This window comes from Amphiura filiformis, chromosome 4 (assembly GCF_039555335.1).
Source record: "Amphiura filiformis chromosome 4, Afil_fr2py, whole genome shotgun sequence".
In the NCBI taxonomy this organism is placed as follows: Eukaryota; Metazoa; Echinodermata; class Ophiuroidea; order Amphilepidida; family Amphiuridae; genus Amphiura; species Amphiura filiformis.
The window spans coordinates 29509502-29797859 of NC_092631.1; the positions used below are offsets into that span (position 1 = coordinate 29509502).

Consider the following 288358-nt stretch of genomic DNA (forward strand, 5'->3'; position numbering starts at 1 on the left):
AAACGAATGCTGATATTCTTGGGAAGGAATAATGGTATTAAACAAAACTCAATTTAAATTGTAAACCAGTTATAATAAGAACAAAATAAATAATTTTAATGTCATTGTTTAGGAAAAAAGAGTGTTCAGTTTAATGTTATGCATAAAACGTAATCGCGCATATAATTTCGTGCAACAAAAACTGGCGGACCATCATCACATATAGACCCTATCCAATAACCGGAACGGTATAACAATTGAAATGGCATCAGGACATGGTGGACAGATTGTTTTGCTAAATTGGGAAGGGTCTATGCCCTATGTTGAGAATGGACTGTCACACTCGATTGTGAAAAGGTCGCGAACCCATTTGGTGGACCCAAGTAACTGCCTAAAATGAGGCAAAATTGAAAAGAAATGGGGTTTTAAATTGAACTTTGGAATTTGAAAAGTTAAAATCATGTTGGGTCTAAGGCTGTGCTAACACTTTTCTTTGATGACTTTGACCACAGTTTTTTATTTTTTTAAATATCTGAAAAATACAAGAATCTAAGCTAATTGAACAGACAGTAGTGCCCTTTTGCATCGGTCACATGATCTTCGATTGCGTCATTGTGTTTCCGAGTTCAAGTTGATTTACTAGCGAAAACCTGATCGAATTCCCTCTTTTCCTTCCAAAGTTACGGTGAATTTATGTATTTTTTCTGATCGTGATTAGTAATACTGGCGGGTGTCTGCGGGACTTTTAAACCAGTGGAAATGATTTGGAATGGTTTTCCAAGACTGGCAATGTTGTTTCTACGATCCGCCAAGCTTGGCCATAAGAAATATTGGCGTTATAAAATTACCGGAAGTAAATTGTTTTCCTTTGTTTATGGTCACGGCCACAATGCTTTGTGGGTAAAAATTACGTCATTCTGCTTAGAAGTCGCGATAACGGTGGTTCATAACCGGCCAAGCTCAATAGATAAGAAGCTTAGCAAATCGATAGTGCGCCATCCATACCTGATTGCTCAGTATCGACTCATAACACTCATAACCAACGCTCTGCAGGGTCTATTGTTCTATTGTTTCCGATTAGAACGCTGACATATTGGAAAATGTTGCCAATCAATATTCATGAGAGTGTACAATCAACGTCCAGTTTGCGAAATTGGGTGAGTTGTGTTTGGTAGGTGTGAAATACATCTGACTGGGTGCTTTAATTACCTAACGAATAAAGGCATTGGCATCATCGAATGGCTGCCCAGTGTTGTTATGTGTTTAGTTATTATATAGGCCTAATAATTATTATTAAATGTATTCATCATTCCTTTCTTTTCCCTTCTCTGTACTTATTCTTTCATAGGCCTACACTTTATCGCTCCCTCGCTCTCATTGTCCCCTCTCACCCTCCCTCTCTCATTCCCATCATTTTCCTTATATTTCTATTTATCTATACTTGTCTTTATTATATCTTTTTATTTCTCCCTTCCTCCAGTCCTCTCTCATTCTCCATATCCCCTCCTCCCCTCTTCCTCCCTCCTCCCCTCCCAAGACTTCTCATAGAGTTGAATCTGCCCATCCCCAACCCCTCCCCTCTTTGGGTACTATTTCTATACCAATCTCCTTCTTAAAATAAAATTAAATGGAAATTTCTTTAAAACAACCTTTATAGGCCTATACTTATACTTACATGTATACGTATATAGTGTAATATAGATATATGGACTGGATATGGCAGCCTTCATACATTCTAATGTGTAATCGATCAGCGAGAGCATTCTATTTATTTAAATGAAACGCCTAACGTCAGGTGGGTGGTAAAGATGATTGCATCGACAGCTAATGCCTCCTTATAGAATTCAGACCCACACAAGCACACATTTGGGATACGTGAGTACAATGGTACCACTTTACACATGACTGCCCTTACACATGACTGTAGTGTGGTCACTTATTGATACTCGCCTGTTGTGTAGAGCGTTAATATGATGCCGGATCAGTGACCAATTTAATGGCGGAACCCTTTATTCGAAACAATGGTACCACTTTTATGAATAGCCTGTCGCAACTTCTAATCGGCATCAAACGAACAAAAGATTATATAATCTATTGCGACTCTATTTCTATTTAAAAGCTCTTTGCTCATAACCATCATAGTACAAAGGGAACTGGGTTCGTGGATTCTCCTTCTATGATACAGGGTGCCCCAAAAAAAGAGGCCCCTCATTGCGCCCTCTTTTTCTCCTATTTCTGAAAAGTTGATCAAATATATTTTGGTATGTAAAGAAACCTTGAGTCGTTAGCTTTAATAAACCAAAACAATTATATCAATCGGCTCACAACTTTTGAAGATATGCTCTTTTAAAGAAATGTACCCGTTTTTCACTCTGTCCACGGAGAAGGTTTGGCTACTTCAAAGATTGAAAAGGAGTACACATACCATGCATGAATATCAAACATTCCTCAATGATAACTTTAAAAAATAACTTTATTTATGGAATGGGCTTTACCGGTGGGTTTATGGGCAATGGATTTTGTTAATAGTGTCATTAATTTGTAGGTAAAATGGCTGCCGAATGGGACTTCTTTTGCTTTACTTGCAATTACTTATTTTTTCTTGGCCTTTTTGTTTTATTATGTTTCTTACTTTCTTACTTTGTTGTTAATTGCTTTTTTTTTTTATTTACAACATAAGTCGTTTCTCTTTTTTGGATAAAAGGTAGCCCTAAAAGGCTGTTTGGTTTGTCTTTGGTTCTTCTGAAGTGAGTTTACTGGGCTGCTCTGCCCTCTACCTGGTTGCCACCTTGGCGAATACAGGTTTCAGTCCTGGTCCTCATTGCATCAATTGCGTTGCGTACCATCCTTGGTGCGCCGGATACTTGCGAATGCATTCAGTAATACGTTTGCGAAGCTCTTGGATTTTGCCACAAAGGAAAAACAATCAAGTGGTGTGAGGTCTGGTGATCGTGCAGGCCACACCACAGCATGATGGCTCAACCACTCTGTTTGCTATCCGTGGACAGAGTGCAAAACGGGTACTTTTATTCAAAAGGGCATATCTTCAAAAGTTGTGAGCCGATTGAAATAATTGTTTTGGTTTATTAAAGCTAACGAATAAAGGTTTCTTTACATACCAAAATATATTTAATCAACTTTTCAGAAATAGGAGAAAAAGAGGGCACAATGAGGGGCCTTTTTTTTTTGGGACACCCTGTATCTCGATGGTTCAAACCAGAGTGATTACTCTACCCCATCTGTATTTGCATGGTGTGTTACAGTAGTGTTGCCTATTAATTCTGACATTAATCCATATCTGACCTCATTTCTGATTATAGAAAGAAACAGGCTGAAAACGGCTACTAAAGACACGTAATGACAGGTCTAATGTGAAATTAATAATGAAGCCAAATGCATAGATGACTGAGCCTTCATTTATCCACTATTTCATATTTATTTGACATCTTTTTCAGATTGCTGTGAAAGTAATGGAGACCATCCGCTATGTAGAAGGTCACTTCGAGGCTTACTATCTACAAGCTGTTATGGCAGCGCGGAGGTGGTCACATGCGTATTTATAAAAATGTATTTATAAATATAGTCGAAGCAAACTGTCCATATGCCTACGGGCCAGCATACTATAAGCTTTTAAGGCTTGCTCAATTAACCTAAGCCTGGCGCCATCATAACCAAGGTGTACATTTGAATATTCATACGGTCCATTTGAATGTTCTTAGTTCATTTGAATATTCATAATGCCCATTTTAATATAAACCCAACACCATAAAGAAGGATTAAAAGTATTCTAAAGGTACGATACATTTGAATATCCATGCCGTCATAAATGGATATTCATCAGGAACATTTGAATATTCTTAATATATGAATATTAGAAGGTCGGCTTCAAATATTCATATGATCCATTTTAATATTCATATGGTATATTTGACTATTCATAGGGTACATTTTGAATATTCATCAGGTACATTTGACTATTCATGCAGTCAGCATTGACTATTCAAAATGTACAGATGAATATTCAAAAGGTACATTTGTATATTCATAAGGTATATTGTATTTTCAGAAGAGTTTTCTATACAAGACAGCTTGGATATTGTTTTTTGTTCAATGAACCATTTTAATTCAAACCAAGTTTGCAGTCAATATTCCTTAGAAGCTTTACACTTCCTCCCCATCTTCGTGGTTCGGAATGGCTTGCATATATATTTTTTTATCTTTCAATTGGCTTGCATATACCAAGTAACAATATTGTATTCATAATCTAAGCTGCTTTTCAATATATCAAGTTTTTTGTAACACTTATTAGGCCTATACAAACCCTTTCGTCTGATCAAGCTAGTCTGGACACTGAATTAGAACACGTGAAGCGTTCTTTATCCATTTGCGGATACACCAAATGGGCTTGGAACACACCGCACAGCAAGAAAGTATCGCCTAAACCAAAACGCCGCACTAACAATCCCCCTAAAGGACATAGGGCCTATCACCCTTCCGTACATGCAAGAGGTCTCGGAAGCCATCAACCGAAAAATTAGACAAGCGGGCGTGACAGTGCATTCCAAACCTGCAAACACCATCCGCAGCATGCTTTTGTCACCGAAAGACAAACCCAGAAACTTCAGCGGACAGGATCCATATATAAGATCAAGTGCGGTGACTGTACTTACACTTATGTCAGGGAATCTGAAAGACCACTAAACAAACGCATTTGAGAACATATGCGTGAGTCCTCCCCTGTCGGTGCGAACATGAAATCCCACAAACATTCATTTAACCCCAAGGAAGTCAATATTCTGGACACTGACCAAAGATGGTATCAGAGAGGTGTGAAGGAATCTATTTACATAGCTACTAACAACCCAGACCTCAACCAAGCAAGACAGAGGCCGCCACCACCTCCCCAAGACCTACGGAAGGCTTCTGGAGTCACATACATCGATATCACAAGAGCGATCACGTGACTCCAGTACCGCTAACGTCAATCCAGCAGTCACAACAGCTGAAGAAGTGAACTCGGATGAGTCACGAAAATTTCTGAGTGAGTTTTCATTTTGCTTGTGTGAATTAGTTTAAAAGTTTCAAATAATTAGGCCTATACACACTTTTCACACTTTATGAACGTGACATTTTGAATTGTGATAAAAAAATCTATCTATCTATCTATGTCCCATAGCTAGGAGGCCGTTGGGGCGACGTAGTGATGGCTTTAGAGATGCATAATTTCCAAAGGTCTCTGTCCAGTCCAGTCTTTGATGTTATCAATCCACGTCTTCTTTGGTCTTCCTCTCTTCCTTACCCCATCTGTACCTCCCTGCAGAATGGTGTTTGCTAGACTGTTCTTCCATCTGATCACATGGCCAAACCACTGGAGTTGTCTTCTTTTCACAATGGCGATCAGGTGTTCATGCTCTCCGATGAAACTTTCCATCATTGCCCTTACTTGCTTGTTGGTAGTATGCGTAGAGTAGTGGACCTGGAGGAGCCTTCTCATGCAATTCATCTCAAATGCGTTAATCCTCTTTTCCATTTCGGCATTAAGCGTCCAGGTTTCACACCCATACAGGAAGACGGAAATTACCAATGCTCTCAGGAGGCTCATTCTTGCTGCCATTGAGATGTTCTTGTCTCTCCAAATGGGTTTCAAATTGGCTAGTGATGATGTCGCTACAGCAATTCTGATTTTGATTTCTTGCACTGATTTGGCATCATCTGTGATGGTTGCACCAAGGTATTTGAATTGTGTAACTGTTTCAAGTTCTTCCCTCCAACATGAACTTCTACTATTTCATCAGACCCCATCTTCAAGACCTTGCTCTTTGCAGCGCTGATTTCCATGCCAAGTCGCCTTGCACTGTCATCTAGCCTTCTTGTGAGATCACTTAGTTCTTCAGGTTGTCCTGCCAAGAGGTCGATATCATCAGCGAATCGCAAGTTGGTAACCCTTCGCCCGCCGATGCTGACTGTTCCCTCGAATCCATCAAGAGCTTCCATCGTGATATCCTCAAGGAAGATGTTAAAGATGGTTGGTGACAGTAGACAACCTTGTCGGACTCCAACTCGGGTACGAAACCACTCACTGATTTCATCTCCTAGTAGTACAGTACTCTTAGATGCAGTGTACAATGCTTCAATTGCATTTACAATTCCATTACTAATGTTGAACTTTCTTAGGATTTCAAACATTGCTTCTTGCCAAACACGGTCAAATGCTTTTTTAAAATCAATGAAGTTGTGGAGAAGCGGCTTTTGATCTGTGCGGAATTTCTCACTCAGAATTCTCAGATTGAAGATTTGTTCCACTGTGCTGCGCCCTTTTCTGAATCCTGTCTGTTCTTCTGCTATGATTCTCTCTGCTTGAGGTCGAAGTCTATTAAGAATGATTCGGAGAAGTATCTTGCTCGGATGACTGATCAAACTGATGGTGCGGTAGTTGTTGCAAGATTTAAGGTTGCCCTTCTTCGGGAGAGGAATGATGATCGACCGTGTCCATGAGGATGGCCAAATTCCTGATGCCCAAACCTCATTGCAGAGTTTTGTGTAAGCCTTGATTGTTGTTTGGCCACCGCTTTTCAGCATCTCCGCCGGAACATTATCAATACCTGGTGACTTCCCATCTTTCATGTTTCTTATAGCCTCTTCAACCTCAGAGGTGAGGATTGGTGGATCTTCCTCTTGCTCTGTGTTTGCCATTGCCTTCAGCCTATTTAACAGGTTATGATCTGATGTTAGGTTATAGTTCCTCACAATATTCCTTCCATCTGTTGGATATTTCCTTCTTCTCAGTCAAAAGATGTCCATCATTGTCCTCAATTACTGTTGTTCTACCAGCTTTCTTCTTTGTAAGGTCTCTGATGGTTTGAAAAGCTACTGCAGTGTTGTTACGCTCCATATTGGTGTTGATTGTATCACACTGATCATGGATCCACTGTTCTTTTGCTTCTTTAGTTGCTTTCTTGACTTCCCTGTTAATTCTGCTGTAGTTGGTATGGTCGATGTCACTTATGAAACGCCTCTTCTTCAACTCCCTGCGCCTGTCACATAATTGCAACACATCATCTGTCATCCATGCCTGTTTCTTCTTTCTTACTTTGCCCAACACCTCTTGTGCTGTGTCAATGAAGTTCTCATTCAACTGGTTGTTAAAACTCTCGATGTCCAAGTTGGCTGCTATAAGTGGAGCAAATCTGCCCCCAATCTTAGCCTCAAATTCAGTAGCAATGTCAGGATCCTTGAGTTTTTCTAGATCAAACTTAACTCTAGGTGACTTCTCTTTCCTTAACTTCTTCAGTTTTACTCTTACTGATGTCATCACCAAGTCATGGTCACTTCCGATGTCAGCACCAGGAAAGGATCTTGTTCGGGCGAGGTTCACACTTGATTGGAAACGCTTACTGATCATGATGTAGTCAATCATGTTGTGGACTTTGCCATCTGGTGAGTGCCATGTAGCTTTTCTTGATTCTTTCTGTGGATGCAAGGTATTGGTCAGGACAAGATCGTAAAACTTTGCAAACTCAAGCAGGTTGTAACCCCTGTCGTTTGTCACTCCCAGTCCAAATTTGCCAGCAGTACCCTGCCACGTTGGATATGCATCTGGTCCTACTTTTGCATTCCAGTCACCAATTACGAGCAAGACATCTTTCTTAGGAATTGTTGCCATTATGCCATGAAGTTGCTGGTAAAACATGTCCATTTCTTGATCTGATGCCGTACTTGTAGGTGCATATGCCTGGATGATTGAGATGTTGAAAGGTTGTCCTGCTAACCTCAGTATGATAAAACGGCTTGATATTGGCCTGCATTCCAGCACTGATCTCGCTATGTCTCGGTGCACCAAGAAACCTACACCTCTCTCATGACGTTTGTCCTCTCCACTATACCATAATGTGTGCCCATCATTTGTGGTAGTCTCACCAATCCCTGTCCATCTTACTTCGGCTAAACCTAGCACAGACCATCTATACCTCCTCATTTCGTGATCAAGTTGTTCAGCTTTCCCTAGAGCATTGAGAGTCCTCACATTCCATGTACCAACTGTAATATCTTTCTTGGCAACTCTTATTTTGGCTTTGGCTACACTGCCATTTCCATTCATTGTTCCATTATCTTCATCTTCTCCAGTAGCACACTTTCCGACCCCATCCTGGGAAATGGGGACGCGGTCGTTTTAACCTGGGCCCCGACCGATCCAGTTTGGAAATACTTAAATTGTCTCTATTCATCATAGTCGTTGCTGTGGGTGATACTACTACTACTACACTTGGTGGCACCCATCTCCTCTCCAAGTGCAAATCTATTTCAAGATGTTATTTGCATCCCAAGATGTTTTTACAACCTACTTCTACTCTACGATTGGGGAGAAAGAAAGAAAGATGAAAGAGATAGACACAATACCAGTTAGCGTCCACACTGCCTGCTCCTGTAAACAGTATAACTGAGCACGGTATGCAGGGGATGGCACAAAGAAGATGCCCATGTGGCGCTCGCCTTCACCATCAAACTGGGGATCTATATCCTGTACCCCAGAATGATATTACGGTCGGTAATCACCCCTGGGATCAGGCGCTATACCCTACACCAAGGACAAAACCCATTGTCTCAGACAAAACCTGATATTAAACATCCTACCAAGCCAACTAGTTTGACTCACCTATCCTTGCTAACTGGATTGCGAAATGAATAAAAAGCAAGAAAAGATTATAGAAAGAGTGAAAGGTAAAGATGAGTAGGTTGGGAGCACCCCCATAGATAAATCCATGAGGGCAAAATCCAGCTTCTGCACCTATTGGTGCAGGTGCTGGCAAAGGGTTATTTTCAGCTCCTCGACACTGGGACAGTGCCTCCCCTTTTACAGTAAGTAAAATAAGTACAGTATAATTTTCATCCGAAATATTTGGATTAATTGCCCAGTTAGTTTACACTAACAATAATATTAACATGCTTCTTTGTTTAAAGCTTCATGGGAAAAGATAAAAAAATCACTTATTTTACATAATTGGCACTTTCTTCTTCTTCTTCTTCTTTGCGTTACGGCTCAACACTCCAGGTGGAGAAAGGCGAGTCGGAATTGTGTGCGCGCAAGTGCTTTGATGCTTATTACTGGAAATGGTTCTGTAGTTGCTGTATGAATGCTTTTGGTTCTTCTATGTTGATAATGTGTTGAGGCAAGTTGTTCCAGTCAATGAGAGTTCTGGGTATAAATGAATACTTGAAACAGTCTTTGGATGAGTGAAGTTCAATAAATGATTTTGTGTGGGATCTCCTGGTAGTCTCCTGGTGGAGCGTTTGAACGGGTGCAGCAGTGTAAGTTCGAACTGGTATGGACAAGTAACCCTCGTAGGATTTTTGAAAGACAGACATGCGAGTGATCTTCCTTCTCTCCGCTAGTGTTCTCCAATTCAGGTCTTCAATCATGGTAGATACACTGCTACGTCTATCATAGTCTCTGTTCACGAAACGGGCTGCTCGTCTTTGTATGGCTTCAATCTGATAAATTTGGTCTGCTGTATGTGGATCCCATACTGCTGCACAATACTCAAGTGTTGGACGAACTAGTGGACGATATGCCAGATCGTTTATGTCTTCAGTACACCCATGCAAATTTCTTTTTATAAAGCCCAATAATCTATTCCCCTTTGCTGTCATGTGGTTAATGTGTTTGTTCCATTTTAGGTTGTTTGCGATTTCTACACCCAGGTATTAATGCGAGTCTGTTTCCTAGAGGATACCTCCTTCTAATAAGTATGTATGAGTTCTTGGGTTATGTGAATGTGTTATTTTCAATTTCATTTGCCATGTGCGCTCCCATTCAACAAGTCGGTCAAGGTCAGGAGGTCTGTAGGAGGTCTGCGTCTTTGTCATCAGAAATGGTTCTGTAGATCACGCAATCGTCTGCGAATAATCGTACATTGGAGGTGAGATTGTCAGGCAGGTCATTGATGTACAATAAAAATAGCAACGGACCAAGCACAGTGCCTTGCGGAACGCCGGATTTGACACTGGCCCAGTCCGAGAATTCCCCTCCTATAACTACCCTCTGCTTCCGGAAAATTAGGAAGATAGAAATCCAGTCGTGGGTCGGTCCTCGTATTCCATAATGGTCAAGTTTCAGCATAAGTCTTTTGTGTGGCACCACATCACAAGCTTACGTCCGTCTGTCCTTTTTTGTCCAAGGTCTTCACAAAGTCATAGGTCGTAAGTATCAGCTGGGACTCGCACGAGCGATTTCGGCGAAAGCCATGTTGAAAGTCAGTCAAAATATCGTGCTGGTCTAAATGGCGCTTGATGTTAGTATGAAGTACATGCTCTATTACCTTGCAACAAATAGACGTCAGGGAAACCGGTCTATAGTTGGAAGGTTTCGTGCGGTCCCCTTTCTTGAAGATTGGAGATATGTTCGCGCATCTCCAATCTGCAGGCAGATTGCCTGTCTCAAGAGAATGTCTAAAGATGGTGGTCAAGGCTGGAGCGATCTCAACAGCGCCCATCTTTAGTAGCCGTGTCGGCACGCCGTCGGGTCCCGTCGCTTTCCCGGGGTCAAGGTCGGTCAACAACTTCACCACACCTTTAACAGTGATGTTTATACGAGTTACATTTTGTTGGTTTGTCTTTGGCATGTTGGTAATATTCTCCTGTGTGAATACTGATTCAAACTGCTGGTTCAATATGTTGGCTTTCTTTGTTGTTATCTGACACCAACTGACCATTTAATTTCAGGGTTGAAATACTAAAAGAGTCAGTTTTTAGACTCTTTAAAAAGCCTAGAATTTCTTGTTGGAAACAGCACATGTGTCTCTAATATAATTACGAAACTTACCACGTGGCAGACGGTTCACAAACTTCCGAAGGGAACGAAATGTTTCTCAATCTTCGGGAGAGTCTGACTCCTTAGCACGATTGTAGGCTTTGTGCTTTTTCCGATCAAGCCATGGTATGTTCTTACTAGAAGACAGCATCTTCGAGGGAATATTAGCATCCATTGATGCAGTCATCCTATTTTTGAAATCAGTCCATAACTCATCCACAGATACAAGGTCATGAGCAATATCTTCAAAAGCATTACTGATTTCACAGAGGTCATTTTTAATTGCCTCACAATTAGCCTTGTTATAAAGAAACACTTTTCTAGGCTTACTTCTGTTGATGATGGGATTTGTGTTGATGGTAATCAGGGGAATGCCATCGTGATCACTCATTCCTGGTATAACAAAGACTTTGTCTACCAGGGTGGGTTTGAAGCAAAAAGCAGGTCCAAAATATTTGTTCCACGGGTGGGCTTTCTAACCACTTGCCCGGACCACTTGGTCCAGCCCAAATTCATTTGAAATGTCAATCAGACTACGGCATAAGCGGCATTATGGCCTGGTTTTCCCAATCGATATGGGATAAATTAAAATCGCCTCCAAGCCATATGTTGTGCCCCTTTGTCAAATCGATTTTTGACAATGATGTTTGTAGTCGGTCAAGGACCTCGACTACCCCGTAGTCCACTTGCCCATTGTGCATACTCTGGATATTGAATTTAAGCTTAAAACTCCGATTTAATTAATTTGTGCACAATTGATAGATTTTCACAACTGATCATCTTTTCAGTCACCGTACTCCCTCTGTTTGTTAGCTTCACAAGTGGACTACTGACTTTGGATTGTGGTTTACATGCTTAACACGGCTGTCTATGAGCTTCTATGGATGAGATTGTCGGATTCCTGGCCTACTAAAATTGGCCATGATGTAATGCATCTTTAAATGGATCTGGCTTGTGATTGGTCGCACAGATCTCGTTATGGTTTAAATACTCTGGGCACCTGCCATTACCATAAATAACTACATGGTACATAACCATGCGGCCTTTGTGTCGGCGGGAACATGAGCGCGTCTTGTACCATGGTTGTATTTCCAGGCTTTGTGCGTGCGGTTAAATTGGATGATAAACAAGTATGATTGACAGTGTTTGTGTTAGGGAACGAAGTCCCATTAAAAATTGAAAGTCCATAGTCTATTTTTAACTGGAACTTATGCGATTAATAAACTGGTAGATTCTAAAATCAGAATTGTTCAGTATTGAAGTGCTTATAATAATGACATTATGATGTTGCATTCAATAATATAAGCCTACGTATACTTTACTTTTACTGTCACTAATATAATTATATAAACTTTTTCATAAACATTTTATACTAGTATTTTGATGTAATAAATATCAGTATAATTTCGAGTTCAACTGAATGCTTTCATCATGATTAATAACATGTTTTATTTATCAAAAATCGACTATGGCATAGTCTATCAAGGACCTCGCTACCTGAGTCGGGTGGCCTGTAAAAGGCTCCGACAAGGATAGACTTAGACCCAACAATTTCAAATTGAGCCCAAAGGATCTCACATTGTTCATCCAAGTCAACCCGATATGAGACACTCTTCATACATGTACACCGCCATGAGACCTGTCATTATCGCCTAGTGGCCTAACTTTTCTAATGACAGTATATCCCGTTGGGAAGATCTCACTATTACTCACACCTTCAATTAACCAACATTCCGTGCCGATATCTGGTTGATGAGTGTCAAGGCATATGGCTAGCTCGGCCACTTTGTTATTATACGCTTTGGAAATTTATTACCATCACCTTCATCTGCTTGGTTTTTTTTTTTTTGGAGAGTTTGGACGTGGTTTGTCAGACCATTTGGTACATTTTCCACCTGTATGCGTACTATCGGAACATTTGGTATTTATGGGCGACGATGTTGCAAGGGGTGGATTTGCAGCAATTGGTGGCTTGATGTCCTCTTCACTACTGATAGAAGACAATGTGCCAAAACTGTTGTTGGACAAACGGGTGGTATGAGAACTGAACCGACTCTCGCCGACTCAATGTGCTATTAACATGCATTATTTCAATATCTAAATTCGGAGTAAGACCCTTCGAAATAAGGTGCCTTATTTTAAATTCGGAGTAATGACCCTTCGGAATAACAAGCCTCACTTTAAATTCGGAGTAATGACCCTTCTTCGGAATAACGAGCCTTCGGAACAACGAACCGTCGGGGTAATGACCCTTCGGAATAACGAACCTTATTTTAAATTCGGAGTAATGACCCTTCGGAATAACAACCCTTAGGAATAATGACCCTTAGGAGTAATGACCCTTCGGAATAATGAACCTTCGGAGTAATGACCCTTCGGAATAATGAGCCTTGTTGTAAATTCGGAGTAATGACCCTTCGGAATAACGGTCCTTCCGAATGACGACACGCCCCGTTCAGTGAAGTACTGTGTAGACTGCATAGGCTCAGAAAGGTTATTGGTATCACTATCAGTATGATGAGTTACTCTGAGATGAAGCACATTTTTCAAGAACCTTGGAAGTAGGCCTAAATTGTAGGTTTGAAACTGGACGGTAATGCATGAGGTCATTATTGTTCAAAGATGCTTTTTTCAGAACAGGGGTAATAATGGATGTTTTAAGATCATCAGGGAACACGCCAGAAGTCAAAGAAGTAGGCCTATTAACAATTAGCTACAATTCTACACAATGTGGGAAGCAAGACATCAATATGCTGCTTTACCAGCCAAGTCTTGCTCACTTTTCTTTCAAAAGTTCTATAATAATTATGCAACAATTTTTTTTGCTCTTCATGAAACTCACAACTAATTCTATTCAAATTATGCATTCTTCTGAAGGTCGAGATTCCAATCTTTTCATTTTAGGAACTTTAATAAATCACGAGTTGCACGTCCGGTTTAGAGCGCAAGTTTACCAAATTCAGGGCCACAGTCATAAGGTAAAACTGGTCGTCTTTGCGAGTCTTGCATAAAAGCTTAATGCAATCGATTTAGGCCTACTACCAACCGCGGTATTTAATAAACCGATTTATTATTGTACTAATAGTATCACAACCGTCAATTCAACTCGCTGATAGGCCTACGGCACCTCGGTACCATTTGGTTAGAACTATCTTCAGTAGATAGCAAAAGTTTACATCAGAAGACTAAATATCTGGGAAAAAATTATGTTTGCCAAAACACATTTTTCAGTAACAATTTGACAACAATGAAAATGTCAATATAGTGTTTTCTCCTAACACGTTTTTTACTATCCTTTAGGCCTATATAACCCGACATATAACGTTTGAATAAAATCAAAACGCATTTATTACACGTTTATATAACGTTTTAAAAGTGACGTTAGAGTTCATCAAACGCATGGCGTCTGTATGTAGGCCTATAATACTAATTGTCCATAGTAGCTAGGCCTCCATGTCGCATGTATGTAGGCCTATAATACTAATTGTCCATAGTACAGGGTGTCCCAGAAAAAAAACCCGCGTGAATAAAATTGAACATAAGTCGAGAAATAGACATTAGAATCAAACAATTTAAAATGTAGCGCATAGCCTATTTTATTGTGCATCACATACAGAATTTTTATTTGATTCGTTTGACTGGTTGCGAAGAATTTAACGATTACATAATGCGCTCATCAATGCAGTTCATTCCAAGTTTGATCAACAGCCGCTTTTTTCATACTCGCTCACCGCTTCCTAAAGTTTGTGTATCTCATTAAATTTAGCCCACATTATCTATTTTATAATCCGACGGTGTTATGTTATTCATGCTTTCACTGAAGATGAATAAAAATTTGTCCGAAAAAAAACTTTGATTTCTGCAATTGGAAGCTTTTCAACTTTAGTTTCTTTAGGTTGTGCAAATTTGTTATATTTTAACTTTCCAAAGAACATTTGAGCCAAGAATGATAATGATCAAGTGCTTACTGCTTTTACCGTGTGATTTGTGATACCATGCAACATTAATGTTGAAGTTTTAAAAGATTTAAACTTTGCATTACAATTTCTTGGAAATATTCCAAAAACATTAATGTGTGTGAGAAATAATTTAAGCCAGCTGGAATTCTGTATGTAATAATTCTTTATGCAACATTTATATCAACATTAACGAAAAAAGATATTTACAAGTACCTAACCCTTACATGCAAGCTTTCATTTTCAATATCGTGCAGATTCTCAAATTTGAACACAACCTAATTAAATGTTTTGCAAGAAAGATTTAAAAAGAACAAAAAGGATTTCACCGAACAAAAAATGAAGCCGATTGACAATTAACTACTAGTGCGCATTGTGTTGAATGATCTTTCTTTCAAACTTTGAATGAAGTGAATTGACGCATGCGTTATGCAATCGCTCATTTCTTCGCAATCAATCAACCGATTCCAGTAAAATTAACGTATAAAATGCAGAATAAGATGGGCTACACGCTGATTTTTAGATTTTGGGATTCTGATGTCTATTTCTTGACTTACATCCAAATTCATTCGCCCGGTAATTTTTTGGGATTGGGAACTAAGGGACCTGTCATTTTCTTTGGAGGTGAGTCTCAAATTATGAGGGGGTTATATTTTTTCACAACAATGGGGGTGGGGGGTGGGGATGGGGAGGGGTCACAAAATTATCAAAGGCTTGACTAAATGTCATTTAATTTTTCTGCACGCTGCACGTACACGCATTCTTTCCTGACTTTCCTTTTTGAATAATTTGTTTTTGATGTGTGTGTTCAAACATAAACTGAGATAGGCCTACGGGGGTCATAAGAAATCTTCCGAAGTACAAATCCCAGCCCATCATCGGGATTCAATAAGAATGTCTATAGTTTCAGGGAGAGCGTGGCGCAATGGTTAGGGTACTTGCCTTTAGTAGCTTTTAGTGCATGAGGTCCCGGGTTCAATTCCCGGCGGTGGCGATTTGCTGGGATATTGACTTGGAAAAAAAAGTCTGAATTTAATTGGCAACTTCTGTAGATTAAATTCAGACTTCCGCTCTCCCGGCGTGGTTCATTTAGAATTGGGTAAATGAATCACGAAAATACTCCGTCCTTCGGAGGGGACGTTAAGCCGTCGGCCCCGTGTGCAGAGAGCCATACCTGTAGGCCTACATGTATTTCGCAGCCAGTTTCGAAAAGAGTAGGGTGTTAACCCCTGACAGTTCCCAACCCGTGTTCAAATGGACCCCAATGGAAATAAGCTTCAATAGAGGTTTCCAGGGTTGTCAAAATCCGAACTCAAATTAAAATCATTTCTGTAGAGTTCATTACTGCTCGGTAGGCCTACCCGGTATGAGTAAAACAAAATGTTTTCTCGCCTATTTTTACGATGAGGGGAGCCCGATGGTGATTTCAGGTTCTAATTCTAAATCTTGCGTTTACAAAGTCGTATCTCACTTCAGACCTCTGCTTGCCTTAGTTTTTGGTTCCAGGCTTTGGTCAAAGGCTGAGGAGTGGGGTAATTAGTAAAGTCTCAGAAAAATACGTGTCTGCTTTTAGGCGCCCCGTTTTCTGCCCGCTTGTAACACATCGTCATGATTTATTATTATTCACAGTATGTTACAAATGGGTATCCGTAGTATAAAACTTTATCTCACTTTACTGCTTTGAAATTAGTAACAAAAAAAAATAACAACAGGTGTTTGCAAAGGGGATAGATACTTCCACGGATAGCTTTGGTATACAATCTACAGGTATCCTTCCCCGTTGTAATCCGGTAAAGTTATTTATGTAATATGTAAACAAGCACAAGGGTGGTTGAAGTTGTCATTAGTTCGTGAACTTAGACATTGAAACACCTGGAATTACTGCAAATCCTGAAGTTCATGTTCGCAGGAAAATGGAGGATCCGTTCCAACGTTGTAACCCGAAAGAAAGCGGTGATGCTTCATCACAAAATACAAATTTAACACCTGTTCACGAGGATGCAAATGGAGATGATTTTCATGTGGCGAGACCGCTCTCACGAGCCCGTGTTTCGCGTCAAGGTGCTATACGTGACAAAGAGGGATTCGGTCGTCGATATACATTGAAGAAAACAAGTTTGGCATTGGATGAATGTCTGAGCCCTTCGAAACGCGGAGAAGAATTTGACGTAAACTCCAAGAAGTTTAGCAATTCACGGTAAGTTTTATGAACTTAATTATAAATAAGTTTAGGCCATCATTAGGGCTTGGCATGTTCATAAAATTTTGAAATTTAATAAATTTAAAATTGCTTTCATTAAAAAGAGAATCATTTAACTTCAAAAATGAGGGGTCAATCATGTATGTAGGCCTATAATTCATTGGCAATGTTATGAGGAAAAGTATGCTCGCCTGAATGTCCCAAAATGGGCCAAATTGTGTGTCCCAGCATTTAATGGCTTCCTATGTCATAACATGTGTGTATGTATTTTATGGCTAAATTTTTGAGCACGAAGGGCCATTTTACAAAACTTTCGCCAATGTTTCATGAAATGTGGCTTTCATTACTTGATAGTATCAAATATTATTCAAATGCAGATTTTCTAAAAATCATGCTACATTGGAGTTTTGAGGGTCAAAATCCAAATTTTCTTCATTTTCCTATTGGATTACACAGTTAAGACAGGATCTTGGAGCACAAGTAAGCTTAATGAAGCCCGCCCTCACATGTTCAAAATGTGATCATGTCTACCATCATGGCGGCATGGGAATTGAAGTAGTAGATTTGCGTCCAGAACTTTTTGAAATCCCACGCGGCTTTTTTTCATTATTCATTATTTCTATTCTAGTATTAGGCACTTAAACAAATTACCCCCATTCACGCTGTACAAAGTTAGAAGTAAAGGAAATCAAGAACATTGCCTACAAATCACTCGTTAGACCTTCGCTGGAATGCTGCGCTGCAATATGAGACCCTTACACCGTGGACCAAATCTACCATCTTGAAGCTGTGCAGCGCAGAGCCGCCCGCTTTGTCAAAAACAACTATGACAAGCGCAGCAGTGTCACCGACATGCTACAAGACCTGGACTGGCCGCTACTTGCTACCAGACGGAAGATATCTCGTCTAAGCCTATTCCAGAAAGCACACGAAGGTCACCTAGCCGTCCCAGTTCGAACCCTACTGCACCCGATAACAGCGCTTTACTCATAAGTCACACAGCAAGTCATTTATTCAACCACAACCATCCAAGGACTGCTACAAATATTCCTTCATACCACGATCCTTTAAAGGGACCATTGAAAGAAAAACATATTTGGTATCAAAATAAAGCTAATAACATATAGAATCCATTTCTAAAATTATAAATAATTTTCCTTTATTTTACCCCCAAATCAGCAAATAAAGACAAAGCGCCCAATGTCGCGTCGTTCCGCCCAATTCATATGTGCAGAGACACGTGGCAACCCCTGTGACGTCAAAGTGGTTATCCTTCCCGCTGCATGGCAACACTGCATAGTCCAGACTTGGTCCTAAAACAACGCATGAACGTGTTTACAGCAATGAACTTTTATGTGCCTTTTAGGCCTAACAAGTTAGTATATAGGCCTATATTAATAATATAAATTATATATTATAATATAATATAAATTGCAAAGCTACAATGACTTCTATGATAGGCCTATATATAAATTCTAGCTAGGCCTACAAAATTGGCCAACAACGGGGAAACATAAGTTAGGCCTAGGCCTTCATATTGACAAAGTCAAAGCTGTCAGTGCTAGCTGCTCGGCGCTTGCAAGAGAGTATCATTTGTCTTGACTGAAGCATTCTGATATAGCAACTCTTTACTTATATTTCCTCTGAAATATCTGGTGAGGATAGGAAAGAGAAGGCAATGGTGTTTCGGTTAGCCCATGACATGCGACTTCATTTCTTTAGAGCTTTTAGGCCTAATTAGCCTACCTCCCGGGCGTGCAGCCTAGGTTAGGCCGTATAAAATTAATATTTTTGTTCTCGCCCAGAGGATTTTCATGAATTGATGATGGAGGGAGGTGTTTTTTTTCAGTGTAAAATCAGCATTGTCTACAGTTTTCGGTCTTTTCCAACAGTGCTCGAGGAAACGATGACGCACTTTTTTTTTCTTCAAATGTGCGATTCTGAGGGATAAACCCTCTAGAGTAGACCCTACCACAAAAAGACTTGGAAGTGGTCCTTGTTCTCTAATAAACTTATTTATAGGCCTATGTATGAAAAATTCATAAATCATTCCAAAGTCTAAAATAATTGAAAAATGTATTTTAAAAAATCTGACAAATCTCAGAAATTGAGGAGGGAGGGGACGAGAACCAAAACATTAATTTTATACGGCCTTAACCGCCAGGCCTAAAACGCCCATAAGCCGATCCTGACTCAAGTTTGGAAGCTGAATTGCAGTGATTAAAGTGTGTTGCTTGTTTCTAAACGGTCGCTCCGTGCAGAGACACACTTAGGTTCAAAACACACCAGGTTCAAAACAAAGGTCAGGCTCGGGAGAGCGAGTTGGCGCGGCTGTTTCCTCGCCTTGCACCACTACTGAGGTCCCGGGTTCAACTTCCAAGCCCCTAGCGCGCGGCCCAAAGACTCATGTGAACTTGGTTTATCTCGATCCCGCAGGTTTTCTTGGGATCTCCAGTTTCCTCCTGCTTCTCAAAAATCGGTGATTAGTTGTTTGGTTATCAAAACTTCCTTCACCCAATGAAATTTGGGGAGCTGAAAAGATAATTGGTGGATGTTACAATCCAAGTGCGGCTAGATTTGCGACAGGTTCGGCAGCATCCAGCCTAGATGATGCGATCTGATTGTGATAAGTACCATGGCAGCGAAATTACAGCGCTTTGAACCCTCCGAGATCTGGGAAAAGGCGTTATTATATAAAAGCCGAAATTTATTTTTATTTATTTTTAAAAGCCTATGAAAAATGAGAAACAAATTTGAAGATAAAGAACCACGAGAGGAACATATAAAGGCCACTTCAAACAATCATATGAACAATATTTACTGTCAGCCTTTAGTTTACGTTATGGAAATGCTTATAGGCCTAATCCAATCTCAACTCCCACTGATACCTTAAAGTGCAAAGTGTCCGAGCGTTTTATCAAAGGTAGGCCTACAGTTACAAAGTTTATGTTGATTGGGTAAATCTTGTAAAATACAGCGCGCCTGGCTGGATATTTCGTTTTTAGAAATGACGGGAAATGACTGACATCAATTTCGCATAGCCTAGGCCTACCCCGGTCCTACCATCCATGGATTAAAATAAGTGTAGGCCTATAATATTTCCCATTTGATGTTTGTAGCATAATAGGCTTTTTGAAGGCCTATGTAGGTTTATAGGCGCTCCTCGTAATTTATTTCAAGAAAGTTTGCATGTCATGTTCTTCTGAACCAACTTCTTCATCTGCCGTTCAGCTACTACCCCAGTGCCAACGGCTCAAATAATATTGGCAAGTCTCCCGTATATTACACATGGTAGGCCTATAGGGAATAAATTTGCAAAATAAAAGGGCCTAGGCCTACTTTGCATTGTTTGGGGTATGAAAATAAGCACTTTTGAAAGTTAACTTATGGAAGAAAAAGCTTTTTTATACCAATTGTCAGGTTTTGGAAAAATAATCATCTCTTGAATATTTTTAAGGTAGGTCCTACTGGAAAAAATACATAGGCCTATAATAATAATACCCACGGGAGGTGCTCGCGCTGGCACATCATCTGCAATGTATGTGTTACGACCAATCTTGGCGATATTCCCTCAACATCGTCACTATATCATAGGCCTATAGGCATACTCATAATTAGTTTTATGCCATTTAGGGCCTACATAAAGTCATCGGAATCATGGTCATGTTGACCGGGGGTTGAATTTATGAATAAGTAAAATAGGAAGCTGCTTGATGATGATAAAAAAAACAATTGATCGTCCCCGCCCGCTTCCTTTCGCATGGCATTGCAATTGAGGGAGTCTGAAATGTTTAATGCTATTTTCTTTATTATAAGGGAAAACTTCTTTTTTAAATGTATCAAAAGTTAATAATATTGTCAATAGTTTAGATTTGCTTCTGTCCAATAAACATTTCAATTTAGAGGCTTTGTTTTAATCATCCTCTCAGAGAACCATCAAATAACAAGAGCCTCGATCCTATCATCCTCCTCTACAAATTACACAACTAGTAGGCCTAATGTCCGGGAATATACATAGGCCTAAATGATCCATTTGCATTGTAAAAAATAATAATAAATGATAAATAAAAAGGCCCTCCACTTCCTCTTTTTGATACAATGTGGACAATCAACTGGAATTTTGTTTTTACTTGACCTTTAAATAATTATAGGTGGTTGTATTACCATGATTATTGCATCTGATATTTAGATCGCGATCGATCGCTGTTGTCAAATTATCCCGGCAAAAATGTCAACGCAACACAAAACGCGTAACCACAATGACGTCATCAGGAAAGCGCCCAATTTTCTACTTTTTGATCAATGACGCGATGTAGCGTCGGAAGGGGTAAATCGAGTACGTTGTTTTCATTGTATTTTATTTCTAAAATAGTTAGTTCTTCAATTGTTTTAGATATTGATTCTATATTTTATGGGCTTTATTTTGATACCAAATCATATTTTCTTTCAATGGTACCTTTAAGGAGTGGAACTCACTACCAGAAGACACAATAACCATATCTGACCCAATCGCATTCAAAGCTCAACTACAGCAGCTGTTCAAGTAAATAAGCAACAAAAAGCACACACACCGCAACCGGTTCACTTTTCCCCACTTGGGGTGTTGAACTGTAAAGAACCAGAACCAGAGCCGGTTAGCACGCCAGGCACCACAAAGCATGCAAAGTGCATAGCATCGGAATTTTGGTGATCCCCGTCATCTTTTTTACCGTTTGAGGCAGTATCGCGCTGCTCATTAAATATTCATGAACCCAATCACGTCACATTCACATGGACGGTCTTAATCGCTCGGAGTGGAGGGATTGATCAGGCATGTTTTTATGAATCTTAACCATTGTAACAGGGGTCAGGCATTAGCATATGGGCTATTTCATTATAAATGACACGTTCACAAAAATGGCTTTTATCATATCTGGTTGATATAATTAGGGTGATAATGCAGTGTTATTAACTTAATTCTAAGTATGCCACAAACTACAAGCTACATGAGCATTTTTACAGAATTCTGTCTATTTTTTGTATAAAAAAATTGCCAAAAGGTACATTTTTAACCCAATTTTGGAGTCCCATTTCATTTTGCCCATGTATTCTGAATTAATTCTTTGAAAAATTAGGTACAATCTATGGCAATGTGCTTGTTGCAATGAAAATATGATATGTGTGGAACATCATGCAAGTTGAATGGTGAAAATTGGTGCAAAAATGTTAAAATTCAGAGATTCTTGCAAAATTGGCATTTTATGTTAAATAAAAAAATGAGTGTCCTCTCCAATTCATGCCTCCATTTTTGTTAACATTAAAGAGGAAATATAAACCCTTACCCTACCTGTATAATCTGTGTTATATTACCAATTGATGGGACAGGGCACTGATTGAGGAATTCATTTATTTTACATACAGTAGACCACTTGTTCTTGATACCACAGTTCCGCGTTAAAAATTTGTCCTCTCCAGAACTGAAGTTAATTACTAATTGTTGAAATAAGAAGGATTATATCATAGAATGTGAAATTTGTAGAGGAAGAGTGGTCTTCCTTCTACCAAGGTGGCACATGATTTGGTATTTGTTGCATTTTTGTTTTCCTGTATCCACGATTCTGTTTGCAATTTAACAAATGTCCTCTCCAGCACAATTATGTCATTTCCATGAATTGGTAAACAAACTAAAAAATAAAAATTTCAAAGAGCCAAACCCACAAGAAATATTTGCATTTTATTGCAAATTATGTTAAACCACTTTAGTGTTCAAATTATTGTCCAGTTGTTGAGAACACATATGATATTATTCTGCATTGAACTTCGGTTAGCTAAAAATTGCAATATTCCTAATTTAACCAGAATATTAACCCTGTTTGTAGTGGATTTTAAATGCTGGGGATCTTTTATGCAATAATATTGATGCAATAATATTGATGCAGCTATTTCTAAAGTTAAAGTATGCTTTATTATGTGTTAAAAAAATGTGTCCTATCCAGAACAAATGACACAGGAGGGGGCTTTTATTTTAGGTTTTCCATGACTAGTACAACAGATTGACGCAGAATACTCACTTATGCATCAGTGTAGCTATTGGGCAGATCAAAATGACTATTTCATGAATTTTTCATGTGAAGATAAAGTTTATCCTTAAAATATGTAGTAATTTTGCACCATTTATCTGGATTAGTATCAATTTACTAATTGTTTTATATTGAAACTGGCATATTTAAGACACTGACGTGTAAAGGAACATGTCAACAATTATTACAGACTAAATATGAATAAGTATGAACCCAATGTTGGTTACATATACTCTTTCAAAGTTGTGTATTAAATTGTTTAAAAAATGTCCCTCCAGACGGCAGCTATGTTTTACACAGCAAAAATTCAATTTAATTTTTTAATGGTTCCTGAGGGTTTGACGCTCTAATATTTTGAGAATTATTGACACACCATCTGAACTTTGAAATGATAATGAATTTGCATGAAATAAATGAGTTTGAATTTTGACCCCTTTTGGGACTCAATGTTGTCATTTATAATGAAATAGCCCATATATTCATGTGGTTTTTTTTTCAAGATGGCTGCTGGCTACCGGCGTTGCCTGGCCTGTCATGCTTGTTGTACAATGTACTGAACTACACGCCCGGGACTCGCGGTGAACAGGCAACACGGGTGAACAACATCATTGCAGACTCATTTTCACGGTTTTTACGACTGTTTTACCAACTTCAAACTTGCTGATTTTATGTTTGAAAGCCATTTTTTCTTGTTTCTGGTAAATAATGAAATTTTTTGCAAATAATGAAAAAATATGCGGTAGGTTTTGGAGCATGCGGGCGGTGGACGCAAATCTACTACTTTAATTCCCATGGCCTAATGATCCATTTAAATTTATTGGTTCTTGTAATTTTTTGTTATTATATTATTTTGATGAAATAAGAATCACAAAATGTTCTGGTATTGAGTGGTATGTATGAACGGAGTTCATTATATATTTTCATGACTTGAAAGGGTTGTTTATGCCCTCGTGCCGCAAGCGGCCCCTCGGGCATTAACAACCGTTTAGTCATGAAAATAATGAATGAACCCCTAAATGATAATATTATCATGAATATAATTTCTAGCGCTGGTATCGGCAAGCATTTTGACAACTGTCAATAATCAGGCCTAAATAATACATGTAGCTCCCCAAATCGTCCCACAAACCTGGCAAATTTTGTGACGATCCGGGTGCAAAATTCGGCAACTTACATGATGGCACAACACGCTGCGGGAATACCATGAAAGCGATACGAAATGGCAATGAACAGGCATGAGACTTTTCCTAAAATATGACCCCCTGAGATCAATGTGAATCTAGTGAAACATTGGAGGGTGGTTTATGGTGTGCCTATTATGAATCGTCAGGCAAAGTTGATGAAAATAAAATACCCGTAACAATACAGTGATAACACGATTTGTTTTGGCGCTCGCTAGAATTTAATATGCTAATATTGTATGTTGCGAGTGTACAGGTTGGTACAGATACAGAGATGAAAAAAAACCCATTGTGTGAAAGGTCAAATCGCAAATAAACAGCATCTGTATCTTGGTGTAGATTATAGTCATCCAGTAAATAACATATGTGACCCCTCGGCACAACTGAGCCCGGATGTCGCCAGTGCCACTATTGAGATATGCTCCATCAAACTTAACAATAAACAATAGGAAACAAAGGATTTATTGACTGTTTTATTGATTTTTCACTACTTAAATGTCAAGTACTACAGACATGATATACATCATTTTAAAGCTAATTTCAAGCAGAATATTTTGGTTGAATATCTCAAAAATGATGATTGGCGACTTCAGGGCTCAGTTGTGCCGAGGGGTCACATATGAGGTAAAGTTATAATCGAATTCTGGAAAGGAAAAGAAATGTCAAGTAACTATGTCAATTAATTTATATAGGGGAGGGATGAAATACTGAAGTAACGTGACTAGTGCCAGACTCTGAAACATGTAAAAGACAAAGACTGACTCGCCGCATCGCGAATCGTACTCGCCGCTTCGCGGCTCATAACGCGTGATCGCGAGTCCGACACTATCGCGAGTCAGTCTTTGACAAAGACTAATAACCACTCAGCTGCAATTTTAGCACTGGAGCCCACCATTCAGAAGCCAAAATTGCACCATTTGATAGTCAAGAATTTGGTCTATTTTGGCAAGAAATTGCCAAATATAATATGCAAAATTTTCATCAAATGCCACCCAGTATAAATATATTTAATTCGGTAGTAAATCTGATCAAGCCAGGTATACATGTAGCATCAAAAAATGCTCACATGACACATCAATATGGTGTTGGTCTAAAAAGTTAAAAATGAGCAAACATTACTCTTGAAAAGGTCACAAGTCATCAAAATATATTGGGTGAAATTCATGCATTTAATATATACTCTATGAAATACCAGTGTTGCCAAAACTCTTCAGGGCCAAGGCGCTGCACATTGGCTCACCAGGCCGCGATAACAGAGTCTCAAGTAGCCCAATTTTTAAGCTTCCAAAAAAGCGCCCAATCCGGGATATTTGGGCAGATTTACTAATTAGAATGCAAATCACCCAATTGGGCGGAAAAGTTTGACTTAAAAACTTCCAGTCACTTAAGGGATCTAAAATGAGCGTTTATTATGTTTGACAGTATTTTTTGGGACATGAGAGCACCTCAGACCTATCGAATTGCATTCTGAATACTGAAGCATGTCTTTCTGATATCAAATAATTTCCATTTTTGAAAATTACAATATAATACAAATTTTATGACAAATTATAAAAATTTGATATTTTTAAAATTTTTGATATATAACAGTCCTCGAAGTAAATTATATAAATCTAATGATATATTCTTAAAGTGTATGTAGCAGGAAGGAAAAGCCGATGGTCAATTGAAAATTTTGACCTTTCATATTGAAGATATGGATTTTTTCCCAAAAAGACCTAATTTTTTTTGGTGTTTTGGGGAAAAAATCCATATCTTCAATACTGAAAGGTCCAAATTTTCAATTGATCGTCGGCTTTTCACCCCACCTACATACACTTTAAGTATAAATCATCAGATTTATAAAGTTTACTTCAAGTACTGTTAAATATCAAAAATATCAATTTTTAATGATTTGCCATAAAATGTGTATTAAATTGCGATTTTCAAAAAATCAAAATTATTTGATATCATAATGACATTCTTCGTACTCAGAATGCAATTCGATATGTCTGATGTGCTCTAATGTCCCAAAATAAATACTGTCCAAACGTTCATACCCCAGCCCTTAATGGTCAATAAATGGTTACAAAACCCATTGTAAAATTGAAATTTGGAGCTTCAGATACTCAAAATCTTCAGCTAAATTTTTTGAATTGTGTGCCTAAGGAGTGGCATGCATGCCTTAATGAATCTCCCACATGGGGTGTGGCGTCACAGGCAAGCCTGGAAATATACATGTATGTATAATTCACATGAACCTGAGCAATTTATTTCAGAAAATTGCTCCTGGTTCCAGTTTTTGCACTTGATGCAGTACACTGGAATGCTAGATTGTAATGCAGAAAAGGATTTACTATTTGAAAATTGCTCCTGTTTCATCAAATATTGCTCCTGGTCTTTGTAAAATCCCAGTGAACCAGGAGCAATGTTTTAAAAAAACCAAATTGCTCCTGGTACCAGTCTGCTTATTTCCAGGCTTGTTCACAGGTAATGCACCAATCAATTTCAATCCCGGCTCTGGGGGACCCGGGACTAGTGGGGATTTAGCAGCGGAAGTACATTTTGTCAGTGTATTTCCCTGCTGGCCAATATGCCTTGCTCATCTCCCACTCCTCTTCCCCCCCTCTCTCTCTTTCTTTGCATTTTCTTCCCCCCCCCCCCATTAAATGGACAGACCCAAGGGGTGTTACACACCCATAACCCCCCCCTGCAAACGCCAATGCTGTAATGGGCTATTCCAGTTGAAATCCATAGTACACCCTCTATGAAAGACATTCATGTTACTGGCTTAATCTTCCATAGTGTACAACATACTTTAGGTTATGCACCAATCAATTTGAATCCCTGCCCTGGTGGACCTGGGACATAGCGGGGAACAAGCCGGGATCTAGCCGGGGATGTACACACAAATGGTGCCCGCTGGCCTGGCGGTTTATAGCCGGGAATAAAGCAGGAGTGTACGATAGATTGTCCCCACAGTGCCGGGATGATACAATGGATAGCAGGGACTTTGCCGTAGATTTAAAAATGTTTGCCTGCCCTACCGGGACGTTTATAGCGGTGACTTACCAAGGATGCCATGCTGATGTCATGCCTGAAAAAACTGATGCACTCACGACTGCATGATAAGAATATTACTTTAATGTATTTATGGATCTCTGAGATTCTGCGTGCAATACGCAACAACTCCAAATAGGGTATGGTATGTGGTCCCTATAAATAACTGGCCAGGAGAGAATTGTCTGTAAACACAACCAATTTGCAGATAGGCCTGCATACTATTTGTAGCAGGTCTACAGGTAGCTGGTATCAGATACACAGGAAAGGTACATGATTTGAAGTTGCATCATGCATTAATGCCCAGCTGTCAGTGGCCGCAGGCCGAGGCTGTACAGTGGTTTTAACATTTGCCCTCGCTCACGCTGTAGGGGGATGGATTATACAGGGATTGTCACACAAGGCCCGGCGGGGACATAGGGGGATGTACAGTATATTTGTGCCCTACACTGCCAGGACTATAGCGGGACAAGGCGGCCCGGGCATCCCTCAAGTGGACTTTGCCTTCCACTTGTCCACCCCAGTCAAGATAAGAAGTAAGGCTGGCATTTTCGGTACCACCCAAGATTACATTACCGGGTAGGAAATACCTCCCGGGTACCAAATTCAAAAAAAAAAAAAATCATTCATGGTTGACCTAAAAAAAAGAATTTAAAAAAAACAAATTTCAAGATATTTTGTATTTTTAATATGAAAATTATAATTTGTATTCATGTCATAGTCTATTAATGATTTCAAAATGCATTGAATTTGAATGCATTTTGAAATCATTAATAGAGTATGACATGAATACAAAGTATCAATTTTCATATTTTGTTTTTAGGTCAACCATAACCATGAATGATCCTAGCATTTAGGTCTAGGTCCAGGGACACTACAAAACTTTTTAATTTTGGGTACCCGGTTACCCGCCCGAAAAATGCGCCGGGTACCGTACCCGAAAATGCCAGGCCTAATAAGAAGTGGATGAAAAATGTTTGACCCACTCGCTGAAATTCACCCCTTGCCCAATTGCCTTGCCCAAGAGGGTGTTGTGCTTGTACATTGTGGGGGGGGGTGTACGCTGAGGGCGGATGTGACCCCCTGATGAGATTTAATTTAAAATAAAACTTTGTTGAAACACAATTGAAATTGATGGAACGATTTCCTTTAGAATTGAAAATTTAGAATTGAAAATAATGTAGGCCTACCTTTAATTAAGCTCAAATCAACATCTGTAGGAAACTATAAGTCACTACCCTTACCAAAGTGTCAGGCCTGAATTAAACCTGAATTCAGCTAGCAAACAGGCCTGAAATAATGAATGAATTCAGGCCTGATACTAACCTGAAAAGGGGGCAAAATATTTAAATGAGATAAGCCAGAAATGTTAATGTCAGGCCTGAAATTTTTAACCAGAAAAATTTAACCAGAAAAAATTAGCCAGAATTTAAGCTATAATTATTAAACAGATTATTAGCCAGAAATATTACCCAGAAATGAAATCAGGCCTGATACTAACCTGAAAAAGGGCCGAAATATTTAAATGAGATAAGCCAGAAATTTTAATGTCAGGCCTGAAATTTTAGCCAGAACAAATTATCCAGAATTTTAGCTAGAATTATTTTAAAACAGAATATTAGCCAGAAATATTAAGGGCTGGGGTATGAACGTTTGGACAGTATTTATTGTGGGACATTAGAGTACATCAGACATATCGAATTGCATTCTGAATACGAAGAATGTCATTCTGATATCAAATAATTTTGATTTTTGAAATTGCAATTTAATACACATTTTATGGCAAATCATTAAAATTGATATTTTTGATATTTAACAGTACTTGAAGTAAACTTTATAAATCTGATGATTTATACTTAAAGTGTATGTAGGTGGGATAAAAAGCCGACGATCAATTGAAAATTTTGACCTTTCGTATTGAAGATATGGATTTTTTTTCCCAAAACACCAAACAAAATTAGGTCTTTTGGGAAAAAAATCCAGATCTTCAATATGAAAGGTCAAAATTTTCAATTGACCGTCGGCTTTTCCTCCCTGCTACATACACTTTAAGAATATGTCATTAGATTTATATAATTTACTTTGAGGACTGTTATATATCAAAAATTTGAAAAATATCAAATTTTTATAATTTGTCATAAAATTTGTATCATATTGTGATTTTCAAAAATGAAAATTATTTGATATCAGAAAGACATGCTTCAGATTCAGAATGCAATTCGATAGGTCTGAGGTGCTCTCATGTCCCACAAAAAATACTGTCGAAACGCAATAAACGCTCATTTTAGATTCCTTTAAAACCAGTCTTCACTCTTCTCAAATTTAGCCTCATGTTTAGATTGAAATTCCCCAATTGCCATGATCGGAATACACCAGTGGCGTAGCGTCATAGGGGCAGGGGGGCACGTGTCCCCCAATCGATTGCAAAATTTAGAAAATCCCATTGGAAAATTGCCAAAAACAACTTGTGCCCCCCATCAGACCCGCTACCCCCAATCATGGTCGGTGCCGCCCCCCCAATCAGATGACCCATGCTATGCCACTTGAATACACCTTTTATAGGATTGTGTTATCAGAACTTGCTGGATAACATTGAGTTTATTTGAACTCCAAACCTGAAAAAAAGTTTGATATTCATACTGTGCACTTGACCCTCTTTACAAATTAATGCTCTCCTTTCTCAAATGTAAGTCACAACCTTGTCAGTTTTGTTTTCAGTCTTTAACCCAGGTGAAAAGTGTTACCGATGTTCTTGGGGTGTTATGAAGTGGGTAAGGGTTATTTGGAGAGTTCAAATATGGTGAGTTGTCAATGTCATTTGAGAGTTCCAATATGGCGAGTTGTCAATTGGAGAGTTCAACTATGGCGAGTTGTCATTTGGAGAGTTCCAAAGTGACGATTTGTCACCTTGAGCATATTGGAAAAGTTTTTTTTGCAAAGTTGGGATGTGGTATGCTATGTCAATGTAATAGGAAGTTTGTATTTTGAAGTGGGGAGGGTGATTTAGAGAGTTCAAACATGTAGAGCTACCTTTAGCATATTGGAAGAGTTTATGTTTACAAACCACATCCTAATGTTACTACACAACTCTCCCAATATGCAGAAGGTGACAACTCACCATATTTGAACTCTCCGAATAACTCTTTCAATTTGGTGTAAGTGATAACTTAGTGCTCATCCTGGTGCATTGAACTCTCCAAATGACCTCCTCCTACTTCAAAGTACAAACACTCCCAATTTATGCACCAATAGAACACACCACACCCCAAGTTTACCAAACATAACACTTCAAATTTGTGAAAACTCACCACATGTAAACTCTCCAATGGCCCTCCCCCACTTCAAAGTAGAAACATCCCCAATACATCAATATTGCCCACCAAATCATCCCAACTTTAAAACCAATACAAACGTACGTACACTATGATGTACGTGACCACCTTATTTGAACTCTCCCAATGACAACTCACCATATTCGAACTCTCTAAATAACCCTCCCCACTTCAAAGTACAACATCCCCAACACATCAGCATAACACCCCAACAACATATCAGTAACACATTTTACCTGGGTCCAGCATCAACCTGCAGTATACCCACATGATTATTATAAATAAATGATACATGCATATGCATGCATGTCTGCTGAATTCAACAACCTTTTATAGGCAATGTTTCCTGGGGAAAAGACTGACAAAATATAGACTTTGAAACTTACGAACTGCTGATCTTCCTTCCACAGACATAGTTGGTATGTTCCCCATCAACTAGACACTGTTAAAAGACCCTAAAATACCCTTTAAACTGTTATTTTTTTCTAAATTTGTGTCAGTTTCTGAGGAGCCTACAGTAGTCTGCTTCCTTACAGTTGGTGAACTCTGACCTAATATCATGTGGCCATAATTAACCTGAAAAATAATTAGCCAGAATACCAAATCTGGCTAATATATAGCCAGATTTTTGATTCTGGTTAATGTTTTAACTAGAATACAAAATCTAGCTAAATATGTTAGTCAGAAAACTTTTCAAGTTAAGACTTTAGCCTGAAATTGGATTCAGGTTATGATTTCTGTTTAAAAATAACCAGAATTGAATTCTTGTTAATTTTTTAACCAGAAATTGACATTCTGGTAAATTTATTGGTCTTAGAATAATTTCTGTTTAGATTCAGGCTAAATTAACCAGAATGTTTGGTAATATTGGCAGCATCTGATGACCCTATATGAGTTCCTGTGTTACATGGCTGGATCCCGTTCTTTTTATACTGTATACTACAATAAGCAGAAAATGCCCAGGCCATTCCAGTTGCAATCCATATCCCCCTTAATCCACATAGAGAGAGATGAATTTTTCTGGGGGAGCTCAACTTTTAGAAGTTCCTATAGGCCCAGCCCCCGCACTCCATGCATCCACAGGTATTCATGCTCGTCGAAAATTTCGCAAAATAAGGGGTGTTTTCAGATGAAAAACCCGATTCGCGAAACACAAAAAAAGGGTGTTTTTAAACCATGTGTTCGCGAAATTGAAAACAGGGTATTTTCATCGAAATATGCACTTCTCTTTTACCAGAGAAGCAATTCAATAGTATTACAGGTCCTCCTACTTCCCGGTCCTATTCAATTTGAACTTTAATATGATCCTCTCTGCAGAATAAACATCAGTGAGGCTATAAAACGCCTGAGCCAGTGCAATTCGTGAATTGTACGCAGCCTACACGTTTCTGCCAGAAAAGGGTATATCAGAAATATCGTTCACATTTTATCGAAAATAGGGGTATTATGGAAGGGCAAATAATTCTTGAAATCATTAAAAAGGGGGTGTTTTTCCCCTGAAAACTTTGTGAATTGAGATGCAAAAGGGGTGTTTTTAAAGTTCACCGACAAGCATGAATACCCGCGGATGCAGGGGGTGCGGGGGCCGGGTATGTAGGCCCCTTCTTGTAAATTGATTATCCGATGCATGACCCCTTTTATTTAAAAATTTTGGAATGGGAGCTTTCCCGTGGGAATTAAGGTCATGTCTTCTATAGGGGGTGTATATTTCGACTGGAATAGCTCAATAGGTTTAGTGAACCAAATGACACCGTGAACCACACAACCAAAGGAAGAACAACTTCCCCTGCACTATATGAGCCAAAATGGTATCAATCCAGTGCCAGAGTTCAGTGACCTCATTTAAAACCATTAGCTTCAAGTTTGACCTCAAGTTACAGAGTATGAGTTTTAGTACCCAAATATTCAAAGGTCATTCTATGAATGTAGAAGCATATTGGGGTTAAGAACTGTGCCCTGATGAATGAGCATGTATTTTTTTATGATATCCTATGTGTGGTTCTGTGTGTTTACCGGCTTCATGTGATCATGTCTTTTTGAGGGAGAGTAAAATGAAAGCATAAATTGGTCACACAGCTGAATGTATGCCAAGTTCGTTGTCCTGGATACCAAAAGTTTTTCTTCTTGCCTAATGTAGTGTGACCTTGATTGGCCCCATTGTACATGTTGTATTGTTGATTCCTCTACCTGCTGCTTGTGTTATAGTGGTCTTTAATTTGATTCCGTTTGGCAGAAGTAAATATTATTGTGATTTTTGTTGCATGCCTGAAATGGTACCTGTATATTGCATGGTATTGTTTACATGACCAGACTTATACTTGTATTCAAGGGATTTGCTGCATAATTTTGTTGTATGGCCAGAGACATACAACAGCAAGCAAGATGACCAATAACTTTCAATTTCCTGAATTTTTGGAGAGTTTGTACCAATTTGTAGTTGGAAAGGAGGAGGCTGCGCTAGATATACAGGAAGAACCAAACGGAATATGTCAGCCGAGCGGTGTCGAAAAGCACAATGAAAATCGGTCCGATTCGGAGCATGAACTGCTGACTTTATTGGACATTGAGCAAGCAGAGTTGGGACGAAGCAACACAAAGTTCGGAAGACGGAGGTTCCGTACGATCCGCGGTAACAGCCGTCGACATGGGTACAACTTCCGGTTGTTTCAGAAAAATAGGGGCTTTGTGACAGATTCGGATGAGGGCGTAGTCAATGTTAACTCGGCAACGGCGAGAAAGTTTTCTAATTTCGCGTGAGTAGATTCTGGTATAGGGCTCCAGTATTATCGTAATCTACTTAATTAGTATCTCCGCTATAAAGCACCCGTTGCAAAATTTCGACACAGGTCTGTCTAAATTAAGCACAACTTGTACTTGTAACTAAATTCCACTAATGTTCTATAATCATTTTACGATTTTGACTTCAGATAAGGGGTGGTGCGATAATTATGTGTACCCCGGGGTGGTGAATTATAGGGGGCAAAGATTTTTTGGCAGGCCAAAAGGGGGGGGCAAGCATTTTTGGCAGGTTGAAAGGGGGGGGGGGGCAAGGGGGGGGGCAAGCGATTTTTGGCACAGATATTTTGGGCATCGTTTCTATATTACGCCCTAAAAAGGTGTAGGAAAACATTAGGAACATGTTCAAATATGCAACATTTCCTGCTCGCTACGCTCGCAATATATGTGAAGACAATTTAAGGTTATAAATTAGGGTTCCCCAAAATCTTAGTGTGTAAAGGGGGGGGGCAAAGATTTTTTGGCACGTCGAAAGGGGGGGGCAAAGGTTTTTTGGCACGTCGAAGGGGGGGGGCAAAGATTTTTGGCATGTTGAAAGGGGGGGCAAGCGATTTTGGCAGACCACTTTGAGAATTCACCACCCTGGGGGTACACATAATTATTGCACAGCCCCTAAATGTACAGATGTACTGTATGTACATGTAGTGTGGTCCCCCATTTGTAAGTTTCATTTCAGAATTTTTGCAATTCACAATATGTGCATATGGGCATATTCAATTTTCATACATGATTGTTTACAAAACTACATTTTGCAGAAAACCGCATTGAAATTGAACATTTAGTTCCAAAGATAAAACAGCTGAAGTGTTTCCAAAACAAAACACAGCAAAAGAAATTATTTCCTTTGTTTGGCCAGGCGGCGAATGGCATGATAGAGCCGGCAACTTGTGAAACCGCAAAGCCGTATGGCGTTTTCCATATATACTTGGTTAGTTTTGTGGGGTTCATTATCGAACCCCAACGGTTTTAGCTTGTATTTATATTATTTATTAACATAGGCCTATTTGTTTGTGATATTTCAAGCATTTTAAGATTTCAAAATAATCCCATTCAATTACACGGTTGACGATGGAAATTTACTGAATTTAGAGAATGCAATGCGACCACCACCTGGTTTGGCTGTATCTGAAAATCAATATTTCTGACTTCCGACTGATTTTGCTTGATCACATCACATATTATGAATAATTATGATGTGCCACCCCAGCAGTTGCTCTTGCAAGACCAATTTTTGACCTCCAGAGTCAATATTGCTGTTTTAACCATCATTGGATTTTCATGGCGAGTGATATGTTGAAAACGGCTCAATGAAAGATTGTGTGATGAATATAGATAGTAACTACTTGTAAATTGCTATTTTAGTGTGCATTTGTGTGTATAACATCATTATATTGACATTTAAGGGTATGGTACCTAGAATGTTTTTGCATACAATGTAGAGGGCTGGGAGAATTCACTTTATCATAATGAAAAAGTATTTAAAGAAATCAAAGATGTTTTGGGGTAAAAATTGTAGTGAATGAATGGTGACTGACGTAATAAATGCCTTGATAAAATGAATATGTTAAAAACAATTACCTAGATTATTCTCAACTTTATTATGCCAACAACAACAACAACAACAGCAATTTATAAAGCGCCAATATACAAAAAAAAACAATTGTTCAAAGGCGCTGAAAGGCAGACACAAGAATTCAAGTCTGATAGGCTTGTTGGAACAGATGGCATTTTAGCAGCTTTTTGAAAATGCTAACAGTCTGAGCATTCTTAATAGAGAGATTGCGGAGAGGCGTTCACTGAAAACGCCATACGGGTTACGTGTTTCGGCATTTTGCGGGCGACCGTCATAAATGCCGTTACGCGAAAAATCAAATACAATACATTCATGGTGGCGCTATGCGAAACAAATATACTATAGATGCCATGCATGCTTTTCTCGATTGGATCCAAACAAAGGTTTTGAACCGGTGTCCTTCACCGCAATCATGGCGCAGTCCAGTCTATTCAATCAAATGTTGTCATCAACCTATTTGATCGTAGTGCATTTGCTATGTGTGTGAGAGACGAACTGTCGCGGTAGATTGCAGTCATGCTTTTGCTGAATGCATTTGAGTAGTCATATGCACAACATCTATAAAGAGATATGAATCACCCATTCACCCTTGGGTGCATCGAACCCACATTTGTATTGGTATGCAAATACGACTGGCTGCAATCAGTCCAGTTTAGAATATAGCATCGATGTTTTCCGGGCCTTTTTTAAACGAGTATTTTTAACAGGTGTATGTCATTAGTTGTCTAAATAACGAAAAACAAGAGTTTGGTGTCGGATGGCGAAGCGAGTATGATTAGTAAAAACCTGAGTTTATACAGATTGTACGAATTTGAATCCACTGATAAGATTCTTGGACAATGTTAAATATGTGCTATGATGATTTGATGATCGAAATACACGCTTTCCTTTTTTGATTTCACATGAATTGAAGCAATGTTCGGACAATTTTCTTGTACATTAAATGTTATATTTTGACGCTATTATTCAAACCAAGGACATTTTGCTTTGACTCGATTGCAAAATTTGATTTATTTTGATCGCTGGCGAGATTATTGTAATAATCGGATTAACTACCATAGCAATAGGTGAAAACAATTTTTGAATATACCGTGCTGCACTGATACGTTCACGCGGTACCTCTTCATTGAACCATATCATGCTGATTACTTGCACCTGTAAGATTAGTATCTTTGAAAAGACCATTGTATTCAATCTATGATTGCAGACATACACAGGTGATGAGTGTAACCTGCTTGTAGTGCAGCGCAGTATGTTCAAAATTGTTTTCACCTATTGCTATTGTAATTAATCCGATTAATTACGTAACTCGCCAGCGTATAGGTCGTATTAAAACACCAAATTGGCAAATCTGAGAAATCTATTCCTTTGGGATATTTTTGGAACCCGATACTAGTATCACTATGGACCACAAGAGCATCATCCCAATGGCATAGTCCAATAATCTCAATTACATAATCACAGTGCAAAATTTGACCTCAAGTTGCAGAGTATGAGTTTTTTTGTTCATTCAATGAATGTAGAAATATATTGGGATTTTAACACACTGTTTAAGAACTGTTCCCCTAATAGATAAGCATATTGTTGATCCTAGTGTATACACATACATGGAAGACACGACCCCCCCGGGGGCACTGCAACTTTAGAGGTGACGCGTATGTAGGGCTGTTAAGACACCCTTTTTCAGCATCGCTGTCACCCATAGATCCCATATTTTTTACAAACACATGTTCTGTCACCCGAAGACCCCTTATTTTTCCATTTGATCTGTCACCCAAAGACCTTTACTTGTTCAATTTTAACAGCAACTTTCATTTATCACTGATTTTGTCACTTATTTTGATAAAACAAAGAAACTTGAAGCCATTTAGAACTAGAAATTCGATTTTCGAGGTTTCTGTTGCGTTGTTTTGGCTCTCAGCCAAAGATTCCAGTTAAAAAAAAGCCATGTTCTCACCCAATGACCCCATATGTTTTACATTTTGCTCTCACCGAATGCCCAAAATCATGCTCTCACCCACTGACCCCATATTGTTTGTATTTTGCTCTCACCAAATGCCCCTTAGTGCGCAAGTGCCAGCCCTACACCTATATCCATTTCAAATTGAAGTGCCCCCCCCCCCACCGGGACACGACCTTATCCAAAGGGCTTGTAGACTTCAATGGAGTCGCCCATTCAGGTAAAGCAATTTGAAATACATACTCCCTCTGCCCGGGGGGTACTCCCACTTTGGAAGTGACGCGTATGTAGGGTTGTTAAGACCCCCTTTTCCAGCACCGCTGTCACCCTAAGACCCCATATTTGTTATGAGCACATGCTCTTGTCACCCAAAGACCCCATAGCTGTCATTTCGATCTGGCACCCAAATACCCTTATATTTTCATTTGATCACCAACAAGTCATGTATCGCTGATTTTGTTACATTATGCTCTCACCGAAAGCCAAAAACATGCTCTCACCCAATGACCCCATATTTTGTATATTTTGCTCTCACCGAATGTCGCTTACTGCAAGTGAAAGTGCCAGCCCTACACCTATATCCATTTCATATTGAAGTGCCCCAGGTCCCTGTGCAAAAGAATAATATTTCAATGGGGTTCTGGATATCAAATGGAACAGCCCAATACGCATTCCGTGGTAGCTGCCACGGGCCAAATCAATAAATTGCTGACACACTCTATACGCTGGCGGTTACGTAATTAATCGGATTAACTACCATATCAATATGTACAAACAATTTTGAATATACCGCGCTGCACTACAAGCAGGTTGCACTCATCACCTGTCGTCAATCATATAATAGATTGAATACAATACTGCTCTTTACAAAGAGACTAATCTTACAGGTGCAAGTGATTAGCATTTCTTTGACATCTATGGTTAATGCAGAGATACTGCATGAACGTAGTAGTGCAGCGATATAATCAAATTGTTTAGTACCTATTGTTATGAAGTTAATCCGATTATACGTAACTTCGCCAGCGTATTCGCCGTCAAGTGACGTAATAATCGGATTAACTACCATAGCAATAGATAAATTCAATTTTTGAATAAATCACCCAACACTACAAGCAGGTTGCACTCATCACCTGTTTATGTCTGCAATCACAGATTGAATACAATACCGGTTTTTTCAAAGATACGGTAGCTTTTGGGCAGGATCGTAAATGGAGAAATAACCAAAAACCTGCCCGGGTGTGATTTTTTTCACAATTTGGGTTTATGCGAATTTGTGATGTTTGATACTTTTAGACCGGAATATAACTGGTATTTTGTATTTTTGAGACATTTTTCTAGGTAATTCCTACTCTCAACATTGCCAATGATATTTTTAAAGGTCGATATCTCAATTTCCAATTTTATAATACCGTAACTTACGAACTCAATATCTTCGCTTAGGAATGTCCGATTTTATTGGGGGGAAACGGCGTTGTGTAGCAAAATAACTCCATATTTAAGATATGTAAAAAGCTCAAAATTTACAACCTGCATTCAATTGGAAGCATGTTTCCTATAAGTGTTTATTAATAAAGAAACAAAACAAACTAAAACAAATTTAACAATTAGCGCTACTTTGTGTTATATTGGAATCGAAATTTTGATAAAGGACAATGTGGGGATTGTAACCATTTCTTTTAGCATTTCTTTCCTTTACACCCCCAATTTCAAACTATTAGTGGTAAGCGAAACCTATATAAAATGTAAGTCATGTAATTATCAATGAGAAAGCCTAATGTTTCCATACTCGTTAATTTAAATGTAGAATGTTTACAAAAATGTATTACCAAGAATTCATAGATAAAATGATAAAGGAAGAAAAAATAAACATTCATACATTAATGAAACTTCACTGTGTATTGCAGATTTTGAATAATTTTCTGATGGCACTTGAAAATTTGGGGTAAACTAACCGGTATTCCGATGTTTGGATGTACATGTAGTATACCGCACTAGAATACTTCACGTGTAAAATATTGACGTTGGTCTACCATGCGCTATATAGTAGGCCATATATTAATTAACCCGGGATATTTAAGGAACTTTCACCCGGAGAGAGGTCATTAGGCCTACTTTGGCAAATGTTTGGAAATGAAGGGGATGCGAGGACACCAGTTCGATACGATGGGTCTGTTGATGCGAGATTTCATACCAAAACGGTCATTGAGTGAGAAGGCAACAAAAAAGGAGACTGAAAAAATGTGGATCCCAAAGATTGTGAAACAAAATATTGACTAATGAAGTTTTAAAAAAATTGGAAGGAAAATCAAATGTTTTGAATTTGGGAAAAGAAACCTGTTCTTGCATTTAGAGTTTTTGAAATGTGTTCAGAATTCTTGAAAACGGTGTAGTATGGTGAAATTCATACAAATAATCGGGTTAGTGATTGCCCCGAGCTATCACACGATCACGTCACATGCAGTTATTGCTGATACACAATTTTGAATTTTAGGGGGTTAACGTTAACCCTTTGCATAGTTTTTATAGGGTGCGATGCTTGCTCACATGTATACTGGGTGATCAAAATTTCTTCATGCTTATAATACTTGATAACTGTATTTTAAGCTACACATAATCACAAAAACCCAGAAAGAGAACAAGGTATCTCTTCATTTTCTGTTTTACATAGAAAAAAGATACCGGTATGTAGTTACCCATAACAAGCTCGTTCGACTAATGAATGGAAATTATACAAACTACTTAATCATTTAATCGCTATATGATTGCCATCAACCTTGGTACTAAATAATCATGAATTTTAGTTTGAAAACCAACATAAAATGTGATGTGATCAAGCAAAATCAGCCGGAACTCGGAAATATTTATTTTGAGATATAGCCAAAAAAAGGAAGTTTTCATTTTGTTTCCTGTTTTGGATACTCTTTAATGCAGCAAAGTCCAATAGAAATATGTTCATTTATCCCATGATTTGACTTGATTCTGAGCTTATCTATTTCTCAAGTAAGTTATTTTCCTATTTTCCTATTTGGTTTGCCACGAGCAGTAATTTAAGACTAAGCATCCTAGTGCAATATGACAATAGACTTTTTTATTCATATCAATGAGGGGAACAATTTGAGATATATTACAGCATGATAGAACAGATATTATTTTTTGGGCCCATTATGACCTTGGACCCCTCGTGGAAAGCATAGGGGGGTATAGCAATTGAACCAATTCTAGTTTTATTCTTTGAGGTGTAAGGATGTCAACAACATTAGTTACACTGATATAGGAAAAAAGATCCTCAACAAAAAAATGGCCCCTTAGCGCCCACAGGATAGTTTGTACTAATTTGACCTCAGATGGCTTTCCAAAAATGTGGCTCTAAATGTTCACTGTACCCATGAAGTTTCATGCCAATAAGACAGCTTTTAGTCATTTGACCTCAAATTACCCCTGGGTGACCCCGTATAACCCAAAAATGACCTTCCAAAAATTTGGCTCTAAATGTTGACTGTTAATGTCCATGCAACAGTTTTTGCTAATGTGACCTCGGATGACCCCTGGATGACATCGGATGACCTGGATCCACTAACCAATAGACGAATCCAACGAGCCAAGTCATGGTCAGGATTTGGTCGGCCATCTTTGGTTTCCCGCTAGCACCAACCTGGGGTATTGAGCGCCCGATTGTGCAAATAAAAGCCGCCTTACACCTGGAGAAGATGCAAAGACGAGGAGGGTTAATAGAATAATATATACAATAGAGGTAATCTTGTCGCATCTATTCATACATAGGGCCTACTACATTATAGTCCTTTTGTTCATCCATTTGTACATCTTTGAATACATGCGACGGGATTTAATACCTGCGGAATTATCTCTATTGTATTATTCTATTAACCCTCCTCGACCTTCTCTAGGTGTAAGGCGGCTTTTATTTGCACAACTGTTGGAACTGTATTGTGTTGTAAACTTAAATCAATCTTTTGTCTACCTGTTTTCGCGGAAGGTGTAAAACGGGTGATGGAATGCAGTTGTAAAATTTCCGCCAAGGCCGAATCATTTCACATTTTGGATGCATTGTAGCCGGCGGGGACCCAACTAAAGGCTGCTAGTCAGGTGTAGGGATGCGTGTATTTGGATTCGTCTATACAATCAGGTGACCCCTAGTCTCCGAGAAAAGAGGCGGACAGATAGACACACCGAAAGACACCCCGACACACAGACAGACAAACAGACGGATTCCGGTGATTTATATAGTAAGATGAATTAGGGCGATAATTACTACTTCATACACTTTTTGAGAAGACGCAAAATTTGCTGTTATTGCCGTTTTGGGGGGGTAAGACATATCCGCAGTATATGGACTGATTAGGTAACATTTGAGTAGAGATGAATCTTACTTGTAAATGGTAGACTGAAACAGTTGCAACAATCTATGGCGACAGTTCTCTTGGACAAAGGCGTACAGGAAGATATGGCCATAAGGGATTGACAAGACAAGAAAAAAAGAAAGACAAAAAAAAGAAAGACAAGAAAAAAAGGAAAAGAAAGAAAAACGGAAAGAAAGAAAAAAAGGAAAGAAAGAAAAAAAAGGAAAGAAAGAACAAAAAAGGAACGAAAGGAAAAAGGAAAGGAAAGAAAGAAAAAAGGAAAGAAAGAAAAAAAGGAAAGAAAGAAAAAAAGGAAAGAAAGAAAAAAGGAAAGAAAGAAGAAAAACAAGAAAAAACAATACAATCTAATTAAAACAATTTGACTTTGACTTGATGACCTTAAATGACCTCCATCATGTTTTGAATCATACCAACATCACATATACTAATATTCATTCAAATTGGACAAACTTTAGAATTTTAACCTTTTTGTCCCCTGTTTAAGGCAAAACCAAATCCGAGTCAAATGACTCATTCAACCGGGTCTGGCTGTACCTCAAATGGGTCACTTGGACTCATCGACAGCAACAATGACAACTAACATCTATGTTAGTGTAAATCTGTATCGCATGACTGATCTTGGTTAGTCAACAGGATATTGACTAGAGTAAGTGTGTCAAAGTGAGTCACATAGACTCGTCAATATGAGTCCAGCGACAAAGTCAACCAGATGCGACTCATGTAGATTAGTCAATCTGTATCACATGACTCATTCAGCATAGTCAAAGGGATATTGACTAGACTAAAGTGAGTCACATGGACTCATCAATATGAGTCCAGCAAAATGACCAGGTGTGACTCATTTAGATTAGTCAATCTGTATTACATGAATCATTCAGCATAGTCAAATGATATTGACTAGACTAAGTGAGTCATGTGGAATCATCAATATGGCAAAAATGACCAGGTGTGACTCATTTAGATTAGTCAATCTGTATCACATGACTTATTTAGCATAGTCAAAAGGATATTGACTAGACTAAGTGAGTCAAGGTGAGTCATGTGGACTCATCAATATCCAGATGTTACTCATGAAGATTAGTCAATCTGTATCACATGACTTATTCATCATAGGCAAATGGATATTGACTAGACTGAGTGAGTCATGTGGACTCATCAATATTAGTCCAGCAAAAATGACCAGGTGTGACTCATTTAGATTAGTCAATCTGTATCACATGACTCATTTAGCATAGTCAAAGGGATTTTGACTAGACTAAGTGAGTCACATGCACTCATCAATATGAGTACAGAAACAATGACAACCAGATGTGACTCATCTAGGTTAGTCAATCAGTATTACATGACTCATACAGCATAGTCAAAAGTGTATTGACTACACTAAGTGAGTCAAAGTGAGTCATGTGGACTCGTCAATATGAGTGCAGCAAAATGTCACCAGATGTGACTCATGTAGATTAGTCAATCTGTATTACACGACTCATTCAGTACAATAAAACGGGATATTGACTAAACTAAGTAAGTCACATGAACTCATCAATATTAGTACCGAAACAATGACAACCAGATTCGCTCAGTATAGTCAATAGGATATTAACTAGACTAAGTGAGTCTAAGCGAGTCACATGGACCCATCAATATGAGTCCAGCAGCAATGACAATCAAATGGGACTCATCTAGATTAGTTACTAAATTACTCATTCAGCAAAAGTCAAAATGCTATTGACTAGACAAATTGAGTCATAGTGAGCATCAATTATAAGTCCGGCAACATTGATCAACCAGAGGCAACTCATAGATTAATAAAACCGTATCACATGGCTCCGGCATCAAAATGGACACATTAAAGTTAGCTTAGCAATCAATGCTAACCAAATTGGACTCATCTTGGTAAGTTGGCCTGTATCAAATGACTCCTCATGGTAATTCAGATTACATTGACTATGACATAAACTGAATTAAAAATAAGTCACATGGACTCATCAAAGTGATTTCGACAGCAATATCAAATGATCTAAGGGACCGTTCACAAACACTTGTAAGGGGGCCCTGATGCAAAAAGGGGGCACGGAAAATGTTTGACCCTCCTTCTAAATAATAAATATTATACCGAGTTGAAATTATAGGAAACAAAACCACGGATGATAGGACGCATGAAAAAACGCTATTTCACACTACTGATTTTATATTTTCTTTATAATTTTCTTCTCGCTCATCTTTAAGACCGTAGTTTTAAGAATAATTTGTAGAGTATGTGTCACTATGCTATCAAATACATTTGATGGCTATCCAACACCATTGAAATGGGTCATCATGAACTTCTCATGAGATGACTCATCTTTGTCAGTCATCATGGATTGTTTATTGACTCACTTGGCTGGGTCAAATTAGCCATAGATAGACTCACCCATATGAGTAAAGACTGGACTCATCTTTGATAGTCACACTGACTCAACGTTTTGTTGACTCATTAAAATGGGTCATTTTAGACATAACTTGACTCACCCATGTTAGTCGATGTTGGACTCATCTTTGTTAGTCATATTGACTCAATATTTTATTGACTAATTTAACTGGGTAATTTTAGACATAGCTTGACTCACCCATGTGAGTCAAGGCTGGACTCATCTTTGTTAGTCACATTGACTCTATGTCTAAAATGTTTTACTGACTCACTTAACTGGGTCATTTTAGACATAGGGCTGACACGTGTTTATGAGTCACTGTGACTGGATTTGGTTTTCAGTGCCTATATGCACCTAATGCTATAGCTATTTTGGCATTAATCTGATGATTACAACACTTAATATGCAGCAAAAAGTGAATTCTTTAGTTGTTTTCAGTAATCACATATGTTTGATCCCTACATGATCTTGAACTCAAAATCGGTTACCCATAGGCACCAGCTTATGTGTCCGTCACATCTCTGTGCCATGTAATATGTAGGAAAAGAAGCATTTTGAAGCTGTTATGTACCGGAAATACACCCTTAATGACCTTTGACCCCAAATCTATGTTTACCCTATAGGCCCCGGGTAGCTATAGCCAAATCTCATTACTGTGCCATGGAACATGTGAGAAGAAATTAACTCAACCGTGATGTTTTACCCCAATTGGGGCATGCCAAATGCAACGGCTGGGGCAGTGAAGCTTTTGCCCAAGTTTGGAAGTTTGGTTATAACTGGTCCAAAAATTAAGGATCTACAGTATATTATATATCTATCAAATGTTGACATATGAAAATGGGCGGAATGGACCAATGTCGTACCAGAATTCATGGGGTGGGGTGTCAGGGTGGCACCAAACATGGCTGAGGGGCACTTCACCTGATCGGGTGCCACAAAACGTTTACCAGCAATATTCAAATGGGTTTTATTTTTAAATAGATTGTGGGCACATGGGCACATGCCCCTGTGACGCTACGGTACTGCAATAAACAAACGAAAAAAGAAAAGAAAAGGAGAATAATACAGTATAAGTGAATTACACAGGGCAGAAATAAAGGACTAGTGGCAAATGGTGGTCATAGACCACAAACCTAGCTGGGACTTGCTGGTGTTGTGGAGGTATCTGACACCGCAAATGTTCCAAAATGTTCCCCTGGTCATGAGGTTTGTTGTCACCGAGTTTGAGCCTCGTACCTCTTACAGATGTCCAGAAAATGCAATATTTAGATTTGACCCCAGATGACCTTTGACATGACCCTGCAAAATGTTTCAAAAATGTTCCCTGGTCATCTAGTCTGTTTGAGCCCCATACCCCTTACATATATCTAGAAAATGAAATTATAAGATTTGACCCAAGATAACCTTTGACCCCTGCAAAGTGTTCCAAAATGTTCCCCTGGTCATTAATTTTGTTGTCAGCAAGTTTGAGCCCTGTACCCCTTACAGATGTCCAGGAAATGCGTTTCTAAAATTTGACCTCTGCATGACCTTTGACCTGACCCCTGCAAAATGTGCCCCTGGTCATGAGATTTGTTGTCACCGAGTTTGAGCCCCATACCCCTTACAGATGTCCAGATCATGCAATTGTAAGATTTAGCCCCTTAATCACCTTTGACCCCAATTCTGTATACAAGTTATAGGCGTATGGTATAGCCGATGCCATATATGCAAATGACATCATTGTACTATAATTATAATTTGTAGCATTAGTAGCATTTTGAAGGTATTTGGTTAAATACCGGAAATTCCCCCTTAATGACCTTTGACCCCAATTCTGTTTAGACCCTATGGGCACTGGATATAGCCGATACATATGTGCAAGTTACGTAATTGTAGGGTGTAACATGTAGGAGGAGGAGCATTTTAAAGTTTGTTGCCAGAAGAAGAAAGAAAGAAAGAAGAATCGGATAGAAAAACAGTACCTAGCTCGGGGGTTGTAAACCCCCCAGCACAACCCCCCAGCTAGATAAAAAAAAGGCTAACACAATAGACTTATTAGTATATAAAGTGTTCATACAATATTTAAATGACGGTTTGCAAAATAACATTTTACAAAATTGCTTTTCCTACAGTATCGTGACCTTTACATTCCCTAGTATTTTAATAAAATTTTATCAGAATGTTTTAACCAAAACACGTGATCATGTTTTAAACACGTGATCATGTTTGCTGAATAGTATCCATAAGCAAAACACCCTGACAGCTGTTTAACACAACGAAAAAGCAAGGCGAAAAATGGCGTTGCATGAACTTCTGTCCCCGTCCAAAAAAAATTCAACGGCAAATTTGCCGTAACACGACTTCGATCTTGCCTAAAACGCCTCTTCAAAGCTGATTTTTGGACGGCATTTTCCACACAGAAATGAATAGGTAATCTTCCCGTTCAATTAAGCGTCAAACAAAATCGAAATTTATTCACCTCTTCTGGTCTATACTAGGTCAAATTGTAACCCCCAAAATGGATTTTATTATATGTCGGACTCTACTTGCTCTATTAGGATACTTTGATTCGTTTCATAATAAGACAAACATAACATTTTTCTGCATTTTATAATGCGTCTTTTTGTCATTTTGGAACTTCATTTTTTGCTACCAACCGCAACGTAATCGCCTTACGGGAATTCCACGATTGACCAATTCACAATAGATTTCACCCTCTAGAGGGCACACTAACCTATTTTTGACTAATGTAGTTTGCCGTTCCCGTTCCCGTTTCACGTTTCACGTAAATTTCGCAATCTCTCTAATATGGATGGGAAGTTTGTTCATTCTTTTGGTCCGAAGCATGAAAAAGATCTGTCTGCGAATGACACACTATGGGTTCTGAGTTCAAGAAACTGAGGAGATGATGTTGATGACCCAGGCTGCGACAAATCGCCTGTCCGATAGCCCGGGGCAATCACATTTGTTATCGGGCAATTAAAACTCTGAAGAGCTGTGCCCGATCGGGCAAGTCTAAATTTAAACCAATTAAAGCTTGATGGTTTAAAATGGAGTATTTCTGTCCAACTTGGCGTGTTCACAGAAGTAAAAAAGCGTCAAAACAAAGTAGAAAACTTCTTGAAATGGAACTCAAATTTAGCTAGGCACTCGTATCCCACACCAGACTTGCAGACATATACATGTATATATGCTAATGAACATCATGCCGTTACGTGACGTATTGGAAGTTTGGCCAATTATAGAACCTGTTTCGTGCAAATATCATGCGGGCCATGTATTTGCATATGATTGAGATTGAGATGTACTAGTGGTTGGCGAAATACGTAAATCGCAGTGACTTTACTGACAAAATTTCACATAAAATACACATTATTTTCCACAATTAATAAACAAACAGTGAAATAATTGAATGAAATGTTCATTTTTATGCATTTCATGAATACTCATTTATTTATCAACTTAACTGAGAAAAGTATTGGATTTCCGTAAGAATGAAACTGCCAAATTCGGCACACTTACGGTACTATGCACTGGACTGCATGATGAGTACAGTATGTGACTTTGTCGACAATTGTTGCCAGGAATATGGGTTAATTTCGGGCAATTTCGGGCAACCAATTTTTGGATATTGCCTGCCCGATCGGGCAAGCTAAAAAATAAAATTTGTCGCGGCCTGTGATGACCGCAGTTGTCGACGATGCCAATTTGCTATCCCACTTCAATTTCACTCTAAATTGAAGCTACTTTTGCAAAAACCAAGTTTTTTGGCCATCGATATATCTAAATTCCAGGCCGACAAGTTTGTTTAATTATAATAGCCTAACAGCACATCCTTTGGAGATTAGGATGATTGATACTGGGGGGCATTGATGTACATGTCACTTTTCAGCAAAAAAAAATTATCCATGTTTTTGTTGGAATAATTTCAAAGTAACCATACCCTGTTGTCATCATCAGAGGTGTGATACTGGTAAATGATTAATGTGTGACCTTTACTTCCTGACAATGTCTTTTTTTCCTTTTGGAAGGTGTTTGTAGAAGTGAAGTGTCATAATTTTGGGAAAGTTCTCTGCACCCCTCCCTATGAAGGGTAGGGTTAATTTGGGACCATTCACAAACACTTCTAAAGGGGGGGCCTGATGCATAAAGCAATATTCACATATATTTTTCAGGTCCCCTTTTGGACCTAAATTTATTTAAAGGGCCCACCCTTTTGGCTGTGAAAAATGTACGTCAACCCCATAGAAATAGCGTAAACTCATGTTCTACATGTACATGAAATTAAGGTTATTTTTCCCTTCCGAGGGATACAAATTTTCAGGGCCCCCCTTTCTGCATCAGCCCCCCCCATTACAAGTGTTTGTGAATGGTCCCTTAGTCTCTTTCTTGATGAAAATTGCCTCACTCACTTTTCTTGCCAAGTTTTTCTTCTCTGTAGAGCACTTCGACGTTGTCAGTGTCAGCATAGTGTCCTGTGCATGTGTGTGCTCTTCTATTGCTGATGTATTTAAGGGGGTGTCAGCAATATGTTCTTTTAAAGTCGTTCTTCTAAAACTTGCATCGTTTCTCCAACAATGGAAGTATTAAATTCCATGCTCCAGTGTATAATTTAATTTATTGCAATCTCCACATGGAATGCGATGCACCACTCAAAAAAAAAATTCATCGCTCCATGGTATCTTTGAGTGCAACTTGATAAAGGGTTTGATGTGGTATGAAGACAGTAGAGACATTGTAGTTACTGACACTCCTTTGATTTTTTCTGAACTTGATCTTCAACGTAGGGGAATAACACTTAAAGGTTTTCTTTGTTAAAAGAGGAGTCTGCAACATTGTGAGATTGATCGCTCTTAGTTTTCTTGACTTGAGCATGTTTGAAACTCCAATCTGCAAGCTGCAACTTTTACTGTAAGGCCTATTAGTTGATGTGATCTGATTGTGATGATTCACTATAGCAGCGAAATTACAGCGCTTTGAATCCTTCGAGACCTGGAAAACATGGAAAAAGGCACTACATAAATCCGAAATTTATTTAATGATGAATCGGAATAGAATGGTAAGTAGACGGTTTCAATTCTGTGCGGCTGTGCCCATGGTGAGTGATCATTTAGCTCACATTGCAATGTTTCAGTTAATTGGTAGATGAAGTACGCCGAGTCAAGATCACACACACTATGAACAGGGTTGCCAAAACCTGCAATTTGGTAGCCCATTTGGGTGACTCTTGAAGATTTTGACCATTTCCTGTTTTGTTTATTTCAAAGTCTAAACTTTTCAACATTGGACCTAGGATTGGTCTGATATGTGACAGACCCCCCAAGAAAAACCAATTGTAATGCAGAACCACTTAAGCCCCTACCCCACCCAAGAAAAATTGGGTGACTTTCCGATGTTTTGACTTGTGATTTGGACTGCTAATTGTTGGTAACCCAGCCTACATAACAATGCATATGAAACTAGGCCTACGTGAAATACTTGACAGGAAAGGAAAACAACTTGTGCTTTTGTGTTTTGATGGAAATTATATTTTTAAAGGATGTGGGATGTGACGTGCATCATCACTGAGAGTTAGATTTAGGTGTAAAATACTAAGTAACTGATTACATGTATTAACATTGCTTCCCCGTTATAAAGGAACACTCCAAAAGTTACTTTTGTGATGTGGCACAACTAAACACTATACTTTCATACATGGAAGAGTAATTTTCATGTCCCATGCAACTTCATTTTCAAAATGCACTTTATTTGGCTACCAATATGCATGTTCTCACTTGAAACTATAGACCCTGAAGACGTGGACCAAGCCCGTTTTTCAGCCTCACATTTTTTTTCAAAAACTAATAATAAACAAATGGACACAAAATTTTTTAAAGCATAGTTTTGCAGGGCGCTTCGCCCCCTTTTGACCCGGTCCATGAGGGGCTCTGTCCCTTCAAATCCTGCTGGGGGATTCACCCCGAAACCCCCAATTTAGGCTGCATCACTTTCAAATTTGTTCCAACTGGCCTAACATGGACAGTCATCTGCAGGATAGCTTTGAAGCTCCTGAACAAAAAGACAAGATATAGTCTTCAAATATGTACCAAATTAATTAATTGTAGTATGGTAACTCAACTCTCATCCATTAGTGCATTATTATCATTTATAAAGTAATGAAATATTGTGTTCTGCGCCACCATGCAAGCATGATGGTATTACCAGTGGTCCATTTCATTAAACTTTTAACCCTTCGTAACTCAGGTAACCATCCGTAAAGTTTAGAATACCCAATACTAGACGTAAATATACAAAGGGTTCCTGTAGTAAATCCCTATTACTTACGAAGGGGATCATTTGTAAGTATGTTTAGTGGAATGAAACTTATGACTTGTCATATGTTACGAATGATTTTGAGACTTAAGAAGCTTTGTAGAGTTTAGTGAAATGGACCATGGGCTTAGAAAATGCAGGTTACAAATAGTGGACCTTAGAATCCCTTTAATCCATTGACAAGTTCCTATGATGACCTATAAAAGTAAAAAGCAGGATGTCCATTCAACCAGTCCACATCATACCAACAGACACAGTTCAGTTCAGTTTTGCTCTCTGTGCAAAACTGGTAAACATAAGCGCAGACATGATATATCACGGGTATGAGACTCATCTTCTGTAAGATCACAGATAATACTATAGTTTTGAATGTGTGGTTTAAAGAACTTTTGCTAGTGAGAGGAGGTTATTTTGAGCTTTTCTGCCTGAAGTAAAAAGTTATTAGGCCATAGGTCAAAGTCAAGTGACCAGATGATGTCATTACTATACAGAAATGATTTCTTTATAGCCCTCCCAGAATCCTTTGCAACATGATTGCCTTGTTTCATCAAATGATACTCACATTCCCGCTCACATTATTACTCGCATTGCTTTGCACAGGTTACCTTTGTTTTCATTTTGAGAATACACTGGCTAACATGGGTCCATGAGCAGTAAACTTAGATTTCTTTTTGACATGGGGGGGGGGATGGAGTTGTCAATATATAGTCAATCCAGCGCCTTTTGGCGACAGAATAAGTTTATGGTACAATTATGCGTGCGAAGCGCCGAAAATTTTACTATTTCAAGCTAAACTGATGAAATATGGTGTAAAAAGTAAAATAAATGCGCTGCGTGAAAAGTTGCACTTTTGGGGCTAAAATGGGCTAAAATGGGCAAATATGGGGTTAATTTGGTCAGAAACCCATTATCAGGCATCAACATTGGGGGGATGATTGTATGGACCATCCCCCCTGGCAAAATATTGGGGGGATAAATCCCCCCATCCCCCCGGGATCTAAGCCTATGTCCATGAGAGTAATCACTCTCTACTGCTCTCCTTAAATCTGATATAGGAGAATGATTTTTAGCTCTCCTTAGTTGACCATTCTCTCCTTACATTCTATGGTAAATGCCCGGGTAAATGCTCTAAACAGCTCTCCTTGAAGGCTCCAGAAGAGCTATTTAATGCTCTCCAGCAAATTCTAAAAGACAGTCAGTCCTTGCCATAGTCAAGAAATAATATTTTGCAAGATCTGGATGTGCTCTGTTGATCGATCTACATTTTGTCACTATCGACCCATGTTGCACGTGCACTAGATAGCAAATCAGTACAGGAAATTAAAATGGGAGAAATGCATTATGGGAAGTGTAAGATATCTTTGCAGAAATGGTGAATGGAAAGCAGTTGTGCTTTTAAAGTCATCTGTATGATCCAGATCCGGCCAAACATGTTATCCTGTTCAAACTTATGCCACACACAAATTACATACGATGTTTGTCATGTACATTGGTTATTGAATGTTTTGAAAGATGGAGTTAAACTTTGGGGATTATTTCATAAACCTGTTCCAATTGGTGTTGACAGTTGATGACTCGTTTGAGTCGCTTCAAAGGATTCAGGAAGATACTGTAAAATTAACTCATAGTCATAATGAGGAAACAGATGAAAATTCTTCCTTGGTTGAGATCGAGAGTGAGGCTGGAGACAAACTTGCATCTTCTTTACCAGCTCCAAGCCGATTGCAGTATTTTATGAACTTGTTCCATTCGGTATTAGCGGATGATGATTTGCATCAAGGATTAAGGAGGATGCTGACCCACCTTGTAGTCATGGTGATGAAGCAGACAAGATTTCTTCATTACACCATGAGGCTGAAGACAAACTTGCATCTTTACGGACTCCTAGCCGATTGCGGAGACACGGAGCAGTAAGACACTGGCATCGCTATCAGAGGCGCACACGACCGCGTGGATTTCAAAGAAATGCTAATCGTTGCCCGTGCAAATACCGTTTCAAGACTTTCAGGAAGCCAGAATTGGAAAGAAGTCGCATGAAATCCAGATATGAGGACCAGTTGCATGAAGATGCTAATACTTTAGTACGGACATTCTCAAATGTTTTGTGAGTTGAGTCAGTTGGCAATCTATTTTATCAAGAGGTTATATAGTGCCAGAATGCCCTATCAGCAATAGCTGCCTTATACTAGACATTTGACAATATCTGCATTCTATATTGTACATGACACGGGGCCGCTATTGCTCATAGGGCCAACTGCACTAAATTCTTAGTCGTCATGTGCATTATGGTGGAATTAAAACTGGTATATAGCGGGGTATAAGGTCCTAATTGCTTTTAAACTTAGTCAAACAAAGCTAAATTCTAGCAAATTTGTAGCATGATAGGCTATTTGAGTAGATAGTATGATTCCAACTGAAAGCCTATAAGGCAAACAAATAACATATACATGTATGCCTATATCCGAGTATAGACTAAACATGGACCTTACAGAATTTAAGGAGTCACTTTTTTGGCAACACTTGGGTATAAAAGTGCTTTCCTTTCAGCGATTTTAGCACCGGGTTTTCAGTGGAAACCAATGTGCCCAGTTGGGTGCATTTAGGTGAAAATCTACAGTGGTAGGGTATTCTAAAAGAATTCCCATGTAGGCAAAAGTGCCCTTAAAAATACCCAATTTGGACAAATTTTGGTGCTTTTTGTGAAAAATTGGTATAGGCCTACTGATGGGTTGCAAAAACAGCAAAAAGTAGGTATCATAGAGAAAGTCAGCATCTGAAAGTCTGCATGGCACGTCTCCGTACAAAGTTTTTAGAAGAACCCACTCCTGATGAACATAATTGGTACCTTCTTTTGCTTTTGTTGTCTCTATGTACCTTGCCCAAGGAGAAAAAGAAAGGTTTTATAGCTGTGGTGTTTGTGCACTGTGAGGCCAACCACCCCGCCAATCACAAGCCACCGTGATAAACTGAAGCTCTCCTAAAGCTCCAAGAATGCCTTTAATATATCTCCATTAGCCAAGCTGGACCTGATGACCTATTTTAGTAGAATTCCAGTCACCAGCTCACCTCATACCAAAGACACAGTTCAGTTAACATGTGCAAAACTGGTAAACATAAGCTCAGACGTGTGTATCCTGGGTATGAAACTCATCATCAAAGATCACAGATAACAGGTGTGAATGTGTGATAAGGAATGTTGGCCAGTGAGAAGAGGCTTTTCTGCCTCAAGTAAAATGTAGATATGTAGGAGTAGGCCATAGATAAATGCAGGCTGTGCTTCTGAATGCAAGTGTCTGTGCTACTTACTTCATCTCTATCAGTCAGAGGGGTAACTGTTCAAAACTTTGGCATACATATTGGAGCTAGCTTTGTTCCTGCTGGATGTCTTGCATTATGTAAGGTGGATGCTTTGAAAAATGGATTTATTGGTTTTGGATTTCATAAACTTGTTCCAAACACTGTTAGCAGATGGTGACTTGCATCAGAAGAATGAGGATGCTACAAATGTACCGCTCACAAGTCTCAGTCATAGCGAAGAAACAGGCGATGATTCTTCGTTGCACGAGAGCGAGGCTGGAGATACAGTTGCGCCATTATTTTTACTGACTACAAACCGATTGCAGAGACACGGAGCCGTGAGATATCAGGGACACGGATTTCAAAGAACTCATGATCGTCATTTCAAGACTTTTAGGGCGGCACGAAGGAGAAGTGGCGAGAAATCTTTGTGTAGATTTGAGGATGAGTTACATAAAGATGTTAATATATATGCAAGGAGATTCTCAAATGCTTTGTGAGTTTGGTTACGATTCGTTATTCTGAAGGGTCATTATTCTGAAGGTTGATAACTCCAAAAGTTTTTTTTCCAAAGGGTCAATTAATACTTCAAAGGTTCATTATTCTGAAGGGTCAATACTTCAAAGGCTTATTGCTTCAAAGGGGCGAAAGGATCATTACTCCAAATTTACAGTAAGGCTTGTTATTCCGAAGGGATGACTGAAGAAGTTATGGTAAGCAGTGGCAGAACTATATTTTTCTTACCCCCTGAGTTTTGCCCCCCCCCCCCTTTTAAGACAAAAACCCCAAAATTACGTAAATTTCCACTATAGGCCCTACAGTAAGGATTGTTATTCCTAAGAAGCGTTATCCTGAGATTCGGAGTAATGGCCATGAGTACCTGTAATGAACCTTCGGAGTATTGGAAGTGTGGAACTATGAATCTCCAGAGAAATGAACCTTCGGAATAACATTAAACGTTATTTTAAATTTGGAAGTAATTACCCTTGGAAATAATGACCCTTCAAAATAGTTATGTCTTGGCATAACAGTTCTTCGGAATAACAACACAACCCATGAGTTCACACTATAGCTATTGTGTGATTTAAAAGGACATTTTGTGATCCACAGCCTCATCCCCCTACTTTTCTCAAAAAAAGTTAAAATTTTTATATCGCTGGATACTTCTGGCTACATAATGTTTATGTACAAAAAAATTCTTGCAGATTAATTTGTTCAGCAAAAATATCGTGAAATTTGAAATACGTTCTGGTATACCAGAACGAAATTACAACACATTGTCTATGGAGCAGTGTATAAATACACATAATCATGCATAACTCGCAAACGCAAAATCGGAATCAACTGAAATTTTGGGAATAATCTTTTTTCGTGGATATCTACTGAAAAATGTCATAAAAAGAGGATGCTAGGATCACGAAATACTCCTTTAATAGAGAAAATCAGACTGGTAGCACAAGAAACATGACAAGTGCTTACTGAAATTTTTACCATCCCCCAGTTGCTAAGAAAACATGTTGCATTCATCAGAAGGGTAACCTGGCATTTAGAATAGATTTGTTATAAAATGTAACACTCCAGTTTGGCAAATGTTTACCACTGCTGTTATATGTCAGCTGTGTTTATCCCCAACATTTATCAGGAAGAGTTTGATGGTAGTGACTTGGATTTATGCCTAATGTAGCATGCAGCAGGTTGTAGGTTTGATTCCTGTGTCAGTACAATGTCTGTCCTGTGACTTTTAGTGTCAGATGTTTATCCCCATTTATCAGGTGGAGTCTGATGATCTGCTGTCTATCCAATTGACTTAAGATGCACGTTTTTGGGGTGCCCGCTACGGCGGGGACCCCTTATTTGGCTTGACTTTGTAAAAAGCTTCTAATTTCGATCTTGCTAGATTTACTTCGCAACTGTTTTGCTTATAGCGAAGAAACAGGCGATGATTCTTCGTTGCACGAGAGCGAGGCTGGAGATACAGTTGCGCCATTATTTTTACTGACTACAAACCGATTGCAGAGACACGGAGCCGTGAGATATCAGGGACACGGATTTCAAAGAACTCATGATCGTCATTTCAAGACTTTTAGGGCGACACGAAGGAGAAGTGGCGAGAAATCTTTGTGTAGATTTGAGGATGAGTTACATAAAGATGTTAATATATATGCAAGGAGATTCTCAAATGCTTTGTGAGTTTGGTTACGATTCGTTATTCTGAAGGGTCATTATTCTGAAGGTTGATAACTCCAAAAGTTTTTTTTCCAAAGGGTCAATTAATACTTCAAAGGTTCATTATTCTGAAGGGTCAATACTTCAAAGGCTTATTGCTTCAAAGGGGCGAAAGGATCATTACTCCAAATTTACAGTAAGGCTTGTTATTCGAAGGATGACTGAAGAAGTTATATGGTAAGCAGTGGCAGAACTATATTTTTCTTACCCCTGAGTTTTGCCCCCCTTTTAAGACAAAAACCCCAAAATTACGTGAAATTTCCACTATAGGCCCTACAGTAAGGATTGTTATTCCTAAGAAGCGTTATCCTGAGATTCGAGTAATGGCCATGAGTACCTGTAATGAACCTTGAGTATTGGAAGTGTGGAACTATGAATCTCCAGAGAAATGAACCTTCGGAATAACATTAAACGTTATTTTAAATTTGGAAGTAATTACCCTTGGAAATAATGACCCTTCAAAATAGTTATGTCTTGGCATAACAGTTCTTCGGAATAACAACACAACCCATGAGTTCACACTATAGCTATTGTGTGATTTAAAAGGACATTTTGTGATCCACAGCCTCATCCCCTACTTTTCTCAAAAAAGTTAAAATTTTTATATCGCTGGATACTTCTGGCTACATAATGTTTATGTACAAAAAAAAATTCTTGCAGATTAATTTGTTCAGCAAAAATATCGTGAAATTTGAAATACGTTCTGGTATACCAGAACGAAATTACAACACATTGTCTATGGAGCAGTGTATAAATACACATAATCATGCATAACTCGCAAACGCAAAATCGGAATCAACTGAAATTTTGGGAATAATCTTTTTCGTGGATATCTACTGAAAATGTCATAAAAAGAGGATGCTAGGATCACGAAATACTCCTTTAATAGAGAAAATCAGACTGGTAGCACAAGAAACATGACAAGTGCTTACTGAAATTTTTACCATCCCCCAGTTGCTAAGAAAACATGTTGCATTCATCAGAAGGGTAACCTGGCATTTAGAATAGATTTGTTATAAAATGTAACACTCCAGTTTGGCAAATGTTTACCACTGCTGTTATATGTCAGCTGTGTTTATCCCCAACATTTATCAGGAAGAGTTTGATGGTAGTGACTTGGATTTATGCCTAATGTAGCATGCAGCAGGTTGTAGGTTTGATTCCTGTGTCAGTACAATGTCTGTCCTGTGACTTTTAGTGTCAGATGTTTATCCCCATTTATCAGGTGGAGTCTGATGATCTGCTGTCTATCCAATTGACTTAAGATGCACGTTTTTGGGGTGCCCGCTACGGCGGGGACCCCTTATTTGGCTTGACTTTGTAAAAAGCTTCTAATTTCGATCTTGCTAGATTTACTTCGCAACTGTTTTGCTTAAAGTATGCCCAGCTTAGAAATAAAAACACAACTTGCTTGGTTTTGATTTTGATTTTATTACTGTTTACTAATAGTAATATGCATTGAATGCATGTAAGGTAGTTCTATATACAGCGGGAATTAACGCCTGAAATAAAAAATTAATAAAAATGCGTTTATGTCTTTTAAAAACGCTTTGAAGAGATGGCGCTATTACGATCGCAGAGTAGGCCTATGTTCCAGATGAAGAGCGACATGTTATTTCCGGTGAGAGCAAAATATAAGGTCATTGCAAGCCGGAGAACGTGATTTTGGCGTTCTGTAAGAGCAAAAATTAATGTACAAAATATGGGGTCATTGGGTGAGAGAGGGACAGTTTGGATCTAAATTGGGGGGCATTGTGTGAGAATATGACCTTTTTTTAATGGGGTCTTTGTGTGGGAGCCAAAAGAAGCCTGGAAAATTAGTGATAGACGACTCGTTGCTTTTCAGATGGAATTATTAGGGTCTAGGTCTTTGGGTGACAGATCTAAAGGAAAATATGGGGTCTTTGGGTGATAGAGCATGTACTGGTAATGGGGTCTTTTGGTGACAGTGATGGTGAAAAAGGGGGTCTTAATAGCCTGGTCTTTGGGTGACAGAGCATGTGCTGGTAATGGGGTCTTTGGGTGACAGCGATGGTGAAAAAGGGGTCTTAAGCCTTACATATCGATGGTTGACAAACAGAAGGCCTTAACTCACTTTTGGCCATGTTGAGATTTTGGTACCAAAATTATCTGTAATACCCACAGATTCTTAAAATCATAAGCCTTAACTCAATTCAACTTCCTATTGCATCTATAGCACAATAATACTTGGTCATATCTCAATGCAAAAATATTATTTTACTCATTTTTCTCAAAATGATTGATTTTGAAAAGTTTTTGCTTTGACAAAAATTGCTAAACACTCTAAGACCTGACAGAAAGTTTTAGTACAGAGATGAAAAATATTTGTCCATATATCTATTTTTATTCAATTTTGACTGATTTACAACAAAATGCTGGGTCCAGGAGAATATGACTTGAAACTTTTGATGGGATAATCTATTTACAGTAACAGTCTAAACGCAGGACAACCGATTGTTATTGTTCTGCAAGGCTCACTCAGTCATTTAATAAGGCAATACAAACGATCGAATTTGGTATTCAAATGAACAAATTTTTGAGTTACACCTTTTCAGTGTAAGATTTTTTTTCTCGGCCAAATGAAAAGCAATAATTTTCATTTTTTCAGTAAATGTCAGGAAAAACTGTAATGCTTGATACTGTATTTTTTTTTCAAATCTTAGTGTTAAACTTAGTCGTGAAATTCAGTCATTTAGTGTAAGATTTTCGATTTTGATAGGCTTCAACTCTGCCCGCAGCCTTTTTTTGGATCAACCTTTTAGCTTTTCAAAGTAATATAGTTCGCTAAAGAAGGATTTTTCCCAACTTTCTAACGCACATCACCGTGAGCGATATATCATAGTTTTGTCAGAATTTCCGTTTTGATTCCATAATTTTTGACTACCAGCTGAGAAAATTTCAAATCCACGCGTGAAATACTAGCATTGTAGATCGATATCTCTGGGTGCCCGGCCTGGATACAGTTTTGCCAGAACTTCAATATAGCAAAGAAATTACCTAGTGTTTCGGTATAGTGCCTTTTGTTTGTGTTTGTTTGAAATTGCTTAAACCCAGCCAAAACAATACAAGGTTAAACACGGAAGTTTATAACAACCTATTATAATGACCTAAAGGAAAAATCATTTATGGTAACAATGAGCCTTGCATTGTAAGTCATGGTTAAAATGTGTTGAGTACCCACCCCACCCCCATAGGCCTACATAATATTACATACCGGTACCTTATAATATTTATATAGCACGGCTATAGCTATACATTTAGAAAGTAGGTCCTATAGCGCTAAATTATGACAAATATGCCTACACAAACCCGAGCGCAAGTCTGAAGGGGGTAATGAAAATGCCAACCCCGGGATGGGGGGGGGGGGGGGGGTCATTCAAAATTCACCTGGAGATAGGAGGGACAGAAAATTAAAATCCCTCTAATAACACACGAATTTTTCTAGGTTTGGACAGTGGATTTTCCCATGGACCTCATCCTAGGTAAATAAATAAACAAACAAACAAACAGACAAAATGGTTTTCATAATCATGGAATCCATAGCCCCTATAAATTGAAATTGCAGGCTATCACGGGAGCAAATTTCCAAAATCCACCTCATTTACCAGAATTGGGGATTTGGGCTACCAAATCGCTGGTCAGGCAATCCTGGTTTTCAATGGAAAAGGGACCTGGGTTGACAACAATTGAAATATCGATTATTTCTGCTGGTTGCTCTCGAGGTAAAGTACTAAGTTTGACATTTTACGGAGCATGAAGGGGAAAAGGGTAAAATAAAAGCGGAAATTCTGACAAAGCTATAATATATAGACCCACACGATGTGCTTTACAGAGGTGGGAAATATCTTTCTTTAGCAAACTATATTAGTTTGAGACGCTAAAAATGAATTCTGTAAAAAGCTCTCGGGCGAACTAAAGGCCTATAAAAATCAAAAATATCACACTAAAAGACACAATTTGATGCTTAATTTTAACACCAGGATTTTTAAAAAAAATGTTCATCCAAGCACTATGTTTTTATTTGACATTACTGAAGAGAAAAAAATATTACTTTATATTTGACCGAGGAAATTAATTGCATAGCAAAAAGGTGTATCTCGGAATTGTGTTGATTTTAACATGTATCGATCGACTTTTAGCGCGACTAAGCAGAACAAAAGATCGGTTGTCCTGCGTTTAGACTGGTAAAGGGGTGTTTAAACACGATAATCATGCATAGATTGGTCAGTGATACTATTTGTTCCTTTTTATTACTTCCTTATCATCGATGATATGATAATAGATGCCTTTAGTAAACACTTTTAACTGCATAATTTCCCAAACTTACAAATATTGGCTGAGGGACAGCTGGGGTCACTGAGCTAATACACTAAGAATAAATAGGCCAATAAAATGCATGTATGAACTTCCATCTTACCGCTTCTCAGTTCTCTGTACTTATGTTCCTCAACGCTCCCTGCGTTCATCATCTGAAAAACTTCTCAGGACCCTGCGTGTTAATTTATCATCTGCGGTATGCGTTCTTTTTTCGTTATGCTGCCCTGTAGCTTGAATTCCCTTCCCAACACCATCCGCAATATCACTTCCCTCGCTCAATTCAAATGTAGCCTTAAAACTCATTTTTTCCAACATGCTTTCCCTGATTCTTAAGGGTTTTTTTGTTTCACTGTGTGTCCTTGTTTTTTGTTTTCGCGCCCTGAGATCTTTTTGATGAATTTTGCGCAGTAGAAATACGCTCCATTATTATTATTATTATTATTATTAAATATCACCATACCTACAAATCTGTATAATTAGACCTTCCAAATAAATGGTACCCAACTTCTTCCAAATTATTTGTAATATCAAATGTAAACTGCTAAGTAGATGGTTTCACACTACACCCAAAACAAAACAGCATTGGGCACATTTTACACATGGGTGGGTTTAGAATGATAAGCAATCATCATTATGGGCTCTTCAAATCAGTGAAAATGAGCAATTTTCCAGTTCAGTGATTCCAATGGGGTGTATAATATTTAAAAGTAAATATTTGAAAAGTAATTTTACACATAGCTGTACAACAATCAATATTGAATGATACATGTAGACCCAAAGGCTGACAGTAAAATTGTTAACTTGATTGTTGGGAGTGGCCTTCTTTTCCTTGTTCTTTGTCTTCATATCTGGATGTTTCTCACTTCTCTTTCCATACACACAGCATGCTTATTATAGGATTTTTAGCCTGGCTTGAACATTTTGTTTGAGCCTGGTCCCATCAGGACCAAGGAGTGTCTCCACACGGAGTGACCGTTTAAACAAAAAAGTTTAGGTTTGCAGTTATGCCTCAGTCTCCATTGTTAGTACTGGTTACTGGGCTGAAGCAAGCTCTTGGCTGGATCAAACCCCGGATCATATCAGAGAAGTGCCACCCAAGGTATAGACTACATGTATGTATGTATGTTTTCTGCACAGTCATATATTTCTTGGCAATAATGATGTTCAAAGTGATAGAAATATGGATAAATTTTAATAGTAGGCCTACTATACTACAATAAAAATTCCTTTAAAAAGAATGGGGCGCCCAATGGGAGCTTTGATGTGATGTGCCGAAATGTAAGTGTAATGGTGAGGGGAACCGGGGGAATTCTCCCCCACATAAATTTTAAGGGATGGAAATGGGAATGGCAAAGAGTAGAGTCATTAAAATGATAAAAATGGAACAAAAATTGACAAGTGGGGACGAAAATTTATCTTTGCCCCCTCATACTAGTAAAAGACTTTCTACACTGCTGAGGGGGTGTAATATGCATAGTGTGCCTTGAAAAGTTAACAACATGTGACTTGTTGTGTACAAAGGATAACATATGGGGGCAGAGAGTTCACACTGGAATCCAAAAAACACCCTCAAGTAATAAAGTCATTACCATCCTTACTTGAAGCATACACCCCTACACTTCAAATGAGCAGAAAACAGTCCAATTTGTAAAAGCACGGTTCATTGACCTTTATACCCATCACATCTCAAAATTTGACCTGAAGTTGTGGAGTATGAGTTTTGTACCCAACATTTTCAAAGGTCATTCTATGTATGTACAAGGGTATTGGGGTTAAGTAACTCTCTCATTATAGATGAGCATGTTTGATATGCTAGGGTGCTTTTAGCTGTTTGAAGGGGGAGTGTTGAAAGCAAGTTTTATCTGTGCCAGCTCTCACTTTAGGGCTGTAAAAGTAGAAATTTTTGCTCTATTTATTTTCGCGCAAATAATTCCTTTTGTGTATAGGTTGATGTTTCAGGAATCTTTGCAAATTTAAAAACGAGGGAAAAAGTTAAACATTGGCAAAGTGCGAAAAATTAATTGTGCTTAAATTTCTACGTTGCTGCACCTTTTGTATTTATAATATACTCTGCACCTGTGATCCACCAAGATAAATTTGGGCAGTAAAAAAAATTGAGATTCTTGTAAATGTTGAGAAAATTATTATTGCAAATGTTGAGAAAATTAAAAGTAAAGCTAAACTGTGGAAACATAATTGATTTTTGCTTGGACAATCCATATCCTAAATCAATAGGGTTAAAAGTGACAAGATTCAGGTTCCTAAACCACAGGGTTGCATGACAGAGCTACTTCGACAGCTAGATTGGGAGTCGCTACAGTCCAGAAGGAAGTGTAGAAGACTGACCATACTTCAAAAAGCCATCACTGGTCACCTATCCCTACCTGTCGGAAAACTCCTTCAGCCCGCCCCCACGTGCGTCACGGCATACTAACTCACAAGCCTTCGCAACACTAGCAGCCACGAAAGACTGCTACAAGAACTCTTACCTGCCCAGAACAATCAGAGACTGGAATTCTATTCCAGAATCAATAGCTAAGATACAAGAACCAAATACCTTCAAAGCAGCTATAGCAAGCCACATCTACAAGCAAGACTAAGCATAACATCAAGTGCACACCTTTCCTGACCGTGTGATTCCCGCAGGGAACGTTGGCCAGTATCCAGTCAAAGTAAAAAAAGCCTGTGGTTTGCTTGGTGTCACAGAGAATATCTGGGTTGATTGTAAAACTGTGATATAAAATTAGATCAATTGAGCCCATATTTATTGGTTGAGCTATGAGTTTTAAAATATTGGATGAGATGTAGCAGGACCAATAAATATTGGGTGTAAAGCATCCAATTGATTCCAAAAAGGTAATAGGCTTTTTAAAACCGAAGATAGGAATATTGAATCAAGAAACATGGTTTTAAATTTTCCTATTGTTTTGTTTTTATTTTCAGAGTTGCTGAAGCCGATGGGAACTTCTTTGAGAATTTTTCTGCTCTTCCATCAAAACAGGGATCTAATTTACAGTTAGCACACACGGTAAGTGTTCATATCCGTAGCCATGGAGTCCAACATCCCCCCTTAAAAAATGGCAATCTGATTAAAAAGTCCACTTTTTTCTGTAAATACTTTGACAATCAGCCTTTATTTGATGAAAAGGTTCACAAAAGATCCACTTTTTATGGTAACAAGAATTTGTCTTTAAAAAGACAAGTTCACAGATCAGGTGTATTGTACATGTACTTTGAGCTACTTTGGTCTAACATTTAATATTCATATCTAACCTACTCTGCACTTATTCGACAATAAATAAGTGATATGAGGCTTAATAATGATACCTGCGTCTTGACTCCGGAAAACAATATTTTTTAAAAACCTCGTTTTGCATTTAGTTTTTTAAGCCACCTCAGGAGCCACCTACAGAATCTCGTTTTGCATTTAGGTTTTTATTGCGTTGCAAAGTAGCAAAACTTTCTTTATATATGGCCCAATTCATGCCTGGAAAAGGCTATCCCCTCTTATAACCTGTCGACAGGTCTGATTTCTATAATGAGGTGTCACCGGGTTTGCAAGAGATAATACCAAATCTAAACACCATGAAATTTACCACATCACGACCAAGCTCACATTGGGCGCCCCATTCCTTTTTAAAGGAATTTTTATTAAGTCACCTACTAGGAAACAAATTTGGCTATAACTACGAAGAAAATTGTATCTTATCACTAAAGTAAACAAATTACACAGCTTACTCTTGCTAGCTTTTGTCAGGGTCAGGGATATTTGTCTCTTTATAGTCTTTATGAACACCAATATTATACAGGTTTATACACATGGGTTATTACAAGAGTCAATAAACATGCAATTAACTATAGATAATGGACTTCGTTTTGTGCAATGTAGTAATTTTCTGAAGTAAATCGCCTGCTGCACAGTTTTCTATACAGAATGATATGTTTACTTTGTAATTAGGCCTGGCCATGACCTGCTAGTTTTGATTAACCAATCAGTTATGTGTATTGTCAGCATGTGATGGCTATAAACACTGGACAGACTCTTTTCCAGGTTAGGGCTAATTTTAAGTTGTCATGTGGGGTAAGATTAGATAAAGGCATACAAACTAGATATTAGGAATTATTTCCTAGACTCTTAACCACAGGGCTGGTGGGCTACATACAATACCTATTCATGACACAGGATATGTAAGGGATAAACTGTGCATATGAGATGTGGGGGAAAGTGGCATCATTTCACTGCCGTGAAAAAACATTTAAATCTGCCCTTTTTTGAAGAAAAATTTCATAGGTCTACCTCCCCCCAAAATAAATATTATATATATTTGAAACAACAATGTTCAGCAGGCCAAACAAGGTTATTAAGGGAATTTTAGTGTTTCAGTAGTTGGATATGTAACAGCTTTTTGGCTGGACAGCGCCCTCGCTTAAGGTGTCAAAATGCTCAGGAGGATAAACTACTTCAAATCAGCTGGCACCCTAAACTTTTTGAAACATACCCTCATTTTTGGGGCTGTACAGCCTACCACTATGTTAAACAAGTACAATTTCATATACATTTTGAGGTTCAAAGCCTAGAAGGTTAATGTCTCAAAGTTGTAGGCTTTATTTAGACTGTCTTTGTATGTTAATTGTTCTGGCATGATGTAAACACACCCTTCAGTAAATCCCAGGGGGATAGATACTCGGTACAAATGACCATACGGGAACGTGCTGCAGACAGGGGTAGCGCTAGGTTTTCAAAAAAGGGGTCAATAATTAGAAATTTTGTGAAACTATGATATGGATCCAAAACAATTTTCAGATTCAGATGACCCTTTAGCAACCTTTAAATGGTAATTTTGTGCGCCAAAAGCTGCAAGAATGCGCCTATGACCCCCATGGCGCAATTTAGCGCTACAACTGGCTGCAAACATGGGTATTGGGTAGCATTTTTAGTTTTTTGGTATATGTGACATGATCTGGTCCATGGAGGCCAAAGGTGGCAAATTTGAAATGGAGTAAAAATACAGTAAAATACACAAGAAAATAAACATTACAAAAACTTCAAAACTTTAGAGCCAAGTATGCTAGACATTTGATATTTCAGTATATGATAGCCTAATGTGTGTAATCATGGTAATAGTAACTCAATTTTCAAAAATGCCTCCTTTGGCCTCCATATATGGACCACAGGACCAGATCATGTCACATAAGAAACCCCTCTTTTAGGCTAATTTGGGTATATGGATGGGTTTGTTTTTCAAACTTTTATCATTTTTTGTGTGGAAAATAGTGCAATTTTGCCTCACTATAGCCAAAATTTTGGGAATTTCCCAGAATTTGGGGAAAATGTTGGAACTAAGACAATCTGTATTAAATTGGCTGAAAATTTTGATTTTTGCTATATCGATGGGTCCAAAAAATTGGTATTTATCGATGGGTCCACTTTCAAATTCTCATCGACAAACCCCTACCCAAACATACTTTAATACCCACCCCTGCAATCAACTAATGTTGTTGTGACATGATGTAAACACATCTTTCAGTAAATCAACTTAACCTTTTGAACCTTTTCAATGTTTGTTTGTTTTGTCTCCTCAGGCACAGGATCAATTTGAAGACAACTTGGTCTCCATCTCATTCTCAGAAACATGCAATGATTTACCACAACTCACAAAAAGAGAAGTAAGAGAGTCTAGTACTGTAGAAATAGTGCATAACTGTGTTTGAAATCCTCCCATTTTCTGTCAAATATGACTTTTGCCTTTTCAGATAATATGACAATTTGCAAGCCACAACTGGGGTGGTATAAATTGTAATAACTAGGGTTGCACAACTTTTTTAGCAGCCGACTTGTTGGCACCAAAAAGGTGTGACTGATGGACTATTGCTGACTATGTGGAGGTCAAAATTTGAGGAAAAACCACAGAATTAGAGAAGGAGAACCGTGACTCCCTACACCGCCACGTCCAATTGCGACGTCAGCTGTGGGGAGAAAATTGGGGGTATCCGGATCCATGCCGACATAGACTATGCCATAGTCGAATTTTATAAAAAATATGTTATTATTAGTCATGATGAACCCATTTCGTTGAACTCAAAATTATACTGATGTTTATTAAAATTAAAGTATTCAATAGTAAAATGGTCATAAAGAGTTAAAAAATATCAGATGATTAGTGACAATAAAAGTAATTGAATGCAACACTATCTTGCATAATTATAATGGCTCACTTTAATACTGAAAAATTCTGATTTTGGAATCTATCAGTTTATTGATAGCGAACCCCGAAAATCCGACTATGGACTTTGAATTTTAAGCAGAACTTTACCCCGGGACTTTGCTCTCTAAAAACACACTGTCAAGCATACTTGTTTATCAGTCCATTAACCACAAGTACTAAGCATGGTATAGTACAAGGCGCGCTAGATGTTTGATGAGAGATTAACTTTCGGCGTCAACACAAAAGCGCCGCAAATACCACAGATAGTTGTGTATGCGGTGTAGTTAATGGTAATGGCGCGAGCCCGGAAGATTTAAACCATAGCAAGATATGGGCGACCAATCACAAGGCAGATCCATTTAAAGATGCATTACATCATGGCCAATTTTAGTTAATTGGCCTAACTCTCCATAGAGTCCCGTGTTAAAAATCTTAACCGCAAGGCAAAGTCAGTAGTCCACTTGGGAAGCTAATAAACAGAGGGAGTGCGGTGACTGAAAAGATCAGATACAGATATATGAAAATCTATAAGTTGCACACAAATCAATATAAATCGGAGTTTTATGCTTAAATGTATTATAATAGCCAGAGTATGCAAAATGGGCAAGTGGACTACGGAGAAGTCTAATGCAGACAGTGTGCAGAGACGATTGAAAACAATTCTGTGTCTCATCTGAAGCGTGTTGGTACTTCCATGAAGGTTGCATCAAGGGCATCTCTCAAATGCACCCATCATCCATGTCACGCTTGCATAACAATGAATGCCTCGAGTGCATTCCGAGGGAAACACCCCCAATTTTTGCTCCATGCCTGTATCATGATGTCGGCTGAGTCCCGGTTCTTGATCCTTCTCTAATTCTGTGGTTAAAACGCAAGAGCACTTTCATTTTGTTAGTGCTCCAATCCGGGAAAAAACCCAAAAAATAATGGCACCACGGTCTAGTTGGAGTTTCTAGGCCACCCCTTTGCCGGTTACAGACATGACGAAAAACAAATGACTGTGAGTTGATCTCCCTGGGGGTTCACTCCCATTGTAGCCTGTACACCATCCGCGATACTATCGCTAATAGTCACGACTAAGACTTAGCAGCCTAGTCATGCAACCCTGAAGCAAGTTCTTTTTTACATTTTTTTGCTGATTGGTTAAGACTTTTTGGTCATACCTGGCTATTGACACCCAAAACATTGGTTGGTGGGGAGGGGGGGGGTGTAGGTTTAGGCTTGGCACCAAAGGAAACTCCATTTCAGCATAGTAATAATAACGGAAATATTTTTAAAAAAAGGCCTTTTAATATATATTTTACAGTGTCCTAAGACATTTTGGCAAGGATGGTAGTTGTGTGTTCACGAAATTAAATAATGATGATTTAATGCAGTTTATAAATATGACACTTGTCTATTGGATTATGCACTAATTAATAATCAAATAAGAATGCCTTGTTATGCACATATCAAATGCAACCCCGGCCCCTGGGGACCCGGGGATGGTCCGGGACTTGACATCATGTGACCCGGGATTGGACTCAAAATGTGTCCCGGGGAGCCGGTGTTGGCGGGATTGGTATAAGACTTGACGTCGGCCAAACACCGGGGAAATTGGGCTGGGACTTTACCGGGCGAGGGCCGGGATTATGTCATAACTTACCCGGGTTTTCCAACCAGTAAAATGGGCCGTGAACATGGCCGTGGCTTGATAGTAAGGATGCCCGCATTTATGGGCCGGGAATCCTATCACCTGGCCGCAGGGGTCTCACATGAGCCGTGGATGTATATCAATAATCCACTGAGTCGCCACATTAATGTTACTGTTCATATAAATCAATTCAACCAAATTTTGCAGTAGACCATGTATTTGCTATTTAGCAGGGCTCTAAAGTTATCATGTTTAACCAGACCACACTGGCTTCTTGACATGCACGCAAGCAAGCGAGAGCCTGCTATACGCTTATTTATGCCAAATGTATTGTTTTTTATATTTTTTTACGTTATTTATTTAAAGTTTTAACCATCCGCCGAGAGTTAAGTTTTAAATTATTAGGCCTACACTCAAAAACAAAACTGACAGTGTTAATAAAAGAATCCATGATACTTTTGTGACATCTACGAATGACTGCTACATGGCCATAATACTTAATATTATACTATAGGTAGTGTACATGTTCTATATAAATTCTCAAGCTGTATTTGTCTTCTTTAAAAAAAAATAGATGTACATGTATGATATGAAAATTTAATTGAATGTCTTGTGTTAATAAATTATACTGGTTTTCAAACCTATATTATATTTTCATGTTGGAGCGTTTAACAATATCATTAATCACAAATCGTTGAAAGGATGTTTTAAATAATATCCGAAATGGCAACCTCGTGAAACAAAATATTAATAACTTGTGCACCATAAGTTTGATAGATGGTCATTTGATTTTAAACAAGTTACAAGATAGGCCTATTTGGATGGGGTATGGTCCTTTACAGAATAGCCTCATTATAATTGAAGTTGCATTTTGAATTGACATAAAAAAATCATATATAGGCCTATAATATTATGCGCTTAAAATGTTTAAGCAAAGATCGCCACACCGTTGTCTGGACAGATGTAAACATAGTAGGCCTACATGCAGTGATCTGTTTCTTTCAAATCTTTGATGTTTTAATCATATAGACCTACATGTAGGCCCTATATCAATTCGATATTCCTGGTTAATTCCGGCATTTTCCGACCCGCCATTCATGCCTCGTAATATATTTAAAACAAGCATGCATATTAATTAAATATAGGGCGCTTGCACGATTAAAAGGTTGCTAAAAATGACCTGCATTGAGAGTCAGTCAAGTGCGGTGGAGAACAAAGATACTATTATCATCCTATTATTTGGCCTATTATAGTACTATTATAATATTTGAAGCGTAATCCACCCAGCATGTCCAGAGCTCGGCAGTCCATTGAAGATATACCTGCCGAATTTTGAGCCCGCATGACAAGATTGCCGCGATATTAAAACCATATTAAGATCCAGGCCTATATCCGATGCTCAGGGCGGGAACTTGGGCCGGGAATACCGGGGTTTTCATCGGTTTGCATCGGATATTCGCCCGGGGCCGGGAGTGGCTGAGAGTTTTGCCGGATGGGTCCGGGACTGGTCAGGTGATTACCGGGACTTGAACATTTAAACCCAAAATCCACGGCCCACGACCCGGCCATTCCCGGGTCCCCAGGGGCCGGGGATGCATTTGATATGTGCATTACCATAACAACAATCTCTCAGTATCAATGTTTGCTCACAAGCCTTCAGGGGATGACCATATTGACACACAAATAAGTTTGCAGTACTTGAATTGATCAGTGTAGACACTGGGCAATAGTTGAACAATTTGAATTTCAGTTTCAGTTTCAGTTTAATAATGGATGGCATTTGTTTAGGGTAAACAGTGCCATTTTTAACCTGTTCTCTACCCTGAAAAGTCATTTCTGGTCATTTTTTCAATCCGAGGGCCTACTTTTTTCAACAGTTGCGTTTAATGCAACTTTTTGGATCCAAATTCATGTGTAGGTCCCAAACGGTTAGTTAAGCTATAACATGCATCTCTTTTTGATTACAAGTCCACAGAAAGGCCCAAAATACCTCAAAAAAGATTTAGCTTTTACCAGAACTCATCCACATTGCAGAGTGATAGGGAGGTGTACGCCCTTGTAAGCCACACAAGTTTCAAAATTGTTTTTTTTTTTTTTTTCATTCATAGATTTAAAACTTAAATTTCAAGTTAAATTGCCACATTTTATTACAGATTACTTTTGAAGTCACATATTCAGTATGGTGTTTTGACCAGATTTATAAACTGCTCTTCTGCAGGCACCAATATGAAATTATATAATCAAAGTTTAAAATTAAGATCAAAACTAATCAATTTCAAATTGAAATGGTACTGGTAGCAAGCAGGACAACAGCTCAGAGCCAAATAAGGCCAAGAAAAAATTGTTTGCTTGCCCTCCAGTGGGATTTTTGGGGTGGGTGGGTCTGTCGGTCGGAAAATTATATATATTTTTTTATTGACTGACTACTGTAGGCCTGTAGGCAATGAACATTGGTCATGTGAAAAGATCAAGACTTCACTTCAGACCGTCAATATTCAAGATGCACCATAGAAATTGATTCAATTAGAACAACTGCATACATGCAGGCATAAAACACCAAGTTTATTGGAAACATTGATGCATGAATGGATAGTTATAAATGTTATAAATGAGTTTACAGTAATGTTGTTGGCCAAATTTAGCTTTGAAATGAAATTTAGACACAGAAAAAGTAATAAAAAACCATTAAAATTAGAAACTAAAAACTATAAATAAATAAAAAAGAATTTTTAAAGGGTGGACCCTGATTTTGGCCAATTTTTGGTCGGTTGGTGGAGGGCAAGCAAAAAATTATTTTTGGCCTAAGCTATAGATATCTACTCTTCAAATCATGAGAACAGGTAAAGGTTTACAGTATCCAGACACATGAACACACACACTGAAATTTACTAAAATGCAAATTTAGAATCCCAACAATAGTGCAATGGGTCTGGGTCAGCAAGGTTTAACCCATTGTTATTTTTCTGTGTGGCATTCTACAATAGTGCAGTGTATGTTACTTGCACTATATGGGAGCTTTCACATGACTGATCATGCGGCACAACAATAACAAAATTGCATGTACCAATTTTTCTCTATTTTGGAAATATTTATTATTCTTATTATCTGTTCCAAATCCAGTGACCAGCGTTCGAAATTTTGGTTGGCCGTTCGCCCAGGACAACTAAAAAAGTCGCCGGACAACCAAAAATACTGATTCGGTTGTCCGCCGGACAACCATAAATCTGTAGCCAAAACTCACCTTTGTATTGTGTATCTTTTAGAGGACAACCAAAAACTTAGGCGGACAACCAGAAATTGTAACCTGGTTGTCCGTCCGTGGGACAACCATTTATTTTTCCTTAATTCGAACACTGCCAGTGACGCCTCATGCATATACTTGCCCTGGGTAGGATTAGCCTTCGCTCACCAGAGTTAACTGCCACTACCTGGGAACTACAGCCCTGTTATAATATAAGTAAATGCTACAAGGCATCCAACTGTCCAGGGTATAAACTGGAGCTGGAATAGATAATACTCAGATCAGATAAAGTGTTAATTAGGTGATGAAAAAAGAAAACCCTGTTCTACCGACCTGACTGACCCAGATTTGACAAGAATTGGGAAACAAATTTTTCCTTTATCGATGAATACCAACCCAAATATCGAAATATCAGGAACCAATAATTATTTTTTTGGGTATTTCCCCAAATTACAAAATATTTATAGATTTTGGTGATTTTGGGGTCATTTATGTAAAAAAAATATCCAGACCGACACTAGGTGAAAGGTCCATCCACCTGTAGAACGGGGTTTTTTTTTGTCGACGTATAAAGGTGGTATCGATATTTCGTATGTGTCGTATTATCATTGACATGACCCTAAATCCGAAATGTCAAAATAAACTGTTCCTTTTTGACACTTTATGACACATTAAAAAGAATTTAAAAAGAAATTTCCATGCTGTTTTGTCCAAATAAGCTTACTGTACAATCATGCTTTCATTGGAAAGTCGATAATTATCTCCCGAAATTGACCCAAATCCAGAAGTAGAACGAACCACAAAGTATGTTTACACCGGAAGTCAGCGATCGTTACTCATATCGGCACAATTTTAAGCTGATCTAGATTTACTTTTTTCAGCATTTTTTAGATCTCATTACGAGTGTCAACATGATTGTGTCGATTGTTGTATTTTTCTCCCCGATGAAGTGTTGAATTAGAAATCATGTGTCGATAACACCTCTATCGCTTTATGGTGTTTTTGTTTCTTTTCAGCTTAGTGCACTGTATAAAAGCTGTTTATCTTTGGTTCATCACAAGCTTGGATCAGACATTGACTCCACAGATGGACCTGTGCCTTCACATATTGATATGTATGGACACCTACAAGAGGTTGGTTGGTTGGCTTATTTGTTTGTTTGTTTGCTGGACGGAAGATGAAAGGAGAGAAGGAAGAGAAGTGAAAGAAAGAAGAGTGAAAAGTAATCAGAAGAAGGAAAAAAATAATATAAATGAAACTAAACAAAGAATTAATGAAAAGTGAAAGAAAGGAGTAAAAAGAGAAAAGGGTTGACAGAATTAGAAAGAATGAATGAAAGAAAGATGAGAGAGCAAATTGGCTGAACAGTTAAGAAGTCATTGCACTGCTGTCGAGAATACGATCTGCGAGCGAGAGTTTGAGCCTTGGGCTTGCCTTAGTTGAGAATTCTGTTCCTCTCCCAAAATATTCCAATAAGGTCAGGAATCATGCAAGTATGTTCCGTTACTTTGCAGACTATAATTATAGAATTTTTTCTCACCCCCATATATGTACATTGTCTAGCACATGCAGGTAGTATAGAACACTTTACATCATTGTTTATTAACAAAGGCGAGGGATTAGTCTGTCGAAATGCCAGAACGAACCGCTTCACTGTTCAATGGCTTTCTTGTACTATATTAAATGTGGTGGGAGATTTAAAATACACATGCCCTGAGCAGACTACGATGTGCACGCACACTGCAGGGCAAAGAACAATGGAAAGTACCATAATGCGTGCGCATACTGCCGGGCAATGACGTCACATGTCAAGTGGTCTATAGGTAGTGTATGTGCAACATCTCGTGGTTCAGAAGTCACATAAAGTTGTTGGTCCTGCTGTGCCCAGGAAGAGTCATCCCTGTACACGTTAATTGAGTGGCCCAGTATAAAAACGGCCCATGGCACATTTGTGAAAAATAGAGGGCGCTGTTGAAAAATGTCAAAAGTCACCAAAGGTCATCCATACAAACATAACACATCATGAATGTAACTCGGGAATGCTGTCAATTTAATCTTTTTTAAAGCATCAAATTTCTTATGTATTTTATTGAACATTCGTACATTTACAGTGCCGATTTCTCCCAATGACAAAAAATGTGCCATGGGCCGTTTTTATACTGGCCCACTCAATAATTTTGTCAAAGCTATTCGAAAAGAAAAGAGAGACCACGACCATCCCTGGTTCTGATATTTGCAATTTATCAGTGGCGGTAAAAATAATCACCATTCATACTACGCCGCAATTGCTTTGTTTGTACTGTGAAATACTGCATTTTAAGTTATTTCGCAATTTTAATTTTAATTTCGCAATTAAGTTATATACATTTTAACTTGGAAATGTGATGAGTTGTGTTGAGTTGCAGCAAAAAGTAATTAATATATCGGCCATTAAGGCGTAGTATGGGGGACTGCTCTATAATCCGACGCTTCTATAATCCGAAGGTTCTTTAGTCCGCAGGTTCGCTAGTCCGAACATGTGTTCATAGCATTCGCTAGTCCGAATTTTAAAAGAGGTTCTTTAGTCCGAAAAAAATTAAAAAGAGGTTCTTTATTCCGATGCTTCTTTATTTCGAAGGTTCTATAGTCCGAATTTTAAAAAAGGTTCCCTAATCCGAATATTAAAAGAGGTCCTTTAATCTGAATTTTAAAAACGGTTCTCTAGTCCGAATATGAAAATAGGCTCTATAGTCCGAATTTTAAAAAGGGTTCTATAGTCCGAATATGGAATAGTCTGAATTTAAAAAAAGCTTCTATAGTCCGAAATTGCAAAACGGTTCTATAGTCCGAAACAGATACCGTGTTCTTTAGTCCGAATTGGTAAACGGGTAGAACCTTCGAAATAAAGAAGCGTCGGAATAAAGAACCTTCGTAATAAAGAACCATCGGATTAAAGAACCTTTGGACTAAAGAACCGTCGGAATAAAGAACATTCGGACTATAGAGCTCCCACCGTAGTATGAACGGACCGTTACTCTTACTGTTGTTGTTGCCTGTCCTGCTTTCACAACTTCTGCTATTACAACTATTAATTTTTTGCAGGTTTTCCAAGTGGATGATGATGATCACACTGCCATGCTCTTAGCAATTAAAAACGAAAAGGTAATCATAGCTGTCAGCCCCAAGTACCTTGCCATCAACTTTTATTATACAATAACCAATGTAACTTCTGATAATAAATGAATAAAATGGCTAGCTTAATTATCAGCCACCAAGGTTTTGACTTAGACCCAGTCCACACTATATTTTTGTCATTGTGTCGTAATTACCCGATTATGACATGATTATGATAAATGAATGATGTAAGCATCCACACGGTCAGCGTGTCGTAATAAATTCTGGTTATACATACACCACGACAATTACGAAGTCCATAGAGTAAACATAAATACAACGACAAAGTGCGTACACACTGGTATTCTTCATCGGCAATTACGACACGATCATGCTACGAACCGGCCCAATGATGGAAATTTTCATCATTCGCTAATGATGACATGGTTGTAGTATTTCACTGTGTTTTTGATATGATATGATATTTTGTTGTAATTTATGTGTTTGTATGTACATACATGTAGGAGCACTCATGAGTGCAATTTCCCTTGTGGATTTAATAAAGTTTTACTTGACTTGATTTGACTTGATGCCGACGACATTGAGCGGACACACAATACTAATATCATAATACGATTATGACATGATCATAATCGACGGAAAAAAAAACACTTGTGTGAACCAGATCTTAATAGTGGGATGCAACCACTGTTTGGCTGTGTTGCCTTCGGAACCGCCTAAAGGCCACCAAAATGTCCATAAAATAATCAAAATTTTGAGAAATTTTATTGAAATGTTTTCTGGTTTAACATGTCACTGATCATGCCTTTGAAGGTGTATTTTGGTAACATGAATTTTGATCTAAATTGATCTGATGATAGTACAGTTATGGAACAATATAGTTTTGTTTATTTATTTGTTTGTTTGTTTTCTTCTTTCAGAAACCACCCCCTGTACTGAAAGTAACAATTGTAGCAGCAAGAGGTTTGGATGCCATGGATTCTAATGGTAAGGACAATTTATTAAGTGTCATTATAAGCACCTAAAAGGCAAGATGAGGAAAGAAAAAACATTCACCATATATATTATTCTGCAATGCATTCAGTTACCTCAGCCCTGGGGAGGCATTTGACTTTCGAAATGACTGGGATGTCCGGACAGCAAAACTAGGGGTCTTTCAGTTTGAGATTTTGATGTAAAAAAATGGGGTCATTGGGTGAGAAGCATTCAAAAATGGGGTTAATTCAGTCAGTGCCGTTGAGGCGCAGAGAGCCATAACAGGTTTGGGGGTAAAATGAACGTCAGGGCCCCCTTTTTAAAGGGGCCTCTGAGGTATCTTTTCTTTGCTTTTATGGGCCCAAAAGGCATGTTTTCTTTACTTTTTACGGCCCCCTAGGAACCCAGGCCCGGGGGTTAACGCACCCCTTTAACCCCCCTTGTCGGCAGCACTGAGTTCAGTGAGACCTGGTCAATTTTAGGGCTATAAATAACAGTGCGGAAATACACAAATTATTTGAAAAGGTTTGGGGGGAGAATTTTCCAAAATTCTGGTAATTTCGTTTAAAAAAATGGACATTTGGAGAGAGGTTATCTAAAATCCATTCATAAATATTTAAAAAGGGAGACATTGGGTGACAGCAAAACAAAAAAAGGGGGTCATTGAGTGAGAGGAAATTGAAATATAGGCTATTCCAGTTGAAGTCCATACTCCTTAGGGAACACATGACCTTAATCTCCCACACAAGGGGTGTAAATTCCAATGGAGTCACCTATTTAGGTAAACCCATTTGAAAATCATTACCTCCTCTTAATTTGGACGTTAAGGTCATGTCTTCCATAGGGTGTATGTGGATTTCAACTGGAATAGCCAAATGGGGCATTACATTCTTGAATCTTGCTGTTATACTCCCTCTGCAGGATTCAGTGATCCTTTCTGTGTAGCAGGCATCATACCAGGCAATAGGAAGATTAATGGCCACTACCCGCAGGTCGGCAAGGACAAGACCGGCAAAGACAGAACTCTCACCAAGGATGTTCTCAAACATGTTATTTTAAAAGATCACCTTCCACCTGATAAGCTGCGAACTACGGCTGTTGTGAGCCATACGTTAGACCCAGAATGGGACGAGACATATAGATTGTAAGTAAATTGATATTTTGAATTTATTATTTGGATTTTTTTTAAATTTATTTATTTACTTTTTGGCCCCCACATATATGTGGGGCTTATGTTATCATCCAGATGGTTGTTTGTTTGTTTGTTTGTTCCCTTGTTTGTTTCTTTGTTTGTTTCTTTGTTTGTTTCTTTGTCCGGGCGGAAGCAAATTCATTAATCCACTCTCCAGCTTAAACGCTATCACCGATCAACTTCAAACTTGGTACGGAGGTAGGGTATGGTGGCCTCATGTGCTGTATAGTTTTGTGTTGCATTATTTGCATATTTATGAATATTAATGAGCTCATTAGCATATTTTGCCTACATTGTCGTTAATCCACTCTGCAGCTTAAATGCAACCACCGATTATCTTCAAACTTGCTACGGTGATAGTCTATGGTGCCCTCATGTGCTGTATACTTTTGTGTCATGTTATTTGCATATTTATGAATATTAATGAGCAGCGTTCGAAATTTTGGTTGTCCGGTTGCCCGGGACAACTAAAAAGTCGCCGGACAACCAAAAATACTGATTCGGTTGTCCACGGACAACCATAAATCTAGCCAAAAGTCACATTTGTAGGCCTACGGACAACCAAAAACTTAGACGGACAACCAGAAATTGTAATCTGGTTGTCCGTGGGACAACCATTTATTTTTCCTAAATTCGATCACTGTTAATGAGCTTATTTGCATATTTGGCCTACGTTGTCATTAATCCACTCTGCAGCTTTAACGCAATCACCGATCAACTTCATTATTATGTTTTCAGGGTTATTAGGAGTTAAGAAAACCTAATAATGATAATATTGATGGCTTATTTAGCATGATACCATAACATATCGGATTAAGTCATACAAATATCGAACTCGCCGTTGGCTCGTCCGATATTTTTATGACTCATCCGATATGTTATGGTATCATGCTCAGCCATCCAATATTATATCAAACTTGGTACGGTGATAGTATATGGTGACCTCATGTGGTGTATAGCTTTGTGGGGGCCATCTTAATTACGAACCGCGTAATTCTAGTTAATATTTTATTACTATTCTGATTATAATTATTTATTTTGTGTGGAGGGTGTGTGTGTATTTATTTTGCTTTTTTCTTGTTTTAATTTTGTTGGTTTTATTTCTATTATTATTTTATTTATCGAAGTAACCAAACCGATATATTGAACAGTCAGAGACTCGCTCTTCTCTTTTTTAAATTAACTACAATATTGAAGAATGTTTTACTTAAGGTGGTACTACCCCCTGATAAATTTTGTGACTAATTTGCATTTTTCTCAAAAAATAACTACACACTGGTAACATGTATATTATAAGGGCAAGGAATCCAATTACTTCACTGAAATTTCAGTGATTCAAGACAACAGGTTCATGAAAATAAATGCAGCACACAATATCCACCTTTACAGGGTACTACAAAACCAGTGTGAGCCGTTGTCTGGGTTTCCTCTTCCCATGTGATGAAAATCAAATCGGGTTAAAAAAATGTCTTGAAAAGAACCTTTGACCCACAAACTGTTATATTTTCATGATAAGTTTCTTTTATTATGTTTCTTATAGTTCAGTAGACGACTTGGCTTCCGATTGGTTGAGGCTAGAAGTGTGGTGAGTTGCTATTCCAGTTAAAATCTAAAACGCTAATATTGTATTAAACTGTTAATTTTGTTCATTTTGAACAATTTGAACAATTCCTACAAAAAACAAAGGTGTTTAACTCACATTCTAGTGGCTTTGTCAGACTGGCAACTCATCACATATGACTGTTTCCTCTAATGGGTAACAGGAGGCACCGTAGCCCGTGATGAGATGGTCAAAGATGTTATTGAGTGCATAGGTCCCCTCGTCCTTGTTTAGAGTGCCATGTCCTTTTCTGCGTATCCAAATGCTTCTTTGAACCACCTGGTAGTCTTATCAGCTTCACAATCAATAACTTTAGAATCCTCCAATTGATGGAGTGATTCGTAGAGGCCACATGATCAGTGATGGCCAGGGACAAGTGATTTGCGCGGAACTTTTTTTCCGTGCAATCTCTGCGCAATTGGCTATTTTTTTCCACGCATATCGCCTGTCCCTGGTGATGGTGATGGCAGTTTTGTGAATGTCTGTGACAAAAGATTTGCGATTTGCACATGTAAATGGTCTGGATTCAAATTTTTCTCCACCTCTTTTTGGTGCTCTGTTACCCATAAAAGGAAACAGTCAGATGTGATGAGTTGCCAGTCTGATGAAACCACAGAGTGCCATGTCCTTTTCTGCGTATCCAGTGGTGTAACGCCACTAAAACGTGAGTTAAACATTTTTGTTTTTTGTAGGAATTGTTCAAAATGAACCAAATTTACAGTTAATATCAACATTCCTGATGAACTTGTTCAAAAAATTGAAAGATAAAATTACATTATATTTATACATATTTATACAAAAAAAGCAAAATGTAATAAATATCATTTATAACCTCATTAATATACGCGATACATGCAATTAAATTTTTTATATTTATTTGGAAAACGCAAACGCTGAACGCGGTCACTAATAAACAACAGTGGACCTCCGCGCCATCAGCGTAAATATTAGTAACCTCCACGTGCGCCGTGTTGTGCGTCGAACAAATTGCGAGAGCGCTGGCCGCCGTATTTGGATTGCAAATTCAATGCATTTTGAAATCATTAATAGAGTATGACATGAATACAAATTTATTAAAAACACATAGGCCAACATTTATTTTTTTAATCAACCATGAATGATCCTAGCATTTACCTCTAGGTCCAGGGACACTTCAAAGCGAAAAAATAACTTGAAAAAAAATTTAAAAAATTGAAATTCGAGTATAGTCCCACCCCTCAATTTTTGACAAATTGGGGGTGGGAGTTTACTCGAAGGTGGGACTGTACTCGCGTCAGTATGGTATATGATTTGTAGAATGAACTTTCGCAAAACATCAAAGCGTTATTTTTCAATAATACATTGATTAAAATAATGAAAATAATGTACCCTTAATATTCTTTTTGGTGAGACTAGTATAAATTTGCAATGTCATAGAATTTATTTGTGGAGCATTTCTATGGCAACTCGTTAACACGAACCCTCTTAACATGAAGTTCCTGATAACAAGAAGTATGTTTTACATTCTCAAGCATACATTTCACATAACACTAACTCCTGATAACAAGAAGTAAAATTTGAATTCCGCACAACTTTGTGTTAATGAGTTTCCACTCAAAAGAATTTTCAATTTGTACATGACATTCAACGATTGGAATCAGGAATGTAACCTTGAAAAGCACGGGCGTATCACAAAGGAAGTTGAATTGTTAAATACCAACTCTTGTTAGCAGATCAGTAGAAAATGAAAGTTGTGTGGTATTTTGGTCGATCCTTCATGTAATTATTTCGTGTAATCTAATCCTAACTCTAACCCTAATCCTAACCCTAATCCTAATCATAACCCTAATCCTAACCCTAACCCTAATCCTAACCCTAATCCTAACCCTAAACTAACCCTAACTCTAACCCTAACCCTAATTTCGTGTAAAATTACATGAAGGAATAACGATTTTATGCAACTGTTATATACAGGGTGTCCCTGAAAAACTGTATCATTGAAATTGGAAAACAATTATGTTTTCTGATGATACAGTTCTTTCAGGGACACCCTGTATGTTGCATGAATCAATCAAATACCAGCACAGTTGTAGCATGCATTACCAGCTATAGGTATCACAAAACTTGTTATGACTAATTGGATTATTCCAGTTGAAATCCATACACCCCATATGGAAGACATGACCTTAATCTCCCACACAGGGAGTGTGAATTTCAAATGGGGGTTACCTAAATGGGTGACTCTGTTTGAAATCTACACTCCCTGTGTGCGAGATTAAGGTTATGTCTTACATAGGGGATGTTTGGATTTCAGCTGGAATATCCATTATTTGCATGACACCAGGAACATGCTAACATTTTGCTGTTGAAGATATCGACTTAGAAGATTAGAAAATAAGCTTATAACAATCAGACTAGATTTAATTTTTGTAAGATGTATATTTGAAGAAGGGGTCAGTCTGCAGATGTTATCAATGCAATGTTATTTTTTCAATATAAACATACATGTAGCATTGAAACCAGAGAGGGAGTTTCTTGATTTTTTTGTTTGGCTCTTCATTTTACAAACCATCCAGTAAATATTGGGTCAACCTTTTCGGGCTATTGATGAAGGGGTCAGCAAAATTCACCCTTTCTCCAGTCCCTGGGTAGGAGCGGCCTGGGTATGACACTGCAAAAGAATAATTAATTTGACAATAAACTAAGGCCCTGCACATCATTCTTTCCCCTGAACAAAGAGACCAAAAAATATGCTAATTTTATTAGGAAATTATATTGATAAAATAAAACACTGAACTAAATTTCAGAATAGTTATTAACTTTTACAGTCTGTAAAAGTTCTGGAATTTATTTTGTTAGGGCAAATGATGAATCAATTTTCCTGTTGAGACTTCAACCATAATATTGTGATTTAAATACAGAGCTTCAGCTTCTTCTATCGCAACAATACTTTCCATACTTTCGCTTCTTATTTAGAAAATAGGTTACATTTTTCACATACTGCCAAAAAGTTTTCATGCTTTTTGCATGCCAAGCAGCCCATGAAAATAACAACACACATTATAGTCCATATAGTACATATGTGACACGATCTGGTCCATGGGGGCCAAAGGAGGCATTTTTGAAAATTGAGTTACTGTAATTATTACATTATGCTAACAATAGGCTGTCATTTACTGAAAACACCAAAGGTCTAGCATACTTGGTTTTTAAGTTAAGTTTTTTCATGTCTATTTTCTTATTTATTTGATTGTTTTTTACTCCATATTTTTACCTTTATCTCAGTTTCAAATTTGCACTTTTGGCCCCTATGGACCAGATCGTGTCACATATTGTACATAGGTCAATGTAAGAAAAGGAAGTGTAGAATCACAAATTTAAAAATCAGCTGAACCAGTTACAATTGATGAAGTGTGAAAAATTAATTGCATGAAAATGTCAAACTTTACAGTTCTGATTCACAGCAGCTGATCATTCCATCATACAATGCAGTGTATATGCTTGCTCGATAGCAAATTTATACAAAAAAATAAGTAAGAGCCGCTTAAATGTTGAATATGAATAGTTTCCTTTTCTGGTCATATTTTTTCAAATAAAAATCTAAGCACCCCTGATGTAAGTGAGTAAATGAAAGTTGAAATGAGGGATTTTGTGTGCATTTTCAATAGTATATGCAGTATCGCAGTGTATGATGGGATAGTGCCTTCAGCTGCCCTGGATTCTAGGTGCTCAATTAAACAGTGCTACAATAATTGAGCAACTACATGTAGGTGTTGCACATTATATTCACCCACACATGTTGTTGTTCATGGTGCATCCATGAAAAACAAAACAATAAACAAGTAAATAAATGATGTAACACACAATGCAAAACTAAGCAAGATAATTCAAAGTTATATTAACAACTGTATCAAATAAAATTGACAGTTTTTGTGGTTTAGATGTCTTTTTTACAATGTATTTTTATACTTGTTAATTTATTGTGTGTGATTATGCCTGTGAAGGTTTGGACCAGACAACCCACTTGTCTGGCCTTCTATGGATTCCTTTTTCATTTGGTATAAAAAAGTTAAATGTCAATAAGTTGGAGTGACAAAATTTTTTAAAAAAATATAAAAAATAATTAAGAATTTAATAACAAATGAAATAAAATCATTGAAACCTTGCCTACAATTTCTTGGTAAATTCAGCTGAATTTGTCATGTAAATGAAGTTGTTAAAACTCATAAAAGGGATTCTCTCAGATTTGCTACTCAATAAATACCAATAATTGTTTGTTGATTAATTAATTGCTTGAAATGTCTTAAAATGATTTTTAAAAAGTACATGTTTACAAAGTTGTTGAAGTAAACAAATAAAACAAGACCATGCCAATGCTATTGGTATAAATGATTTCAATGAATTTCAATATTTGATAAACATCACTCTGTTTAGTTGTTATCTATCTAGTCTGTCAAAAAGTGACTCATTTCCTCAGCCCTAGTTTTGTGTTTATTTAGGATTTTCATAAAGGTTAGATGTACAAGAGTTACAGAGTGACAAATCATTTTATTGAATCTAAATATAATTATCAGTATTGTTTGATCTAGGATGTATATAGTGTATTTAATCAGAGGTGGTGGTATGGGAACTAAAATGGATGTGTCATTATCAAAATTAAAACTAGAACTCCGCTATATAATAATAAACTGCATCAAAATTCAGATTACAACCACATTAGGAAATATAGTATTGTACAGGGATGAGAATTTTCAGGCTTTTGCTTGAATGCAGGCAGTTTTGTTGTCCAAATTTACACATTTTTAAAATCTTTTTTCACCCTGTTTTGTGGCCTTTTAAGGCCGAACACGCTTTTTCATGCAGTTTTCAAAAAAGCCATTCTCATGATTGAGCATAGTGATTCTTATCTTTTCATTTTGAATGATACTATAAAAATAAAAATGAGTATAACTATACGTTCAAATCAGTGACAATTTTCAAGCGTCTATGTGATGGAAACAAGCTAAATGAGTTGATTGAATTGCTAAATTGCTTTTAGCTTTTGAGGTATACAGGGGTGTTCAGCTTTTGAGCTGATTTCAGCTATTTTATAGCCAAAATAAACACATTTTCTTTTATTTTCAGCCCATATTTGGCTTTTTTACCCTGATTTTACGTTGTTTTCCAGCTATTTTAGTAATTTTCCTCCATTTTTGTCTTAGACCTCTCACACCCCTGAGTATTATGGTATTCAACTTATTTTATTGTTCTAAGCAACACTAAAATGACATATATAGGGCAATTGCATTTGAGCCAATAATGTTTTGGCACAATAAAACGCAGAAGTTTGCTTGTAAAATCAAATTGAACATCTTGACAAATTACTGTATTTGCCAGATCACAAGACATGTATAGTTGAGCAAGTGGATATGTACCCAGGATGGTAGTTAATTTTGTGTTTGAATGTTGATTTTGCTATTGTGCTACTAGGGATGAAGATATTGATGCTACAGTGTTACAGTCTGTCCAGAAGGCATCGGACGTGAACAGCATTAAAGGCGTTGGCAAGTAAGTTAAAGAGATATTATTCCATTTGAAATCCATACACCCTTTATGGAAGACATGACATTAATCTCCCATACAGCGGGTATTTATTTCAATTGGAGTCACCCATTCAGGAAACTCCATTTGAAATTCATACTCTCTGCATGGAAGGGGGGGGGGTTAAAGTTGATTTATTAAAATGTTGCCTTCTAAATGTAGCATTTACCTGGGATATGGTACAGGGATATGGTGTATCTCTGTTTGTTCTCATAAAATAATTGAGCTAACTTGGAATTCCCCTGGGTAAGGAACTATAAACTGCTTATTGCCTTGGTTACCACATTTAGGGAGCAGATCATGGCTGTGATGGTTTATTGTGGTATGTATAGGGTGATCCCTGATTGTTTCTAAATTGTGTGTCCTGGGCCACTGTGATCAGTGAATTACTGAGGCTTGTTGGGTTAATGGCTGTGTTTGTAGTGTACTATAAATCACTGCATTTTTTATAATCATATCCTGCAGTTAAAGCCATAATGTACAATCTTATAATATGAAATTGGTTAATTTTTTTTCAAACCATGTCCCAACTTACACCTAAATGGAATCGGCCAAGTTTGTTGTCTTTGTAGGTCAACAGAGCAAAGTTTGACATATTAAAGGGGGTAACCCTATTGGTTTTGGATATGGATTGTCTTTAAAATTACATAATAATATCAAATATCTCCCCTTTATGCTGCTTTGTGAAAAACGAGAGCATTTTCAGCGTAAATGTGAATAAATAGCCAAATTTGCAATCCAATACCTTGTATACGTGAATTGCATTCTGGGTAGGCATGCAACAACAACAATTCCGTTCAGTATGACGAATGCTGACATGCTGCAATGCCGCCCAGTATTGAACGGAAAATATTTGTTGTTTTTTGTTTTTTCGCACTGTTTCAGAAAAAAAGGAAACAAAATATATTTTCCCTTGTAATATGTACATTTCAAATGAATCTAAAAAAGTTTGGGTTAAAACTTGTGAGGAAAAAACCTTCCGATACCGGGTTTTGAACCGGGTACCTCTTGGGTAAAAGAACGACGCGCTAGCCAATTGAGCTATTTCACCAACTGAAATAATCAAGGAATTGTTTTAATTATATACGGCGGACCGTCTCCTCAGCACTTAGCGTAGTTCGCTTTTTTCTCTTCCCATGATCCGAAGTAATTTTTATTGTTTACAAACTGGTATACCTGTAAAAACCGCTGTGATTCATGATTTCTCCGGAAATACATCGACTTGGAGCGCCAAATTTCAGGATAGTAATGAGAAAAATAGTATCTATTATGTGATACCAAAACCTCATCAACAATGAAAAAATCGGGGATGATGCTGTCGATCGGGTCACGGACCTTTAAGTCATAATTTTTTTATTATGACTTTATGTCCTCCAATAGAACTGCATGTTAAATGGCCAAAATAACCAGTGGGGTTTCTTTCACTTTACCTGGTTGTTTCAGCTTAAAATGGACAGCAACCCTTACCGGCAGTTATTACTAATATTATTTCAACATTTTGAACAAAGAATAACAAAATTAAAATTTGATGGATAAGGCTTTAAAGAACCCATAGACCTTTTCAAAACTACATGTGGACACATGAAGAAACCATGTGTGTGCACCAGGTTGTAGGCGAGCATCCTCACACTCTTGTAAATTCACATAAACGCTTGTCAATGACATGCATAAAGCAGAGCGCAGCTATCGTAAGTGCTGTGCCCAGTATGCATGGATCATAAACAAACAGCTGTCTTCTGAAAACTTTAATATGCAAACGTCTATTCCTGAAGTAGACAGAAAGTTGTTATCAATTTGTAATTAAATGACAATTGTATTAATATTGTTATCTTATCCGCTTCAGATTATTCAAAGAGATTGCCCAGTCTGCTGCTAATAGTGGAGATTCTACTGACTACATGGGGTGTGTCAACATTAAACTCAGTGTAAGTACTGCTTAACCAGGTTTAGGTAATGTGTCAATGGGATGTGTCAACATTAACCTTAGTTTAAGTACTGCTTAACCAGGTTTAGGTAATGTGTCAATGGGATGTGTCAACATTAACCGTAGTTTAAGTACTGCTTAACCAGGTTTAGGTAATGTGTCTGCTAGTAGTGGAGATAGTACTGACTACATGGGTTGTGTCAATATTAAACTAAGCGTAAATACTGCTTAACCAGGTTTAGGTAATGTGCCAAATGGTGGTGTCAATGGGATGTTTCAATATTAAACATAGAGTAAGTACAACATGCTTACTTAGGTAAGGTCATTTCAACAATAATATTGGCATTATATTGACAGACTGGTGTGAGTTGCATGTCTATAGTTTATGCGGCTTATAATTGGCGAAAAACTACCTGTAACTTTATTAATGTGTGCATTAATAAAGCTATATTTTTTTCCTTATTTGGAATGCGTAGCTATATAATAATATTATGTTTGTTATTGCTTTCACAGACCATACCCAGTGAAGGATTAGAAGCCTGGTTACCACTAAGGGCCAGGTCATCAAAAACACGCGTACAGGGAGAGGTCAGAGTAAATATCAAACTTGCATATGAGGTAAGAACAACACTTTTCTGTTATTGGTCTGGTTAGGTTGCATTGGGGGTCAATGCGCTATTCCAGTTGAAATCCATACACCCCTTATGGATGATATGATCTTAATCCCCCACACATGGGGTATTGATTTCAAATGGAGATAACTTCATTTGACATAATTCACATTTCCCTGAGTGGACGATTAATGTCATGCCTTCCATATGGGTCTGGATTTCAACTGGAATAGCTCAATTTGATATACCTGTAGTTAGTCTGAGATCAGTATTGACCTTTTCAGTAAATCCCATAAGCCTTTGCGAGTACACCTGAGATGTCGTCATTTGACGTCATGCTGACTTGCAATGCGCAGTAATGATGTTCAATGAACTATGTGCGCATCGGCACAGATCGTTGTGACGACATTTCAGGTGTACTCGCAAAGGCTTATGGGATTTACCGAAAAGGTCAATTGAAAGAAATTAACTTTTTCTGTAAATCCCATAATTCCTTGCTGTTAGCCTGAGATGTCGTCATTTCACGTCACATCGACTTGACATGTGCAGTTAGGATGTTCGCTAAACGATGTGCGCATCAGCGTGATGTCAAATAACAACAGCTTGGGTCTAACCGCAAGGAATTATAGGATTTACAGAAAAGGACCATTTCTTTAAACACTGATCAAAATATTTTGTTGTCTTTGTAGGAAAGCAAGAGGCCAGACCAAGGTATGACAGCCTATAAGGCCCACTCCATCCTGTGGTATCATTTTGTACATTACGAGGTCTCACAACAAGATAGCAAGAACTTCTGGAATGGTCACCTGACTAAGGCTGCCATGGCGATCCTATCCCAACATTCAGTGCAATATGAAATGCCTGATATGCAGCAATGTCTAAGGTAAATTGCATTGGTGTTAATAAAGGATATACTAATATACCAGGTGTTCCCAAACTTTTTCCAAACTTCATTAAAAAAATATGCCACAATCCACAGCTTAAAACAAATGCTGTTACTTTCCAAAAACTTATCAGGGCGTATCAGTTAAAATTTCCAAACTAGTCCTGCTGACCGTCTGCCAGAATGATTTAACCAGGACAAATGCGTGTGAAGAGCTTGAAAATTGGGAATTTTTAATGCTAAATGGGTCAAAATGGGGTTACTTGACCATGATGGTGCCCTGTTCTTTAATGCACAGAGATGAATTTTTTGGATGAAGTCCTGTGACCCCTTATGGAAGAGGCTACAACCCCGCAGAGTCCCGACCCATAGTTTGGGAACGGCTGCTATATACTGTCTTCCCATGTTTGGTTTGGGTAGGTTGAAACTTCTGACAATTGAGAAAGTACACAACTAAGGAATTACACATGGTAGTTAAAGCACTCGTTTGACAGGCATGCGCACGTACAACACGCACTTTGCGGTTAGAACCTCGTTTTGAGATGACCGTGCTAAGGATCAATACATGTATGAAGAAAAATGTGAGCATGAAAATTTTGTGAATCAATTGCACTCACAAAATAAGCCAAATTATTGTCATGCACATAAACATTTCATGCTTAACAGTAATCGGAAACAATTCTTGTAAATGTGGTAACTTTCCTGTAAATGTGTGTGTAATTCCTGCAAATGTGACCGTACATCTCAAAACGCTCGTAAAGTCGGCAAATGTGATTTTGAGTTAGGCATACAAATCAAAATGTTCATGAAAGTCATATTCAAATGCTAAAGTGTGTCAAGTTCAACTAACCATAACTCCGCTTCCGGATATCGTAAGAAGTCAAATGATGCATCATTTTAAAGCTTATGACATATAGGCCTACTTTCTAAATATGAAATTTAAAAAAATGATCAGGGCTGACTTTACACTCCGTTTGTGGTGGACGGTCACATATGTGGAATAGTTTGCATTTTGCTGATTTTTGAATAACTTCATTTGTTTTTAAATTCATGATTTTGAATTTTCTTACATAAACCAATACATAAAAAAAATCATTGTATGCGCACAATGTGCTTTCATGGGAAGCTGTGTTGAACTTTGCTGAAAAGTGTGACATGAGATACTTAGTATAAATGCTAATTGGGGATGGCACTAATTAGTGTTATTAGACTAGTCCAGTTGAAATCCATACACCCTCACACATTCAGGGTTTGCCTGAATGGGTGACGCCATTTGAAAGCTACACTCCCTATGTGGGAGATTTCATAGGGGGTGTATGGATTTCAACTGAATGTCCCAATAATGATGATTAAATTAAAACAGATTAATGGCCAGGGATAATTCATCGTCTGCTTCACATACTGTTGTATCGCAAAAGGCTGCTTTTTGTGATTTTTTATTGTGATGAGGCACTATAAAATTAACTTTATATATTAATATTGAGGTATTAATACAATATTACAACCTCATGTCCATTCATGAAAGAAAGAAGCATGCTGAAATATAACACAACAATATGGAATTATGCAACGATGATAATAAAAATCACACAAGGCAGCCTTTTGAGATATGACAGAATGTGATGCAGACAACAAATTTGGTAAATGTGGTTATTTTGCACTAATCGCGGCAATACTAACATGGTTTTAATGTGCGTTTGTGCCACCATTTTGTTTTCATCCCTCACACAGCCGCTGGCTTGCTTATAGCCAAGAATGTGCATTGACGGTTATGGATTTTCACTCGTTATTCAGACATGGGAAAGTTATGGCTAATAATTGGTCACCATTTGCCTTCAAACCGAGCGAGGTATGTTTGTGCTTCGGTTAAAAGTGTGTATATGCACTGTTTCAGCCAATGAGGTAGCATGTATCAAAGAGTTCCCAACTCCGCCATGTTAGTGTGTTGCTCATGGAGGTCACTTAATGTGACTCCGGATTATTTCGCTTTTTGCCCAGCAAACTTCGATTCAAAGTGTGTGGTTGTGTGCGTTTTGCGTTGTTTAATATTGTGTGCTGAGCATTGCATGTGCAACACTCAAGGTGGAAGATGCAAGTTTATGTTTGATTTAGGACTCTTGACGATAGATGCTGGAGGTAACATTACGTGGCCTCCATGAGCAGCAAACCAAGATGGCGGATTGCCATAGCGCTATGTATGGTGCAGTTTTGAGTCAGTAATCTTTTGTGTATTATATCTTTGGTTTCAGCACAAAATATATTATGAGGATTTTCATAGATGGGTGACTCCATGTGAAATCGACACACCCAGTGTCTGAGATTAAGGTCATATCTCTATAGGAGTGTATATAGATTACAACTAGACTAGCCAATCAATCAATCAAATTTAAAGCCCATTATAAAATACATCCGAAATTAATGTGTGGGATGCTTTTTTGAAGCAAACAAAAAAAGATTTCCTTAATTAATTTTAAGAGATCAAAATTTACATTTTGCAAGACAGTTGCTGTGCTTTGATGTTAATGCCCACTTGTGACAAGAGTGTGTAGTCTAGAGCATCATTGTTTGGCAGGTATGATGGTCAGTGAAAGCAGTAGGAATAGTATAGGGATGTGTCTGTGTGCAGCAGGGTAAACTCACAAATAGTGTTGGTTGGAGTGTGTGGTGTTGGTATGTGTTCACTTTGTGTCTGAAGGTATGTGCTGCTGAAGTGTTTGGATTGCATCATAATTTGTTCATTGCACAGCTCATTGCAATTTGGTTGCAGGAAAATCCCCATTTGCATTGTCAAACAGATAATAAAGGTAGGTATTGCTTATACATGTGAGCTACAAAACAAGTTGTCAGACCCATCATGTTAATGTTAAAGGGACATTCAGATATCTGTCAATCCTAAACTACAATAATCCACACACATGTAATTTTTGTGCACTTTAAGAATATTTGCTGATGAAGTAATTAACTCCTACAGTAGATACGCCAGACACTACATCATCATGTCAAGTGAGGCTTACTATTTATTCTGTATGCCCGGCATGAGGAAGTTCCATGCAAATCCAATGGAGGATGCAATCTCAGTGTTCTTCATAGTTTGTCAACATTTCTCAAATGAAAATGGATAAAGGCCATTTCCCTGATTTACCAACCATTTTTAAAGCAACTTTGGACAATTTGACAGAGTTCTGAAAAGTCGCTTCATCTGTAATGGGCTATTCCAGTTAAAATCCATACACCCCCTATGGAAGTCATGACCTTAAACTTCCATGCATTTTAAATTGGGTTACCTGAATGCACTTTTTGAAGTTCACATTGCACTCTCTGTGGAAGAGATTAAGGTCATGTCTTTTATACTGGCTGCATGGATTTCAATTGGAATAACCTAATACTGTGTGGGTGTGTGTTTAGTTGATAGGAGGGTAGTTTGGATAGGATGTCTTTGTGTAAGCTCCATGTTGGGTGTATGTGTGTAAGTATTGGATAGGACAGCATAGTAATTGGTTCATTGTGTAGCTTGTGGCATTTTTGACAAGAGTATTATTGTCTCCCAGTCCTGTAGTCTTGACAGAGGTAGGTATGCTTATATGTGTAGAGGGAAACAAGAAGCTTGTCAGAACGTTTGGGCTTTAGTGTTTGGATTGGACCGCGTAATCCCTTTATCGCATGGCTGGTGGCATTTTTGTAGTGAGTGTAATTCCCTCAAGCCTATAGTCAGGTAAGTATATTAGTTTGTGTGTGGAAACAAAAAGTCAGATGTCTGGGGTGTTGGTGTTGTGATTGAACAGCATAATCCTTTAATTCATGGTTGCTGAGTGTGGTATCCACCGAGTACTACAGAGTACGTACCACCAGTCAAACTCCCTGTGTATTGCATGCGGTGAGTTCTCGCATATTCATGAGGGCTGATTGTTCGATCGTGCCGTGTCTAACAATCACGCCAGCGCTGCGTGCCATACGCGATAGAGCGTTGCATGCTTTCGCGATTATGTGATAGACCATGAAAATATGCGGTAATTGCGTAGCAGTCTCACCTGTCTTATTTCATGGAACAATCGGCCCTCATTATCGGGTGATGCCGAGACTTTGACTTGTGGTACGCTCTCTGTAGTACTCTGTGGTGGTATCAAACAGCATTATCCCTTAATTGCATGTTTGCTGGTATATTGATATCAAATAGCATAATTTCTTTATTGCACCGTTGCTGGTATTTTGGTACATGGTAATTGATTGAATCTAGATCAAAGGTCTCTTGAAAGTCGGACCACTCACGACCCCAATTATGTCATCACCTTATTCCTGGGTAGTCCTGTGTTGGGAGTCCCTTGATCTAGATACTGTCAATTGTATCCTGCCCACAGTCAGTGGAATGGCCTCAGTCAGCCATGCGCTTTAAGGACGATGGAGTTTCGAATATTTTCGGATTTAACGCAGAAAGTGACAGATGCATCTTGGGATCATCCTCATATTGTCCAGTTACCTGAAGAAGAGGTACGATCAGTTATGATATAATGGGGGTGTGTGGGGGTGCTTGTGAGTGTGTGTACATTCATAGATTGAACTATTCTTGATATAATAAGTAAGTGACAGACACGTCTTGGGATCATCCTCATATTGTCCAGTTACTTGATGAAGAGGTACGTGGTTAGTGATGTGTGTTTGTAATTACCTGCAAACAAGGATGCACCTCCAACCGTGGATGTCCTTGGTTGCATGAATATAACCAGGACATAGCAAATAACATAAAAATGCATTTAAAACAGGTCCACATTTAGGGGATATAGGACTGGTCTCGGTTGGATAGTAAGTGGTCTGATGTTTGTGGAGTAGGTCCATGTGAGTCGATTAAAAATGAGTGTGTGCGTCCTCGGTTAGATAGGATTCAATCATATGTGACCCGGCAGCACAAATGAGCCGTAAATTCCCTAAATTGTGTACGAAGGTCGTATTCATCGGTAACTTAAGCTGGCCCGACATCGATCTCATTTTGATAGTGAAACACTAATCAATTATCCTATTGTTGAAGTGGATGATAAGCTTCTACCTTAGATGGCTATAGAACTTTGAATAGCTCTGGTCTTTGTTTGCTTTTGCTAAATCCTGTTCAAGTGGTGGGTTACCAGGCATTGTATTTTGTATAGGTATGCATAACCAACAATTAACAATGAGAGAACTTTCTTAAACCTCGTTGACTTGGGGATGATTTGAAATGACCGCCAATTATGACTGTTTGATATTTATTGCCAGCAACGTGGAAAAAGAGACACATGTATAAACGAAACAAGCTATAATTTTGTTGAAGGTGCAAAGTTTAACAAACCATAACCCCGCTTCTGGATATCATTTGAAGTCAAATGATATACCATTTTTAAGTTTATGATGTTTATTTTTTAAACACGAAATAAAACAAAATTGACCGGGGGAGGAATTTACGGCTCATTCGCTGTGAATGTCACATATACAGAATGAGGTCCTCAGTTGCAGGTAATTACAAGTAGGGGTGTGTTTGTGCATGTATTTGGGTGTGTGTATACATTCATAGATTCAGATGTGATTGATTTGGCAAGTAAAGGGATAGGCACCTCATACTGACCACTTACATGATGAAAATCAATTACAAGGTATGGTCACTGATTGGTGTGTGCGTACTGTTTATATAGATGCAGCCTACTGCAACATATTCAGCTAGCCTCATTTGAAATTCACACTCCCTGTGTGGAAGATTAAGGTCATCTCTCCCATAGGTATATGGATTTCAGCTTGAATAGCCAATTCAGAGCCTGTCTTGTTCATCTCGAATATAACAATTCCAGTAACTGCAGAATTTTGCAGTAATGGCAAGTTCAAACTAAGATGCTGAGAGGGTGAGGTGGTAGAGTAGTTAAGGTTTTGCGCTGTCACCCGGGAGAATATGATCTGCGAAAGTTTGTGCCTTAGGCTTGCCTTCGGTGAAATTCTCTTTCTTTCCCATAATGTTCCTTTAAGGTCTGCAATCCTGCTATTATGTTCAATTACTTTACAGAATATAATTGTAGAATTTCTTCTCACCCCCATATACTTCTTAGCATGTGTAGTTAGTATATGTTGTGCGTAGTCTCTTTTCCAGACTGAAAGAGACTACACACAACCTGAAGTCAGATTCCTGGGGAAAGTGGATCAGATGTTCAGATCTGATGAAGTCCTCCAATGGGATGGACAAAATAATTTAAAAACATACTGGTTTTGTCAAGCAAAAATTGTTTTTTTGATTTGAAGAACAAACTTGATAAATTGATTCACTGAAGATAAATAACCCGAGTGCTCTGAGACAAAGAAATTAATTAATATGGCCTTGTCAATCTGTTTTAAAAATCTTTTAACATATTTTCTTTTCAGGAATCCAATTTAAAGAAAGCATTTCAGAGGTTTGTGACGTATGGTCTGGATTTGATCAAGAGACAACAAGAAGTGTTTCCTGCAACCAACAAACCTGCTCTCATCAGATTAGAAAACCTACTGAAGTAAGCTTTTATATGTATCTGTATGATTGTTATGACCCATTTATTATGCTTTTTCGTTTGTCTGGATCTTACCAACTCATTGGTCATATACATATTTTTGTCCAGGGGTCAAAACCCCCTCTTTTCAAACTTTTTTACAGGTCCTTATTTCTCTTTTAAAGGAGGACTTTTCTACCTTGGGATTTAATTTCAGGGAGGGAGTTTCTTCTGTTTGGTTGAATTTGTGTTCTTTTATATGTTTATCATGTTGTTTGTTGTATTTTGATATTTGTGAACTGCACAGCAATTCAGCTTTTTGAAGTATTTATTTGTTTATTTATTAAATCTTGTTTTGCCTGGGGTACATAGCACAGGGATCAATACTAATTTCCAGGTTGGTCCAGGGGTCAAAGACAATACATCAAAAAACATTAGAAATAATGTACAAAACAATAATTGCATAACATAAAATAATTCCCCTCTATGTGCTGGTCGGCTGCAGTGCGGCAATATCTGCAAAGCTAAATGGGGTCCGAGGAGCAGAACACCATCTCGGAGCTGTAGATGGAAGAGGGCCCTTCATCCATCCAGCTACCCAGGTTGGGAACTGTCCCACATTGCACCCAGCAACACATGGGACAGCATGCCAGCTGCATGGCAAGTAAAGTCAACATTGTAGCCGACCAACATCTTGTAGAGTCAAGAGAACAATAAGGATTTAAACTAGACCAGCTAGATGAACAAATTAAAAAGCATAAGTTAAAAACATAGATAAGCACACATCAATGTTGAAATAGAGCATAAATCTAGCATAATATCAGACTTGAATATAATTGACAATTATTGTAAATGTGTATTTTTGTTGCACTTTGCAGGTGTTTACAGCAGGTGTCTGAATTACAGTTTGCCAAGAACTTCAAGATATTACAACCAGACTTGAAGACAGTCATCACTACTCTCATACAGGTATGCACTACAAAGTCTTGTATTATTGGGACCCACCATGAGTACGGGTATGGGTCCCGGACCATGAGTACGGGTACGGGTCCCAGGCCATGAGTACGGGTACATGTCCCAGTCCGTGAGTACGGGTACGGTTCCCAGGCCATGAGTACGGGTACAGGTCCCAGTTCATGGGTACGGGTATGGGTCCGAAGTCAAAATAGGGCATGAGTATGGGTCCGAAGACATGGGAATTAGTATGGGTACGGAAATTGGGACTTGAGTACGGGTATGGGTACTACAAGTCTGCTACAAACCATTCAATACAAACAAACCCTGATGAATCTATTTGCGGAAACTCTGTTATGTTTTGTCTTAGCAATATCGATGGCTTCCTTCTTAACATGTGTGCATATTATGGCTAAATTTTTAAAACTTTATGGGCCATTTTACACATATGCGCTCACATTATGAAATGTGGCTATCACTACATGATAGAATCAAATCATACCTATATCATAGCCAGACAAAATGGGTTGAACTGTATGGTAGAGGCAAAAGCAAGTTGCAAAAAAAAAAAAAAAAAAAAACAGTGGAAACCAGCAAAATTTATAAAATTTCAATTTTTAAAATTAGCAGCTTTGTACCTGACTGATTGGTCCCATACCTACTCTAGTTTTGTGTATGTTGTACTAATTTACCTCTTTTCTAACCTTATAGCAAGATCTTCATGATTGGTACAACAGGAAGCATGCTGAATGCCTACAGGCTGTCTGGAACGAGGTTGCCGTGGTATCAGCCATGGTGGATTTCACTAATGCAATCAGTGTACATCTTGCAAGACTCAAGAAATCTGTGGACCAAGTGTATCAGAATGTATTCAACATGAGCTATTTCACTATAGCATACCAAGAACTTGCCAGAGCTGTGAGTATTAAGGGATGTTATCAGAATAAAAGTGTAATTTCTGGATTTATCGTTTAGTAGACATGTATACTTCAGACAAACAAGGAATATTTTTGTATTGCATGAACATAATGATACTGTACTCCTCTGTTCAATGGTATTAAACCAATAGAATTGAACAATCTGCAAATGTTAAAAAAATAAACCAAAACCATGTCATATTAAGGTTAGTAATTATTCTAAACTGTTGTGATTTAGTAGTTCACAGCATCTTGCGAATGGTAGTGAACGCTTTTGTAAAACATACATAACTTGTTAACAAGAATAAATCGAGCACGTTTTCAAAGTATATGATTTGTAGAATGAACTTTTGCAAAACATCAAACTGTTATTTTTCAATAATATATTGATTAAAATAATGAAAATCAATTTTTTTTGGCTGCTTTGACCAACAATACATAGTGTAACCTTGAATTAAATTTTGGGATTTATACTAGTGTACAATGCCAACCCACAGACTTCTGCACACTTTACAAACTTTTGCTGACCACTGCGGTCCATGACACACCTTAAAGACCATTTTACAACATTCAGTCTACCCACATATAACCATGGCAACCATTCTGCTCTTCTCTTCACAGCTGATGTACGACATCAAAGTTTGTGTGAATAACTGTAAAAAGTGTGCCAAGGCGTTAGACGAGGAATCTCAACTGGAGATCAGTACCGTCCTATTTCAACTCTACCTAGCTATGAGGGATTTTGTTGCCAATGCTAAACATATCAAGCAAGAGTGAGTATCAGTGTGTTAGCATTAATATACTTCAGATTGCTTGATTGGAGGTGCGGCATATGTTGCCTACTCTTGCCCTGCTGAAGGAAGGGGGTATGGGAGATAGCAAGAGTTAGTACCAATGTGTTAGCATTAAGGAGGGGGAGTTCATTAAGTGAGAAATCGCCATGTAACGGTGGATACATGGGAATTGCAGTCTTCCACGCTTGTTTGATGGTGTTGATAGTCATCAATGTTAATAGAGCTATCACATCAACATCGGAAATGTTCAGAAAACAGGTCATGTGCCACAGGTGTGTATGAAGGCTCACATAAAATCGCATAATGATTGCCAGTGACCCGCATTAGCGTAAGTGATGTGCCCAACACCTGGGTGATGACCTGGACTATTATTATAAACTGGGTTATCAGATACAACTGACAGCTCCTTGGAAACCTTTGACAAGGAAGAGTCAGTATCAATCTTTAAGTGCCCTGCCTGTCGCCTGCTCCTGCTCTGCTGAAGGGGATTGTACCAGTGGGTGGGGGGAGATTTTGTAGAGTTCATTAAATGAGAAATACACATCATGGGAATTGCAGTCACCCTCGCTTGCTTGTTGCTATATCAAGAGATCGGTTCCATGCTATTGCACTCAAACTTGATTCATTTGTTGTTAATTCTAAATATATTAAACAAGAGTGAGTACACTGTGAAATATGATTTGCATATAAGGGACTTCTATTGATTACTGAAGAAAAATTTTACTGGGATATATATCTCCAAATTGTATATTTGAAGAGTATTGACTTAAAGTAGATTATTATGTGGTCATTGTTTACATTATTAGAGTACACAGACCTTGCTTTGATCTTTCACTCAACTTACATCACACATCTGGAATGGGCTGTTGTAGTTGAAATCCATACACCCCCTATGGAAGACATGACCTTATTCTTCCACACAGGGAGTGTGAATTTCAAATGAGTCACCTGAATAGTAGATGACTCAATTTGAAATCTACACCCCCTGTGTGGGAGATTAAGGTCATATGTTTCATAGGGTGTGTATGGATTACAACTGGAATAGCCCATTGGTTATTAAGGGTTGGTCATGCAACCACTGCACTTGCTGCATTCACACATGCTCAAAGTCTTACAAAAAATGACATTTTTGCCACCAAATTTGCAATGTATCATTGAGAATGACGATTCTATCGTATCAAGTCTATTTTTGCTGCACACATATCACATCCTATGACTGCTTCACATGAATGTATTTTTTTCTCTGCAAAAGTTGTTGATTTTTTTTTTATCAAAAGGTAAGTATTTTTGTTTGTATCAAATAAGCAAAGATGCATTTACTTCAGCCACTATAAGTCACCTTGTTGGGCTATTCCATTTGAAAACAACACCCCCTCTTAAGGAAGATTTTGGAATTCCAACCAAATTCAACAGTTAAAATGATTCCAAATTCAACCATTTTCATCCATAAAAAGTGTGGACAATTTTAGAATTCTGAACAAAATTCTCAACTTTTAGGCCAAATTGAGCAAATTTCTAACCAGATTTGATCATTTTCAACCTGAATTTAACATAAAACTAGCAAAAACTTCCAGCTGAATTGAACATAAAGGTGCAGTTGGAATTGAGATGGCACTAAAATCTTCCACAGGGGATGTGTGGATTTTAAATGGAATAGGCCCTTTGTGTTTAGGCATCTTCTCCATCTTGCATTGGCTTATGGTGGTGGTGGTACATAGTGGTGATGGTGGTGGGTCAGCAATTGGCTATCATAATAATATTTACACCCCTGTGGGTACATTGACAACACTATAATGAAAGACAAAGATAAAAACACTAGTTTGCGTCTGATGTCATCTGTCAATCAAACTCGAGCACGGTTTGTTTACAAGTGTTGTGATGATATGAGTTGCTGAACACGGCGGTAAAACGGAGCACCTTATTTTTAAATTTTGCACTTTCAAACATACAAACCATCTCAAAAGTTACGTCTTAATAGGAAACTTTCTTTCGTGAAGGCACCATGTCAATAATGCCTAGAAAACTTGCTTTTTGCCTTGTGATAGTACGTAATTTTTCGCCATTTGCTGCTATTCCTTTTCTCCGATCAGCACCAGATAAATCGACCTTCCTTGTACACGCTAATTAACCAATCAAGGATCATAGAAAATTTGATTGACAGATGACGTCAGATGCAAACTAGTCTTTTTATCTTTGTCTTTCATTATAAATGAATTCAATAGACTTTGTGGAAAACACAACATGCACCATTGGTCATATGCAACCACAGCACTCTTGCACTTGCTACATTCACACATGTTCAAAGTATTTTCTCAAAAAATGACAACATTTTCCCCAACATATTTGCAGTGTATCATTAAGAATGATGATTGTTTCACATCAAATTTCTGTGCTGGACTTATTGGAAAACACAACATGCACCCAAGATAACTGAATTGTTGTAATTGTTAACTGTAACATACTGTCTATGAGACTGCCAGTGGCAACAAGATTTGGAAGAGCCTAGGCCCAACTGGACATATCTTGTGGCATTCTTTCAGCTTTGCTGGTTTAACATCCTATTTTGGTTGCATATGAAAGTTTCTATAACACAATTTTAATGTGATAACGTTATTACAGCATTATTACAATGTTACTGCAATGTTGCTGATGTCTAGAATGTTTTACAAACTTTCATAATCTACAACTGTCTGACAACCAAAATACGACCAATGTCAAGAATTTAACAAGTGAAAAGGATTCACAAAATGTTTACGATCGAAAATATTTCTTAATGGTTATCTTGTGATTTTAGCATCTCGTTTTTTGGATCAACAGATATCCACAAAAAAGGTTCAAAAATTTCGGTTGATTCGGACATTGAATTTGCAAGTTATGAATAATTTTTTTATGTATTGTGGTGCCCCATAGGCCACTGTGTTGTAATTATGGGCAGTCTGAAAATACAAATTGCACAATATCATTTGTCAAATGACCGAATCTGCAAGAAAGCTTATACACACACACACATAGTTCAAGGTTTCTTGGACACAATATTCATTTTGGCCAATCGGCAGGTAGTTCTCAAAGGGTTAATTTTCAAATTGTGAAAATTTCATGCCATAAAAATATTTTGCTTTAACAGTATACCCAAAGAGAACAAACTCATTATTGCCCTGTCTGTAATGCCATGGCATCCATATGGCGGAGTCTGTTCTCTTTAGGTCTAATGTCATTGTCTCATGGGGGAGTCTGCATGTTCTCTTTAGGTTTAATGTCATTGGCTCATTGTCATCTGTCATCATCCTCATCAGCTTTTGCTTTGCATTCTTTTTCATCTCCATAGCGAGCTTGTCAACTTTGGCCAATCAAATGGATCAGCCCCTCCCCGGTTCAGTGTTGGCTCCATGGTATTTAAAACTGCTCCTGTTGAATTACCGTATGATGAATACAGGGACCAGAGCGAGATGGAAACCGTCAACTTTCACATGTTGTTTAAACCTGCCGTGGAACAGTGGCTGGGAGCTGCAAGAAAGAAGAGTTATGCAAGGATAAAGAAAGCTGTTGAATTAGATAAGGTAAGAACATTTTTCTCAAGTAAATACTATTTATTGCTACTGATGATTCGTGCCCCCACCAGCTACGACCATAATCCCTTGGTTCATGGTTCATTCTCACAATAAGAAGGGTATAATTTCATTGTCTGTCACTACCAGATGAAAATATCAGGTTTTCATATATCAAATCATTGAAACCATAACTATAAATGGATTTAAAAAAAAAAAAAGCATAGTGATTTATAGTCCACTACGCACAGGCACAACGCCTAGACGTTGATCCACAAGCCTCAGCACACTTTACAGGTTGTCGCTGACCACTACGGCCCCACATCAGTCCATAAACCATATAACAACAAATCAGGGACTTTGCTGCTACAAGAGCGCACACCCTAGACATTCCACAAATAACCATCGCAACCAGGATCAGCTCCCGAGTTTCGATGCGGGTTACAACGAGACAATTAGCAGTAAGTTCCTTGTCCAGGGAATTTCAAGTTAACTGAATTTTTCCACGAGAACATACTAGGCAACGTCAGGGTTCGAACCCGCCACCTCTCGCAGGATTTTAACCTGCCACTTCTCGCACCATATTCGAACGCCTTAATGATTGAGCTAACTTGACTGATAAATGTGTTTTTGAATTAAATGAATGTGTCTTACTAAAAAGTGGAATGAGTGCAATATTTTTTCTTTCCGTTTCCTAGATCGCTTTGATGGATAGTATGGTGAAACACAGTACATCTGCTGTTGATGTAGCTACATGCTTTGGGCAGGTAATGTTTTAGGCTTGTAGACAAGATTGAAATTCATGGCCAGGTGTGGCCACTACTTGGCTATATACGTCTAGCCCTCTTCTTTTGTTCCATTATCTATTGTATTTCTTTTGTTCAAAGTCTGGTCAACTGTCGATTATATCAAGTAATGTGGACAGGTCAAGATAATCTGGACAGGTCAAGATAATCTTGGTCAGGTCAAGATAATCTTGGTCAGGTCAAGATAATCTTGGTCAGGTCAAGATAATCTTGGTCAGGTCAAGATAATCTTGGTCAGGTCAAGATAATCTTGGTCAGGTCAAGATAATCTTGGTCAGGTCAATAAATTTTGAACAAGAGAAGTACATGTTCATATTTAGAAACACTGGCCACATTATTTGACTTTTTGGACATTTCAACAAACTTAAAATGCATCTAAGTTTAATATATTTTACACGATCAGCATAAATTATTATGCAAGTTTATGCATATTATATTTCAATGAAGATGGTAAACAATACTTGTGTGTATTGAATGACACCAAGAACACCTTTATTGAATAATGCAAATTAGTTTGTATTATGTCTTAAAGCCTGTATAATTAGGACGAGGATGTCAATCTACCTTTGTCCCCCCTCTCCCAAATAACGCAGATTCCGACAAAGTAGGTAACAAAACAAGAGCCATGAGGTCTTACAAATTAAGTTCAACCAAGGATATTTTGCACCTAAAATGCAGTACATTACAGGCCACAAGACTAGATGTAGAAAAACTACAACAATCTGCGGCCTAACGCCAACCAAAAAGGTCGAGGAAGGTACCAAGGAATATGCGTTGATTTGGTTCAGTACATTTGTTCTATAAGTATATTAAAGATAAATATAAATTCTATGGTGTTAAATGAGTTACCGCCATGTCTAGGTAAAACACACCCACTTTGACCTTTGAACTATTTACATATTCATTATTAATATTACGAATATGTATAATCGAGTGGGACATGACCACAAGTGAATTGAATAGAATCTCCGGTTAAAATCAATGCTGTATTGATTTGATTAAATCACTTTCAATTGACACTAGATAAGACTCAGTAGACTCAAACGCAGGACACACGGGAAGAATATTACACTGTCTCGGTGTGTTTTATTTTTGGAAAACCCTAAACTTACACAAGATAATCATATCAGCTTTTCCAGTTTGTCTTTTGGAAAATGAATAAACCATAACAACAAATTCGTTTATTTTGGCTCACCGTCTATGTCAGATAAGCGGTTCAAAACAGACCATTACCATAGATAATCGGTGTCTTGTTGAGGTATGGTTAGCATGTTAGTCGCTCGGAAGGCTCGACCCCTTGAGGGTCTCGCCTTCGGCATGCTCACTCACCATACCTCAACAAGACACCGATTATCTATGGTAATGGTCTGTTTCTCACCCTTTATCTACTACTAAACTGCATCAGATTTTTTTAAGATGTGTATTATATAGTCTTGGTGGTGTAAAGGTTATCAAGCCCAGGTTATATTTCATCATGTTAGTTTTTCAGTCTAATGCAAATGTGGTTGTAACTGAGGTCTTATGCTGGTTTCATACTTTCCTGCCACTTGGCGCTTTGCCGCTATTAACAAATTTGCTTCACTGAGCAGTTGCACCAGAAACGCCAGCGGTGTCCATCAGCAAGGCAGATATCGATCACTCCACCGCTCGCTTAGCCCAAGCGAATTCAAGTCAACTCGGAGTGGTGCAGCTCTGACGTATGATAACAAAATACGATTTTAGAGCCGTGCAGACGTGCTGCTCTGCTTGCAGAAAAGTACAAACAGCATGAAGCGTCACACCGCTCAGCGGCAAGCGACAGAAAGTATGAAACTAGCCTTATTGTTGAGGTTTAATCCTACCCACATCTGTACTTATTCTCACTTGAGTGACCACATAAGTCTTTTCTTAGCAATATAAAATAGTAAGGCATGTGAATACATGGGTGGCCATATTGGTTCAATTTGTGTGACAACAATGAGAACCTATTTCTGAATACGGAGTCACAAGTTAAATTAACCATAAATGCATAAAGGAAAATCGGTACATATCACCTGTTTATCGGTTAAAACAATTTGAATTCAGATTTTTTAATCAGACCTGATTTACAAGACTATTATATGTAAAGATTGATGAAGAAGATAATGGGAGCTGATATTAAATTGTTTCAAGAAGATAAACAAGATTTAACTATTATGATAAAAGTTGCTAGGATTTTAAACAGGCTCAACCCCCAGGACACAGTTCTTTAATCTCAATATATGTATACATGCATAGAATGTCCTTTAAATATGAAGAGCTTATTTCCAAACTGTGTTAAGTCCACAAGATTCACTTTGAAGAAAATCAGGAATTTTCTTTATGGCAATGAAAAAAAGTTCGATTTCTATAAAATTACAGTGAAGTGAAGGTGACATATATAGGACCATAAAAATATGTTAAGTTAAAATCTAGAGACTTTTGATTTTTTTTAATGAATTAATTTGTTTTAAAAATAGCATGGACTTAACACGCTTTGACACAAAACGCAATTTCTGGCATGGACTTAACACATTTTGACACAAAACATAGCATCTGTAACACAGAACTAATCATATTTTTCTCAAATTAGTCTTAAAAGATAACAAATTTATTAAAAAACATATAAAATGTGATTCTCTCTACTATAAAACACAATTTTGCCACAAAACACCTTGCATCTCAAACCCCCTCCTGACAATTTTTTTACCAAAATTTGATGTTTAAAATAGTTCAAAATTCGAAACTGAGCACTTGCATTTCTCAGAATTGAATAAACATCATTTCACTGACAATAAGTGATGACCTGAAATATCCACTTGTTTTATCACATTATCATAATTTCCCCCTCCCCCATGCTGCACCCTAAGTTTTTTATACCTTTAACTTTAAATAATACCTTGGTTACTTGAATGGGTGACTCCATTTGAAATCAACACCTCCTATGTGAGAGATTAAGGTCATGTCTTCCTTATGGTGTGTATGGATTTCAACTGGAATAGGTAATTGTTGCAGCACTTTGAATAGAGAGAATACAATATGGTGTCACTCATGACAGAGTCATCCTCATTTAAATTAACTTCTGTCCTCCGTAAGGTACCATGGGGCAATTTGCAGGATAATACAATAAAACAGGTAATAGGTATGAATCGTTGTGGATTCGACCTAGAGGCCTGTCCCTCTGTCATCTAGGAATTGTCCCCCAACATGGCTGCCATTTCAAATGTTACACTGTTCCTGTTGGTTTATTGCAAAATATATTTGTACACAATTTTAGAACTAATAACTGATCAATGTTTGTGGGTTTTTTTTTCAGATCCGTGAGTTTTGGAAGCATCTCAACTGGCCTGATGTGGTTGGGTCGTATGTTTTTGTCGCCAAAGTGGCTGATGTGAGTAGTTTTCAAGAATATTATTGGGATGAGACAATGTGAAGAGCAACCTCATGGTACAAGCATGATTGATCATGTTAGGTTTTGTCACATGCTGCACTTCTTCAGGTTTGGTCACTGCATCTGCATTTGTTGCAATTTCAAAAGGCATGCAAAACTTCAAACTATTTACTGACTCCTATTATAATGAGATGGCCACAATGGTATTTCATCTTAGAAGAATGGAAGAGACTTGTTTATCACATTTTATTGTGTTTTTATATTTCTATAAACCAAACATTGTGAAGGATGTATTCAGGTCACCCAATTCTGCTAAAGTTAAGTTTTTGGATGTAAAATATGCAAATAATTAAGGTACAGTCTTTTATAAATATTTTGGAAATGTCAGAAATCTTTAACATAAAATTGATTCCAGTTGGTCAGCTAACCCATAATGTTACATTTCCTATTAATTTACCAGGATATGTGTCAAGGTGCCCGTGACTATGCAGACATCATCCATGACAAACTCAAGGAACATGGTTACTATGACGATGAGGGTCAATTTGATGTCACAGATCAGGTAAGTTTAAGGTGATCACTCACTTCTTATTTTATTTATCTATTTTCATTTATTTCACTTTGTCACTGGCAGAGATAGGTTTAAAAAATGATACATGATTATGTGACATTGATTTGCAGGAAAAATCTATGTAAATTTTCACTGTTACTCATTTGGCAAAACAGGGAACAGTACAAAATGTCAAATTTGAAGGGACATCAAACTAACTTAAACAATAAAAACAACATCTTTGACAGTTTTTGTGTCTCCTACAAAATGACAATACTCTCAAATTTGATATTTTGTTCTATTCCCTGTTTTACCAAATATGTAACAGTGAAAATTGACATCGTTCTTTTTTCCTGCCCAGCGTCGATGTTTTATATACCTCAAAATCAAAAAAATTAACATAAAAGGGAACATATTTAAACATCCAGTGAATGGCTGGAGTGAACAGGTGCATAGGTCCTCTAAGATGACCCCGCCAGCTGAAGGCAATGCACTCTCAGCAACAATTAGGCTATTCTAGGTGAAATCCATACACCTCTGGAAGACATGACCTTAATCTTCCAAACAGGGAGTGTGATTGTCAAATGGGGTTACCTGAATAAGTGACTCCATTTGAAATCTACACCTCCTTTGTTGGAGATTAAGATCATGTCTTCCATGGGTGGTTATAAATAGCCCACTGAATGCACATTTTAAGTACCGTTTTGGTTTAAATATCTCAAACTTTCTGAATGAACCCAAAATAGCTCTTCACTGTAGTTTTATGTTATTCATAAATAAGTTAGCTAATCCAACAAACTTCCTTCCTGCAGTGCTGCATATCCATCAACAACATACATGTAGAGCAAGTACGTCATTCCCTGGCCCCTATGCCAGAGTCCCTTCAGTTGTTGGCAGATCGTTGTTAATACAATTGATAAGGAGCATGGCATAACCGGTCAGCGGTGTTATAGGAGATCATGATGGCCAGCACTAATGAAAACATGCTGAATGTTATCAGTCGCAAAACTTTAAGCAAATATTCCAATAATCATTTCTTTCCATAGCTCTGCATAGCCATCAACAACATAGACCAAGTGTGGCATGCCCTAGCCCCCATGTCTAAATACTCAGGCTTCCAAAATATGTGAAACCATAGTGTTGTGGTGTTGTAAATGGTATATATGTATTGGTCCGAGTATAGTCCCACCCGTTTTTTAGGTGAAAATTTTTCAGAATTGGGGGTGGGATTATACTCAATTAAAAAAAAAAAAAAAAGTTTTGTATTTTTAATATGAAAATTGATAATTTGTATTTTTTTTTTTTTTTTTTACAATTTCTGGAATTTTTCAAAAATGGGAGGTGGGACTATACTCGAACATGGGACTATACTCAGACGAATACGGTACTAATCATATAAATATTTCTTCCATCCTACAGCTCTGCATAGCCATCAACAACATAGAGCAAGTGCGTCGTTCCCTAGCCCCTATGCCGGAGTCCCTCGGCTGGCAAATCATCGCTGATACAATGGAGAAGGAACACGGCATCCTAGCTGGTCAGCAGTGTCGTAATACCCTGGACACCATGATGGCTAGCGCAGATGAAGACATGCTCAATGTAATCAGTCATGTGGTGCAAAAGGTTGGAGAGAGGATGCAGCCGGATATTAGGAAATATATGAAGGTGATCGTTAAAGAGAAACGAAAGGCTGTGGAAGATGTGAGTATTACCTGTAATTAACATTGTTCGTTTTATGCAAATCCAAGAAAAATGAAGATGTTAAACTCACATTTTTAGTGACATTTCACTACTACACTAGTGGTTTCATCTGACAGCAACTCGTCATATCTGACTGCTTCCTTTTATAGGCAACTGGAACCGCTATAGAGGGCGTAATGAGTTGGTCAAAGTTGTTGTTGCGTGAGTAGGCCCCCTCGTCGTTGTTTAGAGTGTCTCATCACGCCCTCTATAGCGGTTCCTGTTGCCTATAAGTATAAAAGGAAGCAGTCGTATGTGATGAGTTGCCAGTCTGATGAAACCACTAGTGTAGTGGTGAAACGTCACTAAAAATGTGAGTTTAACATCTTTATTTTTCTTGGATTTGCATAAAACAAACAATGTTAACAGTTAAATCTAACAATCAAAATGAACTTGTTCAAAGATGTGAGTATTAATAGTTATTGGATGCAGTCATGTTATGGGAGTTACAATGCGTGATGTGTCATACTGGGTGAAGCCAAAGGCTGAACCCAGTATGGCACTGAGCGCATGTTAATTCGAATACCATGTGTCAACGCTGAATGCACCAACAAATTTATCATACCATAAAATTATTCTTAATATTTTTGAAATAATATTTTTAGACATTATGATCACAATTTACCCATGAAACAGCAATAGAATGATTGAAAAAATATTGTTAACTTAATCAAACAGTGTGTGAATGTTGCAGTTGTACATCCGTTTTAGAACTGAGAAAAGGTGTATTTGGCCTTGAGTCTTTATGGCTCGTGACTTATTAAAGGAACACTCCGGCAATCATAACATTCATGCCTTATATGTTATAAAATTAATTATCAAGCAAAAATCACATGGTTTTATATTAAAAAACTTATATTGACCATAAAAACGAATAAAAACAGTCCGCTCTCAACATGCGATATTCAAAATTCCTGTGTCAAAATTGTCTAAGTGCAATGACGTAATGGTTATTTGTGCTCAATTGTCGTCAGCCTTCATTGTATTACTGGGACGTCATTGCACTCTGTCAATTTTGGCGCCCAGGAATTTTTTGAATATCGCGTGTTGAGAGATGGATGTTTTTGTTCGTTTTTATGGTCACTACGAGTTTTTTTTACAAAAACCATAAGATTCGTACTTGATAATTATTTTTCTTACATAATAGGCATAATGTTGTGATTGCTGGAGACTACCTTTAATATTTCCAACCATCCCAACCTTGTGTCCTACTTTTTTCATGCAATGGAGTCGCCCAGTTTAGAAAATATGCGGTCATGACCTACTATGAATCCGTACTAGGTAGTGTGCACGTACAGTATGCACAATGGACATACAGTAAGCCAAAGAATTAAGGTACCAGTTATGTTCAACCCCTGTATATCCTAAACAAAGACAGATATATGTCATAATTGGAACCAGCAGCCAATAGCTGCATCTTTTAGCTCAAATTTAATATTTTTGCAAGAAATAAAGACATGACAATCCAAGAACACAAGGAAGATGCCAATTTAAAAGTTGCACTTTGCTTCATTACATACCCTATTGATTCGTACATAAAGCTATCGCGAACAAGAGAACTAACGACATGCTTCCATTGATTAGCACGTTAAAACTAGCACCCTGCTTTCATTGATTAGAACACTAAAGTGTTACTTTTGATTTTGTTTCTTCATTACGTTTTAGATCAGCGTTTCTTTAATTCTCAACCAATTTCGAACAAATAAGGTCTTAAATCAGAGCTAAAGAGAACAGCTATTGGCTGCTTGTTTTAATTTTAACATGTTTGTCTTTATTTAGGATATACAGGGGTGAACACAACTGGTACCTTAATTTTTTGGCTTACTGTAATAGCGACAATACAAGCAAGCCAGTACTATTGATGGTTTGTGTTCAAATTTACAACAGTTTATTATTTCTTGCACATCTTGGCTCACTCTAAAAGTACCCAATGAAATATTCCAACCAAACGTTTGACAATGTGACATTAACAGTGTCAGTATCTACTGTTTTTGTCATTTTATTTCTATTTATCATTGCAGGCAATAGAACCATTGATGGAGTACTTAGACACCAATCTAGAAACACTGCTCAAAGGACTCCTCAAATCCAACTTTGACAGGTAAACGTCTAATTTGAAATATTTTCACGATTTGAAAACTGCCGCCATTTTTGCAAAATTGATACATTTTCTAAAGGCGTATATAGGACACACACTCGCACTCCACATTCAAACCTCTGCAAGTGGGCCAGAGGTTCTCGACCTGATTAGATTTTATTAAATGCCTATATATGCTAATTAATTACCTGATTTGCATAATTTGAATGCATATTTTGTATCTTTTCTGCTTTCAGAATTCTTGATGATATTTACCATGTCTGTCTAGAAGAGTTGGAAGCGTTGGCTACAGATGAGGGCAAGGTGAGTATACAAATGCCGATCTAACATTGCATCTGATTGGTCAATTTCATGATATCTTCATTTTAATCACCAATCAGAATGGAGCTTTGGAAATAATTCATCCCAATTTTTTTGTATGGTGAAATTATTTTAACAATGTTGCTGATTGGTCCAATTGATAATGAAAACTTCTTTTTGGCCAATCAGCAGGTAGTTCTCATGGGGTTAACCGTGAATGGTGAACACATTCATGAATAACAGTAGACACATACACACAAAAACTATCAATAAATATCAAAACCCTTTGTAATTGCAATTGGGAGCTTCAGAGACTCAAAACCTTTATAAATCGGCTAAATTGAAAGGAAAATACATCAAACTACCGCAACCTGACTTTTGCAAAGTAGCCTCATTTTAGGCAAGTCGCGGCATGTTTGTAGTGGCAAGTGATCACCAAGTAGCCCAATTGTGCGTCTAATGCACGGCGTTGGTATCACTGCATGGAAAGAGTGTGCAACATGAGACCCCAGTGAATTGAGGATTCATCCAATAGTCTGCATATTGACCTTAGTGGATAACAATAATTGTGTTATATCAACCTTTATTCAGGAATGCAAAATACAAAATATAAGCAATGCAAGAATACAAGGAGGAACAAAAACCCAGGACAAAATCTGGACAAGATGCCCAAATTAATGCAGGGTGACATATTATACATAAGCAAAAATACACAAGAATATACAAACAAGCAGAACACACCAGGAATACCAAGCAGGACTGAAAGAACCCAACAAAATGGCAGGGCGGCGGGTGCGATCACAAACTGATGTGGGGCTGATCTTCTCAGAGCCCTAGGATGGCTCCTGCCTAGCATTTCAGATAATGTAACTAGACTGGAGTTCCTTCATGAATTTCTTGGATAGTTTGGATCTGCCTACAAAAGAAAATATCTTCACAATGTGTCCAACATTTTCCTGGGTAATGAGCCCACATGATCCGACTTCTAAACACGCCAAATCACAAGTAAACCCATTATCTGAAATGTCGGACACAAGGTCAAGGTATTTTGTTTGTTTTTGCTCATGGGCTTTAGATGTAGGTTTCAAATGGCTCAGTTAACTCAACAAGATGGATGGAATTTCCCAGCTTATTTTGGATGACAGGCCGGCTCCTGCCTAGCATTCCAGATCGTGTAACTATATACAGGAGGTCCATTTTGCTCAGTTCTTTCATGAATTTCTTGGACGGTTTGGCTCTGCCTACAAAAGAAAAAATAGCATTAAAGTAATGGTAATTGAAGCATGATTTAAAAAACTAAACCACAATTTCCAAATCAGTGCTTTTTCCATCCTTTTCTTTCAGAAACACTTAGAGAATCACATGTTCTTCATCAGACTTGAAGAAGCACTGTCGGTAAGTAGATCATAGTAAGATGGATTGTGGGTAAAGCATAAAAGCACATTTGTGATCAAGAGGAATGAGTCGGATGTCACTAATATTGTTTTTGAGATATTAACAAAAACAGTCTTCAAATTCTTTTGTTTTATATTGTTTTCAGCCATTAATAAGTTGCTCCTAACTTGGTAACCAGATGTCCGATTTTGATGGGGTTTGCATCAAAATGTAGCATTTGTAAACTGCCTGAAAATGATGTAAAAAACTTCTATTTGAAAATTGCTGACATGTGACTCATTCCTCTTGATCCTGTCTCATTTTTTCCAGATTTTTTTCAAGCTTTCGGTGACATTTTAGGAGCAGTTTAGCCTAAAAAATGGGGGGAGGGGAAATGCTGACTAACGGACTTTACTTGATAAGTCCGTCCGCCATAAACCTTTTTTTTTCTGTTGCCTGATACAATTTTTTATGCATTTGACACAGATTATTGCTGAGTTGTTCCACGGTGACGGTAAAGGTTTATCACTGGAGCAGATAGAATGCAACGAGTACAAGAATCTACTAGCGATATTAGAGAGGCATAGCTCATCAAGTAAGGAACTCATTGAAAACTACTACATTGCCAAATTCCAGCAACAGGTAAGAGTCTCCCATTCTGGTAAACCCATTATACTAGTGTTGGGCGAAACTTGATACTAAGATACCGCCAATACCAGTGAATCTACTCGTGATATTAGAGAGGCATATAGCTCATCAAGTAAAGAATAATTGAAAGAATAATTGAAAGCTTCTACATTGCCAAATTCCAACAGCAGGTACGTAAGAGTCTCCCATTAAACTAGTGTTGGGCAATGCTTGATACGCCAATACCAGTGAATCTACTAGCGATATTAGAGAGACATATAGCTCATCAGTAAGGAACTCATTGAAAACTTCTATACTGCCAAATTCCAACAACAGGTATGACCATAAGCACGCATACTTTTGCTATTCCAGTTTAAATCCATACTCCTCCTATTCTCCAACACAGGGAGTGTAGATTTCAAATGTAGTCGCCCATTCTGGTAACACCAGTTGAATTCACACTCCCTGTACTGTGTGGAAGATTAAAGCCATGTCCTCCATATATGGGTGTATGGATTTTAGTTGGAATAGCATGTTCCTGCTCTCCCAAGTCAAAACACAATATCTGCTTTGTTAAAGGCCTATTCAGCAATTTGTTCATTCAGAAAATCATCCAAATTCAGTTTTCCACATTAGTTAGAAGTATTAGATGTGCTAACATAGCCTGCGAGTTGCTAAGCCCGAAGGCCGTGCATTAAAGACAAGATAGGACACTTTACATGAAACTCTAATATCTTTTTTAAGCAGAGAAATTAGCTAGAGTTTCCAAACTCTTTAATCTCTCATAGCTAAATATTTGCCTTACACAGATAGAAGCACAGTATCTACAATTTGATTGAACAGATTCATCAGGATTGGTATAGTAAACTGGTTAACAAAGTTCTTTGTATCTGATCCAGAATGTTCACTTACTTGTGTACGTTTCAACAACACCTGTTGTCTTTATCAACACTTGATGGGTATTGACTGCTATTGGCAACCGATGCTAGAAGTAGTTCCAGCGTTGATCTTAGAGTTGCCAGTCTGTTTTCCTTCAAGGGATTTTCTTGATCCCCGAGTCGAGAATGATGCATTCCTGACTCAACAGGTGTTGTTGAAATGTACACAAGTAAGTGAACATTCTGGATCAGATACAAAGAACTTTGTTAACCAGTATCTGCAATTGTTGTTTACTTGACTTCGAGCAATATTTGTTCATTTTTGTATGTTTGTATATTTTCCCAGGAGGAGGATAAATCCTATGAGTGTGGTGTACTCAATGTGCAAGCATGCTTCAATACCAAATCAGAACTATTAGAAGTCTACATGCTGAATGCTGCTAATGTACTGCCTTTGGACAGCAGTGGTAAGCTTACTTACTAAACCTAAAGACTAATAGCATTTTATGGAAAATAAAAAAATCACACAGATTTTGAAAATGGAAATCTTAAATATATTGAAATAGTAGTAAATATAATAAAAGCAATGTTGTAGAAATATAAAAAACAAAACAATAAAGAATAAAACAAGTGCCATGTCTATTTACCTAAAACCTGATTTTATACAACAGACATGGTTGTTTACCTGCTAGAAGACCCATTAAAATATTTCTAACAGTATAGTAGTGTAGTGTATGATCATTTAAATTCTTGAAATAATTATTTTACAGGTTTTTAATGAAAATTGGACAAATGTAACACAGAATTTAACTTTAGTAAAATGGTAAACTTTGGTCTTTAATTTAAACCACTTGGCCATAATATTGAGCATCATTTTACATGTCTGTGGAACTGCTTGTTTAGGCCCTAGTAACTATGAGCAGCTTAATATGAGTGACTATAATAAACATTAGGTCCTGGGTTTGGGTCCTCCAGGAGGATCACTTTTCCTGTTTTTGTTGAAACCTATGAAATTAGTTAATTCCTGTCATTTATGCCACAATAAATGAATGTTCATAGTGACACTCACCAGTCCAAATGCACACAGAAAAGAGTATAATTTCAAATATTTCAGCTAGAAATACTTCAAAACCGTTTCCCGCCTCTTTTGAAACTAGCTCACTGAGGCATGACAGTTTAAGAGGCTTTTTGATGTCATTAAGCAGCTTGGTGAAAGGAAAATATAATGCAAATATTGTAATTGTGAATCTAACTTTTTAACAATTGAATGTAAAAATCATGACGTTTTGGACCAATGTTATATTTCATTATATCTTACTTAATCCAGGCACAAGTGACCCATTTGTTGAGATTGAGTTGCTGCCACCACACCTCTTCAAGAATCCCCAGACACAGAAAACTAAGGTGAAGGAGAAGACATTGCATCCATTATTTGATGAGACATTCAGATTGTAAGTTGACTATTGGTCTATTGTCTGTATGTACAACATGCACGTATATTTGGGGGGAGCTGTGGGGCATGAGCCCCCCTCCCCCTTGGATAAAGTAGGGTGAAGCAAAGAGGAAGGGCAGAAGAAGAAGGGGGCAAAAAGAATTTTATTACAGAAAAAGGGCAGAAAATTGTCAAAATTATACCATTTTTTTTTTTTTTTTTTTTTGCTCTTCACTTTTTCAAACCATCAATGGGTCAACCTTTTTGGGCTGTTGAAGGGGGCATCAAAATTCACCTTTTTCTCCATCCCCCGGATAGGAACAGCCTTTTGTATACTTCATCATCAAGATGGCAGCGCTGCTAATCTTGGTTATTACATACAGCTGATCGGTGTCAGGACGTTTCGCCCCACACCAGTACATACCACTACCAGTTCGCCCCAATACACGTACATACCACGACCAGTTCGCCCCAATACACGTACATACCATGACAAGTTCGCCCCAATTGACTCACTGTGTAAAAAAATAAACTGTAAAGTGCCGTGAATGCAGTGCATGCGGCCAATCAATACAACTTTCAGACATTTAAAAACTACAATGAGGAGATGGTTTTCCCATCTTTTATCAAGTTTAAACCAATTCAGAGAATACATTAAATCAACTATAGGGGTTCTAATGTCGGCATTGAGCAGAATTCTAGCAAGTCTATAATATTTGTGAAGTATCCAAGTCTATTGTTACCAAAAATAGGTATGTGTTGTTTGAATTGGCGAAATTAAAAATATCATTGCTGTCCTTGTCATCATGTCAGTTATTATTTTAACAACTTTGGATGAAAACTGAGTTTGTCTTATTTTTCAGAAAATTAATTTAGAGGATGTCGTTTGCATGATCAGGCTGCCACATAATACACTTGTCTAAATTAATAATTCTATTATTATTATTATTATTATTATTATTATTATTATTATTATTATTATCATTATTATTATTATTATTATTGTTATGTTTCTTTCTTTCATCTATCATGTGTATGAATATGTGTGCTCGTGTAGGCCTATATATATATATTATGAAAAATAACTAACTCAGAAAAAAATAGAAAATTGTTTTCAATAATTTAATTTATCATGTTTATAGGAGGCACAAATGTGATATTACACACAAACTAGAAGATAATAATGAGAGAAACAATAAGCACGAATGGAAAATGTCTATATGAAACAAGTAATATAGGATTAAGATGACTATTATATTGACCCGTTTAAGGACCAAGAATAGAGAAAATGTAGAAAATTAAAACCAGATCTTAAATCAAGGTGTATGGCCTTTTTTGCACTAACGGACGCGTCCATTACAACGGCCGGCGTTATGGGGTTTTGAGTAGGCTAACTTAGATACCTGCAGCTTATGTATTAGCGTAGGCTATGATATAAATCAATAAATATAGGCCGACATTTGTATTGACATCATCGAGTTAAAAATCCCGCCATAAAATTGTTGGCATATTGAGAGGATTAGGACACAGCGTAAGATGTGCCTTGGTGTTTAAATCAATCATAATTGGTCCGTGATTGACAGGCAAGTCGCAGAAATTAAGAACAAAATGAATCATGATAACTGTCAATTACAATTATCAAAATCATATGTAAGAATACATGTACATATAAATGTATTTGAAACATTATAAAAATTACAAAATTATATAATTAAAATAATAGAATTTCAATTAAAGATATATATAATAGGCCTAATAAGTTATTGTAGAGAGTTGTAACGCGTATGAGGATGAATAATTATCTGAGACTAATTTTTAAAAATTGTTATAAGATTTATATCTTTGATTATTTTAGAACATCACAGGTTAGAATGACCAGAAAAAAAAAAAAAAAAAGTTGTTACTATAAATAATATTTGGCAAAGAATAACCAAATTAATATTTGATCGAAATCGTACTGATACTGGGCATTAACCAGTTTTGCAAACAAAATCATTGTATTTTTTCTTCTTGGCGCACTGCCTCCCGATACACCTAAACACGGGCCCGTAATTCTCGGGTCTTAATCAAATAAATTGAGAGCATACTAGGCCTACTTGTCAAGCAATCGATCGTACATCAGTGTGTAAGGCACGCGGCCGCGGGCCCAGGGACTTGTCAAGCAAGGTACGCCTTCGTTCTGTTCTGGCACTTTTGCGTGCTTTGGTACCATTGATTGAACACATTCACACCCGGCGTTTTCGTGGAAGTGGCAGCAACCTATCCGCCGCTAACACCGCGCGGTGCAAAAAGGGGCGAAAGTCAGTGCACAGCAAAACAAAACATTTCAAAGCTGCTGCTGGCGTTTTTTTCTTCTCCGATTTAATATGTTTATAGGACTGCAAGTTTTGAAAGTTTTGAACATCTCAAACTTATTTTAACTGAGTTTGAGTCGGTAAAATAAAAATACACAAAACTCGCAAGAGTTTTTTGTTGTTTTTATTTTCTATGTTCTGTTTTGCCATATATTTATAAATTATTATAAATAAATCCAAGTAAGGTAAATCATCCACAGTAAAGTGCTCAACCAAGAAGGGAGCTGGAATACATTTAAAATAGACTTGGTGATTTATTAAAGCATTATTCTTAAAGCATCATTAATAATGTAATTCTTAAAGCATCATTAATAATATTAAAGCATTATTATTAAAGCATCATTAATAATGCTTTAATAAATCACCAAGTCTATTTTAAATGTATAAATTATTATATTTAGCTATTTGAGCCTACAATGATTTCCTTGACGGAACTGTTATGTTTGATCGTATTGATTCAGTGGCATTGGTCGCATGCACACAACGTTACACAGCGAGTCAATTGGGGCGAACTGGTCGTGGTATGTATTGGGTGAACCTTTTTGGGGCGAATGTGTTTCGGGGTGAGACGTCTCGCATTCAGCTGATCTGATCCCCTCAGGCCTAAGTTGAGTTGAGCTACTGCCATTGGGCTATTCCAGTTAAAATCCCGGTTATACTCGCACAAAAAAATTGAGAGCTACTGCACTATGGCCGAATGCTTCCTCACTGTATATTTGTTTGTTTTTTTAGCCTATGTATCTAATTTCTGAAATGTTCAAAATGTGATTGTTTATAGGCTGTTATCTGAACCCACTGTATACTTGCATGATCCCAATGGAGTTGACATTTTATTTATTGAAAACAAACATTGTGTTTTGTATAAAATTATAACTCTTGTGCTGTATAATTTTGTGTCAGGTTATTTGCATATTTGTATTTATATATGAATATAAATGACCTTATTTACATATTTGTTGTATTAGAAACCTTTATATTATGTATTTTATTGCATATACAGTGCCATAACAGAGGAATTCTGCAAGATGAGAGGTGCATGCCTTCATTTCACCCTCTATGACCACGACACGTTTACAGCCAATGACATCGGTGGCGAGGCGTTTGTACTCCTGCAGGACATCACTGGGGTGGATATGTACTTTGATAAGGGTTTGGGTAGTGTGGAGCCAATGCCATTATGCATAAGATTACCAGAAAAAGAAGGTATGTAACTAGCGGTGGTCAAAGAAGATCTTGTACCCTTCCCAGAATCCTTTGCAACATTATGCATCATCTCATTTCATCAAATGACACTCCCATTATAGATGAATAGACTGGCTAAACATGGGTTGATAGTCATGAAATAAACATTTTGCAAGATCTGGATGTGCTCTGTTCATTGAGATACAATTCATCACTATCGATCCTTGTTGGATAACAAATCGGTACAGAAAAATGAAATGGAACAAATGCATTGTGGGAAGTGTAAGATATCTTCTCTGAGTGGTAGTGAGGCCCGGGGAGTTCACTCACATAGTAAAGTGGTACCCATGCTTATCACACATCTCAAAAATTTCAACCCTAAATGACATATTCAGGGCGTAATGGCGTATTCAGGGGTAGCAAATTTTACCCCTTGGTGTAAGATATTAGAAAAAGACACTAATGTGTAATGACAATTTTCTCAGAATGCACTGGAACTACATTGCTTCATTTTCTTTGTTACACAGCCGTTGATGTTGTTAAAACGAAATAGCTTCAAAATGCTACTTCTCCCACAAATTACGTGAGGGCGGTGATGTAACTTACACATGCATTGCTATTACACAGTGTCTATGAATCATACACAGATTTGAGGTCAAAGGTCATTAAGGGGTCACTTCGGTATAAAACCAAATTCCTTCAAAAATTTTATTAGCTAAGAAAAACATAGGAAAGTGACGGTATGTGCACACATGAATTATGTTTAGCTAATGTATATGTGATATTTTTATTTGGGGTCAAAGGTCATTAAGGGATCACTTCGGTCCAAGACAAAAACATTCAAAATGTCCCTTCTGTCACAAATAACATGGCAGAGTGATACTATGTGCACACATGCATTGACATAAGGCAATGCCTGTGGGGTTTTCATAGATTTTGGGTTCAAAGGTCATTAAGGGGTCACAACACGGCTGTGTTCGTGGTCTTAGACCACAGCTAAGTCTAGTTTTGGTTTTTACTTGTGTACCTATGTCGAGTAGGCTTACCATCTCTAGATCCATCTCCAGAACCATTTATGAAGAACACTCTGCGAATAAGTGACCCTTAACGTCAAATACGGGTTAAAAAATTTTTGTGAATGTGTACCAAATATTACCCCAAGTGACCCCCCCAACCCCGGGTGAAGCATACTGTTTTTGCAATGTTTGTTTGTCTGTACCTCCATCCGTCCGTCCGAATGAATGGACAGGTGGATTGAATTTGGATATTCTAGGATAGGTAGGTAATTTTTTTGTGTGAAAAAATTTTCACAATTTTTTTACAACAATGCACATCAAGGTGAGGTAGAGAACAGCAAAATTTCTAGTTCAGAAAAAAAAATCTGTTTGAAAAAGAAGTGGACGTTTGGATGTATGTAGAACATATTCACACCAGAAAATATGTTCACAAGAAATTTGGATTATTAGGTGAGATTCCTACAAAAGAAAACTTTTGATAGTTTATGCACACACCCTGAACACCCCTGGCTACAGCTGAACCTGTTGGCAGATGCTCAGAGATATTTGATGAGGTTTTGCATGATACAGTCCTTAATCATACACTTAACTGTTGGGTAGGATGACAGTATCAGTGATTCCCATAAAAGCATAGGAATATCTGAAATGTGTAGGAAAAGCTCAGGCCCGTAACCAGTGGGGGTGCAGGAGGTGCACCCCCCCCCCAAAAAAAAGAGGTTTTTCTATGCTTTTTGGTCCAAAAATGTCCAAATCCGCCCCCAGTCCAAAAAGGTCCCCTTTTTCAAAATCAGCACCCCCCACCAAATAAATCCTGGCTACGGGCCTGGAAAAGCTTAAAAGTGAAGTATATGTTGATAAAAATAGATACTTATATGTGAAAAATTGACATGTGAAACTTGAACATGTTGTTAAAAAATAATGGCAACTTACATTTTTTTTCTTTTTGTTACCAGACAACACAGAGGAATTTGAAATCCTGAAAGGCCGACCATCAGACTCTGCAGCGTCTGCATTTATCAGCAGAAGAATGCAGCTGGCAGAGAAGGCGAGGGATTCCATGAGACGGAAAAGACAAATGTCAAAATGATGGGATTTACAGCACCTTTATGGATTCAGAGAATTGGTAACAGGAGAAAGCATCCTATAGACCCACCTGTTTACGCTTGGAATAAGTGGCAATTTCATCATCGGGATCCCATGAGACGGAAACGGCAAATGTCATATGATTACAGAACCTGTATCATGGATTCAGAGAATTGCCAATTGGAGAAAACTGCCTGTTGACCGTGTACTTACACTAGGAAAAGTTGCAATAGTTTATTCCAATTGAAGTCCATACACCTCCTATGGAAGACATACTCTTAATCTTCCAAACAGGTAGTGTGAATTTCAAATGAAGTTGCTCATCAGGTGGCCTCATTCATACCCCCTGTGTGGAAGATTAAGGTCATCGCCAAAGGGGTTGTATGGATATCAACTGGAATAGACTGATGTCTCTTTCTTGTGTCTTTTCCGATATGACAGGACATCTGTAGTCTTCCTGAGTCAACATGATGAGACCTAAAGAGACTAGATTAGACAAAAATATACTTGCCTGGTGTGATGCAATGTAGAATCTGCAATTCCTCACAGGAGATTGCAGCAATTGGCCATGATATGGTAAAATGGTGTATTGTCTATTTACTCCACTAACATTGTACTTTCTTTTGCCATGTTAAAGGTTAGCTTTTCTATTTACTTCATATGGGAAAAAAGTAACATATAAAGAGTTCAAAACAGTGTGACTGTCTTTGCCATAGATTGATTTGGCCATCTTAATTTAATAGTTTGTCTCAAAGCCCTTCCCAACTTGAAAACCTAATGCAGAATGCGTTTTCTTTTTTCAGGTAATTTTTTTTACTTTAAATTTTTTTATTTGTGAGACGAGCTTATTGACAAAAATAGACCACCTTTTCATCTCTTATCTCTATGGTCATCATGGAGAATTTTATTGAGATTTACGATTTAGGCTATTTTTGACGTCTGACAATGTCACATGATATTTTTGTGTGTGGATTTGGAAAAAAAAACAGTGGAAAAAACTGAAATTTACTCAAACCAGCAGGAATAATGCGCAAAAAGCGGGCAATTATACTAATGCGCGTGGTGGCTTTGAGACGAACTATTAAATTAAGATGGCCATAAAACTGTATGACCCATACTATGGCAAATTAACCATGGGCACAGGTTGACATTCCAACGTTGAATCAACATTGTTTCTATGTTGAAAATTAATTTCAAACATTGAAATGTCAACCTGTGCCCACCCATGTGTAGGAAAGTGAAAGTCCCCATGTGAGGGCAAGTGAATGCTGTGGGACGAGGAAGTGACATGTTAGGGTTGTAAGTTGCTTCTTTTACCATATTAGGGCCAAGATCATGATTGAAAATGCCTTAAAGTATCACAGAATAAGATGAAAACAGCAACTCTTATATGAATCAAAAGATTGAAGGATGCATGTACAAAATAATGGAATATAGTTTTTAATATATTTTTAATGACATTTTTATTGAAATTATGTGGAATGAATCGGACACAAATTATGTGAATATAATATTTTTCACTTTTCTATTCAATACATTTTTTACTCAGCATATTTTAACTATAGTAGAATCATGTGCACACATTTTTATATATGGCTTATTGTAGATAAATTTCTTGTGACTTTTAGGCTGAAATGATGGCTGTGAAACTATTCTTGCATTTCGCAGCCTAAAATAGCACAGTACAAGTAGATAGTGTACCAAACTATTCAAAGTAGCATGCTTATTTTAATTTTATGAGTTTTAGCTGTCTAAAATTTGTGACTTTGAGGTTCAAGCTGCTACATGTTTTAATGTGATAAATAATTATGTTAAATGCTGTAAATACAGAGAGTAATTTGTATGTACTGTATTTGACCTAATTAGCCCCTTTCTATATAAGCCCTCTAAGAAATTTGCAAGCGGCAACTGTCGAAGTGTCTGCTTTATAACCCCATGAGAACTACCTGCCGATTGGTCCAAAAGAAGTTGTCATTATCAATTGGACCAATCAGCAACATTGTTAGAATAATTTCACCACACAAAACAATTTGGGGTGAATTATTTGCAAAGCTCCATTCTGATTGGGTATTAAAGTGAAGATATCATGTCATTGACCAATTAGAGGCAATGTTACATCGGCAGGTATAGTAGTGCTCAGGGGGTTAATGCACCTATACAGGTTGTCTCAATCTGTCAAATGTCTATTACCGGTATATATTACTAAGCCTTCCAGCTTTAGGTTAGGATGATTTTAACTTCAGATGCACTACTGTTTACTGACTTTCATTTTATCCTTTTAATAAGCCACCCCACCCCAGAAGCTACCCCTCCTGAAACCACTCCCTCCAAGCAACTGATTCTTAATTGCCTGTGGGGCGTGTGGGCACTAGTTAGGTCTAATACAGTGCGCAAAAGAATTAGTTATGTTTACCTCTGTATATTCTGAACAAAGATAGGTAGGTCATAATTGGAACCAGCAGCCAATAGCTGCATCTTTTAGCTCGAATTTAAGACCTCATTTGTTGAAATTGTTTAAGAAATAAAGACACAATGATCCAAAACCCAAGAAAGATGCAAATTCAAAAGTTGCAGATTGCATGCCCTATTGGTTTGTATACAAAGCAAGCTCGAACAAGAGAACTAGCGCTATGCTTTCAATTGATTATCACATTTAAACTAGCATCACTGATTAGAACATAAAAGTACAACTTTTGATTTTGTTCCTTCCTTGGGTTTTAGGTTACTCTTTATTTAAATCTCATTTGATTTCAACAAATCAGTCCTAAAGAGTACAGGTATTGGCTGCTTGATTTTTTGACATATTTTTCTTTGCTTTGGATATACAGGGGTGAACATAACTGGTACCTTAATTCATTTGCACACTGTATATACGGTACTGTGAAAATGTGAAGAGTTCCAATGCAAAAGCCAACATTAATTTTTTTTACTAAAAGCCAAAAACATTTTCTGTTGTACAATGACATGCTGAAATATGCAAATAACCTTTTTAAACAGAAAATACTGTTTGATATTTGTATTTTATTATGTTGCAGTTGATGTTGGAATTTTTTCTACATAAAGCTATTAACCAAAGCAGTTTTAACCACTTTTTATAATTTAAATGTGTTCTTTTATCTTGTCAAAAGACAGCCTGTTATTTAATAATTCACTATTTTTTTATTCAGTTGGAAGTATAGCTAGGATTGTATCAAGACCTGTAAAACTTTGGTAATTTCGCAAGCCCATTGGGCCAGCCAATAGTGTATTGAAATGTTGTTAGTGAGATGACACACAAAGAAAAATGGTCTATTCTAGTTGAAAATCATACACCCCCTATGTAAGACATGTCATTAATCTCAATTTCAAATGGGGTTACCTGAATTGCTGTCTCCATTTAAAGTGAACAGCTAACCCAGAGGGGTTGTATGGATTTCAACTGGAATAGCCCAATGGTCTTCAAACATATCCAGTGCTCACATTTTATGGAGCTACGATGTTTTGATCATGTACCTCTATCATCACATCTCTGTTATCTTATGTGCCAGGATATTGAAATTACCTATGGTTATACTCTTATATCTTGGCTACAAAATAAAAGTTATTTGATTAATATGGGACCCTTCAATGTTTTCTTCTCATATAAAACATATGTTTTATTTTGTTTTGAAGTCCCAAGGCAAGTCAGGGAGCTCAATGGGAACAAAATATTTATCCTGCATAAGCAGTTGGACAACCACATCTTGAAAAAAATTTAATGGACATTATACAATATGATGCTTACTAAACTTTTGGCTTCAGTTTTCAACCGTTTCCGATGTACCTTATCTGTATTTGCTTTAACCAATTATGTTAACAACCAAAAATCACATTTTCATTAAATAACTTTTATGTTGTAGTCAGATTTAAGATTATAATCATGGGTAATTTCATTTGCCTGGCTCGTAAGATAACAGAGATGTGGTGATGGAGGTAGAACTTTTTGAATGACCCTCGTATAATTGGTTCCAGATGCACTGCTTGTATTTCGAGATGTGCTCTGGATATGAGAGGCTCTGGTTTATAAAACTATTGGTCTGAGCTGTCTATTGATGTCACCTCAGGCAAATAGTTTTCATCTGGACCCCAAAAGAAGCAGTATATATTTATTTTATATCCTTCATTCATAAATTCTGTGTTCATTGATTGAATCAAAGATTATTCACTAACAAGGCTGCACCAGACATACCGGCTGGACCATCATCCATTACTCAAAATATTGGAGTAAAAACAAAAATTCATATTATTTATTCTCTAAGTAGTCTATTCCGGTTGTACTATATTGGGGTCACATAGTCTTTCGGGTGTGATTTAAAAAGGCCAGAGGCAGCCAAATAGTATATCGTCAGCCTGCTACGCTAAATGCCTAAGTCATTCTTATGTGTTTCTCATTTGCAATTTTGATTTTCTGAGTAATGAACCCATAATTCATCAAATTTCCAGCCGCATTTTTCATTAACTTGTGGAATGCATCTCTTTTGATGTATTCCACAAGTTAATGAAGAATGTGGCTGGAAATTTGATGAATTATGGGTTCATTACTCAGAAAATCAAAATTGCAAATGAGAAACATGTAAAAATGACTTGGGCATTTAGCGTAGCTGGCTGACGATATGTGATCATGCAGCAAACGTTTAACCAAGCAATGAACACAAACCTATAAATGGAGGACATAAAAGTGTCGTCTGCATCACAATACTGTTGTATCTTAAAAAGCTGCCTTGCATGATTTCTATTATCATTATTGCATTTCATATTGATATTTTACATTTTGGCATTCTTCTTTCTTTTATAAATGCATTAAAGTGGTTGTAATATTGTGATAATATGGTTGTAATATTGTGATAATACCAGGCCCTTGTTCACAAGTTAAAGCGCGAAATTTTTCACTATGCAAATGTTTCTTTATATTGTCTTGTTTTTATAAATATCATATATTTGTATTTGTATCATACATAATATGTCTCTGTGCCATGTACGTACATACATTATTACATGGTGTATTTCATTTGGAAAGCTGCTGAGCAATATCTTGTAAGATTTTTAAAAATTGTTTTATGTATATATCTTTTTATAGAGCACAAGCATTAAAAATGTACAGTATATTCGAATGAATGTGTTAACAGATTGTCATCATTTAGTATTTATATTACAATTTGTTTCACTCAATATCCAAATAAGCACTGTACAGAATTTTTCAACCAACGATTTATGCACCCCCTTTTTAATGTACCCCTATTTCAAATAAGGCAACTAGAGCTACTGTGGCTCAAGAGCCACGAATATCAGGTGATGGCTTCTGATTTTGATAACCTCTACATGATGTTTTTCATGTTGAGTCCAATTGGACAAATTTTTTAATTTGACCTCTCATCTCGGATGACCTCGGATTGATTTGTTTTATGTTGGCCTCATATCGAGGATGATTTGCACCAAGCGGGCAAATTTGGCGAACTGTAACGTTTACCTCTGATGACCGCAAGTTGGCTTTTTTCATGTAAATTAGTTGGAACAGCTGACCCAGAGGGATATGTAAATTAACTGAAACAACCAACCCATGGAGGTGTATTCAATTTAGCTGGAACAGCCAACCCATGGTGTTTGTAATTTACCGGAAATGGGATTAAATAAGTTAACGGGAACAGCTAACCCAGACAGGAAAATTTACTAAAACAGCCAACCCAGAGCAGGGCTGGCTGTTCCAGTTAAATAACATACCCCACTGGATTAGCTGTTGCAGTTAATTAAATTTACATAACCCTCTGGGTCGGCTGTTCCAGTTAATTACATACCCCTCTGAGTGAACAGCCAGCCCAAAGAGTATTAAATTTAACTGGAACAGCCAGTCCAGTATGTAAACTAACTGGAACAGCCAACCCAAGCTGACTGTTTCAGTTAAATTACATACCCCTCTGTTTTGGCTGTTCCAGTTTAATTACATACATGTTTTTTTTTTTCAATTTTAATATTTGTGAACAATCCAAACAAATGGGACAACCCAAAAGGGAGGTTGATTTATCTTGGAATATTGTTACATTAATTTCGCCCCTGCATTTTTCAGTAGTGGGGTGGAAGGCGACACCCAAAGTGGGTGGGGAATTTAATGATACATGGTCAAAAAAGGCTTAAGAAACTAAAAAACACTGCAGCCAGCATTCTAGGTGGAGGGTAAGATGTCCCACAAATGATTGGCTTACATGCTAAATGAAGGCAAAGTTATTTGCAGGCCCGGAAACTGGTCAAACCAAAACACTGAAACATGCGGATCATGGCCGGGGGTCCAGGTGCAAAGCCCCGGAGGGGGTCAAGTGGGTGGAGCTCCCATGAAGCCACTGGGTTTCCACTATTTAAATATGCTTTAAATAAGACTTTCTGGAAGATAAATTTTACAATAAATAATTCAAACTCACAAATACAGTATTTTCAAATCAGTGATTTTCTACAACAATCAATATTTTGCTGCAATAAATTTATTTATGACAACTTCCACAAACTCACAAGAACTTATGGGTTCAAAATCAAACCTGTCCTTGTCACTATAATCTGACCAAGGACCTTTACACAAAATAATGGTTGAAAGAATGTACACTTTACACTGTATAGCACTACCATGATAGGTTGGGTGGTTTTAAAATCAGTTCCTTTTGCACTCATGAAAATGACAAAAATGACATGAGCAAGATTTGAAAGGTTTACTATTTTTATGTTCAGGCATGGCATGAAGCATGTCACTCTTTTGAAAAGTTAATTCCACACCTCTGAGCACTGTGTTCCAAAACATCCCTGTGTGCACATTGTCATGGGTGAGTCCCCAGCATTTATCACTCAATTGAATTTCCGAGTATAATTCTCGCTTAAGGGCTGGGGTATGAGCGTTTGGACAGTATTTATTTTGGGACATTAGAGCACATCAGACATATCGAATTGCATTCTGAATACGAAGAATGTCATTCTGATATCAAATAATTTTGATTTTTGAAATTCGCAATTTAATACACATTTTATGGCAAATCATTAAAATTGATATTTTTGATATTTAACAGTACTTGAAGTAAACTTTATAAATCTGATGATTTATACTTAAAGTGTATGTAGGTGGGATGAAAAGTCGACGATCAATTGAAAATTTTGACCTTTCAGATTGAAGATATGGATTTTTTCCCAAAACACCAAAAAAAAATTAGGTCTTTTTGGAAAAAAATCCATATCTTCAATATGAAAGGTCAAAATTTTCAATTGACCGTCGGCTTTTCCTCCGTACACATACACTTTAAGAATATATCATTAGATTTATATAATTTACTTTTAGGACTGTTATATATCAAAAATTTGACAAATATCAAATTTTTATAATTTGTCATAAAATTTGTATTAGGCCTATATTGTGATTTTCAAAAATGAAAATTATTTGATATCAGAAAGACATGCTTCAGATTCAGAATGCAATTCGATAGGTCTGAGGTGCTCTCATGTCCCACAAAAAATACTGTCGAAACGCAATAAACGCCATTTTGGATCCCTTAATTTTGCCATTTAGAAACTATACTTGTTTGCAAATGCCAACTGGTCTGATTGGATCAGATGGTGTCACAATGGCAGCTAACTATAAGGTACAGTTATAAAATGGATAACAGCTAACCACATAGTTACTGAATTCAAAGTTTTTGTGCCACAAAACGACAAAGTAACATAATTATGCAAATTCTATTCTATTGATTTTTATAATCTGAAATAGAAACTCTTATGATTGCAAGTGCCACAAAATGACAAAGTAACATAATTATGCAAATTCTCTGATACTGTTGGTTTTTAGAATCTGAAAACTCTTCTGATCACAATAATAATACAACATTATGTAGACTATTTTGATTATAAATATGAGACTTGACCAGGGGGCCAACTTTACAAGAGATGGATGATCACATATATATCTCCTGCAAAAAGCTAAAAGAGTTACGGTTTGTAGTAATAAATCAATACCAATATGAAAAATAACTAACTCAAGACTTTTCTTGATTTTTTTTTTCCAACTGAATAAACTGTTTTCAACTTGTGTTTGTGGCTTACTCCCAATTCCAGTAATACATTTTTTGGATTATATTATTTTACGAAAGTGAAATTTTGGTATTTCACCAACTTTTGGAACTTGCATTTTCAGGTGTTATTTTGGATGCTACGACAATCAAAGTCTAATATCCTGTTCTATTTTATAACAAAATTTTAAAACTTAACACAAAATAGTCAGAATACGAGTGACGTTTTATAGCCTACACTCAAGATTCAGAATGGTTAGACTTGTGTCAAGTCCACGAATTTGTTCACTGCAATTGTAAGAAAACATGCAACAATATAAATGCATGTTTTTGGCACTACATGTATTTTGCAAACATTTGCCAAATATTAAAATTTGACTTTCATTGCCAGTTAGTCCCAAATAAAGGATTAGGACTGGGTTGTTTCACTTAATAAAACTGATATTTTTTGTAATAACAAAAAAATTATTGCTCCATTTTTCTGGAATCGGGAGTAGTACAGCCAGTGGTATTGATTTCTTGGAACCAGTATGTTCAAAATTGATGTTTTTATATGCAAAATAACAAATTCTCGATCATGAGAGGATGGACCTAATGCGTCAGCGTACTTTTCATAGAATAACATGATCGCGTGACCTGCATGGCCGAACCTTGACCTTGCCTAGCAACGACTGTGTGATTGGCCCATTCTCAAAATAAGAACTCCTATTACTAAGCGCCAGTCTTTGCATAGTACGCTGAATGCAAATACCTGTGCGTACCCAAGTTGGCTCTCATGATCGAGAATTAGGTATTCTGCCTATAGTTAAAATATTGATACTTTCTAAAAAACAAAAATTATAATTAAATGAGCCTGCTTGAAACAGTAGAAGAAACTCAGCTATGGAACCTTATTTCAACCTAACAGCGTTTACAACTTAACACAAAATCTCAGAATTGAATATGAAATATGTTGAACCAACCATGCAAAAAGATTACTTTCAATAATGAATAATAAACATTGATATGATTACAATGAAAAAAGATATTGCCCGGATGCATCCAAACAGGTAGGTGCCTCACTGTGTCTCTAATAACACAAAAAACTGATAATTAACAGTATGTGTCCTCCTGTACGTCATCGCTGTGAAAAGAAACTTGCAGTTGTTTGCTCCACCATCAATTGATGATGATGATGATGACATCTATACCCATACTTGTGTGCCCAAAGAAGGGCAAATTTAATGACTTTGACAAATGCAGCTATGACATCATCATCATCCTTTGGCTGCGGAGCAGGCAACCACAAGATTACTCCATGTACCGCAATCTTTGGCAAGTGCAGCATTCTGTTCTGCTTGATTGAATGCTTTCATCATACCCAACAAACCGCCATTGTACATGTATGCTCTGCCTGCACAATTAACTTAACGGGCACGATTTGATAATGTGGGCAGCAATATGCACCTACGTCACTACCCAACTTGATGTGAACCATGCACATTATATGCACTTCACATTTCAAGTTTGTCGTGCATCTAGTAAAAAAGGTATCCATGACTTCCAACCATGTCTTTCCAATCTCTGCATATAGTTGTGATTATGGCTATTCAAAGTTGAAATCCATACACCCCCTATGGAAGACATAACCTTAATCTCCCACATAGGGAGTGTAGATTTCAAATAGAGACACCCATTCAGCTAACATCATTTGAAATTCACACTCCCTATGTGGAAGATTTGAAATTCATACTCCATGTGTGGAAGATTAAGGTTATGTCTTCAATATGGGGTGTATGGATTTCAACTGAAATAACCCATTTTGGAGCAGACGACACTGAATGGGTGGTTTCGTTTGAAATGCACACACCGTATGGAAGATTAAGGTCATGTCTTCCATAGGGGGTGTACAGATTTCAACTGGAATAGCACATGTTGGCATACTGATGAATACCGTCCTATATTATACATAACCCATGTACTAGCTTCGGCGAGTCGCCATAAGTGAATAGCGACCAAAGCAACTGGAATTTTTTTTGATAACATCACCCTCTGTATTCAATATGAAGCAAAGGAGTGTGTAAGCTGACGACAGCTGTATGGTACTCATCAATAAGTGGTATTCACATCAACATAACCCTGTATAGCCTATACTACCATTGGTTTCATGACAGGTGGGTGTATAGTATAGTAGTAGATAGTACTTATTATATGTGTCTCCTATTTGGTCAGTAGTTTGATATGGTATAATGTTCTTGATGGGTTTACTTGCTACCGGCGCCTGCAAATGAAGGCACATCATCATCTTCTCGTATTCCCATGCTCTGTGAACAAAGAGGGGTAAAAAACAAAAGAAATTAAAGCCACTTCCACAGATATTTTATGCAAAATTGTTTGCTAATAATTTAATATTCTAAAACAAAAAATAGTTTCCGATGTAACCTGTCAATCAAACTATCCACGGCCCCTGATTGGTTTGAAGCATGAAGGGAGGTATTCATCTGGTGAGTCAAAAAGCAACTTTTGTAAGCATTGTTGACATGATACCTTCAGATGATGCAGACAGTTTGTATGTTTGAAGGTGAAAAACTAACCATAGGGTATGCTGTTTTTCAATGCATTCTGAAATTTTAAACATCACAACACATCGTAAACAAATTCTCTCCAAGTTTGATTGACAGGAGATACCAACTGGTTTTTTTATAATTATAGTGTACAGATAGTGCGCGTGGTATCCAAGGTTGACTTGTTTGCATGAAGTCCTTTGTACCTGGGGTCAAAACTGCCACAATCTGATACCCGTCTCTCTTGACACAACAACAAAGCTTCAGACTTATTCATTTCAGGGGCTGGTTTCTATACTGCGCAAAAAAAGTATCTATAAACTTGAAGCAAAAGCAATATCTTATGAAAACACTAATCCTAAATTACCAAATAAAGTAGTCAATAGATGGAGAATTTTGTTCTGTGAATTTTGATGCCTCATTCGGCATTATGTGACTTTATTTTCCCAACTTGTTACCAATTTAAATGAAAAAAGAGAGCATTTCAAAAGTGACAAACTTACACAGACTTTTTTCTCAAAACATGCTTATTAGGAGCACAACAAGTTTGTGTTGATATGTCATGCTGTAATGAGCACCTTACAAAAGCCAGTAAGAATCGCCCTGAAGGAGGAAATATCCCCAACTTGTCACTTTAGAAATGCTCTCTTTTTCCATTTAATTTCCTCTCCAATGAAAACCAAAGGTTAAGAACAAAACTGGGCAACTTATAAACATTGGCTTCCGCGACTTTTTAGTTTCGTGTCCCATAGAAACCAATGGTAAAGAGAAAAATTGGGCGACTGTTCGATTATTTGACCTGCGACTTGGGCTCAATTTTTTGGCAAAAAACACCTGTGCACCTACCTTTTGTACAAATGTTGGGTTGACTGATATTTCCTGCTCCATCTGTCTCAGTTTATCATCCAGTGATATGCACTTCCGCATCTGTTAAGGCAAATATACAATGAATATTATCACTGTCAAGCATTAAAAACAATTACAGAAATGTAGATCATTGACGACTACCACCAGTAACCTTCATCAGAGCTCAGCCACCCATCTTAGGATGTGCACTCTTGGAGTCTTGGTGTAATTCACTTCAATATGTGACACGATCTGGTCCATGGGGGCCAAAGGAGGCATTTTTGAAAATTGAGTTACTGTAATTATTACACTACACATACAATACACTATCATTTACTGAAAACCCCAAAGGTCTAGCATACTTGGTTCTAAAGTTATGAAGTTTTTTGATGTCTATTTTCTTCTGTATTTTTTTCTCAGTTTCAAATTTGCCGCCTTTGGCCCCATGGACCAGATTGTGTCACATTATTGTTACCAACTCTAGAGGTTCATGAGCTTTGGATGTTGCCCCTGAACATGCATAAAGCAAAAACTCCTATGTAACTGGTTGGTAGTTTTGTTTTAAACATGTTCGGGGGCCACAAACATATAGGAGGTTTTTCCTGCCCAACGACGAAGTGTAACTTCCTTACAAAACTGACCCCATCCCTCACCCTCTACAAACAAAAGCACTAGTGGGTCAATACAACATTGATGTTCTTTTAAAATACAGACATAGGTCATCAAATCAGTCTTTACTAACTGCAATGTTATCATTGACCTTTGACCTACCTCATCTTCCAGCTGTCTAAGCAATGATGGATTGTCATATTTCTCTGGGTTGTCATGGAAGCTGACCATTCCATCTTTCTTGTTGATAGTGGCATGGATCTCACCCTCATCAATCTGTAAAACGAACAACATCAATCAATTAATCAATCAATCAATCAATCAATCATCTTTATTTCCATAAATAAATTACAAATTGTACAAAAACAACAACTAGACATTGTGCTCACAGAGCATGGCCCTTAGCCAGTGTTGTTGATCTTTTTATGACTTTTGACCTAGAGTTGTTCATGCGACATTTGTACCACCAGCCTATGGTTCATAGTGGTGACGACATTGTAGGGCTACTATGTAATTTACGGGAGCAGCAGCATTTTGGACAGGGGAAATAAAGAAGAAGAATCGGACAGAAAGAGAAGACCTAGCTTAGCTAGGTACATACACAGATATCCTTGGAAGGCTCTGTAAAGATTGTTTACCTATCTTTACAAAACCTGGCAAGGACATACCTATTCTTACTATAATGTATACTTTAAAGTACACATGATGAGGAATGATCAGCCCAATTATTATTTTACATGGCTCATTGAACCACAATGGGCTTGTAAGGACTATATATCTTTGCTATATGGATGATATATTTGTGTGCAAATCTATCATGGGGTAGACTGCTTTGCATTCCTTTTTAAACAATTCATACCATTCCATGCATTAAAACACAACACATCCACATCCCCAGTGACTGTCCTGCCCAGAGAAAAAGGATAGATAGCTGTTGGATCAGAACAGGATTGGTGGATTTTCCATGGTGGGATTAGAGGGATAATAAATGTAAATGGTCTACTACAGTAGACTATTCATGGGTGGTCATATGCCCCCCCCCCCCCCAAGTCAATTATAGTGAAAATTACGTTTTTGGTCATTGTCCGTAAGTGGAAGAACTTTGACCGCAAATGATCATGTGACATTTGTGGCACCACCCAATGGTCCTAGTGCTCAACTATGGTCAACATGGCAAAAAGCATATGGCTACGATGTCCGATTTAAGGTATTTGGTTACATGCGGAAATGACCCTAAATGACCTTTGACCCCAATTCTGTGTACAACTTTTAGACACTAGCTATAGACGATGCATGTGTGCAAGTGATGTCACGGTGCTATGTAGTATGGGGAAGGGTAGCATTTTAAGTGAAAAACACGTTTTGGGCTATAATGACCTTGACATGACATTTCGCCCGACATTTTCACGTGACATTTGTGGCACCCCCCAATGGTCATGATAACCAAATTTCGTCAAAATTGACAAATGCATATTGCTACGATGGCTCATTATATGATTGGTAGAAGAAAGAAAGAAAGAAAGAATCGGAATCTAAGAAAAAGAGACCCTTAGCCAAATGCCATTTGGCTAAGGTAAATGATTATGGAGGAGCAGTTGAAAGGCCAATGAGGCCAGCAGTGAATGTAACTGGAAAATAAAATGGTGTAAGTTTAGTCTTACAGATCCACTCCTAAGACTAAACCTACGACAAAGCGAAAAGATGACAGTGAGAAAACCAAAGGCATGGTCGTGGTTCCCTACATAGAGGGCGTTTCTGAGCGAGTCTCCCGTGTGTTCAAAAAGCATGGATTCTCTACTGCCATGAAACCACATCGCACCATTCGCAGTATGCTCGTCCCACCCTAAGGACAAACTTCTCCCCCAGCAGAAAGCGGAGGCCATTTACGAGATTCCCTGTGGTGACTGCCCCAGTTCCTATATTGGTGAAACTGGCAGTCCCTTTGGCACCCGACTTAAAGAGCACCAAAAAGAGGTTGAGAAATTTGAAGCCAGACCATTCACACGTGCAAATCGTAAATCTTCTGTCACTGAGATCCACAAATCTGCTATCACCGACCATGTTGCCTCCACAAATCACTCAATCAATTGGGAGGAATCCAAGGTCATTGATCGTGAAGCTGATAAGACTACCAGGTGGCTCAAGGAAGCCATTTGGATCCGCAGAAAAGGACATGACACTCTAAACAAGGACGAGGGGACCTACGCACTCAACAACATCTTTGACCAACTCATCACGCCCTCAACGGTGCCTACTGTTACCCATAAAAGGAAACAGTCTGATGTGATGAGTTGCCAGTCTGATGAAGCCACTAGTGTAGTGGTGAAACGTCACTAAAACGTGAGTTAAAAAACTTCGTTTTTACTTAGGAATTTTTCAAAATGAACAAAATTTACTGTTACTTGAAAATTCCTAAATGAACAAAATTTACTGTTACTTGAATTGTCTTGAGAACTAACTATAGACTGCAAATCTACCTAGCTTGTACCTGATTGTTGGAAGTATCATGTTCACATTGATATAGATCTGCAAATACTAGATAAATTCCTGCTAACTAAAGACTTACCATACTTAGTACATAGAGTTCTGCTTCCTTAGCTGTTGCTATGTGTACCCGCCTTGCGATGTCACTTAGTGATAACGTCAAGAATGTCTGGTGCAAACAAAATGAACAAATAACAAGGTTAACATGGCTCAAACCAGGATTAATGTGGCTTAATGCAATTACATTATGTGTGATTTGCTCACAAGGATACCCTCAAGTTTTTAATTTCTACTTTTTGCATGATTGCAATACCTAATGGCGTACTTAAATACCTTGTGAAACACTAAGCATTAAATCCTTTTCTTACCAAAAAATTTAAAGAGTTTTTGATTGAATAACAGGTGATCCCCTGGTGTTTTTTTGTTGTTGCTATTTCAGTTTTAAAATTTGATGCATGTATTTTATATTATTATCTTGTATTGAAGGGGAGGGAATTATTTTGAGCTGTGTTTATTTTATAATGAACATTTGATACAGTTTATTCCAACCATTCTTACCTTTGTGAGCCGTTGAATGTTTTTCCTGAACAAAGATGAAATCACCTGTTTGACAAGACCCATATTCTGATCCTAGAATAAATTACAATCAAGGTACAAAATCGTTAATTTACAAAGATGAAATCACCTGTATGACAAGACCCATATTCGGATCATAGAGTGAATAACAAGCAAGGTACAATATCATTACCAATAGATTGGTTATTGTTTCAAATTTTAGATGTAACAAATGCCAAACAGTAGTTGTAATTTAACAAAAAATAATTAAGATATATTAAATGCAGGAAGCAGAAAAGTTCCTCGGCTATTCTCCTGTGATGTCCATCCAACCTTTCCTAACCCATGAAATGCCCGATTTAATGGATACTCATAACTCTTACCCTTGTGAATATTTCTGGAAACTGTTCCTAAGCTCAGATGGGTTATTTGTACCGTATGCAGTGCCTAACCCATGAAATGCTTGAAATGGATACTCTTACCCTTGTGAATATTTCAGAGTTTTTCTGGATACTGTTTCTCAGCTCTGTTGGGTTATTTGTACCGTATGCGGTGGATAATTCATGATATGCTTGACTTAACGGATACACTTACCCTTGTGAATATTTCAGAGTTTTTCTGGAAACTGTTCCTAAGCTCAGATGGGTTATTTGTACCGTATGCAGTGCCTAACCCATGAAATGCTTGATTTAATGGATACACTTATCCGTGTGAATATTTCAGAGTTTTTTTGGAAACTGTTCCTAAGCTCAGATGGATTATTTGAACCGTATGCAGTGCCTAACCCATGATATGCCTGACTTAATGGATACACTAACAAGACTGAATATTTCAGAGTTTTTTAAACTGTTCCTAAGCTCAGGTGGGTTATTTGTACCATATGCATTATGCAGTGCCTAACCCATGATATGCCTGACTTAATGGATACACTAACAAGACTGAATATTTCAGAGTCTTTTTGGATAGTTTCTCAGCTGTTGGGTTATTTGTATTGTATGTAGTGCCTAACCCATGAAATGTTGCCTTAATGGATACACTTACCCGAGTGGATATTTCCGAGTTTTTCTGGATACTGTTTCTCAGCTCTGTTGGGTTATTTGTACCATATGCGGTGGATAACCCATGAAATGCTTGACTTAACGGATACACTTACCCGTGTGAATATTTCAGAGTTTTTTTGGAAACTGTTCCTAAGCTCAGATGGGTTATTTGAATCGTATGCAGTGCCTAACCCATGATATGCCTAACTTAATGGATACACTAACAAGACTGAATATTTCAGAGTTTTTTAAACTGTTCCTAAGCTCAGATGGGTTATTTGTACCATATGCAGTGCCTAACCCATGATATGCCTGACTTAATGGATACACTAACAGGACTGAATATTTCAGAGTTATGATATGCCTGACTTAATGGATACACTAACAAGACTGAATATTTCAGAGGTTTTTTTGATACAGTTTCTCAGCTGTTGGGTTATTTGTATTGTATGTAGTGCCTAACCCATGAAATGTTGCCTTAATGGATACACTTACCCGAGTGGATATTTCCGAGTTTTTCTGGATACTGTTTCTCAGCTCTGTTGGGTTATTTGTACCATATGCGGTGGATAACCCATGAAATGTTTGACTTAACGGATACACTTGCCCATGTGAATATTTCAGAGTTTTTCTGGAAACTGTTCCTAAGCTCAGATGGGTTATTTGTACCGTATGCAGTGCCTAACCCATGATATGCTTGAATTAATGGATACACTTACCCTTGTGAATATTTCAGAGTTTTTCTGGAAACTGTTCCTAAGCTCAGATGGGTTATTTGTACCGTATGCAGTGCCTAACCCATGATATGCTTGAATTAATGGATACACTTACCCGTGTGAATATTTCAGAGTTTTTCTGGATACTGTTTCTCAGCTCTGTTGGGTTATTTGTACCGTATGCAGTAGATAATTCATGATATGCTTGACTTAATGGCTATAAAATAACAATATGCAAAAGAAAATAGGAATTAGTCAAAAAGGTTGTGTCAGATATCACAAAAGTATAAGAGAAAACCATGGCATGTTGCCCCTGAGGATCGATGCTAAGTCAGGTACCACATGAGTAAACTCAAAAATAGCACAAATAGCGCGAGCGTACTTACAAAAGAAACTTCGCACATAAGATATTTATTTTTAAACTTCTTTTGTCTGGGTAACAAAGCGATGTCGCCAGGTCTGAACGCTGTACCGGCGTCAGCTGAATTCTAATACGCCTAGGGGGGCACAGGCATGGAAAATTCCTATCTGTTTATTTATTCATCTATGGAGAAAACATTGCCTTATTTTGAGAGATTGAATCCTTGGAGAGCCCACTGAGCAGTAATTTTGAGACAAAAACTAAATAGATGAACATAAAGACACATTATCATGGTATATGTGACATGAACAAGAGAAATGAGTCACATGTCGGCCCTGGTCGAAAATGAGTTTTACATAATTATGTTTCTAAAGAGCACTCTTGGAGCTTTCAGAAATTGAAAACCCCATGTTGATACGACTTTTCTTTGCAAAGTTATGTCAATTTTTCAATCGCTGAAAACAATATAAAACAAACAAATTTTAACACTTTTTCAAAATCAATATTAGCGACATCCGACTCATTTCCCTTGATCGTGTCACATATTAGCGATACAAATGTCTTGCAATACATCGGGGAAGGCATAACCTAGCTCGATAAACCTTTTAACAACTTGTGATGTGTATTTGGGCACATTGATGACCTTTCCATGGTGTACTTGTATTAGCAATGCTACACTTTGATCAGCTCGGTAATAGGCGGGACTCAACAATGTGGATTGATATAGAATGGCATACACACAGCTGGGTGCAGCTCTTATACGCGAAGTATGCTTTGCGTATTGCGTGAATGATGTGTGCTTTTGTGAATCTATGCGGGCATAAGTTGGGATTTTATTGACTCGCGTAGTAACAAAACCCGAATAATTCTCATCTATTACGAGCTGATCATAGTATAAGATGAATGTCTTGCAATGAATCATGGGGTGGCATAACCTACCTTGATAAACCTGTTCACAACTTGTGATGTATATTTGGGCACATTGATGACCTTCCCATGGTGTATTAGTGATACTAAGATGAATTTCTTGTAAGCTTCTAACATGATGTGACTCACTGCCATACTGGGTGTGGTGATTGCCTACAAAAACAAAACACATCATCAAAATTAGCTGGTATTTACAGGGTTCAGAGTTAAGATAAAATTCCAATCCTTTAGTTATTTATTTATTTATTTATTTATAACATTCGGCGAAACGCCAGGCAAAACCCAATATTGAAGTTATAATTAGTACTGCATGACAATCAGTTATATTTTAATATTTTCCCAATTTAACGGAAAATGTGCCAAAAATATAAATTTTGCATGTTTTCATACAATGACGGTCACAAAATTAGATTTGTCACAAATTATAAAAATTGGAATACGTAATCTGAAATAAGTCTGCACAAGTCTTTGGGCTTGATTGTCACAGCATACGGAAAACACCTAAAGCATGTTTTTTGCCCTTATTTGCACAAATTGGCCAAATATCCAACAAAATTACTGCTATATTTTACTGGAATCGGGGGTCGGCATAAACAAGAACTATCTTCATACAGTCAGTGCCCTAATCAGACACCCACCTCAATTCTGAAGAGTGCTAATTATTATCCCAGGCAGTGAATGTAACATGATTGATGGTTGGGTTCTTTCATTCACACTGTTGTGACTTACAACTTGCAGTATGATCAAAAGAAATCTACAAGACAGATAAAGACAAACACTTACCACTTCAAAGAAGTACACTGCTCTGCCCCAGTTTTTGAGTGCAGCATAAATCATGCCGCCATAGTAGTAATAACACAGGAAGTGTGTAGCCTCATAATGACCACCCTAAAAGAACAAAACGGACAGATATGCATATCAGAAGATGGTCAACTGACTAAAAAAGGCTAATGATCTCCCTAATAGGAACAAAACAGACAGATACATGTATGGTCAACTGACTAAAAAGGGTTGAGTCCGGGGGGGGGGGGGGCAATCATATAAAAAGTTGTAAGCATGCATGTGAACAAAAACATGGAATAAGGTTGGTTTATTCAACTGCAATGCGGGCCTGTGTTAAGGGTCTCAAAATCATTGATTATAGCAAATAAGGGTGTCTTATTTGACACAACGTGTCCGCGCTAAGGGTAGTTAAATCCAATCACATTCTTAACCCTGCAATCATCATAATAAGATAATACTGCCCTAATAATGCAGGTGATAATTATGAGAAAATTGATCATGCATCCTTGTTAAGGGTATGGTTCACAAACCATTATCCTTGTTAAATGTCAGTTTGATGACACAATGGTTGTCCTTGTTAAGGGAGCTTTTCTGAAGTGCATTTACACACATGCTTACAACTTTTATATATGAGTGCCCCGGGTTGAGTGCTGCATAAATCATGCTGCCATAATAGTAATAACACCGAAAGTGTGAAATGAACATGTATGGTGAACTGACCAAAAAGAGTTACATTTGCAACTGAAAAATAAAGGAGGATAGTCCGGTTTCATATACATGAAGTTTCCCCTTAATTGAATGGCCTTGACCCCCACATCCCATTTATAGAGTTTTATGCTCCATTCTGATACAAGAGCAAAACATTTGCATTTGAAAACCCCACAGAATACTATGTGAACAATACAAATGAGTAAACCCACTTTATATACATTTTGGCTTAGGCCCCATACCTATTACCAGTGCATAGCCTTTCCCCAGAAGGCTACATCTTACTGCAGCTTAGTGCAGCTACAAAGATCCCACTGAATGAGGGATACCCAAGCTTGGGAAAGCTGCACACTGGTATTTAGGTACAATGTATGGGCCCTTTCACGAAATCCAAGCTAAACATCTTTCAACCCTAATATTTCACAGTAGCTAAATTTCTTCCGACACCAATATTTTGATCACTTCCAGTTAAGTGTGGGGATCAATGTGGGGATATGCTGTTGATCAGACCTTTAGCCTATTTTGTGGACCTTAATCTCCCACCCAAGGGGTGTGAATTTCAAATAGAGCCACCCATTCAGGTAAGCCCATTTGAAATTCACTGTGTGGAGAGTAAGTTCATAGAGCTCCATAGAAGGTGCATGGATTTCAACTAAAATAGACCCATTTTGGAGCAGACGACACTGAAAAGGTGACTCCATTTGAAATGTACAATCCCTGTGTGGTATATTGAGGTCATGTCTTCCTTAGTGTGTCTGTATGGATTTCAATTGGAATAGCGCAATGTGTGTTTTCACTCACCTCTTTACTGATTTCTGTGATGTCAACATCTAGGAATTGTAATGCTGGTTTCATACACTTGGATAACAAAGACAGCTGTAAAAAGGGACAAGAAATGTTTTGAAATTAGTCAAGTCTTTACATGTGTATTATTGAAATTCTGATCTGCAAATTAACAAAGTATACAGAGATGTTATATACAGGGTGTCCCAGAATGATTTGTACCGTGTTTGCAAAAATAACTAAAAATAGAAGACGGGCAGTGTATCTATTTTTGATACAAGCATTATAATGTTGGACATGTCTCCTACTTATTCTGTTAATTTCAGCACGCTACCTTTATTTGTTTTGGCGTGGCATGCAATAATGTAAAATCGATGAAAAACGACTCGCATACCTTTGAAAAATGGCACGATACGATTAAATGAAGAACGTGGGATGTTTTGCACAGCATTTCGACGATAACTACTGTTGGGGTTGCGCCTTAAAGCTTGCGGACAGCTGCAATGTTTGCTCTAGTTCTTACAGTCTTACGAGCACCAAGCTTCACTCTGCCGATTCCTGACAGTTCCGTGCTCGTCAAACTTCTTTACATTATACACTATCGTCTAATGAATCTTCTTTGCGTCTCAACATAGCTGCCGGTTTACCAGTAAGTTTTTAAAAGAAATCCACACTGCTGTACAGTAAATTGAGGAGCCTTCTTTTCTGTACCACAACCAGTTCGATCTCTGCAAGCATTTCAAATGACATGGACCTCACACCACAATAACCATATTTAAAACTACCGCCAAGGAGAGAATGGGATTAGGCCACAAATCCTTAATTCCATATAATGATTGCTTCAGAACGTCATAAATAATAGATAGATATCGGCTATTTAGTGGAAATATGATCAGAGCACAACTAAAATACCTGCATAACTTTTTTTCCAAATAACTTTGTGCTGAACGGTTAGTAATGTTACAGATTTTCAAAATAGGTTGCGTTGTCAAAACTTAGAATTCACCATTTTTACGCAATCTTCTATAACTTCTACTAGAAACGTCCAATTTTTAAAATCTAAAAAATCTGAGAAAGCTAAATATATGCAGAACTTAAAATGCAAAACAATATGACCATTCAACATGCCCTTCATACCTAAAAAATTACATATTTCCCGGTACAGATCATTCTGGGACACCCTGTATACATAGAAGGCTAAATATACATCTTCTTCTGTATCAATGCTCCCCTCTCTTAAGTCCCACCCCTCATCATTACCTGTAAGACTGCCTGTGTGAATTGATGTAAGTTGAGCTGTGTGCATCTGTATCTTTGTTATAGCTTTATGTAGTATGTCCACACTTTGTATGTACTGTTTCTTCCGATTCAATGCTAACCCATCCTAAATCCCAGACCCCTGTGGCTACCCCACTCATTATTACCTGACATAAGTCGGCATGAATTGATGTAAGTTGAGCTGTGTGCATCTGTATCTTTGTGATAGCTTTATGTAGTATGTCCACACCTCGTATGTACTGTTTCTTCTGAATCAGGGCTCTGGTAAGATGGTGAGCTAGTGATGCATCTATACAGAAAAAAAACATATAGAGTGAAAAAGAAGCATGAAATATGGTATGTGAAGATTTACTATAGTACAACACAATGAAGAACTCACAAACTATAGATGAGGTAAAAGTATTGTTTGTAAACAAAATACACCAGGCATAAAAAGAAACTTGTCAGTTATAGTCATCCTTGCTGTTCAACAACCTGATAATGTTGAATTATTCTGAAATATACAATTTCTTAATTGGAGTTTGCTTTCTCATTTGACACCCTGTTCATGAATATCAAGCAAAAATTGACCAAGATATATGTGCCTCCAAACCCTCAAACCCCAAAATCAAAAGTTGCAACTTTAACTTCAATTGTGCCTGTTACATTGTGTGCTTTCACGAACCGGGTGTCAAATTAAACAGCACAGTCCAATGAACAAAATTTCAGAATAATCCAAAACTATCAGGTTGTTGAACAGCAAGGATGAATATAACTAAAGAGTTTCTTTTTTGTGCCTGCTGTAGTCTATCGAATATGCTGAGTGTAACAACTTCTCTTATGAGTACCGGCATAATATCTATGTGCTGGGAAGGTAAAACAGACTTGTTTTGTTGGATGACTGGTGAACTCTCACAACAGGGGTGTATGGTCCAAATGCCACAACAAAATGATGGGTACTTCAGCCTGTGTGCATTGTTCTGGCATGATCTTACCTACCGTTACATGTCTGTGTCGGTGAGAACAAAGTACTGCTGCTGGATGGGAGAACTTCCCAGCAATACATTGGGCAATACTGGAGTAGCCCATTGCTGTGCAAGACTTCTCATTGCTGTAATAGCAAATTCTGAAAATCCTGAAATTGCTGGAAATAGCCAATGAAATATCCTGAAATTGGTCATTTCCTATACAATGTACTTTTGCACAGGGAAGGAGAAGAAAACGTCCTGATAAAATTTAGGGGACAAAGAAATCAGACCCGGCCCCTGAAAACCTTTTTCATGAGTATTCTACTTACAGCTACAGTACCTGACACGTGTAAGTGACCGCGTGCCACGCTTTTTTTGCCGTGTTATTTGCGTGTTGAAAATCCTTATTATAACACGCGTGTTGACAATAAGTGGTCTCAAACGTCTGTCCCGAGAATTCTCGGTGTTTGGCATCTGGCCCAAAGCTACCGCGATCTCACGCAATCTCACGGTACAACACGCGATCTCACGGTACAACACGCTTTAGTGATAATGTAGCTGCTGACGAAATTACCAAGTGTGAAGTGCTAATTTGCTATGTCAATAAACACTTAAAAAGTTGTTGAGTTTTCGATAACATGATTACCCGTTTATATGTTTATCATCGCCGGTCACCGACCATGGAAATGCACCAACCAATCATGAATCTTCCATTCATCAAAAAAGGCATACGCCGGTAATTTTTAGTGCCGATTCATATGCATGTATAAATGTTCAGTTTCATAATTTTCACGCAGGGTATTGAATTATGATACAATCCCTGTTTAATTTAATTGGGTCAAGTTCAAGTAGGGACTATTTCAGTTTACTGCTGATATTATTATGATGCGATCGATATACTGTAGGCTATAAATTGTATAATAAAAATGTGTGCAAATCTTCTTTCATTGGCCGCGCCGATCCGCGACTTCGGACTCTTGAGACCGCTTGAATGACAGCATCTTACCTTATTATCAAGTCCATTAATTTAACATATCTGCCCCGGCTTCAATAAATTATATTCCTGAAATCAGTTGCTACAATGTGTAATATTTCCTTCAATTCTTTGTCGTCCGTTTTTTCCCAACACGATTCAAAATTATCCATTTTGTAAACGTCCGTGATGTTTCCATTCATATTGTTTTTGCCGTCCTAAATTCCTCTTTTTGATTTATTCCAGCATGATTCCAGTATAGTACGCATAGGCCTATCACTCCAAGTTCATTCCAATTCAATTTTGAAATCCAGAGACCCAATCTCTAGGTCCCGGACTCCCGGCTCTAGATTTCCCCGTGCAATGTTCAAGATTATGCATGCCGATTGTGTGTGTTTCAACTCAAATAGAAGTTAAAACATCTGTTGTTGGACGCAAAGTGCACGAAGATTTATACATCCAAATGATCTATTTGCCAAGTGCACCGAAGCCCAAGACCCCCAAGAGAAGCTGGATGAGTACCCTTGGTCTTCAGCCCGGTCTTCAGTGACTAACCCCAGCCCAGGATGCATAAGCAGCGCCGGCAGCTCCCGTCCAAACAACCCAATGCACCGTCCATGCCAAGATATGAATCCGAGGACTTGCAAGACCGCACCCGGAAAGATCATCCTGCAGACTGTATTGATTTATTGAATGTTATGTTGTCATTGTCATAATTTATGCCGAAAGACCAATTATATTTATTCAATAGCCAAATACAACAGTCGTACCGCGTATAAAAATATCTCTGGAATGCGGTAAAATATCATGCACATCGTATACACAAGGGTGTGATCATGATGATGCATGATGTAAACAATAATATGTCCACTCCCAGCATTTTTGATGTCATCAACCTAAGTGGTAAATAGGTTGATGTCATCAACCTATTTACCACTTAGGGACGCACCATTAGATATTGTGGGAGGGGGTAAAAAAAACAGTAGTGAGACGAAAAAAAAAAAAACTTTGCCCACCAGTGAGATGAAAAAAAGAAATGACTCTCTGATGCGTAAAAAAAAAACAAAACAAGAGCGATAACCGCACCATAGCTGAACCAGTGCTGGATAGTATTAATTTTAATAAGACTGTTTCATTAGATGTTGACTTTTAATTGTGACCACACGCACACCTGTGTAGGCACCAATTTGCAAAAAAACCCCCACTTTTTAGAGCATTTTTTATTTTATTTAAAAGGCGCCCCACAAATGTGTGCCAACCCCCCTGGCTTGCCAAAATCCCCCATTTGCCCCTCCGCCTGGGTTTCCCTCCTTCCGGCTGGCCAAAAAATCTTACCCCCCTCGGGCTCATAATTATTGCACAGTCCCTGATGTGAAATTGCTTCCCACACGCTTGTCCCGAACGGTTGTATTGACCACAAAGACCACCGCCCGGCGTTACCATAGTTACAACTCGATGCATGGTACCAGGGATGTGAGAGTAGCCTCAGATCCCTGATGTAAATAACATACTTGACCCGTTGATGACCTATCATCATGATCATAATTATTGGGGAGCGGTTGAGGGACCATGTGCATGTAACCATGGTAACCAGACGGAATGGCAACAACACAGGTGTGCGTGTAAACCTGGTGTAAACATTATTTTGATATTGACTTTTATTAAAAATTCAATATCAAAATGTTTATCCGCATGCCGCAGTGACGATATCGGGAATTATGGAAGGGGGAGCAGCGAGAGGGAAGGGAAACAGATACTGGTATATAAGGGGGCTGACATTTTCTTCGGAAGAGGGTAGGTCCCAAATATACTGGGGCTCATAAACTTTTGGAAAAAAAGGGGTCATAAAAGTTTTGATGACCAAAATGAATAGGGAGTCACAAGATGACCACAGATAGTGTGTTTTAAGCATGTTTAGAGGGTAAGGTGGGGGGGGGGGGAGTCATTAAATATTTGTTGTCAAAATAGGGGGTCGCAATTTTATTGGCGCTGACTTTTTATAAATTTGGACCCCCTCACCCTTCCGAAGAAAATGCCAGCCCCATAAACGTGCGGTGAAAAATTGTTGGAAAAGTTTCCTCTGCACCCCAATCTCCCTCCCTTTTTTGTTAGATTCTTGAGCTCTGGGCCCCCCAAAATCGGGTTCTGTTGGCAAAAAAATACAGCAAGTCTGTGGCCATCCCCCCTTGGAGGGGGCCCCTCGGTCCGTTCTGAAAAACTGGCTATACACCAATGTGTAGTACAACTAGATATTTTAATATTTAAAAATATTGGCGAGCATTATTGTTGGGAAACAACGCGCCCTGCCTCCCCCTCCCCCGTCCTAGCTACTGCAATAATAATTTGACAAATTAGAGCGCAGTGAGTATGAATTGAGTATAAAGCATGGAAGGGCTAGTACTTCCATGGTATTACATGCAGTGGCATAGATTTCTTTTTGACATGGGTGGGGGGTTGGAAAAAAGTATAAAATCAGGCCTCAGGCACCTTTTGGCAAGAGAATAAGTTTATGGTACAAATGAAAAATTGTGCCTTATTAAAGCTATTTAACTGGTGAAAATATGGTGCGAAAGTGGAATAATTTCGCAAAATTGGCACTGTCGGACCCAACCGGTCTGATTGGGGGGTGGCACAAGCCGTTTTTGGGCATTTTCCTATGGCGCTTTCTAAATTTTGCAATCAATGGGGGGGGGGAACACGGCCCCTTTGACGCGACGCCACTGGGAGGATGAATTTATGGACCATCCCCCCATGACAAAATATTGGGAGGATATATCCCCACCCCGGGATCTACGCCTATGCTGCCATACATTTCTAATGGGGTTGGAAAAAATTCTTGGAAGTAAAGTGAATCTGAAAAATTGTTATCCCCCACCCCCTCCCCGCGGCTCATAACTATTGCACAGCCCCTGATAATAGTGATATGAACTCGTTTCCCCACACTGTGATTGGTTATACATCCAGGGTTGTTATGTATACCCATGATCACTGTGACCCATGATATACCAGACACCGACCACAAAGACCACCGCCCGGCGTTACCATGGTTACAACTCCATGCATGGTACGGTACCAATGGTATGGACATCAACCACAAAGACCACCGCCCGGCGTTACCATGGTTACAACTCGATGCATATGGCTGCTTTCGGGCGTTCGGAGTTCATTTCTCAGCTCAACGACAGCGGTACATTATCGTGTCTTGGGACACGCGCGTGGCTCGTTGATCTGTACTATTACTGTGCCAAAATGCGCCCATTTGGCGCATTGGTCTTCGCTGAAAACCCAGCCATCGATATACCAAAATCGCTGTAAAGGTACCCCAAACCCGTGGCACATGTATTCCCGTATACCTTCAACCAGGAAGAGACCCCTAGCCCTCCCTCTGGAGGGGTATTATCTAGCTTTCTTTGAAATGTTATATTTAAAAAAATGAAGCCTGGCCACTTGAAATATTCTTTGAAACATTTTTGACTATACCCAATGACCCCCTTTTTGAAAAGTCATACCCGATGACCCCCCCCCTCTTTTTTATTTTTTAGGCGGCTACCCAATGACCCCTCTTTTTGGTCGCGGCTACCCAATGACCCAAGTAAAAGTGTTTGGATGCGAGCCGTTAGACCAATAGGCCTATAAAATAAACGCCGTGTCAGACAAAAGTCTTTGAACATGGCAAAAGTTCAAGTCAGCAAAACATCTAAATCCAGCGATGCTGAGGTCTTCATCAGTGCTCGGGCCCCAGTAAAAAATTAGAAATACTCGGAGACTCGTTTCTGATTTCGTTGCCATGGTTGCAATGACAACAAGTGCATGAATGCGTGTGTTATGTCGGCAACCACAAAGCCCCTTGCAATGTTTTTATCATGTTGGTGGTCTACTTTGGCTTTTATCACAGATTCTCAACACAGTTGAGAATCTGTGCTTTTATAGATTGACACGTGTTGCGTGCTCATATCAAGACTGGTTTTGTTGTTGTTGTGGATTTGATAAAACATAGTCCGACGAGTAGGACCTTTTATTTCTAAGTTACCAGAGTGTACTAGACTATACACATTTCACACTATGATCACTATCTCACATGGCGCAAGAAAGACGAATCGCGAAAGTCCAGTGACCATAGCTCCCCAGGACCTTTTATTTCTAAGTTACCAGAGTGTACTAGACTATACACATTTCACACTATGATCACTATCTCACATGGCGCAAGAAAGACGAATCGCGAAAGTCCAGTGACCGCGCCCCCCAAAATAAAAGCTTTTTTCGGGAGGAGCAATTAGTGGACTTTTGTGGTTAATCTTTCTTGAGCGATCAGAGTTAGATGGTTGGTAAACTAAGAAAAAAACAGGTCCTACTCGTCGGACTAATAAAACAAGTTAACAATTTTCTTTCATCAGAAGTGAACTATCCAAAACCAAACCATTTTCAAACAAAATCAAACTATATTTGATAAATCAAAACAAAACACAGTGATAAAACAAAATCAAACATTTCACAAAACAATCATCTATCTGAGATGACTTTTAACCAAAATAAAATAAAATAAAATAAAATGGTAATCTTTCTTTAATGAGTTTAAATTGAACGAAAGCAAACGAAATAGTCTTCTTTCTTTGATAAGTATAGAATCAAACCCTGTTTTTCTTTGGACCAGAAAAAATAATTTAGTAAAGGTAAAGCTAAAAACAATTTCATAAATATCGTATTTTAAACAAATCTTTCTTTGATGAGTTTGAAGAGCATAAGAAAATATGAAATCGTTCATCTATCTTTGATGAGTTGCAACAAATATGAAACAGTTTGCCTTTTGTACATTTATCTTTCACAGGCCTTCATTTTTGAGAATTGCAGGAGCTCTGTTAATCACTCTCCTGAGTTTACTAAGGTGCTCAACCAGGAGCTCAATCTTTTAATATCTGTATTATTAGAACGTACTCCTGAAATGTTGTTAGGAGCTCTCTGGTGCAATCGAGCCCCTCAAAAATTAAGGTCCGCTTTCTTCGTTGATTTAAAACAAACTATATAACACTATATTTTTATTAAATTTTGAGTTGAACTTAGAAACAGAACATTCATCTTTCTTTGATGATTTTAAAACAAACTACAAGTTTCATAATGAGTTTACTAAAAACAAGCGAATCATTCATCTTTCTTTTGACGAAAAGAAAGATGAATGATTCGTTTGTTTGTTTGTTTGATTCGTTCGTTTGTTTGTTTGTTTGTTTAAAAAACACTTTATCTGGGACAAACTCTTATCTCCATTCAACAGCTTGTCATCAAATTAAAGACTTGCGTGTTTACTTCTCTGAGATCATAACAGAATAATATGAGGCTACTGAGGAAATGACAGGTTCTTCAATACAATGTCAACATCAAGAAATTATTTAGTTTGAAAGTTCTCTGTGATATAAGACATGCACATGCGCGTGTTTATGAATAGCAAAAGTACAAGGCTAATTAGAAGATAAATTACAACATGGTTCTTCGTTAAAATGTGAAATTATAAAGGAAATTTTACAACATTTCAACATGGTAATAATTCATGATGATCTTTGTTGGAAGTTCACTGATATAATACACAGGCATGAGAATTTTCAGTTTAAAAACTGAATTCAGTTTTTTTTATAGTCAAAATTTCCGCAACTTTATTTAATTTCAGCCTGTTTTTGGTACTTTTTGCCCAATTTCACGCGCATTTTCAGTTTTTTCAGGTTTTTTTTAGGAAAGTGCAGTCTCATGCCTGAATACACACGTAGTCCTGCCCCTCCCCCCTAAAAAGTGACGGCAGGGTTTGCCACTGTTAACATCCGCCGATACAACTAGTACCCTTTGATGGTGCCCGTCGATAGAAGGAATTTCCTACAAGAAACCACATTGATTTGCGTGCTTTCGTATTCTCTAAACATGGTAAAAGCGGTAAAATGGCAGCATTAGCTAACCAATGGTGGCCCCGCTATTGCATGCTACGGTTTGTTGCTGCGTTGCTTCGTTGCTACGGACAAGCTATTCATCGGTATCATCTCAGAGATTATAGATGAAAAATAAATTAATAAATAGATAAATAAATAAGTTCTAGCATTTCCAGATGAATGGTAAATGCATAGATAGATAGATAAATAACTGCTTCGTTCATGTATAACTTTTCTTCAAGATTTTTCCAGTTTAAAACATTTAACGCTTATGTACTTGACTCATGCACCTGTAATCATTTTTGCTGCTCTGTATTCTTTATTACTAAGGGTTTTGTTACATCTTCCCCAAACAACATTGCAATTGCAATATTCAAAATTCATTACTCATATTCATTTATCTAATTGACACATGCATCTCTCTTTTTGGATGTTTTGATGGCTCTGAAAAGAGCCGTTTGGTTAATAATAGTGGCTATTGCTTAAAAGTAGAGACATCTGCGAGCTCTTCTAACATATGGCCTCTCTGGTTAGGTTGCAGCTTTGCCTTCTCCAAATCCTGTAGAAACTGCGTGGAGACCTCCCCATAACTGAGCGGTGCTACTTCATTCTGGAGATCGTCGAATCTTTCATCAAAGGGTACTAGTTGTATCGGCGGATGTTAACAGTGGCGAACCCTGCCGTCACTTTTTAGGGGAGGGGGCAGGACTACGTGTGTATTATATCACAGTGAACTTTCAACAAAGATGAATTATTACCATGTTGACATGTTGTAAAATTTCCTTTATAATTTTGACATTTTAACGAAGAACCATGTTGTAATTTATCTTCTAATTAGCCTTGTACTTTTGCTATTCATAAACATGCGCATATCTTATATCACAGAGAACTTTCCAGCTAAATGATTTCTTGATGTTGACATTGTATTGAAGAACCTGTCATTTCCTCAGTAGCCTCATATTATTCTGTTATGATCTCAGAGAAGTAAACACGAATTTTGATGACAAGCTGTTGAATGGAGATAACAAGAGTTTGTCCCAGACTGGACCATTTTGACCTCTGGATAACGCACGCAAATAAGGTCTTTACTAGCAAATGGGAGGGGTTGGACATAACCCCCTCTTGATATTTTGAAAAGGGATGATAGACCATACCATCATCCCCCCATGATGAGGTCTGTTTATGGGTTTCTGACCAACTCAATCCCATTGGTCATTTCGTTACTCTAAAAACATGCTAGGACCTTGTAGCAAATGGGAGGGGGTGGACATAACCCCCTCCCCCTCGCGATATTTTGAAAAGGGATGATAGACCATGCCATCATCTCCACCCCCCAATGATGAGGTCTATTTATCATGTGTATGGGTTTCTGACCAACTCAATCCCATATTTCATTTATTTGGTCATTTCGTTACTCTAAAAAACATACTACTTACTAGGACCTTGTACCGAACGTTAATTCAAAACGCTTTTAATGACTATCATAATTATGCTGGGCTATATAAAGATCATGAAATTTTTTAAAAATAATATTGAAAAATATTTTGTCAACACTTAGGGGTCTAAATAACATCATGTTTATAATGTTTTGCGGTAAGATTCCTAAAAAGTTTTTGGAATGCTATTTTCAGATCCGCTTTCTGCCAAACGCTTTTGTGTTTGTGCGTGAGATACGATGTAACTCGTGCCAAACAAAACTACATGTACTCATTGGCACAGCTAGCTAATGCTGCCATTTTATCGCGTTTACCATGTTTAGAGAATACGAAAGCACGCAAATCAATGTGGTTTCTTGTAGGAAATTCCTTCTATCGACGGGGCACCATCAAAGGGTACTAGTTGTATCGGCGGATGTTAACAGTGGCGAACCCTGCCGTCACTTTTTAGGGGGGAGGGGCAGGACTACGTGTGTATTATATCACAGTGAACTTTCAACAAAGATGAATTATTACCATGTTGACATGTTGTAAAATGTCCTTTATAATTTTGACATTTTAACGAAGAACCATTGTTGTAATTTATCTTCTAATTAGACTTGTACTTTTGCTATTCATAAACACGCACATGTCTTATATCACAGAACTTTCAAACTAAATAATTTCTTAATGTTGACATTGTATTGAAGAACCTGTCATTTCCTCTGTAGCCTCATATTATTCTGTTATGATCTCAGAGAAGTAAACACGCAAGTCTTATAGGAATTTTGATGACAAGCTGTTGAATGGAGATAACAAGAGTTTGTCCCAGACTGGGCCATTTTGACCTCTGGATAACGCACGCAAATAAGGTCTTTACCGTGTTCTTTACTAGCAAATGGGGGGGGGTCGGACATAACCCCCTCTTGATATTTTGAAAAGGGATGATACATGTAGACCATACCATCATCCCCCCCATGATGAGGTCTGTTTATGGGTTTCTGACCAACTCAATCCCATATTTGGTCATTTCGTTACTCTAAAAAACATGCTAGGACCTGGTAGCTGCGTGCCACACAAATCTACTCATTGGCACAGCTAGCTAATGCTGCCATTTTACCGCTTTTACCATGTTTAGAGAATACGAAAGCACGCAAATCAATGTGGTTTCTTGTAGGAAATTCCTTCTATCGACGGGCACCATCAAAGGGTACTAGTTGTATCGGCGGATGTTAACAGTGGCGAACCCTGCCGTCACTTTTTAGGGGGGAGGGGCAGGACTACGTGTGTATTATATCACAGTGAACTTTCAACAAAGATGAATTATTACCATGTTGACATGTAAAATTTCCTTTATAATTTTGACATTTTAATGAAGAACCATGTTGTAATTTATCTTCTAATTAGCCTTGTACTTTTGCTATTCATAAACACGCACATGTCTTATATCACAGAACTTTCAAACTAAATAATTTCTTAATGTTGACATTGTATTGAAGAACCTGTCATTTCCTCCGTAGCCTCATATTATTCTGTTATGATCTCAGAGAAGTAAACACGCAAGTCTTATAGGAATTTTGATGACAAGCTGTTGAATGGAGATAACAAGAGTTTGTCCCAGACTGGGCCATTTTGACCTCTGGATAACGCACGCAAATAAGGTCTTTACCCCGTGTTCTTTACTAGCAATGGGGGGGTCGGACATAACCCCCCCTCTTGATATTTTGAAAAGGGATGATACATGTAGACCATACCATCATCCCCCCCATGATGAGGTCTGTTTATGGGTTTCTGACCAACTCAATCCCATATTTGGTCATTTCGTTTACTCTAAAAACATGCTAGGACCTGGTAGCTGCGTGCCAAACAAATCTACTCATTGGCACAGCTAGCTAATGCTGCCATTTTACCACTTTTACCATGTTTAGAGAATACGAAAGCACGCAAATCAATGTGGTTTCTTGTAGGAAATTCCTTCTATCGACGGGGCACCATCAAAGGGTACTAGTTGTATCGGCGGATGTTTACAGTGGCGAACCCTGCCGTCACTTTTTAGGGGGGAGGGGGGCAGGACTACGTGTGTATTATATCACAGTGAACTTTCAACAAAGATGAATTATTACCATGTTGACATGTTGTAAAACTTCCTTTATAATTTTGACATTTTAACGAAAAACCATGTTGTAATTTATCTTCTAATTAGCCTTGTACTTTTGCTATTCATAAACACGCGATTGTCTTATATCACAGAGAACTTTCAAACTAAATAATTTCTTAATGTTGACATTGTATTGAAGAACCTGTCATTTCCTCAGTAGCCTCATATTATTCTGTTATGATCTCAGAGAAGTAAACACGCAAGTCTTATACTAGAATTTTGATGACAAGCTGTTGAATGGAGATAACAAGAGTTTGTCCCAGACTGGGCCAGTTTGACCTCTGGATAACGCACGCAAATAAGGTCTTTACCCCGGGTTCTTTACTAGCAAATGAGAGGGGGGTCGGACATAACCCCCGTCTTGATATTTTGAAAAGGGATGATACATGTAGACCATACCATCACCCCCCCATGATGAAGTCTGTTTATGGGTTTCTGACCAACTCAATCCCATATTTAGTCATTTCGTTACTCAGGGATGTAAGTTTTCAGGATTTTTACAGAATTCAGGTTTTTTTGTAGTCCAGATTTACGCAATTTCTTTTATTTTCAGCCCATTTTGGGGCTTTTTAGCCTGAATTTACGCACCTTTTCCCCAATTTTCAGGGTTTTTTCTTCAGGCTTACTTACATCCCTGGTTACTCTAAAAAACATGCTAGGACCTTGTAGCTGCGTGCCAAACAAAACTACTCTTTAGAACAGCTAGCTAATGCTGCCATTTTACCGCTTTTACCATGTTTAGAGAATACGAAAGCACGCAAATCAATGTAGTTTCTTGTAGGAAATTCCTTCTATCGACGGGGCACCATCAAAGGGTACTAGTTGTATCGGCGGATGTTAACAGTGGCGAACCCTGCCGTCACTTTTTAGGGGAGGGCAGGACTACGTGTGTATTATATCACAGTGAACTTTCAACAAAGATGAATTATTACCATGTTGACATGTAAAATTTCCTTTATAATTTTGACATTTTAACGAAGAACCATGTTGTAATTTATCTTCTAATAGCCTTGTACTTTTACTATTCATAAACACGCGCATGTGCATGTCTTATATCACAGAGAACTTTCAAACTAAATAATTTCTTGATGTTGACATTGTATTGAAGAACCTGTCATTTCCTCAGTAGCCTCATATTATTCTGTTATGATCTCAGAGAAGTAAACACGCAAGTCTTATAGGAATTTTGATGACAAGCTGTTGAATGGAGATAACAAGAGTTTGTCCCAGACTGGGCCATTTTGACCTCTGGATAACGCACGCAAATAAGGTCTTTACCCCGTGTTCTTTACTAGCAAATGGAAGGGGGTCGGACATAACCCCCGTCTTGATATTTTGAAAAGGGATCATACATGTAGACCATACCATCACCCCCCATGATGAAGTCTGTTTATGGGTTTCTGACCAACTCAATCCCATATTTAGTCATTTCGTTACTCTAAAAAACATGATAGGACCTGGTAGCTGCGTGCCAAACAAAACTACTCATTAGAACAGCTAGCTAATGCTGCCATTTTACCGCTTTTACCATGTTTAGAGAATACGAAAGCACGCAAATCAATGTGGTTTCTTGTAGGAAATTCCTTCTATCGACGGGGCACCATCAAAGGGTACTAGTTGTATCGGCAGATGTTAACAGTGGCGAACCCTGCCGTCACTTTTTAGGGGGGAGGGGCAGGACTACGTGTGTATTATATCACAGTGAACTTTCAACAAAGATCATCATGAATTATTACCATGTTGACATGTTGTAAAATTTCCTTTATATATAATTTTGACATTTTAACGAAGAACCATGTAATTTATCTTCTAATTAGCCTTGTACTTATACTATTCATAAACACGCGCATGTGCATGTCTTATATCACAGAGAACTTTCAAACTAAATAGTTTCTTGATGTTGACATTGTATTGAAGAACCTGTCATTTCCTCAGTAGCCTCATATTATTCTGTTATGATCTCAGAGAAGTAAACACGCAAGTCTTATAGGAATTTTGATGACAAGCTGTTGAATGGAGATAAGAGTTTGTCCCAGACTGGACCATTTTGACCTCTGGATAACGCACGCAAATAAGGTCTTTACTAGCAAATGGGAGGGGGGTCGGACATAACCCCCCTCTTGATATTTTGAAAAGGGATGAAAGTGGGAGCACGTGTGGCCGAGTGGATAAGGCGCCTGACTCATAATGCATAGGTTGTGAGTTCGAGCCCCACTCGTGCCAACGTGTTGTGTCCTTGGGCAAGGCACTTTATCCTCATTGCCTACTGGGGGATGTCACTGGTTGGGTTGTATTGGATGTTTGTATAGTTGTTTGCTTCAATGTTGCAATATTCGCGCTGATTAAGCTGCTGCCTGCAATTGCAAATTGCATTGTCTGTTTAGGTGTGTTTAATGTGCAATTCTAGCAATTTGACCTGCGGGTCACCATTAGAGTTTGAAATAAAACCTTCATTTTTTTTTTTTTTGATGATAGACCATACCATCATCCCCCATGATGAGGTCTGTTTATGGGTTTCTGACCAACTCAATCCCATAATTTGGTCATTTAGTTACTCTAAAAAACATGCTAGGACCTTGTAGCAAATGGGAGGGGTGGACATAACCCCTCCCCTCTCGATATTTTGAAAAGGGATGATAGACCATGCCATCATCTCCCCCCAATGATGAGGTCTATTTATCATGTGTATGGGTTTCTGACCAACTCAATCCCATATTTCATTTATTTGGTCATTTCGTTCCCGGGATTTCGTTACTCTAAAAAAACATACTACTTACTAGGACCTTGTACCGAACGTTAATTCAAAACGTTTTAATGACTATCATAATTATGCTGGGCTATATAAAGATCATGAATTTAAAAAAAAAAAATAATATTGAAAAATATTTTGTCAACACTTAGGGTCTAAATAACATCATGTTTATAATGTTTTTGCGGCAAGTTTCCTAAAAAGTTTTTGGAATGCTATTTTCAGATCCGTTTTCTGCCAAACGTTTTGTGTTTGTGCGTAGATACCGGTACGTGTAACTGCGTGCCAAACAAAACTACTCATTGGCACAGCTAGCTAATGCTGCCATTTTACCGCTTTTATCATGTTTAGAGAATACGAAAGCACGCAAATCAATGTGGTTTCTTGTAGGAAATTCCTTCTATCGACGGGGCGCCATCAAAGGGTACTAGTTGTATCGGCGGATGTTAACAGTGGCGAACCCTGCCGTCACTTTTTAGGGGGGGCAGGACTACGTGTGTATTATATCACAGTGAACTTTGCCAGAACAGTGTTAGAAATCGAGGACAAAATGATGTTAGTTAAATCTCTAGCATTTAAACACTTTAATGTCTAGCATTTAATATTTAAACATATGACCATGTTTTGAAATGTTCAATATCTACACACTATAGCGTTTAAATGCTAGTCATTAAACTTTTTAAACGCTAATCTGTTCTCGATTTCTAAAAACTGTTTTTGCAGCATCGTGTAGCTCGTAAAAACGAGTGTTTTTTGCTTTAAATCATCAAAGAAAAATTAACGTTTTCTATTAGTTCAACTCAGAGAAAGTAAAAATAGCCGAGTTTTGTAAATTTTGTTTCAACTCACCAAAGAACATGAACTGAAGGAAGATAAATGATTATGTTTTCTTATGCTATTTAAACTCATCAACTTTAACGATAACTCCTGCTTAAAATTGTATACGATAAGAGATATTTTCATTCATTTATATTCATTATTTTTGACATGTTAAGCTCATGTAAGAAAGAAGTTAAGCCTGCTACTATTAAAATGCTGCTGAATACAGTGCCCAGGCCCCGGGGCCCAGGCCCATGTAGATGCGTGTAAATGTTATAAAGTTTATACATAAGTTCCAACTCGTTTGCTTGAGTTCCAACTCATTAAATAATGATGAAGTTATTTTTCTGAAGTGGTGTTTGATCTTGTTTACTCGTTGTAATTTACGTTTCACTTCTGAACAAACAAGCATATAGCTTGCTTGATCAGTTTCCCATCCAAAAACAAAGCTAGCCAATGCAATGCGAAATTTGTAAGCACTCAATTGAACATGATTTAATAAGTGTCAATCTATAACGTTATTAAATCAAAACACTGTGGTTGCCGACACTAACATTTATTCGTGCACTTGTTGTTAGGGCAATTAAAAACACAATGTAGACAGAGTATAGAAAACAAGTGCAAATAATACTGCCTACTGAACAGATAAATCGGGGGCTTTTAGAAAGTTAAGTGGTGTAGCATTTAACCATTTTAAAAGGGCATTTAAGTGATCCACAGGGTAAATACTAGAACACGGACCTAGATCCGACAACGGATCAACGGATCCACATAAGAAATGGTAAAATCCTAAGTGTTGAATCATCCCCCCACTTTTCTCCAAAAAAGTTGAGATTTTTATAAAATCGAGGAAAAGTTGTCCAAATATTTCTTTAAATATACTGACACGTAGGCGTTTGCATCCAATTTGATACCCCCATTAGATATTATCGGGGAAGGGGATTGGGAATTTTTTTGAAAAAAAAAGCTTTGCCCATTAGTGAGATGAAAAAAATCCCTACCCAACTCTGTATAAAGGTAGGAGCCTATACATTAAAATTGAAAAAAAAAAAAAAACTTACGCCACAAGGGCGGCGAAAAAAAATTGCCCACAAAGCAGCCAAAAAAACTCTCTAGGCCCCCCCCCCATAATATCTAATGGTGCATCCCTTTATCAGCGCATTACACCGTGAGAAAATGCCATCGGATGCATTGCAATAACCCTCAAGTGAGTCTACAGATATCCCTGGTTTAAGATGGACACGCCCTATATGCCCTAATATGGGTGACTTTGACGCGCGCTATTGGTCTTTCTGCAGACCCACGTGGTGCTTTTTACGTCACTGTAATAGTGATCAGTACTGACTTTTATATAATCACGTGGGCGATGGTGGGGAAACCCCAACAATATTGCAAGATCATTAAATCACACAAGAGACGGGAAAATTCAAATGTTTACTGGATAATAAAGCTTTAATTCTGAATGAGTTGCGTCTTTTCTCTTTCTTGTTTTTCATCATGATTGTGTACATATCAATTTCATCATTTATAACATCAATAACAAAGCAAGGAAATGCATAATAAAAAGAATTAAACATTGTGTGAATTAAAACATGGTGCCGGTTTATTTTTCCCTTTTTCATTTTACAATGTTTTGGCATCCGTGTTCATGGTATTAGGCGGCATATTATAAAATCACAGAGTAAAAAAGTCACGCGCGTGTGTGTGGAAACATAACAAGTTAATAACACGTGGGAACATTTAAAGCTTTAAAAACATGCCGGTATTTTACAACCAAAAATATGGTTTACATGTCATTTGAATCCCTTGTCTATAAGAAAACAACATTGCATGTAAAATAACAGCAAAATATTCCAAATCATCATGCTATGGAATTAAATCAGAAATTTTATACAACGCGATTCTTTTCCCCTTGTCATGCTTTTGGTTATTTTTGTTATTTAAACCTTAAAAAATACAAACAACTTTCAAAAACCTAAAATATATTGTGTCAAAGTAGAGAAGCATCCCAAATAATGCCAATATTTTGGTAAATCATTAACATTTCAAACAAAACTAATTTATGCATAAATATAAATATTGTACAACTCTCTAAACCGAGTGCTAAAAATAGACTCGTTGATGTGCATACCTGGATGCACGTGGCGGAAAGATCTAAGACATAGAATTTGCGATAGATGTGTGCTCATGCAATGTCTTAGATCTTTCCGCCATGCGCAGCCTCAGACGCGTGGCACGGCGGCAAAAATCAGAAACAAATTTTGTGAACAACATGCACTGTAAACTCACGAACTGAACATAAACATTTTAAACAAGAAACATGAATAAAAGTAAACATTAAAATTTGTGTTTCAAACGAAAATAAAATTCAGAAACTTAACACAAACAACCAAACATTTTAATTATTTCAGTATTATGTCGAAAAGGGGAACACTTGCACTTGTGGTTTAAAAACAAAATTGGATAATTGCCCGCGTACCATTTATTTTTGACGAGGGGTTTTGAAGATCAAAACATGCATTGTGCATTTCACGTGAAATATCTGGGGCGTCGCGTCGCCGACTACCATACACCCTGGCTATGCACGGTGTCAGGGGAGCTGAACTTGCGTAAAGCAAGCTTGACTTTGAAAGGCCATCAACGCAAAAAATAAAAGTTAAAATACACTTTTATGATGATTGGTTGTTTATTTCATCTATGGTGAGTGGTTTTAGTCAATTTTAGAGCTATACTTTAAATTTGAAATAAATAGGAGCGATTTTAAAATGCCGAGTTTTGGGGGTATTTTCGGCCCGCCGCGTGCGGTGTGTGTATCCCTGTATGTGAGTGTAAACACAAAGGGCAAGCAGTCGTTCAGTCCCAGTGTACAAGAGGCTTCGTTGAGTCTGTCTTTCCCTGGTTGAGTTGACCATAATTACATTAATTACACAACAATTACGTTAATCGTCATCTTGTTTGGTTTTGAGTACATGCACTTAACAGAACAAACACAACGATATTGATTTTGAGACAAGAATTCACAACACGCTACAACACGATACACGCACGCGATCTCACGCGATCACACGGAAGACCACGGGTAATTTGCGAGTTGTATCTCCTCGACCGACATCATGCCTCCCAGGCGGATTACAACGCGCATTCAACCGCGATCAGTAATTCCCACGCGGGAGTTTTGCGTGGAAAAATTCGCGGGGCACGCGTGTTTTGGTCACTTACACGCGTCAGGTACTGTATCTGTACTGAATCGCACCTGTTCACCATTTCATGTACCATAAAACAACTGTGTCTGTGAAAACAACGTTTCAAAGTCTGGGGCTGCTGCTGCCATGAGGGAAACCTTCACATTGCTGTGATATATCTATAACTTACACAAAGCCTATATCAGTATGTCCTAAAGTGTACTTACAGCTATCTGTACTGAATCGCACCTGTTCACCATTACATGTACCATAAAACAACTGTGTCTGTGAAAACAACGTTTCAAAGTCTGGGGCTGCTGCTGCCATGAGGGAAACCTTCACATTGCTGTGATATATCTATAACTTACACAAAGCCTATATCAATATGTCCTAAAGTGTACTTACAGCTATCTGTACTGAATCGCACCTGTTCACCATTACATGTACCATAAAACAACTGTGTCTGTGAAAACAACGTTTCAAAGTCTGGGGCTGCTGCTGCCATGAGGGAAACCTTCACATTGCTGTGATATATCTATAACTTACACAAAGCCTATATCAGTATGTCCTAGAGTGTACTTACAGCTATCAGTACTGAATCGCACCTGCTCACCATTACATGTGCCATAAAACAACTGTGTCTGTGAGAATAATGTTTCAAAGTCTGGTGCTGCTGCTGCTGGCAGGGTGAACTTCACATTGCTGTAAGTAAACAAGCATACATTGATAACATTACATTCCTTGGTCAGTAGATGTGGTTTATCTTGTAAGCGCTAAATTGACAACATTACATTCTTAGTCAGTGAGTACAGTTTAGCTTGTAAGCACTTCATTTCATTAGCTCCTGGGTGTCTTCTATGACACAATTGAGGAGAGTGGTCGCCTCGCTGCGGAACAAGCTTGTCAAGGAGCATAATAGGATCACAGTATATTCACGCAACAACTGAAGTTGAATACAAGTTTTGTTCATTTTAAAATAGGGGAGTTTTAACAGTACGGTAATTAAATACACTAGTGTTTATTGTAGGGGATACCGACTATGCGTTGGCATCCAGTACTAAAATTACATGTACTGGACCTCAGTCCTGCCTAGATAGATCCTCTATCACATGATAGAGGAGAGTAAAATCAAAAATTGTGTTGAATATAAAAAAAGAACAAATGATAGTCTTAGGGATATAATAAACCAACTGATGAAATCGTTAATTATATCCCTAAGCCTATAATTTGTTCATTTTTTTTTTAATTCAAACTTTTTTTTGGTCCATGCATGAATTAGATTCAGGATTTTCTCCACTTATTTGTCAGCTCCTGTAGAACTGAATATCTAGATGCAAGGCAACATTTCTTCAAATGTTTAATGTACCGGTACACATTTAAAATTTCGTAAATTAATATTCATCAGTCCCGGCACATTACAAGTCAGTTCATATTCTGCCATACAAAACTTGGATCCTGGATTGCCCTTTCTGCCTGCATGCCTGCCTAGGTACTTAAATTACAAATTGCAACCACAAAATGATGTTATCCCTCCTTACTGCAGGCCAATATGTGAGCAAGTTGCTTGACGCACACATATGTACCATGACTATAATTATATTTCTACCATGGAAATGATTCTACCAACATTGAATGCACAGCTAGCCAGCCACTCCCTTGCTATACCACCACTGTATTAAGTACTACGGTGTGCATAAATGCTTTCGGGCTATTTGCAAATTAAATGTGTATGGTGGCATTACTTAATGCCTTATCTACTGTGTTTAATAAAATGTTGCATAAAAATGTTGTGTGAGCCAATTATATTGGTTGAAATCCATATACCCCCTATGGAAGACATGACCTTTAAAATCTCCCACACAGGGAGTGTAGATTTCAATTGGGGTAACCTGAATGGGGGACTTCATTTGAAGGGGGGCTCCATTTGAAATTTACACTCCCTGTGTGGGAGATTAAGGTCATGTCTTCCATAGGGGGTAAATGGATTTTAATTGGAATAGCTCAATGAGCATGTTTTAGTATTTTTAATGCTTGGCTTCCATCTTTCCTTTTAACCTGAATTTATTTTCTCCTTATATCTTTACCACTACTGAGTACTGACATCAAATTTAGTTGAAAACAAGTAACCACTTTTATTTGGCCCATTTTGAGAATACTGGCAAATTTTACTCACCCTAAATTTTGCAACTGATTTGTATAAATTTGTACAATAAAAGATATAGCAGTGTGGTCTAGCCTAGCCTGTCAGTGCTTTCCAATATCTGAAGAAGAGTAATGTGGGTAAATGCTCAGTTTGCTTTAATTTCCTCCCATTTAAATCATCCCACTTGATGATCAAAATGATGATTTTGGCAACATCAAGTGAAAACTTGAAATTTTTCTCAAAACCCAAGTTATAGTCCTGGAATACATGTATGTTTTGTTCATATGACCAGGCCAGCGGGTCAGTTGCCTGATGAAGTCTGATGGTATCAGACGCAGTGTAGCAAGTTGAAAAAGTAGGTTCCAGTAAAAGATTGAATTCAAAACCTTGTGATGTTTTGTTTACTTGAGGCAGTATGAACAAAAATATAGTAGGTCATAGTAATACACATAATATGTGATGCGATCAAGCAAAATCAGTCGGAACTCGGAAATATAAAATTTTCAGTTTCTTCTAGGATAGTAAAAAGCATTTACAGAGCTGGATTTTGCAGAAAACCCCATTGAAATTGAACAACCAGTTTCAAAGATATGAACAATTAAACAAGAGGAAACAAAAGGAAATATTTCCTTTGCTTGGCTTTATATCAAAATCAATATTTCCGAGTTCCGACTGATTTTGCTTGATCGCATCACATATTTGCTTCTAAAGTATCCAAACTGTTGGAGCAACTGAACTCTAAACTTGGAATAAGAATTGCTTGGGTGATGGGCAGGGACAGGCGATTTGCGCGGAACTTTTCTCCGCGCAATCTCCGCGCAATTGGCTATTTTTTTCCTATGGGCAGGGATACATGATTTGCACTGAAATAAAGTTCCGCGCAATCTCCACGCAATTTGCTATTTTTTTTCGCGCAAATCGCCTGTCCCTGGTGATGGGATTCAATGTGAGGGAATAAACACCATGTGTTACAATCAGAGTACCAACCTTTAAATTAAAAAATACATAAGGCAGCACACATGTGTTGCACCTACATGTAAACTCTTCATAAATGCTAACTGTCTCTCCTGTTACACACTAGAGCAGTCATAAGTGTGCTCTCTAAAAGTGTTGAGGGCACAACTATGCAATTCATAATGGGCAAGGTATGCAGTAAGCAGCATAGTGGGACATATAGAATGACGCTATTTAAGGGATCTAAAATGAGCGTTTATTATGCGTTTCGACAGTATTTTTGTGGGACATGAGAGCACCTCAGACCTATCGAATTGCATTCTGAATACTGAAGCATGTCTTTCTGATATCAAATAATTTTCATTTTTGAAAATCACAATATAATACAAATTTTATGACAAATTATAAAAATTTGATATTTTTCAAATTTTGATATATAACAGTCCTCGAAGTAAATTATATAAATCTAATGATATATTCTTAAAGTGTATGTAGCAGGGAGGAAAAGCCGACGGTCAATTGAAAATTTTGACCTTCCATATTGAAGATATGGATTTTTTCCCAAAAAGACCTAATTCTTTTTTGGTGTTTTGGGGAAAAAATCCATATCTTCAATACTGAAAGGTCAAAATTTTCAATTGATCGTCGGCTTTTCATCCCACCTACATACACTTTAAGTATAAATCATCAGATTTATAAAGTTTACTTCAAGTACTGTTAAATATCAAAAATATCAATTTTAATGATTTGCCATAAAATGTGTATTAAATTGCGAATTTCAAAAATCAAAATTATTTGATATCAGAATGACATTCTTCGTATTCAGAATGCGATTCGATATGTCTGATGTGCTCTGATGTCCCAAAATAAATACTGTCCAAACGTTCATACCCCAGCCCTTAAGCTCAGACACCCAAATAAGCTACTCCCTATCGCAGCTGAAAATTCCTTCTAAAAGTTGCCTAAAAGTGAGCTGAAAGTGGGTCTAATCTCTTTGCCAAAATTTACTTATCTGCCCAATTGTATGGACCTTTGTACTTTGTACTTTGCAAGAGTTAGGTCGCGACCCTGGGGTAACTTGGGCTACTACTCTGCAGGCCTTGTCTTTTGAGGCGAGCAAGAGCAATCACTCGCCATCACTCGCCTAAAATGAAGCTGAGGAGAGCTTTTTATCACTCGCCTACATTTGGTGAATAATAATACAAGTGATTTAAATCACTCACTTACAGCTCACCTGCCAAGTTTTGAGGAGAGTGATTCGTCACTCGCCAGCAATTTTCAAAAGACAAGGCCTGACTCTGAAAAGTTTTGGCAACACAGTACTGGTAGGAATGTTGCCAAAGTTAATCTTCCATTCAACACTACATGTAGCAGCTCAGAATTTAACCTCAGAAGATGAGTTTGTGTACCCAACCCATTCAAAGGTCAATCTATTATATACAGACATATATGAGGGTCATAACTGTGTCCTGGGAGATGAGCATGTTTGCCATCTAATGAATGCATATTGCTATCTTCATCATTTGCATCATCTACAATTTCAGAACAATTTGCATATTTTCCAGATATAGCTAGAAATATTTGTCTACATGCTCGTACTGTGTTACAATTCACAGGAAATGGAACTGTCAGTGTCACAAAAAGAATTATATGAATTATCTATACATTGACATTCTGCCTGGGGCACTTAAACTCAATGTGTTTACATCCAGGAATTAGCTGGAAAGAGTAGCAATTCCTACATGTACATCATGGATCACATTTGGGGTACCAATAACAGACGCCTTTGCTAAACGATAATTCTACAATTGACCTGCGTTCACCGTTTATTGTAGGAAATTCAATAATGGTGCTGTATTAAACTTGTTTTCACCCCAAAAGTGGTCAGATAAAAGGTTAAAATGGTCAGACCATACCATATCAAGGAGGGCTCCCACCCCTCAGATTTAATGACCCTGTGATACAACACACAAAAATGTACAGACATTTTTTTTACTTTTGACAAATTGAGTGTGCAATTAGTGTATACAAGGTTTCAGACCTCTCTCTCTCTCTCTCTCTCTCTCTTACAGGCTCCCAAAGATGAAATTTTATTTAAAGAGCAGCTTTTGGGTCCAAATTTATACCCCTACTACAATTTTAAATGGCTGCCACAGAAAAATCTTTACAGACCTCAAACTTGCAGGTTTAAAAAACTAGGCGGTTACCCGTATTTGGCGGTTCTCGGCTGTCGCGATTACCTGGCTGATGGGGACTGTACTCACCAAGTTTTATGCCCATAGGACCGTTTTTACTAATTTGACCTCAGATGATCCCTTGTGACCTCGAAATGACCTTCCAAAATTTGGCTCTAAATGTTGACTGTACCCACCACGTTTCATGCCCATATGACAGTTTTTAGTAATTTGACCTTGGATGACCCCAAAATGACCTTCCAGAAATTTGACTCTAAAAGTTGACTGTACCCACCAAGTTTCATGCCCATACAATAATTTTTACTGATCTGACCTCGGATGACCCCTGGATGACCTCGGGTGATCTTGGCCCACTAACTGAAACAAACTTGTTCTGTCTGAGGTCCAGATGCACCCACCCACCAAGTTTGAGGAACGTATGACCCTAGTCTCTGAGAAAATAGGCGGAAAACAGTTTTTACTAATTTGACCTCAGATGACCCCTGGGTGACCTTGACCCACTAATCAATACAAACTTGTTCTGTCCTAGGTCAAGATGCACCTACCCACCAAGTTTCATGCCCATATGACAGGTTTTACTAATTTGACCCCTAGATGACTTCGGTGACCTTGACCCACTAACCAATACAAACTTGTTCTGTCCCGGGTCAAGACGCACCCACCCGTCAAGTTTGAGGAACGTGCGGCCCCCAGTCTCCCAGAAAAACAGTTTTTACTAATTTGACCCCTGGATGACCTTGGGTGACCTTGACCCGCTAACCAATATAAACTTGTTCTTCCTCATACCAAGCTGCATCCACCCACCAAGTTTGAGGAACGTGCGACCCCCAGTCTCCGAGAAAAGAGGCGGACAGACAAACAGATGGACAGATGGACAGATTCTGGTGAATTATAGTAAGATTTCTACAGCTAAAACATATGAGTGAAATATAAAGTAAATCTGAGAGGGTCTGGTGGGAGCCCTCCTTGATTTCACAGAAGGTGGTATTTTCACATGAAGTAGGTCAGTGTTGTATGTAGGAAATGTGAGAGCCTGCTTGAGGATGGAATATGTCTGACAGTATACATGTGACCCCCTGGGCATTCTGCAACTAATATAAACCTGGTGAAAAAAACTATGGGAACAATAAGAGACATTTCATCTAATGCACATTTAAATTGTAATTATCTTTATTTACAATCACTTACAGAATTGCCAGTACCCCTAAAGAATGAAGTTGAGGATCTAGTGTTTCCAAGACGACATCCAGACCAGCTGCATTCTTTCTCAGCAACTCAAGATTCTTGTTGATTTCTTCACATAGTTGAGCAAAGTTACCTGTACAAAAAATAAAGAAAACATCATGTTCTCTTACTGTTTTATCTTTCATACAATTTATTCCCCAGATAAGCTTTTTAAGCTTATAAAAGTACCGGTAATTGCAAAAAGCCACAAGTCTTACTCCTTTGGTCAAACTGTCAGCAGAAAAAAAAGTGAGAGATTCTCACTTGGTCTCGTAAAAACACTTCACAAACATTTTCTTTTTCAGAGCACTCTATGTGATTGTGGCAAGATTTCAAAAACTGCCCCCTCCCCCGGACCCACAGAGATTGGGGTTAGGGTTAGGTTTTACAATTACAATTAGGGTAGGGGTTAAGAGACATGGTTAAGGGTGGTGGCCTCTATTCAGAAGTTGCTCTCCATTTCATATTGGGATCTATAACATTATTTGAACCATTTCCCATTCCACACATTTTCCCCTCTTTCCAGACAACCTGTACAATCCAATTTAGATGTAAACACCTGCTCCCATCCAGCCTTGTATAATTCTGATATCATACTGCTACATAAGGCCATCTTAATTTAATAGTTTGTCTCAAAGCCCACACACGCATTTAGTTAAAACACCCGTTTTTGTGCATTATTTCAGCTGAATTTAGTGTCCAGTCAACAATTTACCAACATTATATTTTAGTTCACGTTCAAGATTTTAAGACACCCTGTGGAATCCAATTTAGATGTTCCTACCAAGCCAACACCAGACACCTGCTCCCATCTAGCCCGAGTCAATTGATTAAATATATAGCTATACTACGCTATACCAAATTGACAATATCAACTACACAGCACATTCTATAATGTGTACCATTTACAAGCTGCTCACGCTATTGTCTGCCATCATAGACAGTTTCTACTAGAATGTTACAAATTTAATGAACGAGAAGGTGATATAATGGGCTATTCCGGGTGATACCCATACACCCCCTATGGAGGACATGATGTTAATCTCCCACACAAGGGGTGTAGATTTTAAATGGAGCCACCCATTCAGGTAACCCATTAGAAATTCACACTCCCTGTATGGAAGATTAAGGCAATAGGGGGTGTATTGATTTCACCTGGAATAGCCCAACTCAGCATACAGCTACATCGACCTATATAATATCACCTCAACACATTAATCATTGAAGTCACTGACATTTAAGGATTTTGGAAGGTGCCTGAGGTACCTGAGGTATACCATATAGCAAAGGTTGGGTTTATTTTTTTACTTAACTTTCAAGTAAAAAAAGCATCATTACTTCTATAAGTTCTATTGTTTCTCCTGAATTTTTAAATAAATAACCCACTGTTTTTGTTTCTTTGCTTTGTTTTGATATTTTACCATGCCACATTACAATCAGAAATCATCAGTCTAAAACTGGTATACAGCCTGAGATTTTTGCACATGCATATTTCCATAGCAAGAAACCATTGCATGTATATTCCACTACCTGCTGCAAGTTTGTGTTCCCCCGTGTGTCTGCTCAAAGGATTAGCATTGTTTGGGGGACTCTGTTCTTCTTGCCAACATTTCACTGCAATGTATTGCTGCACTGGAAAAAACAACCTGCAGCAAAATCGCTCTCAAGTTTTGGCAAAACACTGAACCACTGGCCTAGCCTACAACATGTAGGTCTTCTTTTCAAATATTTGTGCACTTGGTTTAAGCTCATATTATTTTGAATGAGATCAGGTGGCACACGCTTTACATCGTGAGTTTAACTACACAGGGAGTACAGTATGCCAAAAAGTAATCTTGCCTTTTAGTTAAATTTGCATAACTCACCGTCCTCTAAAATAAAAAGGAACCTACCATCATCAAATGGTAAACAAACAAACACATGCATAGCAAAGACAAAGTCCGTAAGAAGAACTCCAAATTATCCGGTTGATGATGCAGCATTTCTTTCATCAGAAACCCAATCAAGAACCAAGCATCTACTGTACTTGTTTTTAAAGTGCCTGTAACCCTACCCTACCATGCTACTTACATATGAGCACATGTCATTTCTCCAAGTCATCTCTGGTACAATCCACATGATTATTTTTTTATTCCAGATTGCTGTGGATCAAACCAAGGCTCATACAGTCATATGCAATCAAATGGCCCGCATGGTCGAGAGCTGGTCCTAAACAATAGTAATGCCCGGCAGCTTTAATGTGACAAGCTGCCCCCAATATCATGAGGCAGAACTTGCTCTAACATGCATTTTGAAAGTTGCCTCGACCACCAGGTAGCTTTGCCACCCCATCTTTTTTTTTTTTTTTGTAAATAGGGACAGGCGGTTCCAGATAGGCGTTCCAAGATATGGATCATGCACACCATGCACAGTAAATATGCAGGTGAGATAATTCTTTTTTTTTTTCCCTATTTTCAGCATTTTTTTACAGGTTGACCCTAAGTTGCAATAAAGTTTATTTGTTATCATTATCAACTGTGACAATACTTGCCCATAGTAAAAGAGAGCACAGCAAAATGTTAAAGATGTTGTAGTAACCTCGGTTTACATGTACTATTAACCACCTTGTCCTGGGAGAAATACTTGGAAACACATAAATGTCACACTCCTGTTTTGACAGCATGTAGAAGGATCAGTATCAAATATGACTGTCTTTTATCCAAGGCATTTTTATTTTATTCTATAGCATTTGGCTTAAAATATGAAGCATTCAATATTAGATACATGTATTTAGACCTTGTATTTAAATTTTTGACAATTTTCATAAAATTTTGCCTTCCCCCCCCAAAAAAAAAATTCCTGGTTATGACACTGACTTGCTATTAATGTGTCTGTGTGGGTGCGGGAGGCTGGAGGGGAGCATCAACCACTTGTGTGACCAACAACTGCAAGCTGTTTTAGACCCAAAGCACAACATAACATTATCCATACCATACACCACTATTTTCATTTTAAAAATTGTATGTGGAAATTACTGAAATGAATTAATCCACTTCAATCTGGGACACAATATGCCATGTGTGTATTTCATCTCTGCGTGTCTCTCTCATGGTAGCCAGCTAGACTCCTAATGGTGTACCAGACGATAAAATCACATCAAATCATGCCTAATGCTACATGGCTTTTAATCGCAATGTCTAGATCGTGAATCTTATCACATAGTTTTGGCTTGCACTTCATGCTAATATTAACATGTACCACATTTAAAGGTGTATTTTATGTAAATGTTTTCTTTTTCAAGTATAGGCTTACATACAGTTTTAATTATTATGTACTTATTTGATGTGTCTGTGTGCTATGTTTCAGATGACCAATCAGACTGATTTTGTGTCAAACTTCAGAAAATGAGCTTTTCCTTCTTAAAAGCCAATGAGCATTCTCCATATTATTTAAAATGAGAACAAGCCTAAGCAAAGCAAAACATAAAATGCAGCACATTTCTGACCTTGGTACATCACATTGGGTGTGAGGACAGTCACCATCTAGGCGATGTATTACTATGCTCTAAAAGGTTTTTTACCTACAGTTGAACATAGCAGTATGCTGGGTTTTTTTTAAACGCATTGTTTGCTATCTACTGAAGATAACAGTGTGCTGCTTTTCTAGCAGTATGCAACTTTTCTTTTTAAAACACAAGATATGCTATCTGATAGCAGTATGCTTCTTTTCTCTATATTACATGTACAAGGTTTGTTATCTACTGAAGATAGCAGTATGCTGCGTATCCCCATATTACAAAGTTTGCTATCTACTGAAGATAACAGAGCGATGTGTTTCCCTATATTACAAAGTTTGCTATCTACTGAAGATAACAGTGCGATGCTTTTCTCTATATTACAAGGTTTGCTATCTACTGAAGATAGCAGTATACGGATTTTCTCTATTACAATGTTTGATATCTACTGAAGATAGCAGTAAGCTGATTTTCTTTTTAAACACACAATTTGCTATCTACTGAAGATAGCAGTATGCTGTTTTTCTTTAACCCGTGGTTTGCTATCTACTGAAGACAACAGTGCACTGCTTTTAACACATGGCTTACTATCTACTGAAGATAGCAGTATGCTGCATTTCTCTATATTACAAGGTTTGTTTATGTTATCTGCTGAGGATATCAGCAGGGCATAATATAACTGGTATCACATCGCATTTGCTACACAATCTAGCCAAATTGCTATGCAATCACACAGACTAACGGCATTGCTATACATGATTATTGCTATACCAAATAAAACATTGTCACAATTTTGCTATGCAAAATTCTGACACTAAATTATGCCTTGGATAGCAGTATGCTGCATTTCTCTATATTACAATGTTTGCTATCTCCTGAAGATAGCAGTATGCTGTATTTCTCTATATTACAATGTTTGCTATCTCCTGAAGATAGCAGTATGCTGCATCTATATTACAATGTTTGCTATCTCCTGAAGATAGCAGTATGCTGTATTTCTCTATATTACAATGTTTGCTATCTCCTGAAGATAGCAGTATGCTGTATTTCTCTATATTACAATGTTTGCTATCTCCTGAAGATAGCAGTATGCTGCATTTCTCTATATTACAATGTTTGCTATCTACTGAAGATAGCAGTATGCTGCTTTTTACAAAGTTTGCTATCTACTGATGATATTGCAATGTTTGCTATTATTAAAATGAAAATAGCAGTATGCTGATTTTCATTTTAAACTCAAGGTTTGTTATCTAAGAAAGCAGTATGCTGACTTTCCTCTATATATTACAAGGTTTGCTATCTCCTGAAGAATTCAGTATGCTGCATTTCTCTATATTACCAAGTTTACTATTCACTGAAGATAGCAGTATAATGCTTTTCATTTTAACACAAGGTTTGCTATCTAAGAAAGCAGTATGCTGATTTTCTTGGTAATCAAGGTTTGCTATCTACATAAGAGGCAGTATGCTACTGTTCTTTAACAAACAGTTTGCTATCTACAGAAGATAGCTGTACCAGTATGTTGTTTTTCTTTAACACAAGGTTTGCTAAGAAAGCAGTATAGTCCCAAACAAAAATGTTTGGTAGACTCATAACCGGTGCGAGCTTACCTTTCCGATGTTGATTAAGATACTTCTTGCATCGATCCCGAGATGCGGAAAAACCAATAGTCATTTTGTCCCACATAAATGAATAAATAACAAAAAACCCCCGATCCCCCGGTGGACTCACCCAAAAGGTGACGTCACACCATATGATCGTCCCTTATCCGACTTGGGATCCCCTACTCGGACCAAACTTGTAGGGGTGGCGGGGTCAGGATAATCAACATCGGAAAGGTAAGATCGCACCGGTTATGAGTCTACCAAACATTTTTGTTTGGGACTAGACTCAGTAACCGGTGCGATCTTACCTTTCCGATGTTGATTAAGATACTTCTTGCATCAACATCTGAAAGATCGATCTAGCAAGTAACCGGCGGATGGAGGTACAAGATTGGTCAGCATCTGATCAGGGATCGGGAGCGGGGAACGATGGTTTTCGCGAGGTCAGAAAATATTTTCCCCAGCGGTCGGGAAACAAAAAAGACCACGCGATCACAGACATAAACCTCCTTACTTAATAAGTTTGGTGGTTAAGAATAGCGACACTGGTTCTTACCATGCTGAGTATTCTGTATAGTCTGAAAACCTGGTACCCGTACACCACCGTATTATGATCGCCCGAACAATGTCCCGGTAAACCTCCGCCCGTCTCTGATTACTAACGTAAACGGAAGTATCGTAGAGAAGAAGCGAAGGTGGCTTCGGGGACACCGCCTGCTAGAGCTCCTCAAGGGACAACCGAACGGTATACCCAAGATGATGAGATAGCTCGTGTCGAGTGGGTCGTGGACGCGAAACCTTCGCGATCCCCGGACCCCACCAACACCTGGATGGACCAGCCATTGCGACAGCGGCTGGACCGAAAGGCTCTGTAAGGGTGATGAATGCGGTCGTGAGTCCTCGCAAGGCTTGTGTTCGAAGAAATAGTGCTGCAGCGCCTTATCGGACACCCCAGCCTATCTTTGGCTTCAGCAAACCTTGCCCAACCCTGGGGATTGGAGAGGGACGAATGTCGGTATGCACCGCGCCCGTTCGTAGTCACGAGAACAGAGCGCCGAAACAGTGTCGCTCCAGTGTTTGTGAACACGGAAGCTAACCTCGAGACCGTGTGCAACTCAGCACCGCCGTCCCGAAGCCAACGCCAAACCGGAAAGCCATCTTGAGAGTTACGTATTTAAGCGTCGCTTTTGACGGAAGGTCAAAAGGGTGACCCTTAAAGTAATCTAAGACTGTGTTGGGATCCCTTAGGAGGATCACTTTCCTTTTGGTAGACACTGTTGAACATACCGTCGAGGCGTAGTCTATTAAGGTAACCTTCGGCTATGATATTCGACTCGTCTCGAAACCTCGTTGAATGGTTAGGACAGCTGACTTATAGCTGGCCCCAGTGGCCCGCTGAAGTCTTGCTTGGAACTTTTCTGTCAGAAACTCCGGAACTAGCAGCACAGAGGTTCTAGCGGAGAGCTATTTGTCTCATTGCACCAAGCGTAGTATGGAGCCAGACTCTGGCTATACGTGCGGAGGGTAGAGTTCCGTCTAGCCCCGGCGATGAGAAAAACAGCTTCTGATGAAAAGTATCCCTCCGCTGCGTGTTCCTGGTAAGGGCCATGCAGCTAACTGCAGGTGCTCTAGTGATAGACTGGGTACCTCCGCTCCGGGCATCCGGAGTAGATCTGGTACCTCGGGAGTGCCAGCGGCCTTGCCGCTAGCAGAATGACAATGCAGTCTTCCCACCCGATCTTGGCCACCACCCTCATGAGTAGTGAGATCGGAGGGACTGCATAAGCTGTCATCCCTCCCCAGTCTATGGACAGAGCGTCCACGGTGAATGCTTGGGGGTCCGCGACCCTTGAGCAGTACACCTGCAGTGGATGATTGCGATGAGATGCGAACAGATCTTTCGAGGGGTGGTACATCCCCTTGAAGATCGTCTGAGCGACCTGCGGAGCAAGGGACCATTCTGCTGGACCCGACACCCTTCCTCGTGACAGATTGTGCACGAGGATGCTGGTGACGCCCGCGATGTGTATCGCTCTCATCGTAATCTGCCTGAACTTGCACCACCCTATCAGGTGTCGTGCATGCAGGCTCAATCGTGGTGGCCCGGAGTCCCCTTGTCTGTTGGGGTAGGCTACCACGGTTGTGTTATCCGTCAGGACAACGGTATGTGATTCCACGATCACCTCCTCGTAGCGAGGAGGTTGATGTGAAACTCTGTCTCTATGGCCCCCATAGGCCCGAGACGGAGTCTCCGTGGATGTGGCCCCCCCAGCCCCGTTTCGACGCTATGGTCGTCACTACGTGACATGCCGGGGGTGCAGGAAACCTGACACCCTGGGTCAAATTGGGCTGATGGGTCCACCACCAGAGTTCCTCTCGCGCGATCTCCGACAACGGAACCGCGAGGGATATTGGTGACGACTGGGCCTGCAAGCAGGCTAGAAGGTGTAGTTGGGTAAGCCTAACGTAGAAACGGCAGTACAGTACGAGGTCTACCATACTGGCCATTAGGCCTACCACCTTCATCCATGCCACAGCGGGTTTTGCCCGAGACTCGGCCAAGAGTCAGGCACACCGCACCATGTTCGTCACCCGCTCGGGTGAGAGCACCGCGAACCCCTCCGTGAGGGTGATCTGGGCCCCTACAAATAGTGGTGTTCAAGCGTCGGGACCACGCTGGACTTTTTTGAGCTGATCAAAAAATCCAGGGTCCCGCACCCTACGGACTATCAACCCCATGAGACCCGTAGTCTTCAGTGGAGTGCGTCCGTATATGAGCCAAACGTCCAGGTAGCAACTGATGTTGACACCCCTGTGCTTCAGGTGCGCTGCCACCGCTCTGACCAAGAGTGTTAAACACCCTGGGAGAGATGGACAGGCGGATGGCGGTATCAAAACTGGTAATTTTGATCCTGTACCTAGAAGCGCAGATGCCTCCGATCTTGAGCGGCGATCGGCATATGCAGATAGGCGTCCGAGAGATCTAGCGATGTTGTTCCCATGCCCCTGATGGGGCAGGCTAGCACCGAGGCGAGAGTCCCCATTCTGAACCTCTTGGGCCTGAAGAACGTGTTCAACAGCCTGCGGTTCCGATGGGGCTCCTGTCGCCGGTCTTCCTTGGAGCCAATGGCTCCAAGATCACCCGAGAACGGGGGTAGACCGGGACAATCGCCCGCCTGTGAGAAGCTGTGTGATCCCTGTCAGTAGTGCCCGACGCTGGGGGCCGTCTGACGGCACTACTGTGGACCTCTGAAATGTGCAGGCGAATGTGGGGAGACTGGGTTGCCAGTCTGTAACCCCCACTCACCACTGACCATACCCAGGCGCCAAAGAGATGGTTTCCCACCTCTGGGTGAAAGCCATAAGCGGTCAGTCCACTGGGAGATCCTCTGTGGAAAAACCGCTGAGCCCCCAGGAATGCTCTGCCTAGCTTCCCTTGGAAGAGCGCTTGCTCTTCTTCGGGCTTGCCAGCTGTTCCTGTGCTACCCTTGCGCCTCCCAGAAATGGGTGCTGCAGAGGTAGTGGGCTCGGGTACTGTTGGTGGTGCACGGCCTGCTGAAGTCGGAGCTCCTACCCATGGTAAGGGCAGTTTCCGACCTCTTCAGAGTGCTCCCGTTGGTAGCTTCTTTGCACGGTCCTCCACCGTGCGCAGAAGCATCCAAAGAGAAAAGGACCCTGCCTTTCCATCGCGTTGAGCGATTGGAGTGGCAGGCCCCTCCCCAGCTGAGTGGACACCCTATGGGCTAGGCCCATGGAGCTCTCGTTGAGGCTAGCTGTTAGCACCGCTAATAGGCTCACCTCATGGAAGAGCTCAGATGTTGTCTGAGCGTGATACGCTTGACGACATCTGGGTCCCTCTCGGATCCCCTCAGGTAGGTCCCGTGGTCCTCCCGCGTTACACGCAGAGGAAGCGTGCAAGCACGCGCGCCATAGCTCTACTGAGCTCGACAGCCCTCGATATCTACCCGTGAGGTTTGCCGGGAATGAGAGTGCAGGCGTCCCCTGTGAGGAAGCAGCAGCTGAGCATCCTACTGAAAGGATCCCCTGGTCCTCCTCCATGGACTCCCCCTTAGGGGGTGTCCGGAGGAAGATCAGTGCTGTTGCTCCCCTCGCGGGGCAGCGGGGAAGGAGACTGTAGTGATGTCACTACCGGACTCAGCTTCCGACTCCTTTCCCTCGCCCACAGTATCCGTATCATGCTCCGATGACGGCAGGGGTCGAAATAAGCGATAGCCCGATAGCCATGGCTATTAGGTTTTCTGTCGGGCTATTGGGTTTTATCTCCATGTAGCCCGTCGGGCTACAGGGGTTTTCATGAGCGCAGAAAAATGAAAACATGTGAAAGAAAAATAAAAGCTTGATCTCCAATATTTACGGCCTGTCCAGAAATTATGTACCGGGTAACATAAAATGCAATGTAACGACATTTGTTGAAGTGAAGTCACCGTAGCATTGTAACATAATTTAAAAATAGAAATAATACATGCATAATTACACAGATTGCGATATTGTCTAGAACCACTGCTGCTAAGTTATTGCAGTGCTGAATGATGACATGTACATGAGTTGGAAAATTTTCTAATTCTAGGGATCGGAAAGAAATGCTTTGTGGGTGGTGTGTAGAGATATGACATCGGTGAAATACAACACAATGATCGGCCGTAGAAGAAAAAAATGACAAAAAGTTGCCCTTGAATTATGTTTTAGTCATCATACTCCAGTAATTCAATAAATATCATAATATTTGGCCTAAACTTGAACTCATTTGCAATGAAATGTCATTTTTTATTGAGAAATGCATGGGTTCCATGTGGTGCCAATGGTGGTGAATTCTGCACTTTGCAAGTTTACTGCATTTTGTGGAATTCGGCGAACTTTATGGCATAAAGAACACTTATAGTAAGTAAACTGCTTGGGAACTTTCTTAAAAAGCGAGATAGTTGGTTACAGGCGAGAATCGTGGCGTGAGAAGCGAGATCACATTTTTTGCCGGGCTTGAACTATTTATACCATGAATCTATACCGGTAACACATCATTGTAACCAAAATCACAAAATCTGATACCAATTAATTCAAACGGTACATTCAATACTTGACAGATTCGAGATTAAGAACCCTTCATTTTAGGATTTGAGCGCATATTTTTAACTTTCAGGGGGTTCAGGGGTTCTGAGAAAAACCTAGTGCTACCCCTGATTATGGGGGGTAAGGGTTACTCACTAATAACTGAATATTTGAACAAACGATTGGTTTGAATTGTGCAAAAACAATGTCTTTTTTCAGGGCTATTGAATTTCCTTCAGGGCTATCAGAAAAAATGGCTTGATAGCCCGGATGGCTATCAGGAAATGGTCCCTTATTTCTACCCCTGTGACGGTAACTGAGGACGGGCATCTGAAAGCGGGTAAGAAGGCATAACCACTGTGTGGCTCGCCGACTACCTGCCAGCAGAAGAGGGAGTACTCCGCAAGACCCTGAGGTATCCGCCATGGCACCACTGGGTCCGCATGCTCTCGCAGCCGTCGTCCTAGCGCTTAGCAGCACGGGCCTACCCTGATCAAGATCTGGGTTAGCCCCATGCCGGCTGGCCTGGTCAACAGCTGATGTTGGTACTGCGTGGCCATCGCTAGGCGACACTTGCCACGGTGCTAGGCCGTGGAAGAAACACCCTGCGGCGGGTACCACGGGGCATACCCCGCCGGCAGCTGACCCTGAAAGGATCCGCCACCAGGGTAACCCCATGGTACTGCAGTACCAGCACCGCCTCCCCCCCCTTGTTGCCACAGAGACTGTGGCGACTAAGGCGGTGCTGCGGCACCGGTCGCGGTATCAGCGTGGTACCGTGAGGGTTCCCAACTGTGGACCGCTGTACCTCGCCACACTGCGTTCCCTGTTTGGGGATCAAGCTGTGTGCTGGCGTGGTACCGCGCTGCATACTAGCGTGAGGTGCCCGTGAGGGCTCCGGCTGTGTACCACTGTACCCATGCCTCACTGCGTTCCCCGCAAGGGGATCAAGCCGTGTGTATGGGTACCCGCTTATACCGGCTGTCCCTTGGCTAGAGGGAGCTTGCCTAGTACCACGGGTAGCTGAGCGCAGATACCCCGATCAATCACCTCGCCACCTGAATAGGCAGCGTCAATCAATGGAGCTATGCCCTGTTGATTTGACAGTGATCGATCAAGAGAGGTAATTGACCCATTGACGGTAATGGATCACCCACGCTCCGCTGGCTCTCGAGGACATAAGTGGGTTGTTGATCAGCTAGGCTGTTCAAGCTACTTACTGTACCCTCTAGAGCTTCGCCCAAGGTCGCTGTGTGTGGCGGACCACTCACGGCAGCTATGGGCGGTGCATAGCGGCTACCACTTAAGTCAAGCCGTAGCTCGTCTTTGTAGCTGCCACCGAATGCACCTGGGTCGCTGTCCCGTGAGAGACTGCGAGCCCAACTCCTGAATAATCGCCAGCCAGTCCCTGTGGACAGCCAGCAGCTATTCTAGGGCCCAGGGTATCACTCGGCGGTCCCGCCATGGAACGCTGCCGTGTGACAACCCCAGTTGGTTCTGCTAAGACTACACCCACAGCGTTAGCAGCGGTATCGTCTCTGCTGAACCCATGCATGCTAGGGTTCAACCCAGGCAAGCCCGGGTACCCTTGCATGCTGCCCGTCGCTGGCTACTACTGTGGCTGTTTGAGCCCGTGAGACATGCCTGCAACAGACGGGTGTCCTCCTGCTAAAAACCCGTGAGGATTTTTCGCTAGAGGGCTGGTATCCTCCTGCTACAAAACCCGCTTAGGGTTTTCGCTGGTGGTTACCGCTCTGCTGCCTGCTACTTTGCTCCGGCGTATAGTCAGTGCTTTCGCTGGCTGCTGAGCCTTTGGACGCTTAGCAGTCCCGAAGGAACCGCCTGCTTGTCCGGGGACCGGAGCCCCTTAAGCAGACCTGCCATGACCCATAGGGGCTGTCATAGCAGAATCTACCGTATCGACTGGTATCCTCCTGCTGCAAAACCCGCTAGGGTTTTCGCTGGTGGTTACCGCTCTGCTGCCTGCTACTTTGCTCCGGCGTATAGTCAGTGCTTTTACGCTGGCTGCTGAGCCTTTGACGCGCTTAGCAGTCCCGAAGGAACCGCCTGCTTGTCCGGGACCGGAGCCCCTTAAGCAGACCTGCCATGACCCATAGGGGCTGTCACAGCAGAATCCACCGTGTCGACCTTACCAGTGCCCTTGGTAGATTTCTTCTTCGTCTTATGGCGATGGCGGAGCCTATCCCAATCGTCAAGCTGGAACTCGGAGAGTCCTAAGCAAAAAGAAAGACATCTAGAAGATCGTGAGCACTCCTGTGGGTGAAACAGAGCGGTGTGGGTCCCGCTCCGTCACCAGGGAAGGGCAAGCCCGACAGGGCCGAGGCGAAGCGAGGAGAAAGGGAGGGGGGCACTACCCCCCAACACGCGACTCAAGCCCAGTAAGCAAACCTGAGCACGGAGGCTGGTCGCTAACGTTAGTGGTAAAGTAAGGACTGGCTAACTTTATTACTAAAATGTCAGACGGGTCCCTACCAATCCCCACCGTATGAATATCTGATTAACTCGTCTTTATTGGACGGTAATGAAGACATAACGATAGAGTAATCACCCTAACATAGCAACAATAACCTACCGTACATGAAATACAATGTGTATGTACAAACATCTATTGTAACTTACAGGCTGCAATGGTTGTTTTACGTGGAAACAAAATGAATGGCGCCAACGAGCGGCCATTTTGAATTGCTCGTGTGTCCCGTGATACAAACGGAGGCACGATATGTAGCTAAGTTTTGGATCGCTTTTTGTCACTTTTTCGCCAGAAAATGCCGTCAAAACTATCCTCAGCGAACAATACCGGTTTGGTTTTACCTAAGGTGTGAAACTACAACCGTATATCTCGCCTTTGGTCGAGAAATTGATACACAGTGCTATGAACAATCGATAGGCACGTCTGTGTCAGTCGGAGACCAAGGAGGATAAGGGACGATCATATGGTGTGACGTCACCTTTTGGGTGAGTCCACCGGGGGATCGGGGGGTTTTTGTTATTTATTCATTTATGTGGGACAAAATGACTATTGGTTTTTCCGCATCTCGGGATCGATGCAAGAAGTATCTTAATCAACATCGGAAACGGTAAGATCGACCGGTGTACTGAGTCTGCTGCTTTTCTCTATATTCAGGCCTGATTGTGGTCCTAAAAAAAATCTGTTTTTGTTTAAGTTGGCGAACGGAGGGAGCGGAGCCTCGTAGTGGGGTTCGAGGGGGCTTCGCCCCCCGAAGCTCCTGGGTTTTAGCCATACCAGAGGGAAAAATTGTGTTTCTGAGGCATATAATTGTATGGGTTTTTTCTAAAATTGTTTTTCATTTTTAATGCATGCAACCCCTAAAAAGTTTATAATTAACACTTTCTTAATTTCCCCACTAACATTTTTTTTAGTAGAAAAAATCGGAAAACCGATTTAAATCGGGGAATAATCAGGCCTGTATATTATAAGGTTTTCTATACTGAAGATGTAGCAGTGTGGTGTTCAAATTATTATACATAAAACTCCCTGTCTACTGAAGATACCAGTGCATCAATGCTTATTTACAACATAATAATACAAGGTTTACTAGCTACTAAAAATAGCAGTTACGGTACTTTTAACTTTAATTGGTTTGCTCTACAAAAGAAAGCAGTATTGTATAAAGTTAGTATTTTTGTGTACATTTATCATCTACAAGTAGGCCTATATATTTTATAGCATTCTAGTAGATTGAAATTTATGGTGGCTGGTAAAAAAGACCCAAAATCAAGATATATTAATTATTATACATGTACTTCAACCTGTTTTCCAAAATAATTCAACAGTCATATTACAATGTAGGCCTACAAATACGCAATGGTTCTACAGGGCTGTCAACTCTCACGCATTGGCTGTGAGTCTCACGCATTGAGTCACTTTCTCACGGTCTCACGCCAAGGTAGTATAATCTCACGCCTAGGTAATAAATGTCACGCAAAAAGCTGGAAAATGAGTAAAATCTCACGCATCGTCATGAATAATTTGTTGCTCCTACCCCCCCCCCCCCCCTTTTCACCTTGTCGAGCGCCGTGGCTCAAATAATCATGGTACAAAATTAACATTGGAGTCGGCAATTCCCGGTACGCCTCTGTCTCACGCCAAGCAATTCCAAAAAGTCGACAGCCCTGGGTTCTATGTCTGATTGTAGGGAGCATTTGTTTTCTATACTCTTTCAATAAAGGCTATCCTTCTTTCTGCACAGATTTGAAATACATAGGTCTAAGTGTCCTTTTTTCTTGTGTGTTAGAATTTGCTGAATAGGTTATCATACCAAATTAACGCATGGATCTGTTTATCAAAATTTCTAACATGCTAGTTCAGAAATAAGCTCTTGCCAAACACAAAAGTCAGCTATTCAGAATTTGCAGGACGTTGCGGATATAACAGGCCTAACTGTCCCTTTTTATATTATTTTGATGGATGTTACATTATTCTGTTGATGTTAATCACATAAATTCACAGTCAATCTAGAAACACACTGCAATATTTTACCACTACTCTGAAAACTACCCCACCGCCCTAAATGGGTTAATACCAGCCTTCCTAATACACACATTTTTCTATATCTGTATACGTATCATATTAGTGAATCCCGCTTGGCCCTTGATATTAAGCAAAATTTGTGTGGTGTCTATACACCAATGGTTAGCCTGGGGGCATCACGAAGCCAGAGATAGAACCTAATGAAACCTAACTATGTATATGGTACAATACACCAGACGCAAATGTAAATATCCTTGCAAAGCACTGCTTTTATAACAGTTTCATTTGCAGTGTATATATTACATGTCCAAGCAAGTTGACTTTAATCACCTTTGCCTGTGTAGATGGATCTTCCAGCTTGTTAAAACCAATTTTTTGCTACATGGTCGCATGTCATAATGGTCCAATTTCCAGAACATATCATCAAAAATTTATTTTTTGATTATTATTACGAAAAATTTAACCCGAAAATATGTTGCGTTTTTGTTACAACAGTCAATTAACATGTCGTTAATAACTTAATAGTACAGACTTCTGTGTAAATTATAATTTAAAATGCATTTTCCTTAAATTGGACCCTAATCATAAAAGTTTCAAATTTAAACAAGTTTGTAATGAGGTTTTTTTTAAATCAATTTTAGCATCAGAACATGTTCTCTACAGTTAATGTTCTCTACACTATAATACATTAACCTAGTTCATGAAACAAATTTTTGAAAACCAGCTCCGATTTGTACAGGGTGCATAGATAACCCTCACTAAAGCTCACTATTAAAACCACTCTGCGTGCACGCATTCCACGTGACTTGATGATACAATCAGCCGAAGTCATATACCCAGAGAATTGCTGCCCGGGCAGCCTAACCTCGGTAGCTACAGGTCGGTGATCGTGTGCGTGGCATGCAAGGGGTCCCGGGTTCGAATCCCGGGGGTACCAAGTGAATTCTTTCTTCACCTTCTCTCCTTTTTCATTTCTTCTTTCCCTTCCAATAGCAAAAAAAAGACAGCTATGGTTTGGGTTAGGGTTAAGGGGGTACTACACCCATGTGGTAAATTTGTGACTATTTTTGCATTTTTCCCAAAAAATAATTACACACTGGTAACAAAAGTTATGTGTATTATTGGGGCAAGGAATCCAATTACTACACTGAAATTTCAGTGACTCAAGACAAGCGGTTCAGTATATATGATAGGAAACGAGGTACATCCTTATTTCTGATCATAAATAACAAACCGCTTGTCTTGGGTCACTGAAATTTGAGTGTAGTAATTGGATTCCTTGCCCCTATAATATACATAACTTTTGTTACCACTGTGTTATTAGTTTTCGAGAAAATGCAAAAATAGACACAAATTTAGAGAGGGGTGTAGTACCCCCTAACAACTTAATTTTCAAGTAGTCATTTTGCAAAAGTGGCAATAATTGTTCTACATGTATATTAGCTCCAACAACTTTTTAAATACAATATTTAGATTCCTCATGCAATTTCCACAAAAATGTTTTTATCAATGAAACTATGGCAGCAATCAGCTGGCAATGTTTATTTATGGCCATGCGTTATGAGTTGGGGGTCTCATAGGCTGGAGCCTGGACATTTGCGCAGAATTTTTTGCATAAATGTTGAATTGTTTAATTACTGTAGATACCTACATAGGTAAATTATATACCAAATTAAAGCTTTTGGTGAGAGCTTCAAATTGGTACCTTAACTTTTAATATAGCATGTCTACTTCAAAAGTTATAGCAGTTGAACGAAAAAAATGTCAGGGTGGAGTCGGCCCATGATATGCTGGCCCATGATATGCACTTTTGTGTTAATGTTTGCTCCAGCTTATTTACGTGTTGTTTCTGATTTGCTTTTTTGCCCCAAATTAGTCAAAATGCCTAAATATGACAAGCCTGAATACTATTAAGTATCATGAATGTGCAATCTTCAGAGTTTTAGGGTTTTAATTAAATTAATTAGCCAGGGTGGAGCCAGAGTACGATGTGCCTGCACGGAAAATGCCGGCTCAGGATATGCTCTTTTCCGGTGAAATTTGCGAAAACTTATCAGGATTGCATTTCTGATTTGATACACACTGTCATATTTAAATATTTAACTTACAAACATAGCCTTCTTAATTTACATGTACATGGTCTTTTTAAAAATCCTTTTTTTGGGGGGGGGGGTCCAGGTATTTTACATGTTTAGTGGCGCATCATGGTACGTTTTCTGAGGGGCAAAGACAAACAAATTCCTGGTGGACCCTGTGTTACTGTGATTACTGGGTGTGATTATTGTGCAAAAAATGTCAATTGTACACTATATTTAAGCCCAAAATTAAGTTGAAAATTTGTGTAAACAGGCCAATTTTCAATTTCACACTAGGTGGGGCGGAAGTTTCTTTGAGAAGGGGTTGGGGTTTTTTTTTGGGGGGGGGATTTCTTTTGTGGGGGTTGAGTTAGCTAACAACTCATTTTGGGTGGGGGATGGCTCAACTCCCTAACCCCCTTGGTCTTCACAATTTCAAAGGACTACATATGTATTTAAATTCAACTTCAATGTTCATCAGATGAGCATGTGTATTAGCACCGACTTAATCTCAGTTTTTGGGATTTTTTTGTACCAGTATCTTTCTAACAAAGTAATTTTGTACAAGAAACTTTCTCATGAGGCAGTCATTCCAAAAGAAACTGTTTTGTATGTTGGGATTGACTTGCAAACATATATTTGAAATTATGCAAAGCAGCCAAACTTACTATTTTAAATCCTGTTGATGACTGTGATATCATACATGTGCAACCCTACTACATGTAACTTCAAACTTCATATTTTTGACAACAAATTTCAAAATACTGTGAATTATAAACTAGTTGTACATTATTACTTGAATTTATGATGACATTCTTGTATTTTAGAAAAGTAAATTTTCTAGACAGAGCATGATTTGTTAATTAAATCAAATTTAGTGCCGTTTTTGAATGGAGCGTTTTAACCCTTGCGCAATTTGAGCACCGTAACAGGTAGCAAAGTAAAACTATATATTTTCTGAAAGCTCTTGATGTGGGGAATGCAAAAATGGGGTCTATTTTGATGTAGGGTAAGGCATTTTTAAAATAGGACCACTTGATCTTTGGTCATTTTTAAAAATAACTTCCCTCTAGAACTTCATATATATTTCTTAGCACTGCCCCTACATCAGAAATAACTGCATTTTTGGATTCCTCATGAAATTTCCTTTCAGAATATGTATACTTTGCCTATAGTAGCATGTACAGGTACTGCAATAATTAATTCTAAACAAAAAATGGTGCGATTTCCCAAAAATATGCAATGTCCGGCAAAAATCCCCCAACTCAAAACGCATGGCCTTATTCATACACAAGGTGTTAGCCACAGAGCCGTCCACCCGCCTTTTGGACAGCCAACTTCAAAAGTAGACGGTTGGAAAAACCATCAACCCATCTTGGACTCAAAATCCCCAATGAGATGTATACATTGTGTCTGTTACATTGTATGCTTTATTGATTGGCCCATGGTGCTTATGTGTAATACAACGATGCGTTCCCATTGAAAATCGTTGAAAATGCAACTTTTGATTTTGGGGTTTGAGGCTTTGGAGGCGCACCGCACATCTTGGTCAATTCTTGTTCGTTTTTCACGAACAGGGTGTCAAATGAGAAAGCAAAGTCAAATGAGGTTTAATGATATAAAACAAAAAACAAAAATAAAGAAATACATAAGAGGCGAAATAAATAAAGAAACATGACCTATATTGTCAAGCATGATACGAGGAATATGAAAAAAATTATGAGAGCACCTCCCCCCCATTAAAAATTAGTTAAAAAATAAAACAAAGAAAATCATAAATATGTGAAAATGTGCATCATAAAATAAAGAAATAATTAAGCGAAGTAAATACAGCATGGGCTATCTTGTCAAGAATGATAATGAGCGCAGTGATATGTAATGTTTTAAAAGGTTAATCAGTATGAATAGAGGGTGTATAAGTGTTCAGGGGCGAGCCGGTGTTCAGTGCCAAGGCGAACACTTCCTGTTTCCACCGGGACATGCGCTCGGCCGTTGTTTCGGGATGCCTGACCAGCATGCAATTCACGCGTACCAGTGTATTGGCTTGCTAATATGCTAATTATTCACATTTATGCTGAAATTGTTCCTGTTTTCTCACATAGATGGATAAAGGGGACAATATTTGACATTGTATGTAAGTTTGAAGAGAATCCATATCCTAAACCGATAGGGTTACCCCCTTTAAGGGGGTACTACACCCCTGGCGAATTTTGTGCCTAATTTTGCATTTTTCTCAAATATTATAGCGCATTGGTGACAAGTAAGATATGTATATTATAGGGGCAAAGACTACAACTACTGTACTGAAAATTCAGCAAGTCAAGGCAAGTAGTTATTGATTTATTGATCAAAGATTGGTTTCCCTCATTTTTGACTGTAACTCCACATCTGTTGTCTGTGTTGAAATAAAATTTCCAGTGCAGTAGTTGTAGTCCTTGCCCCTATAATATACATAGCTTACTTGTCACCAATGCGCTTATAATTTTGAGAAAAATGCTAAAATAGGCATAAAAGTGGGCAGGGGTGTAGTACCCCCTTAATGAAAGAGGAAAAGTAAAGAATATAAAATAAACTAGAGCAACTTTGCCCTTTGCAAGGGCACAGGGTAAGTTAGGCGGATGACTGTGACGACCTGATCAAGCAGCAATAGGCCCTACTGTGCTGGATAGTATTAATTTTTTAAGACTTTCATTAATTGCCGTTTTAATATACGGTACCTTGATCGTGGAAAGCTGACATTTTGAAAACTTGACTTTTGGCCTCTGTACATGTATGTATGACCCCCTTAATGACCTTAAAAATGACTTTAAAAATATTTAAAACATGTTAAGAATGTCATACGGATCATTGCATTTAAATTTCAGCTCAATTGAAGCATTTTGAAAACTTGACCTTTGACCCCTTAATTTAAAAGGAAAGAAAATCTTTGTTGTACCATCGTGGTACACGCGCGCAACAATGCATCGCTTATTTCAAGTGGTCATGATGGATTTTACTTCGGAGGATCCCGTTTTTCAACGGAGACGAACAATATGCATGAGGTGTTTTTTTTAACAACATTCATGACCAAATTTTACAAATATTTCACAAGTGGTCATGTGTCTTATGGTGGGACCCCAAAATACCTGGTGGCGTTACATTTTTCTCTCCTCTTTCTGATTTAACTTGTTGTCACAAAGCTATTCTTGGTCCAATTGCATCAAGTTTGGGCTCATTATACAGCTTGATTAGTCTAATTTTCAAATATGTTTCACAATTTGGAATTCAAATTTGTTTAATTAGTGAAAAATATTAAATTGTTAACGAAGATAAACCTGGTGGATAAGTGGTAGAGGATAAGTGGTAGAGGAGTATGTACAATCTCTATGGCAAATGCAAAAAGACATGGCATCTTTTTGAATTTTAAATTATATCATTGTCAAATTGTGTGCTATACATGCAAATCATACCTCAAATGATAGCTTGTTCATTCATTATTCATATTCAGCTATTAATTTTATCTAATCGTGTTTATAAGTATTCACTGAGAGCCGCAAGTCACAAGAACCACAATTTTTTCCTATTCACTTACACACAAATGCCAAGATTTTCAGTAACAACATGCGTTTTGGCTTTCAATTGTTGTTTCTTGAGAATTATACACCCTAAGATAGGAAAAGTATACATTTTTGGAAAGCTTTTTTGTCCCAGGAATCTAAATATGCAGTTAAAATAAATGTAGGATACACTCTAAAGAAAATATTTTCAAAAATGTAATCAACATTTGGTGCATGAAGTTACGTATATTTTCACACCCTGTATCGCCACTTTGGTCAATCATAACATAGCAAAAGTATACATTTTATTATAGTCCATAGTGTGGCCTGTCACAAAATAAGATTTCATTTTGGGTATTGCATATCAGTAGCAAATGCAATGAATTATTAATTTAGTAGTAAAATTAAAATTTTTCATGATATCACCCTATATATTTTCTTACACACCCTGTATACCAATTTCAATTTTGCATAGTTGGATTCCTTGGAACATAAGCTTTCCAAAAATGTATAGTTTTGCTGGTGTGAGATGTATAGTTTTAGATAAATATCAATTTTAAGTGAAAAGGATGACAAAAGATCAAAATCAGTGCTTGTAACGCAAATGTGCCCCACCATATGACACATGACCAAGTATCATACACACATGATTCATCAGTTCTATGGTGTGCACTTGCTTGAGAAGTCTAGCCAAGAATTTGCTCACCGATAGCTTCACATTCTAGGCTAGAGACCATTGCATTCAAAATCTAGTCAGATTCGCTGAAGCATGACACCGTGTAAAGCAATGGAAGTTCAGAAGTAAACGCAGCCGATCAGGACAGGCGATTGCAGCAAAAATGTTGCTAAAATTACACAAAATAGGCAAATCTTGCTCAAATTCAAAAGATACAGTTGACTCATCAAAATAACTTCCATCCAATTCTCAAAATTAACAGAATAAATAACCTCCGGCAGGGGTAGCGTTAACCCCCGATCGGGGGTGAATGACCCCCTAAATTTAAAAAATATTAATTTTTTACCCTCCATATATATGGGAATGTGCAAGCTCGGGGGTGAACTCTGACCTTCTGATTTTGGACCTTACTCCTACCCCTGACTACACAATGTACATGTACACTGCAAAATATTTTTTTACCCCCGACATTTAATTTTCACCCCATGTATTTGGATTTTCTGCAAGCTCAGGAGTGAAAAACACGGGAAAACAACCCCTGACTTTCGGGCCTTAATGCTACCCCTGACCTCCGGTGCAAAAAATTGCACCGCTGTCTGACTGAAAAACAATACCAACGCACTCTAGCATCAAATGCATAACTATCGTGTGCAAATTCGAGGCTAGAGTTCTCGAGTATAAAGTGTGCATGTGATGTCAGTTCGTGGGGCAGTGCTAGGAAATTTGCACAATTTAGACTTGGTAAGAAGTTTGATTGTGCCTTCAATTCCTCATTCATGACCCTCTGAAGTTGTACGGTAGTCAACAGTGCAAAATTCGGAAACTGCATATCGCTAACTACATGTATTTTTGGTGACTGGCATGCTAGAGGTTTTTCTTGACACTTCCAGGCATGGGAAGACAAGTGGTTAATGAGGTTTAATTCGACCAAATGCCAAGTCCTGCAGATCACAAATAAGCGTAAGCCGATCAAAGCATCCTACACCGTCCATGGACACACCCTGGAGGTCGTGGAGTCTGCTAAATATCTTGGCGTACATCTGGACCCATGGCTAAACTTCAACACCCATGTTGACGCTATCACCAGGAAGGCTAACTCCACCCGGGCCTTCCTAAGCCGAAACCTAAGCCACTGTAGTCGCAAGATCAAGGAAGCTGCGTATACCACCTTTGAGGCTTTGTCAGACCTACTGTTGAGTTTGCTCCTGGGACCCTCATACCCAGCGTAACACCCGTAAGGTCAAGCAGGTCCAACGTAACTCAGCACGCTTCGTAACCAGCGACTATCGTCGTGAGAGTAGCGTGTCACTGTCCGCCATGACAACCAACTGAACTGGCCAACACTACAGGAGAGACGCCTACATGTACAAAGCCGCTTAGTTATGTTGTACAAAATTCACCAAGATCTTGTAGACATAGAATGGACCAAGTACATGTATCTGACCCAATCAACATCTCAAAGGCCACAAATCTCGCTTCAGATATCCCCAGACCAGCTCATCAGTTTACGCCAACTCCATCTTTCCACGCACCATCATGACCATATGATCAAAGACTGGAACATCTTGCTGAAGGACCCGGCTGAGTATGCATCCCTCGACGGCTTCAAGCTAGCGCTGAGGGATCGTCTCCTGGTGTAGCTCCACATCCAGCTTTTTAATCAGCACTGTATATATTTTTGCACAGGTCTGTCTACATGTACATCTTCATGTTATAATTGTTCCTACCCATGGCACACACGCAGTGCGTTTTCCTCAGCCATCTGAGGCAGCACTTAAGGAAGGAAGGAAGGATAAGATGGGGTGAAGTGATATAGTGGTTTGAGTGAGGGAATTCCATGGACAGGCATGCTAGCTCTGCAAATTCTTCATGTTCTCAGACTTTGGAAAAATGAGTTCCGGTTTATTTGTATTTCGACATTGAAATTTGAATACGTCCAAATTATTTTTTTATTTTTTGATGAATGGAATTTCAACATCTTTCTTAAATTACTAAAGATAAGGCAAATTTGTATTTTCTGTGCTGAGAAAATTGACTTGAAAGCTTTGAAGTTGAACTTAAAGGCCCAGTACAAACCAATAGGAATTTCGAGAGGGTGTCCCCTTAGCTAGCTTTGACAAGACGTGAGAAGTGGGAAAGTGCAATAGATGGAACAGCCCCGACTGACGGAGTCTCCGAGTCCGATCGAACACTCCGGTATTATATCGCTGCTTACAACGAATGCAAACACGACTTTGCTATCAAATATACACTTACTTATTTTCAAACATATAAGGTTTTGATTCATTGCTATATAAAATATATTAAGCACGTAATTATCGCCTACCTTCTGTTGAAAGTGTGACAACAGAGTTCACGAATCCTTCCAGTTGAGAAGCCATGTTTGCTTGTGAAATAACTCGGTGTGACCGCTAGAGGGGGTAAAGTCGTAAATTTTCCGCCAGAAATAGCTGGACACTCAATAAACCCCAATACTATAATTATGCATTTATGACTATCAAAAATACTAGCTAATACTTGAAGCACGTTGGTTGTGAGCGATTTTTTTTTAACAACCATTCCGTAATAATAATAATAAATAAATAATAAATTTCGGAATTTATATAGCAGGAGTATTCACCAAAGAAGACACAAGCCGAATACCATCACTAGGAAGAAGTAGCATCCCTGACATTCCAGATCTCCGGATTGGTGAAGAAGGCGTGCTGAAGCAGATTAACAACCTGAAACCAAACAAGGCCCCTGGTCCAGATGGTATACCACCGTGGATTCTCAAAATGTGTGCTGAAGAGATAACCCCTGTTCTCACAGACATCTTTCAACAGTCGGTTGAGGAAGGAACTCTACCCAATCAATGGAGAGAGGCAAATATTTGTGCCATTTTCAAGAAAGGGGCTAGAGACAACCCTGGTAACTACAGAGGCGTATCTCTCACAAGTGTAGTGAGTAAAATTCTGGAGCACATAATACACTCACATGTTATGAAACACCTGGAGAAACACAATATTTTGGTGGACAACCAACATGGTTTCAGAGCCAAGCACTCCACTGTCACTCAACTAGTGTTAACCACTCATGACCTTACTAAAAGTATGGAGAATGATGAGACAGTTCATATGGCCATCTTAGACTTTGCCAAAGCATTTGACAAAGTCCCCCATGAGAGACTCCTTGGCAAACTTGATCACCATGGTATCAGAGGATCATATCAAAACCTTTCTATTTGAAAAGTAACATGTTTTTTACCCAAAATAATATTCACTACACAATGAAAAGCAATTCAGTATCAAAGTTACGTAATGTTACTATGTCAACGGGATCACGCTCTTGAGTAATGAACCACGATCAAAACAATCACCACACAAAGTATATGGCACTCGAAGGCATACCAAAATAGCGTGATCCGGTAACCAAGAGGATTACGTAACCACTTCGATGCTGAATAATAGTCTCAGGCAATAGTGACCTTGATGAACGCGAGCTGTGTGGAGTCATGCTGAAATATGAGATCGTATAGTCTACGCAAAGTCTACGCTTGGTCGTATTTCACGTAATGCGAATTATGCTGTGCCATATAGGCTGTGACTAAGACTGGCAGACCCAGCGAGTTATCGAAGGGACTAGAATTGACTTCTGATTAGGGGTACCCATAGTTTTTGTATGCGGCGAGACTAAATTCAGGTCTATCATAACCATTTTAGATGACCATTAGGGAAAATGTCTATACAGTCGATTAACCCGAAAACATTTTTAATAACGTGGCGCTATTTCGTAGAGTGACTGTTGGAACAGGGCAGGTTTGACAGTAAAACCCAGAAAAACTTGATCTCACGCAGGGAAAGGAACAAAATGAGTGAAAAGATGGAATAAATAAAAATTCAGGCGGGTTTATGGAAGCACCTACAGCTTCAAAAAAATAATTTTAGGGTTAAAGAATATCTCAAGGTAATATAAACGTGGGTATAGAATTCTGAGTTCACTAGTTTGAAATTGACGGCGATTTAAAGAAAAATTTGGTCATTTTTAGCCAGTTTTCTGTTGCGTTTTGAATGGCCAAGTCTGCCGTGAATTCACTGATTCTGAAATGTTACTAAAGGTTTTGATATGCCCTGCTGAAATGGATTAGACACTTCTTGACTGAAAGATCTCAGAAGGTGGTATGCAACGGCATGGTATCGGCCCCAAGGGAGGTGCTTTCTAGTGTACCTCAGGGTACAGTACTAGGCCCCCTATTGTTCCTGTTATTCATAAATGACCTGCCAAACAACATCAGGAGTACTGCTAGATTATTTGCAGATGACTGCGTCATATATACATGGGAAGACCAGTAGAGAGATGGACATACTGCAGAAAGATTTACACCAGTTGGAAAAGTGGCAAGAGGAATGGGAGATGTCATTCAACCCAGCCAAGTGTTCAGTCATGAAGCTATCAACTAAGAAAGAAGCGCCCGACAGAAGTTACAACTTCTGTGGACAACCGCTGCAAGAGGTAGACTCTCATCCATACCTTGGTGTCGAAATTGATAGCAAGATGAGCTGGAAGGCTCAATACCAGAAGTTAACATCCAAAGCCAACAAAGTTCTTGGTTTCCTCAAGCGTAACTTGTGGTTTTGCCCGAGAGAAATGAAAGAGACAGCTTATAAAACGCTGGTACGTCCAATCCTGGAATACGCTGGTTGCTCTTGGGACCCGTACAAGAAGAAGGACATCGTAGCCATCGAGGCAGTGCAGAGAAAGGCAGCAAGATTCTGTATGAATGACTACAAGCAACTCAGCAGTGTCACAGAAATGACCAGAGTGCTGGGATGCCGGAAGCGTTACAAGACAGAAGAAAAGACGCCAGACTCCAGCTCATGTATAGGATCATGAATGGGGAAGTTGGAATTAGAGCGGAAGACTATGTTCAACAGGGTGGAACAGCAGGATTGAAAACAAGAGGAAACAGCAGGAAACTCAAAAGGGAGCTGATCAGGAAGGATGTGCACAAATTCAGCTACTTCCACAGAACGACGACCGACTGGAATGACCTCGACGAGACGACAGTGACAGCGACGAGCGGGGAAATGTTCAAAAATAAACTTCATTAATTAGCTCTTTTCGCGACGCGACGCCATTAAATGCGCATAGACCTTTGACCGCGAAGTTGGTGAAGTACAGCATGTCTGGCAATGCCGACTCAACCAGAACCAGAACCAGAACCAGAACCAGAACCAGAACCAGAACCAGAACCAGAAGCGCTTTTTCCAGAGGATTCAAAGCGCTGTAATTTCGCTGCGTGGTGAATCATCACAATCAGATCGCATCAACTAGGCTAGTTGCAGCCGAACCCGGCGCAAACCTATCCGCACTTAAATTGTAACATCCACCCATTTTCTGCAGCTCCCCAAATTCCATTGGGTGAAGGAAGTTTTTGATAACGAAACAACTAATCACCGTAAAATGGGGTAACTTCGGTCAGCGGGGCATAGGCCTATAATAGGGGCCTATCTTTTTCAATGGTCATTTTTCGTACAGCAATATTGTTTTCAGTCATATTTGGTGTCAATTTGTTAAGAAATATATTTGGAAGAAATAATATTCGCTCATGTCCAATTTCCTCGAAGTTTACGAAAAAATCAGGATTTTTGACCAAAAATGAGCATTTTTTTACATTATTTCCAGAAAAAATAAAAATCGATATTTGTGAGCAAGGATGTGTGCTTGATTAATTTTATAAGGGGTCAAATGTCACACAAAAACCAACAACTTGCCCATAATACTCTGACCAAAGTTGCCCCAAATGCGGGGTAACTTTGGTCAGGCTATTTTTAACCCTATAGGGCACCCTTACAAAATTATTTTAAAATATTTTTCAACTTCAAGGTGTAGAAGGGAACCCTAATGTCATAAAAAAGAGTTAATTAGAAATATAATTGATTTTGTTTGGAAGCAGTGGTTTAAAAACTCTGAAGTGAAAGTTACCCCCATTTTACGGTTTGTTTTAGTGGTAGGCCTATTGTAAAGCATCACTTAGGCCTATGATCTCATCATCATGACTAGCTAGAAATGCTCAGAGGATAAACTATCCTTCAAAACGGATCCTTTCCACGGGATCACACCCCGGGGATCACACAAAAATAAAAATAAATAAATTTAAAAAAGACTGTTAAAACGCCGTTCTCAATGCCTATAAATCAGTTTCCTCGTACATTATTTGTTTGTAAGAATGTGATCAATGATTTGATGTTGAGCTATGTTGAATAGCCGACCTTATTTAACCTTATTCATCATTCAATAACGGGACCAATATTATTAATATCATCACAATATCCGGTCTCTAAAAGGTTTAATAAAAATATATATAGGCCTATAGGCCTAAAAATTATATAAAAAATAAATAAATAATGGAATTTTGCATAAAGTTCACCCACGGCGGAATATTAGGTCTAGATCTACGCCAGACAGAATTGTAATGTTTGGCGTTAAAAGTCGAGTAAGCATACTCAGAGAGGGGATGGGAAGAAGTAAATTTCAGGATTTGGGAAATCTGACAATTTGCCTGATCTTGGCAATATGTGAATTTTCAGTGATTGTTTGATTTCGACTTGTACAACAGGGGAGAGGGAATCCCCCAGGGCAACACTAATTGGTATTTTTACGCCCCCTAGCTTTACGGTCTGTGTTTCTTAAACTATTCGTTGATTCTCAGCCCAAGTTAGCTCAAAGTTATGGTTCAGCATGTTCAGTAGTTTGCAAAAGAGCCGTGATTTTAAAATCATATTAAAAATGTAAGAGGGGTTTAGTGTCTGTCTTGGCACGTCTTCTTTAAATTCGAAAGTTTGTTTAAATTTTAACCCCTCGACCTTTGTCCTTGTTAACCTAGAACCAAAAAAAGTAGATAGCAGCAAACGATTTGATTCATGCTATCTAGTAGATAGCAGCACCATTTGATTCAAGCTATCTTCAGGTGATAGCAGCACCATTTCATTTATGCTATCATCAGTAGATATAGATAGCAGCAACATTTCATGCATGCTATCTTCAGTAGAAAGCAGCACCATTTGATTCATGCTATCTTTAGTAGATACCACCACCATGTAATTTATGCTATCTTCAGTAGATAGCAGCACCATTGATTCATGCTATCTTCAGTAGATAGCAGCACCATTGATTCATGCTATATTCAGTGGATAACAGCGCCAGTTGATTCATGCTATCTTCAGTAGATAGCAGCACCATTTGATTCGTGCTATCTTCAGTATATATAGCAGCACCATCGATTCATGCTATCTTCAGTGGATAGCAGCACCAATAGTAGATAGCAGCACCATTGATTCATGCTATCTTCAGTAGATAGCAGCACCATTGATTCATGCTATATTCAGTGGATAGCAGCGCCAGTTGATTCATGCTATCTTCAGTAGATAGCAGCAACATTTGATTCGTGCCATCTTCAGTAGATAGCAGCAACATCGATTCATGCTATCTTCAGTAGATAGCAGCACCATTGATTCATGCTATCTTCAGTAGATAGCAGCACCATCGATTCATGCTATCTCCAGTAGATAGCAGTACCATTGTATCATGCTACCTTCAGTGGATCATGATTTGTGCTATCTTCAGTAGATATAGCAGCACCATCGATTCATGCTATCTTCAGTAGATAACAGCACCATTGATTCATGCTATCTTCAGTAGATAGCAGCACCATTTGATTCGTGCTATCTTCAGAAGATATAGCAGCACCATCGATTCATGCTATCAGTAGATAGCAGCACCATTTGATTCATGATATCTTCAGTGAATAGCAGCGCCATTGATTTGTGCTTCAGTAGATGGCAGCACCATTTGAATCATATCGTCAGTAGATAGCAGCCCCATTTGAAGCTATTTGATTCATGATATCTTCAGTGGATACCAGCACCATTTAATTTATGATATCTTCAGTAGATAGCAGCACTATTGATTCAAGCTATCTTCAGTGGATAGCAGCACCGTTGATTTGTGCTATCTTCAGTAGATAGCAGCAACATTTCATTCATGCTATCATCAGTAGATAGCAGCACCATTTGAAACATAATATCTTCAGGGGATACCAGCACCATTTAATTTGTGCTATCTTCAGTAGATATCAGCACCATTCATTTGTGCTATCTCCAGTAGATAGCAGCACCATTGATTCACGCTATCTTCAGTAGATAGCAGCTACATTGATTTGTGCTATCTCTCTCCAGTAGATAGCAGCACCATTGATTTGTGCTATCTTCAGTAGATAGCAGCTACATTGATTCATGCTATCTTCAGTAGATAGCAGCACCATTTAATTCATGCTATCTTCAGTAGATAGCAACACCATTTGATTCATGCTATCTTCAGTAGATAGCAGCACCATTTAATTCATGCTATCTTCAGTAGATAACAGCACCATTTGATTCATGCTATCTTCAGTAGATAGCAGCATCATTTGATTCATGCTATCTTCAGTAGATAGCAGCATTAATTCATGCTATCTTCAGTAGATAGCAGCACTATTTGATTTAAGCTATCTTCAGTAGATAGCAGCACTATCTTCAGTAGATAGCAGCACCATTTGATTCATGCTATCTTCAGTAGATAGCAGCACCATTTAATTCATGCTATCTTCAGTAGATAACAGCACCATTTGATTCATGCTATCTTCAGTAGATAGCAGCAGCATTTGATTCATGCTATCTTCAGTAGATAGCAGCACCATTTAATTCATGCTATCTTCAGTAGATAGCAACACCATTTAATTCATGCTATCTTCAGTAGATAACAGCACCATTTGATTCATGCTATCTTCAGTAGATAGCAGCACCATTTGATTCATGCTATCTTCAGTAGATAGCAGCATCAGTTTTATTTATTTTAGATTACCAGCCCCATTTGATTGATACTATCTTCAGTAAATGGCAGCACCATTGAATCATATCTTCAGTAGATATCAGCACCATTTGATTTAAGCTATCTTCAGTAAATAGCAGCAGCATTTGATTCATGCTATCTTCAGTAGATAGCAGCATTTAATTTATGCTATCTTCAGTAGATACCAGCATCAGAAAGCAGCACCAGTTTTATTTATTTTAGATTAACAGCCCCATTTTATTCATGCTATCTTCAGTAAATGGCAGCACCATTTGAATCATATCATCAGTAGATATCAACACCATTTGATTTAAGCTATCTTCAGTGGATAGCAGCACCATTTGATTCATGCTATCTTCAGTAGATAGCAGCACCATTTGATTCATGCTATCTTCAGCAGATAGCAACAACATTTGATTCATGCTATCTTCAGCAGATAGCAACAACATTTGATTCATGCTATCTTCCGTAGATAGCAACAACATTTAATTCATGCTATCTTCAGTAGATAGCAACACCATTTAATTCATGCTATCTTCAGTAGATAGCAGCATCATTTGATTCATGCTATCTTCAGTAGATAGCAGCACCAGTTTTATTTATGTCATCTTCAGTATAAGCAGGCCTTGCCGTTTGAGGCAAGCGATCGCTCCCACTCGCCCAAACTCAATTTCTAGCGAGCGATTTTCCACTCGCCATAGACACTAAATATCGCTCGCAGGAAATCACCCAAAATTGAATCTAATTTACATTCAAGTTTCAACACTTTCAATGTATTTGATTTGTTCTAATGAATTAGCCTTAAACCTTGAAAACGAAAGAGAGGGTGTTAAACATTAACGGTGCGTAGTGCGTTTTTCATATTGGTATGAATGATCTTTCATTCGTAGAGAGTGATTCAACCACTATAGAGAGTGATTCAACCGCTCGCCTAGCACTCATGCTAGCAAGCGATTGACCACTTGCCTTCAAAATCTAGATGACAAGGCCTGTGTAAGTATAGCATTACTTGATTTACATTCTTTTCTGTGTCACATAGTTACAAAGACATGAAAGAAACACACAGCTATATTAGCTATGACAGTTTTTTTTAATCACATTTTGTTGCATTTATGATTTATTGTCAACTTATGTAATAGAATTGCATTCTTGCTGCCCTCTCATTAAGAGGTATATAAAGACATTATCATTTTATACAAAGTAGCACCACATAATGTTTTGTTGGTAGGTATCCATTTTTTACATTCTTGGCTTCAGATAATATAATAATATTACAAATACTACATGGTTAGAGGGGAAATAGGGCAAACTGTTCTCTTGGCACTGGCTACAGGCCTGTCACTCCAGGCCTATGACAGGTCTATCAACATGGACCTGGAAAGTGAGGGGTGATAGGCCTGTATGTTTCATACCTTCTGGATTGAACCACCTTTCCCTAGAAATATATTACTAAGTAATATTAGCCTTTCTTCCACAGAAGCCTTCAAATTGATAAACCCATACACACCATATGGAAGACATGACCTTTATCTTCCACACAGGGATTGTGAATTTCAAATGGGTTTACCTGATTGGGTGACTCCCATTTGAAATATACACCCCTTGTATGGGAGATTTATCATGTCTTCCATAAGGGGTACTTGGATTTAAACTGGAATAGCCTAAATACATCCTTCACAAATTGTTGTAAATTTTAAAGTTCACAAAAGTTGTGCACATGAAATGTCAAACATATTATTAATAGCAGTGCCTTGGCAACAAAAAATACCGTCCTCAACTCGGCCAACCAGATTTTGCATTTTTGTTTGTTTTTTAGCTGTATGACATTAAAAACAGCCTTGTTTTGCCAAAGTGAATCACATGGTTTGAGTTTAAAAGAAACTCATATTGACCATAAAAACTGTCGGCTTTCAACACGTGATATTCAAAATTCCAGCACCAAAATTGTCTAAAGCAATACAACCCAATAATACAATGAAGGCTGACGACAAATGAGCAGAAATAACCATGACGTCATTGCTCTAGACAATTTTGGCACAGGAATTTTGAATATAGCGTGTTGAGAGCTGGCTGTTTTTATGGTCAATATGAGTTTAATTCAAATAAAACCATGTGATTCGTGCTTGATAATTATTATAACATATGAGACATAATGTTGTGATTGTCATACACTTCCTTTACATTAGCACCTCTCAGCAGTAAGTTCACTGTCCAAAATAACAGGTGCGGGACAGGTGATTAAGGCACTGGTTAATAGCCAAATGAAATAAATCGACCTTTAGAAATAGTTGTTTTTTTTTACATTCAGAAAATATAAATAATTATAATCATAATAAATTATATTGTCAAAAGTTTAGCAGAATGCCAAATATTGATTCAGCTCTTTGTTATATTCACAACTATGACTTCTCTTGAAGGATCAGCCATTGCAGCTATGCACAGTTGACTAACCCTACATGCCATTGGGCATGCCATCCTCTTTCGATCATTTCCCACACTGAATCACTGTTAAACAATTGAAATGCTGCCCTCTTGAGTCTCTAAAGTTTTATATAAAGAGAATTCAACATGCGTAAACATGAATTTAACAAAGTAATGAATCGCTATTCAGCATTCTGACAAACTCATAATATAAATCCACATCTGTCAAAAGCATTAATTTACACATCTCTGAGATAAATATCCGCCATCGACAGGTGGACCAAAAAATTTCGGAAATATAGATAATTGTAATAATAATAATAATAAATTCCATAATATCTTACTGGCATACTACATTGTATGTTCAGCCTATAAGTAGCAAGATATAACATCATGGATTGATATAGAATGATGTGTATGCTGTTAGCACCTATATGCTCAGTGTGCTTTTCATAATGTGCGTCTAGCGCACCCTTTTTGAATTTACACAAGCGTAAAACTTATAGGTTGAACAAAGTTTAGTAATAAATATTTTTTCTTCATAATATGACATAATAATATTCCAATCTAATTTCACCTACAATACATATCTCCATCGCACATCAGTGGCGTAATACCGGGGCAGAGGGGGCAACATGCCCCGGCGATACCCTTAGGGGGGCGCCAAATTGACCAATAATTATTCAGCATCGATTCTGCGCCCCTCCAAGCGATAAAAAGTCACAATTTTCGCGCGCATTTCATCAAAAAAATCAATTGAAAGAACATTTTGAGACCGATATTCAACTTCTAGTAACCAAAATTAATTAGTGGTAGGCCTTATTTGTCCAAAATGTCGCAAATCTTTCAAGAATTGCCAGCGTCTCGGGGTGGGGGGGGGGGTGAGGAGGCGCAAATTTAGTTTTTTGCCCCGGCGCTACCAACCCTAGTTACGCCACTGTCGCACATGTCTTCATTGTTTAATAAATATTCATAACCTGAATATACATGATTCACAAGACCCAATCAAACTTGTATATTTGCCAAAACTGTGCCGTTACTAATAAACAACCTCAGCATGCATATTCTATGCGAAGGAACAATTTCAATTCCATGCCGGCATCTGTACCATGGATGGACTCATTGACTAGTATTAAACATTGGTTTACTGGCCATCTTTTCATAATCATTCAGCATCACATGTGGGAGATGGCATATGATCTTTTCCTCACATGTAATCTGTACCATTAATGCTCTGCATACGTCTTCAACATTAAAACTCCCAAGTTTTGAAATATTTTCTAAAAATATCATGCACTTTCTCAAGAATCACTGAACCAATACTAGGCTTGCTTGTACTCATTTTAATGCATTTGTCATGCTGATTCCAAATATGGTCATTAAAATATGCAATTCTGAAATTTTTGAATTTGGGAAACTTATTGTCTGCAGTCGACACCCATCTGGAGAAGGTTATTCCATGCCATCTGTATCATGGATGGACTCACTGAGTAGTATTGAGCATTGGTTTACTGGCCATCTCTTCTGCTTCTTCCCTCAAAGCTTCTGCCCGCTCGGACAATTCCATCTAAAAATAACAAAAACAAACAAAATATAAGTCCATGTCAAAAAAACAAGAGATGACTTTTCAAAATTAGAAAAGCAGTTGCCACCCTCAACTGGAATCCTATTCATAATTGCAACCCTAACTCACATGCCAACCCTAATCCTAAATACAAAGAAAAAAGTGCAGTGAGGCAAAAAAAAGATTGTTTGCTTGTCCTCCACAACTTTTTCAGAGTTGGGTCGGTTGGTCGGGAAACGTTTTTGGTTTTTGTTTTTTTTTCCGATTGCACTCCCAAGTTCCTACCCCATGACCCTCTCTATCATCGATCTCATTTCCCACACTTGTGTTACTTTCTGCCACTTTAATACACCTCAAACGAACTATTCCTTTGACCTCCACATTATCCATATTACTGTTGTATACCTCAAATAGTGTGGAATTAATTGGAATGCTGCAAACCCGGTCAAATAAAACTTTAATACCGCCATGTTTCTTACATAATATTATGCTGCCTGCAGACCAAATACGAACGTTGCGTTGGTGTCGTTCAAAATATAGACTATTCAAAAATTTTACGCATAAAATAAGTAAATTTCTAAATATGATATTTTGAATAATTATCTAATTTGGTCATATGTGTCATTTATTTTGAACAAGTAAAAATGATCAATAAACAGACAAAAAGTATTACTTTAAAAATAGCATGTTGCGTCAAGTGTTTGTTCTTTTATCGAAACCACTATCTCTTACACAGTCCGATGGGCAGCCATAGCTTGCAAACCAGTACTTGCAGTAGCAAAGCTTTACCTGCAGAGAGATGGTTGTAGCGATTTTTTGTGATATTCTAGAACTATTGGTGAAAACTATTTCTAATATTTTATTAATTTCTTCATCTTATTTAATTTTTGCGTTTGTTATCATTGTAGTTTTGTTGAAAAGTAGTACTAACAAATATAAAAAAATAAAATAAAAAACTCGCACAGTCAGTCGGTCAGTCGGTAAAAGTTTTTAAAAACTTTTTTATTTTTGGGTGGTAAATTACGGTCGATCGCTGGAGGACAAGAAAACAATCTTTTTTTTTTGCCTGATCATGCAGTGTGGGCATAAGCCCACAAGCCTCAGCACACTTTACAGGAATTCACTGTCCACTTTGGCCCCAGATGCACCATATGATTGCAAGGGACTTGTAGCTAAGAATCGCACACCCTATACATGCCACAATGAGGCACTAAAATTTGTTCAGCATATAATTGGCAAAAAAAATATGACTTGTACAGTAGCATAGCCAGTAGCATAGCCAGGATTTTAGTGTTAGGGGCAAAGCCAAATTTTCATCCCCATTTGTCAATTTGTTGTCCCATTTTTAGTCATTTAAAAAAACTTTACTCTTTCTATCCCCATTTTACCCATAAAAAATTTGTATGTGGGGGCAGTTTGCCCCCGGCTCCCCCTGGCTATGCCCCTGGACTTATAGCATTGTGTATTGATATATAAGGTGTGCACACCGCACTGATGCCAGTTACGTGTTGGGTAATGTGTGACTGACGCACATTTATATGTGAAATTGTGCGAGTTGGGACTTTATGAACTTGTGCAGTAATAAAAACCGAATAATTTTCGCAACTTTACACCTACTTATCTCAGCTTGGGTGGCAGCAGGCATTCCATAGGGGCAGTTTATGCAGACTCAAAATTATTTTAAAATCAGCTTAAAAGGACACTAAATCAAAAATACTACCGTTGCCTGAACATTACAAATGTAACCCAAATTAAGTCAAGTCATATCATGGTTTTCTGAGCCTCGCCAAGTGATCTTCAAGTAGTCTACTAAATTCGGGAGCAAAAGATGAACGTTGGCATCAATGGCAGAACGCTTCCAACATACCTTGGCTGCAGACACAATTTGGAGAGCCATTTTGCGAGGCATATGTTCCACTTCCTGTACTAGTGTATTAATATCAGCATGCGCTAGATGCCGCAGCGTCTTGTAACCCGCCTTCACCAACTGTTTAGCACGGCCCTGAAAGTACAAATAAAACATACCTGCAGTAAACAAATCTGTCACTATAATTAAAGACATAATTAAAAAGACAATTCATCATCACAACACTTGTAAACAAACCTTGCTCGAGTTTGATTGACAGATGACATCAGACGCAAACTAGTCTTTTTAATTCTGTCTTTAATTAGAGGTGACACGGTCTGGTCTGATCAGACCAGCAATATTGAAACTGAGATATAGGCAAAAACAAGGAGCAAACAATAGCAAACATATGAAAATGAAATTAAGATTTAATTTAAATCTGGTCAACCAGACATACCTATTTTTGACGGATGAACCGACGTTGCGACTGAAACCTTCAGTTTTAAATTAAATCTTAATTTCAACATACATGTGTACCCAGATGAATGAGAGTCTACACAGTTTGATAAGAAAATGAACATATAAAAAGTTGAAAAACAGTGTCTTTTTTTTGATGGAAATAAGCAAACTATGAAAGGAGGAAACATGAAAAAAACAAGCATAATTTGAACCGTGTTCACAGTAGAGGAACATGAAACACGGTTGCTTTTGCGATGGGAATACGCAAACTATGATGATATTTTATAAGTTCCCTGCCGAGCAATTATTGAAGGATGAAACATGAAAAGTGATCCTGCCTGGGAATTGGATGAACCCAGATCCTCAGGTTTATGAGACCAGGGGTCCATTTCACTAAACCTTTAACCCTTCGTAACTCAAGTAACAGTTCGTAAAGTTACGAATACCCAACACTAGACGTAACTTTACGAAGGGTCCCTGTAGTAAATCCCTATTACTTACGAATTGCGAAGGGTACCATTCGTAAGTATGTTTAGTGAAATGAAACTTACGACTCGTCGTAAGTTACGAATGATTTTGAGACTTACGAAGCTTCGTAAAGTTTAGTGAAATGGACCCCTGAAGCGTAACAACTTGGCCACAGAAGCTTCATGATTAAGCAGACTGGAATTTAACCTATAAGCGGTCACTCAACCATACTTCCTTTGTGCAAGCCATCCCACAGTATCTAGGGCTTGAACAAGCATAAATTGAGCCGTCCTCAAGAACGTAACATGAAAACAGTGGCTTTTTCAACAGGAATAAGCAAACTATGATGAAATTTTATAAGTTTGCCAGCAAGCAATTCTTAAAAGAGGAAACAGGAAATGTGATCCCACCTGGGAATTGAACCATGATATTTAAAATAAAAAATGTGGATATTTATATAGCGCTTTATGCCGTAAACAGCCTCAAAGCGCTTTACATTTATTCCGCCGTCATTAGAATACGTCGGAACCACGTTTGCAGCCTACAAGTGGCGCAGGGTCCATCAGTACAACGACTGTGACTACCTCTAACAGCTTCCCATTGCACCTGGGTGGGGTGAGGCAAACGAGGCAAAGCGCCTTGCCAAGGGCGCAACACGGTGGTGGGACGGGAATCGAACCCACGCACGCCGAGCAAGCTCTCAGATTATGAGTCCAAGGCCGTAACCACTGAGCCACCGTGTCCTCTAATTTACACTGTCAATTCAAGCCCTAGATACTATGGGATGATTTGAACTAAGTAAATAGGGTTGAGTGACTGTTTATGTGTTGAATTTCCAGTCTGCCTAATCAAGAAGCTCCTGTGGCCAAGCGGTTAAGGTGCAGGTCTCATAAACCTCCTACAATCTCTTAGGTTATTGATATTTAAGAATGTGAATATGGTATAAGAGCACAAACCAACCTTACTATGCTCACTCTATGAGGCCACCCACTCCAATCTGGTATAGTCATCTACTCAAGTGGAAATGATACCTGCATCCTAGAGAAAATATCTTATACTTCCCACAATGCATTTCTTCCCTGAACTGATTTGCTATTCAGTGCAACATGGGTCAATAGTGACAAGAAATACCTTAATTAACAGAGCTGATCCAGATCTTGCAATTGAGGTATTTCTTGCCATTCTATCGACCCAGATTGCACTGAATAGCAAATCTGTTCGGTGAAGAAATTGTGGGAAGTGTAAGATGTCTTCTCTGCCTGCATCCCAGCACCAATTCTCTGGCGTAGTGCATGTTAGAATATGACCATTGCTACATGTAGGTCAACTGGCTCACGCTTTCTTTGTTACGAACCACTGATCAAAATGATCACAACACAAAGCTTATGGCATATCAAAATTCGGAACAGGTGTATGAGCCCAGGCTTGAACCAGTAACCAATGGTTACTAACATGCACTACTGCAGCGAATTAGCCCAGCTCTGGCTGCAATATGGGGCTTAATTAGCCTAGCTTGGGACACAAATATTAATTTTACTTGAGTAAATACTGTATAACTTATATAAATATCCACCATTTATTTTGTAAATATCTGCCAGATTTGAGTGGGGTGAGACCAGTTTGCGGTCTCAAAAGTTTATCTTATCTTATCTCTTATCTTACCTGTTTGACACCGGGAATTTCCAGCAAGGCGACCAGATCTGGAGTAGCTAGGTAGGTGAGGTCATATACAACCTTGGCAAGGAGCTGCTGAAATGCCCAAAACTCTGGCAAATCCTGAAATAATAATGATGAAATAAAAAAAAGGTAAAAGAAAAAAAAATAAATAAATAAATAAATAAATAAATAAACAAACCGGAAGTAAGGATCGAATATTGTCATTCTAAAGATGTATATCGCCCTTAAGGAGACGAAAAAAGAAAACCCTGTTCTATGGGCCCGACCGACCCGCATTTTGAACAAATTGGGGAAAAAATTTTTCCTGTACAAATGAATGCCTACCCAAATTTCTGGAACAAAATTTAATTGTACTCTCCTAGTTCAATAGATTCCACCACTCCCCATATTAACCAGTCCTTTACCTTTCAAAATCTTTGTATACTGGAGGCGAAACTTGCAGCAGCTGAAAACAAGTTCTGTACAAACCCTCTGGGCATTTGTGACCTCCATATTGACAAAACGTCCCATATTTGACCTGCTACCACGAAATCAGCGTAAAGTCGCAAGGTGTTAGTCACTCAAAACGCCCTGACTATTGCGTTGGTGTTCACTCACCTGTTAAAGCCACTAAGTATGTCTGTATGTCCTTTGTGAATGGGGGCACAATGTGCCATTCACGAAGGATAATACTACTGGCTTGTACAGGTGGCAGCAAACAAAGAACATCAACTCAGTCGGACCAAATATCTCGAACTACTAACTCAACAAAATGAGTATAAGTCGTGGCGACTTTACGCTGAGCTCGTGGTAGCAGGTCACATATGCTCTTCAGGCTCAGTAGACACCACAACCCCCCCCGGCATAAATATTGGCTAGTCCCTTACCTCACAAAATCTTTGCACACTGGAGGCAAAACTTGCAGCAGATGAAAACAAGTTCTGTATGAAACCTCTGGGCACCTCAAATCTTGACGATACATCCCATATACTCTTCTGGTTGAGTAGACTCCATAAGATTAATGTGAGGTAGAAACGCTGCACTCGGAAGTGGGTGTGATCATCCTGAAAATCAAATCAATGATCTCTTAGTTTATGCTCTAGCTATGGACATACAAAGAGGTTATGTATGAACCTGCTTGGTATATAAAATCTTGACGATACATCCCATATGCTCTGCTGGTTTAGTAAACTCCACAGAATTGAAAGACCTATTCAGTGATTTGCACATTCGGAAAATAGTAAAAATCATTAAGATTCACTTTTTTGAATCAGATTGTTAGTAGCATAAACGAAACATGCTAACATAGCTTTCCTTCCTATACATGTATACATGCTAACCTCAACTGTTGAGTATTAATGCAGAGGCACAGTTTTCCTATATGCAGACCTGAATCTCACCTTAGATGAAAAATGCTCAAAATGCTCAAAAAGCTAAAACCAGTGTAAAATTGGGGTAAAATGGCTCAAATTGGGCTGAAAATGAAAGAAAACACATACATTTTATCAACATAAAAACCTAAAATCTGTTAAAAAGAGGAAAATTTTCAGGCCTGTGTATATATGCAAGATCCTGGAACCTAGGATTGATTGCAGATCAGAAACGGGGATGGTCCCCTTTATCTTTTCGAATAGCTCTGACACTTAACGTGCACGTAAAGGGTTTGACTCTTCCTCTAAACAGGACTAACAGCTTTATGTGATTTCTGAGCCATGAGATGTCGCACACACTACCTATAGCTGCACATGCTAAGTAATGTGTGGTGGTGTGAAGAAATTCTACAATTTTATTCTGTAAAGTAACTGAACACAATTGCATGATTTCCGACCTTATAGGAACATTTTGGGAAAGGAAGATAATTCTCACTTAGGGCAAGCCCAAGGCTTGAACCCTCTCCAATCGTATTAAATTCTCCCGGCTGGCAGCGCAATGCTATAACCGCTCTGCAATTCCAACATTAAAACACAATGGGTTACCTGTATTTGTCATTTGCATATGGAGATATAATATGTAAATACTACATGTATAGGCCTGTTACACTGTTTATGAACCCCAAGAGCAGAAGTGTCCTCCTTTAAGACCACTGTGACCCCTGACTATGATAAAATGGATGTAGACGAAATGGGTATTAGATGAAATTGTATTAGACTAAATGGCAAATACCCCACATTTCTCCCATATTTGAACAAAACTACCAAACATTGGCTAAAGAATAACCTATATAATGATGTACTCACAGCTCTGACTCTCTTGCCAGTAATCTTACAGCTTAGATACAACTCAGTCACTCCTATCATGTCAGATACCTTACGCTCACATTCACCTAGTCTTGAATGCTGCAAACAAACAAAATACAAAACAAAAAAAGAAAAAATATTTAAATGTTGGAATGTATGTCACCTAGATCATCCATACAGTACATCTGTGTTCTTGTTGTTTTATTGGTATGCGCTTTTCCAGTTTAAATCCATACACCTCCTATGAAAGACACAACCTTTATCTCCCATGCAGGGGGTGTAGATTTCAAATGCAATCATCCATTCAGGTAACCCCATTTGAAATGCACACTCCCTGTTTAGAAGAGTAACGTCATGTCTTCCATAGGTGTGTATGGATTTCAACTGGAATACCACAATGGGAGTGAGTCACATCCCAATACAACACCCATCCATGCCTTCTATTTATCAAAATCATTTGTACAGTTTCTGGCAGAGAAGAATGGTATTTGTTTACATTTTGAGAGCATGCACAGCGTAACCACGGAAGTGGGGTTCTGATTGGCTGATTCAATTGTCTGACAATCATATCAACAAACCAATAATCTGATTGCCTGATTCACATCAAAACGCTGGTTGGTGCAAAGCAGCGCTCTTGAAGGGAACACAAAGCTCTGCGTATGTCGCTCATTAAAAGGGCGCTCACATCAATCAGAGTAAACGACTGCTGTACTTCTCTGGAAGCTAGTGTAACCCTTCTATCAACATTATACACAAGTAGAGCAATACACCAATTAATAATTGTCAGGAATTATTGGAACTATCTGAAACTGAGCTGCTGGGACTTCCAGAAAGCAAAAATCAAGGTGCATCATGGCAAGGTAATCAAATGAAACCTGCTCCCACGAAACCCGGATTAAGTTGAGAAATTATGATTTAGAGATATGTCCAAAGTTAAAATGCTCAGAATTTCAGCTTAAGATAAGGATAAGAAATCTCTATTACTAACCTGTCTATCATAGATGATCCAGTTTGGTTGTGTGTTCTCTACCTGATCATATGGGGTAACTAGGTATAACAAGTGTAATGCATTGGCCAGAACTAAGCCTTGATCACAGGCAAACTTCAAGTCCTTGTATACCGTGGAACACAGATCGATATCAATTGAACCTACAGAAATGGTAACAGATATATGAAGTTTAATAATAAGCATATGCACATGTGCACAGGGTTCCCGTTAAGGTTTTAAAAATGTGAGCCTGTAGTGACGCAAGTTTGCTGACGAGGTTGCAAAAACTTGCGTCCAGACAGATTTTTGTGCGTCCATCTGAAATTCACGATACACTCATACCCCGGGTCTACACCTCATCAAATGTTGATTGTTAAAAAAAAATAATAGTGCATTTTCACCGTGATATTCCATCTCCATTCGCTATGATAATTTTTCTCATTTCTGTGTCAGTTTTGGTCCGAAACATGGTCAAAAACAGGTACAAAAACATGAGCCAAGTCTGTCAAACTTAAGCAAATTTTTGTTCATACTTTTACTTCCGCATTTCTTTTTTTTAAATTAACGTGTTGTTGATGCTACAATTTAGCTAAAACATGCGCCCAAAAAGGTTATCATTTGGATTTTGTCTTTTAAATTGCTTTTATTCATCGCAACAATAATACTAATAAAGGAAACATAGATTATTTATGAGAAAATAAACTTAAAACATTAAAAATTGAATATTGTCAGCTTGTGATAAAAACCGGTAATTAAATAAACATTAACCGCACGTTGGCGGCATGTCGTCAATCCAGCATGCTTGCTTGTAAACAAATCAATCAGGACTTCCCCATCAAACAGCGATCGTTCGGAAAGCATGCAAAAAGTGCACGATTTCCTGACGTTGCATTTACAAATATTGCAGGATTTACTTTTATTCTTAGCAGGTGGGTCAAAATTTTGGGGCTTTTATCATCTTAAATATAAAAAAGAATAAATTTTTTTTTTTATCATCAATTAATGATAAAATTTTGAAGTTTTGTCTGCGTCCACATGCATGTGACATGGACGCAAAATACTTGATTAGCCATGTGAACTTCTGGACGCAATGACGCATACTAACGGGAAGCCTGCATGTGGACACATGCCACCCCACCCCCACAAACAGCTATATATTTTTGCTAGCATTGTGTAGAAATTGTAAAAACAAAAATGTGTGAAATAACAATTATTACCAATCTGTATGGTACTAACAGATGTGGCACATGCAGCACACAGGGCTGAAATGCAATTTTACAGTGTTTCCTCATGGACTCCTAAGAATGACCCTAGTCATGGCATGGGTCCACTTTTGTAGTTGTGATGCCTGTAGTGTGCTAGTCACTTGTGGACACACAAGCCCCAACAGTCTATCTCTCAACAAACACATCCTCTACTATACCCCAAAATGAAGTCTGCATTTTATTATGCCAAAAAACAACTTTTCTAGGCATTGTTGACATGGCGCCATCAGTAAAGAAATTTTCTTATTACTAAGACCTAACTTTTGAGATGGTTTGAATGTTTGAAGGTGCAAAACTACCCATAAGGCACACTGCACTGTGTTATCCCCGGGTTCAGAAACTCAATCATCACAACATACACTTGTACACAAACTGTACGTGCATGACAGTCTTCAAATTCTATCTTTGATTTTTAAGTTCACCTTTGAAAGCAGCATGTCCAAGCTTGGTAACCTCCAACACCATCTTACCATCATCATCTTGTTTCTCTTTCACCAATTTTAGCTCTATGATTTGCTGCAATGCAATATGAGTAAGTTCAGCCAGGTCTTCTTCAGATTCCTGAGTCTGTACACCAAGTAATGTGAGTTGCATGAAATCAACTAGTGACTGTCGATCCTTAGTTATCTGCAAGATGGCAAATAATATAAGTACAATCAGTTTTATGGCCTGTTACAATGTAATATGAGTGAGTTCAGCCAGGTCTTCTTCAGATTCCTGAGTCTGTACACCAAGTAATGTGAGTTGCATGAAATCAACTAGCGACTGTCGATCCTTGGTTATCTGCAAGGATGGCAAATAATATGAGTACAATCAGTTTTATGGCCTGTTACAATGCAATATGAGTGAGTTCAGCCAGGTCTTCCTCTGATTCCTGAGTCTGTACACCAAGTAATGTGAGTTGCATAAAATCAACTTGTGACTGGCAATCCTTGGTTATCTGCAAAGATGGCAAATAATATAAGTACAATCAGTTTTATGGCCTGTTGCAATGCAATATGAGTGAGTTCAGCCAGGTCTTCCTCTGATTCCTGAGTCTGTACACCAAGTAATGTGAGTTGCATGAAATCAACTAGTGACTGTCGATCCTTGGTTATCTGCAAAGATGGCAAATAATATGAGTACAATCAGTTCTATGGCCTGTTACAATGTAATATGAGTGAGTTCAGCCAGGTCTTCCTCAGATTCCTGAGTCTGTACACCAAGTAGCGTGAGTTGCATGAAATCAACTAGTGACTGTCGATCCTTGGTTATCTGCAAGATGGCAAATAATATGAGTACAATCAGTTCTATGGCCTGTTACAATGCAATATGAGTGAGTTAAGCCAGGTCTTCCTCTGATTCCTGAGTCTGTACACCAAGTAATGTGAGTTATATGAAATCAACTAGTGACTGTCGATCCTTGGTTATCTGTAAGATGGCAAATAATATGAGTACAATCAGTTCTATGGCCTGTTACAATGCAATATGAGTGAGTTAAGCCAGGTCTTCCTCTGATTCCTGAGTCTGTACACCAAGTAATGTGAGTTATATGAAATCAACTAGTGACTGTCGATCCTTGGTTATCTGTAAGATGGCAAATAATATAAGTACAATCAGTTCTATGGCCTGTTACAATGTAATAAGAGTGAGTTCAGCCAGGTCTTCTTCAGATTCCTGAGTCTGTACACCAAGTAATGTGAGTTGCATGAAATCAACTAGTGACTGTCGATCCTTGGTTATCTGCAAAGATGGCAAATAATATGAGTACAATCAGTTTTATGGCCTGTTACAATGCAATATGAGTGAGTTCAGCTAGGTCTTCCTCTGATTCCTGAGTCTGTACACCAAGTAATGTGAGTTGCATAAAATCAACTAGTGACTGTCGATCCTTGGTTATCTGTAAGATGGCAAATAATATAAGTACAATCAGTTTTATGGCCTGTTACAATGCAACATGAGTGAGTTCAGCCAGGTCTTCCTCAGATTCTGAGTCTGTACATCAAGTTAAATTCAAGTAATGTGTGTTGCATGAAACCAGCTTGTGACTGTCGATATCCTTAGTCTGCAAAGATGAAAAATCGGCCAAAACACAAATGTATTGACGTAATGCATATTTTACTGGTCGCAGTTTTATTGTGAATGCCAACCTAACTCCGTAGAGCGTATACGCACTCTCTTACAAGGACGGTTTGTCAGCATGCTTGCAGTGCACTGTGGGATATCAGACATAGCAGCGTATAACCCTGAATTGATCTGGTTTACAGGATAAGCAGGGTATGTGTATTGAGTAGTGGGAAAGGTCCTTGATGGGAACTGTACATGGTGAATCCTGGGTTGCTCAATGGGGGTGTTGACACCATCATTGGCTACAATGAGTTAGGTAGATAAAACAGTTGAAAGTGTAGGAACTCCCTCAAAATTCACCAATGGGAGTGCACTGTGAACCTAATCAAATGTTATTTAACTTGACATAACCAAAATGTAACATAATTACATAATGTTATGTAACATAACATAATTTATTCTGAATGATTTGTACAGACTTCATTACCAGTGGCTGCTATATGGCTTGCTACTTTTAAATCACAATTTTTTTTTCCAATTCTCTCTTTGAGGTATAGCAGCATCATTCTGTACCGAGATAGATGGGGAAACTTGGCTTGGAGTTGGGCCTTTCTTCCACAAATATTGGGACAAAAAGGCGTTTTGTTTATCCATGAAATCTGCTTCTTTATATAGTATAGCAGCATCCTTCTATACCGAGATAGATGGGGAAACTTGGCTTCACCCATAATTATGTCAGGTATAATCAACAGCGACTTACCTTCAAGGCTACTAGTGTGAGAACAAGTCCTCGGAGTCCTTTGCCATCATCATGCATCAAACTGCTATAGCAACCTTCCAATGGACCACTTAACATGTCTGTGACCTAGAGGGAAAACAAAATGGGCAAATCGTGCAATGTGAAAACATATTCATTTCAGTGTTATCTGCCTTAATGCGAGAAGGATGGCAGTTTTCCAGTTTTAGCTATTTAACTAAAAAAACTGGAGTGTATTTCTTAATATTAGTACATTTATCTTATACAAAAGGAGTCAAGGAAGTCAGTAATCACATTTATACATGTATAGGCATTTTCCAACTCCCGAGAATGGACGGAAATGCCACAACTTGTATCAATCAAGCCTCGGGATAATCGAAACCATACCATTCCTCTTGTGTGCCCACTTTATTTATTTGTCTCAATATTTGAGTGCAAACACTGCTAAGTCACACTCTCCTCTGAAGGACCTACATCTGACATCATTTAATACCTATGTGTACATGTGACTAATTGTGTAAAAGTAGAGTTTTCTAGTGTTCCTTCAAGGATATTTCGTCATTTGGCTAATATCTGACCCAATTACTGTTAAAAATCAATGTTATATTAAACAGGAAAGAAAAAAAGCAAGGTACACCAACTTGACGTGGGGAACAAGTAAAATACAGACTAGACAGTACGTGGGGGGGGGGGCAAAATAGGCATTAGAAGAAAAAGTGTGCTGGAACAAGTGATGAAAATCACTGAGCACATAAGTAGACAAAAACCAAACAACCAATGTAGGCCTAAAAACAGGCAAAGTTAGGTGCAGAGTGCCAAAGTTTAATGGCCAAAATTTGCCAATTCCAGAACCCATGGAGGTGTCAGGAAAACAGTACAAAAGTACACTGGGGTGATGAAAATCACTGTGCACATAGTAGACAAACAAAACCTAACAGACAAAAAAAATCAACCGACGTTTCGAGCAGATAAACTGCTCTTCTTCAGGGACAGACGACAAAATATTAAATTAAACAACGAAAACTACATGCTGTAGTTTAAAAACAAGTACAAGACAAAAACTGAAGGCAAGTTGAAAGGTAGCAAACAAGACAAGCCCAGAGCAACTATAAGCTGTGTCTTTACTGTAAGGAAGCATGTTCGCTACTGAGGGCTTAGAAGCAATATGCAAATATAGGCCCCCTACAACACCAGAGGACAATATAGGGTATTGTCCTAATTGACAGGATGTAAATGTTAAGAGGGGTCGCAATCAATAGAAGAGAAATAGATTGAAAAGAGGATATTGGACTAAATAGGAAAAAAGTGTCACTCAAACATATAATAAGAAACCGCATCATCAGTTCCTATCCTGAGACGCTTCAGAAGAGAAAAGATGAAGCAGATTCAACATGGTTAAGACAAGACGGATTTGGGGATATAGACAAGAGACAAACAAGGGGAGTCCTAGGTCCGGAACCATGACGGCTGCAGGGGATCACCAGCAAAATCAGAAAAAGTGGGTAATGGTGAATCCAACGGAAGCATGTTCGCTACTGGAATAGCCCAATGGCCTTAGAAGGAACGCTGCATACAAGCATACATTGTAAGCCGACAAAAAACCTGAACTGAATGATTCACTAATTGATTACTCAGTTTACTCCTTGCAATATTCCTCACAACTGCCTCCCGTGATCACTCACTTACTCAATCAAACCCTCACTCATCAGACGTGTAACGAGTCATGACTCAAGACTTTTCACAAGTCAAATGACACAACTCAGATTTCTTAAACTTCCACATAGAGATTGTAAAGTGATTCGAGTCATTTGACTCGACTTGACTCAAGATATTGCTAGAAATATCTTGACTCAACCATGAAATGAGTTGACTCGTTACAACTCTGTCACTCATACATGTACACTAATTCATTCACTTACTCAATTACTCACAGAACACAGCATATGGTTTGTGGTATCTTACTTACTTGTGGTCTTTCCTGAGGCTTTATGATCATGATGCTCTCTCCAGAAGTATCAATGCCAGCTCTGCCTGCTCTGCCTACCATTTGCTTGTAACGGCTACTAGTCAACAGGTCCTTGGCAATATATGGACTCCTAAGAATGACTCTAATACAGGGTAAACAAGTAATAGTAAAGTATCAATGCCAGCTCTGCCTGCTCTGCCTACCATTTGCTTGTAACGGCTACTGGTCAACAGGTCCTTGGCTATATATGGACTCCTTAGAATGACTCTAATACAGGGTAAACAAGTAATAGTAAAGTATCAATGCCAGCTCTGCCTGCTCTGCCTACCATTTGCTTGTAACGGCTACTGGTCAACAGGTCCTTGGCTATATATGGACTCCTTAGAATGACTCTAATACAGGGTAAACAAGTAATAGTAAAGTATCAATGCCAGCTCTGCCTGCTCTGCCTACCATCTGCTTATAATAGTAAAGCATGAATGTCTGCTCTGCCTACATAATGGCTACTGGTCAACAGGTCCTTGGCTATATATGGACTCCTTAGAATGACCCTACAATGCAGGGTAAACAAGTAATAGTGAAGTATCAATGCCTGCTCGCTAGTGCTCGACCTACCATCTACTTGTAACAACTACTGGTCAACAGGTCCTTCGCTATATATGGACTCCTTAAAATGACCTGTTTATACAGGATAAACAAGTAATTTAACATTTAACCAACCCCCTTCTAATAATTTTGAGATATGGTCTTACATATTTGGGAACAATATACACCACATAATGTGTTTGATGTTATGGTTATAAAATGTGTGCCATGCTCGTGCAGGGTTGACACTGCTTCTTCACAGGACTTGCACATAATTATGCATCAACACTTGGCCTTACTGATTTAGTTATTTGCATTCATAGACCATTAATATTTGTGTACACTGATTACATATACGTAATTCCATCTGAAGTTCGGTAGTGACATTGATAAATACTTACCTGGAGGCTGTATCAAATTGTGCATGCTAACCAAACCCTGCAGAGCGTAAAAGCGCATGTACAAAGAATGTTTGCACGCTTTTGGCGCAACTGCATAAACACAGCGATGTGACTATCACAATCAAGGATAAACAAAGTGTACATGTAGTATATAAACTCCTCAAAAAAAGTTTGGAACCTTTCAAAAACGGCTGTATATCAGAAATTTTTGAAATCTAGCTCCAATTAATATCAGTGAAAACATTGTTGTTTCCTGTCAACTATGACACCTCATTTGTGACAATAACTTATTCCATGCCTATGTAACTTCCTTTGAAAGACAGAGAGGTCTCGAAGAAAATGTGCCAAACTGACCATTGTCTGCACTCATCTCATTGATTTGAATGAATGAATGAGTGGGTTAATACATGAATTAAAGAATGGATGAAAAAGGATGGGCTGCTATTAGCAGTTTTACAGGTGGATCCAAATGGATCAACACACGTCAATCTCTCTTGCTGGTCACTCCTTGGTCATTTACTCAACCATGGAATAAGTTATGGTCTCAAATTTGGTGTCATTTTTGACAGGAAAGAACAACGTTTCTATTGATATGAAACAATATGGAAATAGATTTTGAATATTCCTGATATATAGCCGTTTTGGAAAGTTTCCAAACTTTTGAGGAGTTTATTTCCCCCCTCCCTTTATTTAAATATCTCTCAAACCTCTTGGCAGGCAAGTTAACCCCTGCTGCTAGAGTAGAGGTGCACGTCAACATGCAGAGCGTCCCCTCTGAATAAGCATCTTCTACAAGCTTTCTCTCATCCATAGTCAACCCACTGTGATGATATGCTAATCCATAAGGTACCGTCTTCTTCAGAGTCGGGCAGAGATGGTTGTCGCATTCTCTTCTCAAGGAAAGTAATAGTTCTTTCTTCTCTTTGGTTTTGTGCGCCATAATTTTCTTGGCAAACTCCCTGCATGGTGGAAGCAAAATAATGATATTATAGAAATGATTTAATGATATAATATTTAACTAATCAAAATATCTCATTAGATATTGATCAGGCAAATTCTTCAATAATATGTTAATCTAGCTTGCATGACTGCATTGTTGCTAGTAAGGTTAAAAAAGAATTGTTTGATTGGTGTAACCCGACTGACCCTAAAAGTAGGCCCGACCCTAGGATTTTTTTTTAATTAAAAAAAATAATTAAATTTTGAATTAAAAAAAGTTCCAAGACTTCTATCAAACGCAATTTAAAAGCATGTGTAAAAAAATAAATAATATATTCTAAAAAATTCCTACCTATCTACCTACCCTAATTTCTTTATGTTACACCAATCAAACAATTTTTAGGCCTACATTATAGACAGTAAGCAAGATATAATAGCATGCCTACCTTGGCATATGTTTGCATATAATCTCTGCTACATTCTGGCAATTCTTCTTAGTAGCACAAAAGATGAGGCAAGAGAAATCTGGGATGACTTCCAGGGCCAAGCCTATCAGGTGATCAGGGTCTGTTTTGAGTAACCCTTTGGAGTACTGAAAAGAAGAAAATGGTTATTGATCAAATATAATGTGGGAGCAAAGGGTGATGAGAGAAAGGGTTAAGCTTGTGTATGAAACAAATTTAAATGAGATAGAGGAAGGGAAGACGAGAAAGCAAAAAATGTAGAAATGGTGTGAGAGGAGTAGCATATAAGGAGGATGGGAGGCAGACAGGGAGGGAGGGAGGCAGACAGGGAGGAAGGAAGGGAGGGAGGTTATTTTTCTGTAATTTTCATAGTATGTAGTACGAACATGTAGAAATATAATCAAGTAGCTGCCCTTACTGCTCTTCTCCAAAAAAAAAGTCCTATGCCTCAATGATAATGAAACCTAGGTGAGAACAATAAAATACAAAGGAAGATCAATACTATTGGCTATATCTCAAATGACTCATTTGTCTTGATCACGGCACATTTTGCATCTAAACTCTTTACTTACAGGAAATGTCACAGTCCTTGAATGAACAAACTTCTCATCAGGACCCAGTCCACTGCCAGGCTTCACCTCAAATATGTTGTCCTCCAATTTCACATACTCCCGTAATTCAACCTGCAGGACAAAGTGGGGGACAAAGTTAAAGCTAGCAACTATTTTAAACTGTTGCAATTTGGTACTTCACTGCATCTAGCGAATGGTAACAAGCTTTGGCAAAAATTGCTTTGATCATTTCATAGCGAGTGTGTAGAAGAATTCAAATACCAGAGATATAATTTTACAGGTCCTGTGGTTCTTGAGTTATGTTGTAAAGAGGCCTGAAAGAACAACACTTTTGTAAAGCGTACATACCACATTAACAACAATAAATCAAGCAAGTTTTGAAGTATATGATTTGTAGAATGAATTTTTGCAAATCATCAAAGTGTTATTTTTCAATAATTTATTGATTTATATAATGAATATCAATTTTTGTTTGGTTGCTTCGACCAACAATACCTCGTCTACCCTTAAGCAAGCAATAGGCCTACTACATGTAGTCCATTTGGCTGCGCCCTACATATACACCACCTTTGACCACTTAAGATGTAAAATGTTACTCTTAATCAGCTTTTGGTCATAACACCTGCAGGGTACTATATATGCTAATATTTCCATGAGGGGTTTACTTTTCCACAATTTGCAATTGGGCATACAGGCGAAAAAACACATGCAAATATAATTTATATAACGTTACATACTCCTACTAAAAGCTACTTGAAATAAATTGTGTGAAATATATATATAGAGCCATCATCAACAAGGTCTTGTTGACAAAAAATGTTTCACTCCTGTCAACACTGACAAAAGGGATAGAGTTAGCAAGGGGTCACAGTGCAATGCAGGAGAAAGTTCAATCTGCACTAACAATAATATTTACACGTTAACCCCATGAGAACTACCTGCCGATTGGCCAAACAGAAGTTTTCATTTTCAATTGGACCAATCAGCAACATTGTTAGAATAATTTCACCACAGAAAAAATTGGGGTGAATTATTTGAAAGCCAATTGGTGATTACAGTGAAGATATAGTGTAATTGACCAATCAGAGGTAATGTTAGATCGGCAGGTAGTGCTCATTTATGCAAGGGATTTTAGTTGCTTGTAAGATGAATAAAAATGTCTTTTTCCTTTTTAAAGCAATAGTGGTTTTTCATGTAAACCTATACTTAATTTAATTATGTATCAACTTTTAATGGAGAGAAAAACATCGGAGCTATGCAGACCTGCCGAATTTGGTACCCTTTGAATCAAACTGCATGTGCATTTTAATTGAGACTTTTCAACTTTGACTTAGTCAACATCTTGTCGATGTTGGGGTTTTTTTCCACACATGCCAACATGAAAAACAGTGCCGACTACAGGCATAATGTTAGCACACCCATATCAAGGGGTCAGTGACACAAAGACGTAACTCCTTTTTAGATAATATGGAGTTACATCTTTGTGTCACTGACCCCTCGATAAATACTTCTATCAAAAAAGCAAAAATCTGATTTGTGATCAACTTACTGGTCTGAAGTCACTGGTGTACAGTTCTGCCTTCATGAATGCACACAGGTCTTGTATGTTACTAAGTGTAGCACTCATCCCAATGACTTGAGCTGCATTAGTGTATATTAACTTCGATAAGAACATCTCTAGTGTTGCGCCACGTCGGCCGTCACCTAACATATGCAGCTATAAAAAAGGCAACAGATATAAAGCACAATTAGGCAAGATCATTGCACTTTACAAACGTAATATGAAACTTATTCATCACTGCATTATTAGGTGCTTTGGGTGCATGACTTTCCTGTGTGTATTCAGCTTTTCTCACCCTTATGTAGCTAACTGTGACACTAAAACTGCTTATGACTAAAAACTGCATATTTACGACTACGAGACTAAATTGTGACTTTACACACACTTTATAGAGACATTATACATCCGTTTCCCGGATGGTGCTCGTGTAGAAAGGAGGGAATTACGACGATACTACTACTACTACTATAGTAAGATTTTTGTACTTGGCAGGTCAACTGCAGACGACAAAATTTTATTTGTTTTATTCATAAATTTCAGAATTGTACATTTTCAGGACCATATTTGGAATCAGCATGAAAAATACATCAAAATGAGTACAAACAAGCCCAGTATTGGTTCAGTGGTTCTTGAGATAGCTCTTGATATTTTACAAAAATACCTCAAAACTAGGACTTATGTTGAAGCCTATGTCTAACATGCAGAACATTATGCTGGTTTCATACTTTCTGCCACTTGCTACTGAGCGGTGTGACACTTCATCATGTCGCTTGCACTTATCTGCTTGGGTAAAGCAGTGAAGTGATTGATATATCGGCTTGCCGCTGGTTACTGCTAGCGTTTCTGGTGTTACTGCGCAGTGAAGCAAAATCATCTTCAGAGCGGCAGGAAAGTATGAAACCAGCATTACTCTACACTTCACCATTACCTCATCTACCACCACCAATCCAACATCAGCAATCCTCTGTTCTTGAATCAGACTATTGACCAGGCTGTGTGCTTTCTCTATGGTTGCTATGTACAATGTCCTCTTCTTACGACGTTTCCTTGGCGGTATTGCCCCTTTACTGCCAGCGTATTCCTCCACTAGGAAACCTAGTTCCACTGCAAACACAGACAGGTTGGTTACCTGAGAAGAAACAAGAGAACAACATCATATGAAGTGCCATTGTCAAGATGAGTTTTTGATGTTAGGTGGTGTCCAGTGTTTATCCTCTCAAAATTTGTGCACCAAATGAAGACATATTTTCCCCCAAATTGGCCTGTTTTGGGCTTTAAAATTCCTAGAACTGACTAATTATAATACAAAATTCCAAATTGTGTGCCAAATATAATTTTTACTGGGCCAAAATTAACCAGACAACAAATACTAAACAGTACTGCAGGTCGAGGGTTTTTTGGTACTTAATCCCACTTTTTTTCTGACATCTCCAAATTTATGTTGACATGTTGGGATATTTGTTAACATGAGGCATGTTGAGGACAGCGGCAGCACTGATCATATATGATATATTAGTTCCAGTAACTGTAACTCTGTAATCTTTATTTAACATTATGACATTATCTGATTACTGAGTTACAGATCGGTATATTGACATTTGTTCCACAAATAAGAAACATCACAATATGTGGGCTCATTTTGGGCTCTAAGGATGTTGCTGAGGAACTCTCTCAAGGACAGTTTGGGCATGCACTGATGATTTTAATCCCATTGTACCAGGGTTTGGACATGCGTGGATGATTTTAATCCCACTGTATATATCTATACTCACAAGTTGAGGTAATTGATCTACATTGATCTCATCTTTTGGGTGGGTTCAAAATTCCCTGAGTTGGCAAAACCTGCAATCTTCATGGGAGTAATTTACTTAGTGCAAAAGTGGTCAAAATATTGCTCTGCAAAATGTCTTAATTTTCATGATTTGAATTAATATCATATTGAGCAGCATTCTACTTGTGATGTTTCTACACTGTGTAGAGAGGGTCTACAGCATCTCTGAGGTAAAACTGACAAATACAAGGTATATTTCTTGATGCTTGAAGTTTGGATTTCTTAAACGCACAGTGTATCCCTATGTACCGCTGCAAGACTTCAGGTCCGTAGACGTCATTATGTTTATGATAAAGACTGAAGTCTTGCTGGCAGGACTAATGATATATGTGAACCATCACATCAAAATATAGCAGTTGTAGTTTGCGACATAACATCAAATTAAATATGCAACAGGATGAAAAGGTGGGTCAGTACAATAGATGATACATTAAGTTGTCAAGATATTTTCTTGTTTGATGTACATTGTAGTACACATATGACCTACACAGGTCTTACCTGGCATGTGTACACAGCTAGTATGATATCAAAACAAATCACTTGATCTGTTTTCAATTGTGAATCTCACTAGGTGCTGGTGAAGCAAGCAGGTCAATAGCTGAGCACAATTCCTTTTTGAATTGACACCAAGCTAATAATCACTTTTCTATTATGGTATTATGGTTGAATTTAACAGGGGTGTATGGCTTTCAAATGGATTAGCCTTCTCTTGGATTATAATGGGCTATTCTAGTTGAAATCCACACACCCCCTGTGAAAGATATAGCCACTGATTTCATCACATATTTAAACCTTGCTTTATACAAGATGATTTTGAAATCTTGAAACTTACCTTTTCTTGGACAATGGCTACATATGGCACAACTAAAATAGCATTTTTCTTATGGCCCAATAGCTGCTGCAAGATAAGGACCTCTGCTACTAATGTCTTCCCTCCACATGGGGTGTATGGATTTCAACTGGAATAGCCCATTTTGACATCTATATTCGCTTGGATATTGGGCTATTCCAAGTGAAATCCATACACCCTCTGTAGAAGATATAGCCGTATATTCTATCACATATTTAAACCTTGCTTTCTATCAAATGATTTGAAATCTTGAAACTTACCTTTTCATGGACAATGGCTACATACACTGTTGTGCAGAACTATCTCATTTTGGAAAATGGATCTCATTTTGAAAATCATCTCAAATTGGATAGAATTGAGACCCAATTTGAGAATGAATTTGAGTACCAATATGAGATCCATAATCACCCAATTGGTGCTTAATAAATTGGTGCTACCAAATGTTTGTCATTTCATGGTCAAAGAAGTTGGGGATCATCAAAATTGTATTTTTGACAGAGCAAGGCCTAAATTACTTCAATTTAGCTGAAGTAGCATTGGGAATTTTGTGCTTGCAGATCAGGTTTCTCTGCCAAGAAGACAAGGTCAATTATACTATGAAACATCTTATTGTTGATACATACTTCAAATGTGCAAAAAAAAATGTATGTAGGGCCTATCCCACTTTAAATATCAGGGTTTTGCTTCAGTTTTCACTGCATGAATTTATTTCCACATTACTTTAAATAGATGCTGTTCTTTTAATTTTTTGTAGCAAACAACCTGAAATCAACTTTACCATATGGTCACCTTGTTTATACTCAAAAGACCATGAACAGCAATTAAACCCATACTTGACCATGAGAAGTCTAGACACTGGTTCCACACAGTACCATACTTCATCAACTATAATAGTTAGCAACTTTGCACCCAATAAAACCTAATTGGGTGGATTATATCTCAATTTGTCACTCAAATTGGATCTCATATTGGATCTCAAATTGCTTCTCAAATCTATTCAATTTGAGACAATTACAAATATGAGATCCATTTTCCAAAATGAGATCATTTTGAATATCAGTGATATGGCACAACTAAAATAGTGTCTTTCTTATGGCCCAATAGCTGTAGCATAATAAGGTCCTCTGCTACTAATGTCTTCCCTCCACAGGGGGTGTATGGATTTTAAAAGGAATAGCCCATTGCAATCATAACACCTACCTTCTCCTGGACAACGGTTATTCTATTTGAAATCAATACAACATCTATGGAAGATATAGCCGCTGATTTCATCACATATTTAAACCTTGATTTCTATAAGGCACCAGAAACAAATTTGTTTGATCTTTGGATCGACCGTCGATGCTGCTTCAATGCTTGTTATTAATAAAATAACGACTAATTAATCACAAATAATGTTAAATTTATACATTTTAATATCAATACAGGCAAAGATTTACATGTTATCATAATTTATAATGCTTAATTAACTGATTTCATAAATAATAGGGATCAACCAAGCATCGATGGTCGATCGAAAGATCAAACTAATTTGTTTCTATTGCCTAAGATGACATTAAAATTGTGAAACCCTACCTTTTCTTGGACAATTGCTACATATGGCACAACTAAAATAGCATCTTTCTTATGGCCCAATAGCTGCTGCATAATGAGAATCTCTGCTACGAGTGTCTTCCCTCCACTGGTTGGTAGTGAGTAGATGAGATTACGACCTTCCTGGATGGCTGGTAGAGTCAGACACGAATGCTGCCAATCTATGAGATGAAGAGGCACAAATGTTTGGAGAAAACAGAGTAGTCAAGTCACAGTACACGGCCCACTCCCAACAATGCCATCGCCCTTCTGTGATTGGTAGCTCTTGCACGTATCCCTGATCAATTTATTTGTTGGGTTAGTTATAATAATAATTAAAACTTTTTACATTTAACAGCATTTTATGGCAGAAATAACATAAAATGCAATTTGATTTGTTGAAAATGTCTGGTTAGATGACAATAATGAATGACAATAACATTGCACCAACTGCTTCAAGTTAATTTTCTGCAATTGTTGGGTTTTGTTTTTGGCCTCTGTATATTTCATCCAATTTCAGCTACACAATGACCTCAAAATAGATTATTATTATCCAGATAACGCATAAACTTTAACCTGATGTGGTATTCATATGGATTGTTCATTGTAGAAAATTATGTTGATAATGTTTTAAATGTTTGGAAATTTCTCCAGACATTTTGACACAGAAAAATTGTTATGTTTTACTGATCCACAATTGTGATATTTTCAAACCGGACAAATCAACAACTTTCTTGAAATACTTGCCATATAATTGGTCAATTCCTCGATGACCTTTCAGCAGTTCCTGCACCTTACTCGGCAGTCCATAAAATGGCCCCACATCTTTGTCCATTACTCTATTCTGCACCTCCATAGCTTCACTCATAGCCACATCAATTGAGGCTTTCCTTAACTGTGCAGCCCTGTTCTGCACTGGAGTAACTACCTTTGCATTATTGTGCAGTCTCTGTTTTAGTCTATTAGCGATGGAAGTTTGGGGAGTCTCACAAGGTTGCCTACTGACTCCTTTACTATTGTGATTTGGTGTTAATGACTTGGCATGTGGTGCAGTTCTTTGCATAGTAATATTGCCTGTATTTGATAAAGTTGACCCACTTGTTGATGGTGCCATAGCTTCAGTATTTCTTGCATTCAAATTTGTATTTGATGCAAGTTGCTTTGGAGTTCTCACTGAAGTCCCTGCATGCATTGCTGAATTATCTTCAGATTGGCCGATATGACTAAACCACTTTTCTTGGGCGGGTGTTACAGAGGTAGATGACTGAGCACCGGATACAGATTGCACATTACCATTTCTTGTTTCTCCACGATGACCACTACTAGATTTACCACTGTTACCAATTGCAACAGTTGTCTCGGATACACTACACTTGTTTAAAGGATTACTATTCCGATTATTGACATCAAATTCCACATTATCATTTTGATTCAAATTTGATATACTAACTGCACCCCTTTCCCCACGTAAATGAATTCCCACATTGTCAGGCTCATCACAGGCTTGTTGGCAACCACCCCTAGATCCATCAGTTTGTGCTACATCATTCTGGAGTCCATCCCTCTTGCCAACTTCCTGAGATTCAGCAACAATTCTGCTCAAGTCAATCTTCTCAAACAGTGAATCCTCCCCATCCCAGTCATCTTCTGTCTCCTTTGCAACACATCTTGTATCTGTTTCACCTGTCACAATGTTTACCCTGTAGTTGTCCAGCTGTACTGTACCTGCGATGATGTGTTTCTGATTCTGGTGTAGATGTTTGTTCACAACAGGACTTAAATTGTTGCACACTGTTTCCGGTTGAATCACCTGTTAGCGTAGTGAAAATAGAAAGAAAGGATTGGATGAACAGACATACTGTGCATATGCCTCAAGAGTGATTTTTTTATGAAACAGATAAAAGGCAAACACAGTGCACAAAACATTACAATAGATTAATTATTGGTCTTATATATGTGTTTATACAGCCGCCTATATCAGGAATAGAGTTGCTCAAACTCAAAATTTTGTGAAGGGTGTCTACCTTTTGTCTCTTTCGTCAAAAAACACTCAGGAATTTAGATGCATATGCCTGTACATGGAATTCTATGTATGTGACATAGCATGACAAAATGGGTGCATTGCTAATTCTCGCGTTTCACAATACGATGCACCTCCAGCGGTCGCTGGGTCGAGGCCAAAATATGCAGTGCATCATGGGAAAAGGTCGACATCCAAAGCCCGCGTATAATACGAACACAATACAGGAACATGCATCATTGTGGATTTAAATGTCATTATAATGATATTACATGCGAATGCACACGCACACTAAAACAACAATTATAGTAGATCCATTTTCTATCTATTGATTACAAGGAATCCTTCGTGGAGCTGTTTTCAACATATTTATTATCACACTCGCGTGAAAATTCAATAGCAGCTAGAACGGCGATATCGACTCTGGAGTCAAACATTTGACTGCCAAGAGCAACCGCTTGTGGTGCATCGTATTGTGAAAGTGAGAATTGAATGACTTTATTTTCCTCTTTGAAATTCAAGCTTTAAAATGAAACCAAACATGACACATTTTTAGAGGCAGAAACAAAATACCGTATTCGGTCTATTTACCACCAATACCCCAATAAGCTGGTGTTCCTACGGCTCAAAACATTAAGGGCTTAGGTTGCATTATTAAACTAGTTAAAATCTGTGAAAGATATGTCGGTTGATTACATCGTTAGTCTTATAACGCCCACTGCAAGTCCCAAACCCACTGCAACATTAACAATATGTGTCCATCCATATCAAAACGATGCACTTGTCGGCTGCTACATGCGTCTCATATCAATAGCTAGGAACAAATACCAGACTCATCTCAAGTAGAGGTCACTTCCAATCATCCCTAAGTCACATGGTTAAGGAATGTTCTCTGTATTCCTAAACCATGTGACTTGGGATGATTTGAAGTGACCTCCACTTGGGATGAGTCTGGTATTTGTTCCAAGCTATTATGTGAAATGAGACACATGTAGCAGCCAACAAGTTCATCGTTTTGATATGGATGTACACATATGATTTAGAAGCTATGGCTTAATGCTAAATTTTGAGATAGTTTCCCAAAATATCAAGAGCTATATATCTTAAGATAGAACACTGAGCCAATACTAGACTTGTTTGCACTTGTTTTGCCGATTCCAAATATGGTCATGAAAATTAACATTTCTGACAGTCAACACATGTTTGACAAGAGTTAATGGACTTGCAATGAATCATAACTCCACCACAGGTCTGTTATCAAGTCTACTAAAGTGCACGCCAAAATGCAGATCCATTCTCCCTGATAGATAATGGAGAGTGCAGTATACAAATTCTTGAAGTAGGAAGGATAATGCTGGTTTCATAGCACCTTGCTACTACTACTGCTAAATAAGTGGCATACCACTTGGTGAATGTCGCTAGAAGTTCTCCGTAAGCGATACTCACCAACCAGCAAGTCGCTCATACGCCATAACTCTGAAACCCAGTGTTATAAAGTTAACTTCAATAAATTTCAATACAATGGTTTTCAGCAATGGACTCATACCTCAACATGAGATGAAGTAGAAGGTGTTGATGTAATACTAAACAGATCATCATCAGCTCTGAATTCATCCTCAGCCCACTCCTCAATATCATCTGTAAATCCACCTGTAGGATTAGGATCACCTTGTGGATGCGGAGTGCTCTCCACCCACCCTCCTCCATCATCTCTTTGTGTTGGAGTTACTAGTCCACTCGATGTCAAATGTGACTGTGTGTGTATGACGTTGGTCTTCTTCAGTGGTCGGAATAGAGGGCGCTTGTTTGGTATATTTGGGATGTGCTGACTGTAAATCTTTGTTGGTGTGGTTCCAGGACTGCTTTGGGTTGCTTTGCCCTACGGAAAGTGATAAAGATACATTATTATGTCTTCAGAATCTGGGCTCCTATACTTTGTACATAACCTGGCTGTCTGATCAATTTGTGTATCGGTCACCTGGAGCTACAGGGTTTTTTCATATCTGTAGCCTCTTCATAGAGTGCATAGTTCATATACTTTATGTGTAAAAGTCTCTTTTGGTGTGATTTTTTTGTAAATGTGACAAGCCATGACCAAAAAAAATCATATTTTTGACCATTTTTTGACCAAAAATCACATTTTTGACCAAAAAATCACATTTTCACCAAAAAATACATTTTTGACCAAAAAACACATTTTTGACCAAAAATCATAAAAATCACATTTTTCACCAAATATCACATTTTTGACCAAAAATCATATTTTTGACTTAAAATCATGTCAAGAATCATTTTTGACCAAGAGTCGCATTTTTGGCCAAAAATCACATTTTTGACCAAAAATCATGTTTTTTACTAAAAATCATGTTTTGACCAAAAAAGATTCTGAAGACATAATAATGATAAAATTGACGGATAATTTAAGCATGATACCTGAATTTATCAGTCTCGCTAGAGTTTTCAAATATCACGCTCGACTTCGTCTCGCATGATATTTGAAAACTCTAGCTCGACCGATAAATTCAGGTATCACACTCAATCCGTCCAATTTTATATCATAATATGTAGATCTGTTTTTGGTGATTACTTTAGCTACAAATTTCATGGAGGCTTGCATTGTGAAAAGGGGACAAAAAGATCAAACTTTGTCAGCCATGAATGATCATTCCTACCATCTACAGCCCAATTATGGAATTCTCTTCCTGCCCAAATTCCAGCCATTAGATCGAGGGCCAGCTTCAGCAGGGAGGTTAATCACTTTCTGGGTGCTTTCTTGTCAGCAGCTTCTAAATGATTTGTTTGTCTCTGCTGTTAATGCCCAATTATGCCATGTCGTAAAAAAAAAGAAGTGTTTGATATAGAATTGTATAATTTGATCTTAAAGGAAGGTGACCTGATATATAAATTTGGAAAATCAAATTCTTATGTACAACATAAACTGTTGTCCCTTTAAAGCATTCATGCAAAAAGATCATGTAAATGTTCATTGTAAATGCGACTAATTCTTCATGGAATTACTGACATTTAATACAGCGTAAAACTGGTCGTCTACAGTGTTTTTATTAATAATAATTATCATGGACCAGATTGTGTCAACCTTCTGGACATTTCTGATTGGTCAATAACTTGAAATGCTCATTTCAATTGCCAATTATGACTAAGCTTTTAAACTATTTATGGTCAAACATGCATTTACAGATGATCTTATTAATACCCTCCTTGATTGGTTCAAAATTGGACACAATATTCATTTTGGCCAATCGGCAGGTAGTTCTCATGGGGTTAAATTGACTTACCCACTGAGAAGATCCTTGGCACCTAAACCCAGCACCTGATTCATCCACATCACACCTTTGGCTGACTGTTACCAGTGATTGGTCCGTCACATCACACCTTTGACTGACTGTCATCAGGGATTGGTCCGTCACATCATCACTCCGGGCTCTTTTGTCAACTTCTCTGGAATAAGGACCAGATGACCTCCCCGATGACCTCTTACGTGTTGCTACTCGCCTTAGTGGACCACTCATGATGGTATGTGTGCATGGTTATTTGTCATTCTTAGTCATACTGGTATTCTGAAAAAAAAAGGGATGCAATCAATTGACCAGTCCAATTTTTTCATGTTCTTTATTCTATCTTACATTGAGGCCTACTGCTACTAGTATATTGCTCTGGCAGCGGTTTTGATATGAGAAGCAAAAATGTGCATAACAATGCCCCATCCTGGTGTCGTATAGGGCGGTTGCACGGAAGGTTATTAGTTCAAATCGTCCTTCAGAAGACATGCAAATCCATGGAGTACAATACCAAGCACCTGTTAAAGCGGTATTGATTCTTTTGTACTCCATACATTTGCATGTCTTCTGGAGGATGATTTGAACTAATGACCTTTCATGCAATCGCCTTACAGGTAGTACATACTGTATAAGTGGTAATTTTCGCGTATAGTGATTTTTACGATTTGGAGTGAGAGACACATTTTCAAGATTGTTATTTTTCGCAATTGCCCAGTCCTTCCCTATACTTGTAATACATTATTGCATACATTTGTGTGGTGTTATTTTCGCGGTTGGAGCTCTAATCGCAAAATTCGCGAAACTAAAACCCTCGTGAAAATTATCACTTATACAGTAGTACATATTTTGTACTTCTGGTTGAACTTGTGGATGCAATACACCATGTTTCTAGTCAGTAATGGAATCTCACTCTAGCCTTGAATGTGGTAAGTGAACAAATTTGAGGCTAAAATTCTTGAGTAAATCGCAAATTGTCATGATTGTTGAAAACCAAAAAGCATGCATGCATGCATGCCATAAAATAAATACCTCTTGGTGAAACAATTGTAATTTTATTTCTTCTTATCTGGGGAATAGATAATGTACAATATAACCAATAATTACAAAAGAAATGGCAATTGGGATTTTCCATGTGGAGAAAATTGACTGGGACTGAAAGGCTCCAGGTACAGGGGCGTAGGCAGCTTTCTTGGTCAGGGCATAGATAGTGAAGGAGATGGTCAGGGGTGGCAAAATAAAATTTTGAGGGCACAGACGAAAAAAAATTGCAACATACAATGTACATGTACATAACCGGTTTTGTTTTTTAGAGACTATATGTCTTGGAGTTTCCAAAAATGCTTTACGGGGATGATGTGCATGCATATAGCACACAAAAGTTTTGTATTTGACACCATTTTGGCCCATGTTCTGGTTCAATTTTGTTGAAAAGGGGCTCTTTTTATTTTTCCTTTGCCCTCCAGATTTTCTTTAAATTTTTTTTTGTCAAAGGGCACTTTTTCTTTCATTTTTTTGTCAGGGGTGGCACTCTGCCCCCCCCCCCTTCTGGCTATGCTACTGCCCAGGTACAAACTAATAGGCATTTCGCGAGGTGTTCCTTTTGACAGGCATGACAGGCCTGCATAAGATATGGGATGTATAATTTATGAAACTCTGACCGAGAGAAATGTCAACTTTTAAAAGCTCCTTTAGGGGACAAACCGTTCAAACCCAAGGGAACGTCCATTATATATGAGCCTTATATGGAAGTCACCACTTGACTTCGATTATTCCGTGGTATCAAAAGCCACAAGTACTTGAGTACCATCACCCACGGTCAGCTGACATTATTTTAGCAGATTTAAAAATAATTAAAAATACATTTATTATAAATGCAAATGAATCATGATATTATGATTTTAAAAAAATATAAAAAAATACAGGAATTATTAGTACTATTTAAAACAGAGATTTATCATGTAAAATAATAAACAAAGTCGTCATTTTAATAAATCATGACAAACTTATAAAATTAAAATCATGCTACTATGCTAGCCTACAGTGCCATCTACATAAATTTAAATTAATTCATGAATGATAAATAAATGAAAGTTACCTGAATAAATTAACAAAAATAAGAACATAAACAAATAATATATTATACTTAGCTGTACAAATAAACGAAAAGGCCTATAAAAAGAAAAAGATAAAGAAAAAATCTGAAATGAATTCAGTGTAGGCCTACTTTTTATTATTGTATTTTTACAAATTCAAAAATAAGATAGTGATATTAAATAATAAATAGTAATAATAATATTAGGTCTAGTAATAATAATAAATAATAATAATATTAAAATAATGATTAATATTTATAATAATAATTTAATAATATAATAGTAATAAATAAAAATAACAATAATAGATAATATAAATAAATAATAAATAATAATAAATAGTAGTAATATAATATTCAAAAATAATATTGATTAAAAACAAAACATAAAAAAACCCAACATTCATCGTGTTTATATCGTGTTATTTTTAATAATATTATCAAACTTATTTCTCCACTGAAAATTATAAAATAACTGTAAACAATTACATTTGTAAACTAAATATATTATAACTAAATATTAATTGAGTGACAGCCAATCGATCAAAACCCATCATAAACATCCAGGCATCCATTGCCAAGACGGCGTAAGAGGATTAGGTAAATAATAACAAAGAACTAGTATTATAATAATAAAGGACGTTCCCTTGGGTTTGAACGGTTTGTTTTAGGGGTGTACAACGTACCCTTTCCTATTTGGCAAGGAGTATGTACAATTGAGGTAGATTAAACACCTGTCATTGTCAAGCTGTTCTGGTTATTAGCTGTTTTCAGATTTCACACCACCAAATAGAATTATATTGTTGTGCGCCCTTAATTTCACTTCTTAGAAAAACCCATGCATTTTTAAGCATTAAAATGAGCAGAAATTTGCATAATTTTAGCCAAATTTGGATTGATCATGATTAGTAATATTATTTCCTGCATGTGTACCACAAATGGGCAAGATCAAATAACTTTTAATGATTTTAAGCAGCCTTTTCTTTACAGAAACACTGGCATGGTTTTGCCTGTAAAATAGGCAATTCCTAGACATCGTAGACTTCGAGGGTCAGGCGTAAAGAATAATGACGGTCAACCTATATTTTTTCCCAGCCAGAGGGATCAGGCAAGGGCTGATTTCAACCATCATAGCTGTCGCTTAAAACTGAGTCGCTCCTGTGAAGAAAAAATGATGTTTTCTTAAGGCAAATTTAGCACATATCTCTATGGGACTCTGATTTGGTGGTGTGAGATCATAAGCATGCTCAATACATGAAGTACAAAATATTAAAAAAATTCGGTTGGTTGGCATGAGGTCGCTCGCGATAGATCCCTTCATCCCATTGTTGTTTTGGCCAGGATACAGATGACTCATCAAAATAACTTGAATCATCCAAATTTTAACATCAACAGAATATATAACATCTGTTGCAATTAAAAATGTCAACGCCGTTGGAACGAAAAACAACAGCAACATACTCTAGCATTGAATGCGTAACTATTGTGTGCAAAGTTGAAGTTAGAGTTCTCGCGTCAACACGAAGGGAACACAAGAACAGTAAGTTCCACTGCACTCGTCTCAGCAGCTCAATGGGGGGAGGGGACATGCAAAACATGTAACCGGTATAAATGTAGGCCTACATGTACATGTATAAAATAAATAAAATATGGTGAAATAATTCAAAAAGTTTGATTTCTTACCAGGGAAAACTCTCAATAATACAATTTATTTCAAGGAATTTATAGTAAATTGGTGTTTTCTATGCTGAGAATACTACATACGGTACACATCTAACTGAAAGGGGAGTTAAGGGGGTGTGTACCCCCGGGCCCGGGGTCCTGGAGGCCCGAAAATCAGAAAGAAAACATACAATGGGCCAAGCAAAGAAAAGTGACCTCAGGGGGGGCCGTAAAAAGAGGTCCCAGGCGAACATTTTACCCCCGGGCCCGTAATGGTTCTTGCAGGGTCAGAATTTCATTTCAACCATAGTACACCCCCCTGGCTGCACATTAAAAATAAAAAGCTGTGAAGTGCAAGCATTAATTTCCATTAGCCCAAAACATCATGGCCCTAGGCCTAGTTATTCCTTCCTCACCATAGGGCCATGAATGCATACCTGCCAACCTCTGGAACCCAGAAATAGGAGTCATTGCGAATGAAGGGAGCGAAGCGACCGGAGTCGCGCCCTCACGGGGGGGTCCAGGGGCCTGCTTAAGGGCCACTGGTGGGGTCCAGGGGCAAAGCCCCGGTGGGGGCCAAGGGGGCTTTACCAGAGGGTTTCTACACAAATTATACTACAAGAAACAGCATTTAAGAGCGGAAATTACATATAAATTTAGTAATTGAATAAAGTAATAAAAAGTAATTGAAATAAAAGAGAAAAAACAAATAACTTGCACTAGAGACTTGTATGTTTGTTTTTATATGCCCTGCTTATCAGATGGTTTCTGCACATTTAGCACCACAGGAAAGGCCATTTCAGAGGGTAAAAAGAACATTTCAAAGCTCCTGACTTGTTTTACACTTTTAATAAAAAGTGTTTCCTTCTTCCAGAAAACATGCTTTAAAGTTTCGAGTTTCCTATACTTTTATGTAAAAGAGACACTCTTAAAAAATGTTTTTTGGCTTTATTACATGACTAATATGGCTGATGTTGATGTTAAGGGATGTAGCCGTCAAGGTGACACTCTCCGTAGAGTTTTTCGATAAATTCATTAATTTCTCAAAAAGTAAAAATAGCAGTTTAACAAATAATAGTTCAAATGAAAGCCATTATCGAGGGCATAATTATCGTATCATTAAAATAGGCCTGACACCAATTAAAACATGTGTTGTGATGTCCCAAGTTCACAGTAAAATATGCTCACGCTCTTTTTTACAGGTATGGCCTTGAATTTCATATTTCGGTTGCAGCGATTGCCCAAATATAGGTGGTATGCTTATGAAAAGCGTTTCCGCTTGGAATGTAGATAGTTATTGTTGCTATTACTGTTCGCGATTTTAATTTATGCACTCTTTAGCTGACAATTTTCAATGCATTTTACACATTCAAAATGGCGCTCGCGTAAATACTGATATTTTAAACAGTATCCGTTTTTTAAACAAAACAACTGTCCACATTAGTTCCCAAGACTTTGATGAAAACATAGATATACCAAATCAGACTGCATGTGACGAACAGATTTTAAACTAGAATTGAAAGAACCAGCGTATGCCCTATGAAAATGCTGTTTCGTAATAAATCGCGTTGTGATAAAAAGAGGGAATTTTGGACATCCTTTTGGCTGTTTTTTATACCAAGGAAATGTGTGACCTACCCCAAACTTCTCATGTAGCCTTGACTTAATGTCCGTGGCTGTTTGATATTATTGAATTTAGACGATTTTAACTATTTACTTACATTTAACCCGATGTTTGGCCAGAGAATGTTGTATATATTCCAAAGATGGCGACGGCTACAGACTCACTTTAAACCAGTAAAAAGGACACGTTTCTGCTCAGATGTTTCAGAGTTTGAGACCCTATATTCACGGTTTTCCTAATAGCAATTCAAACCTATGATAAATTTGGCTGGTTTGCGATATGCAATTTTTCATCCTGATGTGGTAGTGATGTCAGTACAGTGAGCATTTAATTGGGCACAGCCAAATAATTAGGCCTACTAGCGTTCGGTCAAAGCGCTGGTGTACACATGCACACGCTTAAGACGCCACATAGATGCACGAGCGAAACAGCTGCTTCAACGCGTTGACGTTGACTACCACATCAGGGTGAAAAATGGTAGGCCTACATGTATGACTATAAAACCTCAAACTCGCCCCTCGATAAAGGTTGGCAAATGAAGGAGGTGGCAGTTTAGCGAATATGCGAGTGCAAGCGCCGCCTAACCGTGGAAGGTTTCCGCACACCGAATATAGGTTTATATCATGGCCTCTAGGCCTCATGGTTTATTTTTCGAAAAGAAAGCATAATCAATTGAGAAGGGAATGGATATTGCCATAATAATATCAAAGTTAATACTTGTCGTCCATAACAAGAAGGAATGCATCACGATTGTATAATATCCAGCTTTGGTATTTCATTTGATTACACTAAACATGAATTATATTGTTGTTTAATGAATGGATGAAATAAATTGATTGATTGATTGATTGATTGATTGACATGAAGCTTTATCTTTACTAGATTTATGCACTGAACATTTGCAGACCAGGCCTTCTACATGTAGTGAGCACCACATTAGATTGTGTTTTCAAGAAATATTTATAAAATAAATAAATTTATTTATTTATTTTATAAATATTTCTTATAACATTAATCCATATAAGATTTATATACCGGTAGCGCACCAGAGGATACATGTACAAAGCGCTGTAATTTCGCTGCTACTAGTGAATTATCAGAATCAGATATCATCAACTATGCCGATTGTAGCCGATTAGATTGTAACATCCACTTATTATCTCAGCAGTTCCCCAAAGTCCATTGGATGAAGAAAGATGTGAGCTAAAACACACAAGCGGCTAGGGGACGCAGGGGTAACCTTGTCAATCAAATACTTCATCTATTGTGTTCAATACTTAATCCGATAGGTGATCGATGTATATCGATAAAAATAGGATCAAGATCCCGGAATTAAGCTACGGCGGCGCACTTTAATACTTTACGAGGTGATTCAGCCAGGTACCTGGATTCAGCACTCAACAACAAGTTGTCATGACTTCTTCTTCTTCTTCTTCGGCCGCCGTCACTACTGACGATTGGCTACCATCTGGCTGCATCTCCTTATCTCCTTCTTCCAAGCCGTTCTGTTTTGAGCTAGACGCTTGGCTTGCACTAGGCTCATTCCTGTCCATTCTTTGATGTTGTCAAACCATTGTTTCTTCTGTCTTCCTCTCCTCCTTCTTCCTTCAACTTTTCCTTCTATTATCTGGAGTGTTAATGCACTGCCACTTCCTCTAAGGATGTGACCAAGGTAGGTTAGCTTTCTTGTCACCAACTCTCCAAGCAGCTGTCTCTTCACACCAAGTTCCTCAAGGATGCTTCTGTTTGTTCTTCTCTCCTTCCAACTGATGTTTAGCATTCTTCTCCAGAACCACATTTCAGCAGCAAGCACCGGTTCTCATCTGCTTTGGTCATAGTCCAGCCCTCCAGGCCATAAAGGAGTACACTCCATACCAGTATCTTGATCAGTTTCATTTTCAGTTCTGTTGGAAGGTTTCGATCATTCCACAAATCCTGAAGTTCGATCATTCTTCCTTTGGCCATTCCAATCCTGGCTTTGATGTCAGCTGTGCAATTTGCATTTGATGTTTTTACCGAGCCCAGATACTTGAAGTGATCGACCTGTTCTACTTCTTCTCCATCTATTGTGATGTTGTGTTCTTTTTCTACTGCCTCTGCGACAAGAAGTTTTGTTTTCTTCACGTTGAGTTTGAGATTCATGTCTTTGCCAGTTTCATCTATTGCTGTTGCCAATTTTTCTATGTCCTCTACTGATGTTTCAAGGAGTGCGGTGTCATCTGCATATCGAAGGTTTGAGATTGGTATGCCTCCTACTTTGATGCCATAAGTATCTACATCAGCATCCCTCATCGCTTTCTCTGTGTATGTCACGAAAAGATATGGTGACGCAATGCAACCCTGTCTCACACCTTTGGTCATGCTGAACTCATCTGTATTTTCACCATTCCACCTGATCTTTCCTCTCTGGTTTACATACAAGGATTGTAGCAGAGACACAAGATGTACTGGGAAACCCATTTCTTCCATTGCAGCAAACAGTTTAACATGGCTGACCGAGTCAAATGCCTTCGAATAATCAATGAACATGACAAAGACTTCTTCACCTATTCCAAGTATCTTCTCCATCAGTATCTGAAGGCATACCAACATGTCTCTGGTTCCTCGTCCTTTCCTGTAAGCAGCTTGTTCTTCTGGTAGTTCTTGCTCCAGCTTTGCTTTCAGGCGATGTATAATGATCATCAAGAGAACTTTGCTGGTATGGCTGATGAGTGCGATGGTCCTGTAGTTGGAACATTGCTTGGGGTCCCCAGACTTGAATAACATCACAAACTCCTGTTTTTTCCAGTCTTCTGGCCATTCACAGCTTGTCCATATGCTTGTGCATAGTTGGTGTAAAGCTTCTAGTCCATACCGTCCTGTGGATTTTATTAGCTCGGCTGGTACTCCGTCAAGACCTGGTGATTTCCCAGTCTTGAGTTGGCTGACTGCATGCTCAACTTCAGATATGAGAGGTGGTGGCTCTACCTCTTCAACCGGTGTTTTTGGCATGGAAAGTGGTACTTCTTTATCTGGTTTTTCAAACAGTTTTCCACCATATTCTTTCCATCTGTTCATGATATCTTCCGATTCACTGAGGACTTTTCCTTCTATATCCTTGATGCATGCTTGCTGTGTTGGAGTAGACTTGGCTTTTACTGATCTGATCTGTTCAAACATTGCCTTGGATTTTCCGGTTGCATCAAAGTCTTTAATCTGCTTACATTGTTCTTCAAGCCATGTTGTCATGACTTAATTTAGGCTTATTCTTTATGATTACGATTAAAAAAAAAAAACAATAATAAAATATAAACAAAATAACATGTTAATATTATAAGGCCTAAATTCGTAACGTAACACATATAAATATCCGCACGAACAGCATGACTATTATAGCTTGTCATAAAATGTAGGCCTAACTTGAATACAAATACCAATTCAATTTAGCAGAAAAATGTTATATTAAAATGCACTTTTTTTTTTTTTTTTTTTTTAAACTGAGCACTTTTAATTACTGTGCATAATATTAATTATTGAAGTAAATTAGGCCATAATTTGGTATCAGGGGTTCAGTTGCTTCGAAAATGATGTGCATAATGCAAGTTGAGGAAACTTTTGAGCCTAGTTTTATGAAACCTGGATATAGAAAACAACATGTGGAATTTTTGTTGCGTCGACGGGACGCAATAACTCACTGCTTTTGCAATATTCATGCGTGAGATTCGGGTTTTGGTGGGTCCGGGACGCAAAAACGCAGCCTAGCGCGACCCTTGGCCGGAGACAAGTGAAATGAAACAAGAATACTCTTTTTAAAAAGATGTTTTTTTGGTTTTTTAACAAAAATTTCAACAACAAAAAAAACTTTTTTGGATGCGGCAGCCAAAACGCATGCGCGCGAGGACGAGAAACTAACATATTTTTTTACTTGGCCTTAATAATTCTCAAATTGTTAATACAAATAGGAATGCGTCTTTTGAGTATAGGCCTAATACATATTTATTAGTATTATAGTTTTGTAATATTATTTTTGTTTAATATTATATATATTGTGTTATTCAATTTTGAATGATGTTCAATTATCCCATTCCCAGCAAACACAAAAATGTTTTCGAGTTTTCGACATCATTCGCAAAAGGTTAGAAAAGGTTGCCAGAAAATGTTTAAATGTCGGGTTATATAAAGGGTATAGGCCTATAAAGGGAATAAAACTTTTTCATACATTCAAAAACATTTTTGATAACTTATTATTCTCAAATATATCATTATTTAACTGGTGACAAAATATTTGGCAAAAAATGTTAGCAGAAAATATTTTTCAATAACATTTTGAAAACATTTAAAAAATATTTTTGTAGTGTTGTTTACTAAATGTTTTAAAATGTTTTCATGACCTTTATTTAACCCGACATTTAATGTTATTTAAAACGTTTTTACCAAAACCAAAACCCAAAAATGTTTTGTGTTTGCCCGCTATGGCCTTTCAGACCTTCACATTAAAATGTAGATTACTCGGTAGCTTTATAAATGGTCAATGATTTAACATAAAAGTTATAGGCCTATTATCATTATTTATAACATTGTGATACTACGCACACGTTAAACTTGGTCAATTTCGCACAGTGGTCCTCTGGAGATAATTGCCTATCGATTGGATTGATCATGAATATTTAACGTATTGGTGATGTCATAAGCTTAACTTTGGTGGACAATAGAATAACCCTGGATTGATTGACAAGGTTACCCCTGCGTCCCCTAGCCGCTTGTCAAAACACGACCACAGTGATGCCAACGCCGCGCCTTAGGCGCACAATTGGGCTACTTGGCGATCACTTGCCGCTACTCAAAAAAGCATGCCGCTACTTGTCTAAAATTGGGCTACTTTTGCCAGTCTCAGGCCGCGGCACTAATTTGATGTATTTTCCCGGGGTATTTTCCTTTCAATTTAGCCGATTTGTAAAGGTTGTGCATGAGTCTTTGAAGCTCCAAATTGAAATTACAATGGTTTTGTGACCATTTATTGATCGGTCAGTAACTTTCCCAGTAAGTACCGGAAGTTTCAAAGTCAAGTGCTTTTCTGCCCAATTGGGTGTTTTGTGTTCTAAATTCGGGTAAATCCGCCCAAATATCCGGTATTGGGCGCTTTTTTTGGAAGCTTAAAAATTGGGCTACTTTTGAGAATCCTTTACCGCGGCCTGGCGAGTCAATGCGCCGCGCCTTGAGGCTGAAAAGTTTTGGCAACACTGCACGACCATGTCATCATCAGTAGTACAGTCGTGACAGTACTGTATTAAAAAAGTGATGTATTTTGTTCTGGAACTGGATTTTTAAATTTAAGCTTACAGAAAAAAATGAGTCAAATCTCATCTAGTCAAACAGATTTTTAATTGATGTACCAAAATTGGCATAAAAATAAATGACTCATAACCTAGAACTAGTTAGCTAATTGTTACTAACCTTTACTTTCACTCAAAGTAACCATTATGATGTATAACGTGTTCAAGTATCAAACTTACTATGTTTCTTGACATTATTTTTCAGTTCTTTTCTACTTTTTATTCCGCTCTTCGAGAATTTGAACCGGTATCCACAGCCCGATTCCTCAGGGCGACAGCTGGCTATGAGTTTAAGGGCGCACAACACCAATCAGTGAAGATTAATAATCCTATGAACAGATGAATGGTTGACCAGGATATGGAACAACGACATTTAGAAAATAAAAAAGATAGAAACAAATTTGGGGTGGGGGCCGGAAAAAAGTAAGGGTGGCGGAACCCGTGGCGGAAAAAGAAGCCAGAGAAAAGGGAATCAAAGAAAAAATGGCGGGGCAGATGGGGCGGCAGCCCGGGGCGGCAGGAAGAATTAAAGGCACAAGTCCTCGAACATAGCAGAAAATTATAATAGTTTTCTAACTAAAATACTAACTGCATTCTGCATTATGTATTTATCTATTTATTTAGGCCTATGCCTATTTTTTTTTATTTACAGACTTATTTATTTATTTATTTATTTATTTATTTATTTATTTATTTATTTATTTATTTATTTATTTATTTATTTATTTATTTATTTATTTATTTATTTATTTACCGGGTTTATTTATTTATTTATTTATTTATTTGGTAGATTAGTGAGAAATTAGTAATATTCCATAACTCATCGGTTTATTATTAATAGTTAATAACTTAAACTTGATTGATTGGTCGATTGACAATCATTTCACATTACATTCCTAGTTTATAGACCCTATGGAACGTCTATTAATTTTGAATAGCATCGTACATTAGAAAAATAAGCTTATCAGTATTGATTTATTCTATTCAGCAATATCAAGGATTAGGCCTACTATCAAACTTCTCACAGAGCTTCACAGTTTCTCAATTGTCTTAGTGGTAAACGCAATGGGTTTTATAAAAGTGAGATCCCGGGTTCGATTCTCACCTCTGCCTATTTTTGCTGAACCATGAAATGGTATCAGCCTATATGAGTGAATGTTACTATAGGCCTACTAGGTTACTAGCTTACTAAGTTACTAGCTTACTAAGTTACTAGCTTACTAGCTTACTAACTCACTAACCATTTGGCCTGAAGTGGACATATCTCTAAATGCCACGAAGGTATGACCCCATGAGTGGTGTCATATGAAAGAGGAAAACATAAAGAATATAATAAAAATATTTCCAAACGTCAGAGGGCATCCAGGGGTCACAGGGGTCAAAAAAGGTCATGTTAACCGAAAATGTTCCGATTGAGCTTAAATTTAAATGCAATGATCCTTATGACATTCTAAACATGTTTAAAACTTTAAAAAATATTATTTATGGTCATTAAAGGGGTCAAAGGTCAAGGTTTTCAAAATCCTCCAATTGAGCTGAAATTTAAATGCAATGATCCTTATGACATTCCAAACATTTAAAAAATATTTTAAAATTCATTTAAGGTCATTAAGGGGTCATAAAGCGGTCAAAGGTCAAGTTTTTCAAAATGCTCCGATTGAGCTGAAATTTAAACGCAATGATCCTTATGACATTTTAAACATGTTTTTGAAAATATTTTAAGATTCATTTAAGGTCATTAAGGGGTCACAAAGGGGTCAAAGGTCAAGTTTTCCAAAATGCTCCGATTGAGCTGAAATTTAAACGATGCTTATGACATTCTAAACATGTTGAAAATATTTTAAAATTCATTTAAGGTCATTAAGGGGCAATAAAGGGGTCAAAGGTCAAGTTTTCAAAATGCTTCAATTGAGCTGAAATTTAAATGCAATGATCCTTATGACATTCTTAATATATTTTAAATAATTAAAAATTTATTTAAGGTCATTAAGGGGGTCATACAGAGGTCAAAAGTCAAGTTTTCAAAATGCCAGCTTTCCACGATCAAGGTATATTAAAACAGCAATTAATGAAACAGTCTTATTAAAATTAATACTATCCGCACAGTATTAATTGCTGCTTGATCAGATCGTCACAGTCATTCGCCTAAGGGAACAAACCAAAAGATCGATGACGTCCTATAAACGTAACTAGTTTCGTTTCTCAGCCGACCCCCTCCCTCCCTGCCAGAAACGTAATAATGAAATGTTGAAAATTTTGACACAATAATAATAATGACACATTCTTCAGACCGATGTTTTGTACAAACGTAATCGAGTATTTTTACCCCCTCCCCGGGGGGATCACTCACATAAATGGTCTGTACGCATGCGTGACCAAAAAACAAGTAAAAGGGGTGTTATTTTAGGCAAGGCAAGTTACACGCGTGACGCGTTTAGGGTCTAAAAACAGTGATTTTCAAGAATAAGGGTAGTTTTCTGAAACTGGACAACTTGTTTAGGGTACCTTTTCAAATTTTTGGTAAATTATGAGTCCAAAAACGGGGTACATTTGTTGCATTTTCACCAGCCAAAACTCATTAGGGGGTAAATTCTACACTAAATTACCTTATTAAAGGGCTAAATTTGCTGGTAGGGTAAAACTCGTTTAGGGGGTGTCGGAAAAAAATTTGGTCACGCATGCGTACACTGTCATATTTGAGTGGTCCCCCCGGGACCCCCTCCCCCCTAAACGAAACTAGTTTCGTTTATAGGACGTCATCGATCTTTTGGTTTGTTCCCTAACTTACCTCGTGCCTGCAAAGGGCACAGTTGCTCTAGTTTCTTTTATATTCTTTACTTTTCCTCTTTCATTAACACCACTCGGGCGGTCATACCTTCGTAGCATTTCAAGATTATGTCTATTACAGACTGCGGGTGACAGTGGTATAGGCCTACCACAATATACTGCCGAAGCCACATGGTTCAGCTATTGTGCTGTTATCGCTCTAGTTTTTCAAGGCTGAGAAAACAATGCAATTTCTGAACTGCAAACTTATTTGACAGCGATCTGGTGGCTGTGTCTGTTACAGGAACATTCCCTCTGGAATCAAAACCAGGTTCACGCTCATTACACTTCCCTTAAATTAATCGAGTAATTTTTTGTCATTATCAACTTAGGCCTATATGGACAGAAAAGCATATCAGTAGATTCAGTACAGGGAAGAAATGCATTGTGGGGAGTGTAAGATATCTTCTGAACAAAGTTTTGAAAGACACAAATCAATCTGACGTAAACACAGGGTTTTTGGCAATTAGCTACCAAGACCTTTTGGTTTAACGCTTCATCGCGCGCTGGTGTATAGTTTGCATTATTGATAGACTACAGATAAAGGCTTTTAGAGTTGGCTACTTTGTTTAGTGAAAAGCAATTAAATTATCTGAAAATTCCAGTCCAGAGCACATCTGGTGACCAAGGCAGCCTAAAATAAAATTGGCATTTTACTATTGTTAGACAAGAGATAAAAGCTTAGAGTTCGGGTATTTCTTTAGTGGGAACAAATGCAATTCAGTTTGCCTTATATTATCCTTCAGTCCAGTTCAGAGCAAATAGCAGGTAGCTTTTAATTTAATATCGATTTTGCCATTAGGTGCTGGAAAACGTTTTTCGTTTTGTCACCTGAATTGTTCGGCCCGAAATTACAGGGGCATATATTTGATAGTGAGAACCACAAAACAAATAAAAATCATTATTTTTTTTTAAAATTGTTTGGCAGTTTTAGCAATTCAGCAAATTAAAACACTGAAATGTACTTCTTAACTCTCTCCACGTGGGTGTCGACTACAGACGACAAGTTCCAAAATGAAATTCAAAACATCAAAAATTTCAGAATTGTAAATTTTCATGACCATATTTGGAATCAGCATGACAAATGCATTCAAATGAGTACAAACAAGCAGTAGTACAAGTAGTATTTGTTCAGCGGTTCTTAAGATAGATCTTGATATTTTCAGAAACTATCCCAAATCTTGGATTTTTTATGTTGAAGCCTATGGATAGCATGCAGAGCATTAAGGGGGATTCACCCTCAATTTTCTTTTCCTCTTAGGAAAATGAGGTTTTGATTTCCAGAGAAAGTATGAATTCGAAGCTTTCTTTGCTGCAAATTTGATGAAAATCGGACATTTCCAAAGTTATGAATATTTTCACTCGCAATTTCTTATGTATTTCCCATGTATTTCTTTATTTTTGAAAGGCCGTATCTCAAAATAGCATTTTCGCACTTTGAAAGACTTTGCCCCCAATATTTAGATAGTTTCATACATGCTAGAGACATGAAATTTGGCACATGTATAGAGTTTTCAATGCTACCCACCCTAATTTCCCTTTACTTTTTAAGATATGTTAAATTTGTTACCTTTCCAGCAAAAATAAAAGCGCTTTAATTTTAAACGGTTGCCATAGCAAAGACCAGAATTTTTTCCCAAAAAATCTCTTCATAGTCGTTCACAGTTTATGTCCAGTAATAAGTTTATAAACACTAAACTTCAAAGAAAATGCATGTAGTAACAGAAAATTGTGGGCAAAGTTTTTGAATTCACTTTTACCCAACTTTTGAAATTTGACCTTTGACCATGGCTACTTTGCGTACGGTGATCGCGGTCTCGTTAAAATTAATATTTTTGACAACTCACCATGCTTAAAACATTGATATGCAATTTACCTATGTTGTTATGTTGAGTGAATCCCCCTTAATACATTGATCTTGCCAGATATTAGTCAAGAAAGCAATTCCCTGCATTTATTTTTCCTTAGGTGTTGCGGTTCTTGAGTTAAGGCCAACAATAATTTATACAAAAAACAAAACTAATTTGTGGACGCCCTCCCCAGAAATCATACAGGGACGGGAAAGGATATATAACCCACACCATTCCTCCTGTGTGTCAGCTTTATGTGTCTCATATTTCAGTGCAAGCCCCGCCAAGTCATACTCTCGGCTTTCAGGTGATTCACCTGAAGATCACCATTGTGAAACACTGTGTAATGAAATGTAATAAAATCTGTGTTATATTTATTTACTTTTAAAAATTTGTTATTTACGTTCCTGTTTTGCAGTTGGCACTTTCTGACTATCTCCGATAGACAGACTGACTCTGGGATAGACTTTGGCTGTGTTGACACCATGGAATGTATAATTATATTCATTCACATTCCCAAGAGACAGTAGTCCCTCCAAATCATTCATCAAGTCGTCTGACGATTTCCTTTTAGGCATGAAACTCAGAGTAATGACTACCTACACTAGGATCCACAACATGCTCATCTATCAGACAAAGTTCTATAACCCCAATACGTTTGTACATTCATTGAATGACCTTCAAAAATTTGGGTACAAAAACCCATACTCTGCAACTTGAGGTCAAATTTTTCACTATGGTTGTTTAATGCTATTCTGGAGGGTCTGTTCGTTGATTTTTTTTAAATACATTATTATATATTTTTGTATTGTACTGTTTTAACCAAAATACATTTTGAGTTGACAACTGACATCCCTTTTGCAAAAAAAAAAAAAAATCAAAAGGGATGCCAATCGGCAACCAAATGAGTTTTCGATTTTATTTTTTTATGTATATAAAAGGCGTACCCATGAATTTCGAGAGCCTGGGAGTGTTTCTGAATCCTCAGTGAATTTATAATGAGCGATTCTGTTTTTGACCAATCAATACGATTTTATTTATCGACGTAGGAAGTTAAAATATACTCGTATATCTTAACACAGAGCATACCTTGAGAGGACACTTGGCTCATTTGCATGGCAGTCGGACTCTCCATTGTATTTGTTCATTTGTGTATGGAGAGCAATGGCGACCCTTCATTATATTTGTTCATTTGTGTATGGAGAGCCATTCTTGGAGCCCATGGGACTCAGGCTAGGTCCTCAGGTAGAGTCACACGCTGTATATACTAGAAACGCATATTCTTAATTCCGCGTTTATTCAATGTTAGCATTAAATTTGTATTGCCCGGCAGCGCGCAAAATGAAAAAACCTGAATTTGTTACATAAAAAGAAATGAAAATTAAAAAAGTCGGGTTCCACCTGAGTACATATTAAATGGGTGTAGAAATTGTTCTGAAAATATTAATTAATTTAGACAAACATACGGGATATAATGAACCTTTGACATGACGCCATGATGACCGTCATGATTTTATTAGTCGTTTTATATGCCTATCACCTATACCGTGTGTCATAATACCAATATTTTGTAATTTTATATAAGAACTAATATTTTGCATCATAAATGCGCAGTCCATATGTACAAACGAATACTAATCTTCAAGATATTAAGCTTTAGAAGACTTCAAAATAACATGTCACTAAGCAGGTCATAGGTGCTGGCCTTGTCCTATTGTACTTGTTCATTTGTGTATGGAGAGCTCACTGACCTGTAGGGCCTATAGAGGTCAATGGGAGCTAGAGCTTCTTTACGGGGCACTATCGGTTTCAGGGCGTAGTTCATTGAACTCAACGGGCTGTTATTTGAAGTGCTTTTATGTTATTGCAAAACGGATCGTGGCGAAAGCTAATAAATAATTCATACCAGGGTTTAATTGATCTGGGATGCGGACATTTCATTATTTGCAAACCACCGGGATTCGATATAGGTTTGCGTTGTAAAATGAAAATGTGAATAAGAGTGTCATCCCCCTGATCTTAATTTTGTCAGTGCGTGATAACGACGGGGACAAGCATTTCAATCTGTAGCCTTGTCATGTAAGGATCTGTAGAATTGTTTTTACCTGCTATCTGTCTGTTATCTGCAAACACATGTCTGTTTCTTTATAAGGCTTGATAGTCGGTAAGTAGCACATATATATCTAATAAAATATTATTTTATGATCAGGTTTTTTTTCTTGCACATTTGAAGTGATTTATAATTATATGTTTAGTTTTTCAATTCTAGAATAGATTTCCATTCTTTTTCTTGCACTGTAGAAAAACGTGGAAGCAGCAATAATTTTGATATCAGGAACTCTAAAATTATATAGGGGCCTACATGCTACTTCTCGTAGGCCTACTCTACCTATGCACCTCAAAATCCTTTCAAAGTGTTCTTGCAGATATAGGATGCACTTGAATTAATTTTGTGAGCCCGACAAAATGGAATTTTAACTCTTTCTTCAACTCTCAAACACTTGAGAACATTCCTGCAATCTTATTGGTTCCCCAGGGGGGGGTACTCAGTACAAATGACCATACGGGGACGTGCCGCAAACATGGGTAGCATTTTCGGCCTTCTGGTATATCAATGACCCCTTTTCAAAGCCTATTTTGGTATATGAATGGGTCCTTTTTCAAAATTTTCTCAATTTGTTCGAAAAACAGCCCATTTTTTCCTTAATCTAGCAAAAATTTTCAAAATTTTCCCAAAATTTTGAGAAAATTTGTAAAAACTAAGACAATTTTGGTTAAATTCTGCCGAAAATTTTGACTTTTGGTATATCAATGGGTCCAAATTTCTTGAAAAATTGGTATATTTATGGGTCCACTTCCAAAATCTCAGCGGCACGTCCCTACCAAAACCAAACTTGAGTACCCCCCCCCGGGATTGGTTCTTACCCGTGCCGTGTGATATGACACAATATCACACGGGTAGGGCGCGTGTGCATCACGTAAAAATATATATCTTAAAGGAGTATTTCGTGATCCTAGCATCCTCTTTTTATGACATTTTTCAGTACATATCCACGAAAAAAGCATATTCCCAAAATGTCAGTTGATTCCGATATTGCGTTTGCAAGTTATGCATGATTATGTCTATTACATTGCTCCATAGACAATACGTTGTAATTTCGTTCTGGTGCACCAGAACGAAATTCAAATTTCACGATATCTTGGCTAAAAACGAATTAATCTGCAAGAACTATTTTGTACATAAACATTATGTAGCCAGAGGTTTCCAGTGATATAAAAATCTCAACTTTTTTTTGGAGAAAAGTGGGGGATGAGGCTGTGGATCACGAAATGCCCTTTTAATTTTTATCAGTGCGTGGTATAATGACGGAGACAAGCGTTTCAGTCTGTAACCGTGTCAATATAAGGATTTGTCTGATATCTGTAAACACACGTCGCGTCTGTTTCTTTATAAGACAAAGGCTTGGTAGACGGTAAGTAGCAAATATATCTATAATTTAATATAAAACATCATTTTCCGGGGTTTTTTTTGTTTGTTTTTTATTTCGAATTTGAAGTGACTTATATGTTTTACTTTTTTAGGATAGAGTTCCATTCTTTTTATTGCACTGTAGAAAAATGTGGAAGCAGCAACAATTTTCAGGAAATAAGGAACTCAAAAATTATATAATTACATGCTACTTCTCGTACTCTACCTAAGTACCTCAAAATCCTTTTTTGAGAGTTTTGTGAGATCGACAAAACGGAATTTTAACTCTTTCTTCAACTCTTTAAAAACAATTTAGGAAGATTCTCGTTAACTAACATGCATGTGAACGAGGACCAAAAACTGAGACCTGAACAGATAGCGTAGCTAGTGTGTGTGTGTGTGTGTGTGTGGGGGGGGGGGGTGCCCAAAATGAAAGAGAAAAGTGCCCCTCCGACAAAAAATGATCGAGAAAATCGGGAAGGCAAAGGAAAAGAAAATGGCCGGGAAAGAAGCCCAGTTTTTGTGAGAAATGAACCACAAGGAATATGTTCCATTATAAGCAAAAATTGAAAATCTGAAATGATTATGTGAATGATAACTGATATATTGAATTGATATTTGAAAAAAAACCCAGTTTTTTAGGTATTTAGTTCAAGCCATCGTGGGACGTTTTATATAAAATCAAATTTAGACTACCGGGCGATCATGCATATCTGCGCTAAAGACGAGGTACAGATGAATGACCGGCAGTCTGGATTTGTTGGAAGAACGTCCCACGATGTGTTGAGGTTGCGATTTCAAAACGCCGTGATCGTACTTCCGTCTATCTATTCAAAGGCACCCTCTTGTGACAAAGCGAGATTTTGCATTATGCGAAATGAACGTGTGAACGTGTGAGAAAATGCACAAAAATAAAGGCCGAGTTGGCATAGACCTATAAGCATAATCATTTGAAATGACACATTGCAGAAGAGAACCACGTACACTCTAAATTACAAGGATTTAAAAATAAATCCTTAAGACTGTAGTTAGGGACCAATCAATTTTAGATTTAAAATTAATCTTCTAGATTTGAATTTTAAATCTTAAAGATTTAATTTTAAATCTTAAAGATTTAATTTTAAATCTTAAAGATTTAATTTTAAATCTTAAAGATTTAATTTTAAATCTTAAAGATTTAATTTTAAATCTAGCATTGATTGGTCCCTAATCACAGTCCCTTGGGATTTATTTTAAATCCTTGAAATTTAGAGTGTAGGCCTACTACACCAATGAGACAACACACTAAAAAACTGTATAAATTCGCTCTATAACGTTGTTTGTTTATCGTTTGCAGATATCGGATCATTCACATAATAGATTAGGTATGGCATAATCACAGACGTTAACATCAAATCGCCTACAAATCTAAGGAAAACAATGGATCGCACAGTTGTTCGTATTCTAAGCTGCTTAGCTTTACTAACATTCTTACCACTGCCAACCACTGACGCGTGTGCTTCAAGTTCTCAAAGTAGTGAGTTTTTGGGGTCTTCTTTTTGGGGCAAGAGCTTATTTGATTCATACGGGTATTACTTGAGTCCCACAGAAAACTCTTGTTCAAAACTACATATTTTGGTAAGTGATAAAAACAGATTTCTCGTTGTTGGAGCCGAGTCTGAATGTACTCTAACCATTAAAGCTGGATTTCGTTCTTGGTTTATTATCGATATACAAAACATAAACGCAAGTTACAATTATTCCATGTTTTTTGTGGAACAATTTGACCAGGAAAGTACAACTTCTGTAACAAATATAATAGCTTTCCCCTTCAATTCTTGTAGAGCCACGGTAGTAGGAACATCCTTAGTGTTTCATTTCACAATGATGTACATCGAATTTAGCATTGTTTCTCATAGTGCCAGTGATACAATTGGTATTCCACAAACCAATTGCAATCTTACTGAGTTTCAGAGAGTGGAACGGCTTCATCCATGGAATTCCTATGTGCAAGAGTTAAGCTTAAAGTTTTGGGATACAACTATTCGATTGTTAATGTTCAGGTATGAAATCAGATGCCCGAGTAATTGCATTTGTTCTTTGGATCACAAGATCTGGCTAGAAGAATGCACAGGTGAAAGGTACAGTGCTTTGCTTGTGTGTGATCCAAACATAGCAGGTTTATCTTTATATAATCATGTAATAAACACCATCAAGCCAGAATCATTTTGGTGTTTTAAATCCTTACAGAAGTTGGCAATGAACAACAATGAAATTGAAGTATTGCCTGAATATATTTTTCATGGTCTAAAGAAGTTAAGGTTCCTAAATTTAGCATACAATAAGCTTACCACATTGCCGAAAAATATCTTTGTAGATCAGGTAAAATTAAATTACTTATTAACATATGGTAATAAACTAATATCACTACCAGACAGTATTTACAAATCAACTGGAAATCTAAGATCATTATATCTGAATGATAACAATTTTCTTACCTTACCATCAGGTGTATTTGGTGACTTAACAAACCTAACAGATCTTCTACTTAGATCTAACCAACTTGTTACTTTACCAAGTGATATTTTTAATAATCTTGTTCGATTAGAGTTTCTTGACTTGTCTTTCAATTATTTCACTCAATTGCCGAAATTTATCATTTTAACGCTACAGCTGCTATGGGTAGATGGGAATAGACTGACCTCACTGACAGCCGGAACGTTCAGTCATAGTGCCGACATTTACGTGCTCTCATTCACGCATAACACCCTTATTGATATACCAAAGGGACTTTTCAATACAACTATTAATCTTGAATATCTATATCTGGAACAAAATAATCTTACTGTATTACCATCCCTTTTATTTTGGAATCTTGGACGATTAAGGAATCTCACTTTAAACTCTAATAAGATAACACATTTACCAGATGCTATTTTTGACGACCTTGATAATTTACTTTTCTTGAACCTCTCTGACAATAAATTAACATCGTTGCCAATATTAAATTTAGTAAATCTGAAAGAGTTTTATGCAACTGATAACAACATAATATCAATCCCCAGTGATACTTTCAACATGACTATTAATCTTGAAGTTCTACATTTGAAACACAATGATATCATTTTGTTATCCGAGAATGCATTTAGGAACCTCGGACGATTAAGCTTTCTTACTATAAATTCTAATAAGATAGCGGATTTATCCGATAATACATTTGACGAACTTGACAATTTATATTTCCTGAACATATCTGACAATAAATTAACAACGTTACCAAAACTGACATTAGTAGAACTGGAATCATTCTTTGCATATAGCAATAACATATTGTCAATCCCTAGCGGTCTGTTTAATGTGACATCAAATCTGATTTCCGTTCATCTTGGAATCAATAATCTCGATGATTTACCATCACATATGTTTAGCCAGCTAACGCAGCTCGAGCAAATTGTGTTACATAACAATCGAATTACATCTTTACCTGTGGACATTTTCCATAATCTAGTGAATTTAATCCTTCTGAACCTGCGTGAAAATTTCTTAGTAGAACTACCCGGTTTAATTTTTTCTTCAAACGTACACCTATTATATCTACAAATTGACCAAAACGATATGATAAGTTTTCCGAATATATCAGCTTTGACAAACATCAAATATGTGTCTGCTCACAGGAATAAGATTTCTTCTTTGGAAACCGATGCTTTTGCGTCATTGAAATTGAGAGTGCTGGATATCTCAAACAATATGTTATATGTGATACCCGCTAATCTCTTTCACCATAAATACGAGATGATGATTCTGGACATGGAATATAATAATATTACTTTTCTAGATAACGAAACGTTTCGTGATCTTACCTCATTACAGCGACTTAATATTCATAGCAATCAGTTAAATAATTTACCACTAGGGATATTTGATACACTACAAGGACTAATTGAACTGAATCTCGGTTGGAACCAGTTACGGGTTTTACCCAATACGATTTTTCAAGCTATGGTGGTCTTAGGAGTTTTACTTGTAAATAATAATCACTTAGAAATATTACAAACAGATATATTCTTATCAACAACGGCTCTAACAATCCTTTCACTTTCACACAATAAACTATCCGTGCTCCCTGGTGGTATTTTTGACACTCTTATTAAATTAGAATCTATCGAACTGAACCGTAATTTCTTCAAAGAATATAATGTTGGGATTTTTGACTCACTCCAAAATGTAGAATTTGTCTCGTTATCAGGTAATAATATTGAAAACCTGTCTGAGGACATGTTTCATTTAACAATTAAGCTTCGAATTCTATATCTGTGTTGCAATAAATTAGGAATTTTACCAATGGAGATCTTTACACCATTGGTTTCCCTAGAATCATTGTCCTTGGAAAACAACGTTTTAATCATGTTACCTCCTCTGCATCAATGCGTCAATTTGATACAATTGAGACTTCAAAATAACGTCCTATTAGAATCAAGTTTTGGCAGTTTACAAAGTTTCGAAAACTTAAAAATGCTGCAATTACAATATAATATTATTAGACTGCTTCCTACTGGAGCATTTCAGGGTTTTTATGATCTTAATATTCTTTACCTGAATTCAAACAACATTTCTAAGATTGAGAAAGGTGTTTTCAAACACTTAAGCAGTCTGTTAATCCTCGAAATGTCCGATAATAATATTTCCGAACTTGATAATGATACATTTATTGGATTGAAACATCTCGATGTATTGGATCTTCAAAATAACAAACTAACTCAGTTTGAAGTCAATATCATTTTACAGCATGCAGGATATTTCAGTATTTTAAATGTATCAAATAATAGTATTCAAAATGTATATAATCATATTGGCTCGCAGACTTGGCATTATAACGTCTCTTTTGACTTAAGGGGCAATCCACTTAAGTCATTAACAATAAAGTCATTTTTTGGTTTGAGTAACATGACTATTTTTGTTGACGAATACGTCCCATGTTGTTTTATGAATAAAAATGTTTCGTGCCTTCCAAGAAATGCCCGGCCTCCGTATTTGACATGCAAACGGATGCTCCCCAATATAATGTTACGAGTGACGATGTGGATTGTTGGATTAGTTGCCGTTGGATTTAATATGTGCGTCATTAAACAAAGATTTGTTACGGAAGAAGAAGAAGAAAACACTCAAAATACACTGATATTAAATCTTTCCTTTTCGGACCTTTTAATGGGTATTGATATGGTTATCCTAACCTCCGTAGATTTGTATTACGCAGATTATTTTCCGAGTTTTTCAGCAATATGGACTAGCGGTTTTCTCTGCAAGACAGCTGCAGTTTTGTCTACACTTACAAGTGAAGCGTCTGTATTTTTGGTTTTATTAATAGCTATCGATAGATATCTCGGAGTCAGATACCCGATGGGTATAAATCATGGAATAGGTTATACCAATATGAAGATTTGTTTATCTATTTGTTGGTTGGTCGCATTAATGCTTTCTTTTGGATCGATTTTATTAGAAATATATGTTCCAAGAGGTTATGACATTTCAGAAGTTTGTGTCGGTCTACCGATAGTTAAACGGGTAGCTGTCGTACAAAAAACAGACTCTGTTTCGTTTACAAGGCACGTGTACTCATTGCAGTACAGAAGGTATGAAAATAAGTATGTGAACGATATTTATGAAGGAGGTGTATACTGGGAATGGGGCCTCACCAGCTGGGCATTCAATGAAACAATTATATACAAAGTTTCCGAAATTTCAGGACATATATTAGCCAGTTACTTATCAATTATCATGTTTATTGGACTCAACCTGATATGCTTTTTGGCAATAGCTATATTCTATATTCTAATATTTCAAAGAGCACGTAAGTCTAGCGCTAATATCCAAAGCACAGCAAAAAGTAACGAATTGAGAATGGCTTATAAAATGTCTGTTGTGGTTTTGACGGATTTCTTCTGCTGGGTGCCACTTGCCTTTGTTTGCTTGCTTGTACAGTGTGGTGCGTTTACTGTCGGGCCAGACATGTATGCTTGGGCGGTTGGTTTGATACTACCCATCAATTCAGCTATAAATCCGTTTCTTTATACATTGGCATCGATATTAGCCGACCGATTCAAAGAGTAAAATAGGTCTAAGATATTATTAAAGGAAACAGCCGGACGATTTTTTTAAAGGACACATTGTTACTAAATTAGTTACATTGACGATATTGTTAGAACATACTGCAGTTACTGTCCGTTTTCCTATACACAATACAGAGTGCTCTCACCATTGACGCGTGACGCGCGGCCAATATTTAAAGTTCTCTCTGAAATTCTAGAAAATATAGTTTTGTAACATGTCCTAAATTCTTAGCTAATTTAGGTGTTTGGAAATATTCGCACTTTGGTGTTTTAGGAAGGATAAGTAAACGACAGATAACACCAAAAAATATGAAGTAATTATTTTCAAACCGTGTTCAGTTTACAACCATTATGTTTCTCATTTTCAAGAATGCTGGTTAACAATATGCACACTATTGTCTCATTTCGTAAACAACGGCCCACAGAGGATTGCTACCTTGCGTTTGCTTTATAATCGATTACCCAACTGAAACTATAATACCAGCTCATTGTAATACGGCACAGGTAAAACAGAAACATGTGTAGATTTAACCAGAGAAGATCTAATTTAACATAGTTGAGCTATTTGCAATGAGTGTTATCTTGGTTTAATAGCTTTTAATGGGGTTTAAGTCCTGCAAAGGTCGTGGTGAATTCTGTAGACATGACAGCATCATGATCAAACACTTCTGCTAATTAGTGTAATTAGTTGATTAAAATCATCAGTGGAAGTCGAGATGTTTCGATACTTGGGCTGTAGTGACGTCATATTGCACACAATGGGCGGGCGCTCAGGTCGTGTGATAAGCAATATTGGCAACACGAAGATCAGTTCAAAACGTAACAAGGAAACAACGTACATGTGCAACCATGACTGTTTTAAAATAGCCCGCCAAAGTCATGCAGGTAACTCAGAGGTCATGCATTGAATTGGTTTGAATGAGGTATACTACGGGAACCAGAAGCTTTTGTTAGAAGTCACACATGATTGAAGTGGATAACCTCCATAGGAAAAATTAGCATTGACCACTCGGCTGTATCGATACTTGGGCTGTAGTGACGTCAAGATATGATCGAAAATGGCCGCCGATACCGGTTAATTCAAAATATTTTTATTTCATTTCTTTATAGTTTTTGTACTTTAAACGAACCAGGAATATTTACTAATTCATAAACAATTATAATAGGGCAAAACATAACATGACCGGCTCATCCCTTTAATGCACACTGTTTGGATAAAATGACGTATGCTGATAATATGTAATTATACAAAATTGTCAAGAAATCAGATACATCAAAAGTGCTTTCAAGACTTGAACAGTGCATCGGTGATGTGAAGGCATGGATGATTCAGAACAAACTGAATCTCTATGATTCAAAAACAGAACTTATCTACATGAACTCATTAGCTCAGTTGGAAGAGCATCGGTCCGGTGATCTGAAGGTCCAAGGTTCAAATCCTGGATGGTCAGTGAACTATTTTCACCGGCTGTCATTTATGTATGTGGAGACTTGTGTTAAAAACCTTTCTCTTATTCATATTACTTCCCGATTCATCGATTCTACTCAAATTCCACCTGTCACAAATGGTACATCACTCATTGAATCCTCTCCTGGGGTTTATGATCTGGGCATACATTAGGTTTCACTGCCTGAACAGAATTGCTCATGCCTCACCTCCTTTTTTCAACCAAATCGACGGTAGTAACTCTTATAGTGAGGAATCAACATTTAACCACAAATTGACTCAAGCAAAACTCACGTCCTGGAAACTAAATACCACACAAGGTCATTTTTATGTAATTCGTTGACCCATGTGTGTCATATACTGCCTCTAGCTATGATGACAGCCTGGTGATCTGGTCAACCCATTGACAGATACTAACTTCAGGAGGGAATTAAATTTTTGATCAATTCTCTTCAGGTAGTGAAACGTAATGTATTTGTGGATGATAAACTCACTCTGAACAGGGCTCAAACTGAACGATTGTTATTGCCTTTATAACGTATCATCTCGATAACTGCAACTTTCTACTTTATGGTCTACCTAGTGCTCAGATTGACAAACGAATTCAAAATACTGCCGCGCGTCTCATCGCTAGAACAATGAAATCTGATCATATTTCCGGAGTCTTAGAACAATTATTTGGTTGTCTATCCACAAACACATCATTTACAAAATTCTTTTTCATTGCTGAACTTGTTTCTCTCTATAATCCACCTCGGTCACTTTGTTTTAGCTCACAATGCCAACTCGTTTCACCAAGATTTTCAACTTCTTATGCGAAGCGTGCCTTCTCAGTTGCCGGTCCCATACTATGGTACCAAGCTACCAATTCACATCCGTGATTCAAAAGTCACCTGATTATTTCAAATGTCATGTAATTTGTGTAGTGTATTTATCTTTGTTAAGATCAAGGGTCTGTAGTGTAAGTTTGTTGTTCATTATTTTCTTATTTGTGAAGGGCATAGAGACATGTTTCTGTTTATGTACTTAAAAGCGCCTCCATATTATTATTATTATTAGTTGTATACCTTCGCATTGACATTAGATGCTCGACTTGGGTGAAATAGATTATTGATACCTTCACATCGACATTAGATGACCGACTCCTGTAAAATAGATTATTTATACCTTCACATCGACATTAGATGACCAACTCAGATAAAAATATGTTCTTTATACCTTCACATCGACATTAGATGATCGACTCCTGTAAAATAGATTATTTATACCTTCACATCGACATTAGATGATCGACTCAGATAAAATATGTTCTCTATACCTTCGCATCGCATTAGATGATCGACTTCTGTAAAATAGATTATTTATACCTTCACATCGACATTAGATGACCGACTCGGATAAAATATGTTCTTTATACCTTCACATCGACATTAGATGATCGACTCCTGTAAAATAGATTATTTATACCTTCACATCGACATTAGATGACCGACTCAGATAAAATAGGTTCTTTATACCTTCGCATCGCATTAGATGATCGACTCCTGTAAAATAGATTATTTATACCTTCACATCGACATTAGATGATCGACTCAGATAAAATATGTTCTCTATACCTTCGCATCGCATTAGATGATCGACTCCTGTAAAATAGATTATTTATACCTTCACATCGACATTAGATGACCGACTCAGGTAAAATAGATTCTTTATACCTTCACATCGACATTAGATGATCAACTCTTGTAAAATAGATTATTTATACCTTCACATCGACATTAGATGACCGACTCCTGTAAAATAGATTATTTATACCTTCACATCGACATTAGATGACCAACTCAGATAAAAATATGTTCTTTATACCTTCACATCGACATTAGATGACCGACTCGGATAAAATATGTTCTTTATACCTTCACATCGACATTAGTTGACCGATTCAGATAAAATATGTTCTCTATACCTTCCCATCGCATTAGATGATCGACTCCTGTAAAATAGATTATTTATACCTTCACATCGACATTAGATGACCGACTCCTGTAAAATAGATTATTTATACCTTCACATCGACATTAAATGACCGACTCAGATGAAATGGGTTCTTTATACCTTCACATCGACATTAGATGACCGACTAGATAAAATAGGTTCTTTATACCTTCACATCGACATTAGTTGACCGATTCAGATAAAATATGTTCTCTATACCTTCCCATCGCATTAGATGATCGACTCCTGTAAAATAGATTATTTATACCTTCACATCGACATTAGATGACCGACTCCTGTAAAATAGATTATTTATACCTTCACATCGACATTAAATGACCGACTCAGATAAAAATATGTTCTTTATACCTTCACATCGACATTAGATGATCGACTCCTGTAAAATAGATCATTTATACCTTCACATCGACATTAAATGACCGACTCAGATAGAAATATGTTCTTTATACCTTCACATCGACATTAGATGATCGACTCCTGTAAAATAGATTATTTATACCTTCACATCGATATTAGATGATCGACTCCTGTAAAATAGATTATTTATACCTTCACATCGACATTAGATGACCGACTCAGATAAAAAATATGTTCTTTATACCTTCACATCGATATTAGATGATCGACTCCTGTAAAATAGATTATTTATACCTTCACATCGACATTAGATGACCGACTCAGGTAAAATAATAGGTAATGAATACATTTAATATTTGGCTTTGCACTTGAGACTTGTGATAAATCACAAGGTAACGGAATGAATGTATTTAATATTTGGCTTTGCACTAGAGACTTGTGATAAATCACAAGGTAACGGAATGAATGTATTTAATATTTGGCTTTGCACTAGAGACTTGTGATAAATCACAAGGTAACGGAATGAATGTATTTAATATTTGGCTTTGCAGTAGAGACTTGTGATAAATCACAAGGTAACGGAATGAATGTATTTTATGTTTGGCTTTGCACTAGAGACTTGTGATAAATCACAAGGTAACGGAATGAATGTATTTAATATTTGGCTTTGCAGTAGAGACTTGTGATAAATCACAAGGTAACGGAATGAATGTACAGACTTGACATTTAGTATGGAATATTTTTCCGAAAAATATCAAGACTGGTCTGGAAGGGGTCTGCATAACCCTTGGGCTAAATATTAATTGGGGTGTGTCAGGATATGGTGTAAAATAATTGTTTGAAAGAAAATGTGCTTTCCATGAGTTTACATTATGGTTCTCATAATGTAGCGAATCTGCCTAAAATGGCGGATTTAGGGAGGCTGAATTTGAGCTTTATGGGGCACACAATTTTGGACTTTATGCAACATTGTTCTGTTATTATCAAATTTATAGGGGTTTGAGGTGATATTTCCTAAACTTCATCAGCAATTTGCATTCATCACAGCTGAAATACACTTGCAATGTACCAATTTTTTTAACATGGGAGGAGCTTAAAATATGGCTTTTAAAAGTGGTACGTACTCTTGAAACTTTGATGGCCTCCCTGAGGTCAAATATTATAAACTTAAGGTACAAAACAACTGCGCGGATTCTTGGTTGTCCAATGAACTCACGCTGTTTCTTTGTGTACAGTAAGTTTATAACATTTGGCCCCAGGGGGGCATTAAACATTTCTGAGTGCGTACCACTTTTCAGAGCCATATTTTAAAGCTCCTCCCACTTTCAAACCTGGTAGATTACAAGTGCATTTCAGGTCTGACGAACACTTATTAGTATTTAGGTTCAGTAAATATCACCTCAAACCTCAATAAATTAGATAATATCATAATAATGTTGCTCAAATTCAGAAATTTTAACCCCCACAAAAATCAAATTCAGTCTCCCTAAATCCGCCATTTTAGGCTAATTCACTAAATTATGAGAACCATAATTTAAACTAATGGAAAGCACATTTTCTGTCAAAATTACTTTACACCATCTCCCGACACACCCAATTAATATTTATCCCGTGCGGTTTATGCAGACCCCCTTCCAGACCAGTCTTGTAATTTTGCGAAAAAATATTCCATACTAAATGTCAAGTCTGTATTTTATATTTGGCTTTGCACTTATATTTGGCTTTGCACTAGAGACTTGTTGTGATAAATCACAAGGTAACGGAATGAATGTATTTTATATTTTGCTTTGCAGTAGAGACTTGTGATAAATCACAAGGTAACGGAATGAATGTATTTTATATTTGGCTTTGCAGTAGAGACTTGTGATAAATCACAAGGTAACGGAATGAATGTATTTAATATTTGGCTTTGCAGTAGAGACTTGTGATAAATCACAAGGTAACGGAATAAATGTATTTAATATTTGGCTTTGCAGTAGACACTTGTGACAAATAATAGGGTAACGTAATGAAAACAAGTAATATTTGGCTTTGAAGTACACACTTGGGACAAATAATAGGGTAACGTAATGAAAATAAGTAATATTTGGCTTTGCAGTACACACTTGGGACAAATAATAGGGTAACGCAATGAAAACAAGTAATATTTGGGTTTGCAGTACACGCTTGGGACAAATAATAGGGTAACGTAATGAAAACAAGTAATATTTGGCTTTGCAGTACACACTTGGGACAAATCACAAAGAAAATTAGAAATTAGAAATTAAAATTAAAAGAACCACTTTTTGGCGTAAATTTTTGTGAGTTACACAGCTGTTGTAAAAGGGTTGGAAGACTACAATAAACAAGAAAATGTTCGTTTTGTCTTTATTCCTATAAGCTGTACCCTTAAAGGTATCCTATTTACATCTACAAATCTATGTTATCCACATGACATCACTTTTAGACAAATATAAAACAGCACCCTTTACCAATCACCTTACAAAATAAGTGGGTCATAATTATACAGGCCGCAAGAGTATTAAGGAACAAGTTAGGTTCAACGGTACACCTTTTATTATTATTATTTATTATTATTATTATTATTATTATTATTATTATTATTATTATTATTATTATTATTATTATTATTATTATTATTATTATTATTATTGTTATTGTTATTATTATTATTGAAATACCGTAACGTTTGCCTAATGGTGCCCCTGGGCTTCTTTGCCTTGGGGTGAATTTCATGTTCCAATAGAGAGCTCCCTCCTCTAAAAATTCCAACAAGAATTAAGGGTACGTATCTTGCTGGTAGGATTTGTATGGGAGGGAACTTTTAGTTTGTGTCTAAAATTCCAGTTATGTCAAGAGAGTCCATAGCACCATTAGGCAAATGTTTACGGTAACTCAATTTAAAACATCATACCATATACCAATTATGTAAACCTTAAACACACCACGTCATAATTATATAAAGTCTGCACAAAGAGACACGCAGCTGTTATAAATACGCCTATAGCTTCAGATCTAATAATTGTTTCCACAATATTTCTACATAGAAAGAAGGATGATTTACTTACGCACATTTTGCTACCCCATTTGTCAAATGTCGCACATATGGTGCGATACGAGGAGGTTATGAGTTAGAGAATAAACGATAGGAATTTTTATTTTGCCTATCCTCTACCGTGTGATAGACGACAGGCAGGTCCAATATTTTGAGTAGTGGATGCCGGCGCAGCCGGTATCCACTACGATAAAAATATTGGACCTGCCTGTCGTCTATCATAGGTAGAGGATAGGCAAAATAAAAATTCCTATCGTTTATTCTCATTCTTAGTCAGTTAAATATTATTTTAATAACTGTAAACAATTTTTTAAAGCAAAAACTAAGTTACCGTCATAAAAACTCCCTCATTATAAAATGAACGAAACTTGTTTACAACTTCACGTATTCTGTTGCGCGTATTGCTAGCGCGTCGCGTATTCCGCACTAGTCTACGCATTACAGCGCAATACATACGCGCACCTCTACAAGCGTGTAAGGCATTATCAAGACGCATGATGACGTGGGGTCGTCTACGGCCTGATAAACGGCACCCGAAATCTTGCGATTGTCCAATCAAAAATGTGTCTACGAACTAGACCACTCCCACTGACTAAGAATGCAAAATAATGCACGAGTACTGAGATGTTGATGCGTCTTCTGTACTCGCCCGCATGTGCAGGTGCATTATTTTGTCTCGAGCAAACACGTGACACGTATTTATTAACCTATTTCATACACGAGAAAAAAATCCCGACGTTTTGTTATATTTATAACAAAATTCTCACCATATAATGTTGGAAAATAAAAGCAAAATAATATATGCATAAACCCGCAAGAAACATGAACGCGTGCGGAACACTGGTCCAGAAGCACTGCGCGGAGTACGCGGAGTGCGCGCCCGTGCATTATAGACCTTTTTCTGATGACGTCACCTAATCGATATTGGGGTCTGAGATGTAAACAAACAACACGTGCGTTTCTCACGTGTCGACGGTGTAAAAACACCAAATACTGCGTATTTTCTCCTCTGTTTTGTCATATTTCACTTTAGCTTCCATAAAATAATTGTTTAAATGGGAACTGTATACTAGCTACCTTTGTTCCAGTTTGTTTTGATGCCATAAAATACAAAAGATACGGAAAAACAGCGATGCTATTTAAAATTCAATCTTTGTTTTGTTTCACAATTTACTTTTTACACCGTGAAGAACTAAACGCGTACTGCGAGCTGGCAATTCCGCGCAGGACGCCTAGCGTGGCGCAAAGTTGATCGCGCGCGCCGGCGCGGTATTTACGTTTGGGTGCCGATGACTCGAATGCTGGACCCCAATATCGATTGATTGGTGACGTCTGAGAAAAAGGTCTATACATAATCAATGCATGTGGTTTGCATTTTTCTAACGTTTGCTTTGAGCGGTATTCGCTATCTAAGATAATGCTATATATATGAATGAATTATACAAAACTAAATAATATCGCATTTTTATTGTGTGTCATCCCTAAAATTTGAATAATGATCCACTGAATGTGAATTTATGGCAACACAAATTTCAGATTATAAAAACTGATTTTAAACAACAATGAATTTTGAGTATAACCCCTCTAAAGGGGCTGTGCCATAATTATGAGCCCCGCGGGGTGTAGCATTTCCAAACGGGGGTGACAAATATTTCTTACCCCTTGCTAAAGTTGCTTCCCCTCCCAATCCTGGCCTTCCAAATAGTCCTTGTGCCCCCTTTGAAAATGCCAAATTTTGGGTCCTTAATTTGCGTAGCGAGCAGGAAATTGAGCATAATGTGCTTTTTAGAGCGTTTTTTAAGGTGCCCATACAATGTATGCCAAAATTGCTTACTTCACATTCCCTTTTGACTGTTAAAAATTTCTTGTCGCCATTTGGTTTTCCAAAAATCATTCCTCTCTCCCTACTTTCAAGGGGGCCAGTGAGAATAATACTTGTAAGCATCCACGTGACAGATTTAGCAGATTTAGGGTGGTTTTGAAAAGCAAAACACAGACCCGCGATTAGGGATTCAAAACACTCATTTTACTAGCAGGAGTGGTGTTTTTTTCAAGGACGATCCTCGCTTAGGGTAGCTTTATAAAATTACCCAATTAACGGCTATTAGTGGTGACATAATTATCAAGTTATATTGCACAAAGAGTGGTTTACAAACCAGATGCAATCATAATGGCTATTCTTGTTTAGGGGGAAATTTCAAACAAATACCTCGCTCAGGTTGTTTTTATTTGAGTTAATTTTGAAATTCACGCGGATATTTACAACTTTTATACATGAGTGCCCTCCCACTCTACATGAGTGCTTTACTCCTACCCAGGTTCGTAATTATTACACAGTCCGTAATGGAAACATAATTCACTGGTTGCCGCAACGACCCTCTTTTTCGGGTCTTTTGCATCGCCAAAATGCACACTTAATATGTGACCCGGCAGAACAAATGAGCCGTAAATTCCCTAAATTGTATTCTGAGTTACGGTGTAAAATGTGTACGAAGGTCGTATTCATCGGTAACTTAAGCTGGCCCGACATCTGTCTCATTTTGATAGTAAAAACTAATCAATAATCCTATTGTTGAAGTGGATAATAAGCTTCTACCTTAGATGGCTATAGAACTTTTAATAGCTCTGGTCTTTGTTTGCTTTTGCTAAATCCTGTTGAAGTGGTGGTTTACCAGGCATTGTATTTTGTACAGGTATGCATAACCACCAATTAACAATGAGAGAACTTTCTTAAACCTCGTTGACTTGGGGATGATTTGAAATGACCGCCAATTATGACTGTTTGATATTTATTTGCCAGCAATGTGGAAAAAGAGACACATGTAAAAACGTAAAAGCTATAATTTTGTTGAAGGAGCAAAGTTTAACAAACCATAACCCCGCTTCTGGATATCGTTTGAAGTCAAATGATATACCATTTTTAAGTTTATGATGTTTATTTTTAAACACGAAATAAAACAAAATTGACCGGGAGGAATTTACGGCTCATTCGCCGTGAACGGTCACGTATAGCAATAAATAGCTATTCGTACAAGGCATGGTGCAGCTGTTGATCGATACACTGGATGCAAGCGGAATTCCTATTGATTTTTGGCAATTAAAAACCATAAAATAGGACGGTGCAATTTCACCACATAGTGATAATGCTGGTTTGATACTTCCCTGCCGCTTGCCGCTTTGATAACGATTTTACTACACTTCGTAGTCGCATCAGAAACGCTAGCGGAGACCAGCGGCAAGCTGATTATATATCGATCACACCATCGCTTGCCCAAATCTCAACGCAACTCGGATGCGGTGCCGCTCTGACGCATGAGAACAGAATACGTTTATGGCAGTGCTGAGCGGCAACATTGGCTTTCATTGTCATGCCGCTGCCGCTCAGCGGTGTGCCGTTTTGCTTGCAGAAAAGTGCAAGCGGCATGATGAAGTATCACACCGGTCAGCGGCAAGCGGCAGAAAGTATATATAATTCCAGTATTAGGCACAGCATCTTTTTTGTCCTATAGCGCTATCGGTGCCCACAGAGGTACCGATGGCCCTTTTTGTCGTACCCTGAACATTTGTACAGTGCATTCGCTTTTTTATTTAACTAAAAGACAATGACACTATGCAAGGGTTAATATTATGCTTGATACAATTTATTACATCTCCAGGGCGTTATGTTAATAGTCATCGGTACCTAACCGGGCACCGATAGTTCTATAGGACCAAATTCGATGTGGTGCTTTAGTTTGTCATCATTTTGACATAATGCCCAATAGCGATGGGCTATTCCACTTGAAATTCACACACCCTCTATGGAAGACATGACCTTAATCTTCTTTACAGGTAATGTGAATGGGTGGCTGCACTTAGAGCTACTTAGTGAAATCTACATCCCGTAGAGACTTAGGTCATGTCTTCCATGGCGTATGGATCTCAACTGGAATATCCCGATTCGTCTGTTATCATACCACTATGTTACGTATAAATAATATTTACATTACAGGGGTCAGTCGGCGCGGCTGTGCGCCGTTCCAAACTTGACTTTTTGTCATATTTGTAACCTCTAAACATGTTCCAACTTACACATATTCATCATAAATACATACATGTATATGGAATCAGCAAAATCGTTTGGGTTTGTCAAGTCAATAGAGCAATATATAATTATTTAAAAAACAAACAAACACACAGACCAATCGATCTCCGATATCACAATCATAACGAGTCATGAACGGTTCTATGATAGCATGTAAAACCGCGTTATTTTAAAGAAAAGGTGAAAACGGATAATGCTGTTTATCTTAATTCGTATTTTTATCTTTACAAGGGGTTGACACTAGTATAAAGACATTAAAACATCAGAAAAAGAGTAACAAATAGCAAAGAAATTTTCCAAAAGAATTATGACATGTTAGGAATAACTTATATTATTGGGCTGAATTAAATGTAAAATATAAGTAAATAGCGCCCTCAATTTCCATACAAATATACAGATTATAGAATAATAACAACACAAAAAGCAGAAAAAGCTGAAAAATACCCGAAAATTTATGTTATAAAAGCTGGAAATATATGTACATATTTGTGCGATAGTTGTTGGTATTGCCCCTAGAAATATCATGGTTATATAATGTTTAGAAATGTTCAACAATTTAATAAAATAATGATCACATCAAACAATCGTGATGTCTTTACATCGGTTGAATGATCTTAAAACCCTACCCCACCTTTTTAAGTTTCAGTAATACATTTAAGCTGTTCTTTTCTGTTGATGGGTCATATGTTTTTTTTAATATATCCACATATCTACCACATACAGGCCCCATGTCACTCGGGATAAAACGGAAAATCACCATAATTTGTTTTATTATTTTAACATAATTTGAAATCTTTTAAATATTTTTTTTAAATTATTGTGATTTGTCATTTTTTGGCGAAGTTTGAAACATGTCCCACGACTTTACAAAAATGTTGGCAATTTTACCAAAGACGTTGGCGATTTTACAAAAATGTTGGCGATTTCAACATTTTTTGGTGATTTTACGAGAATTTTGGCGACTTTACACAAATTTATGCGATTTCACAAAAGATCTGGCGATTTTACCCAAATTTTGACGATATTACAAATTTTACAAAAATTTTGGCGATTTTACAAACTTTTCTGACATTTTGCGAAACTTAATGAAATTTTATAAGAATCTTGGCGATTTTAGACATTTTAAAGCGATTTTATACAAAATTTAGGCATTTTTATGCGAGTTTGCGGTTTTATGCGAATTCCCACGTTTTCCCTCGTGACATGGGGCTTACAAATAGTGCGCAAATGAATTTAGGTACCAGACTCTATATCCTGAATAGACAGATATGTCATAATCAGAACCAACAGGCAATAGCTGCATCTTTAAGTTCGAATTAAGACCTCATTTGTTGAAATCGTTCAAGCAATAAAGACACGACGATCCAAAAACCCAGGAAGATGCAAATTCAAAAGTTGCAATTTGCTCTATTACATACCCTGTTAATTTGTACACAAATCGTTCTCGAACAAGAGAACTAGCGCGGTGCTTTCCGCCCATTAAAACTAGCGTCATGCTTTCATTGATTAGAACACAGAAAACAACTTTCGATTTAAACCCTTCTTGAGACTTGAGTCTTCGCTTGCTTGCTTGCTTACACAACTCTGTTCTGCATGCAGTTCCTAATGTCTTGTCCATCTAGTCCCGTATCCTCTATTAGTTGCTTAATGTAGTCCTTTCGTGGTTGTCCTCTTGATCTTTTACCATGCGTAGTCTGCCACAGCAAAACTCTGGAAGCTGCTTCTGTTTCACTTCTGGCACAGTGTCCAGCAAATCTCAGCCTTTTTATTTTCAGCCTTTCGGAGATTGGGGAGAGATTGCTCCTTATTGGTGGTGTGCGACTGCCAGGTAACATTAAGTGCTTTTCTCAGTAGTCTTGTGAAACAATCAACCAACAAACAGCCAATCGTGAGTCTTTAGATCACCGTTTCTATAATTCTAAACCAATATAAACACACGAGATCTGAAATCAGAGCTGAAGAGGACAGGTATTGGCTGCTTGTTTCAATTTTGACATGTTTATTACCTGGTACCTGAATTGTTTTGCGCACTGTATTACAATTGGACTCAAAGTGTTGTCCTGTCTGCTCTACCGTTGTGGTGTGTATGGATACGTAATCTGGAACAAGTAATGAGAAATTAAAATTAATTTATTATACAAACAAGGGAACAGACTTAATGCTAAAGCCAAGAATTTTCTGCTTTACAATTGCTAAATTCCGCTTTTCTCCGCTTTGTAAATTTAGCACATTTCTGACATAATAAAATTTCACAAGAATCTTACCAAGAATAAACTGATTGGGTATCATGGCTGCAATGGGAGGTAGGACAGACGTTGTATGGTAAATCTATGACAGATTTTACTTTATTTTGATGAATTTTGAAGACCCATTTCATTTAGTTTTTTATTTATTTCTTTTCAATTGTATTTTTTTTTCTTTTTCTAGGTCATTTTTGCTTCTTTTTTTTTTTTTTCTCAGAAAAACGCGGAGAATTCTTGGCTTTAACTTATGCATCATACACTGGAGCATACAAACATTCAAACATTACAAACTAGCGTATGAGATACTCTTAACATGCCATTACAGGGGAAAGAAATATTAAGACTAATGATTAAGGATCATTAATGTGATCTCGTGCGCTATAGTTTGTAATGTTTTCATGTTTCTACGGTCCAGTGTATGATTATATTAGGTTGGCGGGTAAGCATCATTAATTGATCTCGTATACTGGTGTGATGTGTTGTTTCTACTCTTTACCCTGACTGCTCATATCTATAATTATATATATACTTATATCCATAATACCAGACGTGAGTCCTGTTTTTCAGAGACAGTCTATGTAGCTCAGTGGTTAGAGCACTCGATCCGCAAGCGAGAGGACAGGGGTTCAAGTCCCCGCACAGCCAAGTATGTCCGGAGTTTTTACTCTGGTATATCTGTCTATGCATGTTATGTTTCCACTTGTAATTTCATGCTTAATTGTAATCGCGAATCGAACAATTTCATCGCGAATGTTTTTCGCCCCTCCCCTTTTCAGATCTCCAAAATTTCAACCCCCCCCCCTTGTGACATTTTTTCAGGAGGGTCAAAACTGTTAAGGCCCCCTTTTTGCATCAATTTAGATGGCGACATCATTATTTTTGTCGTAAGACAACTCGGCTTCGCCTCATTCAAATTTTGTTTTAAACAAATTTCAGAAACATAAATTTTCATGACCATACTTGGAATCAGCATGACAAATGCATTAAAATGAGTGCAAACAAGCACTCATTTAAAGAAAATATCTCGAAACTGGACTTGTGATGGCTAGCACGCAGAGCAGGCCCAAGTTGTATACGTACCATCCCTTGTCCATCAAATAAGATACCAGGCTGATTCTGTGGGATCACTGGTGGCTGCGGAACCCCCTTTGGTAGCTCACGACTTCTCGCCAACAATCGTAATGCTATCATGGTACCGATGACCAACGTAACGACAGCAGTTGCTGCAGCGACGGATATTCCAGCAATTGCTCCGGCGGACAGTTCTGAAAACGTATATTGTAATCGTAAAAAATTAGGATTAGTGCATGATAACAACTATTAGGCCTCTAGAAAGACATTGGTGTACTATACGCTGGCGAAGTTACGTAATTAATCGGATTAATTAACATAGCAATAGGTGAAAACAATTTTGAACATATCGCGCTGCACTACAAGCAGGTTACACTTATCACCTGCACTCATAGAAATTGTTTGTTGGCATTACTCAGTAAGTTGATGTAAGTCGTTGTGTCAACTTTCCGAGTAATGCCAACGCGTACAATTTTGAGTAACGCTGACTCAATATCCCCGGGCTCAATATCATTATGTTGGTCGCACTCATTTGCACTTACTTTATTGAGTTGTTACAACTCATGAAACTAGCCTAGGTTAGCATAATTTTCTAGAGGTGTGCTATAGTATACAAAATTTTGCACTGATTACAACAACAAATATTTGAATACTGCTAATTGTGCAGAAAATTATCCAATTACGTGAATTAAGTAACAAAGCGCCAAATTGGAATAACTCAAAACAATAAGTACCAGTAACTTAATATGAATGAGTTACATCAATTGCATGTTGAGTTACAATAACTCAACTAATTACTAATTGGTTCTTTGAACCTTGTTTATTTTTCTAAGTTCCCTGAACTTGAATTCAGAAGTTGGCATTACTTAAAAAGTTGACGCAACGACTTACATCAACTTTTTAAGTAATGCCAACAAAGTTGATTAGTTGACGGAACTTTTTGAGCTTTTTCAGCATTTTTTAAGTTAGGATAACTAAAATGAATTTTGTTTTGGCAACTTTTACACTATTTTTGAGTTGTCCAAACTTACTCCTTTTGAATTGCGCCAACAAGGCGAACAAGTCATTTCTATGAGTGTAGCCCTGCTACCGCCTCGCTTCCAGAAAGATGGATATTGCCTTTTGTGGTATGCCTTACATTTCCCTCTGTCTCACCACCGGGAAGCTTAACAATTTACTCAATGATGTCGCCCGTATTACATGAGATGAAACAATTAATACCTTTATGCTCTTTTTGCAACAGTTCAATTCAAGTGCACCAGATATTAAACAAACTAAATCTTACATTTTGCCCATGGCATAGAATCGACCAGTCCAGTTGTTGCTATGCGCTTTCGATTGATTCAAATAGCGGGTACGGGTATCGCGTCGACGCGCTACACGAATATATCGTGTCAAATAACACGGCTATAAAGCATTTTTTCAATGAAAACCGTTTAACACTATTATTCAATAGTTAAGATTTGAACAGTACCAATGTACGTTACCAATACAGTTCTTTAGCTTACCACTGTTCGTAACAATCTGCTCTTCACATCGGTCACCAGTGTAACCATTGGTACACCTAAAACGAAAAATATTATAATACAAGTCAGAGATAAATAAACTATTTGCGTCTGATGATCAACTCTTCACAACCCGACAAACTGTTCGTTTTGATATAGTCATTCAAATAAAGATCGAGGATATTTCAATTAGGGGTTCATTCATATATTTTCATGACTAAACGATTGTTTGTGACCCATGTGTGCCATATACTGCCTCTAGCTATACTGACAGCCTGTGGTGATCTGGTCAATTAATTGACTGATATTAATCACATGATTCAATTTTGATCAATACTCTTTAGGTAGTGAAACGTAATGTCAAACAAAACAGAATGTAATTACGTGCAGGTCATGGTCGATCCTCTCGTCATGTCACACTCGCCTCCATTTAAACAGAAACCTGCACAATTACTTTCTAATAAAAAGAAGGTACACAAAATAATCACTTGCGTTAATTGATTGCGTGAATCTCGTGAATTGATTACGTAATAATCAAAACTGCTTGAAATCTTCGGTCGCCTATCGTTGTATCGTTAATATCAATCTGTTCAGTAAATCCCATAAGCCTCAGCGGACAGACTTCTTAACTACTTTAAACTGTTGCGATTTAGTATTCACAGCATGTTATTTTTCAATAATATATTGATTTAGATAATGAATATTGATTTTTTTGGCTGCTTCGACCAACAATACCTAGCCTACCTTTAAAGACATAAAAAAAATAGTTTGCGTCTGACGTCACATGTCAATCAAACTCGGGCACGCTTTGTTTACAACAAGTGTCGTGATGGTTAATTTTGCACGTTAAAATATACAAACCATCTCAAAACTTTCTTTCCCGAAGGCACCATGTCAACAATGCCTAAAAAAGTTTGCCTTTTGCCTTGTAAAGGTAGGTAACATGTCAATTTGTAAGCACTCATTAGCAAAGTTAATTAAATTTACATATATGACAAAACAGGCGAAAATAGTATTAAACTTTTAATTGCACAAGATTTGCAATTTAAAGAGAATTGGCCATTGTTCATTAAAATAAGGCTAGTATATGGACGATATAAGTGTACTCTTTCATTTAATGATATAAATTTTGAAAAATAGTATACAGATTACGTAGAGACTAGACTAGCTGTGCTTGGAAATTTCTCTGTGTTCGGGTGTATCGGGGTGAAAACTGTGCGTAGATGGATTTATAAGAGAATCGTTTTTGTAGTCGAACCTTTTCATATGTTTCTCGCCATTTTCTGCGACTCCTTTTCTCCGATCGGCACCAGATGAACCGATCTTCCTTTTACGCGCTATTAAACAATCAATTGTCGTAGGGAATTTGATTGACAGTGACGTCAGACGCAAACTAGTCTTTTTAATTTGTCTTTAATATAACGCACATCGTTACTGTGCATTTCAAGGCCGTGAAGTGCGGGGTAACGATGTTTGCATCGGCGTGACAACATCAGGGTTTCAAATGCAAAGGCTTAATGTTCTTATAGTTGACCCTTTCCTGCCGTTGATGGCGATTTGGCTCGGCTAACTCCAATCAGGCCGGAATTAGCGACGCGGAAAAACGAAAGCGAAGGTGATCGTGTAGACAGGCTACAAGCTCCTGCTACACAATCGTCCACGCTTTCGTTTTTTCCGGCCGCTTCGCTAATTCCGACCCGATTGGAGTTAGCCGACCCAAAACCCCAGCAACGGCAGGAAAGAGCATATTATAAGTATATTGCGACTGGTTTTCAATTGATTTACCTGGCGCATGCGGCAACCACTAAATTATTATAATTTTCAACTACTACTTACTCTGTACAGCATCAAATATTATTATTATTTTGTTACTGTCTGTGAATCCGATAAAGTTGAAAGTTTTACTCATCTACTGATACATTGTGCTGCTCAAAACATTTGTTGACATAAAGACATTTACAATTCCAGTTGAAATCCATACACCCTATATAGAAGACATGACCTTAATCTCTCACACAGGTAGTGTAGGTCCCTAGATTTAAAATTAAGTCAGTCATTCAGGTAGCCCAATTTGAAATTCACAATCCCTGTATAAAACTGTGGTCCATTTTATATTTTTTGAAACTTGTATTTTGTCCATTTTAATATTATGTTTTGCGTGCAAGATCTTGGATCGACGCTGCACACCATTCTCTCGCTGCATGGTTCTCTTTTGGCACTCCAGTGGGCGTGATGCGGGCGTGTGTGGTCCACGGTTCTGTACTTCATTGTGTATCATGATTATGTCGTTTCCAATTATTGACTTTTATCATGTTTTTGGTGGGCTATTTATAGCTATGTATGTGCTTTGGTGATAGTTTTCCTGATACTAGAAGTGCTGGCGTAATTGACTATTTCGATATAGAACAATAATTTAAAATTTAGAAATAGTTATTTTTTCCTCGGCATTGGCCACTCCTAGTGCTTAGACATTAGGATGGATTCATAATTAAATATCAGTATCTTAAAATATTTATCACTATCATGTAGTGGCGTAGTAGGGACGGGTGGGGGCAAAGTGCGCAGCTTTCCCCCCGTGAAAAGTCTTGCCCCACCTATGGCATGAGGCCGGCCCGAAATTCCCCATTTTAACTACTTTCATCAATGTTTGCCCCTTAAAATTTGTCTTGCCCCCCCCTTACTGACTACATGGAAAAACTGACCTGCGCAAGTTGCTCCTGAAAATCCGTTGTCACATTGGCACTGGTTCGGACCGACACACATTCCGTTATTACATGGACGAGAACATTGAGCTGAAATACAGGCAATAATTAAACATGATGAAGTGGAATTACTTATACAAATCAAATAATCACAAACAGTGGCGAAACCTTGTGAGGTGAAAAGAGAATTTGCGCCTTCAGTTAGAACCCGTTCACCGAGTGCCCTAATGAGCTGGTGTGTATGGGAACGTCCTGTTGTAGTAGCTACAAATTTCGAACGTTTGGGGACTTTTTTGAAGTTGTAGAAATATCGACAGTATTTGACAACCTGTTTGACCCATCCGTACATTGCTTACTTGTGTGTTCACATCATATATTATCTTGAAAAGTGATGACAAATGTGTCATTTCCAATCATTTTGTAGAGCAAAGATTACTTTGTGCTGACACCTAAATACAGGTGTAAATGCATATCTAAAACATGGAGTCACACTCTACGTATTGAAACTCCCGGACATAACCCGGGCGTTTCAATTATTGGAATTGGAGAACGTCGTGATTTCTTCCCTGTGAATGATGCTTTCCTCGTTGCTTCTCCTCGATTGCAAAGGACTGGATACGCAAATAAAATAACTCACTTTGAACGCAAATATCTCCGGTGTATCCAGGTTTACATCGACATAGGTTAACACCAACACATTCACCGTCGTTCATGCATGCAGGGTTACACGTGACTGCAATCAAAAGTTCAATCATAATTGAATCATAAGGCTGGATATAATTGAGATTGTACTTTCAGTGGTGTTGTGGGGAAGTCTATTCATCTTCCTCGACTAGACAGTATCGAAAACCTTGATAATCGATGTAGCAGCAGTGGTTACTCTCTTCTCTATGAATTTTTCAGCCAGTTGTCGAAAGGAAAACAATTGGGTCTTCTGCACTTCTGCCTTATTTGAATCCTGCATGAGAATCTTTATAGGATCTTTTTAGGTTTCTTCTAAATTCTAGATGAATGATTGAGCAAACTACTTTCCCCACTTTTCATCAGTGAGACCTCACCACTTTCCCAATTGAAATACACCACTGGATATGCTGCTGATTGCAAACTTACCTTCATCGCAAATATCGCCGGTGTATCCAGAATTACAGAGACATTGACCAATACCATCAATACCAACACATTCACCGTTTATGCACTCAGGGATACACTGTATGTCTGCAATGAGAAGTTCAACCATAATATAATCATATGGTAGGATATATTTGAGTCGCTGAACCATGAGGTCGATCTGTCTAGGCCAATAAGCCGTCGGTCAAGCGTTTTATTCAAAGCAAAGTACGAGAGTTTACCTAATATGTCACGACATATCATTAAACATTATACAATAATCATGCTTATGCATCAGCATCGTCATCATCATCATTAAAGGAGTATTTCGTGATCCTATCATCCTCTTTTTATGACAGTTTTCAGTACATATCCACGAAAAAAGCATATTCCCAAAATTTCAGTTGATTCCGATTTTGCGTCTGCGAGTTATGCATGATTATGTATATTACACTGCTCCATAGACAATACGTTGTAATTTCGTTCTGGTGCACCAGAACGAAATTCAAATTTCGTGATATCTTTGCTAAACGAATTAATCTGCAAGAAATATTTTGTACATAAACATTATGTAGCCAGAGTATTCCAGTGATATAAAAATCTCAACTTTTTTTTTGAGAAAAGTGGGGGATGAGGCTGTGGATCACGAAATGCCCTTTTAAGATGTTTTCTGAAATAGGTGATATTCTATGCTGACTTTGATAACTTAGTTGATAATGGTAGATTTATTCTACTTATGGGAGGTAAAGATTACGATTGTAGTCTACCAGTAATTAACTTTGTTAACTCTGCCTTTGAGCAACGTACAAATGTGGATATCTAAGCTATTTTCAGTACATATCCACGAAAAAAGCATATTCCCAAAATTTCAGTTGATTCCGATTTTGCGTCTGCGAGTTATGCATGATTATGTATATTACACTGCTCCATAGACAATACGTTGTAATTTCGTTCTGGTGCACCAGAACGAAATTCAAATTCGTGATATCTTTGCTAAACGAATTAATCTGCAAGAAATATTTTGTACATAAACATTATGTAGCCAGAGTATTCCAGTGATATAAAAATCTCAACTTTTTTGAGAAAAGTGGGGGATGAGGCTGTGGATCACGAAATGCCCTTTTGGTTAAATACCACTAATTATGTATTACACGGGTTTCAATGGGAAAATGCCTAATTTCGGGTGGAATTTTCTCATATTCAGAACTCTCACAGTTCAATGCCACCAATATCAGGTGAAACTATGTGATTTAGATGCCAAATGATCAAAAATTCAACATAGGTTGACCTGAGACTTTTCTTGTTTTAACGCACTGAACCGTAAACACCTTAAAATGACAGTGCGCCCTCGAAGCTGAAAGTTACAATATGATGAGGCGACTATTTACTAAAAACCGAAGCTGTGCGTATGAATTTTGGTACTATTACATCAAAAATGTCATATAATGAGAGAAAATGTACCATTTTGAAGCATCAAACTCTAAAAAGTACTTTTTTGGCTATATAACTTGATCAATTTCAGCGATTTTAATGCAGTCTTTTCGAATGCCATGAAAACAAATAGTTCCTCATCGTATTTCAATGTATCGCCCAGGCCTATTAGTGGTCTTTAACCTATATACGCACAAAGGTGCTCAAATCTCGGTAAAATGCCATGAATGTAAACATTGATATTTGCAAGACATGTTTTAACAAGAAAATTTCTGGAAAACAGCATGACGAGTAAAATATCAATGATTTTCGGACACCCTGTATGATGACTGTTTCGCTGTTTTTGCTTCAACCTAGGACTATATCTGGAGATTCGTATCTGTAGCCTGTCCTAGCACGATCCGATCAGATTAAGATTGATTTAGGGTTAGTGTTTCGATTTAGCTTTGCTGTTTAGTGTTAGAATTGTTGATTAGGCTCAGGTTCGCATTAGGAATAGGGTTTTTATAGGGCTAGGCTCATGGATAGGGATAGAGATACGGCTAGGTCCGAGGATTAGATATGGGTTTAAAATAGAGTTATAGATCAAGTTAGGGTTCCGGCTTGAGTTAGGATAGAGTGAGGCCACACAAGATGCTGTAGAAGCCCATAGACAACGTGTACACAAAGACTAGGTTTTATTTTACACGTGACTATAGGCCTTACATGCGCCTTAAAGCTTAAGCAAAATGCCTAGCCTAGGCCTATACTGTATTTACACGTATAGGCCTATGTACGTTATTTAGGGCAAGTAAGTCACCAACAAAATGTGCATGTGGGTCTAATTAACAAAGTGGCATGTCTATATGATCATCAACATTGATTTTCATCATCATTAAGCTTTCTATATGTATACGCAGGCAAGCGAAGGTTGTTTAATTTAGAAGCCCTGAAATTACAGAAACCAGCCGTAAACCCAATACTAATGCCACAAGTCCCCCCCCTCAACCCGTTACTACCTCAACGGGTTCTAAAAACATACCTTAGTAGTCGAAGAAGATGCACGTTTTCTTGCCAGGGCAAATACAGTTAAATATTGAGAAATGTAAGCAAAAAATAGCTAGAAAAGTCTCCATGACGAATATCAGATCCATAGAATTCAGTGTTTCTATAGGTTAAATACCACTAATTATGTATTACACGGGTTTCAATGGGAAAATGCCTAATTTCGGGTGGAATTTTCTCATATTCAGAACTCTCACAGTTCAATGCCACCAATATCAGGTGAAACTATGTGATTTAGATGCCAAATGATCAAAAATTCAACATAGGTTGACCTGAGACTTTTCTTGTTTTAACGCACTGAACCGTAAACACCTTAAAATGACAGTGCGCCCTCGAAGCTGAAAGTTACAATATGATGAGGCGACTATTTACTAAAAACCGAAGCTGTGCGTATGAATTTTGGTACTATTACATCAAAAATGTCATATAATGAGAGAAAATGTACCATTTTGAAGCATCAAACTCTAAAAAGTACTTTTTGGCTATATAACTTGATCAATTTCAGCGATTTTAATGCAGTCTTTTCGAATGCCATGAAAACAAATAGTTCCTCATCGTATTTCAATGTATCGCCCAGGCCTATTAGTGGTCTTTAACCTATATACGCACAAAGGTGCTCAAATCTCGGGTAACATGCCATGAATGTAAACATTGATATTTGCAAGACATGTTTTAACAAGAAAATTTCTGGAAAACAGCATGACGAGTAAAATATCAATGATTTTCGGACACCCTGTATGATGACTGTTTCGCTGTTTTTGCTTCAACCTAGGACTATATCTGGAGATTCGTATCTGTAGCCTGTCCTAGCACGATCCGATCAGATTAAGATTGATTTAGGGTTAGTGTTTCGATTTAGCTTTGCTGTTTAGTGTTAGAATTGTTGATTAGGCTCAGGTTCGCATTAGGAATAGGGTTTTTATAGGGCTAGGCTCATGGATAGGGATAGAGATACGGCTAGGTCCGAGGATTAGATATGGGTTTAAAATAGAGTTATAGATCAAGTTAGGGTTCCGGCTTGAGTTAGGATAGAGTGAGGCCACACAAGATGCTGTAGAAGCCCATAGACAACGTGTACACAAAGACTAGGTTTTATTTTACACGTGACTATAGGCCTTACATGCGCCTTAAAGCTTAAGCAAAATGCCTAGCCTAGGCCTATACTGTATTTACACGTATAGGCCTATGTACGTTATTTAGGGCAAGGAAATCACCAACAAAATGTGCATGTGGGTCTAATTAACAAAGTGGCATGTCTATATGATCATCAACATTGATTTTTCATCATCATTAAGCTTTCTATATGTATACGCAGGCAAGCGAAGGTTGTTTAATTTAGAAGCCCTGAAATTACAGAAACCAGCCGTAAACCCAATACTAATGCCACAAGTCCCCCCCCTCAACCCGTTACTACCTCAACGGGTTCTAAAAACATACCTTAGTAGTCGAAGAAGATGCACGTTTTCTTGCCAGGGCAAATACAGTTAAATATTGAGAAATGTAAGCAAAAAATAGCTAGAAAAGTCTCCATGACGAATATCAGATCCATAGAATTCAGTGTTTCTATAGGTTAAATACCACTAATTATGTATTACACGGGTTTCAATGGGAAAATGCCTAATTTCGGGTGGAATTTTCTCATATTCAGAACTCTCACAGTTCAATGCCACCAATATCAGGTGAAACTATGTGATTTAGATGCCAAATGATCAAAAATTCAACATAGGTTGACCTGAGACTTTTCTTGTTTTAACGCACTGAACCGTAAACACCTTAAAATGACAGTGCGCCCTCGAAGCTGAAAGTTACAATATGATGAGGCGACTATTTACTAAAAACCGAAGCTGTGCGTATGAATTTTGGTACTATTACATCAAAAATGTCATATAATGAGAGAAAATGTACCATTTTGAAGCATCAAACTCTAAAAAGTACTTTTTGGCTATATAACTTGATCAATTTCAGCGATTTTAATGCAGTCTTTTCGAATGCCATGAAAACAAATAGTTCCTCATCGTATTTCAATGTATCGCCCAGGCCTATTAGTGGTCTTTAACCTATATACGCACAAAGGTGCTCAAATCTCGGGTAAAATGCCATGAATGTAAACATTGATATTTGCAAGACATGTTTTAACAAGAAAATTTCTGGAAAACAGCATGACGAGTAAAATATCAATGATTTTCGACACCCTGTATGATGACTGTTTCGCTGTTTTTGCTTCAACCTAGGACTATATCTGGAGATTCGTATCTGTAGCCTGTCCTAGCACGATCCGATCAGATTAAGATTGATTTAGGGTTAGTGTTTCGATTTAGCTTTGCTGTTTAGTGTTAGAATTGTTGATTAGGCTCAGGTTCGCATTAGGAATAGGGTTTTTATAGGGCTAGGCTCATGGATAGGGATAGAGATACGGCTAGGTCCGAGGATTAGATATGGGTTTAAAATAGAGTTATAGATCAAGTTAGGGTTCCGGCTTGAGTTAGGATAGAGTGAGGCCACACAAGATGCTGTAGAAGCCCATAGACAACGTGTACACAAAGACTAGGTTTTATTTTACACGTGACTATAGGCCTTACATGCGCCTTAAAGCTTAAGCAAAATGCCTAGCCTAGGCCTATACTGTATTTACACGTATAGGCCTATGTACGTTATTTAGGGCAAGGAAATCACCAACAAAATGTGCATGTGGGTCTAATTAACAAAGTGGCATGTCTATATGATCATCAACATTGATTTTTCATCATCATTAAGCTTTCTATATGTATACGCAGGCAAGCGAAGGTTGTTTAATTTAGAAGCCCTGAAATTACAGAAACCAGCCGTAAACCCAATACTAATGCCACAAGTCCCCCCCCCCCCTCAACCCGTTACTACCTCAACGGGTTCTAAAAACATACCTTAGTAGTCGAAGAAGATGCACGTTTTCTTGCCAGGGCAAATACAGTTAAATATTGAGAAATGTAAGCAAAAAATAGCTAGAAAAGTCTCCATGACGAATATCAGATCCATAGAATTCAGTGTTTCTATAGGTTAAATACCACTAATTATGTATTACACGGGTTTCAATGGGAAAATGCCTAATTTCGGGTGGAATTTTCTCATATTCAGAACTCTCACAGTTCAATGCCACCAATATCAGGTGAAACTATGTGATTTAGATGCCAAATGATCAAAAATTCAACATAGGTTGACCTGAGACTTTTCTTGTTTTAACGCACTGAACCGTAAACACCTTAAAATGACAGTGCGCCCTCGAAGCTGAAAGTTACAATATGATGAGGCGACTATTTACTAAAAACCGAAGCTGTGCGTATGAATTTTGGTACTATTACAACAAAAATGTCATATAATGAGAGAAAATGTACCATTTTGAAGCATCAAACTCTAAAAAGTACTTTTTTGGCTATATAACTTGATCAATTTCAGCGATTTTAATGCAGTCTTTTCGAATGCCATGAAAACAAATAGTTCCTCATCGTATTTCAATGTATCGCCCAGGCCTATTAGTGGTCTTTAACCTATATACGCACAAAGGTGCTCAAATCTCGGGTAAAATGCCATGAATGTAAACATTGATATTTGCAAGACATGTTTTAACAAGAAAATTTCTGGAAAACAGCATGACGAGTAAAATATCAATGATTTTCGGACACCCTGTATGATGACTGTTTCGCTGTTTTTGCTTCAACCTAGGACTATATCTGGAGATTCGTATCTGTAGCCTGTCCTAGCACGATCCGATCAGATTAAGATTGATTTAGGGTTAGTGTTTCGATTTAGCTTTGCTGTTTAGTGTTAGAATTGTTGATTAGGCTCAGGTTCGCATTAGGAATAGGGTTTTTATAGGGCTAGGCTCATGGATAGGGATAGAGATACGGCTAGGTCCGAGGATTAGATATGGGTTTAAAATAGAGTTATAGATCAAGTTAGGGTTCCGGCTTGAGTTAGGATAGAGTGAGGCCACACAAGATGCTGTAGAAGCCCATAGACAACGTGTACACAAAGACTAGGTTTTATTTTACACGTGACTATAGGCCTTACATGCGCCTTAAAGCTTAAGCAAAATGCCTAGCCTAGGCCTATACTGTATTTACACGTATAGGCCTATATACGTTATTTAGGGCAAGGAAATCACCAACAAAATGTGCATGTGGGTCTAATTAACAAAGTGGCATGTCTATATGATCATCAACATTGATTTGTCATCATCATTAAGCTTTCTATATGTATACGCAGGCAAGCGAAGGTTGTTTAATTTAGAAGCCCTGAAATTACAGAAACCAGCCGTAAACCCAATACTAATGCCACAAGTCCCCCCCCTCAACCCGTTACTACCTCAACGGGTTCTAAAAACATACCTTAGTAGTCGAAGAAGATGCACGTTTTCTTGCCAGGGCAAATACAGTTAAATATTGAGAAATGTAAGCAAAAAATAGCTAGAAAAGTCTCCATGACGAATATCAGATCCATAGAATTCAGTGTTTCTATAGGTTAAATACCACTAATTATGTATTACACGGGTTTCAATGGGAAAATGCCTAATTTCGGGTGGAATTTTCTCATATTCAGAACTCTCACAGTTCAATGCCACCAATATCAGGTGAAACTATGTGATTTAGATGCCAAATGATCAAAAATTCAACATAGGTTGACCTGAGACTTTTCTTGTTTTAACGCACTGAACCGTAAACACCTTAAAATGACAGTGCGCCCTCGAAGCTGAAAGTTACAATATGATGAGGCGACTATTTACTAAAAACCGAAGCTGTGCGTATGAATTTTGGTACTATTACATCAAAAATGTCATATAATGAGAGAAAATGTACCATTTTGAAGCATCAAACTCTAAAAAGTACTTTTTGGCTATATAACTTGATCAATTTCAGCGATTTTAATGCAGTCTTTTCGAATGCCATGAAAACAAATAGTTCCTCATCGTATTTCAATGTATCGCCCAGGCCTATTAGTGGTCTTTAACCTTTTAAGATGTTTTCTGAAATAGGTGATATTCTATGCTGACTTTGATAACTTAGTTGATAATGGTAGATTTATTCTACTTATGGGAGGTAAAGATTACGATTGTAGTCTACCAGTAATTAACTTTGTTAACTCTGCCTTTGAGCAACGTACAAATGTGGATATCTAAGCTATTTTCTATATGTTAAACTTCTAGAAACACTGTAATTGTTGTTTTGACTGTAGCTATGCATTTGGTGATGTCAATAAATTGAACTGTACATTAATAATGATAACAATAATAGTAACATGTCTACAGGCTCATATACTTGCCGTCAATGCTCTCGATCATAACCGTCGCCGATGAGGGTTCGCACACACGATATCCATCGTCAGAGCTTAGCGTAACACGAAACGATTCCTGACTTTCGTATGCACCATCCTCACGGAGAACAAGATCAGAAACATACATAAAGTTGCGTTCAGATGGGAAGTCAATGGTGCGATCAATAGACGAGAAATCTCTATCCAATTCGGCTGTCCCCGTTTCAACCGTTCTAAACCCTGCATAAGGTTTATAACATGTACATGGGTATGTTAATCATCGTGAATCCAGCAAACTGTCCAAATGTGATAATTCGCGTTAGGGATGTATCAGAATTATTTACCATAGCGATAGGTGAATTTTTTAATGTATTACCCTGCACTATACGTAGTCTGCACTGAATCACCCGATATATCTGTGTATGTGAGCAATCATAGATTGAATACAATACCACTCTTTTCGCAGACACTAATTGTATAGGGGTAAGTGGAGAGTTACAGCGTACTAGTACGTCTAGTGCAGGGAAATACATCGCTATGGTAAATTAATCCAGTTTATATCACTACTTCTACAGGAGCAAGTTTGACTTAGAATGCTCCAAGAGCATGTTTGACAAACATTTTTGAATCATGCTCCTACGTACTTAAATTGGAAATATTTATAAGTCAAACATGCTCCTGTACCATATGGTGCAGGACCATAATGGTCCAAGAAAACCATAGTGGTCCACGACCATATGGTTCTGGGCCGTATTATCGGGCCAAAATTGCAAAAAAAGCGTTTCGCACTGCAAAACAAATCGACAACGACGCCCTCTATAGTCCTTATAATACAAAGGGGGAGTTTTGTTTTATATATAATGTTGTTTTGGGATTCGACAGAATGCCGAAATAACAGAAACGTATGTACATAATCTGCAAACAAAAGCTTATTTCTAGTAAATCAACGTAGCAAATTTTTCCTATCGGCAATGCATATATTTGGGGGGTATTTACCTTTTGGGGGTATTTTTTTATCTGCAGCGTATGCGGCGTATGACAGTTACATATGAAATCACTACTTACTAACAGTGGTGGCGGGAGCACCGTGGTATCCTTTCTTCGTAATTCCAATCTGGAGAGGATCTGTAGATTCCAAACCACCAAAGTATCGACTTTCAAAGCAAAAACAATCTGTTAAGAGAAACACAGTAAAAAACTGAAAACAGTCTCTATTTTGTTTTGGATTAGAAAAATATTATCCTGATTAATAATACATAGGTAAATCCTAATCTGGTATCTTAATATATATTTAAAACTGGCAATACAATTTTAATGTTTTTTGTTTTTTTTGTTTAAAAAAAAAAATTTTATTCCCTGTACTTGAAGCTGGTGGGGAAAAAAGACACACAACAAAGATATAAGCCACGAAAAAACTCCTGTGAAAAGCATGAATATGCCCAAGAAAGAACCAAGCCAAAACTAACCCAGGAGATTTCCCGAAAACTTACATCTCTGGTACAAAGATAATAACCACCAGCCCCCTGTTCTTAATCAACTACTGTTCATACAATCTTAATTGTTTAATGTTTTATGTTTGCAATTTGAGGGCGGCCTTGGTGTTTTCAGTATCAACAAAAAACATCAAGGCCGCAGGGCCGGCAGGCCCGTGCCGGCGACTCCCATACAACGACCAAACACTACAAGTGGGACCCCAATATATCGCCAGTTACCAGTTAAAACTGGCGATAAGTTAATAACTTTGTTTCCAATTTGAGTGTGGCCTTGATATTTTCAGTATCAAGAAAAACAGCAAGGCCGCAAAGCCAACAGGCCCGGGCCGGCGACTCCCATACGACGACTAAACACTCCAAGTGGGACCCCGATATAAGGGCCTCTCAGGACAAGAAAACAAGAATTACCTTAATGTAAAAATAGTAACCTAAATGTAATTTGTTGGATATCCATATTTTGCAGTTAGTCCTGGACCTGGCTGCAAGTTGGCTTACAACTCATCCGCCAGAGATTTTGAAAGTTGATTTGTGTTGGTGGACCACTCATTTTTAAGAATCACACAGGTGGATTTTTCAAAGCCCTTGCGAAAACGGAAATCCAAGTTGGCCGCCAACGGCCATATTGAAAATATAAAATTTCAGCCTCTAACCACTGGAGTTTGTGTAATACCTCTTTTTATGGGTTTTGGCATCTGGGGAATCCATTTATGACATTATTTTAATGATTAGAGGTCAAGGTCACGTGATAAGATCAAGTTGAATATCAAAATTCAAGATGGCCGCCAGTAACTACATGAAAATCTTCATTTTCAACCATTCGCCATAGAAGAATGCATAGTACCCTTTTTTTGGTTTAGGTACGGAGAAAAATATTTCTTACGTCATAATGGGTGGTCAAGGAATCCGCAAAATAAACCCCAGGTCATCTTTTATTTCAACTTTAGTACTTCTTTTCAACTTAACAAGATTATGAATGTTTTGAGTCATCCAGTAGTATAAAATACACAATATGAATCAAATTCTGGACTCGCACTACCAACGATTTTTCAGTAACGTTGCGACCCATTCACCGGGTCTTCATCAGACTGCGCAGAGACTTGACTGATGGTTTGGTCATGTGATGGTAATCGGCGAGGAAGTGCTATCACACGCTTGGGACCCCACCGTGAAACTACTTCCTCGCCGATTACCATCACGAGTACTAAACCATCAGTCAAGTCACTGCGCAGTCTGATGAAGACCCGGTGAACGGGTTGCAACATTACTGGAAAAAAATCGTTGGTGAGTCCAGAATTTGATTCATATTATTTTCTACTCTTTTAAACCTTCTTGTTTGGATCACAATACCAGAGGCCCAGTATTAAGCAGTCCATCAAAGTCCCCAGATACATAATCTACCATTTAATCGTGCGATCGTATACCTACGATATTGAGCAATACATTGAATAAATCCAATATAGTTTGATATTCATTGACGTTACAATAATATTATACCATGTGTGTCGGAAATATTTTTGATAGTATTGCTTAATTGTACATTCTGTATCTAGGGTCATTGATATTGATCAATGTGATTGATCGTGCATTGGTCACTTTATAAACTGTTACAGCACACAATAATAGGTTCAGATTTACAGGTGTATTCAGAGCATCTTTTCCAATGGAACTACTCTTTGTCTGAGGCCTGCAAATGTTGCTTGAGTGTGCCTGCTGCAGTGCTCGAGTCAAGAGTAGCTGGGTTGAATATAGCACTCTGCATACATGTTGCACATTGTAACCTTTTTTCTAATTCTGAATGGTTGAGATTCCCAGACAAGAAAGGTAATTTTGGGACTTGGCTCTTACTCATTTATTTTCGCAGGTGGCTCATTGACCATTTTGTGGCAGTAGATTACACACTTAACATCTGCTACTTTGCAGGAACAGCTACACAGACTAAGAATTTTGGCAGGTATTGGTTTCAGACACGTAAGGGGCATGAGTGTACCATCGTTGTTGATCCAACCAAAGTGTATGGGGTCAAGCTGACTAGTATCATCCAGCAAGGTGGCATCATTCCGTACCACATAGAATGCCCTCTTCAAATGTCCCTGAATGACACAGGATGTTGGTGGCAGGTCCTCTAGCCTAACAATTGAATTCCTATGGACTTCAAGTCTCAAGATGTCAAATGTAGCTGCTGGGGTTTTACTTCTTGCACCGACCCACACAAGAACAAGGTATGCTTCTGCTTGCTGCATGTCTGCTTCTGAGGGAACAGCCGATTCTCCAAAATTGGAGAGGAACCTTACTGGACTATGTACGATTGCTGCATGCTTCGTTCCTATCTTGCTGAATGCATCATCCCCTGTCAAGACATGGGCCTTGATGAGAACCCGACACAATTCGTCTCCTAGCTTGAGATGCAGCAGATGAAGTGGGATCATGCGTCTCTTCTCTCCTGTCGCAAACTTAACCCAAAGCTCCTGCAAGCCATTCTCCTTGAATAAGCCAATGTAGCGAAGAAGAAGGATAAAAGTATCTGTGTCATTAGACACAACAACGGCTTGCATCCACTTTCAACTGCCCAATGCACGTGAGGTATTATACGACAGTCTGCCTCCTGCCAGTTGTCAAGGATTGTTAGATCATTCGCAACTGATCCATTCAACTTCATTCTTGCAGATAACAGCTCTTTATTCACCACCATTCCACTCAGTACTATGTCTACTAAATCTCGTTCTGCTACCTCTCTTGCTAGCAGTTGTAGATTCTGTTTGTTCTGACTAAATGCCCAGAACTTGTCCAGCTGCAATGGAATAGGCACAGACTCATTAATGGCGGCCAAATCAACAGCGCTATTCTCACCAGCTCTACGGAACTGCTCTCCCTCCTTAATGATCTGCTCTCTGTAGCTGTCAAGTACTATGTGAGTCCCTGCCAGTGATGTACAAACTCGGTGGGCACTCTGGAATACTTCTTGAATGACTCCACCAAAGTTCGCATACGAAGATCGGAGATTGGAGAATTGTCGTATTTTCGACATAAAGTCAATCACAACATGTGTTGTTTGATTATTATCCCTCTTGAATTGGTAGTCTCCAGGAGTGAGATTACTTTCAAGCTCAGCAACAAATTGCGCTTTGTCAGGCTTTGTTGTGAATCCCCCCCCCCCAAATATCGGGCTAGACTGGAGGAGGTCGTGTGCATATAGCTCTTCTGGAGCAAGTCCACGTAGTGTAGCAATCTCTGCCTCCCTCTGTGCAGATGCGATGTCCTTCTTAGAAACATTGGTCTTAGTTGTTTCATTGCTGGGTTTACCCTGTGAGTTGAAGGCTGGAAGATTCACCCTGGATATTTTGTCATTCAGCTTCTTGGATCTGCGTACGTAACGCTCATGCTGCGTCACCATTCTTCAGCTGTAAAGTGGTACAGCAGCTTCCCGCACTATGAAGGGGTTTTCCCGTGCCTTTACGAAGTCTAGAAGCCGTGCCACATTTTGGTCGAAGATAAGACCCTTGCGTCCACCAATCTCATGCTGTATGGATGTTTCCAAATGATCCATGAGTCGAGCAGTAGTGAGTAACTGGAGAAGATTGCTGATTACAAAGATCTCATGAAATAGAATTCCAAACTCGGCCACAACAGCAGAATCTCCAGAGCTTCCAACAATCACATGTCCACCTGGTCCCTGTGAGAATCTGTTCTGGGACTGTTCCAGCTTTAAGTCCCCTGCCACATCAGTGAATACGGCATCAGCTCGGTCCTTCACAACAAAATACCCCATACAGAACCGGCGGTAGAGGGTGGGGTAGATGACCTCCAGAACCTGAATCCTCTCCAAATACCATGATGCATACCGCAATTAGTTTATGGCATCAAACTCACGTAGGATCCCCATGGAAGCTTCAACTGTACCAACATGCAACGGCCAGTTGCCATCTCGGTCTGCAACAATCAGCTGCTTGATGAGAGAAACGATCTTGCGAAAATTCATGAAATACTTGCATAATTCTGATTTCTCCTGACACTCTAGGGCAAATGCTTCAAATTGTTGACGGAGAGCAGCAGCAGCAACAGATACCTGCTCAAACTTGGTGACGCATTCCTGACGCTTCTTGATTTGCAACATATTCTTGTGCTCAATAGTTGACTTGACAATGGGAACAGATGCATGGTCATTGGACTGCCAGAACGCACTCCACATGAGTTTTCGGCCCAAACACTTCACTTTCAATACCACTGCCAATGAGGTACTTTCCTGCATATCGCAGGAAGACTTTGGCAAAGTGGAACATTCCCAACATGGGAAATAGGTCATCAAAAGTGCCTGGTTCATTCATGACTATATCAACTACAGTGTGATACACACCCTCATCAGAAACTATAGCCATCGCTTCTTGATTCAGCTGCTCTCGGCATGCCTGAAAGTTGGTCAGTGCCTTACGGACTGTGGCATATTCTGTCACTGGAGATGGGATAACAGGAAGAAAACCAACTCTCATCAGTGGAACATTGGCCGTTGTAATCAGGGCATGAGTACCACCCCAAACTAAGAGAAGTTAGCTTCTCTGTAAGCTCCTGTGTGCGCAATCTTGTGCTGTATTAGATTTATTGACTTTATCTTGAGCTTTTTTAAAACTCTTGAAAAGAATGTCAGAGATAAAACAAGAAAACAAGGTATTACAAAAGTGGTGGGAAATCGCAATTTTCCATATGGCTACTGGCGGCCATCTTAGATTTGGACCTTGAACTTGATCCTAGCACGTGACCTTGACCTCCAATCATAAAAATGATGCCAGAAATGGATTCCTCGCATGCAAAAAAACCCTAAAATGAGGTATTACACTTACTCCTGTGGTTAGAGGCTGAAAATTTATATTTTTAATATGGCCGCCGGCGGCCATCTTGGATTTCCATTTTCGCAAGGGCTTTGAAAAATCCACCTGTGTGATTCTTAAAAGTGAGTGATCCACCAACACAAATCAACTTTCAAAATCTCTGGCGGATGAGTTGTAAGCCAGGTTGTAGCCAGGTCCTGGACTCATATTTAGCGGTAAATGGTTCTTGTTTTCACCACTTGTTTTTACCCATTCTTCAATCTGTGTCCTCTATCGGGGGCTAATTTATAGTTTACTATTATTGGATATCCATATTTAGCGGTTAGTGGTTCTTTTTAGCCTTGTGGGCCAAACTAGTTGGAGATATAAATTTCGCGATTAGTGGCCCTTGTTTTTAACGCCACGTAGCCAGCCCCATACTTTATCCAGCTTTTTTACTTATCAGAATACTAGTTTGTATATTATATTGTGTCAAATATCAACGTAACTTTTAATAGCTGAACCTGACAGTTTAGCTATGGTCGTGAACCGCTCTGGTTGAACAGAGGGCACTATCATGTTTTTCACGGGTTTATCAGCCGATAAACTGTGCTTTTCAATTTGAAAAACATAGTTTCACAAAAAACAATGTTTATCAATTGGAAAACATTGTTTTTTCGAAAAACAAAGTTTTTCCGGAGAAAAACACAGTTTATCGCGAAAAACATTGTTTTTTTGTTCAAAAACAAACAATGTTTGTCAGTCGAAAAACACAAAGCGGAGTTTATCAGCGATAAACAGTATTTTGTGGAATTATTGTATATACATCTTGCTTGCCATACTGTCATGTCACTCTCATACTCACAGTCATCATCCTTGATCGTAACTGTAGCATTAGCATTTGTGTTAAGCACACCACCCTTGGGTTGATACAACGAAACCCTGAAACTCTCGGCAGTCTCAAGGATATTGTCATCCATAATCTGCAGCTCAACTACCTTCTCAGATTCATTAGGATCAAATTTAATCACTTCGGAAACGTGGGTGTAGTCTCCTCCTGATTTGGCATCAACTTCGCTGGTAACCAAAACTGCAACATCAAAAACAAAACATATTGCAGAATACGTTTAAATATCGGGTTTTATACAGGGTGTCCCAGAATGCGTTATACCGGGAAAGTCAAAATTTTCTAGGTATGAAGAGCATTACTATTGGTAGTATTGTTTTAATTCTTAGATCTATATTTAGCTTTTTAGAAATTTTAGATTGAAAAGTTGAAAATAGAAGTTACAGGATATTGCGTAAAAATGGTGAATTTCAAGTTTTGACAAAACAACCTATTTTGAAAACCTTATAAAGTTACTAACCGTTCACGCGTTTACGCCCAAAAATCCATCCAATGCGCTCATTTTAGTGATAAAAGTTTTACCCCAACACCTTACCCGGGTATAGGACCGGCCATCAATGATTTTCATTTCGCTCTTGTTATGTAAAAATAATCATTTCCTTCGCATTTTTGTAGAATTTTTAGCAACCAAATTGACCAGAAAACAAGTTGGGCCACTTTTGACATTTTATTTTTGGACGTTTTCACCATCAGAAATCCAATGCGTGCGGGGGACATGAGACAAATCTATTTTTGTTTGCCTTAGGCATTCTAGAGATATTTGACCACATAGTGCAGCTTTGTCCACGGCAAATTCACCGTGACCTTTTCAGCCATAAACCCGCTTAGTGAAGATTAAACCGAAATATGCAGTACTAAACCATTATAATCGATTGTCCAATGCAAATTTCTTACCACGTGATAATATTAATCCAATGAGCGATCGAATTGTCCGCTACGGTCGACTTATCCAATCAATAATGATGCTCTTGACATGTACGGGCGGAGCTCCACTGAGTGAGTTTTTTGGGGTATTTTCACTGGTTTGCTATCATATTTACTTATCAAGGCGCTCCACCGTTATTATAAGGACTATGCTAATAATTTAAAGATTGAAATGTACAGAAAAAAACCATACTTGATTGACAGAAAGTACTAAATTTGTACCTATTACGGTTTCGTGGCACCCATCTTCCAAATGCGATCAAGTTAGGGCGGCCCGGTGAAGCAAAATGTGCATTGGATTAACACGGGAGTTTGGATAAGATGTAGATTTCCTTTCTCATACAAATGTATGGTCCCCCGTTATTAAAGCTTGTACCGGGTTAAAAAAAATTAAGGTTTCTTAAAAAGGATTAGTAATTGAAACATAGAGCAAGTACTAAAATCATAGCTTTTATACTTTTTGATATATAAAGCTAACTAGTTCACCTCCTATATCTACAACACAGCGCTACCAGTACGGGTCAATTGCCTATTGTGAGTGCCCCTGTGTTGTGTGCATACATGTAGTTAACAATAACTGCATGATGATTGACATTTTTTACTCCATAGGACCCAAAGAAATATTTAATTTAATTTAATTTTTAAAATGTTATTTCCTTGTGTGACCTTTGACCTGAACAACTCAATTTGGTTAGCAACACGTCTGATTCTGTATCTACACGTCCCATGGTTGTTACCTAAAAGAAAACATACATTAGTACCGATACGCAACTGTACGGCCATTTTCCTCGACTAAGAGACAAACGAAAGCGTTTTATGGATGGATACATTTATTCTACATGCATTATACGAGCGTACTTGTCTCAATGCACTAAACTTACCCACACTCCCTTCGTTACCAATTTCCCCAAACCGACGAACTATTGCATCTGCCGTGCCACTGTTTTCCATTACATGATAGCTCGTACTATCTAAGAAAAAACTAGTTTCTGTGGATAAGACAAAAATGTACATATTTTATCTATCCCAAGCAAACACAAAACGATTTCGACATCATTCGCAAAAGGGTATAAAAGGTTGTCAGAAAACGTTTAAATGTCAGGTTATATAAAGGGTATATAAACTTATTTTTAATAACCTACTGCAAATATTTTAACATAATGTTATTTACGGTGTTGACAAAATATTTGGCAAAAAATGTTTGCAAAGAATAGTTTACAATAACATTTTGAAAACATTTAAAAAATATTGTTGTAGTGTGTTTTCATACAAAACGTTATAACATTAACGTTAAACATCATCAAATAACCCTGTAGCAACTCATCATATCCTATACGTCGACGATGGCGTCTATATGTCGATCATTATAGTATGCCGCTCCTACATAATTATAAAATTTCATTTGGTCCCTGAAGGGGGTACCATACACCATATGACATAATCGGGCTCGCTTACTTGAAGAGTCTGCGTCGCAAATGGTCACTCTAGCCTTGCTGATTTCGCCTAATTCTCCGTCACTGGGATACGCGATAGAAATCACAAACACCTCTGGATCCTCGGTCGATTTATCCGGTGTAATAGTAACACTTCCAAAAACGGTTTGTGAGCCCTGTGCAAACGTCAGTGTAGTGTTGGATACTGCCTCAAGATCTTGTTCGGTGGTGCTAACATGGCGCGTGGAAAAAGCTGCGGGAAATGTGTAACCATATCCAAATTGGTTCGATCTTGGAATCGATCGTCGAGTATCGATGTAGCAT

General features: G+C 38.1%; 6 protein-coding genes across 12 annotated transcripts; 2 read left to right on the plus strand and 4 right to left on the minus strand.

Annotated features, from left to right (window-relative positions):
* Positions 1-6712: 6712 nt before the first annotated feature.
* On the minus strand, positions 6713-8077 carry LOC140150103 (craniofacial development protein 2-like). The gene has a single exon (XM_072172106.1). It carries the CDS (start codon positions 8075-8077, stop codon positions 6713-6715), a length of 1365 nt encoding a protein of 454 aa, XP_072028207.1.
* A 1001-nt stretch (positions 8078-9078) lies between these two features.
* Positions 9079-9627, minus strand: LOC140150104 (uncharacterized). The gene has a single exon (XM_072172107.1). It carries the CDS (start codon positions 9625-9627, stop codon positions 9079-9081), a length of 549 nt encoding a protein of 182 aa, XP_072028208.1.
* A 6907-nt stretch (positions 9628-16534) lies between these two features.
* Positions 16535-123396, plus strand: LOC140150778 (protein unc-13 homolog D-like). Of its 6 annotated transcripts, none has more exons than XM_072172891.1 (30): positions 16535-16939; positions 62765-62849; positions 65405-65488; positions 71918-72034; positions 73983-74042; positions 74936-75002; positions 75912-76134; positions 77723-77767; positions 83231-83308; positions 85185-85266; positions 85779-85883; positions 86566-86759; positions 91115-91244; positions 93129-93253; positions 94108-94198; positions 94895-95101; positions 95722-95873; positions 99220-99451; positions 100138-100206; positions 103559-103633; positions 104094-104195; positions 105603-105884; positions 107945-108024; positions 108258-108324; positions 109666-109716; positions 110182-110337; positions 111547-111667; positions 112528-112651; positions 115987-116189; positions 118138-123396. In XM_072172891.1, the coding sequence occupies exons 1-30, from the start codon at positions 16656-16658 to the stop codon at positions 118269-118271; spliced, it is 3825 nt and encodes a 1274-aa protein (XP_072028992.1). In that variant the 5' UTR covers positions 16535-16655; the 3' UTR covers positions 118272-123396. The 6 variants fall into 6 exon arrangements, with proteins under 6 accessions (XP_072028992.1, XP_072028993.1, XP_072028995.1 ...); XM_072172892.1 differs by lacking the exon at positions 16535-16939 and adding an exon at positions 32827-33306 and having other exon boundaries at positions 99328-99451; XM_072172894.1 differs by lacking the exons at positions 16535-16939; positions 91115-91244 and adding exons at positions 32830-33306; positions 88491-88608 and having other exon boundaries at positions 99328-99451.
* A 3992-nt stretch (positions 123397-127388) lies between these two features.
* Positions 127389-187976, minus strand: LOC140150780 (COP9 signalosome complex subunit 3-like). 2 transcript variants are annotated; one of them, XM_072172897.1, is made up of 14 exons: positions 187904-187976; positions 164581-164710; positions 158706-158802; positions 158328-158349; positions 140098-140240; positions 138692-138766; positions 137183-137287; positions 136412-136552; positions 135227-135328; positions 133359-133430; positions 132883-132969; positions 130479-130592; positions 129708-129788; positions 127389-128621 (listed from the first exon to the last, which is right to left on the minus strand). In XM_072172897.1, exons 1-14 carry the CDS (start codon positions 187956-187958, stop codon positions 128562-128564), a joined length of 1284 nt encoding a protein of 427 aa, XP_072028998.1. In that variant the 5' UTR covers positions 187959-187976; the 3' UTR covers positions 127389-128561. The 2 variants fall into 2 exon arrangements, with proteins under 2 accessions (XP_072028998.1, XP_072028996.1); XM_072172895.1 differs by lacking the exon at positions 158328-158349 and having other exon boundaries at positions 158684-158802.
* A 1852-nt stretch (positions 187977-189828) lies between these two features.
* LOC140150105 (uncharacterized) lies at positions 189829-190449 on the plus strand. Its single transcript, XM_072172109.1, has one exon. It carries the CDS (start codon positions 189829-189831, stop codon positions 190447-190449), a length of 621 nt encoding a protein of 206 aa, XP_072028210.1.
* Positions 190450-197751: 7302 nt separating this feature from the next.
* On the minus strand, positions 197752-237172 carry LOC140150781 (helicase POLQ-like). The gene is made up of 19 exons (XM_072172898.1): positions 237083-237172; positions 226210-226491; positions 224460-224792; positions 221641-222703; positions 220897-221075; positions 217569-217769; positions 216629-216796; positions 215080-215190; positions 214490-214635; positions 213812-214063; positions 212119-212260; positions 210156-210260; positions 207772-207976; positions 206085-206245; positions 205097-205195; positions 203747-203923; positions 202866-202979; positions 200298-200432; positions 197752-198433 (listed from the first exon to the last, which is right to left on the minus strand). Exons 2-19 carry the CDS (start codon positions 226441-226443, stop codon positions 198350-198352), a joined length of 3909 nt encoding a protein of 1302 aa, XP_072028999.1. The 5' UTR covers positions 226444-226491; positions 237083-237172; the 3' UTR covers positions 197752-198349.
* Positions 237173-288358: the final 51186 nt, after the last annotated feature.

Excerpts from the sequence above, each read along its gene's own strand:
- LOC140150103 (XM_072172106.1), bottom strand. The coding sequence starts at position 8,077 with ATGAATGGAAATGGCAGTGTAGCCAAAGCCAAAATAAGAGTTGCCAAG.
- LOC140150104 (XM_072172107.1), bottom strand. The coding sequence starts at position 9,627 with ATGACAGCAAAGGGGAATAGATTATTGGGCTTTATAAAAAGAAATTTG.
- LOC140150778 (XM_072172889.1), top strand. The coding sequence starts at position 32,936 with ATGACCAATAACTTTCAATTTCCTGAATTTTTGGAGAGTTTGTACCAA. Across the intron at positions 83,309-85,184 it reads AGCATTAAAGGCGTTGGCAA|ATTATTCAAAGAGATTGCCC; the intron begins GTAAGTTAAAGA and ends TATCCGCTTCAG. Across the intron at positions 85,267-85,778 it reads GTGTCAACATTAAACTCAGT|ACCATACCCAGTGAAGGATT; the intron begins GTAAGTACTGCT and ends TTGCTTTCACAG.
- LOC140150780 (XM_072172897.1), bottom strand. The coding sequence starts at position 187,958 with ATGGCTTCTCAACTGGAAGGATTCGTGAACTCTGTTGTCACACTTTCA. Across the intron at positions 158,350-158,705 it reads GCACATGTAATGGTGAGCAG|GTGCGATTCAGTACAGATAG; the intron begins GTGCGATTCAGT and ends AATGGTGAACAG. Across the intron at positions 130,593-132,882 it reads AACTCTATGTACTAAGTATG|ATTGATGAGGGTGAGATCCA; the intron begins GTAAGTCTTTAG and ends TTCGTTTTACAG.
- LOC140150105 (XM_072172109.1), top strand. The coding sequence starts at position 189,829 with ATGACCTGCCAAACAACATCAGGAGTACTGCTAGATTATTTGCAGATG.
- LOC140150781 (XM_072172898.1), bottom strand. The coding sequence starts at position 226,443 with ATGAGTGGTCCACTAAGGCGAGTAGCAACACGTAAGAGGTCATCGGGG. Across the intron at positions 224,793-226,209 it reads GCCAAGGATCTTCTCAGTGG|GGCAAAGCAACCCAAAGCAG; the intron begins GTAAGTCAATTT and ends CACTTTCCGTAG. Across the intron at positions 216,797-217,568 it reads GATTGGTGGTGGTAGATGAG|CTGCATATGTTAGGTGACGG; the intron begins GTAATGGTGAAG and ends CCTTTTTTATAG.